This window comes from Pongo abelii, chromosome 19 (assembly GCF_028885655.2).
Source record: "Pongo abelii isolate AG06213 chromosome 19, NHGRI_mPonAbe1-v2.0_pri, whole genome shotgun sequence".
Taxonomy (NCBI): domain Eukaryota; kingdom Metazoa; phylum Chordata; class Mammalia; order Primates; family Hominidae; genus Pongo; species Pongo abelii.
In genome coordinates this window covers 76,137,701-76,422,241 of record NC_072004.2, presented here as the reverse complement: position 1 = coordinate 76,422,241, position 284,541 = coordinate 76,137,701, and the positions used below count along the sequence as shown (strand labels likewise).

Here is a 284,541-nt window from a genome sequence, read left to right as displayed (position 1 = left end):
ACCACGCCCAGCTAATTTTTGACTTTTTGTAGAGACGGAGCCTAGGCTGGTCTTGAACTCTTGGGCTCAAGTGCTCCTTCTGCCTTGGCCTCCCAAAGTGTTGGGATTACAGGTGTGAGCCACCATGCCTGGCCCCACTGTGATTTATTGAAAGTCAACCTCTGGCCCAGGCATGGTGGCTCATGACTGTAATCCTAGCACTTTGGGATGCCGAGGTGGGTGGATAACCTGAGGTCAGGAGTTTGAAACCGGCCTGGCCAACATGGTGAAACCCTGTCACTACAAAAAATACAAAAATTAGCCGGGTGTGGTGGTGCACACCTGGAATCTAAGCTACTAGGGAAGCTGAGGCCGGAGAATCACTTGAGCCCGGGAGGCGGAGGTTGCAGTGAGCTGAGATTGCATCATTGCACTCCAGCCTGGGCAACAGAGTGAGACTCTGTCTCAAAAAAAAAAAAAAAGAAGAAGAAGAAGAAGAAAGTCAGCATCTGGCAGATACTGGCCCTTTACTTTATTAGCAAATTCCTAGAGGCCCATCTTTCACAGGATTACTACACAGGGGTGCTGATTTAGAAAAGTGCTATTTTATGTGTTGTGCTCTGAGGGTTCATTCATGCAGGCGGTGTGTAATGAGCACTCGCTATATGCCAGGCCCTGAGGACAGAGCAGTAAAGGAGCCGATGTCCCTGCCTGCATGGAGATCCCATCCAAGTGAGGAGACAGTTAAAATGCAAACACAGCTGCACCATATTATCAGGTGATGCTTGTGATGCTTTGTGCTGAGAAGGATGAAGCGGCAGGGGGATGGAGAGAGTGGGTTAGGTGGGGTGCTATTTCAGATTGAAGGGTCAGCGAGGTCCTGTGGAAGAGCTTCGATTTAAATGGAAGCTGCCACTGAGAACAAATAGGGGGGATTTGGGGCATCCCAGGTGAGGAGTAGGATTCAGAAAGAAGAATTCCTTGACATCCCAGGCTCCTAGGTGAGCCAGTGGGGATACACTCTGCTTGCCATCAAAGTGAATTACAAACTCATCCAGCTCAGAGCCTGTGTCAGAGCCATCTGGGCTGCAGTGGCCTCTTTCAAAGAAAAGAGTTCGCCAACAAGAAAGCGGCACGGCATCCTGATGAGGACCAGGGCTTTAGAGTTCTAGGCAGAAACGTGTTGAAATCCCAGCTCAGGCACAATCGAGGTTCATGTCTTAATCGCTGTGAGCTTTGGTTTCTTTATATGTAGTCGGGAATGATATCAGTGCCTCTCCCAGAGGGTTATTATAAGGCTTCAAAGAAATAGCCTGTGTAAAGTGCTGAGCACAGATAAACAGTGGCCTTTACTGCCGTTGTCATTCTCTTGGCTCCCAGTGGGGTTCTTTGCTTCTCTCTCATTCATTCCACAATAACTGAGCACCTACTCATTGTCAGGCTCTAGATGCTAGGGTACCTAGAGAAGGAACACCTAAGCTATCCAAAGGTGAGCCAGAGAGTGCACCCATCCAAGAGGCAGGGCCCTGGGCATGCATTCCTGCCATTCCAGCTGTGTGAACTTGGCCATGTGGTTTCATAGCCCTGGGCCTCAGCTTTCCCCATTGCAAATGGAGAGCTCAGCTTGCCAATCACTAGGTGATTCTCCTGCTGAGCTCCTGGGCTGAGGCTGGGGCACAACTGTGGAGGGAGCATCTGTAGCTCCAGGTGACCTGAGCCTCAGAGAAAGCTGGTCTGCCTGGCCCAAAGGCTCTGCTGGGAGTGGGGTGGGAAGAAGCCCACGTGCTCGGAAATGGGCCAGGGTCAGTGCTGGGGCCTGCCACCTCCACGGACCCTCCCACATCCACCAAAGCTCCTCATGGGGAGGCAGAGGGTGCAGCCGCTGAACGTGCCTTCCCAGGAGAAGTGTAAAGTGTACTCAGAATCTTGGCAGGCATCGGGGTTCTGAGGGGTTGTAAGAGGGGCCACTAGGGACAGGGCTCCAGAGAGGCCTGATGAAGGTGGAGACAGAAGAAGAGGATATCTAGGAGAAAGGGTTTGTCCTATTTCCCCCCAAGTGCCACTTGCATTTCTAGCACTGGGAGTCATTCATTATACAGCTGATTTGGGGCCACCACACTTCTTCTTCCCTTGCCCTTCTCCTCCTTTCCTACCCCTCACTCTGGGAGTGCCTTGGACCCTGGGATGACCCCTTCTAATTTCTTCTCCTTCCTCTCATATTAAAACTTACCTATGCTGGCTGGGTGCGGTGGCTCACACCTGTAATCCCAGCACTTTGGGAGGCTGAGGTGGGCAGATCACCTGAGGTCAGGAGTTCAAAACCAGCCTTGCCAACATGGCAAAACCCCGTCTCTACTAAAAATACAAAAATTAGCCTGGCATGGTGGCAGGCACCTGTAATCCCAGCTACTTGGGAGGCTGAGGCAGGAGAACTGCTTGAACCTGGGAGGTGGAGGTTGCACTGAGCCAAGATTGTGCCACTGCACTCCAGCCTGGGTGACAGAGTGACTCCGTCTCCAAAAAAATCCAAAACCAAAACAACAACAACAACAACAAAAAAAAAACAAAAAAAAAACTTACCTATGCTGTGTACCTGCCTCTCTGTGCTATGGGAAACTAAGCCCTAAATAATCTAAATAATTCATTTTATTCAAAAAGCTTTTTTTTTTCCTTAGAGACAAGGTCTCAGTCACCCAGGCTGGAGTGAAGTGGCATGATCATAGGTCACTGCAGCCTCCAACTCCTAAGCTCAACCAGTCCTCCTGCCTCGGCCTCCCAAGTAGCTGAAACTACAGGCAAGTGTTGCCATGCCCAGCTAATTTTTAAAAATTTTTTGTAGGAACTGTTGACCAGGCTGGTCTCAAACTTTTGGCCTCAACCACTCCTTCCGCCTTGGTTTTCCAAAGTGCTGGAATTACAGGCACGAGCCACCACACCTGGCCTCAAAAAGCATTTAATGAGTTCTGTTTAAGGGACTCTTTGGGTGTGATATAGTAAACAAAACAAAGAATCCATATCCTTGTGGAGCTTGCATTTCAGAAAGTGGGTGGACAATAGCGGCTTAGCGCAGCACTTCTCCAACCTAGAGGTGCATATGGGATCACTAGGGCATCTTGTTAAAATGCACATTCTCATTCAGGAGATCAGGGATGGGCCTGAGATTCCAACAAATGATGCCTAATGTTGCTGGGCCATAGTTTGAGTGGCAAGGGGTTTTATGTGTTATCCCTCCTGAGATAGCAATGACATGTTCGAAGGAATGGCTCTCTAATATGGAACCCTAGGGAGGTGTTGGTGGAGGTGAGTGGGTATTGAGGACACTGGGGACTCTGGACTGGTCTCCTGGGTGGCTGCCTGCCTGTCTATGGAGAAGGCTGGCTCAGCTTTCCAGCCCTGGCTTCTTAGCTCCCCACTGTTCCTCCTCAGCCAGGCTGTGGGTGGGAACATCTGGAAGGGATACCCCGGAACTGGGGGAATTTCCAGGCAAATGAGGCTCTGTCAACCCAGCCAGGAACATCCGCCCCTGCCATCTGCTCCAGACGTCATTGCAGAGTCTGTGTGAGAGGAACCCGGCAGTTTCCAGCTCCTCCAAGGACCGTCTGTCCGTGTCTCTGGGTCCTGCCCTGGGCATGTGAGGGGCTTGCCTCTGCTACTGCTGGGGGAGTCTGTCGGGGGCCTAAGTTCCCAAGCGCAAGTCCTGTGTTTTATCTGCTGGGAGATGAGGCATCTCCGAATTCCAAAGATGCCCTGGGGGTCTTCCCTAGGACGATGAAGGAGGGAGAAGCTGCCCTGATTGTTGAGAGTCCTCAGCCCAGAATTTTCTCACCCTCATGAGGCAAATTTGTCCGACACACGCTGTGCTCTGCCCTGTGCAACATCTCAGTAATAAATGCCTAGTTTTGTGCACTGATGGCCTGTGCACTGGGGGCTTTACAGCTTGACCTCACTTGATCTGCATAGAAACTGTGAAACTGCTCTTACTCTCACCTCCATACCGATAAGGATGAAGCAGCTCAGAAAAGTCAGGTTACCTATAGGAAGTAGCAGAGCCAGGATTTGAACCCAAGGTCACTTGATACCAAAGCCCAGTGTTAACCCCTCAGTTACACTGGCTCCCTACATATCCTCTAAGAGCAGGTGCTAGCTAAGAGCAGGACTGGATGGGACTCGTCCGGCTGAAAGTCTTGCCTCTTCAAACTCCAAGACTTCTCCTGGAGCTTCTCCTCCAGCCCTGTGGGAAGCTCCCGGTCCATGGTTTGGGGTGGTTGTGCCCAGCCTTGTTCATCACATGCAGCTGCATAAGACTGGGCAGCCTCTCCCTGTTAATGAGAGTGACGAATGACTCTCATCAAGTCTGGGAGTTACTCAGCACCGGAGACGGGTCTCTGGATGTGACTTCCTTCTTAAGAGCAAAATGCAAACAGTGGAATGCCTAATCTCAAAGCAAGAGGCCTGGGTGCTCACTTGGGAACTCCCAGGGGACTCCTGAGAGCAGCTGGCCCAGTCATGGGACGGTGGGGTGGGACAGCCAGGGCTTGGGGTCTGCTCTCTAAGGGAGCCGAGGCTGCAGCGGCTGTCCTCTCCATCCCCTAGCTCCACCGGGATAATTGACGGGGAGGGTATCACCTGATGTTAAAGCCCAGTGTTTATCCCTCTGTTACGTTTCATTCTCTCTGCCACCATCTCTCAATCCAGCCTCTTAGCATGGGTGCCTCTAGCCCAGGAGCCCTATGCTGAGCTGGCAGGTGGGTTAACAAGTCTTCATGTATAGAGCTTGTGCCAACCACAGTGCCGTAGACCCCACAGGCCTCTAAAGGCCTGCCTGCCTCCCTGCCCCTATCATGGGTCAGGCCGGAACTGCAGGACTCAGCAGGCACCATGGTGGCTTGGTCTGTGCCCGTCCTGCCCTGTTTGTCTGCTGTGCCCTCAGCTTTAAACCTGAGCCGGGCAGGTGTGACAAGGGAAGAGGGCTCCTTAACCACGATTTGCCAAGAGATAAAGGGCCCCTGAGGAAAGGCTTTTATTTCTGTATTTCAGTTTCACAGCTTGGGGAGATGGGAGATAGCTCATTTTCCCCTGAGGCTGCAAAGGTTCTATGAGAGCCAGTCAGTGAGGCTGTTCCCGGTAATGGGAGGACAGACATTGTCATTGAAGGGGCTGTGCCATCTCGCCTCTGGGGGAGGATGAGGCAGCAGCCCAGCTAGGACACGGGACAGGGGACAGAATCTCAGCATGTCCAAAGGCAGGTCCAGGCAGTAGACTCGCTGTGTGCCCGGACCAGTGAGACACCTCTCTGGGCCTCAGATCCCCGTGGGAGGAAGGAGGGAATAATGTCAGAAGTACAGAGAGTTGGCGAGAGAAGAGAGGCTGGGGAGGTATCTGCAGGATGGAAGAGAGAAGGACAGGGAACTGGGAAGCAGCTAGTAGGCAAGGACTGAACAGGCCACGGTGTGCTGTCCTGGAGGCTGAAGGGCCTCTCTCCATTGGTCCCACACTGCCCCCTGCTCCTGCCTCCTGGCACAGATGCTCCTGCTCTGAGAGACTGTGCAGAGATAGCAGGTGGGTAAGCAAGTCCTTATGTGTAGAACTTGTGCCAGCCACAGTGCCATAGACCCCACAGGCCTCTAGAGGCCTGCCTGCCTCCCTGCCCCACCCTGCAGTGGGGGCCAATCTGCTTACATCTGTAGGATCCGCCTACCTCAATCCTGTTTCCAGATTGAGGGTATTTCTGGGGGTTGGTAGATTCTGTATCCAGTCACCTGTTATCTTCTTAGTTCTTTGAAACCCAGCCTTCACCTTGGTCCCAGTTCCAGTCTTGGGTTTGGATCCCAGCTCTACAGCCATCTACGTCTACACCTACCTTCTGCCGTGAGCCCCAAGTCTCTCTTTTTTTAAGATGATCATAGTAGTAGTGCCTCTCTCTTAGGGATCTTTGAGGATTAAATGAGATAACTGGAGCTCCCAGCAAAATACCCAGACATAGGGGTTCCATGATGGCTAGATCACTTCTCCCTCACCCCTCTCAATTAGCCTCTTTGAGTTACGCTTGTTTCCAGAGGCCTGGGCCAGACAGTTAATAGTTAGGGTGTGTGGAGTGACTGCCCACTGCTGCCTTCAGCAGTAAAGGCGAGGGGAGGAACAAGAGCTGTCATTTATTGGACACTTTCAGAGGGCCAGACCATTGGCATGCAAGCATCATCATCCTCACACCAACCCTGTAAGGAGGGTTTTATGAGCCCCTTTTTAGAGATGAGCAGACAAAAGCCCAGGCTTCTTGAATACCCTGCCTGGATCCCACAGCTAGTGAGTGGTGGAGCCTGAATTCAGATCTAGCCCCAATTCCAAACTGGCTGGGCCCTTGCCACTGTCCCACTCAGTAAGACACAGTGACACTCGGGGGCTGGGTGGCCAAAGGCCACCGGGGCCAGGCGAAGAGCACCTATTCTGGAGGCAAAGTCCTCAAATTGTCAAAGCTAGGGCAGCAAAGCATGCTCAGATGAACACAGAAACCCAGAGGGGGACAAGGCAAATTACCCCAGGGACCCAAGACCTGCAGGGATGGAAGACTGGTGGGTGGAGACCCAGGTACAGCAGCACCCGCAGGACACGGCGCTCCCTGTAGTGCAGGGAAACGCTGGAGAAGCTGGGCCAGCATGCCCGGGAATGCGGAGGGAGGGGGCCTGTGCTCTTCCTTCTGAAAAACACATAGTTTCCCCAATCTAATAGTGGCCAAAAGGAAAAACTATGTACTCTACAAAATCCACAGTATACACATGACCCGCCAACATCTCAACATCGTCTCTCCAAGAGATCTCTCCCAGAATCCCGTGAAAGAGCCAGGCAACACGCACACTTGCCCAAGGTCAAAGACACTATTCCAGGTATGAATTTTATGGGTAACCAGGTGACACTTGAAGCGGCTCAGAAGTTGGCATGAGAAAAGTCCCCAGTTGTTATTATTTAGTGCGGCCTGGGAGGAAGAAAGGATTCTTTGTAGAGCAATGAAAAGGATCCAGATAGAGGCAAGCCCCTGCCCTCCTGAGCAGAAATCATCTTTTCCATCAACAGTTTCTGTTCTGCACCGCCCAGCCTCATTGTTCTGTGGCATTCCGCCGGGGGCAAGAATACATCGGGATGCCTCGCCTTCTCAGCACACCACTGCGTGGGTTTCTGTGCGAGGACTTGAATGTAGATTTATCCTAGTCATCATTATTTAGAACTATTTTGACAAAGTAGTTTATTTAAAGGTACTATAAATCCCCTCCCTGCTTTTTGCTGTTTATCTTTTCTTTTAAATTTTCTCCCAGAAACAGTGTAATCCTCTAACACAGTTTGCATTGTAAGGCCAGGACAACACTGAAATGCAGCGGTGGGGGCCTGGTAGACAGAGAGGGCACATATTCCCGAGAGAGGCATAAATCCAGGTGGCCACCAGCACCGAGGGCTCCAAGGCCTACCATGGCCACAGCCCCTGGGGTGTGCTCCTCTCCATCCTCCACCTCCATCTGGGCCAGCACCTGGGCTGTGGTGGTGAGGTGCTAAGACCTCTTTCCACTCCAGAGGGCCAGGGACCAGGATACTCAATAAGGATGTTTTGAGGAGCTAGGGGTATCTGGTGCAGAAGACCGATGAGACCAGTCGAGGAGCGCTGATTCAGGAAACAAAACACCCAAAATGTCAAAGCCAGGACAGCAAGGCATAAAAGAGACCGTCTTGACCTTGAGGGGTTTACATTTCCAGCTAAGTAGGTGAGACAAGCATTCTGACGTGTTACTGAGGTGTGGCCTCCATGCAGAAGGCAGTGACAGTGACAGGAAGGTTGTCAGGTTGACTAACATGGGAGAGGGGGTAAAACACACAGCTGCTGCCCTCAGGTGAGTGGCAGGTGGCGGGGGGTGGCGTGATCCCAGCATGGCTGCCTTCCATTCTCTCCTTTTCAGTGTCACTTGTCACTCCTCCCGTTGAGGGGTGGAATCTGTGCCTCCCCTCTGCTTGAATCAGGGCTTCTCCCTAGTGATTTGCTCGACCTATAAAACGTGGCGGAAGTGATGTTCAGGATTTCTAAGGCAACGTCCTAAGAACCTTGCAGCTTGTGCCTGGAACTCTAGAGACTCTTGGCACCCAGAGACCTCCATGCAGTGAGGAAGCCCAAGGCGGCCACGAGGAGAGACTGTAGGGGGAAGAGGGTGGAGACCTGTCTGGCCCCCCATTCCAGTTCTCAGCCATTTGAGCCATCTGAGCTTCAGCCATAAACATCCAGGGGCAGAGAGGAGCCATTCCCTCTGTGCTATGTCCAGGTTCCTGATCCACAGAATCATGAGACATGATAAAAGCAAAGTATTGTTTTAAGGCACTGAGACTGGGGTTATGTGCGCCATACATCCACAGATAACCAGAAGTGGGTGGGAGGACATATGCCAGGGCCAGGGACTCTGTTGACCCAACCCTTTCTCCTTGAGACCACACCTACCCTCTCTGGCCCCAGACTCCTCCACCATGGCCTCCCTAAGTGCTGACACTCCCATCCCTGGGACCAATCTCAATGCCTGGGCACTTCCCCTTTGAACCCCAGTTTGAGAGCAGATTTGCTGCCGAGGTAGGGGGGGATCTAGGGGAACTCCGGGACGGGACAAAGATTCTGGGTAACCACCTCTGGGGCAGGTGTGGGGAGACTGGCCGGGGCAAGGAAGTGGCCGCACAGGGGAAGGAGTGAGTCCTGTGCGCATGGATGGGGGAAGGAGTGAGCCGTGTGTGCTCGTGGCTGTGTGCCTTCCTCCATGGAAGAGCTCCCTCATGCCTCTCTTCCAGAACTCAGGTCCAGCATTTCCAGCCACCTGCTGGACTCTCCTCAGAACCTCCCACAGGTCCCCCAAATCCAGCACATCCCAAACCAGAACCTGCTCTAAACCCACCCCCAAGGCAATTCCCTGTCATTCCCTATTTCTGCCGAGGATGCCGAAGTCACCAGGGCCCATCCACGTGTGGGCAGCCAACCCTCCAGTGGAGCTGGAGCAGCAATACCTTGCCCACATGGCAGGTGGAGGTAGGGGGACCTGTGGATAGGGACTGAGGTGGGAAGAGTTGTGGCGAAGGAGGTGGGCAGAGCCTGGCCAAGGTCATAGGCAGCCCTAGGATTCCTCCTGGAGAGGTAAGGGGCTTTGGGCTGTGTCCTGGGGGCTGGAAATGCCTACAGGAGGCTACCAATAGCTCATCCAGCCTCAGCATCCTCTCTGCCTCTTTGCCACCCCCTTTTGCTCCTGGAGCAGCCATCGGGAATCCCTGCAGCTTCCAGCTCTGTGGGGCCCTCATTCCCCTCCTTCCCCTTCCACTCCACCCATCACCTGCCCCCACCTCCCCTAAGCCCAGCCTCCCACCACCCCCACACCCATTTGACCCTTTCTCTTCCCTCCTTCCCCTCAAGGCTGCCAACCTGCTGCCCACTGTGGGAGCCAGCTGCCGCCTGTGGCTGGGGACACTGGGAATGGGGCTGGTGCCAGTGGGGAACTACACTTTTAATTTGATTTGCATTAACCTAGATTTTAAAACTGATAATCAATTCGGTTATTGAAAAACTTTTAGGCTGGGTGTGGTAGCCTAAAAGGTGAGAGGATTGCTTGAGGCCAGGAGTTTGAGACCAGCCTGGACAACACAGCATGATCTCATTCCTACAAAAAATAAAAAAATGAGCCAGGCATGGTGGTGCACACATGTAGTCCCAGCTACTTGGGAGGCTGAGGTGGGAGGATCGCTTGAGACCAGGAGTTTGAGGCTGCAGTGAGCCATGATTTTGCCACTGCACTCTAGCCTGGGTGATAGAGCAAGAACCTGTCTCAAACAACAACAACAAAAACCGTTTTAAATATGTTTGGAACAACTTGGGTATGTGAACCTACCTTTTCAACTGTAAATTTAACAAAATCTAACTGCAGATCTAGCTTATCCAATGAAATCCTTGTGTGTGAATTAGCGCCCCCATGGTTGCTGTATGTATAAAAGAAAGCAAAAAAACGAATAACATTCTCATTAATAATTTTTATTGATTACATGTTGAAATGATCATATTTAGGATCTATTGCGCTAATACAATGAGCAAAAATATATCTTAAAATTAATTTCATCTGTTTTCTGTTTACTTTTTAATGGGGCTACTAGAAAATTTAAAATTATATACATGGCTGGAGTTCTGTTTCTATCGGACGGCACTACTTTAGAGCGTAGATCTGCACTCGATCAACAATTTAGCCCTGCGCCGTCCTTGGCTAACCCTTTCCCACCTCCGCCACTTCCTCAGCCTCAATCGTGGCCCCCTTGGGCTCATGTATGGCTGATACCTGGGTGCTGGCCTTGGTATAACACACACATGTTTGCAAATACATGTGTGTATTTGTGTGTCATGTGCATGCCTGTCTCTATCCACATGCTCATGTGTACACATCTGCATCCAGACATTATCCTGTTCTCTGCGTTGCCGGAAGGTGTGCACAGGCAGCATCTGAATGGGAGCCGGGTGCCCATGGGGAGTTGACATGGGGACAGGGCCTCGGGCATAAAGCCTTGGGGCCAGTCATTCATCCCCAGGGGAAGCTAGAACAGACAGTGTTTCCTTGGCAAGTTGATGAGAATGTCATGTAGGACAGAACCCACAGCCGCCCTGAAATCAAGATCGATGACAGCTGCCTTCTCGTCCCTCACTGATGAGGCCCGTCACTCTATCACGGGAGAGAAAATTAAATTGGTCTGGCAGAGTTTGCTGTTCCTAAAGTCAATTTGGTTGCCACTGTGTAGTGTGTTATACACTTCTGGGTGGCATCTAATTGATCATTTTGTTTATTCATAAATTTCTAAGTATGGTCTGCAGAGCTAACCACACCACAGGAAATCAGGAGGAGGTACTTGCTCCTCTTCTAAAGATAGGAGGCAACCTATCCATCCACCATCTGCCCAGCCACCCAGCCATGTATCCATTCATCCATTGGGTCATTCAGTTTTTCAATCTGTATATACAGAGCGCCTCCTCTGTGCTGGGCAGCATGTCAAATAGAAAGAACTGTGGGATGGGATTAGATTCCAGCACCCACCCATGGGCAGGTCTCTGGCCTCTCCAGGCCTCAGTTTCTCTCTGTTAATGAGGGAGTTGGACCACAGAGCTCAAGGCCCCTCCTAGCTCTGGCACTTCAGGGCCTGGGGCTGATTTTCCAGGCAGAGAGAGAGGCCCTCTTCCAGACTCCAGGGGCTGCTTGGGGTGAAGAAGGAAACCGAAGAGGACCCCAGGACCATGGGCATCACTAACTCCCACGGCTGAGGTCCCGACTGACAGGAATGGGGTGGCCCTGGAATATGGAGGAAAAGCTCCCTCGTGCCTCCTTTCCAGAACCCCAGTTTGAGAGCAGATTTGAGTTTGCTCAAGTGGGTGTTTGTGGGATTGGTTATGTCTCAGAGATTTGGGGGATCAGGCCAATCAGCAGACTCTGAAATTCGTATTTTGGAGGCTGTGTCTTGGAGTCCCCCACCCTCCAGGACCGGAGGGTCTCTGGAAGCTCTTTCTGGTTCCTCACCATCTCCATGGCCAGCATCTGTGTTTGGGCAGTTCCCAGGCCCCCTGCCTTCTTACACCAATAAGCATTTACCACTTGTGGACTTGTCCCGCGCTGCCTCCCCAGCCTCCCTGCCACCCTGGACCTGGCCTCATTTCTGGGTCTGCTTCTCCATGTGCCCATATTGACTGGGGAGCCCACTCCTGGGCTCCGGCCATCTCATTCAGCTGGCAGTCCCAGGTCCCCAGGACCAATGAATTCTAGGCCCTCTCAGAAACCTTTTGCCGCAGCCTGGTGATTGGTGGGGAGTAATGGAGCTGTGTTGATCTGGTTACCAAGAGCTCTAAATTCCTACTGTCAAAATCAGACACAGCAAAAGCTTGCTCAGGTCCCTGTCTGGTAACATCAGTCTTCATAATGAAGGTGCCTGATTGCAGGCTGTCTGGGCTGTCGGTGGGCGGAAGCAGAGGGACAGGGATGGGGTGAGGGGAGAGGCTTTGTTTCTGAGCTTCACGGCTTTGATCTGCCAGCGAAGAGCAATTTCCTCTGACTTCTCGTCCAATATTCAACCCCCTGCCAGCAAACCCACAAACACAACCCGGGAGGATGATGGCATGGGGAGCATCTCTGAATTCAGGGAAAGGATGGGAGGAAAAGAAGGTGTTGAGAGTGTCTATACTCACCTCCCCAAAAATCCCTCTCTCCACCTGACCTCCTCGCCTCTGTAATGTAGACCATGAGTGGACTCTGCTTCAGTCCTGATATCTGCTGCATCCTCTGAGCCTAGCTCAGGGCCTGGCATAGAGTAGTTCCATACATATTGTTGAACAGATGGATTTCTAGCTCTAGGATCACTCTAAGAAGATTCCTGGGCCGGGCGCAGTGGCTCACACCTGTAATCCCAGCACTTTGGGAGGCCAAGGTGGGCAGATCACGAGGTCAGGAGATCGAGACCATCCTGGCTAAAATGGTAAAACCCTGTCTCTACTAAAAATACAAAAAATTAGCCGGGTGTGGTGGCAGGTGCCTGTAGTCCCAGCTACTTAGGAGGCTGAGGCAGGAGAATGGCGTGAACCCAGGAGGTGGAGCTTGCAGTGAGCCGAGGTTGTGCCATTGCACTCCAGCCTGGGCAACAGAGCAAGACTCAGTCTCAAAAAAAAAAAAGAAAAGAAAAAGAAGATTCCCGGTAATGATCCAATGCAGGAATGGCTGATGGTATCATTTCTTCATTTAATAAACATTTCTTAGGCAGCTCTTAGGTTCCTTGCACCGTGCCAGGTGCCAAGGACTGAGATGACTAGAAAATCAAATTGTTCAACAGGAGGCATTGAGCTCCTGCTCCACACCAGGCACTGAGCTGGGTTCTGGAGTCAGAGAGACAAACAGGACAGATATTCCTACCTCCATAGAGCTCACACATTCCTCTCCATGGGAGACAGACAATAAGCAGGTAAATAGATAAATAAGCAAGATGGTTCTGGATTGTGAAGGTGCTATAAAGGAAATACACAGGGTGCTGTGATGAAGAGCAGTTGGGCGGCTTCCTTTGGACAGGGGCAATGCAGGGAGAGCTCTCTAGGACCTGAAGAGTAAAGAGAAAGAGCCAGGAGCCAGGAGCCAGGAGAGAGCACAGCAAGTGCAAAGGCCTCAGGGCCAGGAACAGCTCTGTAGGTTTGAGAAATGGAAAGGAGGCCAGTGAAGCAGGTGTATAAGACCTAGCGCGAAGCGTTGCTAGCAGAGGTTGGTTAAGTCACTGTCCTCCAGTGGTGATGGCAGACCAGGGAACTATCAGAGCAGAAAGGCCAGTGCTGCCGTGGAGGTGGAATGTGCGGGGAAGGCCGGAACTCAGCCCAGAGAAGGCAACATTGGCGCTGAGACCTAAGACTGCATGGAATATCTCTTAGGCCCAGCATGGCTTTCCTTCTTGCCATCACTTTGGACACTGCTCCAGGGACTGACTTCCTCTCCCTCCCAGCCGGGAGCAGGGCCCTGGGGCAGTGCCAGCTGGACCCTGCTCCAGCCCAGAGGGACTCCTCCATACAACTTCCCTGCCCTGAAGTTTCTGACAGCCTCTGCTGCTGCTGCAGACAGCTACTGGTTGGTGGTGGCTGGAGTACTCAGGGTAAGCACTTGTGGCAGATGTTGCTGCGGTGGGGTAATGGCACTAACACGGTGAGTCCCTTTCTTTCATCTCCCTGATCTCCCTGGACCTTTAACTATCACTGAGCCCAGCATCTAGCAAATAGCCTCATTGCTGCCTTTTATCTAGCTGGCTTTCAACTTGAGACACTCTCTCTAAGGGCCTTGCCTGATAGCAGCACAAGAACCATCAGAACTACAGTCCTCAGAGTGGGCTGTTCCAGGCGTTTGAGTAATAATAATAATAATTATCATTGCTAGAATAATATATACAATTATATCTATATATAATATTTACATAAATTATTATTGATATAATTATTGATGTAATAATTATTGATATTATTGATGTAATAATAATTATTGATGTAATTATTGATATTAATATTGATGTAATAATAATTATTGATGTAATAATAATTATTGATGTAATAATAACTGCAACATCAGCTCCCTATTTATTAGGGTCTGGGCATGCCAGACACTGTGCTAAAAAGTTTCTGTGCATCATTTTATGTAATTCTCACTACCACATTATAAGGCAGGTATTGGTATGAGGCTCGGAGAGGTTAAGTAACTTGGCCAAGGTTTCACAGCAAACAAGTGCTGGAATTGACGTTAGAGCTAGGGCTGTTCAGGTCCACAGACTCCTTCCTCCGTATTCCAGTGGTTCCCAGTGTCGGGTTGACTGCAGTGGAATCAGCAGGGGAACTGTTTGGAAAGTAAGATTTCTGTCCTGGCTAACATGGTGAAACCCCGTCTCTACTAAAACTACAAAAAAATTAGCCGGGCGTGGTGGCAGGTGCCTGTAGTCCCAGCTACTTGGGAGGCTGAGGCAGGAGAATGGTGTGAACCCAGGAGGCGGAGCTTGCAGTGAGCCTAGATCACACCACTGCACTCCAGCCTGGGCAACAGAGCGAGACCCCATCTCAAAAAAAAAAAAAAAAAAAAAACAACAACAATAAAACAAAAACAGATTTCTGGTCCCTCATCTCAGAAATTTTGATTCCATAGGTTTGGAATAGGGCCAGGAATCTTGTTTTCCCTGTTTTTGTTTCTTTGTTTCTATTTTAACAAGTTCCCTCATGGGATTCAGATACAGGGCCAGATGTTTTTGGGTACAAGGCCAGGTACATTTACCTCCTGGAAGTCTACACTCATCTTTTGAGAGTAGAAGGCAGAGAGAGGAGATGGGCTGGGAGAGGGAGGTCTCCCCAAAGGGCACATCTGCCTCTCTGACCCTTCCTCTGCCCCAGTGGAGAGCAGACGCGAAGTCTGGCCTCTCTCCTTGCAGTGGAGAACAGACGAGTGAAAGAGCTTTCAGGCAACATGGGAGGGGACTAGAGACAGGAGGTCTAAAGTTGAAAGCCAGCCAGGTAGAAGGCATGAGAGAAAGTGAGTTAGATGATCTGTGGGGTCCCTGGTTGAGTGTCCCCAACGTAAAACACTGAAGAACCACGAGATCGTAGACTAGCATGACTTTCCGATCATTGAATAAATATTTATGAAGCAGCAATATGAACCAATACCACCCTGGAAAGGTGTTATAGGGCAGAGAGGAGCATGACACATTGCCTTTGCCCCAAGCCTCCATCCCAGCACCTGGCATTCCAGTTGGTACATATTAATCCTTCAACGCAATTTTGTCAAATGAGTGAAGATCTTCAATTCTAGTAGGAAGGCAAGTCCCATGTCAAGGAACAGCAGAAATCACTCCCAGGACTATATGAAATTAATTGTTAACACCCGCAACAACCTGGGTGAACCTTGAGGACGTTATGCTAAAGACAAATACAAAAGACAAATACTGTATGATTCCACTTAGATGAGGTACCTAGAGTACTCATATTCATAAAGAAAGAAGTAGAATGGTGGGTGCCAGAGGCTGGGGGAGGGGGGAACCGGGAGTTATTTGTATAGGGTGTTGAGTTTCAGTCTTGCAAGATAAAATGCTTTCTGGAGGCTGGGCAAGGTGGCTCATGCCTGTAATCCTAGCACTTTGGGAGACCAAGGTGAGAGGATTGCTTGAGTTCAGGAGTTTGAGACCAGCCTGGGCAACATGGTGAAACCCTGCGTCTACAAAAAATACAAAAAAAGCCTGTAATCCCAGCACTTTGGGAGGCCGAGGTGGGTGGATCACCTGAGGTCAGGAGTTCGAGACCAGCCTGGCCAACATGGTGAAACCCCATCTCTACTAAAAATACAAAAAAATAGCTGGGTGTGGTGGCACACGCCTGCAATCCCAGCTACTAGGGAGGCTAAGGCAGGAGAATCGCTTGAACCCGGGACGATGAGGTTGCAGTGAGTCAAGACCACGCCACTGCACTCCAGCCTGTGTGACAGAGCAAGACTCTGTCTCAAAAGACAAACAAACAAAAACAACAACAAAAACTGGCTGGGCGTGGTGGCTTGTGCCTATAGTCCCAGCTACTTGGGAGGCTGAAGTGGAAGGATTGCTTGAGCCTAGGAGGTCAAGGCTGCAGCCTGGGCGGTGGAGTAAGACCCTATTTCAAAAAAATACAAAGCGTTCTGGAGGTGGTTGCACAACAATGCGAATGTACTTGATGCTACTGAACTATACGCTTGAAAATGGTTAAGATGGTAAATTGTATGCTATCCTAATAAATTTTTAAAAATTTTTTTAAAAGGAAGAGGAAAACTAAGTGTTAAATTGTGTGGGGATGGTAGACATTGTTAGTTCCCCAGTATTAATTCTCCCCCCTTTTTATTTACTTGTTTTTAGAGATTGCTATGTTACCCAGGCTGATCTCAAACTCCTGGCCTCAAGCGATCCTCCTGCCTCAGCCCCGAAGTAGCTGGGATTGCAGGCATGAGTCACTGTACCCAGCTTTCCCCTTTTAGCTGAATACATGGCTGCCAGATTAGACACTACATTTCCCAACATCCTTTGCAGGTAGGTATGGCCATATGGCTAAGTTCTGACCAATGGCTATAAGTGGTAAGGTCCTGTGAGAGCCTCCAGAACCTTCCTTAAGCGACAGTGTCTGTCTATTCCTCCGTTGGCTGCCAGGAGCATGGGTGCTACCATTTTGGATCATGAAGTTGGAGTCACACTTGACAGAGCAATAAGATGTGAGATCCTAAAGTTGACACACCCTACTATCTCTTAATTACCTGCTGGGACACATGAAAGAGAAACAAACTGTGATCTCCTTCAAGCCACACTATTTGGATTTTCTATTACGTGTACCTAAACATAATCCTAATGAATACAGACGGGTAGAATGAACGCTACTGGGGTTTCAAGAAACAGAAAGGACCAGGAGGGTTGGAACATTCAAAGAAGGCTGTATGGCTAAGGTCGGCCCTGAGCTGTCCTGATGGATGATGTGCTGCAAGATGAATGAGGCATGGCCCATGTCTTTGAGGGGCTCAGGGTCTAGTGGGAGAAACACAGGTAGACAATATCTATAGCCAGGGCCATTGCAATTAGCTGACATATGGGCAGCCCTTGGCATCTGCCAGGCTGATTACATGGCTCATATTTATTTTATTTTTATTGTTATTTTATTTCATTTTATTTTTTGAGACAGAGTCTCACTCTGTCGCCCAGGCTGGAGTACAGTGGCGCGATCTTGGCTCGCTGCAAGCGCCGCCTCCGAGGTTCAAGCAATTCTCCTGCCTCAGCCTCGAGAGTAGCTGGGACTACAGGAGCCAGCTACCACACCCAGCTAAATTTTTTTGTATTTTCAGTAGAGATGGGACTTCACCGTGTTAGCCAGATGGTCTCGATCTCCTGACCTTGTGATCTGCCCACCTCACCCTCCCAAAGTGTTGGGATTACAGGCGTGAGCCACTGCGCCCGGTCTTTATTTTTATTTTTTTGAGACAGAGTTTCGCTCTTGTTGCCCAGACTGCAGTGCAATGGCGCGATCTTGGCTCACTACAACCTCCGTCTCCTGGGTTCAAGCAATTCTCCTGCCTCAGCCTCCCAAGTAGCTGGGATTTCAGGCATGCGCCACCACACTCAGCTAATTTTGTATTTTTAGTAGAGATGGGGTTTCCCCATGTTGGTCAGGCTGCTCTCGAACTCCCAACCTCAGGTGATCCGCCTGCCTGGGCCTCCCAAAGTGCTGGGATTACAAGTGTGAGCCACCGCACCAGCTCATGCCTCAGCCACATCACTGGCAGAGTGTCAAGGGACGCAACAGGAAATTCATGCTAAGTTGTCGAGTTCTGGAAAGCTCTATGCAGGAGGTGACGTTTTGCTGAGCCTTGAAGAAGGCATGATGGGGAGAGGCATTCCAGGGCAGAGGCACACAAGAGGCAGCGGCATGAGGGTAGTCTGGTGAGGCTGGGCCGGCAGCGGCTCATGCCTATAATCCCAGCACTTTGGGAGGCCAAGGCGGGTGGATCACCTGAGGCCGGGAGTTCGAGACTAGCCTGGACAACATGGCGAAACCCCATCTCTACTAAAAATACAAAAATTAGCCAGGCTTGGTGGCACGCACTTGTAGTCCCAGCTACTCAGGAAGCTGAGGCAGGAGAATCACTTGAACCCAGGAGGCGGACCTTGCAGTGAGCCGAGATTACACCACTGCACTTCAGCCTCGGTGACAGAGCAAGACTCCGTCTCAAAAAGAAAAAGTGTGGTGCGAGAGACCTGGCAAAGCAGAACAGTCCATCCCTGCACAAGCGGTTTGGGGCTTGTTTACAGGAAGCCGTCACATGGACCTGAGAGTGTTCTTGATTAAAAGGAGACTGTACACCTGGGATGATGGATCTTTCGGATACATGATTGTTTAATTTTTTTTTTTTTTAAAGGCCAAATTCTTCCTGGGAAGAAAGAATCAGCAAGGTGCAGAGGAGGCAGGTGAGGTCCTGCCTAGATCATTAGAAGTCAATGGCTCCATTGGCATGGCAGGGGAGAGGCCTGCAAAAAGGCCTTTGAAAAAGAAAAATTGCAAACGGTTTGCAAATGTTTATGGATAGGTCCAGAACCATGAATTTTGACAACTAAAGGATTTCCAGAGAGGCTGAGGGAAAAGCCAGAATTGAGTTAAGCAGAGATTTATAATAGTTTTTATTGGATGGAAGGTCCCCATCTGTACTCAGAGATCTGGGTTACATTAAATCTCACTTCCAATGAGATCTTGTCTTAAATTTAATGGGCAAAAGAGAGGAGTTAGATAAGTGTTTGTATCATTATTTTAACAAGTCTCTGCTTTATGAGAAAAAAAAATCTGTTTAAGAATAGCAGTGGGTAAATTGTCACAGTTCAGTTACCCATTCCTAAAGAATCGACTCTGCCCTGGCTCAGGCTGTGGTGGCAGCTACTTGATTTACAGACAGGTGGCCGAAGAGAAACTAGCCAGCCCCTCTAGGGCACTGTCCCACCTTGCCAATTCCACCTCTATTTCCAGAACAGAACATGGGTAAGATGAGGACCAGTCTGAAGGAGAGGGAGGAGGCACGTGTGAGTGAGGGGGCATCTGACTGGGGAGAAGGCCTGTTCTGCAAAGTGGTGGGTATCAACGGCCTTTCATCCTCCTCCCTTGCCTCTGGGGGAGACTTTTAGATTCTGCAAAATGCTTTTTTTTTTTAATTAAACTGTTATCACAACTGCCTGTGGAGTAGGCAGAGGCATCCACAAAGTGGTATTATCCCTGGTTTGCAAGAAAGGTAAGCATCAGACAGGTGATGTGGCTTCCCCAGGTCTAATAGCTGCCAGGCAGTGAAGGAAAGGCCCCAGCACCAGGCAGGGGAAGGTGGGTAACCCGAGGGAAGCCTGGAGTCCGTGCAGACGTCCCAGCAGAGGCATGGCCGAGGGAAGAGGCCTCTGCTCCCACTCAGGGGGACTCGTGGGAGCGAAGGAGTGGCAGAGACTGAAGTCTGAAGACCTCCGCTCTGCCTTTCTGGCCCCTGTGTCTTTTTCATGCCTGCTCACCCACCCACAGTGCCCTCCTCCCCCAGGGGGGAGGGGCCGCCCCTTCCTCCCAGGGGCTGTGCCCAATACTAAACAATTTCTGTCGAGGTTCCTGTCTCCACAGGCATCCATTGTCATTATTCTTTTTTTAAAAAAAATCGGAATGGATTTTATTAAGAGAAAATCAATACACACAACATAACCTGCAGCAGATAAAGCAGAGAAGCTTTCATTGCACAGGCTCGGTGCCTTTTCCCAGGTGTTCCTTCCACTCTCTTAGCCAGAAGCCTTTGTCCGTGGGCCTCTGATGAGCCACTTCTGGGAAGCCAGCCTGCCCGCTCCTCTTTCCAGCAGCTTTGTTCAGCAGCCCCTTCCCACCTCCCGTCTCAGCTCTGTGCTCCATCCTGGCAGCTACCCCCAGCACCAGCCAGACCAGCCACCTGTAGATTCACTCTTGTCTTTGGCCTCAGGTCAAGGGCCTCCCCAGCAGGCCAGCCCATCGCCGCCTCCCTCCATCACTACATCAGTGTCACTCCTCCAAGAAGCAGGCACTTTGGGGTCAATAGCCTCTGGTCTCCATTAACTCCTGTGTGACCTTGGACCCATTGCATAACCTCTCTGAGCCTCAGGTTCCTCATAGGTAATAATCTAGACAATAACACTCATTTCCCTGCATTTTGGGACCAAGGAAATTACCTGGTATAGCCCTAACCTGTGCTCGGCACATAGTAAGCACATGGTGGTGTTTAACTTCCTTCTCGGGGTCCACCTGTGTCCCTGCTCCTTCATTCCACCTCTCTGAGCACTGAATTGCTAGAAGGCTTATCCTCAGAACAGAGCAGCCTACCCCTGTCTGCTCTCTTTGGTGTACCAAGTGCAGTGGGCATCAAGCTCCCCATGAAAGTCCTTGTGCCCAGAGTCCCCTTAGGAGGGACAGAGCTGGAATTTGGATGTAATGAGCATTCAGAGCATGCCAACGAGAGACAGGGACCAGAAAGTTAGAGAAGGTGAGGGGGAGAAGGAATGAATAAAGGGAGAAGAAAGAAAGAAATCATGGGGGCAGGAAGGAAAGGAAAAAATCTTTTTTTTTTTCTTTAAGAGACAAGGTCTCACTATGTTGCCCAGGCTGGTCTCCAACTCCTGGGCTCAAGTGATCCTCCCACCTTGGCCTCCCAAAGTGTTAGGATTACAGGCATGAGCCACCATGCCTGGCCGGAAGGAATCTTCCATTAGCAACAGACATCTTGTTAATTATACAGTGACTGGTACAGAGGAGGGACTCAAGGCCCTTTGTAGTAACAGATGATGGATGGATGGATGGATGGATGGATGGATGGATGGATGGATGGGTATATGGCTAAATGGAGGGAAAGAAGACAGGGAGGAAAGGAAGGAAGAGGGAAGGGGGAGGGAGGGAGAAAAGGTGGAGGTAGTCTGTGTTCTCCCGGTCTGGGCTCCTCTTCCTGTCCAGCTCTGCTCTCCCTTGAGGGGAGATGGGGCTTCCAGGTAAGAGCCGCTCTGAGGAGTCCTGCAGCAAGGACACCTATTTGATTTTGACTCACTGCTTCCCAAACCTCTACCATCATGTAACTTTTTCTTTTTTTAATTAAGAGCACTTACTTTGTATCTTGAAGTTACTAAAGTTTTGTACAGTGCAGTTTAAAAATGTTGCTGTGGACTAGAGAATAGAATAGTCACACTGGAAGTTGAAGGGGTCATTGAGGTCTCTCTTGAAAACTCCTACTCACCCTTTGAAGCCCACTTCAAATGCCCTTGGCACTGAGTGGTGTTCCCCTACTTTTCCCCCAGGGAGAATTAACTAGTATCTTTATCTGTGCCTCCATGACCCTTATACACCACTTTATTCTGTTTCTTTCACATGGAGTTGGCTGGTTGTGCCCATCCCTGCCAGACAGAAAACTCTTTGAGGGCAGGAATTATGTGCTGCTCAACTGTTTCCCTAGCATCTGGCATGTAATAGGTGCTCAAAGCACATTTATCAGCGGAATTATTCCAAGATCTTTATTTTATAAAGAAGTAAACTAAGACCTAGGCAGCCACCAGGCCTGGCCCCAGTGTTCACCAGCTAAGCTTGGCAGGGGTGTGTGCCAGCCTAGGTTCCAGCTCCCTGACCCTGAGCTGGCTGCCACAATTGCTGGGTTTTCTCTCAGCATTTCTGTTAACAGTCAAGTAAAGAAAGGACTCAGGTGGGAATAAACTGTAGCTAATACCTCACCTTGGTTAAGCAGATGTCAGGGTGGCCATTTCTGTTCCTACATTAACACCACGTTTATGTTACTGGCAGCTGCAGGTTTGCTTTAAGGGCTAATAGGCCCTGACTAGGGTCCTGCCCTGAGCCTGGTTGCATAGAGGATTGTGCTTTCTCTTATTCTTCTGTGTCTCTGACTGCTAGTGCCCTAGTGAGGACAGTAGCCCTCAGTTAAATAAGCTGACTGCTAGTTCCCTAGTGAAGACAGTAGCCCTCAGTTAAATAAGTTAGGTGGAGGGATAGCATCTTGAAGATGAGAGGAGGCCACAGAGAACCTAGTCAGCAAGGAGGCCAGGGCTGACCCCTAAAGGACCCACTTCTCCCAAGTCTTCCTCATGGGCCTTGGGGAGGGGGAGCCTGGAGCTCTGAACCAGCCTGGTGGGAACAGGGTTGGGAAAGCAGATGTAGGGAGCTGGAAGAGGGTCCTGGAGCCCCGAGGGCCAACACCACACCCAGACCTGCTCCTGCCCACCTGCGGAGCCTTCACCCCAGCCTGGGTTGGTTCCTAGCATCTATGTCTGTGCCCCCAGTGAGTGTGGCCTTGTCCCTACATGGAGTTCACATGCAGTGTGTGGCTTCTGGGGGACAAGGGCGGAATCTTACGTTCCATCGGTTAAACAATTCTGGAGTGGGCATGTTTTGTGCAATGCCTGGACGGTGGGTGGTGACGGGCACAAAGGTTGTGCCACAGGTAGTTTCCTTTTAGGGCGTTTAGGGTCTTGTGACCCTAGATGTGCCTCTCTACCTTCCCCAGGGCTTGGCAGCTAGAAGGGACCTTGCAGGGGCAGAGTGATCAGTGCCAGCCTGGGGCGGGGCCATGGGGTGGGCAGCCCCCTTCACAGGCGGTCCATGCACTGGGGTGAGATGGGGCCCAGGGAGGGGTGTGAGGGGAAGGATGATCAGATTTTCCCAATGTGAAGGTGTGGGGTAACAGGGACCCCTACGTTTCTAGAGGAGGGGATGGCAGATGTCACCAGTGCCCTACCCTCGTGCCCTCCACTGGGATGACTCTGAGCTGGGGGTCCCACATGCCTCCCTGAGTTCCTCAATGGGATTAAGCTCCAGTCACCAGGGTTTCTTCCCTCCCCTGCCCCGCTTCCCCACCTCCCTACTGGGACTTCCTGGGATTACCTCCCGAATAAACAACCTGCCCTTGAATCTTTTTCACAGGTCCTGCTTCTGGGGAAACTCAAGACAGTATAAATTGGTGCAGTCTATTTGGAGAAAGATTCAGCAATAAGTATCAAAATTATAAATGTACGTGTTCACGGGCCAGCACCTCCACTTCTGGGAATTTATGCCATAAATATAACCTTTCATATGCCATATGATCTATGAATGAGGTTATTTATTGCAGCACTACTTATAAGAGCCAAAGATTGAAAACACCTAAATGCCCATCACTGGAGATGAGTTCGGCAGATCAGGGTTCATTCAACTGGTGGAATATTATGCAATCATTAAAAAGGAATGGAGGGGGCTACTCTTTATGGACTGATTTGGAACAATCTCCAAGATAAATTGCTAAGTGGGAAAAAAAGCAAGGTATAGAAGAGCACGTTTGTATAAAACAAAAAGAATATATAGCCGTAATTGCTTATTTATTGGATCAACAATCTCTGCAAATTTACCAAGAAACTGGTAACCTTGGGGCCTGTGGAGAGAAGAATTAGGTGGCTGGGAGTAGGGAAGGGAGGGAGATTTTCAGGATATTTCCTATGCACCTTTTGATTTTTGCATCATGTGCAAGTTTGCATTATCTATTTAAAATGTAGTCTATACAACTAAAAATAATTATGAAGAATAATCATATACCTGGGTGCCTGCTATAATGATCAGTCCAATTTTAGCTTGTCTCGGGAAAGTTGAACCCATGGCTGGCGGCATTCAACCTTCTCTTTCTCATTTACCATTCCCATAAGGTGGTTCTGCATCATTACTCCAGGGTTTCTAAATAAGGAAAGTAGGCCTGAGTCCAGCCTTCCCCCAAGATGCTGAGAGTCCAAGCCGTCCTTCCCCTATCCCCTACCTGAGACACCAGAAGCTTCTTAAATAGTCCTGACTATTTAAGGGAAGAAGGATGGTTACAGCCCTTCCTTTCTCGAGTGATTTGAAATGCAGACCACTGTTTTTGGAGAGGAGGAGGTGAGGCAGGAGGCTGGATGAAATGACCTTTTCACATCAGCTCTTCCTGGGTGGGTACCTATATTCCAGGGGCCCGGTGCAGTACCTGGCGCGTTTGTTGGCTGGCTGGCTGAATGTCTTTTTGTCGCGGAATTCCAGGCATGCAGGAACAAGGGGAAAGAGGACCCCTCCTTCCAGTTCCTGGGGTCCTAGTCAATGATGGTTGGTGAGCAGAGCTCTGAAGTTGGACACATTCAGGTAAAAATCCCAGCTGTAGCCTCCTTACTGCTATAAGACCTTAGGTGAATATCTACCCGAGCCTCAGTTTCCTGATCTATGCAATGGGGACAGAGGCCCCCTCTGCAGAAGATTAAATAAGGTTGCATCGGGGTGCTGCACAGTGTGCCCAGCACACAGTAGGCTTTGCTAGGTGTCTGCATATCTCTCCCCGTCCCTTGGCAGAAGGATGACCACTGCCACTGCTGAGACCAGACACTGTCCTCTCTTTGCCTCCATCACCCTCAAGTCAAGGAGGTCCTCCTTCCATCTAACTGAAAACTCTCCGCTGTTACCCAGGCCCATGCCCTCCTATGCTACTGTCATGCACAAGAGAAAAAGCTGTCAGCTTGTTCCCACTGAGCCTCCTCCAGATCTGAAGCCCCAGGGAAAGTCAAGGTTGAGTCTTGTGGGCCCAACAGTGGGCAGCCCCAGGCCCTCTCTCTTTGCTTCCAATCCAGTCTCCATCACTTTTCTCCTCTCTGCCCCCTCCTGGGCAGAGGGACTTTTGGTGCAAGGTCAGCTGTGAGCTGTCCAGGGTCCCAGGACACACTCCTGCTCCTTCTCTGCCCCATTTCCTTCCCTTGCACCCAAGGAGTTGGGAAATAGCTCAGATTCCGACGACAAGGAGACTGGGCCCCAGGCAGAGCAGTGACTGACAAGTTGCGTGTTACAATAAATCCTCACAATTAGACCCTGCAAACAACACCGCTGTTGCATCCCTAATATACAGCAGGGAGTTGGCTCAGTGTTCCTGGCAACCAATTCTTGAACTAAAAATAGTTGGCTGTAGCTTCACCTTTCCCTCCTCAGCATCCAGTCTCCATAGGTGCCAGGGAGGGAATGACCCTGGTGTCCAGGTCCTGCCCTGGTGCTGGAGGGCAGAGCATCAAGGGTTAACCCAGCCTTCACTAATGTGACTGTCAAGGAATTGCCCTGCTGGGTAGGGAGTGGGGGCCTTCTGTGGGGGACGGGAGCCGGCCTGAGCTGTTTTAAAGCAAGTAAGGCTTTTTGAGCAGGCAGCCACCTCCTGAGGCCTCCCAATACCACCTCTTCAGCACCCTCTCGCATCCCCACCCGTCCAGCAGCAGCACAAAGGGGCCCAAAAGTGCAGCATTAGGGAATCTAATGGCCTAAGGAATAAGTTCTCGCCCACTGTGACACCTTGGGCCAGTCACATCTCTGGGTTTCGGCTTCCTCATCTGCAAATGAAGGATTCAATCAGTTGATCTGTTTCCGTCTAGATCCTCAGGCATGGTGAGCCCTCACAATGGCAAGTACTCTGTCCCAAGTATGCTCACATGCATCAAAGTCTCTGAAATGCCGACTGTCCCAAGTATGCTCACGTGCATCAAAGTCTCTGAAATGCCGACACGTGGGTGTGCGACCCCCCTCGCAGAGCAGCGGTCAGCACGTACAGAGAAGCAGCCCAGCCCTATGTCAGACCCTCTGCCTTAGAACCACTTGCCAATAATAAATCACCCACCACCCCTATGAAACAGGTGGTTCATGAAGTCTTGTCAGTCAGTCATACCTTAGTCTAAAAGTCCTTTTCTGGAAGACAGGGGGAAGCATGGAGTCTGGGGTTCCTCCTGGGGCTGTTGGGATATCAAAAGCCTTACCTGGCTTCCCACCATCCCTGTGGAAAGCCCCCAAGTGGAAGCCATGGGCCACCACAAGACGGGGCCCCAGCCCAGCTTTCCAATCTCAGAATGTCATCCCCTGTCCTGGGGTCCTAGGACTCCTCACTGTTCCCCAAACAGACGGAGCACAGTCCCACCTCCCGGCCTTTGCTCACAATGGTGCCCCCACCTGGAATGCTGTTGCCCCTTCTCCCCTCTGCCTCTCTCCCCTCTGTCCCCTACATTTCTATGTTGGTAGAAATCCTACTCATCTTTTAAAGTACAAATGGACCGGGTGCAGTGGCTCACACCTGTAATCTCAGCACTCTGGGAGGCCGAGGCAGGTGGATCACGAGGTCAGGAGATCGAGACCATCCTGGCTAACACAGTGAAACCTCATCTCTACTAAAAATACAAAAAATTAGCCGGGTGTGGTGGCGGGTGCCTGTAGTCCCAGGTACTCGGGAGGCTGAGGCAGGAGAATGGCATGAACCCGGGAGGCAGAGCTTGCAGTGAGCCGAGATGGCGCCACTGCACTGCAGCCTGGGCGACAGAGCAAGACTCTGTCTCAAAAAAAAAAAGAAAAAAAAGTACAAATGCCACCAACTCTTTGATGAAGTTTTCCCTATCCCATGGCTAGAATGAGCCCCTCAGTGTCCCTCTTCTAACATCATTTGAAACGATGTAGTGTTGGAACCAGAAGAATCTTAGGGACCATGTACACCAGTGTTTCCCAAGATATTTTGACTGTGACTCATCGTAAGAAATCCACTCTGTGTTGTGACCCAGCACACACACACAGAGAGACACACGAGTGCATAAAACACACGTGCATATACATACAGTCGACACTCAACCATAGACACAAATAGACACACGTACACATACATGCAAGTACCTGTGGAAACATGTACACACAGATGTGCGGCCAAAAGAAGTTTTTTGTTTTTTTTTTTTTTGAGACAGGGCCGCACTCTGTCACCCAGGCTGGAGTGCAGTGGCACAATCTCAACTCACTGCAGCCTCAACCTCTTGAGCTCAAGCGATCCTCCTGCCTCAGCCTCTCAAGTAGCTCAGACTACAGGCATGCACCACCATGACTGGCTAATTTTTATATTTTTGCAGAGACGGGATTTCACAACATTACCCAGGCTGGTCTTGAACTCCTGAGCTCAAGCAATCTGCCCACCTTGGCCTCCCAAACTGCTCTGGGGTTGCAGGCGTGAGCCACCGTGCCAGCCCAGTAAGTTTCTTTGTGTAATACTTACCTCTATTGTGTGCCGTGCTCTGATGCAGTTGCTTAAGGTTTTTTTCTTTCTTCGAATGTTGGTTCTGACACTAAATTTATCTCCCCATGCTGTAATGGGTTGCAAACTTCAGTTTGGAAAATACTGAACAAGTTCAACCCCTTATTTGCAGATAGAAGTACCAAGGTCCAGAGGGAGGAAGGGACTGGATCAAGGTCATGCAGCCAGTTGGTGGCCAGACTCGGACCAGAGTCCAGTGTCCTTGATTCACAGCAGCGACCTTTCCTCTGTCACAGAGCCACTGATGCTACTGCTATTCCTGCAAGGTTGCAGCTCCATAAGTGAAAGGACCTTGTCCCCAGCACCCCCGACCCTGCCCCAAGGGCCTTGTCTATAGTAGGTGCCCAATAAACGGCTCCATTGGACTGACTACACAATGATGCAAAAGTGGTTTGGAAGTCAATAAGGGCTCTGCTGGAGTGAGGGGTTAATACATTCAGCTGCTGCGGCCTGGAGACAAGGTCAGCTTTAGCTCATTAGTGGGGCTGGGCTTTCCCAAGGCTTAGGAATTCTGCAATTCACAGTGGAGCAGAAATCCTGCTGCTGAGCTGAGGGGGAGGAGCAGAGACAGGGAGGAAGGGAGGCTGGAAGAGAGTTGGAGATCGATCAGCAGGGAGGGGATGTTTTGGGGAAGGAAGGTGGTCAGGGTGGCTGTGATGGTGACAGCGGGTGGCAGGATATGACGGGATATGAGGGGGTCTGCAGCTAATTGAAAATCTGAACAAGCTCCAAAGAGGATGGAACTCAGTCTCCCCCCAGCTCCTCCTGTCTTCCTCTGAGAAGTGGCAGGGGAGGTCGGCGAGGCAACGCGCTGTTGAGCACAGAGAAATAAGGGGCGGCGGAGATGCAGAAATGAGTAATTTCGACACAGCTCTGCTTAATATCAGAGTCTGCGCTGCTCAGAGATGGCCAAGGAGCCACTTGAGGCCTCTACAGCCCCCTCCTTCCTGCGACACTCCCCCCTTCCACCCATCAGAGCTCAGGACACTCATCTGTTAATGAGATGGGCAGCTGGTTCCCCACACCCATCCTCGGATGGAGCTGGCAGGCACGGACTCCTCAGGGGCTGGGGTGCTAGGCCATACCCTGTGGCCGCCCCTCTGCTTCCCAGTGAGGGGTGTGATTGGCACAGATCACAGAGAAAGGAGACAAGCAGGGTGGCCTGGCAGGAGCAGAGTCCTGGCCATTGGTTTACTCATTCATTTGGTGATTATCCATTAAGCTCCTGCTGTGTGCCGGGCCCAGTGTGAGGTGTGCAGGAGTGTAGCTGTGAACAAGACAGTTTAGAATGTAGCAGAGAAAACAGGCTTTAGACCTTGCTTTGAGCAAGGGAGAGGCCCACAGGAGGCACTGGTGAAGGCTTCTTAGAGGGAGTGAGGTTTAAGGCAAAATTTCCAAAGAAGTTGAGGAGCCTGGAGTCCAGGTGAGGAGTTGAGATGGGACGGGTGGCTGAGGAGGCCCCTCATATATGTGGTTTGGTGGGGCCTCCTCAGCCCCGTGTCTGGGCCTCAGCTTTGCAGCATGGGGAGCTCTGTTGTTTCAGTTGCCTTTAATGGGAATTCGACTCACAATAAACAAACTTTCCAAAGACTGAGTTGTACATCAAAATGTCAATTCATTTTTTTTAATGGAAATATATTGGACAAGCTAAACCTTATCAGCAGCCTGCTTCAGGATCAGAAAACCAGAGTGTGAGCCTCAATGCCACATCACACCAACTAAGAAACTCTGATCTTCTATGAGCTTCAGTTTCCTCATCTGAAAATAGGGTTAATCATAGCACCTACCTAGGGGTATGAGGAGGATAAAGTGAGCTATTATGTGTCAAAGTGCTTCATCTCTATAGAAGGACTATACACAAGCTGGTGATTTCATAAATTTGCATTTATTTACCATTTTGAGACAGGGTCTCACTCTGTCACCCAGGCTGGAGTGCAGTGGCATGATCTTGGCTCACTGCAGCCTTGATCTCTCAGACTCAAGCAGTCCTCTGACCTCAGCCTCCCAATTAGCTGGGACCACAGGTGTGCACCCCCATGACTGGATACTTTTTTTTTTTGAGACAGAGTCTTACCATGTTCCCTAGGCTGGTCTGAAACTCCTGTGTTCAAGTGATCTGCCCGCCTCAGCTTCCCAAAGTGCTGGGACTACAGGCATGAGCCACCACGCCCAGCCTACATTTATTTTTTTGGTAGATGATGAATGTGCATGGTACAAATTCCAAAGGTGCCAAAGGACATAAGTTGATCAGTGAGTCTCCTCCCTGGTCCTTACCCAGTCTCAATCATTAGCTACCCAGTTCCCCTCCTTGGAAGCAACCCAAATTATCAGTCTTTGTGTATAACTTTTTTTCTAAAAGGACTCTTTCTTTTTTTTTTTTTTCTTTCTTTCTTTTTTTTTTTTTTCTTTTTTTTTTATTATTATTATTATTATTATTATTATACTTTAGGCTCTATGGTACATGTGCGCAACGTGCAGGTAAGTTACATATGTATACATGTGCCATGCTGGTGCGCTGCACCCACCAACTCGTCATCTAGCATTAGGTATATCTCCCAATGCTATCCCTCCCCCCTCCCCCCACCCCACAACAGTCCCCGAAGTGTGATGTTCCCCTTCCTGTGTCCATGTGTTCTCATTGTTCAATTCCCACCTATGAGTGAGAATATGCGGTGTTTGGTTTTTTGTTCTTGCAATAGTTTACTGAGAATGATGATTTCCAATTTCATCCATGTCCCTACAAAGGACGTGAACTCATCATTTTTTATGGCTGCATAGTATTCCATGGTGTATATGTGCCACATTTTCTTAATCCAGTCTATCATTGTTGGACATTTGGGTTGGTTCCAAGTCTTTGCTATTGTGAATAATGCCGCAGTAAACATACGTGTGCATGTGTCTTTATAGCAGCATGATTTATAGTCCTTTGGGTATATACCCAGTAATGGGATGGCTGGGTCAAATGGAATTTCTAGTTCTAGATCCCTGAGGAATCGCCACACTGACTTCCACAAGGGTTGAACTAGTTTACAGTCCCACCAACAGTGTAAAAGTGTTCCTATTTCTCCACATCCTCTCCAGCACCTGTTGTTTCCTGACTTTTTAATGATTGCCATTCTAACTGGTGTGAGATGGTATCTCATTGTGGTTTTGATTTGCATTTCTCTGATGGCCAGTGATGGTGAGCATTTTTTCATGTGTTTTTTGGCTGCATAAATGTCTTCTTTTGAGAAGTGTCTGTTCATGTCCTTTGCCCACTTTTTGATGGGGTTGTTTGTTTTTTTCTTGTAAATTTGTTGGAGTTCATTGTAGATTCTGGATATTAGCCCTTTGTCAGATGAGTAGGTTGCGAAAATTTTCTCCCATTTTGTAGGTTGCCTGTTCACTCTGATGGTAGTTTCCTTTGCTGTGCAGAAGCTCTTTAGTTTAATTAGATCCCATTTGTCAATTTTGGCTTTTGTTGCCATTGCTTTTGGAGTTTTAGACATGAAGTCCTTGCCCATGCCTATGTCCTGAATGGTATTGCCTAGGTTTTCTTCTAGGGTTTTTATGGTTTTAGGTCTAACATTTAAGTCTTTAATCCATCTTGAATTAATTTTTGTATAAGGTGTAAGGAAGGGATCCAGTTTCAGCTTTCTACATATGGCTAGCCAGTTTTCCCAGCACCATTTATTAAATAGGGAATCCTTTCCCCATTTCTTGTTTTTGTCAGGTTTGTCAAAGATCAGATAGTTGTAGATATGTGGCGTTATTTCTGAGGGCTCTGTTCTGTTCCATTGATCTATATCTCTGTTTTGGTACCAGTACCATGCTGTTTTGGTTACTGTAGCCTTGTAGTATAGTTTGAAGTCAGGTAGCGTGATGCCTCCAGCTTTGTTCTTTTGGCTTAGGATTGACTTGGCGATGCGGGCTCTTTTTTGGTTCCATATGAACTTTAAAGTAGTTTTTTCCAATTCTGTGAAGAAAGTCATTGGTAACTTGATGGGGATGGCATTGAATCTGTAAATTACCTTGGGAAGGATGGCCATTTTCATGATATTGATTCTTCCTACCCATGAGCATGGAATGTTCTTCCATTTGTTTGTATCCTCTTTTATTTCCTTGAGCAGTGGTTTGTAGTTCTCCTTGAAGAGGTCCTTCACATCCCTTGTAAGTTGGATTCCTAGGTATTTTATTCTCTTTGAAGCAATTGTGAATGGGAGTTCACTCATGATTTGGCTCTCTGTTTGTCTGTTATTGATGTATAAGAATGCTTGTGATTTTTGTACATTGATTTTGTATCCTGAGACTTTGCTGAAGTTGCTTATCAGCTCAAGGAGATTTTGGGCTGAGACAATGGGGTTTTCTAGATATACTATCATGTCATCTGCAAACAGGGACAATTTGACTTCCTCTTTTCCTAATTGAATACCCTTGATTTCCTTCTCTTGCCTAATTGCCCTGGCCAGAACTTCCAACACTATGTTGAATAGAAGTGGTGAGAGAGGGCATCCCTGTCTTGTGCCAGTTTTCAAAGGGAATGCTTCCAGTTTTTGCCCATTCAGTATGATATTGGCTGTGGGTTTGTCATAAATAGCTCTTATTATTTTGAGATACGTCCCATCAATACCTAATTTATTGAGAGTTTTTAGCATGAAGGGTTGTTGAATTTTGTCAAAGGCCTTTTCTGCATCTATTGAGATAATCATGTGGTTTTTGACTTTGGTTCTGTTTATATGCTGGATTACATTTATTGATTTGCGTATATTGAACCAGCCTTGCATCCCAGGGATGAAGCCCACTTGATCATGGTGGATAAGCTTTTTGATGTGCTGCTGGATTCTGTTTGCCAGTATTTTATTGAGGATTTTTGCATCAATGTTCATCAAGGATATTGGTCTAAAATTCTCTTTTTTTGTTGTGTCTCTGCCAGGCTTTGGTATCAGGATGATGCTGGCCTCATAAAATGAGTTAGGGAGGATTCCCTCTTTTTCTATTGATTGGAATAGTTTCAGAAGGAATGGTACCAGCTCCTCCTTGTACCTCTGGTAGAATTCGGCTGTGAACCCATCTGGTCCTGGACTTTTTTTGGTTGGTAAGCTATTGATTATTGCCACAATTTCAGATCCTGTTATTGGTCTATTCAGAGATTCAACTTCTTCCTGATTTAGTCTTGGGAGGGTGTATGTGTTGAGGAATTTATCCATTTCTTCTAGATTTTCTAGTTTATTTGCGTAGAGGTGTTTGTAATATTCTCTGATGGTAGTTTGTATTTCTGTGGGATCAGTGGTGATATCCCCTTTATCATTTTTTATTGCATCTATTTGATTCTTCTCTCTTTTTTTCTTTATTAATCTTGCTAGTGGTCTATCAATTTTGTTGATCCTCTCAAAAAACCAGCTCCTGGATTCATTTATTTTTTGAAGGGTTTTTTGTGTCTCTATTTCCTTCAGTTCTGCTCTGATTTTAGTTATTTCTTGCCTTCTGCTAGCTTTTGAATGTGTTTGCTCTTGCTTTTCTAGTTCTTTTAATTGTGATGTTAGGGTGTCAATTTTGGATCTTTCCTGCTTTCTCTTGTGGGCATTTAGTGCTATAAATTTCCCTCTACACACTGCTTTGAATGCATCCCAGAGATTCTGGTATGTTGTGTCTTGGTTCTCGTTGGTTTCAAAGAACATCTTTATTTCTGCCTTCATTTCGTTATGTACCCAGTAGTCATTCAGGAGCAGGTTGTTCAGTTTCCACGTAGTTGAGCGGTTTTGAGTGAGATTCTTAATCCTGAGTTCTAGCTTGATTGCACTGTGATCTGAGAGATAGTTTGTTATAATTTCTGTTCTTTTACATTTATTGAGGAGAGCTTTACTTCCAAGTAGGTGGTCAATTTTGGAATAGGTGTGGTGTGGTGCTGAAAAAAATGTATATTCTGTTGATTTGGGGTGGAGAGTTCTGTAGATGTCTATTAGGTCTGCTTGGTGCAGAGCTGAGTTCAATTCCTGGGTATCCTTGTTGATTTTCTGTCTCGTTGATCTGTCTAATGTTGACAGTGGGGTGTTAAAGTCTCCCATTATTAATGTTTGGGAGTCTAAGTCTCTTTGTAGGTCACTCAGGACTTGCTTTATGAATCTGGGTGCTCCTGTATTGGGTGCATATATATTTAGGATAGTTAGCTCTTCTTGTTGAATTAATCCCTTTACCATTATGTAATGGCCTTCTTTGTCTCTTTTGATCTTTGTTGGTTTAAAGTCTGTTTTATCAGAGACTAGGATTGCAACCCCTGCCTTTTTTTGTTTTCCATTTGCTTGGTAGATCTTCCTCCATCCTTTTATTTTGAGCCTATGTGTGTCTCTGCACGTGAGATGGGTTTCCTGAATACAGCACACTGATGGGTCTTGAGTCTTTATCCAATTTGCCAGTCTGTGTCTTTTAATTGGAGCATTTAGTCCATTTACATTTAAAGTTAATATTGTTATGTGTGAATCTGATCCTGTCATTATGACGTTAGCTGGTTATTTTGCTCGTTAGTTGATGCAGTCCCTTCCTAGTCTCGATGGTCTTTACAATTCGGTATGATTTTGCAGTGGCTGGTACCGGTTGTGCCTTTCCATGTTTAGCGCTTCCTTCAGGAGCTCTTTTAGGGCAGGCCTGGTGGTGACAAAATCTCTTAGCATTTGCTTGTCTGTAAAGTATTTTATTTCTCCTTCACTTATGAAGCTTAGTTTGGCAGGATATGAAATTCTGGGTTGAAAATTCTTTTCTTTAAGAATGTTGAATATTGGCCCCCACTCTCTTCTGGCTTGTAGGGTTTCTGCCGAGAGATCCGCTGTTAGTCTGATGGGCTTCCCTTTGATGGTAACCCGACCTTTCTCTCTGGCTGCCCTTAACATTTTTTCCTTCATTTCAACTTTGGTGAATCTGACAATTATGTGTCTTGGAGTTGCTCTTCTCGAGGAGTATCTCTGTGGCGTTCTCTGTATTTCCTGAATCTGAATGTTGGCCTGTCTTGCTAGATTGGGGAAGTTCTCCTGGATAATATCCTGCAGAGTGTTTTCCAACTTGTTTCCATTCTCCCCGTCACTTTCAGGTACACCAATCAGACGTAGATTTGGTCTTTTCACATAGTCCCACATTTCTTGGAGGCTTTGCTCATTTCTTTTTATTCTTTTTTCTTTAAACTTCCCTTCTTGCTTCATTTCATTCATTTCATCTTCCAGGGCTGATACCCTTTCTTCCATTTGATCGCATCGGCTCCTGAGGCTTCTGCATTCTTCACGTAGTTCTCGAGCCTTGGTTTTCAGCTCCATCAGCTCCTTTAAGCACTTCTCTGTATTGGTTATTCTAGTTATACATTCTTCTAAATTTTTTTCAAAGTTTTCAACTTCTTTGCCTTTGGTTTGAATATCCTCCCGTAGCTCGGAGTAATTTGATCGTCTGAAGCCTTCTTCTCTCAGCTCGTCAAAGTCATTCTCCGTCCAGCTTTGTTCCGTTGCTGGTGAGGAACTGCGTTCCTTTGGAGGAGAGGTGCTCTGCATTTTAGAGTTTCCAGTTTTTCTGCTCTGTTTTTTCCCCATCTTTGTGGTTTTATCTACTTTTGGTCTTTGATGATGGTGATGTACAGATGGGTTTTTGGTGTGGATGTCCTTTCTGTTAGTTTTCCTTCTAACAGACAGAACCCTCAGCTGCAGGTCTGTTGGAGTACCTGGCCGGTCGTGTGAGGTGTCAGTCTGCCCCTGCTGGGGGGTGCCTCCCAGTTAGGCTGCTCAGGGGTCAGGGGTCAGGGACCCACTTGAGGAGGCAGTCAGCCCGTTCTCAGATCTCCAGCTGCGTGCTGGGAGAACCACTGCTCTCCTCAAAGCTGTCAGACAGGGACATTTAAGTCTGCAGAGATTACTGCTGTCTTTTTGTTTGTCTGTGCCCTGCCCCCAGAGGTGGAGCCTACAGAAGCAGGCAGGCCTCCTTGAGCTGTGGTGGGCTCCACCCAGTTCAAGCTTCCAGGCTGCTTTGTTTACCTAAGCGAGCCTGGGCAATGGCGGGCGCCCCTCCCCCAGCCTCGCTGCCGACTTGCTGTTTGATCTCAGACTGCTGTGCTAGCAATCAGCGAGACTCCGTGGGCGTAGGACCCTCTGAGCCAGGTGCGGGCTATACTCTCCTGGGGCACCGTTTCCTAAGCCCGTCGGAAAAACATAGTATTCGGGTGGGAGTGGCCCGACTTTCCAGGTGCCGTCTGTCACCCCTGGAAAGGGAACTCCCTGACCCCTTGCGCTTCCCGAGTGAGGCAATGCCTCGCCCCTGCTTCGGCTGGCGCACGGTGTGCTCACCCACTGACCTGCGCCCACTGTCTGGCACTCCCTAGTGAGATGAACACGGTACCTCAGATGGAAATGCAGAAATCACCCGTCTTCTGCGTCGCTCGCGCTGGGAGCTGTAGACCGGAGCTGTTCCTATTCGGCCATCTTCGACTCTTTCATATTACAATAATAACGTGGTATAAAAAAAAATCCAAAGGGAATAAAACGAACACCTTTTATTCCTTCCAGGCTCCCACCCCAGAGGTATCTGTGGGGCAGTCTCTCGTTTAAAGGATGACTATTATTGCTAGTCCTGGATGTACCTCTCAGGAGACAGCCTACTCAGGAGACCAGGTTATAAATGAGAACATACTGGATTTCCCAGGAAATGAGAAAGAAATGATGTCAAGTTCCCAGGGGATATTTTTATCAACTTAGTGAGAGGTGAAGCGAGCTGGACTTCCTAATTCTAGTGGGGACTTGGAGAACTTTTCTGTCTTATGAGAGGTTTGTAAAATGCACCAATCAGTGCTCTGTAAAAATGCACCAATCGGTGCTCTGTAGCTAGCTAGAGGTTTGTAAAAAATACACCAATCCATGCTCTGTAAAAATGCACCAGTCAGTGCTATGTGGCTAGCTAGAGGTTTGTAAAATGGACCAATCAGCACTCTGTAAAATGGACCAATCAGCAGGACATGGGCAGGGACAAATAAGGGAATAAAAGCTGGTCACCTCCCCCCCGCCCCAAATCCGTACCTCCCACCAGCCAGTAGTGGCAACCAGCTCACGTCTCCTTCCACGCTGTGGAAGCCTCCTTCTTTCGCTCTTCTGCTCTTCACGATAAATCTTGCTGCTGCTCACTATTTTGGGGTCTGTGCCACCGTTAAGAGCTATAACACTCACCGCAAAGGTCCGCGGCTTCATTCTTGAAGTCAGCGACACCACAAACCCACTGGAAGGAACAAACTCTGGACACATTAGGGCCAAGGAATGAATGGCCCCTGGTCACTCTAGAGAGATTTACCATCCATCCAGTCCTTCTGCTGGGGCCCTCTACAGGGTGCTGTGGAGATCACAAAGATGAATGAGAGAAGCATGCATCTTTCATCTTTTATTAGTAGGACAAAGGACTTAGGTCCGTGGATTCATCCAAGTCTGAAAGGGACAGGAGAGGTCCCCTAATTACCTCTCAGCACCACTACTATTTCACAGACCAGGAAACCGAGATCCAGAGAGAAGACATGATGTGCCCAAGGCCACACAGCAAGGGGATGGCTGGGTCAGGTCTGGCAGGGGACACAACCCTTAAAAAGGTGGGAACTGATGCATGAGAGTGGGGGGCCTGGAGTGTGTGACAATCCAGGAGAGAAGGAAGGAAGGGTACTCCAGGCAGTGCTTGAGGAAAAGCCCCAGGGCAGGGGGCTTGGGAGTGTGCAGGATTCACTCTGACTCCCAGCAGGAGGACCGGGAGCAAGACTGGGAAGGAGGGGTGGACAGAGATTCTGTTCCAGCCAGGGAGAGTCACCATGGGAATACAGCAGCCAGAGGCTCAGGGCCCCCAGTGCTGTTAAACTGCAGAGAACATGTTCCTTCTGCAGCCTGCGTGGACGCACCTCTGGAGTCTGCACCACACCACTCCCACTCTGTATAGTTGGCACGGCTGGAGAGGCATGGCCAGAGCTTCACTTCGCTGCTTTTCTTCCTTGATCCTCTCTGCCTCCTGCCTCTTTCGCCCTGTAACAGCATCCTTCCCGTGAGGGGAGACTCCCAGGTCTCCTCTGTGACACCCCTATCAATAAGTCCTCCACCTGGATTTCCTCCACGGGGGTCTCTGCTTATTTATTTGGGGTGACTCCCATCCTACCTTCACCCCCTTGCCTTGGGACTGTCCCATCAGGCCCCTGGGGTGGCCTCCCCATCCCTCCAGTTTGCTGGAATCACAGGCAAGGAAAGCCTCATCATGCACTAGCATTCGCAAACTCAGCTACCAAGCAGTCTGCAGTCACCAAGGTCTTAGTGGGAAGCGATGGCCCAAGCCCACTGGTATCTGGATAATTTGAGAAGGTCTTGTTACAGGGACTATTTACAAATATGTGCACAGGGTGGGGAGACCTCAAGGGGACATGCAACATCTTGAGGCCAGTGGGAACTCAGCTGTGACCATTGTTAGGTCCAAAAGAAAAAGGGGAGGGAGAGGTTACCAGACCCGGTAGAAGAGTCATGGAGAGAGGCTGCCACGGGAGCCGCAAGGACCCCAGTCAAGCGACACAGCCAGCCCATGGCCAACCCACAGGGAGAGAGTTGGAGGGATAAGTACCCAACCTCACCCTCCTTGCTCCAGCCTGGGCTTCCTATTGGCTGAGCCCAGCCAGAGTGGGAAGGTGACGGAGGCCTTAGACAGCCCTGAGCACAGAGCAGATGGGGAGGGTGAAGGGTGGATGTGGAGGGGAATGGGAGATCCCCAGCATAGCCACCTACTTCCTTCACCATGGACTGACGCCCATCCTCCCTCCATGTCCTCACAAGTTCTACCAGGCTGTATGCAGCTAATGAATCCCCGTCTCCCAGGTAACACCTCCTTTCCCTCCCCTCCTCGCCACATGACTTAGGAGCCCTCTGTGCTCCTCCTGCAGCTGGCCTGCAGGTGGGAACCATAACCTGAGCCATTATCACCCCCTTGTCTCAACCCCATGGGAACAGAACCATCTAGCCAGGCTCAGACCGGTCCTCTCATGAAGGAGGGACTCGGGAAGGAGTGGGCATGAGGCCTTCCTCTTCTGGAATGAGCTGCTGCTGTGTGGCCAGTGGGCTGATCCCTGGTCAGCACTTCCCTGGCTCAGGCATGCCTGGAAGGTGCTGGCCCCCATCCAGCTGAGCCACTGGGGCCTGGCCAGATGGCAGGCAGCAATGCCAAAGCTGGCTCTGAGCCACAGGCCTGGCTGTGAAAATTGAGCAATGGGTGGCCCAAGGGAGGTAGATGCCCTCAGCCACCTAGGGCAGAGCCCCAGGTGCCCCAGCCCCATCCTGCTGTGGCTCACCAGACTTAGACTGCAGGTCCACTGAGTCTGGCAGGGGCCCTGGGGTGGCAGCCGGGTCCTGGGGCGGCAGCCATGCCCTGGGAAGGCAGTGTGGTACAGAGCCAGGGAGGCGGAGAGCTGGGAGCCCGGGCTCAGCTCCACGCTGCCCCCACACACATAGTCTTTAGAAAATTGCTTCCTCCTCTGAGCAGAACCTTTCTCCCAAGTTGAGATCTCCTATAGAACTCTACTATATAAAACTGGTTGAAACAGAAGTGCACCCCCACAGCCCCCTCCCTGGGCTCCCCTTCACCACCCCCTCCCTGCACGCAACCTTCAGCACCAGTCCTAAGGCATCTTTGTGGAATCTTGGGTACCACAGAAAACGGTTTGGACACCATGGTCTGCGTGCTCCCTGAGTGGTCCCAGGCAGCTCTCACAGGCTGTAAGATTTTTAAATGCATATAAAAATAGACAAAATGTTATAAACTCCCCATGTACCCATCACTTGGATTCCACAATTAACAACTCACAGCCAGTCTTATTTCATCAATACCCTCACCTGCTTCCTCCTTTCCCGTATTATGCAGCAAATTCTGGACATCATGTCATTTCATCTATAAATATTTCAGTCTATATCTCTAAAAGATAATGACTCATTTTAAGTATATAACCACAATGTCATCATTACACTTTTAAAAATTAACAACCATTCCTGAAATCATCAAATATCTAATCAGAGTTCATATTTCCAATTGTCTGTTTATAGGTTTTTGGTTGTTTTTTAAAATCTGTTAAAAGAGTCAGAGTCCAAATGTCCACATAACATATTGCGGCTGGTTGATATGTCTCTTTGGTCTCTCTTTGTCTTGCTCTGTGAGTTACAAGTGGCCACTGAAGGTCAGGGTGGCCATTTGCATGGGCTTCCTCGGGGGCAGTGAAGACACTCCCAAGAGCCTGGAGGGGAGATTTGTCCTGCCCTGAGCCCTTTGTAAGGCCAGAGGGAAAAGGTGGGGAGGGAAGGAGTGAAGGGCTGGGTGAGGCTGCCGCTGCATCTTTCCCACCAGCTGCCTGACCAGGGTCGGGTGGGGGGCTGTTCCCATCCAGGACTGGGTAGCCTTGAACCCCAGAAAAGGGGGGTGCCTCGCTGTAGTGAGCAGGACTCAGAAGAGGATGGTGCTCAGAGAGTGCGCTGCCCTGGAAGCAGGAGCCTGGGGCCTAAGCCGCTGGTAAAAGTGACCATTAACCAAAAATATTTCATTTGGCATCTGCTGAGATATGACTTTGCCAGAGGCTGGGACTGCAGTGATGACTGGAAAGCGGTCTCTGCCCTCTGGGAGCTCGAAGCTCTTGGGGGAATCAGCTAAGCACATACCTTGTGTATTTAACCTCGAGATTTCAATATACCTATCTGTAAACTGGAAAAATAACACCTCACCTATTAGAGCAGCTGGTTTCTACCAAAGCCCTTTCTAGCTCTAAAGTGGGATTTTATGAAGAGGGAAAAAAGGGACAAACTATACCGATAGTAGAGATGAGGGGATGGCAGGGTGAGGAACATCCACACTGAAAGCCCAGAGTCTCAAGTCCTGGCTTGCCTGACTACCAGCTGATGCTCCACCAAGGCTATCACCCCAGTGCCTTCCCATGGCCCCAGTGCTCTAGAAATGATGGAGTTCAGGAAATGCAGAGTGGCAGACCCTAGCCTCTTCAGACAGGATGGGTCTGGATCACAACCTCACGGAGGAGCTGCATTTCTGCTGTCCATGGTGCCACCCTGTTGACAAGGCCAGGATTCCTCAACCTCAGCACATGGATGTTTTGGGCCAGATCGTTCTGTGTCATGAGGGCTGTCTTATGCACTGTAGGATGTTTAGCTGGACCACAGCCGCTGCCCACCAGATGCCAGTAGCACTCCGTCAGCTATGACAACCCAAAATGTCTTTGGATATTGTGAAATGTCCCCCCTGGAGAGAGCCACTGGTCTGGGCTGGAGGGATGCAACTTCTCTGTAAAGATAAGTGGATGTGTGCAGGTCCTTTCCACGCTGATCTTCTGGCTGACATCTATGATGCGTTTTCACTTCCAAGATGCCTTCTCATTCGCCCAACTCTTCTTATTTCAAATTCACCTTTAAAAAGTGTTTTTTTGTTTTCTCGTTTTTTTGTTTTTTGAGACAGAGTCTTGCTCTGTCGCCCAGGCTGGAGTGCAGTGGCACAATCTCAGCTCACTGCAGCCTCCGCCTCCCAGGTTCACGCCATTCTCCTGCCTTAGCCTCCCAAGTAGCTAGGACTACAGGCGCCCGCCACGACACCCAGCTAATTTTTTGTATTTTTAGTAGAGATGGGGTTTCACCATGTTAGCCAGGATGGTCTCAATCTCCTGACCTCATGATCCGCCCACCTTGGCCTCCCAAAGTGCTGGGATTACAGGCATGAGCCACTACACCCAGCCAAAAATGTTCTTAAAAAAAAAAAAAGCAACAAACTTCAATGGCCCCCTTGGCCACACTTAATAAATGCAAAATATGGTAATTGTGCCCAGGGTAAGTTCACTCGCCCTTGAGTGGTACAGAGTCAGACTTGAAGGGAGGAGGAGGAGTCCTCTGTGGCCCTCACCTGTTGTCACTGCCAACCTCTGTCCCATGGCTTGTCTTCACTCCCCCCTTTAGCCCATCCACTGGGAAAAGCAAAAGGGAAGACTAGCCCCAGAGCACCATTTTCCTGGAGCCGGGGCCTCCTATAGGTGATACCCCAGCTCAGCAGAGGGCTAGGCTCAGGTCACCTCCCCATGGTACAATGGAAAATATCTGGAGTGGGAGTTGGGGACATGAGGCGCCGATCCTGTCTGTGCCAAAGCCAGCTGTGTGACCCTGGGCTCAGAGGTACCGACCTCTGAGCTCAGCCTTCTCATCTGTAAAGTGAGGCTGTTAATACCTCCTTCATGGGGTTATTAAAAGAATTAAATGGGAAAATGTGTGTGAAGGAGCTACATAGTGCAAATTGCAAGACAAATCTTAATTATTATTATTATCTGTTGTTCTAAGTGAGAGAATGAAGAACATCACACCCCTTATCCAAAGGCCTGGAAAAGCCACAGCCCCTCCCCTGCAACCCCCCAGCCTCATCCCATCTCCTGTTCCCATCAGACCAGCCCCCTCCCCTGCAGCCCCCCAGCCTCATCCCATCTCCTGTTCCCATCAGACCAGCCCCCTCCCCTGCCCTATACTTGTTCCTTGGGCTCTGTCTCTAAGCGACCCTCCCGCCTTGAAAGTCTCCCTCTCTCACATGTCCATACCCACTTCCTTCAATACCCAGCTCCCAACCCACCTCTTCCAGAAAAATCTTTCCTCTGACAAAGGGGGTGGGTTCAAAGCCAGATCACCTCTTTCTCCAACTGAATTACCTATTGTGACTTCCACAACCCCATGTCAAACTAAGCACAGTGCCAGGCAGATCTAGGCGAATAGTAACAATGACAATGATGATCATTCATAATATTGAATAATAAAAATAGCAAACATTTGAAGCATTTACTATGTGCCAGGCACTGCGCTAAGCACTTTATATATTTTAATTCCTCTAGCAAATGCTGGCTGGCCACATGGGATTAAACACCTGCCTCTTTGCCTCCAAACCCCAGCACAAGCATCACCTCCTTGGTAGAGTCTTCCCCGTTGGTCTCAGGCAGAATTAATATTCCTGCCTCCACACCCGCAGTGCCTGGTCTATTGTTGACCTAATTTCACTAGCTCTTAATTATTTATCAAAGTGGCTGCTTCCCATTCCAGCCTGTGAACATCTTGAGGGCCAGGACCCTGTTATATTTATCTTTATTAGCTTCAGTGTCCAACAGTGACTGGTACCTAGTTGCTCCTCATTAAATGTTTGTTGAACGAATGCACAGATGAATGGAGTAATTAACACAATATCCCCCAATGTTCATGGGATTTTAAAGAGGCCACTTTCCTAGCCTCATACTTCACAAACATTCCAGACCAGTGCTACTCCAAGCATGATCTACAGACCGGCACCTGTCTGCAAACTGTGTTGCCAGTTTATGACCAGGTAAGTGCAGAAATTGTGAATAAGCATTTAGACTTTTTTTTTTTTGGAGAGGGAGTTTTGCTCTTGTCACTCAGGCTGGTGTGCAGTGGCGTGATCTCAGTGCACTGCAACCTACGCCTCCTGGGTTCAAGTGATTCTCCTGCCTCAGCCTCTCAAGTAGCTGGGATTACAGGCATGCGCCACCACGCCCAGCTAATTTTATATTTTTAGTAGAGATGGGGTTTCTCCACGTTGGTCAGGCTGGTCTCGAACTCCCAACCTCAGGTGATCTGCCTGCCTGGGCCTCCCAAAGTGCTGGGATTATAGGTGTGAGCCATGGCACACGACCCATGGCTCATATTTAATCTCCACAACTATTGCTATCATCCTATTTTTCAGGGGGAATTGAGGCTTATTGAAGTTAAGCAACTCCCCAAGGTCCTAGAGAGCAGTGGTAGGGCAGAGGTGGTGACCCAAGCACTTTGATCCACAGCTCATGCCTCAGTCACATCACTGGCAGAGTGTCAAGGGACTCAACAGAAACATTCATGCTAATTTCTCGGGTTCTGGAAAGCTCTATGCAGGAGGTGATGTTTGTTCTGAGCCTTGAAGAAGGCATAACGGGGAGGGGCATTCCAAGGCAGAGGCACACAAGAGGCAACCGCATGAGGGGAGTCTGGTGAGGCTGGGCCAGGTGCGGTGGCTGGTCTCAAACTCCTGACTTCAGGTGATCCACCCGCCTCAGCCTCCCAAAGTGCTGGGATTACAGGTGTGAGCCACTGCACCTAGCTACATTTTGACATTTTTAAGCCATTAGACAGAATAGTTTTATGTCCATTTGATGTGCTAGTGTTTAAAACAGGGCTTTCTTTCTTTCTTTTCTTTCCTTTCTTTCCTTCTTTCTTTCTTTCTTTCTTTCTTCCTTTCTTTCTTTCTTCCTTTCTTTCTCTCTTTCTCTCTTTCTCTCTTTTCTTTTTTTTTGACTGAGTCTCACTCTGTTGCCCAGGCTGGAGTGCTGTGGCAGGATATGGGTTCACTGCAACCTCCTCCTCCAGGGTTCCAGCGATTCTCCTGCCTCAGCCTCCCAAGTAGCTGGGATTACAGGCTCGTGCCACCACGCCCAGCTAATGTTTGTATTTTTAGTAGGGATAGGGTTTCACCATGTTGGCCAGGCTAGTCTCAAACTCCTGACCTCAAGTGATCCACCTGCCTTGGCCTCCCAAAGTACTGGGATTACAGGCAATGAGCCACCACATCTGGCCTTTTATTGCATTTTTCTAATAATTCATTCCCGCAGTGTTTTGCAATCGCATTGGCCTATGACAGATTAGAAATTTTAAAATACAGAAGCAGTTCTTTGCCACAGTTGTCTGAGAAGTATGGTTCCAGACCAGCAACCTCCCCGGGATGGTTAAGCCAGTGGAATCCCACAGGCAGGAGGTGCCTATTCAGCCCTGCCTCCCTGTAATGATGGGTCTCACCCATCATTACATCAAATTACATCAAATCTGTCTCTCCTACTGTTTGGAAGGACATGTGATTGTCTTTTATTCCTGTTTGGAATCCTCACATTTCTCCTTTCTTCCAAATCTGGCAGATTAAATGAATGAAAGCTGATTCTGCTGCTGGCTGGACAGGAAGGGGTGAGAAGGCAAGGGAAGGATGATGGGATGAGAAGAGAGTTTGGAAAAGGCCATGCTGGGAAAAGAATGCTGGAATGGAGTAGGAGCCTATCCTGAGGAAAGTGTGCAGAGGCTGCTGTGGCTGGGGCTGAGGGGAGGAAGGGTGTAGGAGGGAGGGACAGGGCAGACACTAGCATCTTCACCAAGCCCAGCAGATGAGAGCCAGGCTCTTGAAGGTGAAAGGAAGTAGTTTCAGGACAAATGAAAGGGGATATTGAACCTTTTTACAGAAGGAATGTTAAACACCAAACTTTCATAACCCCCCTGAGGCTGCCAAGGCCAAAACTATAAATAAGTAGGTCGAGGAATTAGGCAGAAGCCTCCCTCCCCCCACCTGTCTGTCAGCGGGATGTGGTGGGGTGGAGGTTAAGTCAGTGAAATCAACACAGACAGGATGAAATGAGCTATCTGTAGACGCCACTTCAGAAAGCGAGAAGGTCTGACTCCTGGGCAAAAAAGTCAGGAAGAGCAAGACTTGATTGCAGTCCAATCAATGGCATTAGCATATTTAAAGATCATGTCAAGGGGAGGATAATGGGGCTCAGAGAGGCAAAATTTGATGGTGTTTATTAAGCAGAGAGAAACACAGAAGCTGGAGCCGTCTAGTCCTTAGAGAGTGTGCTCCAAGGTGGGACCAGGGAGGGAGCGAGGCCTTGGCTGGGCCTGGGCAAAGCTACCAGAGGACCAACCGGCTTCCTCTCCTCTGATTCCACAGCCTACTGCTGCTGGTGAATTTCTGATTAAGAATTCTGCTCCCCACAAAGAATTGCCTAGAGGGTGGGACCAAGCCGCCCCTCACACTTGAGCATCCAGTCCACTCCATCGTAATGATGATGATGATGATAGTATTGGTGACTACAGCTAACCCTCATTAAGCTCTTGCTATGTGCCAGGCTCCGTTCCAAGCTCTTTACAAATACCAACTCCTTCAAACTCCCCAACCACCCTCAGAAGTAGCGTTTCTACCCCGATTTTATAGATGAGAAAATTGAGGCATTGTTAAATAACTCTCCAAGTTTATACAGCTTGTAAGTGGAAAAGCCAAGATTCAAACTCAGGCCATCTGACTCCAGAACCTGCACGACATCAGACTGCCCCGCACTTAACTGTTGTTGGTAACAGTTAGTTGTCCATCTGCTTAGCATGTCCATCCCTTCTGGGGTTGGCTGGGGCAAGTCAGGGCCCAACTCGGCACAGCCAGCTCCGGAGCACTAACCTAATGGGGGTTTTGCAAGACTCGGGACTGTGTGCTTCACCTGGAAAGTGCCAGGTGTGTGGATAAGACATGTGAGCAGCTGGCTTCCTGGGCAATGCCCCTCCCCACTTCAGTGTCCCAGGACCCCTTAGGGCCCAGCCCGCCAGGCACTGTGAGCTGGGAATGAGGAGAGGGAGGACTAGGCTTACCCTCTGTGTGCCTCCATTTTCTCACCAGTAAACTGTGTGTGTTGGATCTTACGATCTTCTAAAATAACTCCAGCTCCAAATGAAGGCCAGTGGACCCATGAACACGCTGGCTCTTGCCCAGTGTGCTGAGAAGAGGGCAGGAGGAAGGAGTAGGGTGGGCACGGCAGGGCACAGGGTGCAGGGCAGGTGGGTTCAGTTTGATTTCAAAGCCGACTGCCCGCTGCCCCAGGTGCTCTGGTGTGCCCAATAGGGGCTGCATTGGCCAGGCGGCCTAGGCTCTGCGGATGGAGTGAATATTTCTCTACCTCCCAGTTTCTCCCTTTTCAGCTCTGGTAGGAGAGAGGAAGAGTGAAGAGGAAGTCAAAAGTTCTGTTCATCTGGAAGGGCTGGGAGTTGCTTCCTGGGATGGGGAGCTCCGAAGCCAATTCAGAAGACGGCCCCGGGGTCTGGCGGGGAGGCCCACCGCTGCCCAGAGGACTCGGCCGGCCGGGAGGGGGCGCTGTGTCCTCCCCACGCCCTGCCCGCGGGCTCCTAGCAGCGTTCGCCGCGCTGCAACGCAATGCGCGCCCGGCTTCCCCCTGGGCAGCGTTCAGTGCCCGCTTGTCCTGCAGGGCACCGCCGTCTCCCTTTCATCCTGGGGCTCCCAGGTCCAAAGGGTTCCCAGATCCAGCCTCTTGCCTGAACCAAAGTGGCCAGGCACTCAGTTTGTAAGATGAACGAATGAAGGAAAGAACGAACGAATGAATAAGGGCTCATTTTGCAGAGCGTTCGCGTCTCAGCGCGCACCAGGCACATCAGCGCCAAAGGTGCTGGGGGTCGGGGCCAGCGCCCGGCGCGGCTGGAATGGGGGCGGTGAGGAGCTCCTCCTAGCCAGCCGCAGGGCGGGAACTGCCCAAACGCTGGTCGCAGACTCACCGGGTTCCGCGGCGGCTCCGCTCAGTAGGGACCGCCCTGTTCCCTAGCCCCCAATAGCCTCGCCCTCATAAATTCACCTGAGCACCCCGGCCCAAGTCCCCCCAGATCCCTTGGACTTCCCAGGCCCCGACCTCGGCCGGGCGGGAGGCTGATCCTTTACCGCGGCCCCCTTCCCCCATCCCCGGCTTCTCCCCGGGCTGCGGCGGCCGCCACTGCTGCCAGCGCGCCCCGAGGACTGCCGCAAACCCCGGACGCAGGGAAAGGGGATCCTGGCGGCGGGACGCAGAGAGCGGGTCCGGGGAAGGGGAGGGAACGGAGGAGGCGAGGAGCTGGGAGGGAGCCGAGGGGCGAGGCGCGGAGGAGGGACCGAAGGGGAGCGGAGGGGAGAGGGAGGGGGAGGAAGGGGAGGGGACGAGCTGGGCGAGGGGGCGGGGAGCCGAGGCGAGGAGCGGCGCGGACAGTGGGGGAGGTGGCGGGGGCGAGGCCGGCAAGAGGCGGCCGCGGGCCGGGCTGCGTCGGGAAACGGCGGCCAGACTTCCCTGGGAAGGGGCGAGCGAGAGCCGGGCCGGGCCGGGCCGGGCCGCGGGGCCGGGAAGCGCCGAGCCGGGCACCTCCTCACCAGGCAGCGACCGAGGAGCCCGGCCGCCCACCCCGTGCCGCCCGAGCCCGCAGCCGGCCGCCGGTCCCTCTGGGATGTCCGTAGGACCCGGGCATTCAGGACGGTAGCCGAGCGAGCCCGAGGATGGGACGGCACCCGCAGCTCAGGCTCGTCAAGGTGAGAGCCCGCCGGCCAGCCCTCGAGCGCTGGCGCCCCCGGCCCCTGGCGGACGCGGGACGGGGCTGGGCTGTGGGTGTGATGGGGGCGGGGGCGCTGGGAGAGCCGTGCTTAGGTCCGGAAAGGCTGGGCTCCGGGGCAGCCTAACTCTCTGGACCTTTGGAGCCAGGGTTCGGTAGGCAGGGGGAGACTCAGGTGAGAAAAGAAATCGTGGCGAAGCCGCCGGGATGTTGGCGGAGGAGGGGTCCGCCCACCCGGGTAGCCGGCTCCGCGCCAAGAATCGCTCTAGGCTTTGGGGCAGACGCCTAGGGGAGGGGAGGTTCCACCTCCCACGCCCTTCCTGCAGACCTCGGCCCCGGGACTGGAGGCTCTGAAGCGGGGTTCCCACCTCGCCCCAGCGCCCCCAAACAGCTCCCCGACTCCGCACGCCCCCGCCCTAGTCCTGGGAGCGCGTCCTGCCCCTTCCCCTCCGCGGCGAGCTGCGAGTCCGGGGAGATGAATGCCGCCCGCGCCTGCGAGCCTTGATCAATATCGCAGTCTCGGGGGAGGAGACGGTGCCTCCGGCGGCAGTTCCTGTTCCCCGACCGCGGCTGAGAGCGCGACGCTCGCTCTCCGAGCCTGGGCAACCGCGATCCCCGCGCTGCGCGGCCGACCCTGCGACGCGGATCGGGCGCTGGAGTTTAGGAAAGTCGCCAGACCGCACGACCAGCGTCTGCCCGCTGAAGTTCGTGGGCGGCGGGGCGGCCCGCGGGTTGTGTGAGCCAGGGAAGGGCCGGGAGGCCGGCAGTCCGGCCCGCCGCTCGTGCCAGGCGTCACTTGCAACCCCGAGCGCTTTCCAGAGCGTTTTGGTCTTGCAGAGTATAGGCGCGCCCGCTGCAGCCGGCCGGAGAGGCGGGTGGGCCTCTGCGCTGCTGCCGGGACACCCCGCGTCGCGCCAGTCTGGGCGTCGCCTCACCTGGGACCGGGGACTCGGGACTCCGCAAGGTCCGCTCCAGCCACAAACATAGACACCAGCTTGACCCGGCTCAGGGCATTCAGAGCGATTACATTCAAGAGACTTCGGTGGATTTGGGGGAGGGGTGCGGATTGGCGGAATTTCATTTTTCCATCAGTTATTAAACCAACTGTACGTATACCGGCTTACCAAGTGGTTTGAGTTAAACCACCAAGATTTTTAAATGCAGCAGCTGCTGCTTCCTTAGTTGAGACGTTACAAGTTACTGAGATTTTTCTCTAATCCTGCCCCTCCCCAAATATTTATAAATTGATTATTAAAATGACCAAGGGTTGGTCTTATTGAACCCACATCCCCTCCGCCATCCGTTACCTGAGGGCTAGGGATGAACTCACAGTTTATTTTCTGGGTGATCGAGGAGACAGACAGGTGAGGAAGGTAGAAGAAAAACATCCAGAGAGGTCGAATAGATGGCACTGAATGGTAATATTTTCCAAAAGGCTCGCGTGTACCGAAGCCTGGTCTAAATGCACAAACCAGTTAGACCAAATTTAGTCTTTTAAATGGATTCAAGGGATTGAACTGCGGGTGTTTTCTTTTTTTTTTTCTTTTCTTTTCTTTTTTTTTTTTCGGGTTTACACGAAAATAGATCAATGTTCTTTTTCTGGCCTTTCATAGAATTGTGTGCAAATCTCTGTTTAGAATGATCATGTTTTCCTTAAAAAAGTCTTTTTATTTCCGTTGTTCCTACTAGATGGGGGGGTGTTTGCCCTTTATGCTTGGCCTAATAAACTCAGTAGGCATTCAATAAATTCCAGATGAATGTGGGGCAGTGAGTGAATGGCCAGCGAATGCTGTTTTCAAACGTTGGTTACAATTAAATAGTTGCTTTTCTTCTTTTATTGATGTAGCATGTACAATTCACTGGGCATTATTCTACCTGCTTTGCAAATATTAAGTCATTTAGTCCTCCTAACAGCCCTAGGAAGTAGGAATTATTCCTGAGACACAGAGAGGCTAAGTAACTGGTTCAAGGTCACACAGCCAGTGAGTAGTGAAGTCAGAATTCAAACCCAGACACTCTGATAAAAGGCTTTGTTTTGTTTGCTTTTACCAGAAAATATCCTTTTTTTTTTTTTTTCGAGACAGGGTCCCACTCTGTCGCCCAGGTTGGAGTGCAATGGCGTGATCATGGCTCACTGAAGCCTCAACCTCCCTAGGCTCTGGTGATCCTCCCACCCCAGCCTCCAGAATAGCTGGGACCACAGGCATGCACCACCACACCCAGCTAATCTTTGTATTTTTTGTAAAGATGGGGTTTCCCCATATTGCCCTGGCTGGTCTCGAACTCCTGGGCTCAAGTGATCAGCCAGCCTCGGCCTCCCAAAGTGCTAGGATTACAGGCATGAGCAACCATGCCCGGCCATTATCAGAAAATATTCTAAGCCACCTAAATCTCACTCTAGAGCTCAGCCAGATGAGGGCTCAGGTAGTTTTGTCAGCATGAGAGTACAAATCTAGGGGATTTAGGGTTAATCCCAAATCCAGCTCCATCCCCAACAAGTCAGCCAGTGTTGAGAAAGGGTCCACTCTGGGGCCTATATTGTGGGCCTCACACTATAGCGGTTACACAGTCCTGGGGGAAAATGTGTGTGAATGGGGAAAGACAGGGTGTGTGAAAGTGTGTGTGTGAGTGGGGAGAGATGATGTGTGTACAAGTGGCCATGAGTCAGGAGAAGACATACAAGACATTGTCTCTATCTCCAGGGAGGGGCAGGGGCCTGAGCACCTCGGAGTCAACCACACACCCACTGCAGCTCCTCATAGGGAGATGGAGTGTGGCTGTAAACATGGGTCCCAGTGTCTGTGAGGGGTGCAGAAGGCAAGGCCTCTGGATGGGTTCTAACAGGAGAGTGAGCTCCCAGGAGGGAGCTGGTTTTATTGCTATTGTTATTCTTATATAAGCCAATTTAGCAGCAATAGGCAAAGTTTGAAAACCAGAATGGAAAATGATTGCAACCTCACTCTTTTAATCTGGCTGCTGTATAATTCATTTAAAAAATAACCCCCACAGGTCCCCTTCTCAAGTACCTGTCTGTGCACAGCTGTGGCCGTTGGGCAGCCCTCTCCTCAGAGTCACAGCCCAAGTCTGTTTCACTTTACTCCTGAGCCTCTGCAGGAGACTGTCAATGTCTGCATGTTGCCTGTGAGTGAATGGACTTTGCCATCCCTATATCGGTGCATATCTGGGCCATTTCCAAGTTGTTTCTTTGATTAAACGATATGGAGCCAGGTTTTCGAGGGGAGCGTTGGCAGGAGACATGAGGAACGCGAAACAGTGAGCCCAGGGTGGGCCAGTGGGCTGCTGTGGCGTGCGGGACTGCTGGCCTGGCCACAGACTGGGGGCAAAGACAGGGAGGGGCCAAAAGCCAGGCCAAGCCCCTTGGATTTGAAATAACCAGCCATAGAGAGGAGTGTGTAGATTACGGAAAAGTTGAACACTCACCCAGAGCCAGTGAGGACAAGCTCAAGTGGAAAATCCATTTCTCACCCTCTCTAACATTTGGATCCTCAAGAGCATCAACCTCCAGCCGAGTTCAACCACACATAAGGAGTTTGGGGGTCAAAGGTGCCACCACCCCAAGTGCCCGTGTGGCCTAGAAGGAAGTGGTTAGGTGCCGGGCTGATAATTTTGGCAGCTATTGAAGGGGAAAGACCATCAGCCTGGGAGTCAGTGAACCTGACTCTGATCCCAGCTCTGCCTCCAATCAGCTGTGTGATGGCAGGTAGGTCACCTTCCCTCTCTGAGCCACGGTTTATCTGTCTGTAAACAGGGATATTGGACTGGATTCTCTGTTCTCTCTCATGTCTCTGTGAAAGGTCTGTGTTTTCAAATACTCCTTAGGGACATGACCTCACATAGAAAGAGGGGGGTGCCACCAGTTGGATTCCCAGCACTCCCCCTTCCTAGTTCTGCTCAAGCTGAGGGACCTTGGAACACGGTACTTAGACCTAAGTACTCTCTCTGGGCTTCAGTGTCCCCAGCTATAAAATGGGGGAAATGCCTAACTCAGGAGGTTGAGGTAAGGACAAAAGGAATTAATACATGGACAGTGCTTGGAACAGTGCCTGGCACAGTCTGCTTTCAGAAAAAGCTGCAAGGGGGCTACTCTCAGCAGAAATAAGTTAATGCAGGAACAGCAACTAGCAGCTCTTGGACATGCAATATATTATACATTTTTTGCATCTTTTACCCTTCACGGCACTGAGCCTCACAATCCGTTGCACATAGTAGGTGTTTCACAAATGTTTGTCGACTTCATGGATGGGTTTATTGTTGCTCCTTCCGTTTGGTATTGTACAATTGGAAAGAACCCATTTCTGTTCCCACAGGATGCAGATGTCATGTCAAAACAGAAGGCTGAGAGATGCTCAAACCACCCTAGCAGAAAAGCCATCTCTGATGCAGAAAGGACTAGAACTCCCCCTTAAGCCCACTGTGGTTATTAAAAAAGAGAAAACAACAGACAGCCAGTGCAGCACCTCAGTGATCTGGAGAATCCCTTGAGGGTAGAGCCTCAGCCGGTGAAACTCCAGCGCTTTTGCTGTGTCTGGAGGAGGGCAGGTCACTAACAGTGATCTGGGCCATTTCTTCCTCAGTGAAAAGAGGGAGTAGGGTGATCTCTCCCAGCTCTGATTCTACCCTAACTGCTCACGGTATCAACCGAAGAAGGGTGAGCCCATTTTGAACGTAAGGCCAGGTCAAGATTTCAGCTGCAGTTTTAATAGTCAAAGAATGAATTTGTTAACTACAAATGATTCTTGTCTACCTAAATTCAGGGAGGTCCCTAGGAATTTTTTTTTTTTTTTGAGACAGGGTCTCACTCTGTTGCCCAGGCTGGAGTGCAGTGGTGTGAACACAGCTCACTGCAGCGTCAACCTTGTGGGTTCAAGTGATCCTCCCACCTCAGCCTCCCAAGTAGCTGGGACCATAGGCATGCATCACCACACTTAGCTAATTTTAACATTTTTTGTAGAGACAGGGTCTTGCCATATTGCCCAGGCCGGTCTTGAACTCCTGGGCTCAAGCGATCCTCCCACCTCAGCCTCCCAAAGTGTAGGGTTACAGGCATGAGCCACCGTGCCCGGCCTTCATCCTTTTAAAATGCTTGTCTTTGGATTTGTTGCTCTAGGCTAGCCATCCCTTACCTCACCCAGTGTGGCAGTCAACATCTTCTTGTATGGGTGGGAACAGCAGATGAAGCAAATGTGGGCTTGAATCCTTACTCTGCCCTGAAGCTGTGGGCAAGTCACCTCAATTTCTTCATCTGTCTAAAGCGGGGAAAATAATACCTACTTTATGGGATAATCATAATGACCTTGAGATGCCAGGTGTGAAATTACGCACAGTTGCACAGTGTCTGGCACACAGTAAGTGCATACTAAATATTAGCTATAGTAGTCACTTAATAAATCTTACCAACTTCCTCAGTCTAAGAAAGGCCATCAAAAGGAGGAGTGGTGAGGGGATGGGGGTAGAGGAAGGGTATTTGGCGTATAGAATCTCTTCCTGCCTTAGAGCACTTTTCACAGTCCCTGGGGAAAAGGGATCAGCTACCATCCATCAGCTGAGCTTGAAGGTCATGGACAGACCTGAGCATCTGTGATATGGAGAAACCTGACAGTAAAAGTAGATATGTAGGGAGGATAATACGAAGTGATTCACTCACTGATGCAAACAATCATTTTGAAAATAACTAGCTGGATTCTATTAGACAACAGATTCTTAATCACTTGTTTTCTGAGTACGTGGTATCCGCTTCCACAAAATTGAATGGATGGCAGGAAGGGAGGGAGGTGGACTTCATGAAACGGGCATGTCAGAATCTGGCTTTGGAAGACGGGTCCCCTTCACGTAGAACTGCGGATTCAAATGCTTTAGCCAAACATGTTCTTTGTCAGCTGTCCACCCAGCAGCCATAAAACTGTTTCTGGGACAAATGAAGATGTTTGTGGCTGTTCTTTCTGCCTTATAAGCACAGGCAATTTGTCCATCTCACCCGCCTGGCACTGCTGGGCCCAGAGAGAAGCCTCAGCGAGGTGCTTTGAGATGGGATTTGTGGGGTGTGCACCTGCCTCCCTCCGCATGTCAGCTGGTTTCTAAGCCCCAGCCAGTCTGGTTGGGAGCCAGTGTGCCTAGGTCAGAGCCCAGAAAAACTGGCTAGACTGGTCCAGTCACTTCGTGGCTGCGGAACCAGGGAGGCAGGGCTTGTTCTAGACTGACCGCTATACTCTAGAGTCTACCCACTGGAGTTTTAAGAGGTAGTGGAAGCTATCAGGAAGCACAGTGAGAAGCTTAGTTGAACCTTTGAGTGCTGGGACGTCAGGGGCTTTAGGAGAATTGGGACAATATATTGGTCATCATCCCTGGTCAGTACCAAAGCCCACAGAGCTGAAAGGCACCTGCCTGGGGTGAAAGGCTAGGACAAGTGATGGCTGCAGCATTGCCATTTCCAGTGGGGGGTGCCCTCCCTCTGTGAGCCATCCATCTCTCCCTCCCTGTTTTCCCAGCTTCTTTGGCAAGGTGTGTGAAGGGCTCATTTCTAGAAAGCCCTTCCTAGCTCAGCAGAGGCCAGAGGTACGAGGCTGGGTGGGGAGCCTGTGCACAGAGACAGGGAAAAGGAGTGTGGCCAGGGGACAAGGGGCTGGGCTGGGTGGGCTGGAAAAGCAAACTGGGTCCAGGAGGGGTTTTACCCTGGGGGAAGGGCTGCAGGAGAGTCCAGGGCCATCTGCGGCACAGTCGTTACAGGTCCAGGCCCCCTGCACTGGGGACCCGACTGCACTCAGAGCACAGGCCTGGCAGGGTGCCCAAGGGCTCGCTCAAGGTGGGTGATTTCATTCTTATAGAAGATGCGGAGAGACAGACAGACAGACAGTGAGAGAAGCAAAAGGGGAGGGAGAAGAAAAAGACCTGCCTGCCTGCCTTGGTCATTCTTGCTTTTAACTTTCTCCCTAGCATCCAAGAGAGCCTATGCCCGGGTTCTGAGGCCAGCAGTGGCATCTCCTGGAAACTTCCTCTCTCTTCTCACAAGAATTCCTCCACCCATCCCTATCCTGGTGCCTGGGTGCCCAAAGCCATCCTCAGCTGTCAGGAGAGCCTTCGGCGCAGGGATGCCCCAGATGAGCTCCCACCATGATCCCACTCTCTTCCACTGCCCCCAGGGCTGCTCCTCCTCCCCAGAAGCAGGGTGCAGAAGGGACAGGATCTGTTGCCTCTGTGGGCCTACGTGTTTCTCAGTGGGCATTTTTTTTTCTCTCTCTGTTTCTCTCTCTCTGTCTCTCTCTCACACACACACACACACACACACACACACACGCTGGGACCCTGGCGAGTGAGCTACTTTGCAGTGTTCCTAACACCCGCACCTGCCACCCCCCTCAGAAGCCACTGTGTGGTCACCACCTCTCCTCTCCTCTAAGCACAGCCAGACCTGCACAGCAGGTGTGCGATGCCACCTCAAGGCCAGGGTTGGAGGCTGACTTCCAGAGGAGCAGCTGGGCACCCGGGGACCACGGGCTTAGCCGGGTGAGTGACTAGCAGGTTAGACAGCCTCCCCAGCATCCCTCAGCTGCCCATGCGTGGCTGGGAGCCCGAGAGGCTCAGCCACTCCTTCATCTTCCCAGACAGGTAGGACAAGGCTGGTCCTTGGAGGGAGGCTGGTCCTTGCATCCTGGGCTTGATCTTGGTCTGAGCCACGCCCTTCCCTTTCCTCTTTCTGCCAACTCTGCTCTTGTCCCTTGCCTACGCCACCCAGGTTCTTTTAAGCAGGTACACTGTTCACTGGCCAGGTGCGCCATTTACTGAGCTGCTCTTGCACTAAGGCCTACACAAATGACCCCATTGAGTCCTCCCATCCCCTTCTAGAGGGGAAAGAACCTGACGCTCCCCTAATCTCTTGCTCCTCACCCCTGGCCCTCTGCCTGAGTCGCACTGTTCTCCTTCCTCCCCTGCCAACCCCCACCCAGCAGAATATACATATATGACACTTCTCTTACAGGAGCTTCTGCCCCCGAGTCTCTCTGTGCCAATCTTTGTCTGTCATGTCCACCAAAGTCTTCCTGAACTGCCCCCACCTCCTCCTCCAGGAAGCCCTCCAATCTAAATCTGTCTCTCACTGGTTGTTCCTTTGTTCTCAGCTCATCCCATCCCCTGGTGTGAGCCTCTAGCTCATCGTGGATCCTGGGCTGTCCCACAACATGGGGTCTTACAGCTCTTTGATGTGTCCCCCCCACAGGGGGCTCAAAAACACCTACTAACCAGATTCCACATGGGCCCCTGGTGACCCACATCTAACCTGAGCCCTTGTTCCCACCGTAGATTATGAGCTCTGCCTAGACCAGAAAGATTCCCTTACAAAACAAAACAAAAAAATAACAAAACCTCTGTGTGCCCAGAACTTAGTCCAGAACTGTGCACACAGTAGGTGCACAGTAGATGCTGAAGTAAATGGAGGGTCTCTCCCGGCTCCCACTCCCCGATGAACGTCTGTCTGAGTGTGGAAGTGCTATGGCTACAGAAGACACAAGTGACAAGCCAGACAGATAGGTCCCTCTCTGCCTCCGCGTGTGGATTTGTGACTCAACGGCTTATCAAGGGGTACGCAGCAGCGCGGCTTAGTAACATTAAAAGATTCCAGCACTGCCCTGTGTTCCGCCTCCGGTCCCCATAGCACTGGGGGCGTTGTCCGCGTGCACGCAAGGGCAGCATGTTGCTTCATGAGCGGTTCTGGACAGGGATGGTGGGAGATGTTGCTAGAGGGAATTGTGGCCCTGGGCTTAGAAACAAAGGGGCAAGAAGGTCTCAGAAGCTGGGGCCTCCAGAGAGAAGGGTCAGGGCACTTTAACCTCCAAATGGGGACTGGGGAGGTGGCCTTGGTGGCATCCTGGGGTTCCCTCCGTGGTGCTGTCCTGGTTCTGCTGGTCATGAGGCAGGAATAGCCAGGCAAGGCAGGGATGCCAAGAGCATTGGCATTCCTGGTACCTTCGTGAGATCCCGTCCATTGGCATCCCACCCCTCCAGCTCCTTGTGAGTCGGTGTGGGGGGGCAGCCTGGGGCGTCTTTTCTCTCCTGATGGCTGGGGCCTCATGGCCTGACCGTGGAAGCTGCTGCAAGGCTGTGAAATGCGGGGGGTGCCTAGGAGTGGTGGGGCTCACATGCATCCTGGAGGAAGGACCACAGTCCCTAAAGCTGACAGGGCAGGAGGCCTAGGATTGGAGCTGACTCTGCCACTTCCTGGATGGGTGACCTTGGGCAAATCACACGACCTCTCTGGACCTTTGTGTCCTCTTTACTGGAACGACCACAATGCAGAATGAAAGAGGAAATGCCTGTGCTACTGCAAGGGGCCTGCTCCCACCAAAGGTCAGTGAGACCTGCTATTTTCATGGGTGGGAGTCCCACCCCAGGACTCCCCTCAAAACTAAGCCCAACTATCACTCAAGACCCGCCTCCTCCATGAGGCCTTCCCTGGTGAGCCAGGCATCACACTCTGTTCTCCAGCTAAAGCAGGGCTCTCAAACCAGCTGTGGGGAAGGACGACATGGATTTTTCCAATCCATGGCCAACTGGCATGTGGTCCTGCTGTGTAGCCTGCACCACGTGATTCACCTGGCAAGTCTGACAGCATCTGAATTGGTCTAGACCCTGTTTGATGAGATGAGTCTTGACTACATGCTCGGATGTCACCGCAGGGATGGATTCACATGAAATGCTTACTCTCCAGTTTTGTACTTCTCAAGTTGTAGACCAGGAACCAATTGTTGGTAGGTTGGCAAACTTGACCAGTCGGACCAGTACTCACCACCCTTTGAATAGCGTGGGCCTAAAGCCCTCCTTTGGGGCCAGAATTCACTGCCTGGCCCAGATCTCTGGTTCACCCTTCACACAGCCTGGCCTTCCTGCCATGCTTCTTGCACTTGTGTGTCTCCATTGCATGGATGTGAGTGATGTAGTGGCTCTTTCCGGCAGCCAAGGCTGGGTGACAGAAGAAGGAAGAACTCTTGTCCAGGAGGAGGAAACTCTTTGGTTTACTCAGACCCCTTACCCAGTGGCGGGTTCTGAGCAGGCCCCTTCCCCCTCCTTGTCACACTCATCAATCTGCACTTGGTGACAAAGTGAGCTGAGGACCCATGATCAGTGGTCGCAGCCCCTAGTGGGGCAAGGGCAGCCTTGCTCTGTGTGGGTTCCCCAAAGCTCATAGGACTTAGCCCCACGCTGTTCTACCCCTTGTCCCCACACTCATACAAGGTAAAGGAACCCCACTTCTCCAAGGCCCAGGACCCAGCTCTGCCTCCTGCCTCTGAGGTGCCGGCCCTGGGGAGGCTCTGGTGGAGCCTCGGCTGGGTGAGCTCAGCTCTCTGACTCTGGGAAGAGGCTGCTGTTCGAGCTCTTTCTGGGCTGCCTCATTCCTCAACTTTGGCTGCATCAGCAGGCAGACCTTCCTGCATCTCCCAGGCACCCCCTGCAGGAGGAGATCTAGAGGAGCTGACCCAGCAGGGCCAGGACAGAGTGAGTGAGGGGAAAGAGTTCCCATCTGCCCAGCTGGCCAGGAAAGGTCATTTCCACCAGTCCGCTGCCCTCAGACTGAGGCCAGGAGGTGGGAGACTGACTGATCCAAGGTCCCACAGGGCATTCAGCAAGAAGAGTGCAATCCAGGTCCCCTTCCTGCCTTGAAGGTGCCTCTCTCTTGTAATCCCACACTCTTCCCAAGGTCCCCTCTACAGCCACCTTCCTCCCCTCCCCCGCCCCCATAATGGGCAGGCAGGCAAGTGTCTTCAAAGCTGGGATGGAGCATTGCAACCCTCCAACCCAGGGCTTCCCAACCTCAGCACTATTGACATTTGGGGCTGGATAATCCTTCACTGTGGGGGCTGGCCTGTGCATTTTAGGATGTTTATCAGCATTCCTGGCCTTTACCCATTAAATGCCAGTCGCACCTCCCCCTTCCTGATTATAGCAAGCAAGAATATCTTCAGACATCGCCAAACGTCCCCCGGGAGGCAAAATGGCCTCCAGGTGAGAATCTCTGAGCTGGCTGAGTTATCCTCACTTCTGTTGATGCTTCAGAATCACTGGAACACATTTAAAAAACATAAGGGTCCCTGAGCTCCCCACAGGCCTATTGAACCCCAATTTTGGGGGTGAGGTGTGAGAAATGGGATTTTCTGTCTCCCAGGTCAGGTGTCAAGCACTGTCTGGAAATTCTGATTTTGTCTAAGTCACTGCCTTTACAAGTCTGGTTAGTCCTAATTTCTGCCCTAAATATCCCTGTTCGGTGGGGTTTGGTGGTCCAGCAGCCCTCTTTAAACTGACCTTTGGCCTTAGAAGGCAGTCGTTTCTCCAGGAAAAACAGCCCCAAAGCCTTTAGCATTTTTAAATAAAATAGAACCTAATTCCCAGCCACCAGTTTCACTCTTCCTTCCTGGCCGTCTTTAAATCCCTTTTAAAACGCAGCTCCATAAAGGACATCTTTCCTCTGCCGACACCGAAATCCCCCTCACTTTACACTTGTCAGAGAGCGGCTGAGCCGAGAGCACAGCTGATAGTGTCACCTGCGTAGCTGGTGTCTCTGCGGCTGTCCCCACACCTCGGCTGTGCCTCCCACCCACTCAGGGACGGTTTCCCAGTGTCTGGGAGCCACTCACAGCTAACAGCTCCCAGGGGCAGGCACTGGATCAGAACCCCGGGCTGGGCTCCCTTCTTCTGTGAGAGCCAAACAGAGCCCTTCCTGAGTCCCATCCATTGGCAGGGTCCTACTGGTGTCCGCCCCCTCGTTCCCACTGCCAGCTCTGGGGGAGCTGGGCTGCAGCCAGGAGCCAGAGTTTGAAAGGCAAAGGAAACCTGTACCCATGTGTCTTTTGGAGGATCCAGGCTTGTGACGAGGAAGAGGAGGGAAGGGAAGGCAGGCAGAGCAGGCAGGGAAACAGGCTGTGCTGCCCAGGGGCAGGAGCATGGCTCCAATCCCAGTCCCTCCAGTGACTGCAGTCAAAACCCTGGGTAAGTAAGTTACCGTCTCCGGGTGTACCAGTCTCTCGTTTGAACAGTGGGGAGATAGTAAAGGCTCTGACTTGCAGGGATCGAGAAGGATTAAATGAAGAAATTCACAGGGCCTGGCATTGTGCAAGCCTTCAGTTAAAGCTGAAGAAAGAAAGAAGGAAGAAAGAAAGGAAGGGAAGAAGGGAGGGAGGAAAATGGAAGCCAGGGAAGACTGAGAAAGGTAGGGTGGTTAAGACAGGGAGAGAGGAAGATGGGGAGGAGAGAGGCAGGAGGTCGAGAAGGCACGGGATACAAGAACATATTCATGAGTGAATTTGGGAGCAGATCATACCAAGACGGGGAGTAAGTGAATGCATGAGAGGCAGAAATGGAGGGAAGACAAGGAGGATGGGAGCTACGCTCTGGGCACCCCCTGCCCCCATGCTTAGCAAATCCATATAATTGACCTGGATGTACACTCCACTCCTGTAGGTGACTGCTGCTGGCTTCTGGGAAAGAGTGGTGCTGGGAAGTGGGGTACATGCCCTGAGTGGGCAGGGGGCTGGGCAAGGGGCACTTCTGGGGAGAAAGGCCAAGTCAGGAAGGAAGAACGTGCAAAGTTGAGTAACAGAGTGGTGACCATTTGTGTGGCCTGCACACCTAGCCCCATGCTGTTTTTTCTTTTTCTTTTTTTTTTTTTTGAGATGGAGTCTCGCTCTGTCACCCAGGCTGGAGTGCAGTGGCGCGATCTCGGCTCACTGCAAGCTCCGCCTCCCGGGTTCATGCCATTCTCCTGCCTCAGCCTCCCGAGTAGCTGGGACTACAGGCGCCCACCACCACGCCCAGCTAATTTTTTGTATTTTTAGTAGAGACGGGGTTTCACCGTGGTCTCGATCTCCTGACCTCGTGATCCGCCTGCCTCGGCCCCCCAAAGTGCTGGGATTACAGGCGTGAACCACCACACCCGGCCCCATGCTGTTTTATATGCACCATATTGTTGAATCTCTCCAGGAGCTTTGGGATGTGAATATTTTATCCCTATCAGCCCCATTTACAGATGGGGAAAATGAGGCTCGGAGAAGTTCGGTGATTCTCCCAAGGTCACACAGGTAGGAGGGGGCAGATAAAAGATTCCAACAAGCATCTCTCCAGCCCCAAGTTTAGAGATTTGAATTTCTACTCTCCTGTACAGCCTGGAGCCAGGGCATATTCAGACTGGAAAGGAATATAGAGAACACAGTGACCTCCCCATTTTACAGGTGAGGTAACTGAGGTGGGGAGGTGACTTCTCTACCATCACAGAGCAAGTTCAGCAGAGTCAGCCCTGTGCTTCCCACCCAGAGTGCTTTTTCCTCTAGCACACCCTTCTGGAGTCCAAGGCGCGGGGCTATGGCGGGAGCAAGGAGAGGAGAGGGAGCTCCTGCTGAGCAGGAGGAATAGAGAGGAAAATGAGAAAAAGGAAACAGGCACCCCACAATCTCCTGCTGGGAATCATCATGAGACCCCGTGGTCAGAGGGGGCAGAAAGTGAAAACCCATCTGTTCACTTATTCATTCAGTCATTTATTTATTCAACAAACATGTTGGGGCCTGCTCTGTATCGGGCCCCACTGAGGATACAGAAATAGCTAAACACGGGCTGGGCAGGGTGGCTCACGCCTGTAATCTCAACACTTTGGGAGGCCGAGGTAGGTGGATCATCTGAGGTCAGGAGTTCGAGACCAGCATTGCCAACATGGCGAAACCCCATCTCTAATAAAAATATAAAAATTAGCCAGGTGTGATGGTGGGTGCCTGTTATCCCAGCTACTCAGGAGGCTGAGGCATGAGAATCTAACCCAGGAGGTAGAGGTTGCAGTGAGCCAAGATCGTGCCACTGCACTCCAGCCTGGGCGACAAGGCGAGACTCTGTCTCAGAAAAAAAAAAAAAAAGCCAAACACAGACCTTGCCCACAGGGAGCTTATAACCCAAGCTTATAACAGTACATCTGGAACCTTGGAGGGGTGTATGTGACTCTGGAGCTGGGGTCTCATGGCCCTTGCTGCCCTGGGGTGGGGGAGGCAGGTGACCCACTATTTCTAGCCCTGCTGCAAGGTTTTCTTAGGGGAGCAGAGGCATGAAGTAGCAGGGAGGGCGGGCGGGGGCACCCTGAGCAGGGGCCCCAGGGAGAAAAGCTGGGGGCGGGGAACACCCAGGCATCCCCCCTCCCTTAACTGTAGGCAGGAGATTTTCCTTTCCATTTTTTCTTCTCTGTACAACAGCAATTTAAGTTAATTAAATGTAACAATAAATTATTTCTCGCCTGCCTGGAATAATCTTTCAGTGCTCACCCACTTTGAGGGGAAGCACTGGCTCTTTGCCTTGAGATGGGAACTGGTTGTGGCTGTCACAGAAAGAGGCTGTGGGAGGAGGGCCAGGCCCGAGGCGGGACGGGGAGAAGCCTGGGCAGTCAAGAGGGCTGAGAAAGGACCCCTGGCATCGCTGTCCTCTGTCCCTAGTCTAGTTTTACTCTGGCTGGTCTCCACCTGTGGGTGGATGGGAAAAAGGTGCCCCATGAGGGTGCCCCTCTGCTGGTACACATCTTGCAAGTCTGTCCCCCACTGACCCCTCCGCTTGGCACTTCTGTAGCAAGAAATTCTGCAGAAACCACACAATTGCGTGTGGGGCCTGCCTTGCTCTTGTATTCAATTAGTCCGTAACTACAGATCTATCCCCCGTAGGTACAGAGACGTTTCTGAAGAGTTGATTGCACCGATGCTTTATTTCTGCAAACCAGATCCCAGTATTTAAATGCAACGGCGGACCCAGCTTTTTAGAGAAATCTTCATTTATGACCTCATTTCTTTTTCGCATTTAGATTTTCTTCTCTTGCCTTTGCTTAAAATAGGCTCCACCTGAACACAATGCAAAGCAAAGCAGAGTCAGAAGGGTCGGATATTGGGATTATGGAGCCTGCAGGACCCCAGGACCCAGGACCTTGGCCAGCAGATGGAAAGTGTGGGCTGGGGCCCTTGCCTCTGGGGTCACCAGGGAGAGCTTCGATCTTGGCCACACTGGAGAGTCAAGGGCTTCTCTGGGCCCCGTGTCAGGGTCTGCCAGAGTCTCCCAGACCAGGGAAGGCAACAAGGGCTGGTTTCACTCTGACCTGCTGAACCACCTCTGTGGAGCAGATGACTGTCGGCTGTCTCGCTGGGATGATGAGGGTGACAAGCTGGGATAATTCACTGCTCAGGAACCTGCCATGGTGCTCCAGGCCGACTGGATCCATCTCAGCCCAGTGTCTGAGGCCCTCCACAGGCAGCCTGCCACACCCCCACAAGCTCAGGACCCTCCCCTTGCTGGGAAGGCCCTCTCCCTCCCTCTGACAGCCACATCCACTCTGCCCCGACCTCCAGCTCACCTCCCCCAGGAAGCCTGCCCTCATGGGCACGGTGCTGACCCCATCTGAAACTCCATGGTCCCCCTGCCCTCAGTCTGTGCCTCATCTTGCCATCATCATGTATGTGTGTGTCTGTCTGTCCTTCCCCATCTCTTCTGAGTTCCTTTCCTTTTTTCCAAATCATGTACTTAGTCCTGGACTCTTTGAATGAAGGATCCCAGACCACCAAGGGGGTTGGAGACACCACTCAATCCAGTGGATTTCAAACCAAAAAAGCAACTTACCTTTTAAGCGGAAAAACTCCTTCCCAAAGCAAGGCTTCCTGAGAAGGCAGAAGGACCTAGCGGAAGATGACGAGAGGCCAGGTCCTGCCTGCGGGGCCTCCCCCAGGGCCCGGAAGGGACATCAGGAAAGCTGCTCCAGGCCAGCCCTCTGCAGTGGAGGCGCATTCTGGGGCCCAGAACAGCCAAGCCGGGCTGATGGCCCTGCTGATGCTTGTAGGGACTTTACATTGCAGATGCGGCTCTCCTGGTTCCCCCCAAATGGCCCATCTCCCAGTGAAGTGGGTAAGAAAGACCACATTGCCCCCACTTCGCAGATGAGGATGTTGAGTCTCAGAGGAGTCAGGTGACTCACCGAAAGCCACACAGGCAGTGGCAGGACTGCCTTGGGGCTCAGGAGAAGGGTGAGGGACCGTGTTGAAGGATGGCTCTCCAGCTGTGGCTCTGCCAAAGGCCAGCGCGGTCCCTGACCCCTGGGGGCTCTGGGGACTCTCCCAAGCTGAGCATCAGTGCTAGCTGTGAAAGGAGAGGGAAAACAGGCTCCCTTTTCCCTGTTCCCCAGGAACTTGTAGGAACCAGGCCTGAGATGCCTCAGCTGCCTCCAGGCCACCCCTCCCTCCCTCCAGTGGCCTTCAGGACCCTCCCCAAAAGGTTAATTACCGAATCATCACATCAAAGGAAATTGCACTTTTGTGCCTTAAAGACCAAACTGAGCTTCAGCAACACGGTTATTTATGGTCTCTAATAAGCATTTTCTGGGTGTGATTAACCTTTATACCAAAATCACACTGGGAATTGGGATGGCAGCTTCATTCCAGCCCCAATCTGTGCTGGCCCTGGGGGTGGGGGTGGGGGTAGCAGCTGCAGCAGACTGGAGCAGACTATGTCAGAACCTGGCCCTCCACCCCCGCCACAGACTCCTGCACCACCTTCCTCACCTCTGCCCATCCCTTCTGCTAAGGCACTGTCTTGACCTGCGCCTGGCCAGCCAGAGGGCGCGACTCTCTTCACGGTTCATCTCCTTGAAAGACAGCAGGAGTACCTGCTTACTGAATCCCAGCTACTAGAAACAGTTATGTGACACTGGGCACATCAACTACCCCAGACTTAAAATGGGAGCATGATACCCGCCCGGTCCGCTTTCCCTTCCATGCCAGGGACCCACTAGATCTTTGGAAAATCCTTTTGCGAGATGCTATAATTGAGCCACACACACCCTTGGCCTCAGACTTTAACCTTGAAGGTTTGGCTCTTTGGTGAGTGGAGAGATTTGTAGCTGAGCCGCAAGTTTTATTTGGAGCCTTGGGGCTGCCAGGCTGGTGCACGGAAGTGAGGCATTAGCCAGTGAGTGAACCTCGTGCTCTGCCAGCTTCAGCTTCAGTGCCGTTTTGATTTTCTCTGCTAGTTGGAAGATAGTAAATCACATGAAGTCTTGAAAACTTGGTTCTGAAAGGAGCGCCAGTGGCTGGGAGTGGTGATGGAGTGGAGGAGCAAGAGGCATCCGAGAAAGGCCAAAAGCACTTTGGTTTGATTTCAGAGAAGATGACATGTTCAGTTCACCCCATTTACCATATGCTTTGACTGTAGTTCCCGCTGTTTCAGGGTGCTGGTTGTTGGTGAGAAGTGGAGGAAGCCAAGAACCCTCCCCAGGAAAATGGTTTTCGTCACGCACACCAACTGCATTTATTTGCATATCTTCACACTGCCTGCTCCCCAGGTTAAGAATTCTGTGTTTTTTTAATTTTGTTTTGTTTTTTGTTGTTTTTGCCCAGCGTGGTGGCTCACCCCTGTAATCCCAGCACTTTGGGAGGCCGAGGCCGGCGGATCACTTGAAGTCAGGGGTTTGAGACCAGCCTGGCCAACATGGTGAAACCTCATCTCTACTAAAAACACAAAACCTAACCAGGCATGGTGGTGCAGGCCTGTAATCCCAGCTACTTGGGAGGCTGAGGCAGGAGAATTGCTTGAACCCAGGAGACAGAGGTTGCAGTGAGCCGAGATTGCACCACTGCACTCTAGCCTGGGCGACAGAGCAAGACTCTGTCTCAAAAAACAAACAAACAAAAAATTCTCCATTTTAAGGGCAAACAAACAACATCCTTGGAACTTTGGTGGCCTGTTCCTGCCAGTGCAGTAATTGCCTGTTGATGGAGATAGAAAAGCACAGTGGAGCTTGAAGAGGAGATCAGTGGATGGTGGGAGGAAAAATGCAGGAAATCTCTGGACTTTTCATGGAAGTGTGATTCAGGAATAAGGCAGAAACCCTCACAAACCTTCCGCAGAGCAAGAGGTGGCACAGGCACAGATTCTGCTACAGAGCAGACCTTTTCGGAGAGGAAAGGTTGGTTTGGGAATTTTAAGAAGCATTTTTCTTTGCATAATGCAACGCCAGTCCTCTGTGTTTAGAAAATGGCTGTGTGAACCATCACATTCAAGAGAGGGACACAAGTGTCAGGGTTCTAGGCAGCCAAGGGCAGACTAGCCCTTTGCCTGGCATTGGGCTTTGTTTTCTGACGAATCAAGATTTGCTCTGCTCCTCTGTGCACGCCAGGACATTAAGATGCGAGAATAAGAACTTACAGCCTGTATATTTGCCATCTAATTAGTGTGTTGGGTCCTAAGTGCTTTGTGCCGAGGTGGTTTTCGTGCACTTAGGCTGGTCTAAGGGCTCTACTCGTGAGCCTCACGGGCACAGGGTCCAGTGCGTGTACACAGTGCACTGGGAAAAGGGGTACATTGGAGGGAGAATTGAGGTGCTTTGCTTTGGAGGGTTGAGCAGGTACTACTAAGCAGAGGGGCCCTGGAACTGGCCTCTGAAGAATGCAGAGTTGACCAGGTGACCGGGGGCGGGGGGTGGCACAGACTGCATGGGCAGAGGGTTGCAGACATGAGAAGGATCCCAGATACTGGGAGATGATAAGTAATTGGATGGGAATAGAAGGTGATGTGCCTTCAAGGTGGGGGATCTGAAAGACCGGAGCACGAAGCACAGCTTAAGGATTAGATGGATAAGTGGAATGTCAGGCAATGGGGCTGATATTGTCAAATAGGATGTCTCCAGTTTCTTTTCTTTCTTTTTTATTTATTTTATTTATTTGTTTATTTTGAGATGGAATCTTGCTCTGTTGCCCAGGCTGGAGTGCAATGGCGCGATCTCGGCTCACTGCAACCTCCACCTCCTGGGTTCAAGCAGTTCCCCTGCCTCGGCCTCCTGAGTAGCTGGGATTACAGGCACGCCACCATGCCTGGATAATTTTTGTATTTTTAGTAGAGATGGGGGTTTCACCATGTTGGCCAGGCTGGTCTCCAACTCCTGACCTCAGGTGATCCGCCTGCCTTGGCCTCCCAAAGTGCTGGGATTACAGGCGTGAGCCACCGCACCTGGCCAGTGTCTCCAGTTTCTTTAATTTGCCTGTGGCTGAGCTGGTTCTGGGAGCCCTAGTTTGAGAGAGAGAGAGAGAGTGTGTGTGTGTGTGTGTGAGTGTGCATGTGTGTGTGTTGGGAGGTGGCGTGGGCAGATGTGGAGTGGGAAACGAGGAGCAAAGATTTCTAGTCCTCTTCTAGAAGGGGTCTCTGGCCCTAGCATCTGAGCTGCCCCTCTCTGGGGACAGAGCCGAGCCTGGGTCCCTGCTGATTGCTGAGCGGGCAGTGCAGCTTTGTCATGGGGACACTTTGCTTTCTGCTTAGCTGGCAAGAGCCACCGGCTGGCCTGGTGGCCTCCTCCTCTCTCTACTTCTGCGTTTTCACTTGGAAAATGAGGGTAAAGATATTTCTCCATCCCTCTGGAGACTGTGAAGTTTAATTACTGATTAATAAAGTGTTGGAAGTTCCTTGAGGCCAGAGAGATGAATGGGTTTGTTATCATCACTCCTGAGTCCCAGGCGCATGTTGGCTAACCCTAGTGCCATCTTGCTGAGTGTCCCATGTGCAGAGCACAGGATGGGGGTGTGGGGCTGGGGTTATGCTTCAGAACCTGGAGCTTGGTCCAGGGCAGAGAGACAGCTATGAGAGTACCAGCAAGGGAATGGAGTGAACAAAGCCACTACAAACTCAGGCACTACCGACTCAGGGGACCATGTGGGTGAGTCATGGGTAGTGGGGACCAGACTCTGACGAGGAGTGGGCACTATTCCCCTGGACCTTGGAATGTGGGTGGGAGAGAGGGGAGCAGAGTCTGCTTTCATCATCGGGACAGGAGTGGGAGGGAGTGGGTACCGTGAAAGGGGGTGGCCCTGGTGGGGTGGGGTGGGGTGAGATAAGGGAGAACATTCCCAGCAGGTGAACATGGAAAAGGCAGGTCAGTTAGCTTCTAAGGACAGGGAGAAGGTCCTGAGATCCGAAAAGGGTGAGTGGAGAGGAGTCCAGGGAAGAGAGGATGGACAGCCCTGGAGGGTACGGGGCAGGCAGGGAGGGAGGGATGGAGTCTGGCTTGGGAAGACGGTGCATGAGTAGGGCCCAACTGGAGTGAAGCAAGTGAGGCATTTCCTCAAGCCCACCCCAGAAGGAGGTGCCAGCAACCTCAGTAATCACAACAGATAATTTTTTTGTTTTGAGATGGAGTATTACTCTGTCGCCCAGGCTGGAGTGCAGTGGCGCGATCTCGGATCACTACAGCCTCCACCTCCCGGGTTCAAGCAATTCTCCTGCCTCAGCCTCCCGAATAGCTGGGATTACAGGTGCCCGCCACCATACCTGGCTAATTTTTGTATTTTTAGTAGAGACGGGGCTTCACCATGTTGGCCAGGCTGGTCTTGAACTCCTGACCTCAAGTGATCCGGCCTCCCAAAGTGCTGGGATTACAGGCATGAGCCACTGCACCCGGCCATGATAGATAATATTTTAATATCATTACTGACTTTTTCCCTTTTTGCCCCAAGCTCCAACATGGCCCAGCACTGTTACTGAGCCTATCTTTCCTTTAAAAAGTTTTTGATATTTTGCTCGTCATGGATTTTTTGGCGTTAATCTTTATTTTAAAAAAATAATTATGTTAAAATATTCCGTATCTTGACGACTAAGATTTTCGATGCTCCCTTCACTTTTGCCCTCACCACGTGGAGTCCCGGCCCCTCGCGAGAAGGCTGCATGCTGCCTGGGCTGGCCACCGACCTGCTTCTAGCCTACACCCTAGCCTAGCAGCTCTGCTCACCAAGGGACTTGACAAGCTCCTACCTCTCTCGCGATCTTATTTTCCTGCTGTGAAATCCTAAGCTGGCTTCTAGAGCTAAGGGTCTGTGTCTGAGGCTCTGTAGTGAAATTTGCAGTTGGTACAGAAATGGGCTGGGGCTGAGACACCTGGCCATGGGGTTGGGGGCCTCAGAAGGAGCAGACCCCAAGAAGAAACAGCAGAGAAGTAATGAAGAGAGCAGCCTCCCATGAGGCCTCTCGGGCTTCGGGCTCACCACCCTGTCTGGGAACTCTGCTGGTGGCCGGGCACCCAGCTCCCCACAGCCAGAGGGAAGGACCGGTTACAATGTCCCCTCTCCCTGCCCCTCACTCAAGCTTCTTAACCCCTTTTGAATCAAATCCCAGGGGAAACAGCCACCTCTCCTCCAACAACTAAATAAAAACCACTAAGTTCAGATCAGTTAACATATCCTTCTTGAGTGCCTCTTGTATACCAGAAACACAATGTCATTCATTCATTTCTTCAGCAAAATTGAGTGCAATGAACAAAATCCCTGCTCCCCCACGCAGCGTAACGGGGGGCTGGACACTTGGCCTCTCTCTTGACTCTAACCCTGTCGGGAGGAGGGTAATGCGATGGTTGTGTGGGTGGGTTTAGTTGAAGAAAGGGCAGCCCTCCAGGTATAGGGCCTATGCCACTCCCTTCCCAACCGGGCTAAAATTCTGGAAGCAGAGTGACACGGAGCCTTCAGGGAGGTTAAAGAGCAAAGGTCTGCCCTAGAATAGGGTGTCCATCTTTCCAGACACATTTATCCCTTACCTCTCTGTGCTTCAGTTTCCTCATCTGCAAATAGGCACAGCCACACCAGCCCCAGAGAAAATTTAGTGCCACAGCAGATGTACAAGAGCTTGATAAATGGTGAGGCACAATTTGTGATGACGGATAATTAGGCAGGCGGGGATGAGGGCCCAGGAAACAGTTCACAAAACAAGAGGCCAGCTCTGGAGGAAGGGAGGGAAGTGGGTGCACGCATGGGGATCTGTGAAGCCGTGGTGGTCAGCGGGCTGGTGGGAGGGAGTGTGTGTGTGTGTGTGTGTGTGCACGTGCACACGTGTATATGGTGGGACACCGTTGGAGCATGTTCAGGATCCCATGGGGATGGTGGTGGCTTCCTCTGGCAGCACACAGCCCCTAGGGGTAAAATTCGCCTCTTCCCTAGGAGCCCGGGCTCCTGATCCTGTCAGCTTCCCTGCCAGGCCCCTCCATGAGCAGGGCAACTCCAGATCCTCCAGGCAGAGAGGACCCAGAAGGAGGAGAGAGGAGATGAGGGGCGGGTGTCTGGGAAGCGACTGGATGTGTGACAGGGCGGGAGGGGAGGCAAGCAGGTGCAGTGTCACCCCTGCAGTTTTCCTGGGTGATGGAGCAACAGGCTCATGGCTCATGGCACCTGCCTAATCTGTCCTTCGCCTCCTGTGCCTGCAGGCCCTTCTCCTTCTGGGGCTGAACCCCGTCTCTGCCTCCCTCCAGGACCAGCACTGCGAGAGCCTCTCCCTGGCCAGCAACATCTCAGGTGAGTCCCCTCAACCCCCTCCTGCAAGATTCCGGATCACCACAATGCCCCCCACCCCAGGTATCCCAGAGCCTGCACACAGAACCATGCCCTATGGCAGGATTCGCAGAGTCATTTCCTCTCCAGGGCTCCAAGCAATTCTTCACTTCTCCACCGAGTGCTGTGTTGAGAAGGATCCTGAGGTTGGGTGTAAGGTTGGTGGGGAAGAGCTGCAGTTGGTTAGTAGCACCTGCCGTGGGCACAGGAGTTTGCAGCAAGGATTCTGAGTAGTTATCTTCCCTGCTTTAGGGTGGGCATAGGGGAAGGCATCCCAGCCTTGCTGCTGAGTTGTGACTTGGGGAGGCATCAAGGGAGGAAGAAAGGCTGTCACAGTCTGCGGCTAAAAATGCCCAGAGTGTAATACTCCACGGTGCTAACCCGTGCCAGGCACTGATCAAGGACTGGAGCTGTATTAACCCAATTTGCACAATGTCCCTCTGAAGTAGATGCTGTTGTCCCCATTTTACACATAAGAAAACTGAGGCACAGAGAACTAGTAAGCGCCAGAGCCCTGAGTGGAGCACGGGCAGCCCAGCTTCTGGTTGTGGTCTCCAGCGCCGTGCTCTGTATCTCTCCAATAGAAAAGACAGCATGGCTGCAAATATTATTAATATCTGTGTGACTTTACCATTTACAGAGTGCTTTTGCATAATCATTTCATCCTCACAAGAGTGTAAAGCCCAACATTTGTACAGTTGAGGAAACTGAGGCATGGGAGAGTTACATAACCCCCATGGCACTGCACGGCCAGTACATGGCAGTGACTGGGACCCAAATCTAGGTGTTTGGGCTGCCAAGGGCATGTCTTTTAAAACTTTGGGTGTGGTCCTGGGCATGGCTGCTGCTGGGCAAAAATGGAGAGGGTCCCTGCACCTGAGTGTCTTTGGAAGGCTCGTGGACCTTCTATTTAAGTCTTCAAGCCTCTCGTTGATTCACACCAACTCTTTCATGAAGCACTTACTACACAGCAGGCCCCATGCAGGGCACTGGGGGAAACAAGAGGGGCTCACAGTCTAGTCTGGGCGTCGAATCCACAAATGCATGTGCGATGAGGCAGAGTGCAAGACGCATGCTAGCAAAGAAAGAGACACAAGTGTCTGCAGGCAGGCAGGAGGCCTTCATTTCTGAAGCTGGCTCTGTGGGGACAGGAGGCCTCCACAACTCAGGGCAGCTGCTTCCTGGCCAGCTGTTCCTTCACTAGGGAGAGCCTGGGGGCAGAGGAACAAGCCTTGGACTTGGAGAAGGCACACTGGGTTCCTGCGCTGGCTCACAGAAGGTGCCTGGTCATGTCCTGGCTAGGGGCGGGTACTGGTAGCCGCAGGGATGAGCATACCCTCAACCCCTCTTGAACCTCACCTTGCCCAAGTGTAGAGGGATAGGGGGGCTGTTACCTGCCCCTGGGATCTCTTATGAGATTCAATGCACTAAGTTTTATGGCAATATTTCACAAACTGTAAACTGTAGAGTGTCATGCCAGTACTAGGTTTGGTTTGGTTTGGTTTGGTTTTAGAGATGGGATCTCACTCTGTCACCTAGGCTGAAGTGCAGTGGCACAATCATAATTTAATGCAGCCTTGATCTTCTGAGCTCAAGGAATCCTCCTCTCTCAGCCTCCTGAGAAGCTAGGACTACGTGCACACCACCATACCTGGCCTAATTTTTTAAAATTGTTTTGTAAAGACAGGGTCTCTGTTGCCCAGGCTGGAGTGCAGTGGCACGTTCATAGCTCACTACAGCCCAGATCTAGGCTCAGGTGATCCCCCTATCTCAGCCTCAGCAGGCTTTTAAAAGGCTTACTGTATAGCTGGAATGAAGGGAGGTACTTGCCAGTAATTGCTCATAATGATGGAGGGAGCAGGGAGGCTAGGCAGGGGTGGTGCAAATCCAGGGAGGCTTCCTGAAGGAGGAATTTTCAAGGTGAATATTAAGAGACACTGTTAGTATGAACTGGCAGAGAAGAGCCAGTGCTGTGAGCTACAGCAGGAGGTGAGCAAGGACCAGTAGGTGGGTTTGGCGGAAGGACCAGGGAGAAGTGAGGAGGGAGGAGTGGGAAACCGAGAAGGTACTGGGAGCCCAGAGCATCTGGCTGCAAAGTTGGTTAAGCTGTGCTTGGGGAATGGGGAAGTAAGTTCTTGAGCATTAGTCTGGAGTTCTAGGAGAGAGAGATGGGGAGGGAGGAGAGCTGCTCAGAGGCTGGGCCTGAGAGGAAAGGCCCTATCCCCAGCACCACCATGCTCTGGGGCCAGGTCAGGCTCTATCAACTTGTTCGTTATGCTCAGGAGGAGAGACATCCCTGAGCCCACGAAGGTGTCACCTGTCCTTGGAGCCAGCAGGCCATGATGAATAGTGTTCATTCCCGAGTGATTTGTACTCTGTGCCCGTGCCCCCAGCCCAGCCCAGCCTGCCTGGCTGCATGGCACACGATCCATCACCCTCCACAATGGCCTCTGATAATGGGCCATTTGTCTTCTGACTTGGAGACCTACCCAGACCGACGGGCACTGGTAGAGACAGATGGTGAGGGTGGGGCGGAGGGGCGAGACAGATGGATGGGCGTCTGGCCGGGGCAGCTGGCACTGAGCCAGGGCCTTTGGGGGGCCTTTCACGTGCCTCATGCCAGGAACTGGGAGTGGGTCCCCGGGGCTGAGGCCTATCATGTGGCAGACCACAGACTTGGCGACTCATAAAATCATGGCATGAGTATGACAATGCCAGGAGGTAATAGAATTATTTACTAATGACATCACAGACAAATAGAATCTGAGTTGACAATTACCTGGGGTCATCAGTTCTCATCTCTGGTCTTAAGATAGTGAATGATAATTAATAATAGCTAGGCCAGGCACGGTGGCTCACACCTGTAATCCCAGCACTTTGGGAGGCCGAGGCAGGCGGATCACTTGAGGTCAGGTGTTCGAGACCAGCCTGGCCAACATGGTGAAATCCCGTCTCTACTAAAAATAAAAATAAAAAATTAGCCGGGCTTGGTGGCGGGCGCCTATAATCCCAGCTACTCAGGAGGCTGAGGCATGAGAATCGCTTGAGCCTGAGAGGCCGAGGTTGCAGTGAGCCCAGATCACGCCGCTGCACTCCAATCTGGGCGACAGAGCGAGACTCTGTCTCAAATAATAATAATAATAATAATAGCTAATATTTATTTAGTGCCCACTGTGTGTTGGACGCCATTCCAAGTGCTTTAATCTCATTCAATCATTACAATACTATAGTCAGGAATATTTTTATCCACATGTTACAGTAGAGGAACCTAAGGCTCAGAGAAGTTAAACCAGTTGCCCAAACACACTAAGCAGTTACTAAGCAGTGGCTGCAACATATAAACCATGTGGGCCTGACTTCAGATTTTGCCACCAGCACCGTGTTATGTGGCCACTCAGAGCCAGGGTGCCCAGGGCCCGGTGTAGTCAGCCGTCTAGGGGTGCAGTGCCACCCCTGCAGTTTTCCATACCCACACTAGGTTTGCACATGGCCCCATATTCTCCTCCATGTCTCCCGTATGCCTGGCACTGTACTAGCTGCTGGGAAGGCAAAAGTGAGGAGCCCACAAACCCGCAGGACAGGAGGGCCATCCACTTGTTCTGATGGATCACACACCCTACACAGGCATCTTTCTTCTCTGCCCAGCCAAAGAGAAGGCAGCTCAGCCATGAGGTGGCCGAGCAAAGACCAGGTTTCTGCCACCCTCTCCATGTCAGGGGACCCAGGCAGAGGCCCTGCCCATTCATCCCACAGCACATTCCTCTGACTGGGCAAGAATGTGTGTTTCACAGGCTGCCCTTAGGCCACCTGGCTGCTCCCGCTCTGGACAGCCTGGGCTGAGTCCCCCTCCTGGGTTTAAGCCAAATAGGGAGAAGGGCTTCCCAGCCACAGGGCTGCTGCCAAGTGCCCACCTCCAGAAGCCGCTGATGGGAGACCTGACATAACTGGGACAGAGCCAGGTTCCAGCTTCCTCTGAAGTTATCTACCATGGGCGGATCTGCCGAGCACATGTGGACCCTGAGCCTGATGGGAGGCAAACTGTGTAACCTACTTGGGGGAAGAAGCCAGTGCCTGATTGTGCACAGCACTAAATAGGCCACCTTCAAAGGGCTCTTACCTGTTCATTAAAGCAGCCCTCCCAGGACCCTGACCCTGCAGGGTTTCTTCCCTGGCAGGTGGGAGCCCTCCACACCTCTCCTCTGCTCTCCCTTTGCAGGGATTTGAGGCAGTCTGACCAGAATGCGGGCCCCACACATTTGTTCTGTGCATGTGTGGGGAAGGAGGAAGATATAGGACCGGTTTTTGCCTTACTTTAGCCCACTTGACTCCCGCAGCTCACCCCCAACCTAAAGGCCTGTGGTGACGAGGGCTGGTGAGTGGGTTGGTTCTACTCCCACATCCCCAACCAGGAAAGACCCTGAAGGTATCCACCTGCCCCGTGAATGAGGGAGTGAGCCACAGACTGATAGGAACGTTGACACCTCAGACACACCAAGCACACACCTGCTCCGGGGCCCTTGTACTTGCAGTTGCCTCTGCCGAGAACCCTTTCCCCGCAGGTTTTCTCCCTCACTTCCTTTAGGTATCTGCTTAAATGGTAGTACTTTAGAAGCCACCACACTAAAATAGCACATTTGTCAGCCTTTATCTCTTTGCACTGCTTAGTTTTTCTCCATCATATTTCTCACTGGTTAACAGAAATGTGTGTGTGTGTGTTTGCTGCCTCTCCACTAGAACGTAAGCACCATGAGGTCAGGGCATTTATTTTATTCATTATTATATCCCAAGCCCCTTGAACATTTCTTAGGTAGTCAGTAAATAATAGCTGTCTCTTGGTATCCATGGGGGACTGGTTCCAGAACTCCCTATGGATATCAAAATGCAGGGATGCCCAAGTCACTGATATAAAATGGAGTAGTATTTGCATATAACCTATGCACATCCTCCTGTATACTTTAAATCATCTCTAGATTATTTCTAATACCTAATACAATGTAAACATTATATAAATATAAATAGTTGTTACACTGTACTGTTTAGGGAATAATGACAAGAAAAAAGTCTGTACATGTTCAGTACACTTTTCCCCAAAACCTATGGATATGGAGAAACAACTGTACTTGTTAAATAAAGAGCAAAGTCACTATTCCTTAATTTACCAGGAGAGGCCCTGCAGGACAGGGAGCTGTCAGGAGGCGTTGGCACCTAACAGCACCTCTGCCTTTGTGCAGCTGGCTGGTAAATTGGCTTGGCTATTTGCAAGGTTGGATTACTCTGGTCCAAATTCCTCCTCATCCCAGGACTATGACAGCCGACTGGGAAAATACCTCCACCTGCCAGGAAAGCAGAAGAGGTCAGGCTTTTGTGGCACTGGGACTGGAGGGAGGGGACATTGGCCCAAGAATCAGAAGGTCCTTGAGGTCCTTATAGCCATCAAGCTGAGTGACACAGAAACTGGCTTCCTGCCTTCTCCCCTTCCCAGCTAGGGGATGGACACCCTCTCTGTCCCCAGCACCTGTGAAATGATCTTTCTCTCTGCCTCCTTCTCCTGACTTTCCACCTGCCTCTCCCTATTTCTTCCTTAGTGTCTTCTTCTCCCTCTTCTTTCCTCTGTCTCCCCACCTCTGTCCTGGCCCACTTGGCCTCCCACCTCCCTCCCTCTCCGCCTGTTTTCTCCTCCTCATTGTAGTCGGGTGGCTTAAATGAGTGGCATGAATTAAGTCATGCGAAGCGCCTCTCACAGTGCCTGGTATATATTATAGTAGTGTCCAACAAATGTTCCCCCTCAAGTCCTATACACAGTTTCCCTTCTGAGGCCTTGTCCCTACCGGATCCCAGGGACCCCCCCACTCTCCTCCTCCCTGGACTCAGGTCCGCAGGAGGCAGGATGGCGATCTGAAATCCTTGTGGGGATTTCAGACACAGAGACACTAAGGCCCAGAGAGGGCAGGACCCCGAGGCGTTGTGGGAAGGCACCAAGCCCACAAGGCAGTCCCAGGCTGGAAAGTCCAGTGGACAGTGCCAACTGGCCAGGAGCGTGGCGCCTGAGGCCCTGTCCTGCTGCTTCCTCCCTGCCCTTGACCTCTAGGTCCCCTCCCTTCTAACTCCACTCCGCGGCTGAGGCCCTTGTGCCTTTGGCCACGCCCGCCCGCCCCCACCCCACCCCCACCCCCAGCCCCAGCCCCTGACCCAGCAGGAGCGCTGACCTTTCACTCAGGGAAGGGGAAACTTTGTCTCCTCGCCCCTTTTCATTTGGCTTCTCCTCCCCGTTCTTGCAGCCTCTCTCTCCCTTTCCTCCCGTCTCACACAGACTTTCACTTCCTTCCGGGACTTTCTGGGCTCTTAATGTAAAGGTCGCCACCGATGCTGTGTCCCCGGCGCCCCCTCTACGCATCCTTATGAGCTGCGGGGGCCAGGAGGGAGGGCAAGGCGCGGCGCTGCTGGGGAACTGGAGTCGCAGCTCTACGATCGAGGGGCAGCTGCCCAGATCAGGGCCAGCTGTGCAGCTGTGGGCAGCACCCTGAGCTGGCATCAAAAGATGAGCATTGAAAATCCACTCCCGTCTCAGTATCTTTGGTTACTGATTGTCTTGGAATAAGCCATTTGACCACTTTGGCCTCAGTTTTCTTATCTGTAAAACAAGAGAGAATTAGCACCCATGGTGGCATAGTAGGTGGCTGGGAACCATACCACAGAGGAGGGGCAAATGGCTTCTGACCTGCCCACCCCTTGAAGGTTTCCATGTCCCTGGCCAGCTGTGGATGGGGTCAGGCCTTTGGTTAGAGCCCTCAGAGCTCCCAGCAGTGGCTGGTGCAGGTCCCCTAGGCCAGAAGGCCCATCCTGAGTGGCTGGCTTCTGCCTCGGCTCTGGCCTGGTCCTGGCTGTGGCTGGTGCCCAGTCCTTTCCTGCCCTCCGTGCCTTGCGAAAGCAAGGTGCAAGAAGACTGGCCGGGGAAGGGAAGAAGGGAGGGCAGGGGCCACACTGACGGAGAGGGTGTGTTCCGTGTGTTCATTCCAGACGCTGCCACATGGAACATTACATTTAAGCCTAGCTCACTAGATACTGTGGATGAATGAGTGAGGAGTGAATGAGCAAGCTACTGAGGAAGGTACAATGGTGCCATTAAATGAGACGGCATATGTCATGCAGCTGACATGTGCCTGGCACACAGTCAGCCCTCAACAAACGCTGCTCCCTTCCTGCTGCCCCCTTAACTGTCCCTCACCCCCTGTGACTGACTCACAATGTGGCGTAATGGAAAGAGCACTAGATTTAGAGTCCAAAATACCTGCCTATGAGTCTTGGTTCTTTCACCCATTGACCCATGACCTTAGAAAAGTCACCTAACTTCCCTGGGCCTCAATTTCTTCATCTGTAAAAAGGAAATAATGACATTGCCGGATGTATGAAGATCAAACGAAATAGATGAAGAGCTTTGAAACAGCAGGGCATGGCCTCTATACCATCCTCCCCTCCCCACGGCCACATGCTTCCAGCTCTCCCCCCAAGTCCCTGTCCCCGGGCTCAACACTGTCAGAAGGATCCAGGACAGGTTAAAATCCCAGCCTGGCACGCCCTTGCCTCGGATGGCCCCGCTTCATCACTCCACTGCTTCCACCGCCACTCCGTGATCACATTCACAGAGACTCCGCTGTGGCACAGCACCTGGGCTTGGCCCACTCCAGCCGCCTGGCCCGCAGTCACCTCGTGTCCATTAAGCCCCAATCCAGATTTCTTTCTCTTTCAATTAAGCCACTTGGCCTGAAGGCCTCTGCCCCTTGAGTCCTGATTTGCACAAATGCCCTATGAATAGCTTTGATTAGAAAGAAAAACCAGCATTTGGTACAAGTGCTGCTCGGCACTGCCCTGAGTCCAACAGGGAAAGGGAGCCAATTTAACCCAGTGCTGTTTCCTGAGAGACTGGGGACAAGCTAATTTGGGGAGGAGATGGCAGGCAGCCCCAGCCAGGGCTTGGCAGCTGCTAAGGCCTCGGCCCAAGCCTGAAGAGGCTGCCCCCACCCGCGCTGGTTCATGGTTCCTGGCCCTCCCTGGCTTGTCTGTCCACTCTTGTGCCAATTCTAGGTTATTAACCTGGGGACATTGGGCCTCAAAAGACTGGTGTGCCAGCCTCACTCAGAGGGAGGCACTAAAAGGCAGGGAAAGAAGGGGCAGCCTCAGGGGGGGTGCCAGGACTGTGCCAGCCCCCATCCTTTGGAGGCCATATCCACCCTCCCCTCCTGAAGTGTCACTGGGCCTCAGCTCTGCCCCAACATCCTCTCTCTCGCGCGTGCTCTCTCTCTTTCCTCCAAAAAGCAAATATTTGGAAGGGGCCTTTGACATCTTCTTTCTAGTTCAGATGTTTATATCTCTTTGAGTCACAGACCCCTTTGAGAATCTAATGAAAGCCATGGGCCCATTTCCCCATTAAAATGCACGTATACACCAATATTTTCATTACATTCAGGGTCTCTGCGAACTGTTGAAGTTTCCAGTGGGCTGAGATTAAGAATTTCTGATCTGGTTCAACCACTTTATTTTATTATAGATGAAGATAAGACACTAAGGCCCAGAGAGGGCAAGTGACTTGCCTATGATCTCACAGCAAATTAGTGGCACAGCCCATTCTGAAGCCATGGGCCCAGACTCCCAGTTCAGTGTCCTTTCCACTCCCCCAGATGGTGTCTCCCTCCCTTTCTTCCCCATAGCTCACTTCTCCGTCAATCCTGTCCTGGGGCCCTGCACAGAACAAAGTACACACGACGTATGGTCAGTAAGTGTGGTTAACAGGCCAGCCGGAAGAAGGAACAGGCCAGCCGGAAGGAGGGCCAACTTCATTTAGCTGGTTCTTCCCTGCAGGGCCAGAGTAGATGTGGTTTGATTGCAGAGACATGTGAGGGGCTGGATCAGTGGTTGGATGGGCCTGTTCCAGGGTGTTCCTGTGACGTCTCAGAGCTCCAGGCTATCACCATGTGAGGGACCAAGAGAAGTGTCCTTAGGCTACAGAGCAGGGGACCAGAAGCATGCCCAGGCTTCCTCTAAATGCCAGGACCTTAGCTTTTAACACCACCTCCAGCCATCTCTGTTCCTCCCCTGCTCTGGAACCCATGCTGGCTCCCTAGTACCATAGCATCAGATTCAGATTTCTTCCCCTTGTGTCTTCTTTGCATAGGATGAGCTCATTTCTGCACTGGTCATTGTTGTCATCCTGTCCCTAGTTGGTGTGAGTGGGAACAAGTGGGGAGGTGGGCAGAACTCTGGAATGTCCTCTGCCTGCCTGGGGCCTTGTCTGGATATCTTGCTGTGCCTTACCAGCCGTCTCTGCCCCCAGGACTGCAGTGCAACGCATCCGTGGACCTCATTGGCACCTGCTGGCCCCGCAGCCCTGCAGGGCAGCTAGTGGTTCGGCCCTGCCCTGCCTTTTTCTATGGTGTCCGCTACAACACCACAAGTAAGGAAGAAGTGGAGGGTGGACCATCTGCTGGGAGGTGGGACAGGATGGGGAGAGCTTGGAGGTGGGGGAAGTAAGAATAACGATGACAATGACAGTAATACCTCTTGTGGGGATCGCCCCTGTTTTCCAAAGGTCAGCGCTGTATTCTCCTGGGTGCCCTGTGCTCATTACTGGTGATTCTCACAATACCCTTGCAAGACACTATCACGCCTCCTATAACTAAGGCCCCTGGGGCTCAGGGAGGTTAGGGAACTTGCCCCATTGGCAGCTGGTAAGGGGTGAAGCTGGAATTTGCATCCACGTCTGTCTGGCACTTTCTTCTGCCATTAAACTTCAGGTTAGTCTGTTTGAGCCTACTGTAATACCATGAAGCAGGGCAGGAATCATCAGAGCCCCAGCTGTGTGGATAAGAACCCTGGGTCGAGAGGTTCTGAGGCCTACCCCGGGCCCTCCAGCCAGGAGGCAGGGGACCCAGAGTTTTAGATGCACAGGCACAGGCTCAACTTGCATCCTGGATTTGTAGGTGGAGTGGGGACGGGACGGGGTTGACCCAGGGTCCGTCGGATACTTGATCCTCATGTAAACACCTGGCTCCCTGGAGGCCTGAAACCCCCCACGGCCGGGCTTTGCAGCTCCCTGCTATTCTGCCTGCCACTCTCAGAATTAATTTGCTCTCCCTTGTCAATGAGTCAGGTCCCTGCTTATCAAGAGAGCAACAGCTGCGGGCCAGGGGCCCTAACCTACCTGAGGGGAGGCTGGGGGCCTGATCCCTGCAATTGGGGCCTCCTGTGTGCACCCTTGGGTCCTGGTGGTCTTGAACTCAGAGTCCCAAGAGGGCACAGGGGTGAGCCCAGACACCATGTAGTTTACTTCAAGACTCACTGTGTGACCTCCCAGCACATTGTTGCACCTCCTCTGGCCCTCAGCCCCTCATCTGAGGATGGAGAGGGCTGGATGGCTTGGCTTCTAAGATGTCTTCCAGCTCAAAACCCCCTAATTCCTTCTCCTGCCCCTCTTTCCTCTACCAGATGGATTTGGGGGTTAAGGTTGGGGGCTACAGCAGAGGAGTGGGAAGACCCAGCCAGAGAGTGACTCCCCAGGGAGTGACCTGGGAGGCCAGGGCAGGGCAGGAGGCTGGGGCAGCCAGATCTAGCAGCCTCGTGTGTCTGTACCATGTCCTGGCCATGGGAGGGACTCGGGAGAGGGAGAAGACACACTGGGAGGGGCTTGGGGACCAAGGGGAGGAAGTGCAGAAAGGAAGAAGGGCCTCTTGGCCAGGTCAGTCCAAGGGGTGCACAGTTGGCCAGCCCCCAATATAGTCAGGCCCATTTTGTAATAAGGAAATTGAGGCACAGAGAGGCTAATAACCTATTAGAGGTCACAGAGCCTGGAGGCAGGGTCACAGCCCAGGGACGATAACTCTCACAATGCTGGGGGCTCAGTCCTTCTGGAGCCCCTAGGAAGGAGGCAGCATCTGCACATCAGAGGAGCTTCCAGGAGGAGGCAGCAGTTCCTGTCATGTCCACTTCCAGAGTGATTCTCGTGTCTGGCCCTACCTGCCCCCACTCCCCAGCGCCACTGCCCAGCCTCAGTTTTCAGATCTGAGTCACTACTTCACTTGGAATCCACTCTGCTGTGGCCTCCGCGGTCAGGCCCGTGCTCTTGGGTGGGGCCGGCCAGGCTGTCTGTGCTCATGGCCCTGTCGCCCTTTGCAGCCAGCCCTGGCCACCCCCCATGAGTTCCCTCTACTCCCGTTGCAAAGGGTTACTTGACATGCTCCAGATAAACATTTTCAGCCCTCAGTGCCTGGGCACACAGTTCACTTGCTGGCCCTGCCTGAAGTGGCAGCCAGGAGTCCTAGGTTCTCATTCCAGCTGCATATGCAGCTGGTTAAGGAGCCCTTGGCACAGACCTTCTGTGGGCCTCAGTTTCTCCAACTGCAGAATGGGTGGAAGGATTGAGTGTGGTGCTCTCTAGGCTCCCCCACGCTTCCCTCTGTGATCCCAGGAAAGGAGCTGGGGTGATGGCTCCTCGACATGGGGTTAGTCTGTGAGGGCAGGGCTGGAAGACCCCTTTCCAGGTGCCCCCAGCGCCAGATGAGGTGGAGCACGCCCGTGCAGTCAGTCGCAAGTGGGTACCCAGAGCTGCACCTCATCATTAAGCACTAATTAATCCATTTACTGATGAGTTGCTGCCAGGACTTCTAGGCCTTCTCCCTAATGCCCTCCCTCCTGCTGCATCCGATCTTCAAAGGGATGGGAAGCATTTCCAAAAATATCCATTTTCCCGTGATTCTTCGGGAGGACTGCTCAGCTCAGCAATTAAAGACAAGGAGGTCGCATCCTCCCTGGCAACGGCTCCCTGCTTGTTGGGCCTGCTTTCTTTCAGATCACCGCCTTTCTCCCCATCAAAGCCTGCTCCCTCTGGGTGACCCAGCCTCTGGTGGGACTCCTGACTCTCCCCAACATGTCAAGGGGGGCAAGGGTGTTGAGCAAAGGGGGTTCCTCCCACAATATCCACCGGTACCCTTTGATGGGGACAAGTGACACGCTCTGAGTCTCATGTAAGGTTATATAAATACAGCTCCAAGACAATAATAAAAAAAATAACAGCCAACATCACATGCCAGGTACAGTTCCAAGCACCTTGTGCATGTTAACTAAAAATACTCAACTCTTGATGTAGGAGCCGCTATTCAGATGCTCTAACTTACAGAGGAGGAAGCTGACAGGTTTCAGGATTTGCCCAAGGTCACACAGCTAGTGGAAGGTAGTGCCAGGATTTGACCCTAGGCTGTCTGGGTCCAGGGGCCACGCTCTTAGCACTACTCCATGCTGCCTCTTAACTCAAGAACCACCCCACCCCATCTCACCACCCCCGAGCCCCTTCCAGCCAGATCTCTGTCCCAAAGCCCCAATCCCTGGAGGTATTTCAGAGCAGCCTCTGGTCCCGGGACTTCCCAGCCATGGCAGAGACACTGGTTTCCCCTGGTTCCTCGCCTCGCCCTCCCCTCAGACCTCCATGAAAACCCACTGGGTGAGCCTCAGCCCTCCGGTAACTCATCCCTCATTTGGCAGTTAGGAGAGAATCAGCAGCCTCTTCACCAACTCTGCTCAAGGGCCTGAGGCTCCTTGTGGTCCACTGACATGGAAGAGCTTTAAAAATCCATTTAGCCAGATCTCCCACTGGCCAGCTGTAGCTGAGCAGCTCCTCAGCAGGGGGACCAGGGAGGGGAATGGAGGGCAGTGGAGGGAGAGAGGAGGAGAGGTCACGTCTACCTTTCAGCCCTGGAGGCCGGGACGGGCTCCCTATCATCACCTTCTTGTCCTGATGCTGCCAGCAAAGGCAGCTCCCAGGCTGGATGGTCCCTTGGGGATCAGCCAGTCCAGCCCCTCCTTTTATAAATGAGAAGGGGTCCCCAGAGGTCAGTCATGCAGCACGGCAGCATCTCAGCTGGTCCCAGGGCCCCAGCCTCTAGATCCTCACAGGGTTCTGCCCCATGGGGCTCCAGACTCAAGGACTGGGACTCCAGCAGCTTTCCCAGCCCTCTTCCAGCCCCAAGGGCCAGTGGGAGCCACAGGAAGGCCTACAGTGAGGGAGGCTCCAGGGGAGATACTCAGGGCTTCATTTCTCTGCCAGGCAGTTCTGCCTGAAGTCAGAGCCAGAATTAACTCAAGGAAGCATGTTTAGAGCTACTGATGCCAGAGGCCAGGTACAGGGTGGGGTGGGGCGACCTCTGCCAGCAGAGAAGATGAGATGGAATTTCGAACTCACGCTGCCCCTTCCCAGCTGGGTTTTAGGACCCTGGAGCTCAAGCCTGGTAGGCATGAAGGAGGGTGAGGGGAACACGTTGAGCAGCTCTGCCCATCCCAGGGCCCTAAAGCCAGGCATCAATTCAGCTCACAGGGCCCCTCCCCATCTCCTTCGAAGGTGACAGGTTCTGGGCCACAGTCCAGGCTGGTGGCTGCACAAACCTCCATATGTCCCTGGGCCACTCTCCTGCCTTCTTCCTTGAGTGACATGGGCCAGGCTAGGAGCAGCTGTGGCAGACCTGAGTGATGACATCTCCCCACACACGCCTGTCACCTGTCATTTTCTGTCCAAGAGACCTCCACCATGGATGTTCCCCCCACCCACCGACCACGACCTTCCAACACAGGCCTGCTATGGGGAAGTGCCACCATGGGGACCTTCCCCAAGATCTGCCCCGTGAACTCTGAGCCCCCATGTGCAGCACGGCCAGTGAGGACCTCCACGGCAGCCTCTGTGAGATGACTCTACCACAAGAAGCCCTGTCATGCCACCCGCCACGTGAGCTGTCACTGCATACCCTTCCACCGTGTCACGCCCAGCCTCATGAAAATTGACTCATGAGGTCTCACCATTTTTTTGCTGTCTTGCAAGACCCCTGAAAAGGAGATTTCTCAGAAGAGCACCTACCCGTCATCTGCCATCACATAACGACTTGCAAAGAAACAGCCCAGGGAGCTGGCCAAGCTTGTCCACGGGCCAGTCCTGTGGGCAGGTTCTTGCCAGCTTGAGTGGGCAGAGCCAGGGGAGCCACCAACCCCTGCTGGAGGCCAATGGGCAGAAAGAGGCAGGAAGATGGGGGTGGTAAGGAAGCCCCTCTCCCCAGCTTCACTTCACAGCACCCAGCCAGCAGGTGCCTGTGCTGGCCATCTACAGATCCATCTACGCATCCATCTGGGCCAGGATGGTCAGGCAGGGGCCCGGGCTGCCCCGCCATCACTGCCTCTCTCTTCCTTTTCCAGACAATGGCTACCGGGAGTGCCTGGCCAATGGCAGCTGGGCCGCCCGCGTGAATTACTCCGAGTGCCAGGAGATCCTCAATGAGGAGGTGAGGCTGAGCCAAACAAGGCTGCCCATATGGAGGGGGGTCCAAGGTCCCCAGCAGAGTTTTGTGCCTGCTACTTGGAGTCAGGGAGCCAGAGGCTAATGTCAAGGCCCTGCCCTAGCGAAGTTGACTGGGGAGTTGGAGCTGTCGACTTGGAAATGGCCCATGAGCAGGTGCCCTCGAGGGCAGGCTGGACCAGTGGGGCACTGGACAGGATCTGATGGTGATGAGATGGGTCCTTGTTCCTTCCTTCCTTCTCCCTGTGCTCATCGGGCAGCCGCTTGCACTGGGCATGGGACTGTCGGGACTGTCCTGGGGGTGCAAAAGGAGACCAGACTCAGTCACAGGAGTCCCACCCTTTTCCACCACACACGCCTGAGAGATACATCCAGTTCCAGCCACAGGGCTGTATGGGAACCAGGGACGGGATGGAGGTAGCAGTGCAGTTTGAAAAAGCCCTTGGAAAGCCTCTTAAAATGTTAAATGTTTTTGAGCAGATATTGCTTACGCAGAACTCAGAAGGTACAAATGGGAATACAATGTCCCCTCCCACCCCGTCCCCAGCCACTGGATTCCCTCCCAGAGGCAACCATTTTGCCAGTTTCATAAGTGTCCTTCCAGAGACATTCTCCGCATACACGAGTAATTATGTATACATATTCTTTTTTGTTTTTACCTGAATGTTGCATATTATACACACTGTCTACACCTTGCTTTTTTCATATAATCATCTATCTTAGAGATGGTTCCATATCAGTACATAAAGAGCATCTTCATTCTTTTTGTATTTGCATAATATCACAAAATGTACCATAATTTATTTAAACCAGTGTTTATTCTCAGTCTTCAGTTATTACAAACGGTGCTGCAATGAATAATCTTTGAAGGGTGATATTTGGCAGAGGCACAAATATATCTATCCTGGAGCTGCTGCTGCCCTTGGTCTCTCCCACCTCGTCTCCTTTCCCACCCGACGCTTTCTCCCTCGGTGCTGAGGAAGGCGGGGGTCAAAGGGCAGAAGGGGGGACACCCCAGGCTGTCCGAAGGCCAGGGCTTCTGATTGTGGAAGAGAGAGACTGACCTAAACAGTCCCAAGAATCCCATCGCCTAAAGATCAGAGCTGGAAGGGACTGTGGAGACTCTCCCTCCCATCTTGCGGTTCCCAGACTTGCCTGATTATAAGAATCGTCCAGAGGCAGATCACCTGAGGTCAGGAGTTCAAGACCAGCCTGTCCAACATGGTGAAACCCCATCTCTACTAAAAATACAAAATTAGCCGGGTGTGGTGGCACACACCTGTATTCCCAGCTACACAGGAGGCTGAGGCAGGAGAATCACTTGAAACCAGGAGGCGGAGGTTGCAGTGAGCCGAGACTGTGCCATTGCACTCCAGCCTGGGCAAAAAGAGCGAAACTCCATTTAAAAAAAAAAAAGTGGAGCCAAGTGCGGTGGCTCACGCCTGTAATCCTAGCACTTTGGGAGGACGAGGCGGGCAGATCATGAGGTCAGGAGATCGAGACCATCCTGGCCAACATGGTGAAACCTCATCTCTGCTAAAAATACAAAAATTAGCGGAGCATGGTGGCGCATCCCTGTAACTGCAGCTACTCAGGAGGCTGAGGCAGGAGAATCACTTGAACCAGGGAAGCAGAAGTTGCAGTGAGCCGAGATTGCGCCACAGCACTCCAGCCTGGCGACAGAGCAAGACTCTGTCTCAAAAAAAAAAAAAAAAAAAGGAATCTCCCAGAGCACTTGTCCAAATACAGGTCCCAGGGCCACACCCAACACTTAAGAAATCACACTGTCCAAGGAGGACCTGGGAATCTGTGTCTTTCATGAGTGCCCCAGGGGAGCCTTCTGATGAGGCAAAAGTGAGAAATCTAATCTAGTGCAACCCGTTCACATTACAGATGGGGAGACTGGGGCCCAGAAAAGGGGAATGATTCACACAAGGTCACGTGGCTCTTGGAGATTCCTTTTTTTTTTTTTTTTTTGAGACAGAGTCTTGCTCTGTCGCCAGGCTGGAGTGCTGTGGCGCGATCTCGGCTCACTGCAACCTCCGCCTCCCTGGTTCAAGTGATGCTCCTGCCTCAGCCTCCTGAGTAGCTACGATTACAGGGATGCACCATCATGCTCGGCTAATTTTTGTATTTTTGGCAGTTAAGTCAGAGCCTGGAACCCGGGGCTTTGGAGCCCAGGCTCTGCTTTGCCCACTGCCACGTACCTGGCGTGAAACAAAGTTAACGGAGAAAGAATCACTTTCCTTCACCTGTAGCTCCCACTCCGGCCCAGCAAGCTTTGGTTAGACCCACCCCTGGCTTCCTGGCCTCAAGTCACTGAGCTAACGCGGGGCTCTGCTGTCTCCTTCCAGAAGCTACGGCTAGGTCAATGCCTAGCTTAAAAGACTCATTTCTTCCACGGTGCTGCTCTGGCAGGGCAAGGGGCTGCCTGGCATCTCAGATCCCACAGGCCAGAACTTTGGGTGGCACTCAAGGCTGGGGTGGGTTGGTCAGGCTCCCTGATGATCTGACCTGAGCAGGGAAAGCCCTCAGCTTGCTAAGCCCCCACACAGAGAGCCCACCTGGGAAGTCCTGGGATTGGGAGGGGGCTCCTCCTGGACTGGGGGAAGGAGGTGGGGTTCTAGGTTAGGGGACGTAGTTGGGCCAGAGGAGATGGCCTTGGCTGGTGGGGTGGGAGTGGGCAAGACCATTCAGGGATGTGGGGAGCCCGTAGCCTGGCACACAATAGAGGAGGTGGGAGGAAAGGAAACAGAGCTGGTGCTCAGAAGAGCGGGTCAGTGCTGTCAGTGACTCAGGACCACACGCCATTGCAGAGAGGGATGGTGTCCAGGAGGCCCAGCTAAGCCACGAGGTCAGGCTGCAGGCCGCACTGTCTGTCCCAGCTTCATGCCCTGCACTCAACCCTCCCGAGGGTCAGGGCGGGGTCTTCCTCGTTCACCTGTCTCCCTGCTCTAATGTAAGCCCCTTCTTTTCAGTTGGCTGATGGAGACACTTGGCGGTCCCCATTTTCTCCAGCACCCTTCAAAAGCCCAAGGGCAGTAGGTTAGCCACCCTCAGCCTGCCCTGCAATGCCCACCCCTGCCAGGACAGGGGTCTCTCCCTCTGTCCACCAGCAGGATTAGGACAAGGAAGAGGATCGGGAGCCCGGTCTCATCAGCCCCCTCTTTGCATTGCAGTGGCAATAGCATGGACCTTAGGGTTTGGGTTTCAACGCGAACCTGCTGCATGACCTTGAGGAGGCAACTTAACCTCACCAAGTTCCCAAAAATGGTGGCCAGGAATTCAGATCTCTGCCTTCTGGGGATGGAAGGGTGGTGTTGGCCTGTCTTGGCATATGGGAGACGTTTCATTCACCTGCCGCCCCCTGTCTCTCGTCTCCCCTGTGAGGTCAGGGGAGGTTGTAGTGTACACTTGGGGAAGTGACCCGCCCCACCCCCCAGCCCATCCATGCCTGGCTCTGCCACCTCTTTCCTCTGCAGCCCCTGCTGGCCTGGTGCCTAGCACTCTGGGTAATCGATTAGTTTAATTAGTGAAAATGCCATTCCCTTCTGCCAGCCCCCAGCTTCGCCAGACCCCTCCCAGAACTGCAGAGGAAAGTATCCAATTAATTGAGTGATAGGTTTCTCAGCTCTGGGCCTGGGCTAAGCCCTAATTAAGCTCCAGCGCCCTGGGGTATTGCAGATAATGGATTCGCAGAAGTCTGCCTGTGAAATGGGACTTGCGAGGGCACCCCAAGGCCAGGCACCCCAGGAGATCTGCCCACAGCCAGCACCACCAGGGGACAGGTCCCCAACTGTTGCATGCATGGCTGGCCCGGGGATGGCACTGAGCCCCCAGCACCACCCCTACACCTGCTGCCTGTATCAGCACCCTCTCCTCCCCCCACCACCTCCCGCTACTACTGTTCACTCCCTTCCCCACCGTCCGACCTTCCCCCACCCACCCGACACTTGCACACACTCTATCCCCTTTCCCCATGCTCTGCTGAGCACAGGAGCCTGGGCCTCAAGCACAGCCTGGGAGGGCACACCATCGTGGGACATGAAATGGACTCTGGGGGTCTGGGTTTGTGGACCAAGGTTCACTGCTCACCGTGTGGGGAGAGGTGAGTGGTGGTTGGACCAGGGCTTCTAAACTGTAAAGGTGCTTTTTCCTAAAACCAAGCTCCAATTGCATGGGCCTGGCGTAGGGCTTACATTCCACTTTCCTCAAGATCTCCGCGTGCTCCTCTGTGTACTGTTGCTGGGCCGGGGCCGCCCTTTGAGGATCGAGGGGCTGGAGTAAGTGCCCACTGCAGGGTAAGAGGAGTAGCTCTGGAAGCCTCAGTGGAGAGGAGGTGCCAGAATGGAGTGAGCACCAGTGGGGAGCTTGGAAGGGAGGTCTCATTGCCACCATCCCAGAGAGGCATCAGGACGGGTCTGGCACTGCAGCACCTGGGACGAGGTGGTGTCCTGCAGAGAGTCCAGTCAGAGTCAGCTGGGCACTAATTGCTTATTCAATTCAGATCACTGAGGGTACAGTGGAGTGGCCTCTGCCAAGTACCACACTGTGCCACCCTCCTTAGGGTGGGTGGTCTTAGGATCTTAGGTCTTAGGTCTGCTGGTCTTAGGTCTCCAGACTGGGTGGAGATGGAGTGCTGGTCAGGGCCCCAGGGGTAGCTGTGCCCATTTGTCCTTCGGACGTCCCAGCTGCTTTGCTGTTATCCTGGCTGTCAGTCGGGGTGTCACTGGCTGTCCCTGGGGGTGCTGCTGACTCTCCTCTCCAGGTGTCACTGGCCACATCTCAGGGTGTTCCTAGGTGCCTCTTAAGGCCTTGCTGTCTCTCTAAATAATGCTGGCCAGAACTCTGGTTGTTATTGGAAATGTCACAGTGTCACTGGCTTCTGTCTGGGTGTTGCAGGATATATTTGTCTCAGGGTATCAGCAGCCATCCCTCAGGCTGTCTCTCCAGCTGTCTTCTCAAGCTGTTTCTCAGGTTGCATCATGCTGATGTGGCCGATGAGAGACAGGGCTTGAACCCGGCCCAGGCCTGACTGCTCAGGGAGGCACACTGAGACTTTGTCCCCCGGGAATGGTTTGGCCTGATTCTCCCTCGGGCGCTTGGAGAAAAGCCCTCGTGAGCGCTATCCTCCTGGCAGGAGGTCCCCCGAGGCTCCTGGGCCCAAAGTGGCACAAGACCACCCCAGAGAGTGCCTCTGCTTTCAATTCCTGCTTGTCCTCCAAGAAATGTCCCAGGCAGCCGGACACCGTGGCTCACGCCTGGAATCCCAGCACTTTGGGAGGCCGAGGCAGGTGGATTGCCTGAGCTCAGGAGTTCAAGACCAGCCTGGGCAACATGGCAAAACCCCATCTCTACCAAAAAATACAAAATATTAGCTGGGCATGGTGGCGCATGCCTGTGATCCCAGCTACTCGGGAGGCTGAGGCAGGAGAATCACTTGAACCCAGGAATCAGAGGCTGCAGTGAGCTGAGATCCTGCCACTACACCACTCCAGACTGGGCGAAAGAGTGAGACTCCATCCCTCCCCCACCCAAAAAAAGAAATGTCCCTGGGAAACAGGGAAAAGAAAAATTTCAAAGCCAGGCAGACCCAGGTTCCAGATGCTGGCTACATGGCATGGCCAATTATTCAGTCTCTTCTACGGGTAGAACTGGGATGAGAGGAGCAGTCTCCAGGGGCAGCTGTGGGAAAGAAAAGCAGTGGCATCTGCAGAGCTCCTGGCACAGTGCTCAGCATACAGCAGGTGCTTAATAGATAACGCCTCCCCACTCCAACCCCAAGGGCCCGGTACGGCCTGTCTCAGGAGTGAGGCAGGGGCCCTGGCAGGCAGCAGTGAAGGGTCTCCCTGCACACTGCGCTCCTCCCGCCCAGCCTGGGCCTGTGAACAAGGCCGGGGTGTCGTGCCATGCTCGGCTCCACACATGCTGTCATTACCCAGGGGCTTCTCAGCATGGATTTGTGGAAAATTTAATAAAATGATATTAAATAGCAGCTCCAGACAGCCTGTGGTGTGTGCATATCTTCTGGAGCCTCCGGATTGGGGCATCTGCTGCCAGGTGCTCAGAGACCCTCCCCACTTGCACGGGTGATAATTACCCTCTCCTCACTCCCCTCTCTGTCTCTCTCTCTCCTGCCTTCGTTTACACCTCCCTGGGTCCTAGTCCTTTGGAGGCTGGAATTGCTAATGTAATTACCTGCCATGTTGCAGAAAGCCTCTGCCTGGAAACCAGCTCTGAGAACAGAGCTTCTGTAGCAGCCTCTGGACCTGAGAGGTTCCCCGATGAGGATGCCCCTTCAGAAGGGCCTTGGTGGCTGGGTGGAACTGGGCATAGGGTCTTGGCTTCTCCTGGGATGCCTGGTGGATAGGGCTGGACTTGATCTCTGGTTTCATGTGGGTTCTGTAATTCCAACAGGAAGGCCTGTGGAGTAGCTCCTGGGTGGCTCTGAGAGGATGATGAGGGCTGTTGTGAGCTCACCGCTTCTCAGCACTTCATGTCACCCGCTTTTGTGCCTTATGATCATTCAGCCCCACCCCAGAGCGTGGAAACGGGGAGGGAGGGAGGTGCAGCCAGGGACCCCTCCCTTCTCAAAGCCACCTGCTTTTCAACACCTGTCTTTCCTTTCTTCACTCACACACTGCTTCGGAGTTCGACTGCGTGTCAAGCTCTTGGTTTCCAGGCCTTGCTTCTTGGGACCTATAGAAGTGTGGATGGGGGCTGTGGTCTTGGGAAGGAGTCTGCAGAGAGCTGGGCATGGGGACCGACCAGTCCCCTATTATGTGCTGGGGACCTGTTTGCAGCCTTCATATCTTGCCAATCTACATGTGCAGGCAAGAGGTGGTTTTGCAGTTGCGTGACCTCCAACGCGTCAACATAACCTCTGTGCTGTTTTCCTACAAAATAAAGCCCAGATGCCCTTCTGGCTCCCCCCACGGGGTTGCCCTGATGGTTTAAGACGATAACAGATACAAAAATTCTTTATAAATAGGAAGGCTTCACCACTCTTGGATCTCAAGATGGCTGTAAAGAGGAGAGCAGTGACCTCCATCAGTATATTAAATTCATTAAGAAATAAACCCGGGGAATGTGTTACAGTCCTGGGAGAGGATCCTGCTCACTCTGCATAGATCCCCTTGGGCCAGGGATGGGGAAGGCCCTGGAAAGTGAGTTATGGAGCCTAAGGAGACTTTTCTATGGTTTCTGCTGATTCTGTGGATGCCAGAGCCCAGCAGCTGCCCGGCCCCTCCTCGCTCACAGGAGCAGGCAGCGTTGCAGCAGGAGGGATTTAGGGGCAGCCGAGAATGTGGTGACTCAGTTCAGAAATGGGTGGAGAAGAGAAATCCCAGAAGTTTGGTGTCTCTGCAGCTGAGAGGTCCACCTGCTGTTCTGACCGGGTGGCAGCATGGGTAGATGCTAGTGTGAGGGCGCACCTGTGAGCCGGCCACATGCGCTTGTGCATGCAGAGGGGGAGTCCATGTGGAGTGGGGAATCCCACGTGATGTGGCGATTCAGTTCGACACGACACGGAGCAGTGAACAGAGCATGGGATTCAGGGACAGACAGAGCCTCAAACTGGACGGCGTTGCTCTGCAGCGAGGCCTGACCCTCAGCAGATGCTCAGGAAGGGGGAGTGGCCCTTGAGATCATGACCCGCTCCATCCCAGCCACCGCCAGGCAATGTCCTCACAGAGCAGCTCCCATCCAGCAGAAGGCTCACCTCTGCCCCTCTCTCCCGCTCCAGAAAAAAAGCAAGGTGCACTACCATGTCGCAGTCATCATCAACTACCTGGGTCACTGCATCTCCCTGGTGGCCCTCCTGGTGGCGTTTGTCCTCTTTCTGCGGCTCAGGTGAGAAGACCCAGCACTGCCTCCTCCTGTCCCCAAGCCCTAGAGCAGAAGCAGGGTGGAGAAGTGAGAGGGGCAGCTCTAGGCTGGGGTGGGGGTTGCTGGGAGAGGATGGCAGGGGCTGGCTTATCTGAGAGTCTCAGGTCTCTGGGAACCTCTGGCAGAGCCGCTCTGCCCCCTCCCCAGTAGCTGCTGGAATGGTGGGGAGGGACAAAGCTAGTCTTATGTCACCCATACCCAGGCCAGGCTGCACCCATTGGGGTGACCAGGCAGATGGAGCCCTGGAGGTGGGGGCTCCGTGGAGTGGTGCCCCATTTCAGGTTCGAAGGTACCTGGGCCCCAGCACTACCGCCAAGGATGCAGGTGGCAGAGCCGGGGATGGGGATGGTTGGGATCAGGAGCAGAGCATCAGGGCTGGAGGCTGGGAGCAGGGCTGACCCCTGTGACTGTCCATCCTGGAATGGCAGGGAGTAGAAGGCACCTCCAGGGAAAGCGGGCATCGCCAGGAATCCAGCTGCCCTGGTCCATGGAGCACAGCCTCCATGGAGTGCCAGGCTCTGCCTGGGGCTTATGTCTGGGTGGGCTGCAGGCAGGAAGGGCTCCATGGGGCATTAGGAGAGCCTGGCTGTCACCTCCCTGTGTGACTTGGCCAGTCAGCCCCACCCTGTGCCTCAGTTTCCTCATCTACACATCTGGGCTGGGGTGATGTGGGTGGCCTGCCCCTCATCCTCTTTCTCCTGTCGCTCCCGTCATCCACCCGCCCTGCTGCACCAGGAGCATCCGGTGCCTGCGAAACATCATCCACTGGAACCTCATCTCCGCCTTCATCCTGCGCAACGCCACCTGGTTCGTGGTCCAGCTAACCATGAGCCCCGAGGTCCACCAGAGCAACGTGGTACGTCCTGGCAGGGGAGTGGGGAGCAGGTCAGGCCAAGCTCAGGTCAGAGGAGGGGCCCAGGTGGGCCTGCCCTGCAGAGGAGGAGCCCACAGAACAGGAGTGGGATCCCAGGGTATGCCCTGTCCTGCCCGGGGGAGGCCCAGGCCCAGGGTTTGGTGCCGCCCCTGCCCCCCATCATCATCTCTGGTTGGGGGTGGGGTGGCAGGGCTGGTGCAGGTTGGTGACAGCCGCCTACAACTACTTCCATGTGACCAACTTCTTCTGGATGTTCGGCGAGGGCTGCTACCTGCACACAGCCATCGTGCTCACCTACTCCACCGACCGGCTGCGCAAGTGGATGTTCATCTGCATCGGCTGGGGTGAGCTGGGCAGCCACCTCCCCAGCCTGGGCAGTGGCGGCCGCCGGGCTGCCCTCTCCTCCAGACTCAGGCCAGCGGGCTGCGGGGCCTGAGGGATGGAGGTCGGGTTGGGGCGGTAAGGTGTGCACCATAGCCCTCTGCTCCTCTTGGGGGTGGGGGGAAGTAGAAGAACCTTGAAGGAGGTGTGTGAGTTTGAGATCCACCCGGGGTAACCCCAGAACCCCTGGAGCCTGGGCTGCACTGGAGTTCTCCAGGCCCACATCCCCCAGCCCCTGCTGAGGGCTCTGTGACAGCCCATCTCTCCCCCAGGTGTGCCCTTCCCCATCATTGTGGCCTGGGCTATTGGGAAGCTGTACTACGACAATGAGAAGTAAGTCATCTCCTTTCCCTTTCGGACCCCAAGGTTTAGGCTCCCAGCCCAGCTTGGTGACACTTCCCACGGGCATTGGCCATGCTGGCTTTTTCCCCTCAGGACCATGGTTTCTGCATCTATAAAGGGAGAGATCTGGGGGCTGGACTCATTCAGAGGGTCCCTGCCTGTGCTCTGCCTGGGTGGGGCTGGACAAGCAGGACCCAGCCTCCTTTATCTGCCTTGAGCTTACACAGGAAGCAGCCTGGAGCCAGACTGCCCAGGTTCAGAATCGTGGCTCCATCTTTAAATAGCTGTGTGACCTTGGACGGATTACTGCAGTGTGCCTCAGTTTCCTTATCTGTAAAATGGACATGCTACGGCCTCAAAGGGCTGTTGTGAGGTGATATGAGTCCATCTATATTAAGCATTTAGAATAGTTCCTGGCATGTACAGTAAATGCTATATAAATGTGTTCTATTAATATTAAGACATCTTAATAAAAGAGTCCATGAATTTAATAGAAGTGGACCTAGATGATCTCAGAGGCTTCTTCCAGCTCTGAAGTTCTTTGGTTCCTCATGAAATGGACTCAGATGTTTCCAGTCGTGCCTGGAAACTTGATTTCTGCTGCAGTGGAGCTCAACCTTGGCTCACATTAGAATCACCTGGAATGCTTGGAAAAGTACCAATGCCCAGGCTTCACCCCCAGAGAGTCAGGTGTAATTGGTCTGGGGTGTGGCCTGGCACCCAGAATTCTTGAAAACTGCCCAGGTGATTCTAATGTGCAGCTCAGATTGAGAACCACTGAGAGAGAGGGGGGCAGAAAAGGTGGACATGGCTGGCAGGGGAGCCCAGGATCTTCTTTGCCAAACAAGTATTCCCAGGAACCTATCTGACTGACCTGGCGTCCAAGTGGCCTCCACCACAGTGACAAGCCCTCTCCTCCCCCATGGAGGGGAGGGGGCCTACACGGCTTCATTGGGCTGAAAGAGGAGCCTGGAAGATTATCTTGCATGTTTATAAGGTTGACTCCCTCCTGATTCCCTCCTGACTCAGGCTGGCTGAGGCCTTGGGAGGCCGAGGCAGGCGGATCACTTGAGGTCAGGAGTTTGAGACCAGCCTGACCAACATGGTGAAACCCCACAAAAATTAGCTGGGTGTGGTGGTGCGCACCTGTAGTCCAGCTACTCGGGAAGACTGAGGCAGGAGAATCTCTTGAACCCAGGAGGCAGAGGTTGCAGTGAGCCAAGATCGTGCCACTGCACTCCAGCCTGGGCAACAGAGTGAGACTCCACGAGTCTCAAAAAAGAAAGCAAAACAAAAACTGTTTGGGCTAAAGGAGAAAGTGAGTCTGAGCGGCTCTGAAGCCCCACCTGGTGGTGAAAATTCAACACTGCAACAGAGAGGATCTGGGTGTGAGGAACCAGAAACGAACTTGCAGACCAGAGGCCCAAGGACTGGACCCGGCCCTCAGAAGCTGTGTGTGGCCAGCATGATGTTTTCTGAAAACTCGATTTTGTAGCCAACCTTTAAAAAATCCAAATCTCAATTTACAAATCTCAATTTCTGGCTTAATGAGATCTAGCCACTGAGGGTCTTCATACCCACAAGGACATAAGGGCTTCCAGTTTGTCTGGTCCCCACCCACTCCCCAGGCCTCCCTGGAGCTTGCTGGAGGGACACTTGGGAAAATGCAAAGCAATTACCTCCTGCAGCAGGTAGAACCTGTGCAAATGTTCCTCTCAAGGTCGTTCAGGCTGCGACTGGACAGATTCAGGCTGAGATTGCGAACTGCTGGGTGCCCACTGGGTGACAGGTGTGGTGCCACTCCCACCAGCAGCCCCCCAGAGGGCATGCTGGGCCTCAGCCACAGCCAGGGGACCGTGAGGAGAGCCGAGGATGCAGCCTGCGTGTTGGGCCCATGCCCGTTCCTGGCCACTCAGTCTTTCCCACTCTCTACCTCCTGCCCCGGTGCTGGCTTCCAACTTTGCATCTCATCACAGAGGATGCTGTCCGTTCTGCAGATAGGACAATTGAGGCATGGCAGTGGGATCAAGTGACTTGACCTTCTGCCAAGGTTGGAATTGGGACATCTACCTCCTGGCCTCCAGCCCCGGTTCTGTCCTGGCCAAGCACTGTCCCTCCCCATGCCACTGAGGCGGACACAGATGACCCCTCCTCCTCTTTCCTCTGTGGCCTTCTAGGTGCTGGTTTGGCAAAAGGCCTGGGGTGTACACCGACTACATCTACCAGGGCCCCATGATCCTGGTCCTGCTGGTAAGAACCTGGGTAGGGGCAGGAGACAGGGCTCAGTGGGGAGGGGCGATCAGTGCCAACCGTGGACAGAAAGGACCCCTCTGCCTAGAGGTGGGGGCCACCCAAAGAGGGGCCATGGGTCAGAGATGTGCAGGTGCTCATGAGGAGGAAGGAGAACAGCAGGAGCACTGAGGCCAGACCTGAGAAGCCTGGGTCCCCAGCCTCTTGCACACTCCGGCCCGGTGGTGTGTTCAAATTGCAGATCAATTTCATCTTCCTTTTCAACATCGTCCGCATCCTCATGACCAAGCTCCGGGCATCCACCACGTCTGAGACCATTCAGTACAGGTAACCGGGTACCACCTTCCTCAGGCCTCCCCCTGATGAAACCCCTGCTCCCCATGCCTCTCACGTGCCAGAGACCTGCCACTGCCTCCCCCGACCTGGCCCTCTTTGCTGAGCCAGCGGGCAGCCCATCCTGGGGTGGGCTGTAACTCCGAGCCTCCCCACCCGCCCCACCCCAGGAAGGCTGTGAAAGCCACTCTGGTGCTGCTGCCCCTCCTGGGCATCACCTACATGCTGTTCTTCGTCAATCCCGGGGAGGATGAGGTCTCCCGGGTCGTCTTCATCTACTTCAACTCCTTCCTGGAATCCTTCCAGGTACAGCCCTGGAGGGGCACATCAGCACCTCCTTGGGTGGGGATTCTGCCAAGCAGAGGCCTGGAGGGCAGGAGGCCAGGGAGAAGCAAGGGGCAGCCCAGAGGCCGGGTGGGCGACACCTGCGGCCGACCTTTGACACCTCCTCTCTCCTCCCCAGGGCTTCTTTGTGTCTGTGTTCTACTGTTTCCTCAATAGTGAGGTGAGGACCCGGGGGCCCTGCAGCGGGGCTCAGGGCTGCGGGGCCTGTTGGGGCTGGCGATCATCTAGAGCCTTCTCCTCCCCTCCCAGGGCTGCCTCTCTCCCTCCCTGCTCCTCCTAGGTCCCTAGGGGGATGCTGCTGGGAGCCCCAGGCCGGCCCTTCCCACCTGTCCACTCCCACAGTGACAGCCCCCTCCTTTGCTCTCAGAGGCCACTGGCACCAGGCTGGAAGCCAGAGCTCCAGTATCTTTGATGAGCCTGTGAAAACCAGGAAGGGCTGAGCCCTGGGCAGGGGATACGTGTGGGTTGAGGGCAGGGAGCCTTCATGGCAAAGGCCATATGGCGCCTTCGTGTGGGTTAGAAAAGGGTGCCCCTTCCCCAGGACATTTAAGAAACCTGGTCCAACAAATATGCAAAGCAGCCATGTTAAGGTTGTGAGTGTCGTCCCCTACTGAGGACTTCCGTGTACTCAGCTGACCTGCACAGCCGCCTACCTGCACAGCTGCTCACCTGCACAGCTGCTCGTGGCAGCCCAGAGGAGGGAGGGGGTCCTGAGCCCCAGGCTCAGATGTCGTGCTTCTCCCTGCGCCCACAGGTCCGTTCTGCCATCCGGAAGAGGTGGCACCGGTGGCAGGACAAGCACTCGATCCGCGCCCGAGTGGCCCGTGCCATGTCCATCCCCACCTCCCCCACCCGTGTCAGCTTTCACAGCATCAAGCAGTCCACAGCAGTCTGAGCTGGCAGGTCATGGAGCAGCCCCCAAAGAGCTATGGCTGGGGGGATGACGGCCAGGCTCCCTGACCACCCTGCCTGTGGAGGCGACCTGTTAGGTCTCATGCCCACTCCCCCAGGAGCAGCTGGCACTGACAGCCTGGAGGGCCGCTCTCCCCCTGCGGCCATGCAGGACTCTAGCTCATGAGTGGAAAGTCACCTACAGGACTGGGCCGGGCCCAGGGCTTCTGGCTTCCCTGCCCAATCCTCCCTGGAGAAGGGACATGGGAATGAATGGAAATGGGGCGCTGGACACCTACAGCAGCACGCGTGTCCCTCCAAGGCTGTCTTCTCCCAGAGCACAAGAAGGCCAGCCCACTGGGGCCTGGGGCTGCCCTCGGCAACTGTGGGGAGGCCATTTGCTGCCCCAGGACATCATGGGCAACTCGTGACAGCCTCTGTCTCACCACGATGACGCCTCTGGACCTTGGTGATGCCTTCCGACACCACTGGGAACCAAGGGCCCTCGCTCAGGAACCCTGGAGACAGAAGTCAGGTGTCATCATCAGACGTGCGGCCACAGCACTAGAGTTACCCCCCCCCAAGGCCTCCAGAACCTCATTGGCACTGTGGCGCTGCCACCAGCAATGCCCTGCCTTGCTGCCTTCACCCTGAACGTTTACTACCCCACAGGCCAGGCCAGCTTCCCCTCACTTAACCACCCCACATCAACCACCTCCTGCTCCTTTTCCTCTTTTGTGAGAAGATGGGGGCTGGAGGGGGCAGAGTGGCCTGTGAGCAAGAGCCAGGGGTATCCCAGTCCCAGCCTCTGGGGCAGAGCTTGTAGCCCCGGATGGCCTCTGGGGCAGGACCACTAGCTAAGCAAGCCAGGAGAAGACCCCTGCCCAAGTGGCTCTTGGGACAACGTGCTGCTTACACGCCAGATGTGGACCGGCCGCAGCCCCCACTGGCAGAGGGACTGGACAGCCAGGGCAGGGCTTTGGGGGACTAGAAGATGAGGGTGTCGGCTGTGAGGCGGGTGGCTAGTATAAATAATATTTATCTTTTCAACCAGCATTTGTGAAGGCCTGGACTCCACAGGGGGCTGGATGGAGAGGGTGTCTCACAGAGGTGGGGGCCGCTTCCCAGCTTTCAGGGGCTGCTGTGTTGCTGAGAAACCTGACCCCACTCTCACCCCGGCAAGGATGGTGCCAGGAGAGCCCCTGAGGGCCGGGAGAGGGGTGAGGGCAGGAGGGAGGGCTTCGAGGAACAGGTGGGTCTGGCCAGGGCCCCCTTAGTTAGGGACAGCTTGTTGTGAGGAGGTGAATTAGAGGGAGAGGAGGACCACGGTTAGGGATGCAGAGGAGGGACACCATGGGTCAGGGGAAGGAACAAAGGAGACGGGAGTGTGTCCCAGCCCCGGGCAGGAGCTGAGCTGAGGGGTGGGAAGCAGAATCAGGATGCTGGGCCTCTGGACAGGCTGTGAATGCAGCTGTCTCCGCTACGGCCCCCACAAGAAGCCATCCCTGAGACCCTGAGGTTTCTTGTGCAAACTTGAGGGAAGGGGAGTACAGAGAGGGCAACAGGGAGTGAAGCCAGGCAAGGAAGGCAGGGGAAAGTTGGGGGCTAGAGGGGGACACAGTAGCCTGTGAGCAAGAGACAGGTATGCCCCAGCCCTGGCCAGTGCCGCTCTGAGGTGGGCGGCACACTCTTAAGCTCCCCTGGCTTGCTGGCTTCAGTGCCCCCAACTCCAGGCCAGAGCTGGTATAGCCCTGGGTGGCCTCTGGGGCAGGACCGACACTCCAACACTGTTGTGGGCGCCTGGAGCTCCCTTCCGCTGGGGAAGCCCTCCCTCATCCCACCCAACAGGTGAGGGAGCTGGGGTATTTATCCACCATCTCCCATCAGCTGTGGGTTGAGGGCTGCTCCCAGGGGGACATGAACTCTTCTGCATTCCCACATCAGGCTACAGAGGGCCAGAGAGAGTTCTCGGGCACAACGATGTGCAGGTGGGTGGAAGCCAGTGTGTGCTGCATTGGAGGGGCAGGGGGTGTGGGTGGAACACCAGAACTCGACACAGGGCCCCGCTGCAGCCCGGGCCTTGTCTGTGGGTCTCTCTAACCAGGGAGGAGAGCCCCATGGGTGGGGCATGTGTATGCACATGTGCACTTGTGTACCCAGGCGCACACAGGAGCTTGCAGTGTTGGGACACCAGGAACAGACAAAGGCGACGCAGTGCCGAGAGCCCCGCAGCTCCTGCTGAGGGAGGACAGGTTTCACTGGGGAGGGCCTGGGCCTGGGGGTAGCTAAAGATATCCTTGAAGGCCCTGTGGGGTACTCTGCTCTGCCAGTTCTCCAAGCTTTGTGCCCTGAAGTAGAGAGATGGGGTGGGGGACCCAGGGAGCGCCATGACAGGTAGGCTGGAGGCTTCCAGAGCAACATGGAGCTTATTGTGGGGAGTGGGAAGAAGCCCAGTAAAGGGTCCTGGCTGCCTGGAGAGACTAGAAGTGACCTGAGTCTCTAATGGCCACAACGGAGACAGCTTTCCCAACTCTGCCTCTTACCCAGTGAAGGCAGAGAAGTGAGAAGGTGAGGCTTTCCTGAGACAATGCCAGTGGGGATGGGATGAGGGGCGCACCCCGGGGGTGGAGGAGCCGAGAGGGTGGGGGTGAGGGGAAGACAGGGAAGGGATGGTACAGACCAGGAAGTGTGGATAAGCCCAGCCAGGCCGCACCCCGCTTTCCTGAGTGAGCTTCCTGGCTGCGCTCACTGCCAGGCACCTTCTGGGCACCTACTGTGTGCTCAGCACTGTGCTAGGCCTTGGGTGAAAGGGAGATGAGCAGCCACCCCAGGGGGGACCCCAGGGACCCCAAAAAAACACAAAGCTCAGAGCCTCTGGCTCTGGAAGGCCACCAAGAGGACAGCTCCAAGACAAGTCTGGGGGTCATCGGAGAAGCTGGAGGCGGAATCCCTGGGCAGGCAGATGGAGCCTGGGGCTCCCCTCCCATTGAGAGAATCTGAGGGCGGAGGGGCTGCTTCAGGGCACAGCCGGGAACATCTGAGCCTCAGAACCTGCAGCCCAGAGGCCCAGAGTTCTATCTCCCATGGCAGACGTGCGCTCTGGGCTTCGGCGCAGAGAAGGCAGCCCTGAGACCAGGCATCTGGGCCATTCTGCTCAGGTTCAGCTTGGGGTGGCGAGGCCCCTGTGGGAGTGAGTGGGGTGTGATGAGCCAAAAAACACACATGCGACTACACAAAGTTGGGGGAGCCACTGGGGACCCTCCAAGCTGCAGTGGTGGGGGAAGGTCGCTGGAGGCCTTCCCAGACCCAGAAGACCTCATGCCTGGAAGAATTTCTCTCCATACCACGCCCAAAGGCTGCGGTCCCCTAATGCTACCCCCACCTAAGCCCATTTCTCCTTGACATCCTCCCTCATGGGCACAGAACAGCAGTGGAGGAAAAGCCCCACTGTTTTTCCAGTTCAGGCCACCCCCTCCCCGTCTCTTAGTGTGACAGCACAGCCCCTGCCCAGAGGTCCTCAGCCTCCCCTCCAGGCCTCCTCTAGCCCCCTGCTACTGGTGGCTCAGCTCTCCTGGGACCAGGACTGGGTGGAGAGTCAGATTGGGAAAACCATGTGTTAGCAGGTGAGGTGGGTTTGGAATCCATAGAATAATACTTTCATTGTGGGTATTGTAGATTACTTTGACATCCACAAACATCCTTATAACATTTGTCTTTTTTTTTTTTTTAATATGTGGGTAAATCTCTGTTCAGGGCTCTCAGCTCTGAAGGCTGTGAGACCCCTGCTTTCCCACTTCACATCTCTCTATTTCTGTGTGTGTGTCTTTATTTATTTATTTTTTCTTATTATACTTTAAGTTCTAGGGTAATCCTCAACTAGCCCACAGAGGTAGTAACCCACCTATTTTGCAGCCAGGGAAACCGAGGCCTGGCAGCTCCCCTGAGACTGAAGGTCTGGTTCCAAGTCTAAGGCTTTTTTCACTCCTCAGTGAACTGAAGGGGCTTGGGTTCTGGGAGGCCAGAACCAGTGAAGAGCTCTGTGGCAAGAGGGCAGCAAGGAGGCCTCAGGGTCTCTGTGATCTGGGACGTGCCCCACGTGAAGATTGGACTTCCCCAAAGATGGCCCCACCAGTGTCCAGCCGCCAAGCAATGAGAGTTCTGTGGATCCAGCATCTCCTTCCCCAGCTTCCTGACATCCTCCACCCCCCAACTCCTTAAAATGATGCTTAATTTCAAACAATGCAGCCGGGGCCACCATCAGCCACAGCGGGCCCCCCTACACCCCAGCCAGGGAGTGTGCCGCTGGCCTCGAGCCCAGGGGTACCTCAGAGCCAGCTCATCCAAACTGCCCACTGACTTCAAACTCAGCTGCTCACACTTGCTTCAGACCGAGGGGAATGCTTTCTACAATTTGCTAACAGCAACACTGATCATTATTGATTGTTTACCGGGCATCAGGTGCTGCTTTAGCCCCTCACATGTTTATCTCATTGACTCTTTATACTGCCCTATGAGGCAGGTGCTGTTATCCCCATTTAACAGATAAGGCAAATAAAGCCCAGAGAGGTTAAGATACCTGCCTGATGGCACCCACGGATGGATGAAAAGCCAGGGAGGCCCCACTAGGCCTCCGTGAAGCTTAACCCCTATGCAGTGGGAGTTCTTAGTAAGGCTTTCCTCCCAGCCCCACTGCCCCTTCTAATCCCCTCCCCAGGGAAATCCTTCCATCCCCAGTCTGTGGTCAAACAGCATTCAGAGATGAGCTATGAGCTAGCGGAAGGAATTGGAGCCTGCGGAGCGTGGGCCTCGGGCAGCCCACTCCCCAAATCCAGCCTCCAAGCCGGCTCCAGCTGCCGGTCTCCCGTCCCCAGCCCCGTCCCAGCTCTACCTCAGAGCATCACCTCCCACCCCTGCCCTCAGCTCACCAACCCCTGTAGGTCCTGCTAGCAGACCAGGCTCAAGAGAGGCCTGGGCCATATATATTTATCAAAGCTCTCAGTGGCTTGGGAACACCAATGAGACCATTATTTGGAGATAAGGCCAGAGACCACCCTTGGCCGCCAGATAGCAGCCCTACCGGCTTCTGTCCCTCCAAGGGGTCCTGGACTGATCCCTGCTGCCCAGCCTCATTGCCCATTGGGCCAAGGCAGGTGGAGCAGAAGAAGGGGTGGGGGCCTCTTAGGTGCCTAAGGAGCCCAGGTTGGGGGCACAGCAGGCATCAGCTAGGGTGAGGGGGCATGGGGGCAGCAGCTGGTGGGCCTGCCTGGCTCGCCCTCATCACAGGGAACGGGGGAGGGAGTGGATGGCAATCCACTCTAGAATATGCAGCGGGGAAGGTGCTGGGCAGGGCAGCAAGGGCAGGTGAGGGGCCAGGTGAACTAGGCCCCTTCCCCACCCTTCCTGAGACCCACTGCCTGGGGTCTGCTGGCCCTGCTGCCCTGTGTGTTGAAGATAAATGTTCCAGGTGCACCTAGGTCCTCAAGTAGAAGGCGGAGACACTACCCCAGCCTGCTCTGGGCAGCCGCTCCGAGAGCCCAGGCCATAGCTGAGGGGGCAGTAGGGTGGGGGGAGGGAGGGGGAGTTGGGGGGAGCAAAGTCGCAGATGCAGGGGGTGCCCTCCAGGAAAGGAGTTGAATCTGGAGTGGGGGTGGGGAGGGTGGCGGGACTGAAGTCTTGGAGCAGGATTTCAGCCTGGCAATGGGCCACAAGGGGCATCAGCCATTCATGTGAAGGCACTGACCAGGGCTCCGAGTGGCCACCAGAGGAGCGATTCCAGGGCTGATGGATGGGGGTGGGCACAAGGATGGGGGACCCGGGGAAGCAGTGATCCAACATACCCGAGAAAGACTTCTGTAAGTGGGGTCCCAGGCAGTCTCGGAGGGAATGAGCCTTCTGAGAATTATCTGGGCCCTTGGCAACCAGTCCACGGGTAGATCTGGGAGAAGGGGCAGGAGCTAGCTCTGCTTGAGGTGTCTGTGCAGACCCCCAAATTGGGGCATGCGCTGGTCTGATGGAGTCCAGAAGAACTAAAATGAGACCCGTCCCAAGGAGAGAGAGCCGGAGGGGACTGGAGTTGCTCCATTTCGTCTGGGCGCTGTGGCTCACACCTGTAATCCCAGCACTTTGGGAGGCCAAGGTGGGCGGATCACTTGAGGTCAGGACTTTGAGACCAGCCTGGCCAGTATGGTGAAACCCTGCCTCTCCTAAAAATACAAAAATTAGCTGAGCATGATGGTGGTGCATGCCTGTAATCCCAGCTACTCGGGAGGCTGAGGCAGGAGAATCACTTGAACCCGGGAGGTGGAGGTTGCAGTGAGCTGAGATTGTACCACTGCACTCCAGCCTGAGGGACAAGAGCGAAATTCCATCTCAAAAAAAAGTCCCATTTCAACCATGTTAGTGCACAATTCAGTGACTTTAAATACACAATGTCGTGCAACTGTCACCACTGAGATAGAAAAAGTTCTGGAACTTCTTCATCACCCCACATGGAAATCCCATACCCATCAGTCACTCCTCATTCTCCCCTCCCCCAGCCCCTGCCCGCCACGAATCTGCTCTCTGCCTCTGTAGATCTGCCTGTTTTGGCTGTTTCATGTAACTGGAATTAATCGTACAATATGTGTCCTTTTGTGTCTGGCTTCTTCATTTAGCATAATGTGTTTCCACTTAGCATAATGTGTTTCGGCTTAGCATAATGTTTTCAAGGTCCATCCACATGGTAGCAGGTATCAAAACGTCATTCCTTCTTATGGCTGAATGCTATTCCCTTGTGTGGAGAGAACGCAGTTTCTCCATTCATCAGAGGATGGACATTTGGGTTCTCTCCACCTATTCCAAGTTATCATGAATTGTCCTGCTATGAGCATGCATGTACAAGCTTTTGTTTGAAGGCCTGATTTCAATTCTTTGGGATATATATCCAGGAGTAGAAGTGCTGGGTCATATGGTAACTCTTTGTTTAACTTATCTAGGAACCGCCAAGCTGTTTCCTGCAGCAGCTGCACAATTTTCCATTCCCACCAGCAGTGTATGAGGGTCCCAACTTCCCTATATCCTCGACAAAGCTTGTGATTGTCTGGGTTTTGTGACAAAGTGGGTGTGCTGGTTCTTGTCTTTTAAAAGATCCACGACTCCCTGCGTGGAGAACAGGGCTCCGAGTGAGGGTCTAGGTTGCCCATTCGTTGCTGGGGGTCCAGAAAGGGTTTTACTATCACAGCCCTCCTGTGGCCTACAGGCGAGCCTCCCTCTCCTAACCACCCTCCTGGCCAAACTCCCCTTTGAAATGGGAGCACTCGGAAGGGACAGCTGGCAGCCTCCTCCCCTGGGCTCTGCCTGCTTCTCCTCACACCGGCTGGTGGTTTTTTTGCCAGTCACTTGTATTTGTTCCTGAACATGTTTCTGACAGGTCACTTGTCATTGTAATTACTGTCGTAATCTAACTAAATGTTATATTACTGATGAATCAGAAGTGCACTAACAAGGAGAGATGTTTCTTATGAAAATTCAGTCTAATGCTTTGAAGGATACTTTAAAAATGAGTCACCAAAAATATTGGCAAATTAGGTGTGGGTGAGACGAGTGTAAATAACTGGGTGGGAGAGAATTGTCAGAATCTCAGACGGGTTCCACTTGCTGACCACTTCACAGGGCCCTTTAAACTCACCCTCCACTTCAAAGAATCCACAGCTGATGTTGGAGATGATGTTTCATCCCTGTGGATTTCCCAAGGAAAGCAGCGTGGGACTGCAAGAGACAGACCCGTAATAGAAGGAGAGGCCTTGACAGGTACGGTGGCTCACGCTTGTAATCCCAGCACTTTGGGAGACCAAGGTGGCCAGATCACCTGAGGCCAGGAGTTTGAGACCAGCCTGGCCAACATGGTGAAACCCCATGTCTACTAAAAATACAAAAATTAGCCAGGTGTGGTGGCAGGCACCTGTAATCCCAGCTACTTGGGAGGCTGAGGCAGGAGAGTCGCTTGAACTTGGGAGGTGGAGGTTGCACTGAGCCAAGATTGTGCCACTGCACTCCAGCCCGCCTAGCGGACAGAGTGAGACTCCATCTCAAAAAAAAAAAAAAAAAAAAAAAAAAGGACAGTCCTTGAGAAAGATCAGTGATTGGCCAGGCACAGTGGCTCATGCCTGTAATCTCAGCACCTCGGGAGGCCAAGGTGGGCGATTCACTTAGGGCCAGGAGTTCGAGACCAGCCTGGGCAAAATGGTGAGACACTATCTGTACTAAAAATACAAAAATTAGCTGGGCATGGTGGCGCACACCTGTAATCCCAGCTACTCGGGAGGCTGGGTCGGGGGAGAATTGCTTGAAACCAGGAGGTGGAGTTTGCAGTGAGCTGAGATTGTGCCACTGCTCTCCAGCCTGAGCAACAGAGCAAGACCCTGTCTCCAAAAAAAAAAAAAAAAAAAAATCAGCATGCTTAATACTTAGAGGTTAAGATTACATGTGTGTTGTGGAGCTGCCCACAATTGTGCCCCAAATAGGCATGTTGAAATCCTAAACCCCAGTACCTGTTGATGTGACCTTATTTGGAAGTAGGGTGTTTGCAGACATAATCAAGTTAAGATGGTGTCATTAGGGTGGGCCCTAATCCATTATAAGTATGTCCTTATAAAGAAGAGAAGAGACACAGAGACACACAGGGAGAATGCCATGTGAAAACCTATGCAGAGACTGGAGTGACAGGTCAGGCCAGTGGGGAGAACATGAGGACAATGGAAACTGGACTGCCAAGCTCCAGCCCCCAAATCCCTCCCTTCTGGTTCCGGAGGCCCCAGGGTTACTCTCCCACACACTAACTGCTTTGAAAACCTCATTCCTCAAATCCACTCCATCATAGGTGGCCTGAAGAAGCCCGGACAGGAGGTCCCGGGTGACCTGTGAGAGCACACACCACGGAGCTGGGTGCAAACCTGCAGAGCCAAAACCTGGGGCTCCTGGCTTCAAATCCACCTCTCACCAGTATTCGAGTTCTCTTTCCAGTGGGAAGTCTGCCCGGCCTCAGAGTTGCAGCCAGGAGAGTGGCTCAGAATCCAGCATGAAAACATTTGGGAGACATCAAGGTCCATTTAACCAGCACAAGAGCCCCAGCCTTCTTTGCTGTGTCAATGTGGGCTTCTCCAAGCCTCAGTTTTACTTATCCATGAAGTGGGTGTATTAAGGTAACATTAAGCGGCTATAACAAAGAGACCCATGATAAATCAATGCCTTAAGGAAGATCATGTCTCTCTTTTTCTTGTAACAGTCCGTAGTGCACATCCTGGACTACTGTTCCACATGGAATCCAGGGACCTGGTTCCCTTCACTTTCTTCCTCTCCATTCCTTAGGACATTGTCCTCTTCGTCATAGACGGACACATCACAGGCCTGTCCTTGTTCTGACTCTTGAGAAAGGGAAAGAGAGGGTAAACCAGGAGCCCCACAGTCTGTCAGCCTAAGCCCCTGATATAAAGAGTTCACATCATTTTTGCTCAATTTCTCCTGGTCACCTGTCCGTTCCCAACTGCAAATGGAGTTGGAGGTGAATTCTGGTCATGTGCCTGGTAGAAATGGGGACTGACTTTGAGGGACAGCCTCAGGCTGGGCAGTTATAATGACACCTCCTTGCAGCTGTGCAATAGGTACAGCTAGGGTACCTGGCACCTAGTAAGCCCTCAGTAAAAGTGCTCGATGTTACTGAGCTCAGAGCTCCAAGGGACCTTAGCAACTCTCTGGCCCAAAGTCCTTATTTCTTTACAGCTAAAGAAACAGGCCTAGAGAGGAGTGACATTGGCCTGGACTCCCCATGGGTAGGGAGAAAAGTTGGTTCAGAATCCTATCTGGCCTGCAGACCCCATCCTCACACCTTTTATTTCAAAGTACCTGGTCTAACCCCACTAGGGTCTGGGCAGAGAGCAGGGTCCAGATGACCTCTCCCCTGGTCTCCCAGGGTTGGGGGGCATCATTCTAGAGGGACCTGTGCCCCACAGCAGTGCCCTCGGCTGGGGACCACACAGCTTTATGACTAGGTAGGTGTGGCCCTGGTTTCCAGGACAGGTGGCCAGACTGCTCTGTGACAAAGGGCCACGCCCACCCCTGGGAGGGATATTGGGCTGCCGCCCGCAGATGTTGCAGTAGGAGCTGAAGAAGATGGCGTGCCTGGGCTTCCTCTTCCCCGTGGGCTTCCTCCTCCTCATCAGCACCGTGGCCCGGGGAAAGTATGGCGTGGCCCACGTGGTGTCGGATAACTGGAGCAAGGACTACTGTATCCTGTTCAGCTCCGACTACATCACCCTCCCCCAGGACCTGCACCACGCCCCACTCCTGCCCCTGTATGACGGCACCAAGGCACCCTGGTGCCCGGGCGAGGATTCCCCCCACCAGGCCCAGCTCAGCTCCCCCAGCCAGCGGCCCCTCCACCAGACCACTGCCATGGTCATGAGGGGTAACTGCAGCTTCCACACGAAAGGCTGGCTGGCTCAGGGCCAAGGTGCCCACGGGCTGCTCATCGTGAGCCGGGTCAGTGACCAGCAGTGCTCAGACACCACCCTGGCGCCCCAGGATCCCCGCCAGCCCCTGGCCGACCTCACCATCCCTGTGGCTATGCTCCACTACGCTGACATGCTGGACATCCTCAGCCACACTCGTGGGGAGGCCGTCGTCCGCGTGGCCATGTACGCACCCCCTGAACCCATCATCGACTACAACATGCTGGTCATCTTCATCCTGGCTGTGGGCACAGTGGCCGCAGGCGGCTACTGGGCCGGCCTGACCGAAGCCAACCGGCTACAGCGGCGCCGTGCCCGAAGAGGAGGGGGGCCTGGTGGTCACCATCAGCCACGGGAAGCAGCAGCAGCTGAGGGAGCCCAGAAGGAAGATAATGAGGACATCCCAGTGGACTTCACGCCGGCCATGACAGGCGTGGTGGTCACCCTGTCCTGCTCACTCATGCTGCTGCTCTACTTCTTCTATGACCACTTTGTCTATGTCACCATCGGGATCTTTGGCCTGGGTGCTGGCATTGGCCTCTACAGCTGCCTGTCACCCCTGGTGCGCCACCTGTCCCTGCGGCAATACCAGAGGCCTCCGCATAGCCTCTGGGCCTCTCTGCCGCTGCCTCTCCTGCTGCTGGCGAGCCTGTGCACAACCGTGATCATCTTCTGGGTGGCCTACCGCAACGAGCACCGCTGGGCGTGGCTCCTGCAGGACACACTGGGCATTTCCTACTGCCTGTTCGTCCTGCACCGTGTGCGGCTGCCCACTCTCAAGAACTTCTCCTCCTTCCTGCTGGCCCTGCTGGCCTTTGACGTCTTCTTTGTCTTCGTCACCCCGTTCTTCACCAAAACCGGTGAGAGCATCATGGCACAGGTTGCCTTGGGCCCTGCAGAGTCTTCAAGCCACGAGAGGCTGCCCATGGTGCTCAAAGTGCCCCGGCTAAGAGTCTCCGCCTTGACCCTGTGCAGCCAGCCCTTCTCCATCCTTGGCTTCGGTGACATCGTGGTCCCCGGCTTCCTGGTTGCTTACTGCTGCCGCTTCGATGTGCAAGTCCGCTCCCGTCAGGTCTACTTTGTGGCCTGCACCGTGGCCTACGCTGTGGGCCTGCTGGTCACATTCATGGCCATGGTCCTCATGCAGATGGGCCAACCTGCCTTGCTCTACCTAGTGTCCAGCACCCTGCTCACCAGCCTGGCTGTGGCCGCCTGCCGCCAAGAGCTCAGCCTCTTCTGGACTGGCCAGGGCAGAGCTAAGATGTCTGGGCTCTGCTGTGCCCCTTCAGCTGGCTCTAGGCAGAAGCAGGAGGGCGCAGCAGACGTCCACACAGCCAGCACACTTGAGAGAGGCACCAGCCGAGGAGCAGGGGACTTAGACAGCAACCCTGGAGAAGACACCACTGAGATTGTCACCATATCTGAGAATGAAGCCACCAATCCAGAGGACCGCAGTGATAGCTCCGAGGGCTGGAGTGATGTCCACTTGGATCCTAATGAGCTGCCCTTCACCCCCCCCGGGGCCTCGGAGGAGCTGATGCCACTGATGCCAATGGCCATGCTGATCCCACTCATGCCCCTGATGCCCCCGCCCTCAGAGCTGGGCCACATCCATGCCCAGGCCCAGGCCCACGACACTGGCCTGCCCTGGGTGGGACTCCACAAGAGGAAGGGTTTGAAAGTAAGAAAGAGCATGTCGACCCAGGCTCCCTTGTGAACGGGAGGCCCTGGGACACACGCCTCTCAAAGGGCTGGTGGAGCATGGCTGAGCAAAGCCATGCATGGCAACAAGAAATCAGGGCATCAAAGAGATTTCATATCTACCCAAGGAGTCTCTCTGTTTGTCGAGAGTGCAAGAGAGCAGCAACCATGTAATAAGTGTGTGCAGGGCTCGGAGGGTCCTTAGGAGTAGGCACCACCCCCAAATAATGAAGGGGGGAAACTGAGGCTCCAAGAGGGCCTATGACTTGCACGAGTTCACGCAGCAAGGTCAGGATTTGCATCCAGGGCTCACTGGGCAGCTACTCCCCTCTGCCTGCCTGCCCAACCCCTTCCCAATCCAGAGTGGCAGCTTCTTAGCCTGGCACACAGCCCCCCATCCCATCCCTGCCACCCACCCTAGGCTCAATGCCCATCTTCTCTCCATGCTCAGGTCAAACAGAACTCCTTGTCCTCCCCACCCGCTCTCTCTGCATATGCTGTTCCCTCCAGCTGGGATGCCCTTCCCTCTCCAAACAGAAACACTCCAACCTGGCTCCCTGACTCACTAGAATATTCCTAAGCATCCTTTACTCCTTAGCTCACATCCATTCTGCAAAATGTCTGTGTTCAAGAATCCCAGGCAGCAGCACCAAGCCCAGCACGTTCCTGTATGCACCACCCATTCCATCTTCAGGCATTGAGTGTGCCCGTACTATGTGCATCGCCATGTGGTGGGCACAGGGAAGGCCTCTGTCTAGCTGGGGGGCGGGGAGGGGTGGGCAGACAAGAAACAACCTTAGAATTGTCTCAAAGAGGTCGGGAGGGGTTGGAGAGGTTGGGGCCAGGGTGGAAGAATTCGAGACACCAAGGCCTCCCTCACTGACTCTAAGTAATGTTCAAGCCTCTTTGGGTCTCTGTAGTCTCATCCGCAAAATGAGACTTATAATACCATTTCCGTCTGGAGGCAGGGGCATGGACAAGATGACCTCCTAAGGACTCTACAGGCTTTTAGGCCACATAGGGTGCTGATGTGTTGCTTAATCAGAGCAGACAAACTGGGGTGAGAAGCCTTCCTGGAGGAGGTGTTTTCGTAGGGGAGGAAAATGTATCCCAAGAGGCAGTGTGGTTCAGTGGTTAGGGCTCTACAGCCAGGCTGCCTACCACAAATCCCAGCCCCACCACTGACTTGGAGTATCTCACTGAGCAAATGACTTATCCATTCAGTGCCTCAGTTTTCTTGTGTGTGAAATGGGATAATAGGACTTACCATCTGGTTCTTAGGAAGTTTGAATGAGTTGGCCTATGTCAGGAGATTGGCACAATGCCCTGCCTGTCCAAAGAGCACCCTGCACGTGAGCTATGTTTATATTGCTCCCCTAGTGAAAGCCTCGCAGAATCAAACCCAGCTCTTACAAGGCCTTGGGGTTCCAGCCCAACGGCCCTCTTCCACCCCTCCAAACCCCTACCGCCACAAGCACACACCAGACCCACCACACCCCCTGTGCTTTTTCCTCTTCTTGGAACTATCTTTCTGCCCCTTCCTTACCACGCCCCGTGAACTTGGCCTGGCTGGCTCCTCCTCTTCGCAGCCTTTCGTAAAGCATCCCTGTCTCAATCACACGACCAGGCACCCTGTTTCTTAGTTTTCTAGTCTTCCCCAGTAGAGGGTCAGCTTTGGAAGGGCAGGGGCCTTGCCCATCTTGTTCATCTGTGTAATTTCAGGGCTCAGAACAGCCCCGGGAGTGTTACAAGTGCTTGATTTATTTGCTGGAGGAATGAACGGATGGATGAATGAACGAATGAATGAATGAGGAGTTGACCAGCCTGAACTGCAGAGGAGGGGATGCTATGACAGAAGGCCCCCGCTGCCCAGGCCACCTCACAGGCTTCCTGCAGGGCCTTGGTCAGTGTTGACGTGAGACTTGGCAGGCCTGGGTGGGCCCTGGAGTGGGGAGAGAGGCCCGGGGAGGCAGTGCAGGTGGTGGGCATCTCAAAGCCCCACTTGCCGGGGAAGAAGTGCAGCCTCTCGGTACACAGCAGCTGAAGGCCCTGCTGGACAAGGGAAGCTTGGAGAACCCGGCCAGGCCACTGAGGAGGTGTTGGCAGCCCCTCCCACCAGAGCAGTGGCCATCTGGCCTGGACAGAGGGCCCTCCGCAGGCCCTGGCTCAGCCCCAGCCTGGGCAGCCTCCCTGCTGCTGGCCTGCGTCACGGGGCCTGCCGAGGGCAGCTGCACCCTCTGCCAGGCCCGATGGGAAGGGCTGGACAGAGCCGAGGCCTCCTGGGCTCCCTGGCCCCCACATCCCCCAAAGCAGGAGGTCAGGATGAAGGAACTTCTCTTTCCCAGAAATCCAGAGCCTGAGGGCTCTGAGGATGCAGGCCTGGAGCTCTGCAGGCCTGCAGGGAGGCCAATGCCTGCCTCCAAGGAGAGGGGATTCAGGGAGGGTCTGGGTCGGGAGGCCTGCCCCTTCCCGGCATCCAGACCTGATGGGGAGGTGAGGGCCCACACGGCCTGGATCTGCTGCCTCCACCCCTCTTCCCCAACCCCCAGCTTGCTGCACGGTGCTTGGGCAGCAGAACTGAGGTGCTCACAGGGTCCCAAGGCCAGGTCTGCGGTGGACAGCAGCCCAGGGTGCAGTGGCATCACGGTGCCCAGGTAGCTCTCAGCTCTGCTTCTCACTGGGAAGTCGTCCTGGTCACCCAAGTTTCACCACCCCCTCCCCCTGCTGGTTCCCTAGTGTGGCCACAGCCAGGACTGACCAATGTCGGGGACCTCTATGAAGAACATCCCAGCTCCAGAGCTCCCGAGGGCTCACTGGGGCCCCAGCCGACTGGCCCCGAGGCCCGGCTTCATCCTCACCTTCCTGCAGACCTCAGTGCCTCGCAGGCATCTCCCCTGAGACCACTGTCCAGCACCTCCCACCCAGCATGCTCCTGGGGGTCATTCCCAGGGAGCCCAAGCTAAGACACAGGGACAGCTGCCATCTACGTGTGAACTGGAAAAACTATGTGAGTCCCCCCACACACCCCTACATCCTCCAAGCTCTTTCGCCCTGCTCAGGAAACGAGTGTGGGGACAGGGCTGGAGGCAGGTGATGGGCAGGACCTTTCTTCTTCCTCCCAAGAATACTCTGCAGCACTCTGCCCATTTCACAGATGGGGCTGGGCAAGGACTCTGGGTCTAGAGGCAGCTTGAGAGTTTAGAAAGAGGCACCTAAGCACAGCTGCAGGTCAGTATCACTGCGGCACGTGCCAAATATCTGGATTCCTGGCCCCACCGATTCTCAGTTGACAGGTCTGGGGTGGGATCAGGCATCAGCCATTTTGAGGGACCCCCACCCCCACCCCAGGGTGAACACCTTTAGAGTCTGGCTTCAGCCTCTCGTCTTGGCGGGGCCAGGAGCGGGTGGGGAAGAGAGAGACCAAGGCTTCAAGGTGCTGGGGGCCCAAGGCAGGTCCTGCCTCCCATCCTGACACACACATTCAGCCAGGGGCCCTGCAGGCTCCCCTCCCTGAGCCCTGGGCCCACCTGACCACACCCAGAGGCTCAACCTCCACTGTACTCCCCTGGCCAATCCTGGTCTGGGGCAGGAGAAATTGAAGCAACTTTACCACCAACAAACTTCACTTACCACCACGCTTCTCAATCCCCACCCTCTAGCATGTCCTCTGAGGCAGACTTTGTCCTGTTTTGTTCATCATGCACTGGACCTGGCACATAGTAGGTGCTCAATAAATCATCTGTTGAATGAATGCACTGGCTGGATGAATGTCCCCCTTACTAGCTGTGTGACTTTGAGGATGCAAAAGTCTCTTTACCATAAAGTGGGTGTAAAACACCTCCTGCCCCAGGGGTTGTGATAAGTAATAGGCCATATGGGTGAGGAGTTGAGCCCAGTGCCCGGCACAGAGTCAAGTCTCCTAGATCTTGCTCTGCTGCCCCTGCTGTGCCCTCTGATGGCCCAATGTCCCTGCTCCTGCCCAGAGGCCTCCTCTTACTCTGCCAGTCCTCTTCCCAGAGGACAGGGCCAATTCCAGGCATCTAGACCACGCTGCCAACTGCCAGAGGTGCCCAAAGCTGGAAGCCCCTGCCTGAATGCCAGAGGGACACAAGATACTGCACATGGGCATATACACACACATGTACATTTGCATACATACACTTACACATGGGTACATACCCATGCTACACACTTCATACACCCCCACACCCCACACCTGCACACACATACACCCATGCGCACAACCACACACATGCACCTGTAGTGAACCACCTGTGCACACCCAACATGTGCACACACACACACACCCCTCTGGGCTCCGACCTGCTGCGTGTGGTTCCCTACAGATCCAGCCTTTCCCCACCAGGTCTTTCCTGGGCTTACAGGAGCGGGGGTGCTGATCCCTGGATTTCCCACCCCGAAGGACAGGGTGGTCAAGGTCCCTCCCCGCAGGCCTACCCCTTTCCTGGTGGGACAGATCCCCCTTCGAGACAGAACTCGCTGCCCAGCTGCTCTGAGGAGTATGGTTCAAGGACAGCCTCCCGGGGGCACCTCAGCTTTCTAGCCTGGCTCACTCGCGCTCTTCAGGGGAGGGGGCACAAAGGGCTGGTTAGTGGCTGAGCAAGACAGGGGCCCAGGCCCTGGCCGTCTCCACCAAGAGTGGTCTTTGCTCTGATCCCATGGGCTGGCAGAGGCAGCACAGGCCTGCATCCCAGGCTGCCGGCTCCCTGTGCTGCAAGCTGCTTCCTCCTGGCTCCACCACTAACCACCACAGCACCTGCTTCCTGGACAGCCTCACCTGTGATAGGTGAACCCTCAGATGGGACCAGGGCAGGAATAGCCTCCTCAAGGCCACCCCCAGGCTCCAGGTGGCCCAGCCTCAGGGCCGAGCTGTTTTACACAGGCCAACTGGCATTTCTGTCCATGACCTTGGTTAATCCCAGCACCAGCTTCATGAGGCATGGGCTTGGTTTTCTTTTGTTCATGAGAGGGTTTAGTACTGGAGCTTCTGGATTTCTGGGACAGTGGGGACCAGCAAGGACCCTGTGAGATGATCTCATCCACAGATGAGGAGAGGAAAGCCCAGAGAGGGCCAGGACCTGCCCAAGGTCACACAGCAATGGGACAGCAGAAACGAAATGCAAGTCTGGTCTCCTGCCTCCCAGCCCAGCAGCTGGGACCAGCTCTCATCCTCAACAGCTCCTCCCTCCACACACCCTGGTCTCTGATCCATGTTCCTCTGAAATCACACCTCCCCCAGGAAAATTCTGGGTCTACCCACTCCTGTGCCCTGGGAGCTATAGCCCCACATTCTCCTTGAGAAGTATCTGTGTGTGTTGCTTGATAAAGGTTCAGCATCAATCCGCTTGCCAGCTAGAAGGAGAACACAGCTGGACTTTGAGACCTGGGTTCAAAGCCCCACATTGCTTTCTCTTGTCATGTGATGCTGGACAACAGAAGCCAGCCCTCTGAGCTTCAATTTTCTCATCTGTAAAATGGGCTGCTAAGACTTACCTAATGGTTTGTTGTAAGGATTAAATGAAGTGAAGTATGTGTATGAACAGCTAACACTGGCTAAGCACTTACAGCAGGGCAGATAAATGCATTATCTCATTACGTGTGACCCAGGTTTGGGGAAAAAGTTTCCAGGACAGCACTTGACATACCCCCAAATGCCGTCTTCCCCAAATGAGCTCCCAGAAGTGGAGTCATCCTCTTCCCTTTGTCTCCCCTGCCCACGCTCACTGGGATGTGATGTGTGGGTGGGTGCCTGGTGGTAAGCAGGGCACCACCGCAGAGCCAAGAAGAGGTTTCCCAAATTCCCCCACGTACTGGGTCCGGCAGTTTAACTGAACCACCAACGTTTTGCACCTTTTTTCCCCCCGGCATCCCTGAACCTTGAATGCTCCTGTGCTGCCACCTACTGGCCAGGAAGATAAGAGCAAGCAGGGGCTCATGGAATTTGGGAATAATTATAATCAGTAATGATATTTAAAATATGTTTAATAAACTAGCAATCAGCAGAGTTCTGAAGCCCCTATTGGGCTCAAGGTTAACCCTTTAGAATCTGGGTTGTTAGAAGGGTGAGGTGCCCTGGAGGAGGTTATTTTGATATTTTATTGAATGAAATAGCCCAAAACAGCATCACTGAATGTCCTTAATGCCTAAAGACGGTCCATGCCCTGACATTTACCCCACCCCATAGAATCAGACCACCATGAATAAGTGTCCTCAGGCCCCCTGGTTCCTGGGCTATTTGTACGCCAGGGATGGGGAGACTCCCCCATATGGTCCCCTCCCCACCTCCACCTCCAGGTCCAGACCCAGTCCTTGTCCCTGCTGGTCAGCAGGCACCCCACCTCCCCATCCACACACACAGAATAGGTTCTGGACACGGATGCCATCATTGTTCGCTGTGTTTGTAAACAAAACCCTGCCCACCATTGCTTTACTTTTCAGATGCTTAGTTTTATCTTTGGGGTCGCTCTTCTGCGGACCCAACTTGCAGCTGCTGGGACCTTGTCTAGAGCCCTTCTGGGTATGGAAGTCAGATCCAGGCTTAACACCTCCCTCCTGGCCCTGGGGAGGATGACAGGAAGCATTCTCAGAGACACCTCTGGAACAGGGCGTGGAAGGGAAGCAGACAGCTGGGGCTGCTGCTGGGAGAACCTTGGGCTGCTAAAATCTGAGACGTTCTGAGTTTTTGTTTTTGTTTTGGTTTGGCTTGGTTTGGTTTGTTTTTTGAGACAGGGTCTTGCTCTGTCACCAAGGCTGGTGTGCAGTGGCATGCTCACAACCCACTGCAGCCTCAACCTCCCAGGCTCAGGTGATCCTCCCATCTCAGTCTCCCCAGTAGCTGGAACTACAGGCCTGAGTTCACTACAGTGTCTGAGTCAAGTCAGGAATGCAGGCAGGGCCAAGCCTGGGTCCAGGCTGGATGAGGGACTGAGGGTTTTGCTCAGAGAAGTTCTTTTCTCTCTGGACCCAGGGGCCTCCTGCTTTAAGAAGACCCAGTATGTGGGGGAATTTGGGGGCTTCACGAAGCAGCCTCTGAAAGGCAAACCAGAAAGCATCTCCTGTTTACAAAGGGTTTCTGCGTTAGTTTCCAGGTTCTTGGTTGCCGTGGGCTTGTCACTGGGTCTGCTGTGTGACCCATGCGCCATCATGCCTGGCTAATCTTTGTGTATTTTTTGTAGAGATCGGGTTTTGCCATGTTTGCCCAGACTGGTCTCCTAGGCTCAAACAATCCTCCCGCCTTGGCCTCCCAAAGTGTTGGGATTACAGGCGTGAGCCACTGAGCCTGAGCTGAGACCTTGTTCTGAGAAATGCCTTTAAGTAGTATTCCCCAGGCTCCCAAAGACTTGAATGGCAGCAAAGATTGGTGGGGTTTGGGGGATTGCAGTGAGGTCTGAATAATGGTGTTGGCACAGCCTCCAGTGATTGTCCAGAACTGAGGACAGAGAGGGAAAGCGGCCTGCCCAAGGTCACACAGCAGACCCAGTGACAAGCCCACGGCAACCAAGAACCTGGAAACTAATGCAGAAACCCTTTGTAAACAGGAGATGCTTTCTGGTTTGCCTTTCAGAGGCTGCTTCGTGAAGCCCCCAAATTCCCCCACGTACCGGGTCTTCTTAAAGCAGGAGGACCCTGGGTCCAGAGAGAAAAGAACTTCTCTGAGCAAAACCCTCAGTCCCTCGTCCATCCTGGACCCAGGCTTGGCCCTGCCTGCGTTCCTGACTTGACTCAGACACTGTAGTGAACTCAGGCAGGAGAGGCCACACCTGAGAACCCTCACCCATCACAGCCCAGGTTCTCTTCCCAGCTATCCCCCGGGACAGCCCCAGAGCATGAGCTAAGGGGGTCTGGTCTCCACCTACCCTGCTTAATCCTTAAAGCCAGTTGTGACACATTGAATAATGTCCTCCCCAAAAAATTTGGAACCTGTGATCATTACCTTCCATGAAAGGGAGCAAAGGAGAAAGGACTTTGCGGAAGTGACTAAGCGAAGGATCCTGAGATGGGGAGATAATCCTCTATCATCCTAGTGGACCCTAAACACAAGCACATGGGCCCTTATGAGAGAGAGAGGGAGAGAGAGAGACAGAGGAGAAGCTGGGTGCAGTGGCTCACGCCTGTAATCCCAGCACTTTGGAGCCCAAGGCAGGTGGATCACTTGAGGTCAGGAGTTTGAGACCAGATTGGCCAACACAGCGAAACCCTGTCTCTATTAAAAACACAAAAATTAGCCAGGCATGATGGCACATATCTGTAATCCCAGCTACTCGGGAGGCTGAAGCAGGAGAGAAAGCTTGAATCCCAGAGGCAGAGGTTGCAGTGAGGGGAGATTGCACCACTGCACTCCGGCCTGGGTGACAGAGTGAGACTCCGTCCCAATGAAAAAAAAAAAAAAAGAGAGAGAGAGAGAGAGAGAGAGAGGACTGGGTGCGGTGGCTCATGCTTGTAATCCCAGCACTTTGGGAAGCCGAGGCGAGTGGATCACCTGAGGTCAGGAGTTCGAGACCAGCTTGGACAACATAGTGTAACCCTGTCTCTACTAAAAATACAAAAATTAACCGAGAATGGTGGTGGGTGCCTGTAATCCCAGCTGCTTGGGAGGCTGAGGCAGGAGAATTGCTTGAACCCAGGAGGTGGAGGTTGCAGTGAACCGAGATTGCGCCACTGCACTCCAGCTTGGGCAACAGAGCAATGCTCTGTCTCAAAAAAAAAAAAAAAAAAAAAAAAAAAAAAAGAGCTAGAGACAGACAGAGGAGAGAGCAGGATTACACACATGGAAGTGGAGAAGGCAATGTGGTGATGGAGACAGATTGGAGTGATGTGGCCACAAGCCAAGGACTGCTAGCAGCCAGCACGAGCTGGAAGGGGTAAGAAATGAATTCCCCCTAGAGCTTCTGGAGGGAGCACAGCCCTGACCCCTTGATTTTGGCCCGATGATCCTGATTCCAGACTTCTGGCCCCCAGAGCCGTGAGAGGATATATTTCTGTTGTTTGAAGCCAACAGGCGTGTGGTCATCTCTACAGCAGCCACAGACGCGAATCCACTGTTCAACAGACATCTGTGGCACAGGCTGCCCTTGCGCCCAGAGCTGTGCCTGAGAAGTAAATGGCTCACAGAGCAGACAAGATGAAGACATAACCCAACAACAAAAGCCCCCTAGCCCACCAGGTATTCTTTCCTGCAGGGGAGAGGAGGGCACGGAGGAGTCAGGGAAAGAGAGGCGAGAACCGGAGTCTCGGTTGCAACAGCCAGTGAGTGTATTCTCAGTTCAAGCCACTGCACTGGGCTCCAGGGACTTCTTTCCACTGTTATTGATTGTACTCTAGAGGAAAATTGGAAAGCACAGGAAAGTAGGAAAAAAAAATCCACAACTACTATAAACTTTTGGTTTATTTCCATCCAGTTTTTTTTTTTCCCCATGCATAAGGGTTTGGTTTGGTTTTTATTTTTTTAATTGTGGTAAAATACACATAACAAAATTTATCAAAGTGTACAGTTCAGCAATATTATTAAATACACTTATAATGTTGTGCAACCAGCACCACCATCCATTTCTAGAACTCTTCATCTTGTCAAACGAAATTCCATACCCACAAACAATAACTCTCATGCCTTCCTCCCCAGCCTCTGGCACCCACCATTCTACTTCCTGTCTCCATGATTTTGACTACCTTAAGTGCCTCCTATAAGTGGAATCATACAGAACTTGTCTTTTTGTGACTGGTTCATTTCATTTAGCATAATGGCCTTAAGGCTCATCCATGTGGCAGCATACTGCAGGATTCCTTTCCTTTTTAAGGATGAGTAACATTCACTGTGTGTATGCACCACATTTTGCCTAGCCATTCATTCCTCTGTTGGTGGACACTTGGGTTACTATAAACATTGGTGTGCAAATATTAGATAGTGCAAAAGTTATTGCGGTTTCTGCCATTACTTTCAATATCTCTGAGGCCCTGTTTTTAATGCTTTGGGTTATATACCCAGAAGTGAAATTCCTGAATCACATGGTGATTCTATGTTTAATTTTTTGTTTATTTATGTATGTATTTATTTATTTATTGGGAATGGGATCTTGCTGCATTTCTCAGGGTGGTCTCGAACTCCTGGGCTCAAGCAATCCTCCCTTGACCTCCCAAGTAGCGGGGATTACAGGCATGAGCCCCTGGCTTTATGGTGTTTGTTTGAGACAGGGTCTTGCTCAGTAATCCAGGCTGGAGTGCAGTGGCATGATCACTGCTCACTGTAGCCTCGACTTCCTGGGCTCAAGCAATCCTCCCACTTCAGTCCCCCAAGTAGCTGGAGCTACAGGTGCACACCACTATGCATGGCTAATTTTTTTTTTTTTTTTTTTTTTTTTTTTTTTAGTGGAGATGCGGTCTCGCTATGTTGCTCAGGCTGGTCTTGAGCTCCTGAGCTCAATCGATCCTCCTGCCTCAGCCTCAACGTGCTGGGATTACAGGTGTAAGCCACGGTGCCCAGCCTCTGTTTAATTTTTTAAGAGATTGCCATACTGTTTCCATAGAGACTATAGCATTTTACATTCCCACCAATAGTGCACACACGTTCCAATTTCTCTACATCCTCATCAATACCTATTTTCTGGTTTTGGGTTTTTGTCGTTGTTGTTTGTTTGTTTGTTTGTTTTGAGACAGAGTTTCGCTCTTGTCGCCCAGGCTAGAGTACAATGGCACGATCTCGGCTCACGCAACTTCCACCTCCTGGGTCCAAGCCATTCTCCTGCCTCAGCCTCCCAAGTAGTTGTGGTTACAGGTGTGCACCACCACGCCCAGCTAATTTTTGTATTTTTAGTAGAGACAAGGTTTCACCATGTTGGCCAGGCTGGTCTCAAACTCCTGACCTCAGGTGATCCATCTCCCTCAGCCTCCCAAAGTGCTGGGATTATAGGCATGAGCCATCACGCCCAGCCAATTTTCTGTTTTGTTGTTGTTGTTTTTTTTTAATAGCGGTCTTCTTAATGGGTATGAGGTAATATCTCATTATAGTTTCAATTGGCATTTTTCTAATGCGCATTTTTCCATGTGCTTATTGGCCATTTGTCTTTTTAAATGGAGAAATGTCTTTTTAAAACCTTTGTCCATTTTTGAATCAGGTTGTTTGTCTTTTAGTTGTTGAGTTTGAGAAGTTCTCTATATATTCTAAATATTAATCCTTTATCAGATATATAATTTGCAAATATTTTCCTCCATACTGTGGGTTGCCTTTTTACTCTGTTGATAGTGTCTTAGGATGCACAAAATTTTTTTAACTTTTATGAAGTCTAGCTTTTCTTTTTTATGAAGTCTGTTGTCTGTGCCTTTGGTGTCATATCTAAGAAATCATTGCCAAATTCGATGTTGGTAAGCTTTTGCCTGATGTTTTCTTGTAAGAGTTCCATGCATAGGTTTATTATTTGTTCATTTCAATCCCAAGATGTCATCTGTCACCCAGGCCATCTGGATCCTTGTTAAAGAAAAGGGCACAACTGTTCTTTGTCATGTCCATCCAGCTGCAGGACTTCTGACACCTCCCTACCATTTGTCAAACCAACCCCAACTCTTCAGCCTGGTGTTTAAGGCCATCTGCATCCAGCCTTCTCTCCTGACTGGCCTTCCCTCCACTGGCCCCTATACATCCTGTTCATGTGGCTCTTCTCACATGCTCACCCTCGCTCCATGCCTCTGCTCACCTGGAATGAGCTTCTTCCACCTTCCTCTAATTCCTATACACAAGAATCCACTGAGACAGTCCACATTCCAGGGCCCCTGTGCTGGGCCCTGTCCAAGGTCCTGGAGATGAACATAAACAAGATGTGAGGGTGGCGGGAGAGGGTCATGGATGCATTCTCTTTAAGACTCTTTTGGCTTTGACGAATAAGAAACTGCTCAAAGTAGCTTAAGCCAAAAGAGAAGCATATTTGGAGGGACACAGGAATTTCTCAGAACAGAAGGGCAAACAGCCCAGTCAGGGCTCATGGGAACTGGGAATTAGAAAGCTTTCTGCCTCGCCGAGCTTCATAATCTCCGGGTCTCCACTTCCTCTCCTCCCCTCCTTGGGCTGGCTGCCTCTGCTCACCCATTTTGCCCTTGCCTCGTCATGCCACTGGCCCCCAACTCCACGTCATTGCCTCTCAGCTCAGGGGTCACCAGCAACAGGCAATGGTGTCTATGCAGCCACATTTGAGACTCTCTCGAGAGAATCTACCTGGCTTCCGTACTCTCTAGGGACCCTATTTGTTCGGCATCCTGTCACTGACTGTGGGTGAGCCCATGGGTCCCTGGCTCAGGTGCCCACCCCAGGTCTAATCAGCTGTGGCTGGAGAGGGAGGGTGAGGAAGGCAGGGGCCACTGGATCACAAGGTTGTTCTTCCTGGAGATTGCTTCTCCCAGATCACAGTCCGAATTTTATCAGGATCCCTGGGTGAATCATGGGCAGATTAAAGTGTAAGAAGCAGGCCGGGTGCAGTGGCTCAGCCCTGTAATCCCAGCACTTTGGGCCAAGGCAGGAGGATCACTTGAGGTCAGGAGTTCGAGACCAGCCTGGACAACGTGGCAAAACCCTGTCTCTACTAAAAATACAAAAATTAGCCAGGAGTGGTGGTGCGTGCCTGTAATCCCAGCTACTCAAAAGGCTGAGGCAAGAGAATCACTTGAACCCAGGAGGCAGAGGTTGTAGTAAGCCGAGATTGTGCCACTGCACTCTACCCTGGGCAACTGAGTGAGACTCTGTCTCAAAAAATAAATAAATAAGTGAAAGCAAAAATAATAAAGTGTAAGAAGTGCAGCTGTGGAGCTGCGGTTCTCCGAGAGTGGTCCCTGATCCAACAGCCTCCGCTTCACTGGGCAACTTGTTAGAAATGTAGATTATGGGCCGGGTGCAGTGGCTCATGCCTGTAACCCCAGCACTTCTGGAGGGCGAGGCGGGTGGATCACCTAAGGTCAGGAGTTCGAGACCAGCCTGGCCAACATGGTGAAACCCCGTCTCTACTAAAAATACAAAAAATCAGCCTGGCGTGGTGGCGTGTGCCTGTAATCCCAGCTACTCGGGAGGCTGAAGCAGAAGAATCACTTGAACCTGGGGGGCAGAGGTTACAGTGAACCAAGATCACATCACTGAATTCCAGCCTTGGTGACAGAGTGACACTCTGTCTCAAAAACAAAAGAAAGAAACAAACAAAAAAAGGCAGATTATGAAGCCCTATCTTAGACCTGCTGAATCTGAAACTCTGGGGGTGGGGCCCAGCCCTTTGTTTTCACAGCCCTCCAGGTGACTCAGATGGGCACCAAAGTTTGAGAACTATTGCTGTAAAGCAGGGATTGGCAAACTTTTCCTCTAAAGGGCTAGATGGTCAATACTTTAGACTTGGTGGCCTCAACTCTGCTGTTGTAGCACCTAAGCAGCCATAATAATAGATAATAAAGAACAGGCACATGTGGCAGGCAGGATTCTCAGGCAAGTCTGGGCCCTTTCTGGGCCCTCATTTTTGCTGCCATGTCTTGGCTGACCTCAGTTTCTGGACTTCTGGTTTCTGCTTGACTTGTCCTCAAAGGACCTTTGTTCTCTCATGGATCTAACACTTGCTCTTCTTGTCTTTATTGGGAGCTCACCTCTCCAGTCTGCCCACAGCTCCCACATGGCTGCCTGGTGGCCAGCATGGCTCAGAAGCATGGGTGATGGGTAGGAAGTGTTGTAGGAACAACAGGTTTGTATGCCCACTGTGCGACAGATCCAGTAACTGAGACAGCAGCGTTGACAGGGAGAAAGAGTTTAATGATCGCAGGGCACCAAGTGAGGAGATGGTGACCCTCGAATCCATCTTCCACAGTAGTTTTGGGTGAGGTCTCTAAGGGGATTGTGGAGGGCGAGCTACTGAAGAATTGGGGTTGTTGACTGACTGGATCCTATCAAGAATCATGAATTTCAGTGCCCTGGTTGGTTCCTACCTGTGTTCATGTCCCGCGGTTGGTATAACAAATTTCCACAAACCACGTGGCTTAAGACAACAGACATTTCTTTTCTCCCCATCTGGAGCACAGAAGTCTGAAATTTAGGTGTGCGCAGCAGGGCTGTACTCCCCATAAAGGCTCTGGGAGGAGTCCTGTGTTTCCTCTCCCAGCCTCTGGTGACTTTAGGCACTCCTTGGCTTGTGGCAACATCGCTCCAATTTCCACCCCCACTGATCTGCGACCTTCTCCCCACCTTTGAGCATTTCAAATCTCCCCCTGCCTTTCTCCCATGATGCACTTGTCATTGGATTTAGGGCCTGCCTGGAGATCCAGGATGATCTCATCTTGAGGCTTTTCACTGATTACATCTGCAAGACCCTTTTTCCAAATAAGGTCACATTCACAGCTTCCTATGGACATCTATTTGGTGGTTGGGGCACACTATTCAACCCCTTACACTACCCTCCCCATCAAACACGCAGGACCAGACTAGGGACAAATGGTGTCCCCACTCCACCTCCATCCTAATCAGAACTACAAAGGACAAGGTTTCTGGTCATCCCCATACTACAGCCAGAGCGAGAAGAACATCTGAGAAATAAGGCATGGCCCCTCTTCTCCAGGAACCCATGGTTCTATGGAAGCAGAGCTGCCAAGAGGGGTGCCATATTTGTACCCCACTATGGCAGTGCCTACCCATGCCCACTAGCTCCTTTCAGGTTCTGGAGCTGTGCCTGGAGGAAGAGATAATGCCCACGGGGAGCCAGAGCATCCTGGAGAGCATCCCATCCTGGATGGATGGGTCTTGCAGGGCGCCCAGTGATCCTGAGACGCATACAAACTCCCTGTTGCAGCTTCCGTTCTGCTAGTGCAGGAGGTTTTACAGTTGCCAGGATGGCAATCAGGGAGGGGACGAGCAGCCAAATGGCGCATTCTCAGGCCCCGCAGCCAGCATTCTGTGCTGCCCGTCTCAGTGCCAGGAGGATGAGACTTTCCAGAAAGCAAGCTACGTCCAGACAAGATCCATCCTGAACATTAGCTCAGCAACAATGAGGGAAATGAGGAGTAAGCAGGCCTCGCCTGCTGTGCTTCTCTGACAGATGCTGATAAGAATGGTCCAGCTGGGGACTGCCATACATGGGCCCAGGGAAGGGAGAAGCAGCTGAGAGTTAAGGAGAATTGAGGACATGGCGTCATGACAGGAACAAGTAAATAGGTTAGACTTGGGTTATCTTCCCAGATCTGCTACTAATTAGCTGTGCAAGCTTTGAGAGGTTCGAAAAGAACCCCTACCAATCATTAGAAAAACAAATAATCCAACAGCGAAAATGATGAGCAAAGAATTTGAATAAGCAATTTACATAAAAAATACAGATGGTCAAAAAAATATGAAAAGATGTTCAATCTTCCTAGTCATTAAGGAAGTAAAATTTAAAATAACCAGAACACTAGTGAAAAAAGTAGTGACATCTGAATAAAGTCCGTAGTTTAATTAATAGCATTGTTCCAGTGTTAATTTCTTTGTTTTCATCATTGTGTGTTTGGAGTCGGTTCCTTCCTCGCTGACTTCCAGAATGAAGCCTCAGACCCTCGTGGTGAGTGTTACAGCTCTTAAAAATGGCACGGACCCAAAGAGTAAACGCAAGATTTATTGTGAAGAGTGAAAAGCCAAAGAATAAATCTTCCACAGCGTCGAAGGGGACCCAAGCCGGTTGCCTCTGCTGGCTGAGAGAGGCTGTGTTGCTGGCGCGGGTGGGTGGGGGTTTGGCCAGCTTTTATTCCATTGTTAGTCCCCGCCCATGTTCCGTTTCTGTCCTATCAGAATGCCCTTTTTTCAATCCTCCCTGCGATTGGCTACTTTTAGGATCTTGCCAATTGGTGCGTTTTAGAGAGAGCTGATTGGTGCATTTTACAGAGTGCTGATTGGTGCATTTTACAGAGTGCTGATTGGTGCATTTTACAATCCTCTTGCTAGCTACAGAGTGCTGATTGGTGCATTTTTACAGAGCTCTGATTGGTGCATTTTACAGTCCTCTTGCTAGCTACAGAGCGCTGATTGGTGCATTTTACAATCCTTTGTGAGATAAAAAAGTTCACCAAGTCCCCACTCACCTAGAAAGTCCAGCTGGCTTCACCTTTCAATTGTATTGTGGTTAGGTAAGATGCTTACATTAGGAAAAGCTGGGGAAACGATCTGTGAGAACACTGTATCTTTATAACTTTCTGCAAGCCTAAACTTATTTCAAAATGAAAAGGTAGGACACGCACGGTAGCTTGCACCTGTAAAAATCCCAGCACTTCAGGAGGACATGGCAGGAGGATTGCTTGAGTCCAGGAGTTCAAGACCCAGCCTGGACAACATAGTGAGACTCCGTCTCTACTAAAAAAGAAAAGAAAAGAAAAGATAAGCAACAATAACAGAAAACAACAAAGAGAGAAAACTGTTTACCCATCTGATACAAAGTTTTTTGGAGAGCACTTTGGCAGTTTGGATTACCATTTCACTGTGTGTGCCCCTTGACCCAGGAATTCCACAACTTGGTATTCACCCTCCCCAAATCCTTGCACTTGTATTCAAAGAGACGTGGCCAAGGGTATTTGTGATAGCCAGGAGCAACCTAAATGACCACCAACAGGGAAAAGTTAAATGATACAGCGTATCCAACCATGAACTACTATGCAGCAGGTAGAAAGAATGCCATATGCTATGTGAGCAGAAATGCAAAGCAAAAAAGTAAGCTGCAAAACAATATATACGATATGATCTTATGGATGTAAAGGAAAAGCACAAATAAAGCCATACATCTCTAAATGTATGTATACAAATGTACGTGCCCACCCAAAGTCAGGAAAGATCTCCCCTCCATCCCATTAGCCAGAGTTCCCTCTGGAGAGGGCAGTGGGACTGGAGATTGGAACAGATAGGACAGGCGGAGGTCATGACAAAGACTCACTTTTTCTGTATTCTTTAAATTTTTAACAGTAAGACTTTCATGTATTATTTGTGCAGTGTTTATTGTTGTTGTTTGGGGTTTGTTTAGTTGTTTTTTGTTTTTTGAGACAGGATCTCGCTCTGTCGCCCAGACTGGAGTGCAGTCGTGCAATCATGGCTCACTGCAGCCTCAATCTCCTGGGCTCAAGTGATCCTCCCACCTCAGCCTCCTGAGTAGCTGGGAGGTGCGTGCCACTCCACCCAACTAATTTTTTTTGTAGAGACAGGGTTTCACTATGTTGTCCAGGTTGTAGTTTTTGTAGAGACGGGGTTTCACTATATTGTCCAGGTTGATCTCAAACTCCTGAGCTGAAGCAATCTCCCCACCTCAGCCTCCTAAGGTGCTGGGATTACACGTGTGAGCCACCAACAGGTGTTAACCTTTTCTGGCATGCAGTTTTCTTGTTTTTAAAATAGAGTTGGGGCAGCGCCCCCCGAGAGGCTGCTTCCAGCTCTGACTTTCTCTTTACCATGAAGCTGAGGTTGTGTCCTATTATGCCCTCTTTCCACATTCCCCCTCCCCACTCTGCAGCACACTGGTTCAAGCAGCTGGCTTCTCTCTATTCCTCAAATTTTCCAGCTCATTCCTGACGTAGGGCCTTTGTCCTGTGGTCACCTCCACTGGCAAGCTCTTCCCACAGCCTCAGATAGCTGGCTCCCTCTTACCGTGCATAGCTCAGCTTAAAGTTCACCTCTGCAGGGAGGCCTCCCTGATTGTGCAGAGTAACAACAAGGTGGGAGAGAAGGGCAGGGCTGGATCAGAAAGGGCCTGTGGACCAGAGTGAGGAGTTAGGGGTTCAGCCTCAGGAGGGCTTGAAATGCTCAAGGAGGAGGCTAGGAGATGAGGAGTGGGGCCGGGCTGCCTCCGCACGTCATCAAAGCCAACACTCAGGCTAATCCAAATCTTGCTAGAGCATAGAACATAAGGTAGAATGAGTCTTTAAGCAACTGGGGGTCATCTCAAGGTAAACGGAACTCCAAGAGTAGCGAAGGCCCAGAGTGAATTTATTTCGAGAGAGTTTCCTGTTGGAGTAGCAGACACTCTGCAGCAGTGTTTTTCTCTCTCCTGGGTGGGACTGCCCTGCCTATATGCACTTAAGGCATAGAGTTTCCTGTTCTTGCCTCTTCTCAGAGCCTTGCACTGAAACTCAAATGTATTCTCAGAAATTTCTCTCCACACAATAACATATCGCCTCTGTGCTTTTACTCTCTTTGTCTTTCTCTTTCTCTCAACCATTGTTTTCCACCCATCCTCTTTTTCCTAAACTTCTTAAGATTGTTGGCCATTTCCCTTTCTCTCTCCCCTCTCTATGTTTCTGTGTGAGATCTACCATCCTTTAACCATTCCTCTTCCCTGGGGTGGCCGGTTGTAGCTGATCCTGCCTACTTTTTCCGGTGGTCTCTCACCCTGGCCACACCTTCCACGGCTGGGCCCCCCTCACCTGCTCACAGCTGGATTCCCCCAGGCTGAACCCTCAGACCAGCTTGCAGGGCTGCCTCTCTCTTCATTCTTCCCACAAGCCTAGCCAAGAGCTTAACACTCACCAGATGCAAATGGTTAAGTGCAACTCGCTTGGGAAGAGGGGGTGTTGTTGGTTCATAACGAACTGCAGAGGGCGAGGGGCAGGGAAAGCTCCAGCCATGACTCAAACCCCATTGGGCATCTCTCCCCTCCTGTTTCTGTTTCTTTCAGGTAGGCTTTCTCTGGAAGCCTAGAACCATGGCCACTGCAGAGTGAGGGTTCATTCCTTCCCAGCTTGGCCATCAGAGAGGAGAGGAGCCTCTTCCTCCAGTTCCAACTAGAAAAATCCCAGGGGTCAGCCAAGCTTGGATCACAGGCTCACTTGCACAGCCAGAGGGATGGCCACCATAGTAGAAGACCCTGACCAGAACCACATAGGGGTATTTCTTCTAAAGACAAGGACATCTATGCTCCAGAAAGGGGAAAAGAGTCCCAGGCAGACAAAACAACAGGTGTCCACACTGCCCCATGTTCAGCCTGGGAACCCAAAAGTCTCAATCAATTTCAAAAGTTTATTTTGCCAAGGTTAAGGAAGCACCCATGACAGCTTCAGGAGGTCCTGACGAAACGTGCCCCAGGTGGTCGGGACACAGCTTGCTTTTATACATTTTAGGGATATGTGAGACATCAATCAATATGTGTAAAATGTACATTGGTTCTGTCCGGAGAGGTGGGACAACTCGAAGCGGGGAGCCTTCCACGTCATAGGTAGGTAATAGACAAACAGTTGCATTTTTTGGGGTCTTTGATCAGCCTTTCACCAAATACACAATTTACATATTAGAGGGGATAGAGAAATAGTCCCTTATGCCTTAATGTGGCTCAGTGAATCTGCATTTTTACGTAAACAATAGGGCCAGAGGAAGCAATCGGATATGAGTTTGTCTTGGATGAGCAAAAGAATGACTTTGAGTTCTGTCCTTTGTCCCATACCTGTGAAGATAAGCTATCAATTTACATTGCCAGGGTGAAATTCCACAGAACTGTTTTAGGGTAAAGATCTTGAGGCTCACAAGGAATTTCCTTGTGGACAAATTGTGAGGGGGATATGGAGCTTTTTAAAAAATTATTTGTAGCTATCTTACTTAGGAATTAAATGAGAGGCAGTTTGACTGACACACTTCCTGGCTTGACTTTTCCCTTTGGCTTAGTGATTTGGGGGTCCCGAGACTTAACTTGCCTTTCACAAGCCCACATGGCCTGGTCTTGGTGTGTGTGAAGACAAGCTCCTCAGCAGGCAGGTGAGCCCTTGGGAACACGACCTGTTTCACTTCCCCACCCAGTTGCTGTCTTCAAGAGCAAGTGCCGGCTCCATCAGCCCCTCCTGCAAGGCATTCACTTCTAAGGCACCAGAAGCCTTGGAGCTGCCAAGTCTGACTTGTGTCAGCAACAAACCCATCCGGATGAAAGTCATTTTTTATTTTAAACTGTCAAATCTGGGGGGCGATTGTCTCAGAAATGCATCATTTGAATACAAAAGATGAGCTCACACTTCTTTCCAGGATGCTGCTTCTTGAAGAATCAGTTATTTTTTAGAGCTAAGACCCTTAGAGGTCTTCTATTCCAACTCCCTCATTCTTACAAACAAGGCAATGGGCATAGAGAGGTTGAGCATTTTGCCCAGTTATACCAGCTAGTTAGTAAGAAGCAAGGGCAATAAGGGAATCCAAAAGTACTAACTACCTAACTAATCCTAACTACCAGGTAGTTAGTAAGTAGTCGGGCAATAAGGGAATCAACACTAGGGGTTTCCATCTGATATTTGCAAACCAGTTCAGAGAAAAACTTAGTAACAAACAGTTCTCCTGGTAAAGTGCGCCTCACTTTTTTTTTACTTTTTTTTTTTATTTTTGTAGAGACAATGTCTCACTATGTTGCCCAGGCTGGTCTCAAACTCCTGGCTCAAGCAGTCCTCCCACCTTGGCCTCCCAAAGTGTTGGGATTACAGACGTGAGCCATCACGACCAGCCTCACTTTTTTTTTAAGGCTTCAAATTTAAGCCATAGATACTTTTAAACTATATTAATATTAAATCTTAACTTTTCTCTCTTGTGAATTCATCTATAAAATGCTTCATCCTTGTATGTGATTGATCTTCAGTGGTCATGAATCCCAGCTTTACATTTCTCTGGCCATCACCGCTACCTGGGGCATTTCGGGACCTGTAAATAAACACTTCAGGGCACTATGGGAATCAGGGCTAAAGGAGTTCTTTGTAAAAGGTTCCCTTCAGCCACTGGTCACTCTACCTGGTTAATCTACTTTGGAGTTTCATGCTTGTCTTCCTCAAAGAGGATACACCCTTATATTTATAATCGTTCAGTATAATTTTTCTTCTTTAGTTGGTTCATAATTTTGTTTTCATATTCCAAACCCAAAGTCACCAGCCCTAACTTGCAAGAGAAAGAAGTTATTGTGGATGAACAAGCAAAGCATGTGGGGCCCAAGATGCTATTGTTGGACACAAAAGCCCCTCTATGGCTTTGGGAGAGCCAATCCCCCATCACACAGCGCAGGAAGAAGGGCACTCACTGTGCTCACGCTCTGTGCAGCCCTCCTGAATTTGTAAACAACCCAAACGTTACACAAACAAGTTGTTGTTTTTCTTAGCTTGCTGGTGTTTTTAACTCAATAAAATGTCAATTAACTTCGTGAGCTTTCCTTTAACTCTATATAATCTTTGCGTTTGAATGGCTGCCAATCACTGGTTTGAACTGGATGTTTTCTTTGAATATGGGCCAATTTCCGTGTATGCGCCTTGTTGTCAGGATCAGCTAGATTATGGTGTAGTAACAATGCCGATATCTCAATGGCCTGACAAAAGTTTGGTTTCCACTCATGCTACGTGTTCTGTGAGATCAGTGGGGAGCTCGGAGTTTCCACAGTTAACAGCAAATGGAGAGAATTCTGGAGGGCCTTGAACAGGCAAGCAAATGCTCTAGCCCGGAAGTGATGTTTGTCACTTTCCTTCACATCTCATTGGTCTGAACTAGTCACATGACCCCAGGCAACCCCAGGAGGCCAGGAAATTCGGGCTCCTTGTGCTTGCCAGGAAAGGAGAGTGGCCCTGTTGAAACCGCCTGTGACTGAGACAGTGAAAGAAATTTGACCTAACCAACTCCATCTTGCTTCTAGCCTCCAAGTTGTCCTTGTTCATTCCTGCGCACAGGCTGAACTAACTTTGGGGGGAGATTATTACAGTTTATAGTTTAAAACAAAGACAATAACAGCACTTTCCCAAAAGAAATTTCCTTCTTGCCTGAGGACTAGACTGCCTTTGTAGGACGGACAAATTAGCCACAAGATTAGAAATTATGGTTTAGGAGTCATGCAGCTGAAAGCTACAAGATTCTGACCCTCCCTAAACTGCTCCTAAGATCAGTGTTTGAGACATTTTGCAGACCCTGCACTTGATGGATCAGCTGGCACCACACAGATCAATTAAATGGCTCATCTGATCTTGTGGCCCCTGCCCAGGAACTGACTCAGCACAAGAGGACAGCTTCAATTCCCTGTTATTTCATCTCCTACCTAACCAATTAGCACTCCTGGCTCACTGGCTTCCCCCTCACCAAGTTGTCCTTAAAAACTCTAATCCCCGAAACCTCAGGAAGACTGATTTGAGTAATAATAAAACTCTGGTCTCCCACACAGCTGGCTCTGCGTGAATTACTCTTTCTCTATTGCAATTCCCCTGTCTTGAGAAATCAGCTCTGTTTAGTCAGCGGGCAAGGTGAACCCACTGGACGGTTACACTGTTGCCCAGCCAGAACTCAGTGTACCCACAACACTGCATGCCAGAATCCCACCTTCATACCAGGTCCAGGTAACAGCATCTTTGAGGAGAGCCCAGAGCCAAAGCAATTAGTCAAAGGTTTAAGTACCAATTATGAGAAAGGCCCTGGACAGGACTGAGGAATAAGGAATAGGTATTTAGACCAAAGTGATAGAGGTGCTATAGCATCTAGTGGGTAGAGGCCGGGGAACTGTTACACATCCTACAACACACAGGACACCCCCACAATAAGACTTACGTGTGGCCGGGCACAGTGACTCATGTGTGCAGTGCCAGTGGTTTGGGAGGCCAAGGCGGCAGAATCACTTGAGGTCAGGAGTCTGAGACCAGCCTGGGCAACATAGCACGACCCTTCTCTACAAAAGTAAAAATAAAAGTTTGGGCGCTGTGATTCACGCCTGTAATCCCAGCACTTTGGTGGCCAAGGCAGGAGAATCACTTGAGCTCAGAAGGCAGAGACCAGCTTGGGCAACATGGCAAAACCCTGTCTCTACAAAAAATACAAAAAATTAGCGGGCATCGTGGCACAAGCCTGTAGGCCTGGCTACCTGTGGGGCTGAAGTGGGAGGATCGCTTGAGCCTGGGAGGTCAGGCTGCAGTGAGTTGATATCGCACCACTGTACTCCAGCCTGGGTGACAAAGTGAGACCCTGTCTCAAAAAAATATAAAAAATAAAAAAATTAGCTAGGCATGGTGGTGCCCACCTGTAGTTTCAGCTACTCAAGAGGCTGAAACAGGAGGATCACTTTAGCCCAGGAGTTCAAGTCTGCAGTGAGCTATGATCCCGCCACTGCACTCCAGCCTGAGCTATAGAGCAAGACCTTGTCTCTAAAAAATTGTTTTTAATTTAAAAAACAAAGATGTATGTGGTCTAAAATTGTGCCATAGTCCAGAAATTCTAGATCAGAGTAATGCAAAGTTCACATTTTGGGGGTCGGGGAAGCAAAACAAAAACAAAAATAAATCCCCAAAACACAACAAGCAAGAACATCTGCCTAGAGTTCCACCCCCGAGTGCTGGATTAGCTACGAGGCCACAGCTGCCCTTGTAAGAGGCACGTAGGAGGCCCATGAGGTGAGCTGCCGCAGGACCCTGGGCATGGCCAGGGACCGGGTACGGGTTACCACTGGCCTTTACTCTCCAAGTGTCAGGAGCACTACCTCCCATCAGTGACAACTAAAAATGTCTCCAGACATTAACAAATGTCCCAGGGGCAAAATCTCCCCAGGTGAGAACTCTAATAGAACTTCCAAGTTGGCCCCGCAGGCACTATTTTGGTGCGGAGGAACCCGTCAAGCTTGACTTTAAATCTGGCTCTGCCACTGAATCACCCAGGGCCTTTCCTGTTTGGGCCCCCGTTCCATTTCTGTAAAATCAAAGGATTGAACAGGGCAGTCCCTAGAGTCTGTTCAGAAGTTCTCAGACTGGGGCTTGGGTTCTTGCACTTTTCATTTTGTCACTGTTGATGTCATCACGCACACACCCACACACAGAGTGGAGTGAGGATTTCGGCTGCACAGCAGGATGGCCCAGATGATAGGAGGAGGCAGGGGGCGATCACGGGCTGGGAGGATGGCTGGGAAAAGAGGAGGAAGGGGAAAGGCACACGAGGTCACAGATGCACCGAAAGGCATTTCCTGGCCTGGCCCTGTGCCTCCCTTCTAAAGAGCCATCACAGGACCTAAGGAATAAGAGACGGAGAGGGGCTGGTAAAGGATTTTGGGAGGAGAAGTTAAGAGAATAAACAGCAAGCAATATATACCCAGAAAAGTGCAATGTGCCCAAGAATAGGAGGGAAGTGTGGGGGGTGTGTGTGTGTGTGTGTGTGTGTGTGTGTGTGTGTGTGCTGTATCCTTGCTGTCGGCAAGAAGAATTTAACAGCTTCAATTCAGTTTGAATCAGCCTGTAGCTTAGGAAAAAGTCATTATCGAGGGATTATTGGGTTTGCTGATCTCTTACCGGCCTCTTGCCTCTTGTTCAGTTGTAATCAAAAGACAGGGGTGGGAGGGGGAAAGGAAGAGATGCCCCTGCTCCTTAACATTCACGTTTCCTTCTGGTCCATCTCAGAATTCAATAAAGCTTGACAGTGACCTTGAAAGGGAGTGAGTGTTATTTAATAAAAGGCTGTTCAGTCTAAACAATGATTCAGGACTTTTTGAAAGCCAGAAGAGACAGCCTGAATGCCCTTTTCCATGCGAGGTCCTCTAAAAAGGGTTTATGTATATCTTTTATTTGTCTTAGGTCTGTACCTGTTTCCCACCCCCGACCCCCACCTCCCCCCCACCCCCACTAACTGAACACTTTTCTGGGTTGCTAATAAACTGAGCTCCCAGGCTACGCTGTGCTCCACAATAGCATCTGTTTCTCAGAAGTATTTCACCCAGCTGTTCTTTCATCCATCCAGTCTGTCAGCCATTCATCAGCTATTTTCAAAGAACCTACTGTGCATCCAGGGCTGTTGATATGGTTTGGCTTTGTGTCCCCACCCAAATCTCATCTCAAATTGTAACCCTCATGTGTCGAGGGCAGGACCTGGTGGGAGGTGATTGGATCATGGGGATGGGGTTCACTGTTCTCATGATAGTGAGGGAATTCTCACAAAAGCTGATGTTTTTAAAAGTGTTTGGCAGTTCCAGGGTCAGGCAGGGTAGCTCACGCCTGTAATCCCAACACTTTGGGAGGCTGAGGCAGGTGGATCACCTGAGGTCAGGAGTTCGAGACCAGCCTGGCCAACACAATGAAACTCCATCTCTACTAAAAACACAAAAATTAGCCAGGGCTGGTGACGCATGCCTGTAATCCCAGCTACTCAGGAGGCTAAGGCAGGAGAATCACTTGAATCTGGGAGGCAGAGGTTGCAGTGAGCTGAGATCACGCCACTGCATTCCAGCCTCAGTGACAGAGCAAGACTCTGTCTCAAAAAAAAAAAAAAGTGTTTGACAGTTCTCCCTTTGCTGTTTCCTGCCACCATGGAAGACGTGCCTTGCTTCCCCTTTGCCTTTCACCATGATCGTGAGTTTCCTAAGGCCTCTCCAGTCATGCAAACCTGTGAGTCAACTAAACCTCTTTCGTTTATAAATTACCCAGTCCCAGGTAGTATCTTTATAGCAGTGTGAGAATGGACTAATACAACTGTGTTATGGGTGGAAGGTACAATGGTGAGTAAAATACAGGCCAGGCATTCTGAGTCATCACACGAGAGTGGACATAGGTATGTTCACAGGCGATCACACCCCAGCGTGGTGAGTGTGGTGAGTGGGGCACCCAGGGCAACTCCTGACCCTAAAAAGGGAGGGGAGACCTCCAGAGAAGGAGCCCCTAAGCTGAGCCTTGAACGACACAGGGACTACTCAGGCGGAGATAAGAGAATGATCTGGGCCTGTGAAAGGCATGAAAGAGACTGGTGATTCATTGAAATGTGGAGAGCAAGATGTGTTAGGATAATAGCCAGCAAAGCAGAGTTGGTGAGGAGTGAGACCAAGCTGGCCAACCGAGGCCACATCTGCCCTGTCAAGGGGCTCTGCTCTAGGGCTCTGTCCCTCGTTACCAAGCTATGGTCCATTTTAAGTATTTGTAGTGGCCATGTCCCACAAAGTTACCACGAACACTGAATGAATGAAAGCTGAACCGGGGCTCCTAGGGGAAATACAGCATTAGGTTCCTGCCGGCCTCTGACAACATCATCATCAATTGATCAATACATAACCTTTTAATGTGCATTTCTGTTTTAAAACATTATTTAATATATGCTGTTCATTCATTAACATCAAACTCACAGCCGACAGCACCATAACTCATACCTGAATAAAGCTTATCTAACGCACATATTTTCTCTATAAGGCACATCACAGACTTCTTTTTTATTTTTTTCTTTGCTGTAGAAACAGGGTCTCACTTTGTTGCCCAGGCTGAGTGCAGTATAGCAATTATAGTTCACTGCAGCCTCAACCTCCTGGGCTCAATAGATCCTCCCATCTCAGCCTCCTAAGTAGCTGGGACTATAAGTGTGAGCCACTACACTCAGTTAATTAAAAAAATTTTTTTGTAGAGACAGGGTCTCACTATGTTGTCCAGGCTAACCTCCAACTCCTGGCCTCAAGTGATTCTACTGTCTCGGCCTCCCAAAGCTCTGGGATTACAGGTGTGAGCCACCAAGCCTGCCCCAATCACAGCCTTCTTGAGCATAGAAACACCAGACAGCCCTTCAGCACTGCATTGGAGGGCCATTTTAAACAGTGAAATTGGCCGGGCATGGGGGCTCACGCCTGTAATCCAGCACTTTGTGAGGCCAAGGTGGGCAGATCACCTAAGGCCAGGAGTTTGAGACCAGCCTGGCCAACATGGTGAAACCCCATCTCTACTAAAAACACAAAAAACAATAGCCAGGCATGGTGGCGGGCACCTGTAATCCCAGCTACTCGGGAGGCTAATGCAGAAGGATTGCTTGAACCCGGGAGGCGGAGGTTGCAGTGAGCCAAGATTGTGCCATTGCACTCCAGCCTGGGCAACAGAGTGAGACTCCATCCAAAAACAAAAACAAAACAAAACAAAACACAAACAACCAATGAAATCAATAAAAAGTACAAAAGTGAAATGCAAAAAATACGTGGCACTAAATAGACCATGAAAAGGACACTCGTTACAGTATGAGAGCTGAACAAGAAGGCAGGTGTTGCTTTGTTTGAGTTCAGCTGGGAACATGTCTCAGAGCAAGCAAAGTCTTTGCCACCCTGCACGTGTCAATGAATAGCCACAAATGTGCCCTGAGCCTTGATTTGGGGGTTACAAACCCATTTTTAGCAAGTAGAAAGATTAGCAAATATTAGAATTATGAATAATGAGGATCCAAACCATAAATACGAACACCTAAATTCTCTGTACAGCCAATGACTACTATGTGCATAAGAATATTTTACTAGAATATTTTTACTCTCTCTACAGAGATTTCTCCTCGAATATAGGAGAAAGACATGCGTGAATTTAGGGATATCTATGGGTTGAAGGCTAAAGATATGGGAACTCATATACAGCCACACTACACTACAGCAGTGTCCAAACAGACACTGTGTCAGCCTAGGGACAGCCTGTCAGAGGGTGACTTACAGCTCATTTCCTGATGCAAGGCAAGCCAGACAGGAGCGAAACCTCAGAGCCCCCAAGGTTTCTCTGCTGTGTCAGCTGTCAGCACTGACACTCTCTGAGTTCATTCCCACATGGAGGAGCGTCAGGAAGTCAGTGTGTCTTGGACCCACCAGCTGCAGACAGAAACGCAGCAGCCCACCCAGCAATGTGTTGAGAGAACAGTCTGGGCAGCCTGATGCTTCAGAATTTTCCAGAACAGAGTGATAAGTAAACTCTTGGAGCTGCTCAGGCCCAGGGATTCTTCTAGGGCAATTGCGTATTTGAAATGCCAGACATTGCACTGACAGGTTTTATTTACTATTTTAAAGTACATATTAGAAATCATGAGTGTCAACGTATTTTTTTAAAAAAAGAAAAAAGTAGCATTTGAAAGCACAGATAGTTTCCTGTATGGGGAAAAAAGGTATAGAACACAATTCCTTCAGAGTATAATCTCCAAGCTGATCTGCTGAACTCAGCAGGGACTTTCCTTTGTCATTGAAGTGTATAATTTATTGCTTAGAATTTCATTTTTAAAGGACGTATGCTACACACAATAGTTGAAAGTGATCGTTTGAAGCTTCGCAGAGGGTATCTAACCCCCAATATTTGTGGATTTCCCCAGTTACGTTTTAATTTTTATTTTTTATTTTGTTATTTTTTTTCTTGAGACAGGTTCTCACTCTGTTGCTCAGGCTGGAGTGCAGTGGCATGATCCTGGCTCACTGCAGCCTCGACCTCCTGGACTCAGGTGATCCTCCCACTTTAGCCTCCTGAGTAGCTGGGACCGCCATGCCTCCAAGCCCAGATAAGTCTTGTATTTTTTGCAGAGACACGGTTTTGCCATGTTGCACGGGCTGGTCTCGAACTCCTGAGCTCAGGCTCTCTGCCGCCTCGGGCTCCCAAAGTGCTGGGATTACAGGCATGAGCCACCATGCCCATCTATTTTTTCATTTTTAATTTAAAACATAGACTACTTTTTAGAGCAATTTTAAGTTCACAACAAAATTGAGCAGAAAGTACAGAAAATCCCCGTATACCCTCTGCTCTATACAGCCTCCTACGCTATCAACATCCCCCACCAGAGTGGTACATTTCTTACAATCCATGAACCTACCTTGACACGTCATTATAACCCGAAGTTTATATTAGGGCTCACTCTTACATCCGTAGTTTATATTAGAGCTCACTCTTGCTGTTGTACACTCTATAGGTTTTGACAAATATACAATCACATGTATCCACGATTATACTAGCATACAGAAGAGTCTCACTGCCCTAAAAATTCCCCGTGCTCTGCCTATCCATTCCTCCCTCCCTGCTAACCCCTGGCAGCCACTGATCTTTTTGCTGCCTCCATAGTTTTGCCTTTTCCAGAATTTCATATCGTTGAATCCTACAGTATGTAGCCTTTTCAGAGTAGTTATCCCCAAATTCTTGAAATCAATATAAATATTTATTTATTTACTTATTTTTTGAGACAGAGTCTTGCTGTCATCCAGGCTGGAGTGCAGTGGCACGATCTCGGCTCACTCCAACCTCCGCCTCCCGGATTCAAGCGAGTCTCCTGCCTCAGCCTCCCAAGTAGCTGGGATTATAGGCATGTACCAACACGCTTGGCTAATTTTTGTATTTTTAGTAGAGACAGGGTTTCACCATGTTCCCAGGCTGGTCTTGAACTCCTGACCTCAGGTGATCCACCTGCCTCAGCCTCCCAAAGTGCTAGGATTACAGGTGTGAGCCACCACGCCTAGCTAAACCAATATAAATTAATAAGCCGGGCGCGGTGGCTCACGTTTGTAATCCCAGCACTTTGGGAGGCCAAGGCGGGCGGATCATGAGGTCAGGAGATCGAGACCATTCTCGCTAACACGGTGAAACCCCGTCTCTACTAAAAAATACAAAAAATTAGCTGGGCGTGGTGGCAGGCGCCTGTAGTCCCACCTACTCAGGAGGCTGAGGCAGGAGAATGGCGTGAACCCGGGAGGCGGAGCTTGCAGTGAGCCGAGATCGTGCCACTGCGCTCCAGCCTGGGCGACAGAGCAAGACTCCGTCTCAAAAAACAAACAAACAAACAAAATATATATATATATAAATTAATAACTCACCTGCAAATCACTACATTGCAAGCAACTTGAGATCTTAGTCCTCATTGTATTCACGGTGTACAGGGACATTCAAACACTTGTTGAATGGATGGAAAGATGAATAGCCTGCCTGTCCGATTTCAAAAGAAAAACCAGAACACTAATCTAGTAACAGTGAGTGGTTGTACTTAGTATTACTTAGAAAAAGAGATGCTAATTCTTTTTATTCCGAATAAAGAACAGCTTGTAAAAAATGAAGCCCAAGCCAGGAACAGTGGCTTACGCCTGTAGTCCCAGCTACTTGGGAGTCTGAGGCAGGAGGATGGCTTGAACCCAGGAGTTCAAGACCAGCCTGGGCAACACAGTGACAACCTGTCTCCACACACACACACAAATTATCTAGACATGGTGGTGCATGCTTGTAGTCCCAGCTACTCGGATGGCTGAGTTGGGAGGATCGCTTGAATCCAGGAGGTCAAGGCTACAGTGAGGTCTGATCACAGTATTATGCTTCAGCCTGGGTGACAGAGTGAGACCCTGTATCTAAATAAAATAAGTATCAATGCCAGACTATAGGTCATGAGATTTGACTCAGATCTTAATATTTTGGTAACTTTTAAATTTCCGATTATATCTTCCATAAAGTAGGATTTCACAACTGATAGCATGGTTTATGTGAAAGGGATTTCTGCTCACCCTTTTCAAGTTTTGTATTTGGGGCACTCTTCAAATGATCTGTCATTCCCCTATGCCAGGATATCCAGAGTGTCTGCACAAAGCCAAATATGATGAGAAGATGAGCTCATGGATCTGTGATGCCTTGTCCCTATTTCTGGACCCCAGGATCATCCTTGCTTTTTTGACGATAGAGTCATGCTGCTGAGTCATGGGTAACTCAAACCCTCATCTGCAGTTACCTTCTTCTTGCTAGGACCCAGGAAACCTGGACAAGGGGCAGTTGTCACTGGCAGGGTAATGGAGGGAAGGGCAGGTGGGAAGGAGGCATCCAGGAAATAGACACACAGAAAGGAACATGTGAGTCTAAATAATCAGTGAGAGGTAAGTCCAGGGAAATGAAAGCATGGATCTGCCTCACGTTATATAATTAAGATGTTGAAAATGTCTGCATAAATCAACTCACATTTCATTTGCAACAGGAGAACTGACGTTTAGGGGAACCTGGTAATAGTTCATTTTGTAGAGTGAAGTATTTGTCTGTAAAGTTAATACTCTCTTTCTAATTTAGCTGTATTTTATATTGATATTTCCCAATATTGGCTTTGAGAGAGGGCTGTCGTGTCTCATCAAAGCACCCTGCTTAGCAGACAATTAGGCAGAACAAATGCATGTTAGTCTGTCTAAATATGCCCTGAATTTGGTATCTGAATTTACAATAGAAAATAAAGGAATGTTAGTCTTGAAGGCTGTCATCTGTTTCAGTAGAAAATGCCTTTTTATGAAAGTGTTTTCATGAAACTATTTCAAAGAGTAAGCTGCTCATGAAAACTAGGTGGAATTACCAAGTATGATGTCCTCTCAGCATTATTGTGGCTGTTCCCCAATGTCCCCTTCTCCTCCTATAGCTGGTATTTAGCTGGACACAAGTCCCTGTAATAAAAATATATTTTCCAGCCTCGCTGGCAACTTTGTGTGGTAATGTCTAAATTCTGGCCAACAGGATGTTAGCAAGGATGTCATATGTGACTTCCAGGAAATGTCCTTAAAGTAAAGTTGTTCTCTTCCTCATCTGTTCCTTCTTTCTTGGGGCTAGAATGCAGATGTGATGACTGGAGCTCAGGCAGCTGTTTTGGACTGTGAGGCAGCATGCTAAGGATGGTAGAGAAAACATATAGCTGGATAGGAGCTCCCTGATGGTCTTGGAGCTTCTAAAACAGCCTTTGACTCCTACTTCTGGACTTCTATGTAAGAGAGAAATAAGAGAAATTGCTGTCCCTTAGCAATCATGGTTGGGCAAGGGAGTAGCAACCGGTGCCCAGGTAACAAACGTGTTCCTCCCTGCTGCACTGTATAACTGCAGCCCTACTTCCTGCTAATGACTAAAGTTAATTATCCCTTCCAAGACGGTAACTTTTCTTTTTGCCTGCTGATGTCTGGACATAAGGAACCAGAAGGGCTCAGGCAGCAGCCACAGCTGATAGTTCAATAAAACTGTGCTGTGTCCCCTGGTGGAAGTTTTCCCTTTGGGTGACCAGGACCTCTAACCCTGAAGAGCTTAGAGTTGTAAGGATGTGTCGGTAAATGGGGCCACTTCAGTTTTCACCCTTTGTTCCCAAACGCATGTGTTTTTTCCTGTCGGGATTTGTTTTCTATTGCTACTGCAACAAATTAAAGACTGGGATACATTGTAAGAAACGCTTCGTTAGGTGATTTCTTCATGTGAGCGTCATAGAGTGCACTTACACAGCCTAGATGGCACTAGGTACTACTAAATGCCTGGGCCATATGGTATAGCCTTTTGCTCCTAGGCTACAAACCTGTACAGCATGTTACTGTCCTGAGTACTGCAGCAACGGTAACTCAATAGGAAGTATTTGTGTATCTAAATGTGTCTAAACATAGTAAATGTATAGTAAAAACAGTATAAAACAGTATAAACGCAGTGGCTCATGCCAGTAATCCCAGCACTTTGGGAGGCCCAGCCAGGAAGATCACTTGAGCCCAGGAATTTGAGACCAGCCTAGGCAACACAGCGAGAACTTGTCTCAACAAAAAGTCAAAAATTAGCCAAGTATGGTGGCATGCACCTGCAATCCCAGCTACCCAGGAGGCTGAGGTGGGAGGACTGCTTGAGCCCAGGAGTTCAAGGTTGCAGTGAGCCATGATTGCACCACTGCACTCTACCCTGGCAGACAGAGTGAGACTCCATCTCAAAAAATAAAATAAAATAAAATAAAAAGTTGAAAAACAGTACCTCTGTTTAGGACACTTACCATGAATGGAACTTGTAGGACTGGAAGTTGCTCTGGGTGAGTCAGCGAGTGAGCGGTGAGTGAATGTGAAGGCCTAGGACATCACTGTACACTACTGTTGACTTTTTTTTTTTTTTTTGAGACGGAATTCCACTCTTCTTGGCCAGGCTGGAGTGCAATGGCGGGATCTTGGCTCACCGCAACCTCCATCTCCCGGGTTAAAGAGATTCTCCTACCTCAGCCTCCCGAGTAGCTGGGATTACAGGCATGCACCACCACACCCAGCTAACTTTTTGTATTTTTAGTAGAGATGGGGTTTCACCATGGTGGTCAGGCTGGTCTTGAACTCCTGACCTCAGGTGATCCACCCGCCTCAGCCTCCCAAAGTGCTGGGATTACAGGTGTGAGCCATGGCTCCCGGCCTGCTGTCAATTTTATAAACACTGTACATTTAGTCCACACTAAAGTTATTAAAATTATTTTTCTTCAACAATAAATTAAACTTAGCACACTATAACTTTTTTTGCTTTATAAACTCTTACATTTTTAAACCTTTTTGACTGTTTTATAGTAACGTTTAGCTTAAAACACAAATACGTTTTCAGCTGTACAAAAAATTATTTCGTTATGTCCTTATCCTATAAGCTTTTTTCTATTTTTTTTTTTTTTACTTGTTACAATTTTCTTGGTAAAAACTAAGACGTGAACACACATATTAGCCTAGTCCTACAAAGGGTCAGGGTCATCAGTATCACCACCATCTTCCACCTCCCCATCTTGTCCCACTGGAAGGTCTTCAGGGGCAGTAACACGCATGAAGCCGTCATCTCCTATTATAACAATGCCTTCTTCTGGAATCCCTCCCGAAGGCCCTGTCTGAGGCTGTTTCACAGTTAACTTTTTTTAAATAAGTAGAAGCAGTACACTCTAGAATAATAATAAAAAATATAGTATAGTAAGTACCCAAACCAGTAACACAGTCGTTTATTATCATTATCCAATTTTTTTTTTTTCAGATGGAGTCTCACTCTGTTGCCCAGGTTGGAGTGCAATGGCGCGATCTCCACTCACTGCAACCTCCACCTCCCATGTTCAAGTGATTCTTCTGCCTCAGCCTCCTGATTAGTTGCAATTGCAGGTGCCCACTACCACGCCCGGCTAATTTTTGTATTTTTAGTAGAAACAAGGTTTCACCATGTTAGCCAGGGTGGTCTCAAACTCCTGACCTCAGGTGATCCACCCGCCTCGGCCTCCCAGAGTGCTGGGATTACAGGTGTGAGCCATTGCACCCAGCCATCATTATCCAATATTATGTACTGTACATAATTGTATGTGCTAGACTTTTATACAACAGCCAGCAAGTAGGTTTGTGTACCGGCATCATCACAAACACGGGAGTAATGTATTGTGCTACAACATCATCACCGCTATGAAGTCACTAGGCAGTAGGGATTTTTCACCTCCAGTGTAATCTTATGGGACTGCCGTCATAAATGCAGTCCATTGTGGTTGTCTGGTGTATGGCTGTGCTACAAACTCAGTGGCTTAAAACAATGCAAATATATCATCTTAGAGTTCTGTAGGTCAGAAGTCCAACAAAGACCTCACTAGGCTAAAATCAAGGTGTTGACAGGGAGGCTCTAGCGGAGGATCCTGCATCCTTTGTAAAGAATTTTTACCCTTGTAAAGAATTGATGGTTCAGCTGTGCCTTCCAAACTCAGGGCAGCCGCTTCTAGATGGAGAAGCCTATGATACAACCAGTGGATCCCGTGGCTGTGGGTTCAGTCCCACCCCTCCCCTGCTGTACCAGTGGATCCCGTGGCTGTGGGTTCAGTCCCACCCCTCCCCTGCTGTACCAAAGCAGTTCCCTTGGTCTCATGTGATGCTATGTGGGACCCTGTACTGGAGAATCAAATACACTGTAAGCCCTCAGATAAGGATACTGGCTTAAGCACCGAAGGCAGGAAAGGCAAACCCATACTCAGATCATGGGTCTACTCCTGTCAGAACAAATTACTGGGCCTTATGTGTGGAAGGACCCCAACAAAGTCAACTTGCCAGTTCGTCTTTTCGAGAAATGGTCCATTCTGAAGACTTAGCATTGGTCTCTGTTGCGGGAGGTTGGACATTTGGTGGCAGCAGTAGCCTTGGTACATGGGACCCCTCCTGCACATAGCGTCCATTTCTGTCACCACTGCTGCTTCATTCGTGTGTCCATCAGGTCAGCATTGGGACGGCCCATGGCAGAGGCCAACTGGCATCCACCACTCTCGTCCTCTTGTCTACTTGGTTGTCCACGGTCTCTTCTGTAATATGTCATTTCTAGTGGGCATTAACACGTGGCACAAAGATCAAGCTTTGTGCGCTCTTTTTTTTTTTTCTGGAGACAGAGTCTTGCTCTGTCGCCCAGGCTGGAGTGCAGTGAGGCGATTTTGGCTCACTGCAACCTCTGCCTCCCAGGTTCAAACCATTTTCCTGCCTCAGCCTCCCAAGTAGCTGGGATTATAGGCACGGGCCACCACACCCAGCTAATTTTTGTATTTTTACTAGATACAAGGTTTCACCATGTTGGCCAGGCTGTTCTCGAACTCCTGACCTCAGGTGATCCACCTGCCTCAGCCTCCCAAAGTGCTGGGATTACAGGTGCCAGCCACCAGGCCTGGCCCTTTGTGCACTCTTGCCTATGTCATCCACATGCCTCTGCCCAGATCTCCTTGTCTCCAGTCTTCTAATTGTTCTCTTTCCACATCTATGATCAGCTGGCCAGGCCATTCACCACTACCCAAAAGTTTGTATATATTCTCACCTTGAGCCCTGCTCTGTCCATACAAAATGGGTGAACAGCTACACCACCCAAATCCCTGCCCATTAGGAGGGTTTTGCCTTGCCACTCTCTTTCAAGGCCACCCTTGAGTGAGATTGTAGTACATTTCCTGTCGTTTTCAGCCTAAACCCATATACCAAGCCAAGCCATTCACAAACCAAACTTGCTCTTTCCTCTTCCATCAGCTGGTCAGAAGGGACCCCTCCTATAACCTTAGGTGTGTGTGGAGGGAGGGTGCTGGTGCAACTCCGGTGGGTGGCTTGGGAGTCTGAACAGACTGCACGTGCAACTTGCTTGTGGCCCAGGTCCTGTCCACGCTCAATCCCAGATGTACAACTTCCATCTAAAAATGGATTTTTGCTGGGCTTGCCTAACCTTATAATTTAACTCATCTGATGTAACCCAGTTAATGAAGGGCAGTTCTAGGTGCAAGATCACTTGGTATCCCACCATCAGGTGCTCCATTTCTACCAGGGCACAGCAGCGTGCCAGAAGTTGTTTTGCCAAAGGCATATGATCCTCCACTGCAGATGGCATGGCCTTGCTCCAGAACCCTGGGAGCCTGCACTGTGACCCTCCCACTAGGGCATGCTACAAGCTGTACACAGCATCTTCCTCATCACTCAGGCCTTTTGTACTACAGAGTCTGCTGGGTTGATGGCTCAATTGCAAGGCTACTTGCACTGCTGCCTGGACCTACTGCAGAGCCCTTTCCTGTTCTGGGCCCCAATTCAAGCCGACAGCCTTTCAGGTTAGCTGGTTATTATTGGTCAAGTGGTATTCCCAGGTGTGGAATATGCTATCTCCAGAAGCCAAAGAGAATGTCTAGGTTTTGTGCTTCCTTCTTCATGGTGGGAAATACAAGATTAAATCATTTGATTTTGACTTTGGATGGACTGTCCTGACATGCTCCTGTCCACAGGACCCCTAAAAATGTTCCTGGTGTGCAGGCTCCTAAATCTCTGTAGTATTCATCTCCCACCCTCTGGAATGTGTGTAACCTACCAATGCCTTTAACATGCTAGCCACGTTTTGCTCCTTTGGCCCGTTTAGCAGGATGTCATTCACATAACAGATCAAGGCCATGTTCTGCAAAATGTCCAGATGACCCAGATCTCTTTGTATCATTCAGGGTCCAAACAAGGGACAGAAGCCACAGAGTAATTTGAACAGGAAAAGTTTAAGATAAAGAAGCAGTGATTCCAACAGAGGAGGAATTATAAGGGTGCTGGTGAGCAGTGCACAGAGGTAGTCAGGGCATCAGGAGCCTGCTTGCATTGAGGCAGAGTAAGGACTGGGGTGTGCCATATCTGCATTAGGGGGGCCCCGGGAAGCGACACTGCATTATACAGGTGAGCCAGTGCTGGAAGGTGGATGCACAGGAGAAGTCAGGGTGTCAGGAGCTTGATACCTAGCAGAGCAGTGTAAATCCTGGGTGCATGTAACCTCATCCGGAGAGCCACAGTGAGCTGGGCACCTAGCTGGGGCCAATGCTGTGAGCTCACCAAAGACCCCACACTCTGCGTATGGAGCGGGGGCAGAGGCCCTCTCTCCTGTGCCTCTGGCAACCATACAGTAGAGGCAAGAAGAAGCAAAACCCAAGCATGACAGAAACAGCAAGAAAAGCCTTTTCTTTTCTTTCTTTCTTTCTTTCTTTTTTTTTTTTTTTTTTGAGATGGAGTCTTACTCTATTGCCCAGGCTGAAGTGCAGTGGTGTGATCTCGGCTCACCACAACCTCCACCTCCTGGATTCAAGTGATTCTCCTGCCTCAGCCTCCTGAGTAGCTGGGATTACAGGTGCACACCACCACACCCAGCTAATTTTTGTATTTTTAGTAGAGACAAGGTTTCACCATGTTGGCCAGGCTGGTCTTGAACTCCTGACCTCAGGTGATCCACCTGCCTCAGCCTCCCAAAGTGCTAGGATTACAGGCGTGAGCCACCACACCCAGCCAGAAAGCCTTTTCTTTCTGCTTTGTCGCTCTAGGGCATCTACAACAAAGCTTAACCTGATGCTCACCACAAGGGAGAAATGCTTAAAGTGTCTAGCTCCATTATCACAAAGCAGGTAATGCTGGGTGATTTGGAGATGAGAGTCAATACATTGAAAAACTGGCACAGACCAGACTGTGACAGAGGGTGGGAAAGTTAATGTAGCCTTGGGGGGGAATTGTAAATGTATACTGTTGTCCATTCCATGTGAATGTGGACTATTTTGAATCCTCTTTTCAGATAGGGAGAGAAAAGAATGAATTCTCTAACAATAGCCACACACTATGTGTCTGAAACTGTTCATCTATTCTAGCGAAGATACTGTATCTGGCGTGGTAGGTGCAATGGCAGCTACTACTCCATTTAGTTTGCAGTAGTCTAGTGTCATTCCGTAGAATTCCTCTTCTCCTACATGAACCATACTAGAGATATGAAGGTAACTATTACCCTTGCATCCTTCAGTTCCCCAAGGGTGGCATTAATCTCCTCAACTCTTTCATCCTGGGATGCAATATTGTTTCTGATTTATTATGTTGACCTGGGGTGGAAGAGGACTGCTTGGAGGCTTCTCAACTACTATAGCTCTTACTCCACAAGCCAGCTCAGTGTGTGTATAGAAGAGGATCACACACACTCCAAGAATCATTCATCCTTGGTTTCTTTTGATGGTGCAGGTTGAGCAGTCCTGTTTTCAGTCTCCCAACTCTCTTTGCCCTCAGGGACTCTGTGCTCTATTACCCACTTCCACAACTCTCTGTAGATCAGGCTCCTGGGCTGTCACTCCACCTGTAGATCACGTCCAGGTCAAATATTTCTATCTCGATTTTTCATGTGGGAGATAATGACTAGATGCGGTCCGTGGACCCAGTGGACTCATTGTCAGCCAGCCCTTGGCCGGGACTCCATTTACTACCAGGTCTTCAAATGCTGCCTCTCTAATGAAGGCTGTGATGATACTTCAGGCCTCTGGTTATCAATGCCAGCTCAGACACTGTGTCTTACAGTCCTCCGAATATTTGGGTATTCCTCTTTCCCCATTTGCCATGGTGCTGCACAGTCTTTCTTAATGAGGAGCCAGGCTTCTTTTCAATCAATTGGTTCTGGATCTGAAAACTACCTCAGGTCTGAAAACTGGGCAACGTGTGACTTTCTACTGGGGTGTCTGCCTTAGCTTCCTGATCATTCATCATGATTTATTCTGATGGTGCAGGTTGAGAAGTACCCTTTTGGGTCTCCCATCTCTTTTTGTTTTTTTTTCTTTGCTTGTTTTTGTTTTTTGTGAGACAGAGTCTTGCTCTGTCACCCAGGCTGGATTGCAGTGGCGCGATCTCGGCTCACTGCAACCTCCGCCTCCCAGGTTCAAATGATTCTCCTGCCTCAGCCTCCTGAGTATCTGGCCCTTCAAGTGCCCGCCACTATGCCCGGCTAATTTTTGTATTTTTGGTAGAGACGGAGTTTCACCATATTGACTAGGCTGGTCTCAAACTCCTGACCTTGTGATCTGCCCACCTCAGCCTCCCAAAGTGCTGGTATTACAGGCATGAGCCACCGCGCCTGGCCTGGTCTCCCATCTCTTTTGCCCCCATGGACTCTGTGCTCTATTACCCACTTCCATAACTCACTGTAGACCAGGCTCCTGGGCTGTCACTCCAACCTGGCCAGTTACTATGATGAATGCACTTGCCTGGCTTCTGATAGTGCCCCAGTTGTGCCTCCTCAGATAGTGGAAGGAATCACAAGAAGATTCCTGAAAGTATACTCACATAGGGCTTTCATAAAACTAAAGAAAATAATATAGCAGGATAAAGGCAAACACCAGAGCTGTCCGACATCCAGGTGCATCTTCCTTTCAGGTATATAGGATGTACTTGATCTTAGGATGATAAATCACCAAGATACATGCAAAATGCCTTGGTCTCAGGGAAGTCACAATCTCATCTAAGATGGTTTTTAATATCCTTCTGGTCACATAGCCAAAACCAGCTTTTATGATCAGGCTCAACTAAGATAATCTAACAGAAACCAGGTGAAAATAATCAATCTGTACATTTTCACTTAACAATGGTGACAAGTTGGTACAGAATATCTGTAGTAGTTTTTGGACTCAGTACAGAACTACACTAATGAATGGTTTGCAAATTCCATTCTGGATGGATCAAGACTCAGCACTATGGCTTCAGGATCCCCTAGAGATAAGCACAAGGTTGCAGCCAGGAAAAATGACCCCCATACCTACACAGATAGTTAAGGGCCAAACCACCTCTGTTGTTTTGGGTCCTATCATTCTCTCTGCTATCAGTAGGCCTTATTCTATAAGAACTTCTTCCATCCCATATTGGCCTACAGAGACAGCTAAGTCTACATTTCATTTATTTATTTATTTATTTATTTATTTATGACACAGGTTCTTGCTCTTTCCCCTCCAGGCTGGAGTGCAGTAGGTGTGATCTTGGCTCATTGCAGCCTTGAACTCCCAGGCCCTGCCTCAGCCTCCCGAGTAGCTGGGACTACAGGTGTGCACCACCAAGCCTGGTTAATTTTTGTATTTTTTTGTAGAAATGGGGTTTCGCCACATTGCCCAGGTTGGTCTCTTACTTCTGGGCTCAAGTGATCCTTCTGCCTTGGCCTCCCAAAGTGTTGAGATTACAAGTGTGAGCCACCCTACCTGGCCCGAATTTGTTATTGATGCTGGTGTCCCCTCTCATCAGTACATTCTGATGTCCTCAGGATGGTTGTCCTCTGCGCCTCCCTATGGAACATTATCATTAGGTGGGTTTTCTGGACTTTTTGCAGTGTGTCTACTCTAGCAGGTTACTGCCCTTCCCCTTGTGACACCTTCCTCTACTGTCCACCAGGGCAATGATGGCATTTCTACCCCATTTAGTATGGGCCTTTATTTTTTATTTTTATTTATTTATTTATTTATTTATTTATTTTGAGATGGAGTCTCACTCTGTTGCCCAGGCTGTAGTGCAGTGGCACGATCTCAGCTCACTGCAACCTCCACCTCCCAGGTTCAAGCAGTCCTTCTGCCTCAGCCCCCCAGTAGCTGGGATTACAGGCATTTGCCACCATGCCCGGCTTGTTTTTGTATTTTGTTTTTTTTTTTAGTAGAGACAGGGTTTCACCACATTGGCCAGGCTGGTCTCAAACTCCTGACTTCAGGTGATCCACCTGCCTTAGCCTCCCAAAGTGCTGGGATTACAGACGTGAGCCACCGCACCCAGTGGGCCTTTATTTTTTTCATGCTTCTAAGAGTGAGTTCATAGAATCTCTGGGAGCCTTTGCCAGGATGTTAAATTGTGCATTATGGGATAGAATGCTCCCAAGTCAACACAGTCTCCCTTATCCAATCTCATGTTCTGGCCACCTTGATCAAGCACCCTCAGCATTCAGTCCCACATATCCTTCCCAGCTTCTTGCTGGTGTATGCTGGTTAGGTCTTGCAGCTACTTTGGGGTATAATCCCTTTTCTCCTTTATTAGGCCCATCATGTCCCTGAGTTATACTGTGACTTAATCCTAGTTTACATTTCATGGCCAGGAGCGGAGGTGGGTTCCTTGTTGACTGTGGGAAAAATCCTTGGCATTTTCGAGTAGGAGCCAGGGAAGGGCATTTCTGCAGGCTCAGAGCATTCAAGAGAATCTGGAAATCCAAGATTTTCAGGGGCATCAACTCAGATGTCCCTGTTTCACATGTCAGGGTCCCATCCTTTCCCAACAAGGGCTCCGACCTTGATATAGTAGGCCTACCTTGCTCGGAAGCTGCATTCGTCCTTTCTCATGCTGCTAATAAAGACATACCGAAAACTGGGTAATTTATAAAGGAAAAAGGTTTAATTGAATCACAGTTCAGCATGTCTGGGGAAGTGTTAGGAAACTTACAATCATGGCAGAAGAGAAAGCAAACCATCCTTTCTCACATGGTGACAGGAAGAGCAAAGGGGGGTAAGCCCCTTACAAAACCACCAGATCTCTTGAGAACTCACTCTCACAAGAACACCATGGAGGTAACTGCCCCCATGATTCCATTACCTCCCACCAGGTCTCTCCTATGACATGTGGGGATTATGGGAACTCCAACTCAAGATGAGATTTGGGTGGGGATACAGCCAAACCATATAGAAGCTTAACCTTCTTTGGAGCATGATTATTCAGTTGAACCTAAGTTCAGTAGTCACCCAGTTATGCTGTCCTCAGCTACTATTTTCCATATGTTTCTCAAACATCTGATATATCACACTGGCTAGTGCACTTTATTCCACCAGCATAGCATCTCAATTTATCACTTTAACAATTGGACTGACTGCCACTTTGTGTCAGGGACTATCTGTGCTCCAACTACTACAAGTGATAAGGTCCTCGCTGACAGCCAGGGAGCAAGTGATCCAGCTCTAAAATTCACCTTATCATCTGCTTTCCTAGACCACTCCTAACAACCAACTATTCTGGGTTGAGTTCTCCAAGAGGCAGAGAGTTCAGGATACAGAATGTTGTTTTGTTTTTGTTGTTGTTGTTGTTGTGTGTGTGTGTGTTTGGGCTTTTTTGAGACGGAGTCTCACTCTGTTGCCCAGGTTGAAGTGCAATGGCATGATCTCAGCTCCCTGCAACCTCCACCTCCCGGGTTTAAGTGATTCCCCTGCCTCAGCCTCCTGAGTAGCTGGGACTACAAGTGTGGGCCACCACACCCAGCTAATATTTGTGTTTTCAGTAGAAACGGGGTTTTACCATGTTGGCTAGGCTGCTCCCACACTCCTGACCTCAAGTGATCCACCTGCCTCTGCCTCCCAAAGTGCTGGGATTACAGGTGTGAGCCACCACACCCAGCCCAGAATGTTTATTAGAATGCACAATCAATACCAGAGGAAGTGGGGAAGGAAGGAGGACTGAGCAGAGGAGGAAGTTGAGTTGTGATTCAACCCAACAACTGCCTGGCTGGCATGGGGAGCTCTGGAGTTAAAAAGGGCCATCAGACTTTCCCAGTGTGGGGCCAACATGACTGGGTCTTTATACCCCCACCTCTGTCAGTCACTCAACGTGGTCTCCCTGCAACAAGGTGACTCTTGCAGCCGAGACAATCCCTGAAGGGACAGAGGGCTGAAGCCTGTCTGCCAACAGCACTCCCAGTGGCTGGAACAAGTCCTTCCCTATAGGGGAATCTGGGCAGCACACCTCCATCTCCATGTCCATCACATACCATATCACAGACATTTAAATATTTTGATAACTGTACATAAGAGTTTCCTTTATAATCTTATAGATCTTATTTTATGCATTTAAAAATATTCTTCTGAGACAGGGCTTTTATCATATTGCCATAGGGTGCCACAATATAAAAAAGGTTAAATACTCTCTGACACAGAAGTATCCAATGATGACTTCTCTCTCATGCATTTAATTGAAAATCTGGTTTTTATCCTTCTCTTCTAGTTCTCTAACTCTCTCCCCTCCTCCCAAATCATAGCCTATTCAGACATATGTCTGAATCTCATGATAGACAAGTTCAGGTTCTTTTCCCAGGTTCTTTTTACCACACCCCCCGCCCCACCCCCACATAAAAAGTATATATGGCAGAGGCTAGGTTCCACCCAAATCCTTTCTCCTCTTCTTCCTGGGCCCACAACTCTCCTACATACATTGGTATCCCTTGCGCTTAGGGATGGTCACGTGACTAAGTTCTAACAGTGGAACATGATCAGATGCCACTTCCAGCCTCTAAGAGAGCCAGTGTGTTTCCTCCATAAGCTCCTTCTCTTCCTCCCAACTGGAGACTCTAAATGATGACCATGCCTCAAGCAAGCAAACAACAAGTCCCTCAGGGGTGATGTAGGCTGCAAATGGAAGGAGCTTGAGTCCCAAACCTTCCACGGAGAAGGCTGGCTACCAACCTGGATCACTCACCCAAGACGTCTCAAAGAGTTGGTTTGAACCATTATGTTTTGGGGTCTATTTATTACAACGGTTTAGCTTGCTCTGTGAATAGATTTAGTGGCAGAGCCTCCAGATTCTACAGATATATTGGTCTCAGTCCTAACCCCATCTGGAACACCATTAAATAAAGGAACCGAAAACCCAGAGAAGGTAATGAATTTGTCTAAGGTCATACAAGATGGCTAGGATCAGGACCCAACTCTCCAGTTTTCTTTCTTCTCTGCTATTCTGCCTTCTGCGGTCCTACATAAGTGGGCATGTTTGTGTAACATACGCGGCCATGAGATTTCTCTTTCAGCAAGAGAAAGGGACAGGAAGAAAGAGAGGGAATGCATTTCCTTGGCCTGAATTAGTGTGAGCCATTAGTTACCTACATTGACTAAATTATCTGGAATGAACATTCAACTCAACATCACATATAGTTAAAATGACAGATCTACTTAAGATTGTTTCTAGCATTCATTATTTCAATTTAGGCAAATATGACCATTCAGTGTGAGGGGACCACAGTGTCATTAGGTCCCTGTCAGTTCTCAATTATACTGTTATCTTAGAGGGGGAAAAATGTGAAACTTGAATGTAGAGGAGTGTTGATTTGACTGCTACAGTTTATTTTACGTATAGAAATAAAATAATGTGTAGAAAAAGCATTATTACAAAGATGATAATGAAATAACTAGTATTTATAATAGTATAATAGTATAGTATTTATAATAGTATGATAGTTTAATGCCTATTTGTCAGACTTTGTGTAAGGACTTTATACACACACACACACACACACCTCATTTAATTCCTATAACAATCAGCTTTTGCTGTGGTAACAACTCCTCAAATCTCGGTGACTTGCACAACAAATGTTTATTTCTTTTCTTTTTTTTTTTTTTTTTTTTGACACCAAGTCTTGCTCTGTCACCCAGGCTGGAGTGCAGTGGTGCAATCTCGGCTCACTGCAACCTCTGCCTCCCAGGTTCAAGCGATTCTCCTGCCTCAGCCTCTCGAGTAGCTGGGAACACAGGCATGCGCCACCACGTCTGGTTAATTTTCGTGATTTTAGTAGAGATGGGATTTCACCATGTTGCTCAGGCTGGCCTTGAACTACTGACCTCAAGCGATCCACCCACGTCAGCCTCCCAAAGTGCTGGCATTACAGGCATGAGCCACTGCGCCCAGCCCCAAATGTTTATTTCCTGCTCATGTGACATGTACTTCCTCGAGTTTTTCCCTCCTGAGATCTAAGCTGAAGGAACAGCTCTCTGGAGCCACGCCATTCTGGTGGCGGGAAGGAAGAGTAAAAGTGGTAGAACCTTGCAATGCCTCTTGAAGCGCCTGCTTGGAATGTCTACATCATGTAAATGGTAATGGACAAGTATGTATAATCCCCACACCAAAAAAAGGGGACACTATTGGGGACAATAACCACATTTCAATGCTGCAAGACGGATATTGACTCCACCCCCTTCCCACTTTCAGAGAGAAGAAGAGTAACTTTGCTGAACTCCTTCTAGAGACTGGAAATGTCCCTTCCAGTTGGGGTGATTACAGAAGGCTTCGGTAAAATTTGAGCTAGGGTTTGAAGGTTAGGTAGACTACTGGTGGGTGAAGAAAGAACAAGGACCTTTGTAGGCAAAGGAAAACCTCAGAATTACAGAGGTGGAAAAGAGTTCTAGTCAAGCCACTTCAGCTGGCTACAGACTAGGTGGGAAAGAAAACGAGAGAACAGGGACTCACATGAGGGGGGGTCAGGGTATTGGGGGGACACTTGAAAGCTAAACTAAGGGGTTGAACTTCATTTAGGAGGCAGCTAGAAGCTTTTACATATTTTTGAGCAAGAGATTGCCATAATTAAAATGATCTGGGCCAGGCGTGGTTGCTCACATCTGTAATCCCAGCACTGTGGGAGGCTGAGGAGCTTGGGTCACCTGAGGTCAGGAGTTCGAGACCAGCCTGGCCAACATGGTGAAATCCCGTCCTACTAAAAATACAAAAATTAGCCGGGAGTAGTGGCACATGCCTGTAATCCCAGTAGCTGGGAGGCTGAGACAGGAAAATCGCTTGAACCCGGGAAACAGAGGTTGCAGTGAGCCGAGATCATGCCACTGCACTCCAGCCTGGGCAACAGAGCGAAACTCCACCTCAAAAAAACAAAACAAACAAACACAAAAAACAAAAATAAATAAATAAAATGATCACTTCTGAATACTGATCTAACTAGGGGTTGCAGGGTGGGCTGATATAGGGAGAAACTGGAGAGCAAGGAGATCACTAAGGTCCCTACATGTCCAGAACCAAGATAAAGGTCTTGAACTAGGATGGTGGCAGTTAGAACAACAACAACAAAAAGTCAATTCCAGGCTGAGTGCAGTGGCTCATGCCTGTAATCCCAACGCTTTGGGAGGCTGAGGTGGGAGAATCACTTGAGCCCAGGAGTTAGAAAGCAGCCTGGGCAACACTGCAAGACCTCCTCTCTAAAAAAAAAAAAGAAAAAAAGTTACCCAGGTGTGGTGGTGCCCACCTGTAGTCCCAGCAACTCAGAAGGCTGACGTGGGAAGATTGCTTGAGCCCCAGGAGTTCAAGCTTGCCGTGAGCTAAAATTGTGCCACTGCACTCCAGCCTGAGCAAGACCTTGTCTCCAAAAAAAGGTCAATTCCACTGACTTTTCTAAGGCGTACACCGTCAAGGGGCAACTCCATCCCTAGGCCATTGGCTTATGAGACATTCTGTAGTCAGAAGGCTAGGGAAGGTGCCTTTGAGCAAGCCGCCATGGTGGTTCTCACTCCTACTTCTTTGGGTATATGCCCCTCTGTTTAAAAATAAAGTTAATATGGATTTAAAAAGAAAAAGAAAAAGGTCAGTTCCAGAAACTGTGTGAATAAAGCATTTTACTTGCTTTTTCTATGAATCTATAACATATGTTGATTTTTTAAAAAGAATATAAGAGCTATGCAAATTGGAGCTTCAAGACAACTTCCCATCTCCCTAGGAGGAGATGGCTGCCCTAAACCCAATACATAGAAATCCTCCCACTGCCAGGGCTTAAACTTGATGTTGGGGAAATGAAAAATCCAAGGTAAGGCCGAAGCCTGGGGCCTGGGTGACCAGCAGAATGAGGACCACTGGTCAGTTTCAGGCTGAGGTACGTCTTCCAGGGAACAATCTCTAGCTGGCCCTTAAACATTCAGACTTCAAGCTCTACTTACAGCATAAAGGTGTTTCAAAAGATGTGATACAAATAACTGCAAATGCTCTGCGATGTGTTAAGCACTATTTGAAATTCGTCTAATTTAAGATTTTTTTTCTAACGTAACAGATACATCATAGATTCAAATGTTTTTGTTTTTTTTTTTTAAAGTACAGTTCAACTGTATTGTAACTGAGTTAGCTTGCTTTAAGCCGATTTGTTAAGGAAAGGATTCACCTTGGTCATTAACAAAAAAGGTGGGAAAAAGGCAAGGAGAAAGGAAGCAGCCTGGGGGGAAAGAGACCTTAGCCAGTGGGGCGGTTTCGGGACTAGGAGGGTCGGGGCGGACGGACTCGGGGGCCGGCCACGTGGAAGGCCGCTCTGGACCTCTCTAGGAGAGGACACCGCCCCAGGCTGACTGAAAGCAAAGGGCAGCGGACCCAGCGGCGGAGCCACTGGCCTTGCCCCGATCCCGCATGGCCCGAAGGATGACACCCACCCCTCCAACGAGACAAAGGCTCCAACTACAGGAGGCGGAGAGAGCGCGTGCGCCACGGAACGCGCGTGCGCGCTGCGGTCAGCGCCGCGGCCTGAGGCGTAGCGGGAGGGGGACCGGGAAAGGGCAGCGCCGAGAGGAACCAGCCGGGAGGCGCCGGACGGCCGAGCGGCAGGGCGCTCGCGCGCGCCCACTGGTGGCCGGAGGAGAAGGCTCCCGTGGAGGCCGCGCTGCCCGCCCCCTCCCCTGGGGAGGCTCGCGCTCCCGCTGCTCGCGCCTGCGCCGCCCGCCGGCCTCGGGAACGCGCCCTCTTCGCCGGCGCGCGCCCTCGCAGTCACCGCCACCCACCAGCTCCGGCACCAACAGCAGCGCCGCTGCCACCGCCCACCTTCTGCCGCCGCCACCACAGCCACCTTCTCCTCCTCCGCTGTCCTCTCCCGTCCTCGCCTCTGTCGACTATCAGGTAAGCGCCGCGGCTCCGAAATCTGCCTCGCCGTCCGCCTCTGTGCACCCCTGCGCCGCCGCCCCTCGCCCTCCCCCTCCGCAGACTGGGGCTTCGTGCGCCGGCCATCGGTCGGGGCCACCGCAGGGCCCCTCCCTGCCTCCCCTGCTCGGGGACTGGGGCCAGGGCGGCCTGGAAAGGGACCTGAGCAAGGGATGCACGCACGCGTGAGTGCGCGCCTGTGTGTGTGCTGGAGGGTCTTCACCACCCGCTTCGCGCCGACCCCAGGTGGAGGCTGTGCCGGCAGGGTGGGGCGCGGCGGCGGTGACTTGGGGGAGGGGGCTGCCCTTCACTCTCGACCGCAGCCTTTTGCCGCAATGGGCGTGTGAGTGTGTGTGTGTGTGTGTGTGTGTGTGGAGGGGTCCGATAACGACCCCCGAAACCGAATCTGAAATCCGCTGCCCCTGCCGCTGTTCGCCATCAGCTCTAAGGAAGATGTGGATCGGGTTCTAGAAAAGATGACTCCCTGCACGCCCCTCCCTGCACCTCCCGAGCAGTGATTCCGACAGGGCCTTCACTGCCCCTGATTTTAGGCGGGGGCCGGCCCCCTCCCCTTTTCCTCCTTCAGAAACCCGTAGGGGACATTTGGGGGCTGGGAGAAATCTAGGGGATGGGGAGGGGTCCACGCGCTGTCACTTTAGTTGCCCTTCCCCCTGCGCACGCCTGGCACAGAGACGCGAGCAGCGCCGTGCCTGAGAACAGTGCGCGGATCCCAGTGTGCACGGTCGCAAAGGCAGGGTTCACCTGGCCTGGCGATGTGGACGGACTCGGCGGCCGCTGGTCCCCGCTCGCGGGCAGGCACAGCCGCAGCCATGCACGGATGGGCGCGGGGCTGCAGGTGCATCTCGGGGCGGATTTCTTTCTCAGCGCTCGGAGCGCAGGGCGCCCGGCGTGTGCGCTCCCTGCCGGAGGCGCGGGTCTGGCGCGCAGGGCTCGCCCCTCACTGCGGCAGTGGGTGTGGACCCTGGTGGGCGAGGAGGGGGGAGGATAGGCTGTGCCTCCTCCCACTCCCGCCCCCACCCCCCCTTTTTTCCCCCTCGGAACGCGAGGTGCCATCTTTTTTCGGCGTGTCACGTCTTTACGGTGCCATGCCAAACCGGGTGGCCGGGCTTCGTAGGACAGGGCGGGGCCTGGAATTAAAGGGAGGGGGACAATCAGCGCTGAAATCTTGGCGTTTTGCTGCTGCGGGCGTGAGCACTGGGGGCGTTCGCCCAGCACCTTCTTCGGGGGCTCTTTGCTTTGTCTGTAGAGGTTACGTGATCTGCGCTCCCAGCCCTGGTTTCTGGCTTTTATTCTGAGGGTGTTTAGCCAACCTCTCCCCTACGCCCACGCGCCTCTCTTTCCTTTTTCGCTCCTCATTTCCGAGCCCATTGTTGGATCTCGAGGCTTGCTGGGGTCAATGAACCCGAGTCAACCCCCCGACCCCCGGCACGCATGGAACGGGCGTGACCGCGCGCAGCCTCGTCTCGGAGTCTGCCGGCGCCGGGAAGCTTCTGAAGGGATGGGATTCCAGTCTCCGTGCGCGCTGCGGGCGGCGGCAGAGGGATCTCGCCCCTCCTTACACCCCAAGTGTTCTGAGGGCCACGCTACACCAGGTTGCCCAGCGAGGGACGCTGGCTACCCATCCGGGCATGGGTGGGGAGCCCTGGCGGGGCCTCTGCGGCTTTATGCCCTGTTGCTTCGCCTGGCCGGAGAATGTGAGGAGGGGGCATAAGGTTACAGGTGCTGCGGCCACACCCATCTTTCTGAGCCCACTGGACGGGGCGCAGAGGGGGGATTGCCATGGGACCCACAGGCGTCCGGAGAGGGGATCTTGGGGCTGGCCTCACCCCTTCCCTGTGGAGATTGGGGACCCTGGGGTAGGGGGGGCCGCGCCCAGTCGGCCTCCTGGAGGACACGGGAGGAAGCCCCCAACCCCTGCACCTGAGGCTCTTTCTGATTGGCCCCTGGAGGCCGCATACACGCAGATAGGCGGCCCTGGGTGTATTTTTATTAATATTATGTCCGTACTGATTAATATTATTTATCTTAAATAAATTTCACCCGTGTCCAAGTTCACCGCGCCCCCAAAACCGAGTCTGGGGCGGCAAGGGGAACTCCTGGCCAACAAATCCGAGCCTCGCCCTCCTGTGATGAACCTGGTACGCGCGGTTTTCTGGTTAATTCTATCGCTGAAAACTGGTGCGGGGGGCGCACTTCTGAGACGAACGAGCATCGAGGAGCTGAATCCTCCACGCGGGCTGCCCAGGTTGATCTGAATTTCTGGGGAATGGCTTGGCTGCCCACCCGGGCCGACCCTCCTCGACGGTGGCGTAGAGGGCTGGAGCCTGGGTGCTGCGAGGCTCCTCGCATGGCTGGGCCCGCCGCGAGGGGTTGCAGAGCAGCTCAGGGATCGATTCAAGCATCTTCTTTCCTCCCTCGCCCCCAAACAGAGCTGGGCGCGGGGTTCCCCTTCCAGATGGAGCGAGGGTCTCGGGGTGGCCCTGGAAAAGGGGAGCCCGCGGCCACAGCTGCGTATTGCCATCTCGCGAGCAGAGATGTCACCTCCTGCCTTTGGAGGAAAGGGAGCCCGGTGGGGATGAGCGCATTTAGCCCAATGCCGGGAACAAAGCGCACTCCGCGCTTCTGCGATTTCGCTCCATTTTGAAATGTGTTGGCGCTTTGGTGGGGCCGCTGCGGTGGGCAAGGCCGGGGGCGCTGTTAATGAAGGAACCTCAGGGGGACGGACGGTCCTTCGTAGGAAACTATCCTGGCTTTGCGCGGGCTTTAAGGAAATGGCTTCGCTCCAGGACCTCGAGGGATGCAGCTTTTGCGCGGATGACGGTGAGGTGCTGAACCAGCCGCTGCGCCTCTGGAAATGTCTGGGCACGGATCCTGGGGCCATCGACGACTCCTCCCCATCCCCGGCAGGCGGGAGCTCTTACATTCCGAGCGAGTGACCCCTCTCACCCTCTGGCGCTCACACATCTGTAACTCCAAACCTCCGTCTCAGAATGGTCTAGGCTGGAAGGGATGATGGGGGCTCCGACAGCGACTGCCTAGCTCACCCCTCTGCGTGCTTAGGCTCCAGGCTCAGCAGGACCAATCTGAGTTTTGTCTGATCCCCCTCGCCCCCTTAACTGACCCATCCTACAGGAGACAGGGAAATGTCTTTCCTACCGCGGTTGATTCTGGGGTGTCATTTTGTGTTTTGTGATGGCTGCTTATATTTACTGTATAAGAATTGTTTATTTTCCATCTCCAAATCCTCCCTCTACATAAACAAATTAATGGATAAACAGATAAGTGTATCCCCTGCCCCCACCCCCCGCTACGCAGGTCCGGAGTGACTCTTGAAGCTCATACATTCCTTGGCCAAGTTTGCTTCTCTAGCAGACGTTTATATAGCAATAACCTGGCTTGGCTCTTGGGTTCACCTTTGGACGATTTGGGGAAGGGGCTTGTTGGCTTTGCTGGTTTTTGGATGAGTGACAGTCCATGACTGTTCCTGCTGGAAGGGCGTGACTTTTAAGTGGTTTCTAATATCAGGCATTGCTCCTCCGACAGGAACAAAAGAAATGGATACTGCCCATAAATTGCTGGAAAACTTAGAATCGGTTTGATTGAGGAAAGGTTAGATTTATTCCGGTTGGAAAAAGTGGCCTTTCTATTAAACGTGCCCTTTGACCCTCATGCCCTTGGAGGTCAGTGCCAGCCTGGAGATGGGATAAGATTGTGGTTTTCCTTCTGCCTTTTTAACATCCGTTGTTACAGTCCATTTGTTGAAAATTTAAAGAAACTGTTTTATTCCACTTTCCCTCAGCATTTATATGTGTGGTTTCAGTAGCTCTGTGGCTATATGTACGAAAACGTGTTATTTTTCCAATTGGACATGTGATAATTTTCCAACTAGACCTTACCTTCTATTGATGTATTTATTTAGCATCTTCCTTACTCCCTCTTTGAAAAAGAATCACTCAAAAACAAATAAAAACAGCCGTAGGGGCCTAATACAGTGCTAGACATACAAGAGGTATTCGGTCCATACCAAATGGATTTTATCCACGAAGGATAAATGGGGAAATACAGTGGGAAGCGGGTGGGAAACTGCGTTTGACTCTGCTCCTTCCTCCACCACCACTTTCCTCATCACTGTGTTCAGAGACCCCCAAAGCCCCCTCACACTCCCAGAAACACCCCCCTGGCCACTCCTAACTTGCCATGCCCAGGAGTTAGGTGCTTCCACTAGTGACATGGAGCTGGCGTTTGGGGGGCACCTCAGCAGGTGATGGGAAGAGGAGACCCCAGCCTTACCAGCTGGGCTGCAGCAGGGAGAGGAGTCCTTGTGTTCCAGCAGGGACTCTCAGCTGTTTTCCTGTAAAACCGTGGTTCTCAACTGGGGGCCACTGAGATGTCTAGAGAGATGTTTTTGTTTTCACAACTCGGGGAGGGTGCTACTGACATCTCGTGGGTAGAGGCCAGGAATGCTGTTAAACATCCTACAAGGCACAGGACAGTCTCCTACATCAAAATATGACCCAGCCCCAATGTCACCACTGCTGGGGTTGACACCGGCACCGCTATCTTAATTACATTCATTGAGTGTCTTTTAGGAGGCCCTATTCTAAGTGCTTGCTAAGATTATCTCATTTAATCCTCACAACACTTCCCCTGTGTAGCAGGTGCTGTTATTATCTCCGTGATGGGGAAACTGAAGCACAGAGAGGGTTAGTAACTTGCTAAAAGTCACAGAGCCAGTGGGCGGTGGAGCTGGGTGCCTGACACTAGTTCTCTCCCCTCTCAGCCACATGTGGGTTTACTTGGCCATTGTGGACTAGTCTGGGAACCCAAATATGATCTATAACATTGACCCAGTAGAATATTGATTCCAAAACCACTGTCTCACAAATGACTTTTTACAAAAGTCTGTAATTGGAGCATGACCCAGAATAAGGTTAGGGAGATGTGGAGTTAAAGCTCTCAATTTGTTATCTGGCCCTGACACAGAGAGCGAGGCATTTCACTCTACATTGGTGCTCTGTTTATAAAACAAAGAGCAAATATCTCTTCCTAAGGTCCTTAAACCTCTTCTCCCTAATCCAGGGTTTCTGGACTGCTCTGCCATATGATGGGGCAGCTGGTTTGATTGACCCAGGGAAGGCTGGAAATCAATACTGGGGGATCAAGATGTAGATTCAGTGTGGCCAAGGTCAAGTCTCTGAAGTTTAGGGACATCAGATCCCCAGCTTAGGTTCTGTACCTCAGCAAGGTGAAAGTGTTGACGCCCACTGATGAGGCCAGCTCTGAGATTGTGGGTGTGGGTTGAGTTGGGTGGGCATAGGCAAGTCCTCATGTAAGAATCCTTTGGCAAAGATGGGCCCGGGAGGCTTTTCTCACTTCCTGGGGCCCAGGCTTTGCAATAAATATTCCATTATACTGTGGTGCCTTGGGGCTACCTGAGAATCCTCTGTCTGGCCCCTGTTGCCTTGCCAAAGAGGTTGCTGTCCAAGAATTCCTTTCCTGTCTCCAGGTGCAATGCTCCTGCCACCTCTGCCAGGTTCCCTGCCTGCCCATATGGCTCCCAGCTGAGTGTGAGGAGGGATTTGAGGCTGGCCCAGGACAGGTTTTGAGCTTTCTGGGTTCTCCGGTTAGGAAACTTTCTGTAAGCATGCAGATAGAATGGGCTTCAGCAAAATACGAACTCGAACAACTTCCAGGTATATTCCCTTAATTTTCTTTGCTTTTTTCATATTTCATCGGGCTCCATGCTGAGCCCAATCAGAGACCCGACAGAAATCCAAACACCATGTCAGCAAGTCCCCAAGAAATGCATTTTGTGCCAAGGCTATTCAAGGAGGGTTTGGGAGCAGCTCAAGGGCAGACACTGTTACCCCTCCCCCAGGTCCCCAGTGCAGGGCAGTGTTCTGCATGTGGAGGCAGTTTGGCCTAATGGTTAAGGAGGTAGGCTCTGATCAGGCCTCCTGGGCATAAGTCCCCAACTCCCTGCTCACTGTGAGATCTAAGCCATGTTGTTTAGCTGCTTGGAGAGTTTTTTTTCATCCATAACTTGGAGTATGATGGTACCTGTCTCACGGGTTGCCATGGGGTTCAGACAAGCTAACCCGGTACTCACTAGGGCCAAGCACATAGTAACTGCTCAGTAAATGGCATCATTGGCGGTGTCCTGTGGATATGTGCTTGTGATTGGCTGAATGAGCAGAGGGGGTCTAAAGATCCTGGTGATGCAATCAGTTGTACAGATAAATTGTTACACTGAGTAGGGCTCAAGATAGGAAAAGTCAGCAACTGCCCAGCTCCCCTGCACCAAACCGTTTGGGCAGAAGTGCATCCTCTGAAAATTGCACACACCCATGTTTAAATGTACACACAGAACTCCTGCCACAGCCAAGTGGAGATTTGTCATCTGCTGTCCGTGCCTCATCTTCCTGAAATCCACTCCGTGCCAGGAATAAACTGCATGCTCTCCACCAGCCCAAACCGACCTGCCCTCCCTCCAGCCATCCCAGGCAGGGTGACCTGGCTTAGTACATCGGGTTCAGAGATCTTTCCAGTTTACTCGTTGAATAAAAAGTGAGGGCTGATCAAGAAAGTAATGGCAGTCAGGGAGGGCGAAGGAGGTAAAGAAGAGATTTTACAAATGAAGTAATTCAACAGAGTGCTGACGTTGGTAAACTGGCAAACAGATTTCAGGGTGGTTGGTTGAGAGTAGAGTAGAAAAGGGTTAAATAAAGCAAACTTGTGGTGTACTGAATCTTAGGAATTCCATGTATCCAGTAAGTGTAGTCATTTATGAATTAATAAATTAGGCTTAAGAAGCCTTCTTATCCTTAAATCAAGACTGAGTAACAATATATCAGTTTTAAAAAGTCATTATATCAGAAAATCATTTAAATGATACACATAGATTTCCAAGATTTTACTTTAACCGAAACTATATAAATGTGAATTCGTTCACCCATCTTTTGACACAGGGCTCAGGTCTTCTCTTGGTGTCTGGATCAGCCAGTTGAAATTTCTTGTCTGTTTTGCCTATGCCGCATTAATAATGCACTGTCTGGGTCCTCCGATTTCAGTTTGGATTTTGGGTTTACATTGTGGAGTCATCTGAATGCAGAATCCTTCAGGGATTTTACTTTTTTTTTTTTTCTTCATGGTCTTTACCATCCCATTTGATAGTAAATATTACTCACCTTTATGAAGTCTTTCCAAAACATTCAACTTAATTTTCTTAAAATCATTGAATGATTTGAAGAGTTTATTTTTCCCTCTGCACTTGTACTCCATCAGCTTGCACCTTATTTTTTTATCTTTTTTTGAGACGGAGTCTCGCTCTATTGCCCAGGCTCAAGTGCAATGGCGCGACCTTGGCTCACTGCAACCTCCACCTCCTGGGTTCAAGCAGTTCTGCCTCAGCCTCCGCCGTAGCTGGGACTACAGGTATACACCATAATGCTCGACTGATTTTTGTATTTTTGTAGAGATGGGGTTTCGCCATGTTGGCCAGGCTGGTCCCAAACTTCTGACCCAAGTGATCCACCCACCTCGGCCTCCCAAAGTGCTGGGATTACAGGCGTGAGCCACCGCGCCTGGCCAGCTTGCACCTTATTTAGGGTATGTGATTATTATAGCAAGTCTGGTGTACATAGAAGATTTTGAATGGGCACAGATGACCTTTAGTAAGTGCTTGGCTGTGATAAGAGGCAGTCCTGACTGCAGATCAGGCTGTGTGGACCCCGGCCTTGCATGTTTACAGACCTTCATGTCTTACTCTTACAGGGTATCAGAAGAACACCTACTGGGGAAACTTTTAAATAAGTAAAAGGTGGGCGTTCTCCCTGCCCATCTTATGTCTGTCTGCCAGGACTAGCACAGCACTTTGAAGTCATTCACATAGAATCCCAACTTAAGAGGGCACTACAAAATCCTCCCCATCAGACTGAAAATAAGTTTAAATTCCCTTTGCTATATTAACTCCCCTGAGGAAAGAGTCTTAGATCAATGTCAAACACTAAAAACAGTTTTAAATCAGCAAGTGAGAATTAAATCTGAAGCCATTGATAATAACGTTTCATTCATTCCTCTCCTTTGGCCCCGTCCACCCTACTGCTAAATCCAGGCATCAGAGAGAACAGGGACATAATTATCCCTGGTCCCAGCTGCTGGTTTTCCTTCCAGCCTATGGCCCAGTTTTCTGTTTTACTGAGAAGGCTGGTGATGTTGTCTTGGGATCTAAGTCTGCAGTTTTACCACAAAAAGTCCAGGGATGCACTTTCATGCTTGTGTCCTCCTCCCTGGGATAGCAAGGATCTTAGAAGACCCCTGGCTTCGTAATTGCTTGTCATGTGCTCTACAGACGTCACAGAATGCCAAGAACGAGGTGCTGGGAAGGACCAATTCATGGAACTGTGGGACGGTGCTCCTCCCCCAGGGTAAAGGACAGCTCCTCCTCCTGAATTGGAGCCAGCATTCTAAATCATGTGTCAACAGAGTTGTCCTGGATCGGATCCAGTTCTGCCATTGATTTGCAGGTCATTTCAATGGTACCTGTTTCCAGTTGTTCTTAATTGAACAGTGGCACCAAACTATTGTCTTATCTCATCCCCCTCCCATGGCCTGTCCCTCAAAAAGAGACTTCTTGGGTAATTAATCAGGGCAACATCAGGCAGTCTGGGCGCAGTGGCTCACGCCTGTAATCCCAGCACTTTGGGAGGCCGAGGCAGGCGGATCATGAGGTTAGGAGATCGAGACCATCCTGGCTAACACGGTGAAACCCCATCTCTACTAAAAATACAAAAAATTAGCCGGGCGTGGTGGCGGGCGCCTGTAGTCCCAGCTACTCGAGAGGCTGAGGCAGGGGAATGGCATGAACCCGGGAGGTGGAGCTTGCAGTGAGCCGAGATCGCGCCACTGCACTCCAGCCTGGGCGACAGAGCTAGACTTCATCTCAAAAAAAAAAAAAAAAAGAATCTCTTTGGTTTTATATATATATATAAATGAGGCCAGGCTCAGTGGCTCACACTTGTAATCCCAGCACTGTGGGAGGATCACTTGAAGCCAGAAGTCTGAGACTGGCCTGGGCAACAAAGCAAGACCCTGTCTCTACAAAAGAAAACTGTAAAAATTAGCTGGGCATGATGGCATGCGTCTGTAGCCCTAGCTACTTGGGAGGCTGAAGCAGGAGGATCACTTGAGCCCAGGAGTTCAAGGCTACAGTGAGCTATGATTGTCCCACAGCACTCCAGCCTGGGTAACACAGCAAGGCCCTGTCTCTAAACTTTTTTTTTTTTAATTCTATTTATATTTACATGTATTTAAATGTGAATATTCACTACCTATTTGTTGCATGCCTGCATTTTTTATACTGGGCTTTCTGAAAACCTGAACAGCTTTCTACTTTGACAATGTATCAGAATTTAAATCAGCAATATGTTAATAAGCCAAGTAAAGGTTATATATGCAAATAAAACTGTTGTCTATAACCTCCTGTTACATCGGGGCACAGCAAAAGTCATGGTGTAGTCTCATGTGAACCTGTCCCTTTCATAGCTGCTCATTGCCAGGAAACATCAGGAATAGCCGTTTGGAAGAGTCGCCAGCCCTCCCACCATCCGTTTTCTGTCTTGTCTTTTCCCTATGAGCAGGGGAAATTCCACGCTGGCCCCAATCCCCAGTGCAGCGGCTCAGCCTCTGCCTCTGCTGCTGGTCTCCATGAGGCCAGCTTAGAAACGGAGGATTTTGCAGAACATCCCTAAATCCGCTTGAATAATGGAGTGATCATTCATAAACTCACCTGAACCTTATTAAAACCTATTTAATATTTTTCCTGGATAATCCTATAGGGATAACTTGCCTCCTGGGCTTCTCTCCACCTGGTTCAGTTCTTCCTTTAGTGGTGAAGTTCCTCCCTTCTTAGCATCTCAGCTATGCCTGAGAAAAGGCCAGCGGTGGCTGCACTCTGTTCCCTGTGGAGTGTTAATAAAGACTGAATAAATTGAAATAAATCCCTTTCAATGTCACTAAAGTGCTATAAATAATCATGAACCAATGTTTGATGGCTGATGAGAAATGCAAGAAAAAATTTTTAATCAGTAGGATTCATGTTATAAGTTGACAATCTGGGCCAAGTTAAAAAAATAAAAATAAAAAGACTTTTAAAAAGATCTTATCATTTGTTACCAGCAAGACTGAATTCCAGAAGCGAGCCACTCCCTCATTTTGTGGGCCCCTGTTATCACTGGCTGCTTAGGGTTGCCAAGCCCTGAATTCATTTGTCAACTAAGAGATTTTTGGCCAAGATTAAGATTTCCCATGCCCCCATATTTCCATCTGAGAAATGGAGATTATGCTGTCTTCCCCCTCAGAATGGACGATAATGTGGTCTCTCTTCTCTTTGCATAGTCATAGAACTGAAATAAAACAACTTAAGAGAATTCCTTTGAGCTTCTCAGAAGTGCTGCAGGGCTGGGGGATGCCTCCTGGGAGCCGCAGTCAGGTGCTGATCTGAAGTCTTTGGTGGGCTGACTTTAGCCTGACCTGAAATAGTATAGCTGCTGCCACCTGGCTCCCTTAGCGCCAGTCAGACGGTGCAGCTGGTTCCTAGGGGTGAGGGCTGAGCCAGCAGGGTCCGTGCCCAGGAGGGATGCATGGGTGGCCACAGCCCAGCCTGCACTGATCTTGTCTGTCCCCTTCTTTGGAAGGAAGGAGACCCAAACCAGGGTGCATGACAGTGGGTGGGGGTGCCTTGAGCATGACCTCAAGTGATTTCCAGCCCCTGCCAGTGCTGACTTCCCTGGGGAAGGGCTGGGACTTCCTTCTGGGCTCAAGTCACGACCCTTGGATGGAATTTCCTGGGAGCTTTTCTGTTTTTTCTGGAGTTTTCAGTTTCTTCCCAACCCGACAGGGACTTGGTACAGAATCTCATATTCTAATTATGCCCAGGAGCAGCTTCTCCCCACCACTCACAGCGTTTAGCATGTGACAGGAATCGATTAAGGCATGAGTGATTAAATTAAAGCCAGGCGTTGACTTGGATGGTGTAATATTCTGACAACTGTTTGGTGGCAAAGGCACGGGGCAGGCTTGTTAATTGAACTGCTTGCACCTGGAATTTGAATTGAGCCAGAGTGGGGCTGAAGTCAGTTTGCCTTCACCCTGTGAATGGAGGGTTTCTCCAGAGCGTGGATGGTGGGAGGTATTTCAGGGTGTATGCATAACCCCCACCCTGACAATGGCCCATCTTTTCTCCAGCATGGCCAGGTTTGAGTGCCAGTCCTGGGTGTCCGGAGGCCCCATAGCCTTGCGTTTTAGTAAAATGCTGCCCCCATTACCACCTGGTCTGTGCACTTCGGTCACTAGAATTTGCCATCTTCCAGTCCCGAATGTGGCAAGCCATGGAGCCTTAAGCTCTTCTCCCTCCGCATCCTGGAACAGACCCGCCAGTTTCTTCCAGGCATTTCCTCAGTTTGCCCCTCTCTTTCCAGTCACACTCTCACCAGTGATAAAATGATTTTAGGCCTTACCATCTCACCCTCGGATCCTTATGGAAACAATAATGAGTTGTTCCCTGTTTCAATTCCAAAATTCATATCCAATCCGTTTTGCATGCCATTGCCAAATTCTTCCCAGAGCAACCCCGTCACCTGCCCTGGCCCTCTCCAAGTGTGGTCCTGCCATGGGCATCGCCTGCTAAGCCAAGCTGGCCTCGAGCTGCCTGCCCGGGTCCCCACACCTTGGCCCACCTCCCTGCCCAGTCCCACCTCCCGCTTCCTGCCAGCCTGCCCTGTGGCTCCTTCATAGACGCCGTGCTCTTTCTGCCCCTTGCTCACCCATGGCAGCCTTGCCCCTCTCTCCCTGCCCCACCCCCTATTTAAATCACTCTGACCTTCCTCAGTGTTCATCCTCCCTGAAGCTTTCCCCAGCCTTGGCACTCAAGGTCCAGAGGCTACGCGTTTCCTCTCACCTGTGGCAGCGCCGCGCTCCCCAGTGCCTCACAGTTTCCTTCTTGCCACCGCTTCCTGTGTAGGACTCATCTGCCCACAGGTTGCACGTCCTATGTGGGCAAGGACTGTGTCTTACGTGACTTTCCTTCTCCAGTCACAGAGCCGGGCACATAGATAGCTCAAAACCCTCTTTATTAACACAGTTGGATGCTGAGAAATCAAACAGGCCGATGTCAAGTGAGCTCTCCTTATTTAAATCAATTCAGTTCTCCACCTCCTAGCACTCAGTTCCAGTACTCTATATACTTGGAAATGATAAAAAACACATTTCCTTTAAAACATTCTATAATCGTTCCTTTGCCCTACTTCAGACCAACTTAACACACTCCCCATTGGTCCAAATGAGTTTTGCTATACGAAGATGCTGATAATAATAGCAGCAGTGGATTATTCTACTAAAACCATTGCCTCGTTAATCCTCAGTCCCAACGAGGTGGGGATTATTATCCTCATTTTGCAGAGAAGCAAACTGAGGCTCAGAGATTTCACAGCTGGGGAGGGAGCTAGATCATGCCTCTGTGCAGGCCTAAGCTCTCCCCCACTTGCCTTCCTGCCTCTGCAACCTCAGAGCATCCCCCATCTGGTTCCACCGCCTGTGCTAGTTGTGCGGGAGCCAAAAGACATGTCTTTAGTGCTAAGGACTGGAGAAGCCATGCCCTCCAGCCTCTGTGAATGGGTCATATGTAACATGAGCCTGGAGAAATTATTTGAAACCGAAGGCAAGCCTCTAAACCAGGCTGCTGCTTCATGGCGCCGGTGACGGCAGAACCAAATTTAGTGCTGTGGGCAGGTCCACACTTATCAAATAGAGAAGCTCATTTTTCTTCCGGCTCACATCAAGCATGAAAAATGTTCACACACACCCCACACACACACATGCTTTCCGGAGGGGTCCATGTGGCTAGAGGCTGGAAGATGTGGATGAGAGGAGCCTGGCGGGTAAGCCCAGGGAAGATGACATTCAGCTTCCCAGACAGCGTCTACAGGGAGAAATTTAATTAAAAGTGGGGCGGTTTCCCTGAGCAAGGCAGACAAAGTCAGCCCTCTACTGTTAACAAAAAGGGTCACAGTGAGAGGGGAGGTGAGACTGAGTCTGTATTTTCCAGTCTGTTGGGCTACACTGCCTGATCCCCCTTCCTCAAAAATCCACTTTACTTTCCCCATGTCTACACCAATGTGGTTCACACTCTGGGACCAGGAAAAGGGGGAGTGATGGGGAACAGAGAAGGGAGGAGCTCACACAGCTGAGGCTGGGGTTATGCATATCGAATTACTTAGAATTTGCAACCTCACAGGGTACTTTTATGGCGTTGAAATACACTTCCCACAGCCACCCTCCCTCTAACTAAAAGCAAGAGTCATTTCTCAGTTCTGGTCTTGCCTCCCACCTTCTCCTCCACATTTTAAAAAACCCACCAGCTACAAAGTGAAGATACCATATGTGAGATCCCACCCTAGTTTCTGTTTTATCAGAGTTTGGAGCAGGTGGAGCAGGCAGAGGGATCATTTCAGCCTATAAGTTGTATTAAGGGTGAGTACTGAGTCATTCTTCAAGAAGAGTTTTAGAAGCACCCAAAACTGAAGGGTGGAGCCACCTGGAAACTATCATCAGTCCTGGCCCTGAGCATGGCCTGCATAGGCCCCCGTGGATCCCAGCGGGAGCTGCAGAGTGTGGGCACCTTGGCACACAGCCCTGAGTGCAAAATTAGGAGCTGGGCAGAGGGCATCTCTCTGTCGCCATTGGGCAGCCCAGGGCACACTGGTCATAGCCTTAGACCACGAGCACCCTATGCCCGGGGAACAGATGCAACCAGTGTGCCCTGGGCTGCCCAGTGACAACAGAGAGATCGACACCTGGACCCCATGTCACGGAGACTCCACTACTAAGGCTCCTGAGACTACCACCTTCCAGTGGGATAAGCCCTGCCTCCTACTGGGCCCACAATGTGCAGAGAACACTTGGGACTACCTGGCTTTCTGGATACACAAATATTGATCCATTCTGGACAAATTAGAAGGTCAGTCCCAATAAAAAATCGAAGTCAGCTGGGCGTGATGGCTCACTCCTATAATCCCAGCACTTTGGGAGGCTGAGGCGGGCAGATCATTTGAAGCCAGAAGTTCAAGACCAGCCTGGGCAACATAGAAAAACCCTGTCTCTACTAAAAATACAAATAATTAGGCTGGGTGTGGTGGCTCATGCCTGTAATCCCAACACTTTGGGAGGCCGAGGCAGGTGGTCACCTGAGGTCAGGAGTTTGAGACCAGCCTGGCCAACAGGGGGAAACCCCGTGTCTACTAAAAACATAAAAATTAGCCAAGCATGATGGCATGCGCCCGTAATCCTGGCTACTAGGGAGGCTAAGACAGGAGAGAATCACTTGAATCCAGGAGGCGGTTGCAGTGAGCCGAGATGGTGCCACTGCACTCCAGCCTGGGTGACAGAGCAAGACTCTGTCTCAAAAAAAAAAAAAAAAAAAAGCCATGCCTGGTGGTGCACTACCTGTAATCTCAGCTATTTGGGAGGCTGAGGCACGAGAATCACTTGAACCTGGGAGGCAGTGGTTGCAGTGAGCTGAGATCGCGCCACTGCACTCCAGCCTGGGCGACAGAGTGAGTGAGACTCCATTTCAAAAAAATAATAAATCTGAGTCACTTTAATATTGTTATTTGGATGTCAGCCTCTAGGTGTTTGAGACAGGAGAGTGATATGGGGGCACTGGAAACACACAGGCACGGGATGGCCTCACACTTGGGTAGCCCACACGATGTGATTTCAGGGTGCTGGGAGGTCCCTCCACTCCCCAAATTACTAACAAGTGGATAGTACTTTACGGTTTATATGATCTCATTTGATTCTTGACATGAGCCTGTGAGTGAAAAATTCGTTCCCCTCTTCTACAGATTAGGACGTTGAGATTCAGGGAGGTTCAGAGGGATTCAGGGAAGTCAAGTGGCACTTGGAGTCCCGTGGCTAATTTGAGGCCGGTAGGGGATTCGAGCCCAGGACTTGTGCCTCTTATGCCTGGGCTTCTGCTCCCTGGGGCATGGTCTTCCCCCTAGCTTTCCCATTCACCGCTTTAGCCTAGGGGTCCTACCCTTTATTAAACTGCCAGTGCCTCACTGCTTTTCTCCCCCAAAGACCAAAAAAAAAAAAGTGTTTTTGCTTTTGTTTTGTTTTTCATAGGACAGAGACCTGGAATTTCAGCTTGAGAATTTATACCATATGATAAATAAATCAACAGATGGCTTTTTCCTTAAAAAAAAAAAAAAAACTCTAAGATGTATTTGCAGGGAGGCATAATTTGTGCCAAAAAGTGCTCACCACACTGTAGTCATGGGGGCAGGAGGCAGCCGCAGGTGAAGGGAGAAATCTCGGAGTCCAAGCAGCCCCCTTCTGGGCTGAATTGGGGAGCTGGGGGCGCTGCCGGCCCTGCCAGGTTCTCCTAGGAGGCGGCAGCTCATATGGCTGTGGGAGGAGGCAGAGGGAGCCTCATATGCACCCACATTTCCAGGGATCTAGAAGACAGAAAGAAGAAAACCACCATTATGTTAAAGCAGTTAGGTAACACATCCTGTAATACAAGTTATTTTTTCCACATCTAAAGGCTAAAAATAGTTGTTAGAATTTAAAGATAATTGGTAAATGAGTTTCTGTCCTTCTAGTTTCACATCAAATGGAATCATGCTGCCTTCACATTACTAGTGCCCGTTATTTGTGTTTAATTTCCACAACGTTGTCTAATTCCACTCTTTGGGCTTCCCCAGGGATCCAGCCTCCCTCACTCGCCCATCGCATGGAGATGCTTTATTCATCTTTGTGTCCTCTGTGCTGGGCATAGCGCATGGCACAGAATAAGCACTCAGTAATTGATTCATGAGTGAATAAATGAATGAGTGGGTGAGTTCAATATCGACTACAAAAACCCTAAGGCCACACTGGTGAGTGGCTGCGCCTGTAGTCCCAGCTGCTCGGGAATCTGAGGCAGGAGGATCTCTTGAGCCCAGGAGTTTGAAACTAGCCTGGGCGATATAGCGAGAACCTGTCGCAAATGACAAAAACAGGGCCAGGTGCAGTGGCTCACGCCTGGAATCCCAGCACTTTAGGAGGCCAAGATGGGAGGATCACTTGAGGCCAGGAGTTCGACACCAGCCTGGGCAACATAGGGAGACCCTGTCTCTACAAAAATTTTTGTAAAAATTAGCTTGGCATGGTGGTGTGCACTTGTAGTACCAGCTACTCGGGAGGCTGAGGCAGGAGGATCACTTGAGCCCAGGAAATTGAGGCTGCAGCGAGCCATGATGGCGCCACTGCACTGCAGCCTGGGCGTCAGAACGAGACCTGTTGTCAAAAAACAAACAAACAAACAAACAAAAAGGCCTTTCTTAAAGAGACTTGAGAACAGAAAGGGGAACAGATTAATAACTTATATATTTATTTGTTTATCTTTCCACCTTCCTGGAGGGTGGAGGGGAACAGGTCTGCATTTGGAGTTTTGAATGCTAAAAGTGGGAATACATGCACTGTTTGCCATGATCTGTTCAAAAGTTAAGCCAAATGCCTTAGATTCTCCTGAAAACTGGAATGCCACTGTAAACTATAAGCCCCACGTCAAAGATAAAAGATCTTGATTAACAGGGTTGGATCTGTGGGCTGGGCCTCTCCCCGCCACACAAGGAAGAGTGGTGACCAGTTGAAGGAAAATCACTTAAATCCTTGCTGTCTCCTATTAGGTGTGGTCCCAGGTAGGGCTGTCAGAATTAGCAAATTAAAACACAGGGCATCTATGTAAATTAGAATTTCAGGTAACAACAAATAATTGGCATAGGCTACGTAATGTCCCTCAAAGATATCAGGTCCTAATCTCCAGAACCTGTAAATGTGATCTTATTTGGAAAAGGGGTCTTTGCAGATGTGGTTAAATTAAGGATTTTGAGATGGGGGGATTATCCTGTATTATCTAGGCAGGTCCTAAATGCAGTCACACTCATCCTTGTAAGAGGAAGGAAGAGGGAGATGGAAAACACAGAAGAGAAGACAATGTGGTGATGGAGGCAGAGATTGGAGTGATGTGACCACAAGCCAAGGACTGCTGGCAGCCACCAGCAGCCAGAAAAGGCCAGGAACCAATTTTCTCTTGGAGCTCCAGAGGGAGTGTGGCCCTGCTGACACCTTAGCTTCAACCTAGTGATCCTGATTTTGGACTTTGGCCTTCAGATGTGTGAGGGAATGAATATCTGTTGTTTTAAGCCACCAAGTTTGTGGTCATTTCCTACAACAGCCACAGGAATCAAAAACAGTAAGTATGCCCCATGCAATGTTTGGGACACACACCAAAAATATTACTTGTTGTTCACCTGAAATTCAAATTTAACTGGGTCTCTTGTATTTTATTTGGCCAACCTAGTTCCCAGGCCCAAAGAAAGACGCTTTTGAAATTTGCAAGAAAGCTGGTTGGAGCTGTCAGAAAGTGGACTTTGTAAACACAGTACTACCAAACCAATTTGAACTGTACTACCTCTAGACAAAAGAGAGGGCAGTCAGACAGTTATTCGTGGTTTCTTCTTTCAACAGTCGTTTGAGCACTTACTACAAAACAGAAGCTATGTGTAAGGGTGGAGGCGTTAGCTGTTAATCAGGACCTCCAGGCTAAGTTACTGTATTAGTCTGTTTTCACACTGCTGATAAAGACATACCCGAGACTGGGCAATTTACAAAAGAAAGAGGGTTAATTGGACTTACAGTTCCACGTGGCTGGGGAAGCCTCACAATCATGGCAGAAGGCAAGGAGGAGCAAGCCACATCATACATGGATGGCAGCAGACAAAGAGAGGGAGAGAGAGCTTGTGCAGGGGAACTCCTCTTTTTAAAACCATCAGATCTTGTTAGACTTATTCACTATCAAGAGAACAGCACAGAAAAGACCTGCCCCCATGATTCAGTTACTTCCCACCAGATCCCTCCCACAACATGTGGGAATTCAAGATGAGATTTGTTACTGTATCAGTTATCAACCCTTCCAGATAAATCACGTGAAATATTGCCATTAACAGAGTGAGCTCAGGTGGTTCTTCAGTGCATTTCTGATACCTGAACCTTCCCTGGGAATTTCACAGCCCATCAGGCTCTCCACCCTTTGATGGCAGGATGGCAGGGCCCAGATTCTGCAGGAGGAGATGTTACCGCAGGCCTGAAAGGGAGGGAGGGGCAGATGCTACAGGAAGATGCTGGCTCTGGATTCACTGGAGGAGCTTTCAAGGGAAGTAGATGCACACTGTCTCCATCATTTCATGTCCATCACACTCTAAAATGCTTTGGACAAGGAGCAAATGTTAAAGACAAATGTGGTCCATTTTCCTGTACAAAGAGGGCTGTCCCCATGCCAGGCTGTTGGCACTGGTGGGCATGAGGATTCTCTGCTGCCCTGGTGGGGGTGTTCTCTCACTCACCATTGGCTCTCTGACACCTGGAGAGACCCCCACCCTTGGGCTTTCGTGATACTCACAGAATCCACACTATCGGAGCTTTAAGGAGCCTGGGTCAACTGGAACAGGCAGGGGGTACTAGGACAGTCCAGCATTGCCCCAAAATATCCAGGCCTGATAAAAGAGAAAAACAGGTAGCTCACAGGAAAAGGATAAAAAAAGGAGGAGGGATTTAACATGAAAAGGTGCTTGATCTCCCTCATAACAAAAAGACTGCTGATTCCATCTAGGCAAGTGACAGAAAAAAATAAAATTTAATTTAAAAAGACTGCTGATAAAACCACAGCGAGACGCTGCTGCTCAGGGATCTGTGGGTGTGGGCAGCCAAGCTGCTGCGCATCATGGGTGGGAGAGGAAGTCCACACCCCTGGAGCAGAGGGCGGCTGATCTGTCAGATGCCCTTTGACAGCACCGCAGCATCCAAGAATTAACCCTTTCTATGTGAGCAGAGGCATCCATGGGGGGACACACTGGTGAATCATCTGTTATGCAGAAGTCTGGAAAACATCAGGATGGAACTGGTGAAATAAGTGTGGCCTCTGACAGAATGGAGCAGTCCCTCTGCGTTGCTGCGGGTGCCCCTCAGATCCTGCGGGTCAGTGAGAAAAGCAGTGAGGAACAAGGCGGGTACTGTGCACTGTCCTCTGTGTGCAAGGAAGGCCAGCGCATGCGACCGAGTCCACACAGACACAGCCTAATTCTGGAAGGAAGAATGAGAATGCAGTTTCAGTGGTGGCCTCTGGTGGGGAGAAACTGGGTGGAGGGAGATGTCATTTCCATTTGTCTACTATTAATGTTGTATTACCATGCTTAAATATTACTTTTTACCTTTTTTTTTTTTGAGACAGGGTCTCTCTCTGTTGCCCAGGCAGGAGTGCAGTGGCGCGATCATGGTTCACTGCAGCCTCAACCTCCCAGGCGCAAGCAATTCTCCCACCTCAGCCTCCTGAGTAGCTGGGACTACAGGCACGCATGCCACCATGCCCAGCTATTTTTTTTTTTAATCGAGATGGAGCCTTTCTGTGTTGCCCAGGCTGGTCTCAAACTCCTGGGCTCAAGCAATCCTGCCTCAGCCTCCCAAAGGGCTGAGATTATGTGAGTCACCCTTCCCAGCCAATTACTTTTTAAAAAAGATTAAATGCATGTATACGCTCAGGCGTCAGCACACTTGGAAAGGATAAGAATATCTGGAAGAAGGGTTCTTTTAAAAGGCTCCTCAAGTGATGCTGGCAGGCATGACGAATGTCCTTGGTCACAAAGCTCTGATCTGGCCTAACTCTCTCATGTTAGAGACTGGAGTGTGTGTGTGTGTGTGTGTGTGTGTGTGTGTGTGTGTGTGCGCGCGCGCGCACGCAAAGTGTGGGGGGATGGGAGTGAGTGTGTGTGGTGTGTAAGCGTGAGTGTATATGTGTGTGGGGGGTGTGATGTATGAGCATGTGTGTGTCTGTGTGTGTGTAATGTGTGTGTGAGGTATGTGGTGTGTGTGTGTGTGAGCATGTGTGTGTGATGTGTGTGTGGTGTGTGAGCATGTGTGTGTGGTGTGTGAGCATGTGTGTGTGGTGTGTGTGTGAGTGTGTGATTGTGTATGTGTGAGCATGTGTGGTGTGTTTGTGTGGCGTGTGAGCATGTGTGTGTGATGTGTCTGTGTGTGGTGTGTGTGTGTGTTATGTGTAAGTGTGTGTGGTGCACGTATGTGGCATGTGAGCGTGTGTGTGCAATGTGTCTGTGAGCATGTGTGAGTGTGTGTGTGTTCAGCATATATAAGGCATGTAACTGAACACAGCACTTTAGAGTGCTCTCCTGGAGTCAGAGGGGTGGGTAGAAGGAGAAGGGAGGTGGGCTAGTGTGCTGAAGTGTCTACTCCTTGTCATGGTCTGTGACAACCCAGACTAGCCCACGAGCCACCCTGGTCCCTGCATTTCCAATGAGACCTCGGTGGACACGTTCCCTGAGGTGAGGCTGACTGATGTCATTTGACGATCTTGATGCCAAATCCTTTTATATCAAAAACAACCAGAACACTCTCTTTTCTCTTAGTGCTTTCACCCAGATGACCACATTTCATCCTCCCAGCCACTCCGGTCCAGGTGGCACTGCTGGTTTGAAAGAAAGGCCTCCCCTGGAGTAACTTCCGTGGGTGGATTCACACCCTGCCCACAGTCCTGTCCCAGTCAGCCCACGATGGTGGTCTCCAGTTCCTCCAGAATTCCCGCTTTTCAGCTCATCCCCACATTCCCGGAGGGACTGAGAGCGCAGCCCCAGGGCCCTGCTCTTTGGGGGCAGTCTCCACACCCAGAGAAGCAGCAAGGCATTCCTAGGTTTCTCTTTCAGATGCAGAACTTCAGTGTTCAGAGATGTTCCCACCAGTCCTCAGAGGGCTCAGTTCAGCTTTAATGACTGCACCGTTGCGTGGGCTCTGCAGAGGGCAGGTGGCCCAGCGTGGCTGACTGCAGTTTTCCTGACCTGGAGCCTGAGCCTGCCCCGCTGTTTATTAATTAAGGATCACTCTGCTTGCAGAACCCTGAACTCCCCAGAACTGTGAGGTGGGAGAACCCTGAGAGGCCACCTGGCCCCACTTCCCACCTGCTGCCCAAACCCCCTCTCTGCCTTCCTGACAGTCACCCCAACTCCCAGTGATCCCCATCAACCATCTGACAAGGGGACTGAGAGGGAAGAGAAAGGAGGGTCCCAAAGAGGAAGGTAAAACTGTCGGGAGCAGCCCCCAAATGTGTGACATCCTTCAGCGGAGTTGCCCACTTTCCCTTTTCTCCTCCCTGCAGGACCTCCCTTCTCCCCAGTCCTCCCCAACTTCTGAGGTTACATTGAGAAAAGTCTGCAGAGAGGTGCCAGCATCACAAGGTGTTAAGGACCACAAGTTTGGCATTTTAACAGATGCCAGAGCCACTTGAGAAATGTGGTAACTAAGCCCAGAGAGGTACAGTTACCTCCCCAGAGTCACACAGCAGGTTCATGGCAAAGCTGGACTAGCATAGGTGTCCTTCCCCCGCAGATCCCCTTCTGTGCCCCACATCACCTCCCTCCAGTGTCTGGGCCACCTGGAGATGGGCCCTCAGACTCACCCGGCCAGAGGTGCCATCTCATGGGAGAGGTTTGGCCAGGAAGCATCGATATTTGAGATCCCAAGAAATGAAGGCTTGGCCTGTCAGATGACAGACTTCGGTCATGGGGACACGTGATCTGTTTTACACATGCGTCCCCTCAGCAGCAGCTTTCCAGAACATTCCCACTTTCTTCTGTAGTGAGAAGAACTCTTTCCCTGCAGCCTCCTGCTCATCTCCTCCTGGGAGACCCTTGCTTCATTGTCTTTGATAAATCATTCTACTTTGCAGAGTGCGAGCTCTGCCTTGGAGGGTTCGCATCTGTCTGTGCTGAGTAACCAATGCTAAGGTCGAGTGGTCACCTCTCGTAAGAGCTAGGGTTGTCTCATGCCTGATGACTAGGACTTGCCCTCAAGGAGAAAAATAAATCAAAACAAAAGCAAAAACAACAAACATGCATCTCTCAAAGAAGGCTCTGGGTCCAGGTAAATTTCCTTCCACTGAAGCAGCCAGGCTGAATTCAAATTATCTTTGCCCCTGCTTAAAAACTAATGCAAATTTTCCTAGAGAATGTCCACTAATTCCTGGAGGGGCATGGGCATTCCTGATGCCCATGAGAGGACCATTTGCTCTTCCCTCAGTGTGCTAAATAACAGAAGTGACATTTGTTGCTGGAAAGTATCAGTGAAGTTAATAAGGTTTTTCTTGCCCAGGGTGAGGGAACAGTTCCCAATGACAAATGCTGTATGGGAAGGGGCTGTAGAACTGCCAGCCCCTTTGGTCCATCCATAAAGTGAACCCTGTGGATCCTGGAGGATTTCAGCATCTTTTTTTTTTTTTTAGACAGAGCCTTGCTGTCACCCAGGCTGGAGTGCAGTGGCACGATCTCAGTTCACTGCAACCTCCGCCTCCCGGGTTCAAGCGATTCTCATGTCTCAGCCTCCCAAGTAGCCAAGATTACAGGTGCGCACCACCGTGCCTGACTAATTTTTGTATTATAAGTAGAGACAGGGGTTTCACTACGTTGGCCAGGCTGGTCTTGAACTCCTGACCTCAGATGATCCACCCGCCTCAGCCTCCCAAAGTGCTGGGATTACAGGCATGAGCCACCACGCCCAGCCAGCATCTTTCATTTTTCTGTCCGCTTTGGCCCTTTCCTCTCTCACTGTCTTCCTTTTCCATTTCCAAAGTCAGTCCATCTCACTCTCAGCACAAAAACTGCTAGAGCGCTTGTCATTGGTCATCTCTCCCTGCACCTGGCTGGTCTGTTCTTAGCCACTGAAGCGTTTCCCCCAGCTGTTGCTTTAATCATTTTATTGTTATTATGCCTTACTTAAGAAATGGACATGAGATGCATTTACCTGTCTCTTCCTGCCACTCTGCAGAGCCAGTAAGATGTGGTGGAAAGGGCCTAGGCTTTGGAGGAGGGCTGGCTGGGGTTGGATCTTGGCTGCCCCCTACTAGCTGTGTGACCTTGGGTAAGTAGCTGGACCTCTCTGAGCCTGGTTCGGAATCGTAGCACCTCTCTTTCAGGGCTGCTGTAAGGAATAGCAGTGGTGTGTGTAAAGCAGAGCGCACAGCCAGCAACTGGCCCCTAGCAACACTGCTGAGCACCTAGTGTGATAAGCTGCCATTGTGGTGTGTGAAGCAAAGGGGAAACATGCCTGCTGTAGTGAGCTTCCTGTAGGGCAGGTTGTAGAACTAGAGATGGGTTCCAAGGTTACAAAGGGACTCTTAGTGTATTAGTCTGTTCTCACATTACTATAAAGACCTACCTGAGACTGGGTCATTTATAAAGAAAAGAGGCTTAATTGGTTCACACTGGCTGGGTGTGGTGGCTAACACCTGTAATCCCAGCATTTTGGGAGGCCAAGGCAGGCGGATCACTTGAGGTCAGGAATTTGAGACCAGCCTGGCCAACATGGTGAAATCCTGTCTCTTCTAAAATAAAATACAAAAATTAGCTGGGCGTGGTGGTGTGCGCCTGGAATCCCAGCTACTCGGGAGGCTGAGGTGGGAGAATTGCTTGAGCCCAGGAGGCGGAGGTTGCAGTGAGCCAAGATCGCCCCACTGTACTCCAGCCTGGGCAGCAGACTGAGACTCTGTCTCAAAAAAAAAAAAAGAAGTAAATTGTTGTTTATGAGCTATATGGTCTGTGGTACCTTGTGGGACTGGGAGTCTGCGTCTCCCTGACCCTGCCTGTTGCTGCAGCGCCGCTCAGCCCTGCCTGCTCCCTACCTCCCCTCGGCCTCTCCTGCCTCCACCAGGCCCCTGGTGCCTCCTCTAGAGACAGTCCTCCTGGGACCGATTGCGTTCTCACTTACACGAGGCATCCAGGACTACAGATAACCAGAGGAAGGGGCGCCCGCCCGCCCACCCTCCTCCCTGGCATCCTCACGCTGCAGAGGTCAGAGCCTCATCCCAGCCCCTTACGTTCCCCTACCCTGTGGAGAACCGTGGTCGGTTCCCCAGGCTGGATCCACGAACAGCCTTGTGGAAGATGGTGAACTCACACCCAGAGCTGGCTCCGATGACCCTGTCTCCTTTACATGTTTCTACCTTCCCCTCCCTACCTTCCCCCACCGCTGGGCACAGAGTGGAGGCAGGTGGGGTTTAAAGCTCAGAAGGGCTTAAAGGGTATGGGGTGCAGTGGCTCATGCCTGTAATCCAGCACTTTGGGAGGCCAAGGCAGAGGATCACTTGAGCCCAGGAGTTCAAGACCAGCCTGGGCAACATAGTGAGACCACGTCTCTACAAAAAATAAAATAAATAAAATTAGCTTTGCAGGGTGGCATGCACCTGCAGTCCCTGCTACTCAGAAGCCTGAGGTGGGAGGATCACTTGTGCCCAGGAGTTTGAGGCTGCAGTGAGCTATGCTGGCACCACAGCACTCCAGCCTGAGTAACAGAATGAGATCCTGTCTCAAAACAAACAAACAAACAAACAAAAAGAAGTCTTAAAGGGGGCTCCAGGTGGGCCTGGCATTGCAAAGCTATGAAGTTCTATCTTAGACACAAGCTCTGTTACTAGGCCTTTGCAGGCTGGCCTGGGTACCTGGCTGCCATAGACAGGGAACCTTCCAGATGAGCTGCAGGCGTGGAGCACAGGAGCCAGGGTGCTCTTCCTGGGCTCTGTCCACAGGCAGTACATACATAGGCTTTGTACACGTCCGGCGGCTCCGGTGCCTATTTTTGTTTGTGTTTTTCTTTTGTTTGGGGGGATGGATTTGGTTTTCGCCTGAGCCCTCTGTCCTCCTGTCACCTGGCTGGTACTCGGCAAAGTTGACCAGCTGCCTGGCTGGAGTTGGCAGTGTCTGAGGCTGTGACAGCTAACATGTTCCTGAGTCCTCTCATTTCTTCACCATAAGGCCCTGTTGAGTTTGCAGATACTGTCTGTTTTTATCTCCCAGGGAAACTGAGGCTCAGAGTGGCTAGGCCACCTTTCCATGGTCCCTCAGCTCATGAGGGCCACACAGGGCATTGCAGTGGCCTTCTCCTCAGCCTTGACCCTCCGGCCCCAGCATTGCTGCCTCAAGGGGTCTCCTCTCCCGAGCCGCGCACCTTCTGCCTGGCAGCTCCAACTCTGTGGCTGTTTTCAGTGGCTCAGCACTGCCCCTTGACCCTCCCTGGCCTTCTGCGGATGCCAGACTGGAGCACTCTGACAAGGTCTGGGGTGGTTGCATGGGTCCTGTGACCTCTATACACCTCCCAGTGCCTGGGAATCCTGCAGATACACCCTCTTTAGCCATCCCTAACCTATAGAGGACATTTCTGAGGTCCCCGAGAGAGTGGAGCACCTCTGCAGGATCCAACTGCCGGGCCCAGGAAGGATAGCAGCAGCATGAGGGGTTCCATTAGCCACAAACTCACGGCATGGAACCTTCACCCACCTTGCCCCTCATCTGCTGTTTAGCACCTGGCACGCCGTGTATACTTACTAATTATTACATTCTAATGGCAAATTATAGTGGCAAACGTATGCATCTTTGCACAATTGTTATACAGGATGATGAACAAGTCATTAATAGTAAGGAATAAATGTGAAGGTGAGAAAAATCTGACTGCCAAAGTTTTTACTCCTTCCTTCCCTCCCCAGACTTTTAAATGAAAATTTAGGAATAATCCCTTAGTTGTCCTGCTAGTAGGACTTGTAATTAAAAGAATTGGGCCAAGAACCCTTCTACGCTTCTCCTTTTAGGTTTGGGTGTAAATTCGGGGTGTTTCTCACTGATGAAAGCCTGGTGCAGGGCAGACCGTGGGAAGCTTTCTCTTCCGGAATGGACCATCAACATCCCTTGCAGAAGAATTCTCTTCTCCAGACCCAGACCTGGTGTCCTGACACCCATTGGGCAAGTGGGTCCTAGAAGACAAACCTGGTCAGAGCCTGGAGGCTGCTTAGCATTCCTCATGCACACTAGCAGCTCGCAGAGCTCAGGAAGCCGCAGCCCCTCCTTGCCTCACCAGCCTGGGTCAGGACAGCATCCCCTGGAAGACACACAGGGCCTGGCCTCTGGTCACCCAGCCTGGAGGGAAAGCTCAATCGAGCATCATGTCACCCGGTGCCGCCATGCAGGGTGGCACTGGTGAGACCCCCCAAGCCAATGATACCACCTCACAGGAGTGCGGGCCCAGTGTGGCCAGATCATCTTGACTTTTCAAGATAAATCAGAAATCATATTTCCATGAGATATCCCTATTTGCAAGTGATGGTGACTAAATTAGAAGTTTTTGAATATTGTAACATGTTCCTAGGCTGTTTGTCTGGTTTAAACTCTATCTGGAGGAATTCAAGCTAGACTTTGGGAATAACTTCTTGAGGCAAGGATTTTGAGACCTTAGGGAAAGAAGGACGTCTGGGTATTCTGACTGTTGTCCTCCTGGAAGGGAAGAACAGGGAACTAGAAGACTGCCCTTAGCGAAGTTCAAAGCACCTAAGCCCGGGACCCTCAGCGAGTGTTCTTGAGTCACAGATTCTCCCTGAGGCACCTCTTTCTGTCTCCATAGAATGGCTGATTCTGTAACTCTGTGAGTCTACTTTTTTTTTTGCTCCGTCACCCAGGCTGGAGTGCAGTGAAGCTGGAGTGCCGTGGAGCGATCACTGCAACCTCTGTCTCCCAGGTTCAAGCGATTCTCCTTCCTCAGCCTCCCAAGTAGCTGGGATTACAAGCATGCGCCACCACACCTGGCTAATTTTTCTGTTTTTAATAGAAATGGCCTGAAGTGCTAGGATTACAGGCATGAGCCACCGCGGCCAGCCATAACTCTGTGACTCTTGTTACAAAGGCCGTATATTTTGCTCTTTGAGGGTGGTTTTAGTTTGATGCCTGTTGGTTGCCATCTTTTAACTAGGGATGTTTTATCAAAATGCCCAGCCAAAGTGTCCAAACAAATTATACCTTAAAGTTTGAAAATGTCTGGCACGTCTAATTGAATGCCTGTTGTGCCAGGCACTGGGCTGCTGAGGAACTGAGTCCCATCCCTGGAGGCTAGCTAGAGAACACAAACACACACACACACACACACACACACACAGAGAGAGAGAGAGAGAGAGAGAGAGAGTGGTCTTACAAGTCAGTTTTATATTCTACCTATATGCAATAAAGGTATTATTATGTTGAGGCACCTTGATATAAAAATTTTTCTTAAAGGAGAGGATGCCTAGAACAGGCGTTACCTGAAGCCTCCTCTCTCCAGCATTGGTTGTCTTCTGTCATGACTCAGGGTTTTTCACTGAGAATGGAATGGAAATGTGGTCTAAAGATAGGGCCAATGTTGGGACTGGATCCCCTCTGGGAAGTCAGACCAGGCTAGGGCAGGTCCTTGGAGCCATCAGGAAAAGCCTCTGGAGCCAGAAACAAAACAAAAAAAATGGTGTTAACTAAACTCAGTCTCAAATCCTGAATTGGACTCAAGTCAAGCAAAATAATTAAAGGAGTTAGCAAAGGGCAAGTCAGAGAGACCGAGCGACACCAGTGTCTTCCGGGGAGCCCTGTGGCGAGTGACAGAGCCTGGACTCTGGAGTAGAACTCATTTTGTGTCTTCTTCCGCCACTCGTTAGCTGGATGACCTTGAGCCGAGCCCTTTAACCTCTTGGACCCTATGTTCTTATCCCTAAGTGGGGGCTGGTAATATCTTCCCCTTCGAGGAATGCCCTCTAAGGGGTGTTGTGAAGATTCGGTAAGGTGGCAGGGGTAGGACTCCTGGCCAGAAACAGGCACATAATAAATGCTAAGTCCTCCTCCTCTCCACCTGCTGGATGCTGTAGATACTAAGGATTTCGATGTGAATGAGACAAAACCCCTGTCCTCCAGGAGCCTTTGAGAATCAGAGAACTAGACCCATTTACAGAACAAGGGGATGCAGGGTCTGGATAAAGTTTTGGGGATTAATAGAGCAGAGGGCTCCCCGGCCCTGGTCTGGCCAGCGCCAGGTCAACAGTAGCCCCTCAGTGGCTGGTTTAGCCCAGAGGATCCCATAGCGTTGACTCCTAACTCAAGGGCATGAGACAACCCCCAGGAAGGGCACCCTGGAAGGGGTCCTGCTGTCCCTGATTTACTTGTGGGCACTGGGGGGATGCCCAGAGCCATCCAGCCCTCAGGGCTCTGTGTGGTTCTGGGTTCCTCCCGTAAAAAATAATCAAATTCTTTCGTGTTAATGTCTTTCTCCACCTCATTGCACATCATGCAGCTATTCATTGACTCAGCAAGTATCAGCTTTGCGTGCGATCTTGGCCTGCCCACTTTAGCTTTTAGTAATAGCTCCCTTCTTGAATAATACAACCAGTGGGGAAACAGAACCTAACTCCTACCTCTGGGAGGGTTATTTGCTTTGAGAACATCTGTCCTGCAGTTTCGTTCATATGGCAGTGAAGTTTCGTGCACACACTCTAGAGCCAGGCAGCCTGGGTTCAAAGCGCAGCTCTGCCAGCTCCTAACTGCATAAATTTGGGCAAGTCACTCAACATCTCCATGCCTGAGTTTCCTCATCTGTAAGACTGGAGCAATGGTAATACCTGCTTTTTAGAGTTGAGAAGAGAATTAAATGAATTATGATGGGTAAAGTGCTTAGAATGGAGCTTTGCAAGTAGTAAGTGCTATGTAAGTGTTTGATTTAAAATGAAAGACCCTTAAATACATTCTTTGTGCATTTCACAAGCCCTTCATTTTACATTTCACAACCAAGCTCTGTCTCCCCTGGAATCCAGCCATAACTCTGCTCACAAGTGTGAGACAGGCCCCAGCAGAGCTGCACGAAGAGGAGAGAAGGCAGCCCCCCAGACTCCCAAGCAGGATGGCAAAACCAGAACACAGCCTCTGCAGCACCCCAGCAGGTGTTCAGAATCTGCAATATCCAAAGCCCACTTCAATTGTAAGTGTAGAGCCACATGCGCTTTAAGTCACCTGTCACTCTGGAGGCTCTTTTGCTCAGTTCCTCACCATTAGCAGGGATGACAGGGAGTGCAGGAGTGCGGTCGACGCCCAGATATTGGAGAGCGCTGGGCTTGCTGCCCATTTTCCCGGCCTCCACTCCTTTTCGCTGTCCAGCCATCACTTGCTCTTTGAAGGCAAACAAAACAAAAAATAGTGCCAAAAGCATGGGAAGAAAGCCAGCTTCTCCCCTGGGGTAACTGTGATACCATGCCCACCCTCCCTGACCACGCAGCCCCTGGGGACCCTCAGGGCCCCAAGCCCCCATTTCCATCACATACGTACACCCGTGTGTACCCATAGCCGCCCATCTCAGTCAATAGGGCTGCTCTTGCCCACTTGGAATCATGGTGACAACCAGGAGTGGCTTATGGGAACTATCCCAATGGCCTGACAGCATGTCCGCTGCAAACCGCTGAGGCGGGACACTGCCCTCATCTCTAGCTGATCAGCAAGAGGCGCAGTTGCTTTCTTAGGTAACGTTGCTGCTGTCTCCTGGCCATTGCTGGGGGGTGGCACTTAATCAACACCAGATTTTTCCCTCCTGTATCTTCCGAGCTGCTTGGATCTTGGTGCTGAATTAGGTTGGACTTTGTCTTGCGGGGAAGGGAGGACTATAGACCCTTAACGTAAGCAATGGTCAGACTATTCTAAGAAAACTCGCCGAATTAAAGCATGAGGTAAATTTAGTTCTGACTTCTGTCCACCCCACTGCTACTGTCCCTTTTTATCCCATGATCCTTTGCTTTTCTTTTCCTCCTCTCTCCCTATCTCTTGTGTTTGACGCATGACAGGAATTCAGAAATATATGTTTGTGGATTTGTTTATTCACGTAGCAAACCATTTCTTGAGTGCCTACCATGGGCCAGATACAATGGGTGGCCCTCGGATGCAGTGGTTTCTTCAGCCCCTCTCCTGGGTTTGCACCGTGCAAGACGGTTTGTGATGGGTCCTCCCATTGAGGACCACACTCTTCTTTCTCTGTGCCCCTTGGTCCTCAGTCTCTGACCCCACTTCAAAGGCAGCATTCACTCAGGGAAGCTCCCATACAGTGCTAGTCAGAGTGAAAGTTTGGACAAATTGCCAGGAAGCAGCTTGTCAGTATGCATAAACAGCCTTAAAAATGTTACTACTCTTTGACCCAGAATTTCACTTCTAGTAATCTGTCCTAAGGAAATAGTCACATGCAAAAGATTTATATACCGGGATATTCATCAAAGTGTTGTTTATAACAGGAAGTCTCAGAAGCTGGCTAAATATCCAACCTCTGGAAACGGTTAGATAGAATAATATGTAGCCATTAGAAAATTATGACTATGGGGTTTAAAATGTCATGGGAAAACACTTCTGACATAAAAGAGCATGATAACTGTATATTTAACATAATCTTAACTATGTTTTAGAATGCACAGGAAAAAAGAAATGTACAAACATATTCATAGTGATGTCTCTGGTGGTAGGATTATGATCAGTAAGTACTTCTGTCTCTTCATATTTTCCTGTATTTGATAATACATGCATATGTTGTTTTTAAAATAAGAAAAATGTTAAGTTTAAAATTGGAGCTGAAAAGTCTTTTTAGGTCAGGCGAGGTGGCTCACACCTGTAATACCACCACTTTGGGAGGCTGAGGCAGTCAGATCACTTGAGCCCAGGAGTTCGAGACCAGCCTGGCCAACATGGTGAAACCACATCTCTACAAAAAATAAAAAAATTAGCCATGTGTGGTGGCGCACACCTGTAATCCCAGCTACTTGGGAAGCTGAGACATGAGAATTGCTTGAACCCAGGAGGTGGAGGTTGCAGTGAGCCAAGATCGTGCCACTACACTCCAGTCTAGGCAACAGAGTAAGACTCTATGTCAAAAAAAAAAAAAAAAAGAAAAGAAAAGAGTAGCAGACATAACTAAATATAATCCTTACTAAGCCGTGGGTCAAATTTTTATTTATATATTTATTTTATTCATTTATTATTTTTAGACAGGGTCTGACTCTGTTGCCCAGGCTGGAGTACAGTGGTGTGATCATGGCTCTCTTCAGACTTGACCTCCCGGGCTCAAGTGATCCTCCCATCTTAGCCTCCCAAGTAGATGGGACCACAGCTGCATGCCACCACACCTGGCTAATTTTTTTTATTTTTTATTTTTAGAGATGGTGTTTACTATGTTGCCCAGGCTGGTCTCAAACTCCTGGGCTCAAGCTGTCCTCCCACCTCGGCCTCCCAAAGTGCTGGGGTTACCAGCATGAGCCACTGTACCCAGCCCTCAAATTTTTAAAAATCTATAAGGGACATTATTGGACAATTAGAGAAATTCACATATGGACTTATAATAGTATCAGAGTGTGTGGTGTGATGGTTCCAGAGGGAATGGACTTTTTCTTTGGAGACAGGCTTTTCTATGCCCACCCTTTTATCTTGCTAACTTACCATCATCCAGGTTCCAGCAGAAACATTACTTCCTCCAAGAAAGTTCTTAAGGGTGCAGTATCATGATGTCTGCAGCGAATTCTCAAATAGCTCAGGAAAAAAGTACGTGTGTGGTATGAGTGTGTGTATGTGTGTGTGTGTGTATATATACACACACACACACATATATATACACACACACACATACATACATTTTTATATAATTATATATGCAGAGAGTGCAAATGTTGCCAAGTTAAAGATTGGTGAGTCTAGGTGAAGGGAATATGGTATTTATTGTATTATTTGTGCAACTTTTCTTAAGTTTGAAAATTTTCAAAACAAAAAATTGGAGGAAGAAGGCATGCCAGTCTACCCCAAGCCTTCCATTGGAATGCTAGAAATCTAAACAATGTGATTTGGCAGTTTCATTTCTTTTCTGTTGTGGGCCAGTAGTCCTTAGATGTTGGGGAAGGGGGTAGTTGCTGAGGTGTGGTTGACTTAGGATAGAAGAAGCAGAAGTCAAGACTCCCAGGGTCAAGGTGCTTTGCTCTGCTGACCCAAGTCTGGGAGGCCCAGAATCAGCGTTTCAGGTGTGCTAATTCAGCATGGTTCTATTCACGGCCAAAGTCCACCCTGGGCACCTCTCTGGCAGCAATCTTGGGCGACTCTACTAAGGCCAGGCCTCCATGACCCTATGTCTGGATCCCATATCTCCACCTCTCCCACTGTCTCAGGAACAGTGCTTAGCTTTTTCTTTTCCCTCTCCTGTCTTCTTTTCCAGCATGTAGAAAGTTTAAATAATTCCACTCTTTACAACAAAACAAAACATACCCCCTTCAGTCAACCACCCTAGCTCTCTTCTCCTTTTCCCAGCCAGTTTTTTTAAAAGCATCCTCAGCACTTGGGCAACTCCATCTCCTCCCAACATGTCCCTGTTACTGGAATCCAGCCAGGACTCAGCCCCGATCTTTCTACTCTAACCACTTGTCTCAGTTAACAAGGACAGGTTTATGCTGCAGTGACAAACAAGACACGAATTCCTGTGGCTTCACACATCTGGCACCACCTCATCTTCCAGCCTTAGGAGTCATCTTTTAGTTCCTTGAAAACTCTTTGCAGTTTTCTGTTGGGGCCTTGTCATATGCTATTCACCTGGAATGTTCTTTCCTATCCCCTCCCTTTCACCTTGCTAACTTGTGCCTATCCTTCAGGTCTCAGCAGAAACATCACTTCCTTGGGGAAGTTTTCTCCAACACCCACACTACACAGGTGCCCCATCTACACTCCTATGACTTTGTGGTACTTGTCTCACTTGATTTTCCACTGCCTTCCCCACAAGGCACCTTCACAAGGGCAAGGACCATACCACTGTACCTATGTCACTTACTGCTGTGGTCACCTGAACTTTGGCTGCCTACCTTAACTACACATTAGAATCACCCGAGGAGCTTTTAAAGCCACAATGCAAGACTCCACCCTAGGCCAAGTGGATCCAAATCCCTGGGGTAGGGCCAGACATCAGTGGAGATATATATACACATATATATTGTTTGTTTGTTTGTTTGTTTTTTGAGACGGAGTTTTGCTCTGTCACCCAGGCTGGAGTGCGGTGGCACGATCTCGGCTCACTGCAAGCTCTGCCTCTTGGGTTCACACCATTCTCCTGCCTCAGCCTCCCGAGTGTCTGGGACTACAGGTGCTCGCCACCACGCCCAGCTAATTTTTTGTGTGTTTTAGCAGAGATGGGGTTTCACCATGTTAGCCAGGATGGTCTTGATCTCCTGACCTCATGATCTGCCTGCCTCAGCCTCCCAAAGTGGTGGGATTACAGGTATGAGCCACTGCGCCTGGCCATCAGTGGATATATTTTTAAAGCTGCAGGAATTCTGTTGCATCAGCTTGAGAACCCTGATCTGCCTTGTGCTTCATATTTAAAACTTTTTTTTTTAATGAATAAATAAACCCCTGAAAAATTAATCTCCCTAAGCCTCCCTAGAAGATAGGATGGTAAGGATATTTTCCTAGGTAAAAATATGTTAATTTCATATTTCATGAAATTTCATGTTTCATTTCAATCAAGCTCTGTCATACACCTTACATGGGGCAAGCCCAGTGCCTGGGCAGGGTGTAATTGTACTCATTATACAGGCAAGGAAAAGTCACATTAGGTGATGGAGCACAAATAGGCAGTTAATGGTTTCAGGGCTAGTTAGGATATGTTTGTCTTTCAATTGCAAGTAACAGAAGCCCAAAGAAATTGGTTATTCATATAATATAATTGATTGGTTCCCAAATTTGAAAAATTCGGGAATAGACCCAGCTTAGGTACAGCTGGATCCAGTCACTCAAATAATGTCACAAAGAACCCTTTGACAGGAATGTACCCTGTGTTGACTCTACTTTGCTCTGAGTAGTCTTTCCCCAGGTGATGATAAAAATGGCTGTCATCACCCGGCTTGTGTCCTGTTTAGTAGGAATATACAAGAAGAGCTCAGTAAATGCTGGCCCCACCACTAAGCAAAAACAAAACCTTTGTTGTTGTTGTTGTTGTTGTTGTTATTGTTGTTTTAAATAACAGCTTAGACCTTTCTTCTTTCCTTGTTATTCTCTTTCATCTGTAATCCAGTTTTCTACTTCTGAAGTATGGAATGTTCTGATGATTTATTCTTCATTACCCACAACTTGCACATGTTTATTTAAAAATGCCAGGATTGCCTGGCCGTTGTGTGCTGTTAACCTTTGTTTGCTGTTAGTGGATCCCTGAAGTTCAGGCTCCTGGGGAGCAGATAACGGGTGTCCAGTTCCTGCGATATCCACCCTCTGGCAAGCCAAGTTCCTTCCTGGGTAGGGTTTTCCCTACCCTGCATTCCTAGGGAAGTTTCTGGGCCTGACCACCAAGCCAGCTCTGAGGAGGGGTACATAAGCCCCACCATGCTTTGGCTCTGTCCCTATAGAATATTTTATGTTGTTACTGAAAACTAAAGGAAGATGGGTGTGGTGGCTCACGCCTGTAATCCCAGCACTTTGGGAGGCCAAGACAGATTGATCACTCGAGGCCAGGAGTTCAAGACCAGCCTGGCCAACATGGTGAAACCTTGTCTGTACAAAAACAAAACAAAACAAAAATTAGCCGGGTATGGTGACATGCACCTGTGGTACCAGCTACTCAAGAGGCTGAGGCACAAGAATCGCTTGAACCTGGGAGGTAGAGGTTGCAGTGAGCCGAGATCGCACTACTGCATTCCAGCCTGGGTGACAGAGTGAGACTCTGTCTCCAAAAAAAGAAAAAGAAAAGGAAAGCTAAAGGAGAGGGACTAAAATGATACCAGGTTCCTGGATATGATTTTGCTTCATGGCAGGACAGCCGGAAGAAGTGGGATTATATCCTCACATTACAAATAAGAAAACTGAGACTCAGAATGGTTAAGTCACTTGTCCCAGGCCACACAGCCAGTAAATTACAGAAACAGAATTTGAACCCAAATCTTCCAGCTCCAAAGCTTGTGTTCTTTTCACTACCTCCTGCTTAATTTTTTAATTTCTAAGATTAGACCCTTCATCTATCCATGACACCTGCCTGTCATCCCCCCAAAAAAGGTGAACGCTGTTCAGAAATTTTTCTAGCCTGAGCTCACTCCCAATTCACTTATTTTTGCTTTGTCACGGTTGCCCAGTCCCCACTCGTAGACCAGGAAGTAGGTCCTGGCTGTGGGGACTACACACTGTCGCTGCTGCAAGGGCCGGCCTCTGTTTCCGGGGCTGAGTAGGGGCCAGACCTGCCAGGAGCACCATCTTCTGCGGGTCCTGCCTGGATGTCACATCCCGGCCCCAAGAAGTCACTGCAAACCTTCGTATTGTTGAGCTTCACATCCTAGAATTTGCTGTCACTGTGGCTGCTGCATGAAGTGGTCCTGAGAGAAACAGGCATTGGCATTGACAGGGAAATTGATGGTCTGGGGGAAAAGTCATCCTCATTCTCTTGCAGATCTATGGGTGATTGAGACTGGCTGATGTTGAAGGTGTTTCTCAGCCATCGTGTGCCATGTTATGGAACAGTGGTGTAGCCAGCCATTTGACACCCAGCGCTGACCTTTGTTTAACAACCTCACCTATATATGACAAAATGATTGTCAGAAATAATCGTGTAATGAAATGACTGTAACAATGGCCAGAAAAGAAACGCAGATAATAAAATGTTTCTCCTGTTGAACTCTGTACATATAATTGCACCAGGATTTTTTTCAAATAAAAAGTAAATATTATACTACAAAAAAGGAAAAAAGCACAAGCATTTATTAAATAGCTTTCTATATCTTTCTGAGTTTTGATCCTTTGATTGCAGACTGATGTAATATTTTATGTAAATCATTGTTTGGTTACTAAGTGAACTTTAAGAAAAGTGAGACATCTGCAAAAGTTGCCCATAATTTAGCAACTACTGTATTGTACCATTGATGTACAGCTCTCTTTTCTTGATTGATGCTTTAAACAATATAATTCACAATTTTAAAATAATAAATTTCCACTTAAAATGGTATTTAAACTCAGCAAAATATATCGTCTGTGAGTGAAATTTGTATTTACCAAGCAAAAATATTACACTTTGTGGTTCACATGCTGTCTCACTGTTTTAAATTTTAAATACAAAAACTCCAAGTAGGCTGGGTGTGGTGGCTCACACCTGTAATCCCAGTACTTTGGGAGGCTGAGGCAGGCGTATCGCTTGAGTTCAGGAGTTCAAGATTTGCCTGGGCAACATGGTGAGATCCTGTCTCTACTGAAAATAATTATCTGGGTGTGGTGGTACATGCCTATGGTCCCAGCTACTCAGGAGGCTGAGATAGGAGGATCACTTGAACCCCGGGGGACAGAGGTTGCAGTGAGGCAAGATTGCACCACTGCACTCCAGCCTGGGTGACAGATTGAGACCCTGTCTCAAAAAAAGAAAAAAAAAAAGAAAGAAACACAAAAACTCCAAGTGGTTGCACAGAGTGACAGGACTGAAGTAACTTAGCTCCAATTTCTATCTCCATGATCACTGTCCTACCACTGTCTGTGCTTAGAATCTACTTGCTTAATGCAGAAACATGTGTTCTCACAGAGATGGAATATGCAAACGGCGCCAGAAACAAGCTGGAAATTCTGAACCATTAAGAATTTACTCTCTGCCAGGCACGGTGGCTCACGCCTGTAATCCCAGGACTTTGGGAGGCTGAGGCAGGCAGATCATCTGAGGTCAGGAGTTCAAGACCAGCCTGGCCAACATGGTGAAACCTCGTCTCTACAAAAATACAAAAATTAGCCAGGCATGATGGTGGGTGCCTGTAATCCCAGCTACTCGGGAGGCTGAAGCGGAAGAATCGCTTGAACCTGAGAGGTGGAGGTTGCAGTGAGCCGAGATCGATCTGCACCATTGCACTTCAGCCTGGGAGACAGAGTAAGACTCCATCTCAAAAAAAAAAAAGAACTTACTCTCAAAACAAATACGTGTGGCTGACTCAAAATGGTAGGGCCAACTGTATAACTAGAAGTTCTCCAAATAACTTCTGTGGAGAAAAAAACAGTTTATTAAAGGATAACTTTTTTAAAGTGCTAATTGGAACCTTACTAACACTGAGATCGCACCAATTGTTTATAACTTAGACAGGGCCAAGCGCAGTGGCTCATGCCTATAATCCCAACACTTTGGGAGGCCGAGGCAAGTGGATCACTTGATGTCAGGAGTTCGAGACCAGCCTAACCTACATGATGAAACCCCATCTCTACCAAAAATACAAAAATTAACCAGGCATGGTGGTACACACCTGTAATCCCAGCTACTGGAGAGGGTGAGGCAGGAGAATCTCTTCAACCCAGGAGGCGGAGATTGCAGTGGGCCGAGATCGCGCCATTGCACTCCAGCCCCAGCAACAAGAGTGAAACTCTGTCTCAAAAAAAAAAAAAACCCTTAGACCAGGAAAAAATATTTTTTAAGGGAGGAGTATTTTATCACTGGCATTATTTAGGATTGCTGGCACATGATACTGATAAAAAGCAGACTAACTATTAGTTGGTTTTATTACTGTTTTTGAACTCTCTCTCCATTTTTTTTTTTGAGACAGAGTCTCTCTCTGTCACCCAGGCTAGGGTGCAGTGACTGCAGTCTCAGCTCACTACAGCCTCTGCCTCCTCAGTTCAAGTGATTCTCGTGTCTCAGCCTCTCGAGTAGCTGGGATTACAGGGCACCACACCAGGCTAAGTTTCTGTATTTTTAGTAGAGACAGGGTTTTGCCATGTTGCCCAGGCTGGTCTCAAACTCCTGGCCTCAAGTGATCTGCCCATCTTGACCTCCCAAAGTGTTGGGATTACAGGCGTCAGCCACCGTGCCCAGCCCTGTTTTTGAACTCTCTAGAGACAGTCCAGCCCCTTATTAATTGTCCTGAGGCAGCTGCTCCCTTCACCTGGTCCCCCCGCATTGTGTTCTGGACCCTTGTCCTGGTAGTGCTGAAGAATATCTCTGTCGATCCTTTGGGGACTGCAGAAACAGGCCCAGTGCCACGTGATGCCATTTGTTCAGGGAAGATTAGGTCATCTGCTAGGTCCCCAGTCACTTGACCTTCTTCCCAGACAGGAAGAAGCTGCTTTGGGTTTGAGTCCTGACTCTCTCAATGCTCCATGTGTCTTTGCACATTGAAATGTTTTCTGATTTTTTTTTTTTTTTGCTGTTATATTTACTTTTAAAAAATAACAAGCAATGAAATGTTAAGTTTGAGAAGGTTGAAATGAGAATTGATGTGAGTTAAATTCTAGCAGATTTTTCTTAGAAGAATGATATCATCATCTCCAGCTACCTGCAATTGATCTACTCTGAATTAAGAAGGAGACTTCCATTTGTTGTTTATATTTTGCACTCTTGATGTGTTTCTTTAAATTATGGTCATGGGCCAGGTGTAGGAGCTCACACCTGTAATCCCAGCACCTTGGGAGTCTGAAGAGGGAGGATCACTGGAGGCCAGGAGTTTGAGACCTCGTCTCCACAGTAAATTTTAAAAATTAGCCAGGCATGGTAGCATTCACCTGTAGTCTTAGCTACTTGGGAGGCTGAGGTGGGAGGATTGCTTGAGCCAGAACTTCGAGGCTACAGTGAGTTATTTTCACGCCACTGCCCTCCAGCCTGGGTGACAGAGCGAGACCTGCCTCAAAAAAATAAGTAAAAAATAAATTAAATTTCAATCATTAGTGGTCATTAGGATATTTAAATACAGTATGTTGAATCAAAGTTACGCATGTGTGTATTTTTTTTTCCAGGGAGTTGTTTATCGTGTGGGTTGTAATTTAACTTTAAAAAAATGTTGGCTGGACAGTTGCCCAAATGGTATCATCAGCCATTTGGTTGAGAACGTATGTCCTGCGGGCTCCTCTGTCACTGGAGTTTTGCTAGCTGACAGCCACTGGCTAGTTAGAGACTGCAGTCAGCACAGAAGCAGGCGTGGACTTGCTCACGTAACCATGTCAATGCAAAGGTTCACTTCTTAAAAGTTCTGAACTCTGCTGTCTGAGACGATGGTGCAGCCGATGGAACTCTGCTCTAGGAGGCAGAAGCTAATTCCATGTCTTCTTTGCCCTTGACTAGCTGGGTGACTTCGCACACGGGGCTTGCCTCTCTGTTGCCTTGTCTGCAAAGTGGAATCATCTTTTCCTTGCTAGACAGAAGGTGGACCCTGGACCTACGGCCTTTTTGAGTTTCCCCCGTTTTAGAAGGACCTCTGATCCTACTGAGTTTAACACCCACGGGTTAATAATTGAGAAAAGCAAAGGAAGCGCTTCTGTTTAGATAATTATATGCATGTTTTTGTCTTTTTCTGGCTGGAAAGATGTCCAAGTCACTGGGAAGGTCCGTGTCGACCCAGGGTAGCCCTCTCTGGGGAGGGCTGCTATATCCAAGAGCCCCTCACCAGAATATGAAAATCGACCATGGTAGGGCCTGCTGACTTTTGACAGCTAATGGTGTGCTGAGAATTGTCCCTCCAAAGATGCCTTTCCATTCCCTCGGGAGAGTCTGGGCAGCCCCTCCTGGGGTCTTGGATGCTGGCTCTTCCCTCAGCCTCCACCCCAACTGCTCTCTTCCCTCCTCCCCTCCCCAGCCCCCTAATTTCTCTCACAAGGCTTTGTTCTGCAGCAGCCTTCCTAATGCAGTACTGGCCACGGCCTCTTTGCAGCTTCATTACATAACCTTCCGTGGACTCCTGGTCCAAGGATCACCCCAGAAAGCCAGTCAGAGGTGGGCACGCAGCTGGGGTCCATTTACTTACCTTCCCCACCCCCTCGGAACTCAGAGGTGGTGCAGGAATTTGGACTCCAGGAATTAACAGCTCCACCACCATCACCAGAGCCAAAACTTCAGGATGCATGCGCTTCATCTGCTGCTAATTTCCAGCTGAGAGCCAGTGGTGCCATGGTTCCTTAGGGAGCCGGTCCCCTGATGCTGGCTCCTGGCCCCAAATCTCTCTGATCCAGGCTCCTCCAGAATGTCTTGTCTCCACCATCGCCTTTGACCAATGGTGTCCCTTTGCCTGGTAACGTCCCATTTGCCTTATGATGGCCCCGTCACTCCTCTCTTCAGCACAGAGGAGGCCGTTTCATCCCTTCAAGCCTGCCCTCCCTTCAAGTCTTAGCTCAAGTTCACCTTCTCCGCAGAGCCTTCTCCAATCTTCTTGACTACGTCTCTTCTCAGCTCCAGCAACTTCTGTCTCTGGCACTGATTCCTTACTTAGCTAAGAGAATCACAGACACTTGGGGCTCAGGACAATCTGCTTTCTCTCTTCTTACCCATGGCCTTGGACCGTGTGTATCTCTTTGTCTCCACTCCCAGACGCAACCCCCAGAGGGCAGAGAGCATGTTGTCTGTCCCTTTGCTCAGCATGAAGCCATGCATGTGGTAGGTAGGCAGAGTTCCATAACTTGTGTTGACCAAGGGGTCACTTTGCTCTGAAATTACCCCGTGTCCTTCAGTATTTGCACAGATAGCTTCCTGGCCAGACCGAATATATCCAAGGGCATGGCCCACCTCTGCTCCTGTTTCTAGGTCCCTGGCGGGGGTTAGTTCATGCCTTCCTCATAATCTGCCCACTGGCCTGGTCCTCAACGTCTTCCCAACTGCTCAGCCAGAGCTGAGAAAATGGGTCGCTCCATCCTGTTTATGTCATTCTCTCCTTCCTGGCCCACTCTCCTTCCCACAGGTATCCCGGGGCTGCCTGTAGGATTAGAGGACATATGTACACATGCGTGGGCATGGGACACTCACGCAGCCTCCAAGCACAGCATCAATAATGCATTCTGTGCATTATAGCATGGAAAGCTGCTCTAAACTTTATTACACAGCGGACATGTCTGAAGCAGCTCCCAAATCCACCCCTGAGTGTGTTGGAATTGGCGAGCCTATCACTTGGGAGTCCACTTTTCTCTGTTCATTAATAATAGATGCTTCCTGTGGCCCCAGCTTGGCAATTTTGATTTAAAGTGATCTTAATTGAAGAGACTAATGGACAGGTCTGAATTTGTGCCTTTTAAGCACAAAGTATTTCTCTTAATTAACTGGATTCTATCCTTTGAGCAGGCAGAGGCCTTCCCCCAATGGCATCATTAACAATCCACATCTGGACATCTTCCAAAGCCTTCTTCTGTTTCAGGCCAACCGCAGGTGTGTTCCTGAACACCCAGGAAGCTGTGAGAGCCACATATGCCTCCCAAATACACACAGCGTGCATGCCCGGGGACACAGAGCAGTGTGCAAAGTCCCATTCCATCTCTCTTCACCTGGGAGAGGATGACTCTTCCGTCTAATTCATGGCTCAAAGTGGTAAAGGAGCTCCCCACTCCCCGTCCCATGCCTACTCAGAGTCTGCAAATATGTATGCGATAGGAGAGCTCGTCAGTTAGCTGTCTTCAGTGTGGCGCACGTTTGAGGAGTCTGACTCCCCTCCAGCACAGGCCAATGTGCACTGCTCTCCTTTCTTTGTGCCCCCACCCCCGGTTGCACTGTGCAGAGGTTGGAGCCATAGAAGTACCAGAGCTGTGAAAGGAGAGGCCCCCTCTCACCTCTGCCCTGGTCTCCATCCCCACTTTCTCTAGGAAGCTGGTAGGTGCTGACATGGGAGAGGAGGGAGGGGAGGGGTCCAGAAACAGTGGCTCATGCCTGCAATCCTAGCACTTTGGGAGGCTGAGGCAGGAGGATCACTTGAGGCCAGGAGTTTGGGACCAGCCTGGGCAATGTAGCAAGACCCTATCTCTACAAAAAGAAAAAATGTAATTAGCTGGGTGTGGTGGTGGGCACCTATAGTCCTAGCTACTCGGGAGGATGAGGTGAGAGGATTGTTTGAGCCCAGGAGTTTGAGGTTACAGTGAGCTGTGATTGCACCACTGCACTCCAGCCTGGGCAATGGAGCTGAGACCCTATCTCAAAAAAAGAAAAAAAAAAAAAAAAAGAAAGAGAAAGAAAGAAAGAAAGGAAAAGAGAGAGAAAGGAAGGAAGAAAGGAAGGAAGGAAGGAAAAAGAAAAGAAAAGAAGGGAAGGGAAAGCACAGAAGAGTGTGGGGAGAGGAGGCAGCCATCATTCTGGGGCCCTCAGTGTGCACAACCAGATACCGCATGCTCTGTGGTTTTTTGTACCATTTTGCTTGAGCATAAAGAAAGGAAGTCTGCCCCTAAATAGAAAGCACTCTGGAAGCAAACAAATCTGACTCCAATCCTGGCCCTGCCACTTTCCCAGCTGAGGACTTAGACAAGCACCCTAGCCTCTTGGGCATTCTCAGAGCCGTCAGCTGCAAGTGGGTGCTGCCATACCCACCTCACTGGGCAGGCTTGGGGGACCAAGGGTGGTAAATGGTTCAGAGTCTTGCATGATGCGGCCACATGGCAGGTGCGCCATCCAGGTCCATTTCTTTCCTTCCTTTCCCCCAGATCAAGTTGTCATTAAAGTGCTAGTCCACATTAATGAAATCTATAGACATCAACTGTATTAGTTTTCTATTTGCTGCTATAACAAATTATCAGAAATTTAGTGGCTTAAACCAACACAAATGTATTACCTTACAGTTCTGGAGGCCAGAAGCCCTCCATCGGTGTCACTGGGCTGAAATCAAGGTTTTGGCAAGGTTGCAGTCCTTTCTGGAGGGTCCAGGGGAGAATCCGTTTTCTTCCTTTTTCCAGCTTCTAAAGGTCTCATGCATTCCTTGGCTTGTGACCTTCTATAGCTATAGTCAGAAAAACTTCCCATCAATCATCTTCAAAGCCAGAAACGGCGGGACGAGTCCTCACATCACCTTGCTCTGACACCAGTTCTCTGCCTCTTGGTCCACATGTCAGGACCCTCGTGATTACTTTGGGCTCACTCTGATAATCTGGGATGATCTCTCTATTTTAGAGTCAGCTGACTGGGAACCTTAATTCCATCTACAACCCCAATTCCTCTTTGCCATGTACAGTAACATATTCACAGGTTCTGGGGATTAGGACGAGCCTGTCTCTGAAAGGCTACTTTACATGAAAATTTATTTTTTTAATTAAGATTCTTTTTTCCTCTTGAGACAAGGTGTCACTCTATGGTTCAGGCTGGAGTGCAGTGGTATGGTCACAGCTCACTGTAGCCTCGACTTCTCTGGGCTCAGGTGATCCTCCCACCTCAGCTTCCCTTGTAGCTGGAACTACAGGTGTGAGCCCCCATGCCCAGCTAATTTTTTTTTTTTTTTTGAGACAGAGTCTCACTCAGTCACCCAGGCTGGAGTGCAGTGGTGCGATCTCAGCTCACAGCAACCTCCGCCTCCTGGGTTCAAGTGATTCTTGTGCCTCGGCCTCCCTAGTAGCTGGAACTACAGCTGTGCACCACCACGCCCGACTAATTTTTGTATTTTTAGTAAAGATGGGGTTTTACCATGTTGGCCAGACTGGTCTCAAACTCCTGACCTCAAGTGATCCACCAACCTCGGCCTCTCAAAGTGCTGGGGTTACAGGTGTGAGCCACCATGCCCGGCCCCAGCTAATTTTTAAATATTTTTATTGTAGATATGGGGTTTTACCATTTTTTCCAGGCTGGTCTTGAACTCCTGGGCTCAAGCAAACCTCCCACCTTGGTCTCCCAAAGTGCTGGGATTACAGGCATGAGCCACTGCACTCGGCCTTAAGAGAAGATTTAATAATTAATACTTTACAACAAGATCTGGAAGAGGTGGGATGAGTAACTAAATGAGGATACAAGTAACCTGGGTCATATTTGCTAATATCCTTGGTCCCATTGAACTTGATATCTTATCAGATTTTCCTAATCAGCTCCTTTAGCAGCAGTGTTGCAGCATCTTATCTCATTTTGTATTTTTTTTTTTTTTTTTTTTTTTGTCTAGCACATGCCTGTAAATCACTGGATTGAGGTGTTTAGATGTTTATTGTCCTTTGGATGCTTCTTATAAATCCATATTTCATGGCTCCCTGGAAAGTGCTGTGCAAATGATAAGCTGCAAGGATGGAAAGGAAATTGCAGTGCTCCTGAATTGTAAATGGGCTTTTACGAGGAGGTTTCTAATTACTCGCTCTTTCTCTTGAACTGAGGAGCCGAAGTGTAGGTGGCAGATCCATAACAGACAATCATGTGTGTGATGTGACTTCAGCCTGAGCGTTGAGGACCAAGTCACAGAGCAGGAACAGCCACTCCCCAGTGTCCTTGGGGCCACATCTGAGGAGAACCTGGGATTTCATACATGACCTGCACTGGCTGGGGGGCTCTCTTGACGTAATGTGTTCTCTCTGAGCATGTTACACATTCTGACATTCTTATTTTCCTTCTGTGGAGAGACATGTGCTTAGTGACCTAACTCACTTTAGCATATTTTTGCTCATCGTTTGTGTAGCTTGAAGGAATCAGATAATCACCCCCTCCCCCCTACTTTTGGAAGCACAAATGCAATGCCCTAGAATTGTACTGGGGACTCAAAGAGAAAAGACAGTAGTAAAATCTATTAAAGGGGACAAAGACAGCCTATATACTACAAGCTTTCTATTTTTATGGCAGAGAATGCCATTTTCTAAGTCAACAGAGAACTGCATTTGACCTGCAATATCAAATGCATGGATTTGATGCTTTGGAAAGCAACTGTTTTCTGCATTAATCTGGGTGTCTTCCGTGAAATGTCCTCCTGCCTTTGGCTTAAACACTAGCTTTGTCTACAGCCATTCTGTCCTGAACCTGCCCAATCTTGTCCGAATCCTGGCTTCACCACTGACAAGCTGTGTGTCCTTGGGCAAGTTACTTCACCTGTCTGTGCTTCAGAGTCCTCATCTGTGAGTTGGGGAATCTGGACAGAATCTCCCCCACAGGGTATAGTGAGGATTTGTTGAATTATCCCAAGTGGCTACACAGAGTAAGCACTCAGATGATGTCATTGTTGTCACGATTGCTGTTACTGGAGCCTAGAGTTCGTTCTGATACTCGAGTCTGTGGCCCATCCAGCCCAGGTAAGGAACAGTTGGAGGAGTTGGGCATGTTCAGCTTGAAGAGGAGACGACAGGGGATGTGGGATAGTTGAATCTGTGAAGGGCCCCCTGGGATGAAGAACTGGCATGTTCTGTGTGGCTCCAGGGCACTGAGCAGGACCCATTTGCCAGAGTCTCAGGGACACAGTTTCTAGCTATAGACAGAAAAATTTTCTGTCAATCAAAGAGATGAAAATAGAATGAGCCCCCTTAAGAGGTAGTGAACTCCCTGTCTTTGGAAGGATTCCAGAAAAGCTAGGTAACCACTTTAGGTTCTATCAAGGGACTTTTTTCTTTAAAGTCCTTTCCAAAAGCTTCTGAGATTGCATCAACAATAGGAAGCCACCTTGGTGCTTTAACACAAACTCTCCCCAGTGATGAGGTTTGAGCCAAAGCCAGATTGGCAAGCAGAGAGGAGACTTGTATACAAGGAGTTCCTCGGGTCAATTGCTTTTTCCTTGTTCTAGCCAGCCAGAGGGCTCCTGTTGGAAAACAGGAGACTGGGGAGGCTGAGGCCTGACCAAACCAGCCTCTGCAGGCCAGCTGGGAGGCCACAACTCCCACCTACGGGAAAACTGATGGGCATCTCTATTTTTAGATTGAGCAAAAGAAAATAAATTTAAGTTTGAGCCTCCTTTGCAACTTTTAAAAGACATCTTTATTGAGATGATCATTCACATTCTATAAAATTCCCCCACTTCGCGTTACAATTCAGTGGTTTTAGTCTTCCTTGATGATTTTGATGGTCTTTTCTTAAGGCTCTTGGAAGACCCAGAAGCCTCTCAGACACAGGTGGGTGTGGAGGGCATAGCACAGAGGCAGACTTCTCATTTCCTGGGTCTCCCCTTTAATGACTCTCAGAGACCCCTCCTTCCCGCTGCCCCTGGCTTCTACCCCAGGGGTGTAGAGTTTTGCCATTTTCCAAGCAGAACTTCATTTCCTCTTCTGTGTCTACACTCTGTGTGCTTCTTTCTTGCCAGCTTTTTCTCCTTTGCCCACCCTTCCTTCCTTCCTTCCCTCCCTCCCTCCCTCCCTCCTTCCCTCCCTCCCTCCCTCCTTCCCTCCTTCCCTCCTTCCTTCCTTCCTTCCCTCCCTCCCTCCCTCCCTCCTTCCCTCCTTCCCTCCTTCCTTCCTTCCTTCCTTCTGTCCTGGTATGTGACTAATTTCTGTTTCAGGACATAAATGTTGTCCAGGCTGTTCTTTGGCCTTTCTGTTGGATAATGGACATGTTCTTGGGGCCCAGAACCTAGGTGTGTGCTTCTGACTTTGTTTTCTTCCTGATCCAGATTCTGATATGTCCATTTAAATTGATCTAGACCCACAGGGCACTGTGGGACAGATCTTCAGTGGAACATGACTGTGTAACGAGAGCATTTTGTTTTGTCAAAATGAGAACATATTATTGCTTTTCATCTGATTGTAAACATAATACATGTCTATAAAACAGTATAATGAGACAAAAATGTAGACACTAATAAGGGAAAATCTCCCTAATTGTATTTCTCTTCTCAGAGAAGGCCCTTGTTGGGCATATATACTCTAGTTTGTTTATTTGTTTGACTACACATATATGTATTCTTTTCTTATTTATAAACATTCTGTACAGCACATTTCTGCAACTACTATTTTCACTTGATGATGCATGGACCTCTCTAGACCAGCGTGTATGTTTCTTCCTCCTTACAAAGCAGTTGGCTTCGCCCAGGGTGCACCAGGACACGGTTTTGGCTCTGTCCCCAGGGTGTCACGGGACCAGGGGATGATCTCACAGGGTCTGCCATCTGCCCTGCCTGGCCGGAGGCTGCATCGAGAGGGCCAAGGGGCACCACGTGTCGTGGGTACTGTCAAACAAGAGCCTTTAGAGCCTTCCACAGTCTTTTTTTTGCTTCCCAGCATTGCTTCCCCGCTGGTGGACTCTGAATCTAGAACTAGCTCCAGGCGCCTCTCCAAATTCAGACGGGGGCTGGGGCACTATTATAATGCAAATCTAGGCAAAGCCCTCCCAATACCAGGATCCAGAATGGGGTGGGGCCCTTTGCCCTGAAAAGCTGTTTAGTTTGAAAACACAAACAGGAGACAGAAAGGTTTGGCTAAATTAATGGCTAAAGTTTTAACGCTGGTAACCATAGTAGGGTTCACCGACAGCCAGCGATGGTTCTGAACACTTGACATGTATTAACTCATCTAATTCCCACATTTTACAGACAATACAAAGGAGGCTCTGGGAGGTTGAGTGACTTGCCCCAAAGTCACACAGCTCCTAAGTGAAGGATTCGGAGTGGACTCCAGGCAGCCTGGTCTGACGCGCTGCACTGCGCTGTGCTTATCTCTGGCCCCAATGCTGCCATGCAGAAGTGTCTGGGGGCACTTTGTCTCTGTCAGACAGAATTCGAAGATGCATATGCTTGCACTGGTATGGCACTTCTCTTTTTTTGAGACAGAATCTCACTCTGTCACCCTGGCTGGAGTGCAGTGGCGCGATCTCAGCTCACTGCAATCTCCGTCTCCCAGGTTCAAGCAATTCTTGTGCCTCAGCCTCCCGAGTAGCTGGGATTACAGGTGTGCGCCACCATGCCTAGCTAATTTTTTGTACTTTTAGTAGAGATGTTGTTTTGCTGTGTTGGCCAAGCTGATCTCGAACTTTTGGCCTCAAGTGATCTGCCCACCTCAACCTCCCGAAGTGCTGGGATTACAGGCATGAGCCACCATGCCCGGCGGTGTGGCACTTCTTACGTGTGTTCAGCGGACACTGTTTATCTTCTGTCCCTCCAAGACAGTGCTGAGCTCAGGTCGTTCATTACTGACAGACAACTGCTGATTTCCAACAGAATTGCCATCCTCTTCTCCCCTGTGACTTTCAGAGTGTGACCTCAGACTCAAAAATTAGAAGTGAAAACATCTTAAAAACTATCACCTTTTCTTCCTAATCCTCCTCTCCCCTCCCTGTCTTCCTTGTTGTCACCATCTAATGAACTGTCATGGCAAAAAGAGCCCATTTCTGGTCATTTTCTGTGGGCTTTCAAACTCCCACCTACCCCACTGCTCCTGGGTGCGTTCCCCGAAAGCTGAGACTTCAGTGCAGAAAGTGCCAGGCCCTCTGTCCACCCAGTTCGCCTTCCTTGTCTTCCCTGTGCTTGCCTGTCACATTGTGTGGGTTCCAGCGCTGGAAGGAATGAGGAACAGATTCTCTGGTTCTCCTTTTGAAGTTTACCTTCGCTCCACCACTTCTGAGACCTTCCCAGAAGTTGCCCCTTGTTTCTCTCCTCTCCAGAGCTGCCCCAGAGCTGCCCCTCACCTCTTCCTGCTGTCACCCCACCACCATCAGGGCAGAAGTTGGGACAAAGCCTCTCCTACTGGCTCCTGCTGTTCTCCCTTAGGTCCAGCCTCCTCTTCTCCATCTTCAGGAGTCTCCCTCTCCACTCACACGTCATGACTTCAGCACCTCGCATCAGTCCAGAACATCACTGCTTGTTCAAGTGCCACCTTTCCCATGCATTTTTTCCAGTGACATTCACAGCCACCCTGTGAGACACGAGTGTCATCATCCCCATGTTTCAAATGAAGAATCTGCAGTTCAGAGAGGGCAAGTGACTGGCCCAGCCTCGACAGCTAGCCAGTGGACCCCACCAGGGCTTCTGACTCCAGTCCGGGTTCCCTTTCCACCCAAATCCATGGAGGGAGCTGAGCCAAGAACAGGTGTCCCTCAGGAAGATGTGAAGCCAAAGCCTCCACCTCCAAACCCAGGGGCCCAGGGAGTCCAGGCACCCATCCACTCACAAGGCTGGATGTGGTGCATTCCAGGAAAGGGGTTGGGGGCAAGTGGCCTCTCTGTGCACCCGTGGGGATAGATGCGCACGTGGCATCTCCACTTCATGAGGCCTGGCTTCATGGGTGAGCTCCAGGTCCAAGGAGAAGCCAAGCAGGGGCCCCTTCAAGCTCAGCTTTGGGCCCAGGTCGGGGTACAGGGTAGAGCGGGCCTCCCCAGCCCCTGCCATGAGGCCAAGGCAGTGCATCGTCGCAGCGTACATTCAGAAACCACAACCTAAGAGCTGGTCATCATTCCAGGTTACAGCTGATGGAAGAGCAGGTGCTTCCGAGAACCCACAACGCTCTTTGGCCAGTGACCCAAGGGTGCCTCTGAGAGGCCTCGCAGCACCCGGAGGTGCTGCTGAGGCAACGCCCTGACTGTAAGGAAGACCATTCATCCTCAGAGAGCGGCCGTGATGCTGCTGCAACAGTCCCACCATCCCTCCCGACTCTCACTCCCAAGAGACTTCCCACCGTAAAGCTGAACTCTCCAGCAAATCACCTCTCACCAGACTCTCTCCCGCTGAACTCTCCAGCAAATCACCTCTCGCCAGACTCTCTCCTCACTCTCTCTGGGTCCACTAGAGTTTCCTCAGACTCTCTTTGCCTTGGTTTTCCCAGCTGTAAAATGGAGCAAAGAGGGCCTGTGTACCCCCAAAGGTGAGGTTGGAGCGGCTACTCCTACATTAGGGCCTCGAGTGGGGCTTCATGATTGGTTGGTGGAGGTCTCCAAACCCACCCAGTGCCACCGAAGGCTGGGACTGCAGATGCAATGCCACAGGTGTCCTTCCTCAGCCTGGGCAGCTGCACATCATGTGTAAAATGGGGATAAAAAGATAATAACAACCCCTTGCACCTATGTGGCTATGAGGATTAAACAAGATAAATGTGTAACAGTGCCTGGCTACAGAAATATTTACTCGTGTTATTAAGGGAAGAATATGTGTGGCTAAAAAGGGAGCGAAGATGTAAAAGCCAATCCCTCCCCCTCTAGCATATTTAAGGGTAATGTTGAGTTGGTTTGTGGACCATTTGCTGCCTGTTAGAGCTGGAAGGTAGGGACCCCCTCTCAACAACGATGCTACAAATTATACCCATTGGAGGTCAACCAAAAGACAAAGCTTATTGGCCGGACATGGTGGCTCACACCTGTAATCCTAGCACTTTGGGAGGCCAAGGCAGGCGGATTACTTGAGATCAGGAGTTCGAGACCAGCCTGGCCAACATGGTGAAACCCCATCTCTACTAAAAATACAAAAATTAGCTGGGCATGGTGGTGCACACCTGTAATCCCAGCTACTCAGGAGGCTGAGGCAGGAGAATCACTAGAACCCAGGAGGCGAAGGTTGCAGTGAGCCGAGATCGCACCACTGTACTCAAACCAAGGCAACAGAGGGAGACTCCATCTCAAAAAAAGAAAAAAAGACAAAGCTTGTTAATACCAGCATATTGTTAAGGGAATAAAGTAGGCTGCAGAACAACTGGTGTAATATGGTGCCATGTAGGGAAAATTACATGTGTGCATAGGAGAGAGGTCTGCAAGGATGTGCCCTAAGATGTTAGAGTGGTTTGTCTGCTTTTCTCTCTTATAATTTCATATTTGACTTTTAAATAAGGACCATAAATCACTTTTATAAAATACATTCTCTCCAGCCCCTACTACTCCTTTAAAGAATAAGAGTGGTTTGCCCAAGAAAGACAGTTTTTTTTTTGCTCTGGTTTTCTTGATTCTGACATCAGAGGAAACTCCTTCTCATCTACGTGGGGCTCTGGGTTCAGGGGATTCATTTCAGGCAGATTAAAGTGGTGACCAGGGGACATTCGTGGACACGGAGGGATAGGAGCACCATCAGTTTGTCTCACACAACCACTGCCATCCTCACTGAAGGCTGTTGCCTGATCAAAAAAAGTATCAGGCCAGGCACGGTGGCTCACGCCTGTAATACTACCACTTTGGGAGGCTGAGGTGAGTGGATCACTTGAGGTCAGGAGTTCGAGATCAACCTGGCCAACACGGTGAAACCTTGTCTCTACTAAAAGTTCAAAAATTAGCCAGGCGTGGTGGTGGGTGCTTGTAGTCCCAGCTACTTGAGAGGCTAAGGCAGGAGAATCGCTTGAACCCGAGAGGTAGAGGTTGCAGTGAGCCGAGATGGCACCACCACACTCCAGCCTGGGCGACCGAGGGGGACTCTGTCTTAAAAAAAAAAAAAAATATATATATATATATATATATATATATATATATATGTCAAAAATGGGGTAGTTTTTAGAACTATAGTAGTTCTAAAAACAAAGGCCATCCAAGCATGACAGATTTACAAGCACTATTGGCTGTTCCAGTAGTTACAATGGAGGAGAGAAGCTTTTAGTTAAAACAAACAAACAACACAACAAACCCAGAAAGCTTAGGTCAAAACCAAAATTGTCCTCTCAGACACAATCTGGGAATTTTCTCATGACGGTGGGCATCAGCCAACTGACGTCAGCCGCAACCATCCGTGTGCACACAGTGACACCACCTCCTCCCAAAAAGCAGCCTTCATCTACGCCCTCATACAATCGTTGATTATTCTCTTTGGATTGAGGCCCGGAATTATTTCAGTTTCTTCTTGCCAGCATGAGTCTTTCCTTTCTGTACGCTCCTTATCTTCTCTCTTTAATTTGGCAGTTCTGCTTGAAATCTGGGTCTTTCATTAGTAGTAGTTCAATTTGGTTCCAGAACATTCTGTGGTGTGATGCGATGTGACCAGAAGCTCACACTTCAGAGCTCTTCGGGGGCCAGTCTTACCGAGCACCTCCCAGTGGCTGCCTGTGTGCTGGGCACCACTTGTGGTGGGCAGGAGAGAGGAGGGGACACAAAAGGAGACACAGCTCCTTCTTAGAAGCTCAAAGTTGGGGACCAGCTGCCACAGAAGAGTATGTTTAGCATCCGAGACACCAAGATCCAGCCTCACAAGGGTGTTTATTAAGCCTCCTCATCTCTTTCTTTTTCTTTTTTCTTTTCTTTTTTTTTTTTTTTTTTTTTCTCAGACAGTCTTACTCTGTCACCCAGGCTGGAGTGCAGTGGCACGATCTCGGCTCACTGCATCCAACCACCACCTTCCGGGTTTAAGCGATTCTCCTGCCTCAGCCTCCCCAGTAGCTGGGATTACAGGCGCCCACCACCGCACCCAGCTATTTTTTGTGTTTTTAGTAGAGACAGGGTTTCACCATGTTGGTTAGGCTGGTCTCGAACTCCTGACCTCAGATGATTCGCCCACCTCGGCCTCCCAGTGTGCTGGGATTACAGGTGTGAGCCACCGCACCTGGCCTTGCTGTTGCTTCATCTATAGTATGTTTGACTTGATGACCTCCAGTTACCTTAGAGCTTCTCATCTAAGCTCCAACTTTCCATTTCCATTGTCCTCGTCTTTCCCCTTAACCCCTCCACATTTCTCTCAAAATCACCTCACTTCTAAAAAATACTGTTTATTTTTCTTTTAAATTTCAAATTATCTGTACTCATTGGAATAAATCAAAATAGCATAGACTAAGCGAAAAAAATGGATCCCACCCTTCCCCACTCCCATTCCCTAGGGCTAACCATAGTTAACCATTTAATTACTGGGGTTTTTTTGTTGTTGTTATTTTTTATTTATTTATTTTGAGACAGACTCTCACTCTGTCACCCAGGCTGGAATGCAGTGGTGTGATCTCAGCTCACTGCAACCTCCGCCTCCCAGGTTCAAGCAATTCTCCTGCCTCTGCCTCCTGAGTAGCTGGGATTACACGTGCCTGCCACCACACCTGGCTAATTTTTATACTTTTGGTAGAGACAGGGTTTCTCAATGTTAGCCAGGCTGGTCTCGAACTCCTGGCCTCAAGTGATTTACCCACCTTGGTCTTCCAAAATACTGGGATTGAGGCATGAGCCACCGCACCCAGCCCTCCTGGGCTCTCTTTTCCTTTAGTTGCACTCGCTCCCCGCTCCTGGAGTAGAGGGATTTCCGAGAGACTGGGCTCCAGCCTTCACCTAGGCCCAAGACTAGATGCCTGCCCTATCATTTATCTTTATACCTCAAAGCAAAACAGCTGGACCATAAGCATTCGAGAACAAACTGTGAATAAGGAGAAAGTTCTCCCAGGAAACAAGAGCTTTAGTTCAGTTGGGCCAGCCCTTATATTCCTTAGCTGTTACCAGTCACTGCTTGATTTAATCTCGGCTATCACTTGGCTTGACAGGTCTGCTGCTGGTGCCAGGATGTCTGGGTTTTGAAGCCTGGCTCCATTACATACTTCCTGTGTGACCTTGGACAACTTACTCAACCTGTCTGTTCCTCAGTTTCCCCAGCTGTATTATGTCAGCATAATAGTTTGTTGTGTGAATTAAATGAGGCAATAACTGGAAATGCTTCAAACATGGTTCCTATCATGAGAAATCCTGCTTTCCGCCTAAACGTGCTGGAAAATCCCTGGTGGTGCAGAACAGGAGACCAGAGCAAAGGAAAGACAGGGTGCAGAAGCCAAAAATTACCTTGGAGAACAAAGCGCATGTTAAGGTTATTTTTTGATTCAAGGTTTATCTCTGCTTGGTCTTCAGTTACCTGCAAGAGATCCATTTAGGGGATTTTAGTTTGTTTTTAACGATAGCTTTATTGAGATGTAATTCATATGCCATAAAAGTCACTCTTTTAAAATGTTTCCGCTATATTCACAAGGCTGTGCAGCCTTCCCTGTCCTTGATTCCAGTCTGAGTTTTTAACTGAAGGGGTAAGGGGGACCACGCTTTCCCCAGACCAGAACCGCGGGCCAGGGGGCGATTCCGCTGAGTCACTGCGGGCGCCGGGTGCACGGCGGCGGAGCCCGGGATCTTCCTTGGCTGCCCCCTAGCGAGGGCCGCAGCGCAGCCTGAGACACCCGCCGGGGCCGCTCCACGGCCGTTGGATTTAGACTGGAAGCTCGGTCCAGGTCCCCAGCTTGATGCGCCCGCAGTGTGGGAGACAAGCCCGACTCGGGCTTCCCCTGAGCCCCTGGACTCTTGACTCCAGCAGGGCCTGGGTAATGAACGTCAACTCCCCTTTCCCAAAGGGGATGCTCCGTTGAGAAGGCACCCATTTGATACAGTGGCATAGAAATGGGTTTTAGCATCAAAATATCAGAATTCAAGCCTTGCTCTCTGCTTACTAGCTGTGTGACCCTAAAAAGGTTTCTGAACGTCTCTGAGCTTCAGTTTCCTCATCATTCCTTCTCACGGGGTGGTTGTGAGCGTTACAGAGATCCTCCCTGTGAAGCCCCTGTGAGTGGCTTATCCTCAGGGCCGAAATAAACATGTTATTAATAATCCAAAACTGGCAAGGGGTGTTGACTGGTCCCTCTCCCTTGCCCAAGGAGCTTTCTAGAACCTGAGTTATCATTACCGAACTGTACTGCCTTGAGTAAGAAAGTTAGAAGGAATGGGAAGGATGGTGGCAGGTGGAGGAAGGCAGATTGGCCCTCACCTCCTTGCAGCAAGAAACAGCCCCAGATCGTGGGAAACCTACAGACCTGCCAGACAGACTAGGAGCAAAAGCTGGGGCTTTAAGAATCCCCAGGGAGGTTCTCCTGAGAGAGCAGCCAGTTGGATTTTGTAAGCAGAGATTTGGTTGGGGAGGAGGTGACGACGTAGGGAGCAGAGGGGTAAAGCTGTCGGGAATCCTGCCTTGAGGGCAGGGGTGTGTGTTGGGGGGAGTTGGGTCGCTGGGGCTCGGTGGCCTTGGGCAAGTTTCTACCCCTCAGGTCCTTTACCCACCTAGGGACTCCATCCTGCCCACCTCACAGGTTGCAGTGAGCCTGGATGCACTGTCATGGGCAGGTGCCCAGGAAAATGGCAGACATGTTCCAAACAGCAAGCAGCGTTCGTTCCCCAGTGATGCCCAGGGTCACCTCGGAGGTGGGCGAGATGCCTGGGGTTTCTCGTCCACCCCACAACACCTCAGGGGACAGCCAAAGCTGTCCCTTCAGGTAAGCTGCACAGAAGACGTGAACTCTGCTGGGAAAACTGTATTCTTTGGGAGCAAAAGGGACCCAGGGTCTCACCTGCACATCCCTGTCCCTGAGGGCCTGGGGGTTCTTGGAGGCCCAGCCCTGGCAAAATGAGGAAGAAGGTGAAGGTTGTCTGGGCCCCTGCCAGGCTCCTTCCTCGGCCACACACTCCCCTTCCTGCACACACACCCTTCTCCCTCCACCCCATCTCCACTGTTGTCAGAAAAGTCACAATAAAAAGGTCCATATTGTCTAGTTCCCACACTTTTAATTTTTAAAATTTTATTTATTTATTCATTCATTTATTTATTTATTGAGACAGAGTCTCACTCTGTCGCCCAGGCTGGAGTTCAGTGGCACAATCTAGGCTCACTGCAACCTCTGCCTCCTGGGTTCAAGTGATTCTCATGCCTCAGCCTTTCGAGTAGCTGAGATTACAGGTATGTGCCACCATGCCCAGCTAATTTTTGTATTTTTAGTAGGGACGGGGTTTCAGCATGTTGGCCAGGCTGGTCTCGAACTCCTGGCCTCAAGTGATCTCCCTGCCTGAGCCTCCCGAAGTGCTGGGATTTCAGGTGTGAGCCACCACACCCGGCTCCACACTTTTCGCTTATTAGAAGACTGTGGTGTCCATCAATGGATGAATGAATAAACCAGCGTGGACTATCCCTCCCATTACCCAAGGAATGAAGCACGGAGCCCTGCCAAGATCTGGATTCACAGTGAAAGAAGCCAGTCACCAAAAGCCACGTGCTGTGTGACTTCCCTTATACGAAATATCCAGAAGAGATACATCCATGGTGACAGAAAGTAGATGAGCAGCTGGGGACTGGCGAAGGGGAGAAGGGGGAGCAGCTGTCTGAGGTCCAGCCTTTCTTCTGGGTTTGGTGAGAATGTTTTGGAACTAGATAGAGGTGATAGTTGTACAACATTGTGAATGTACTAAATGCCACTGAATCATTCATTTTAAATCGTTCGTTATGTTGCATGAATTTTAAGTCAATCAAAAACAATTGTTTGAAAAGAGAAAAGCCTATGGGTAGCGGCAGCAGTGATTGGATTCATGAATCGATTCCATGGCTCATCCCTCCCCTGCCTCACCCCCTTGCCCTCCGGTGTCTTCTTCTTTTACTCTGCACTGTCATCTTTGTTCTCATCTCTCTCTCTCTCTCAACCCTGCACTTTTCCCTTTCTTTGTCTGCCCCCACCCTCCAGATTTCCATGTCTCCAGTATCTCCCTACAAGGCATGAATTGAGGCTGGGAGAGTGTGATTCTGAAGAAGGCACCAAGAGTGACTCAGCTAGCCCCTTCCCCCACCGGGCCTCAATTTAGCTAAAAAACCACAGGGACGGACTCAGGAGGCAATACCTTTCCAAGGGTCCCTAGAAAATGTCCCATTTTAGTGTCCAGGTTTCACTCAACTTTAGTGCCTCCCCTAAAATGTGTTCCTTACCTCCCACCCCACTGCGTCTAAGTTACTGCCTGAGAAAACAGGATTGAGGAAAGGAGAAAGGAAGAGAGAGGGAGAGGAGGAGAGAGAGAGAGAGGGCGGAAGGCTGATGGATTTAGAAAAGAAGAAAACAAGTGGTCTGAGGAAAACAGCCTTGGTATGTTTATTTTCCTGTCTGTGTATCGCTTCTTGGCCTTTTGGCTAAGATCAAGTGTATTTTCCTGTCTGTGTGTCTCGCTTAGATTACAGGGATCTGTGGGTGATGACACGTCTGGTCCAGGCTGCGTAGCCACCTCAAGGGCATGCTTATTTATGTGTTTTTCAATTCACTATTTTTGCATGGGAGTCCCAGGCCAAGAGGCACAGCTGCGCCATTTGTCTGTTGGTTTAGATATCCTTTATCCAGTTCTTCCAGAGAAATCATCCTGCCCTTCTGGAGGAGGTGGGCAGCAGGGGTCAGAGATGGGAGGGAAAGGAAGGAGCCAGGTCCTTGGCTCTCACCTGGCCTGGGCTGGAGGCCTCCTGCTGTCCTGTCACTGACCACTACCCCGCCCCAGGCTTCTGAGTTAGAAGACACAGGCTAAAGTAGAGTATCTCTCCACTGAAAAACCCATACAAAATAAAGCTTCATAAAAAATAAAAATTTAGACCGGGTGCTGTGGCTCACACCTGTGATCCCAGCACTTTGGGAGGCCAAGGCAGGTGGATCGCTTGAGCCCTGGAGTTCATGACCAGCCTGAGCAACATAGTGAAACCCCATCTCTACAAAAAATACAAAAAATTAGCCAGGCATGGTGGTGCACACCTGTGGTCCCAGCTACTCAGCCTATGGACCCACATAGAATACAATGTCAGCATAAGAAGGGAGCCCCGGGGTCACCAAATGGTTTGGGGGGCAAAGAACCTGAAGGTTGAGAGAAGTGGCTTGGTCACCCAGCTGTTGGGTGTGAGACCTGGCCACTGCTTCTTCCATACCCCAGACCTGCACCCTGACATCTCAGGTAAAAAGTTGGGGGATGTTTTATGGTCCAGGATGAAGGAACGGGCAGTGAGGGGCAGCGGAGCATCACTTTGCATTTCTGTCTGCCTCATACTGGCTGTGTGACCTGGGGCAGGTAACTTCCCAGACTCCTGGGAATCATAATATCTATGATGCTGATGATGACACCTACCTCAAGGATTGCCCTGAAGGGTCACAGAGATGCCTGCAAGGCACCTGCATGGAGCAAGCGCCCCTTCTCTGGCAGGTGCTGGGTGAGCACTACCTGTTGCCAGGCCCTGGGGCTATGGCACTGCGTGACCCTGCAAGTCCTACCTGGCGAAGCTGGTGTTCTTGTGCTCAGTCAGTATTGGTTGTAAGACTAAGAAGAGTCACTTCATTTTGCTCTCTAGGGACATCTTTCTGGGTCCTATTTTCTGCCTACGTCAAGTAGCGCCTCAAGGATGCTCCTGAAAATGGGCTTGTCTTTCTTAACATGGCAGGTAGGTCCCAAAGCATTAGCATGGGGCAGCTGACCTAGCCCAGCCAATGCAGTGCAGTGACTCTTGCAACCGAGTCTAATCAGAAGGTCCATGAACCTATGAGCATTTCCCATCCCGGGATCAGGGTGGAGGCTGAGCCTCCCTGCTTAGAGATTCTTCCCATGCATTCCACTTTTCTCCCCAAAGGAAAATATTGACCCTTGAGAGGCACACAGTTTATTTATTTTGCATAGTAAATAGTAGCCTGTATTTTAAGGATGAGTTGATTTTGCATCAGCCCCTGTAAGTCATCAGCCTTCTATTGGTGCATCTGACTCTCTCTAGCCCTGCAGGGATGGTGGAGGGGGAGGGGAAGGAGGGATCTTTATTGGAAACCAGGACAGTGAGACTTATTGCCCTGTCATCTGCTCTGTGGTGCTGAATGAGGCAGCCCAGCAGTGAAACACCCTGAGCGAGCATCCCCAGCCTCCAGAACAGTGGTGCATTGCCCCGAGTCCTGGGAATGACCTTTGATTCTCCTGCTCCTGACTTGGAACCCATGGAAACCTCTAGAAGCAGCTGAGGAAAACCCAACATGAAAAGCAGAACTCCACACTGAGAATATAGGAGGTGATCGGAACATACAATGATTCTTGCTAAGACTGATTCACAGTTTTTCTTTTTTTTCGATCGAAGAAATACTGGAGAAGCCTAAAGAAGGAGTCTAAAAACTCTGGCACGTGGGCCAAAACTGTCCTTGAGCTAAGAATGATTTTCACATTTTTAAGTGGTTGAAAAATGAAATAAAATAAGAATGATGTTTTGTGACACATGAAAGCTATGTGAAATTCAAATTCTAATATCTATAAATAGTGTTTTATCAGAACACAGTCATGCTTATTTATTTATCCTCAATGGCTGCTTTCCCGCTACAACTACGTTGAGCAGTTACAAGAGAGACCACGTGGCCCACAAAGCCTTACAATATTTACTATCTGGCCCTTTCCAGAAAAAATGTCCTGACTCTTGACCTTGACCTTAGCGCTTTGGGAGGCCGAGGCAGGCGGATCGCTTGAGCCCTGGAGTTCATGACCAGCCTGGGCAACATAGTAAGACTCTATCTCTACAAAAAATACAAAACATTAGCCAGGCATGGTAGTGCACACCTGTGGTCCTAGCCACTCGGGAGACTGAGGTGGGAGGATCACCTGAGCCTAGGAAGTCGAGGCTGCAGTGAGCTGTGATGGCGCCACTGCACCTCAGCCTGGGCGACAGAGCAAGACCTTGTCTCCAAATAAATAAATAATGCAAAGTAAAATAAATAAAATCATATAAAAAGGAATCAATTTAAAATTATAATGAAAGCCGGCCGGGCACGGTGGCTCACGCCTGTAATCCCAGTACTTTGGGAGGCCGAGGTGGGTGGATCACGAGGCCAGGAGATCGAGACCATCTTGGCTAACATGATGAAACCCCATCTCTACTAAAAATACAAACACGAATTAGCCAGGCGCGGTGGCGGGCGCCTGTGGTCCCAGCTACTCGGGAGGCTGAGGCAGGAGAATGGCTTGAACCCAGGAGGTGGAGCTTGCAGTGAGCCGAGATCGCGCCACCGCAGTCCGGCCTGGGCGAAAGAGCGAGACTCCGTCTCAAAAAAAAAAAAAAAAAAAAAAAATTATAATGAAAGCCAAGGGGTATAGTAGAACAAATTTTCTAGAGCTCGTTAAGTCAAATGAGTCACCAGTTAGTAAAACGCAGTCAGGGGGAAGAGAGGGCAGGATTCTTTGAAGCTGCGGCTCTCCTAAAAACAGAACCCACCCTTGTCTAGCTGCCTTCCCTCCTGAGGGTGTTCCCTTTGACTGTGTGACCCCCCCACCCCCTATTTCCCAACCATCCAAGCCGACCTCTAGCATAATATGAGCTTTTAATTCCTCTCCCTGACCCCAACCCGATTTTGAAGCCCAGTCTAGTATTTTCTCAAATACACTTCTTGGCTCTGTTCCTTTGTTTCCATCACCTCTGCCTTTTCACTGCATGCTTGGACCACTGCAGTCAGCTCCCTACGAACAGTTGTTCCCTACCCATCCAATTGGCCCCGCCTGCTGCTGCCAGATTCACCAAGGGCACCTCTGTGGTGCTGCCCCTGCCTGTGGACAAAGTCCAAGCCAGCCACCTCACCCACCTACAGGTGAGTGGGGAGCAGCCAGCGTGTCCAGTGGTTTACCCCATCGCCATAGACTTGGTGATATGTCAATGTGCAGAGAAGGGATGTTGGCAGCCACAATACAAGCAACCCCGCCCCATGTGGGACCTAAGACGGGCATGTTGGGAGCCACCTCTGAGAATCCAACATAAGGCAGAGGAGAGAACGGCTCACACGGCACAAACACGCCTTCCTTTTTTTTTTTTTTCCTTTTTGAAAGGAGTCTCACTCTATTGCCCAGGCAGGAGTGCAGTGGTGCAATCTCAGCTCACTGCAACCTCCGCCTCCTAGGTTCAAGTGATTCTCCAGCCTCAGCCTCCGAAGTAGCTGGGATTACAGGTACCCTCCACCACGCCCGGCTAATTTTTGTATTTTTAGTAGAGACGGGGTTTCCCTATGTTGGCCAGGCTGGTCTTGAGCTCCTGACCTCAGGTGATCTGCCTGCCTTGGCCTCCCAAAGTGCTGGGATTACAGGTGCGAGCCATGGGGCCTCACCCCCTTCCATTTTAATATATGCCTAATTTGCCCATTGAGAACGGCTGAGACGCATCTTAGGTGGCCAGGGTCTACTTAGAGTTAGAGCTCATGACCAGGCCCAGGTCGAGCCTGGCTGGCCAAATGGTGCCTTTGACCTGCTCTGTCTCTGTGCAAAGGAATGAGCTGAAGGACGGGGGCGCAGTGTGTGGGCAGTGGGCTGGGGCTGGCAGGACTCAGTGACCAAGGGAAGAGAACTTTCCTCACCACCAGCCTGTCTTTTCAGGGCACCGCGGGGGGCTTTGGGACTTGGTGATGAACACAGCACAGAGAGCTGTCCAGCATGCGGGCCCCTGGCTTCTCACACTTCCCGGGTTCCTTCAGAGGCTCTCCCCAAAGGGAGCTGCTCTCTCTAGAACCCACGAATTAAAATATAGGCAGCCACTTCACTGGGGACCACTGACCTCAAACATAGAGACCAGAGCAAATGGGGCTCATCACGTGAAACTCATCTTGAACTCTAGCAGCTTCTTTATATATATATATATGTATATTTTTATTATACTTTAAGTTCTAGGGTACATGTGCACAACGTGCAGGTTTGTTACATATGTTTACATGTGCCATGTTGGTGTGCTGCACCCATTAACTGGTCATTTACATTAGGTATATCTCCTAATGCTATCCCTCCCCCCTCCCCCCACTCCACAGCACACCCCGGTGTGTGATGTTCCCCTTCCTGTGTCCCTGTGTTCTCATTGTTCAATTCCCACCTATGAGTGAGAACATGCGGTGTTTGGTTTTTTGTCCTTGCAATAGTTTGCTGAGAATGGTTTCCAGCTTCATCCATGTCCCTACAAAGGACATGAACTCATCATTTTTTATGGCTGCATAGTATTCCATGGTGTATATGTGCCACATTTTCTTAATCCAGTCTATCGTTGTTGGACATTTGGGTTGGTTCCAAGTCTTTGCTATTGTGAATAGTGCCACAATAAACATGCGTGTGCATGTGTCTTTATAGCAGCATGATTTATAATCCTTTGGGTATATACCCAGTAATGAGATGGCTGGGTCAAATGGTATTTCTAGTTCTAGATCCCTGAGGAATCGCCACACTGACTTCCACAATGGTTGAACTAGTTTACAGTCCCACCAACAGTGTAAAAGTGTTCCTATTTCTCCACATCCTCTCCAGCACTTGTTGTTTCCTGACTTTTTAATGATCGCCATTCTAACTGGTGTGAGATAGTATCTCACTGTGGTTTTGATTTGCATTTCTCTGATGGCCAGTGATGATGAGCATTTTTTCACGTGCCTGTTGGCGAACTCTAGCAGCTTCTTTTCACAAGTTCATGGAGAGAGGTTTCCCACTGAGGGAATCACATCTGTCTGATCAAAAGAAGCTTGGGAAATGGCTCTCCTGTTCATTCCCTGGAAACCTCTGATGGAACCACTGCCACTGTGGCAGCCCCGGCACTGGCACCCCAGCCATGATTGGTGCCCCAGCCACATCTCTGCTATAAGCCCCAGAGCCCTGGTTAATTAATCATCCATGTGTTGACGGGGAGAGGCCCATTCACAAAAGCGACATAAAGCCCAGGGAGACATGGCCGTGGCAAGAAGGGTGTGGGACTACATTCTGCCCCCAACTGAGAGATTCAGAAACCAGAAAAAAATGGAAAAACATACTGTGCTCTTGGGTGGGAAAACTAAATATCATGAAGAGAGCAATTTTTATAGATTTGGCCTATAATACAATTCCAGCCGAAATCCCAATGGAACTTTGAGAATTTGCAGGAAAAATTCTAAAGTTCATCTGGAAGACAAAACTTACAAGAAGGTCAAATAATTTTGAAAAAGAAAATGATATCTAAGCCCACCTAGAGAATAAGACTTGAGATCCAAAGCTTAAATGAGGAGGCTCTAGCAAAATTGACAGATAAATGGGACAGAGTACATGGTGCATTCACCTGGGGAAGAGGGCAGATTAGTCTACAAATAGGCCTGGGTCCACTGACTTTAGCTGTTATATTTGGGGAGAAATTTTTCAACCTCACTCCATCTTAAACCTAAAAATATTCCAGATGAATTAATAAATTAAATATAAAAAATTAGACCACTAAAAACGTAGAAGAAAATGGATGATCTTTCTATACCATAGAGCAATGGAATAAATCACAAAGGAAAACAGATTTGACTATATAAAAATTAAACCCTGCCCATCAAAAACCATCAGAAACCAAAATAAAAGGCAACCAGCTGGAGAAGATAGTTGCCACAAATATGATCAAGGGTTAATGTATTCATAAATTAAGAGCCCACACAAGTCATTAGAATGAGCACTGAGACCTGAACAGACAAGCAAAAAGAATGAGAGTGGGTCGGCGCGGTGGCTCATGCCTATAATCCTAGCACTTTGGAAGGCTGAAGCGGGCGGATCACTTGATCCTAGGAGTTCAACACCAGCCTGAGCAACATGGTGAAACCCTGCCTCTACAAAAGACATAAAAATTAGCCGGGTGTGATGGCACGCAACTGTAGTCCCAGCTACTCAGGAGGCTGAGGTGGGTGGATCACTTGAGCCCGGGAGGTAGAGTCTGCAGTGAGCCAAGATCACACCACTGCACTCCAGCTGGAGCAACGGAGTGAGAACCTGACTTAAAAAAAAAAAAAGAGTAAGGAGAAAAATGCTGATCTCACTAGTAATTAAAACATCAGGCCAGGTGCAGTGGCTCACACCTTTAATCCCAGCACTCTGGGAGGCCGAGGCAGGCAGATCACTTGAGATCAGGAGTTCTAGACCAGCTTGGCCAACATGGTGAAACCCCGTCTCTACAAAAAATACAAAAATTAGCCAGGTGTGGTGGCACACGCCTGTGATCCCAGCTACTCGGGAGGCTGAGACAGGAGAACTGCTTGAACCCGGAAGGCAGAGGTTGCAGTGAGCTGAGATCGTACCATTGTAGTCCAGCCTGGGCAACAGAGCGAAACTCTGTCTCAAAAAAAATTTAAAAAACACATATTTAAACAACACTAGGATATAATTTAAAAAAACATTAATAGACTATTTTTTAGAGCACTTTTAGGTTCACAGTGAAACTGAGTGGAAGGTACAGAGACTTCCCTTATGTTCCCTGCCCTCCACGTATAGCCTCCCCCACTGCCAACGTCCTGCACCAGAGTGGTACACTTGTTACAACCAATGAATCCTCATTAATATATCATTATCACCCAAGTTCATAGTTTACATTAGTAAAACATCACCTTTCATCTATAAGCACAAAAATTTCTTGGCATTTATTTAGGTGTATGATTAACTCAGTGTTGACAAGACTCACACTTCATACCCACTTGCACCGCGTCTGAGAAGCAATTGGTGTCTACAGCCGCAACACCCTCAACAAGCCCGATCTTGTTTGAAAAGCAATTGGTGATGCTTCTCAAAATTCTATGGACAAAGACGGCCAGGCATAGTGGCTCATGCCTGTAATCCCTAAACTTTGGGAGGCCGAGGCAGGCAGATCACCTGAGGTCTGGTGAAACCCTGTCTCTACTAAAAATGCAAAAATTACCCAGGCATGGTGGCTGGGGCCTGTAATCCCAGCTACTCGGGAGGCTGAGGCAGGAGAATCACTTGAAGCAAGGAGGCGGAGGTTGCAGTGAGCCAAGATTGTGCCACTGCACTCCAGCCTGGGTGACAAGAGTGAAACTCCATCTAAAAAAAAAAAAAAAAAAATTATGGACAAAGTTTTTCAAAAAGATATTTAATGCAACTTTATTTGTAATATTGGAACATCTGAGTCCATTTCAGTGCTAATTATTAGGGGATGGTTAGGAAAATATGGTACATATGTGGGAAGGAACATTTGGTAGTTACTGCCCCTGATGTTTACAAAGGCTTTTAGTGACCAACAAATGCTCATGCTATAATCTTATGTGAAAAAAGCAAGTAGCATAATTGCAACTATATTTTTTAATGCATAGAATAAAAGGCTAAAAGGAAATATCACAGATCCTTGACATACATTCCCAAACCTTTGTAAATCCACGGATTCATGAAAACAGACACGTTTGCACAAGTGCCTGATCTTTCCTGTTATACATTCATTAGAAGTCAAGCCCTGGTACCACAAAGTATCTGCCTTTTCAAATGTGATCAGAATATTCTCTTTTGCTTCTAGGCCATTTTTCACAAAGCAGTGGCATTTTTGCCTCTTCATCAGAGTCGCTGTGTGCCCTGGAGGACTGAGAACAGCAAAGCTGTGTTAGGATGGGGCAGTGCAGCCGGGAGGATTGGGCTCATTCCCTACTAAGTGCCTCACTCCCGTCAGCCTCCATAGAGGAAGAGGGGTTCAAATTTATTCCTCAGCCAGATGGCATGTGCCGCCTGTCCTGGAATCTCACGTCACTTATGATGGACCAAAATTCCAAAAGCTGAATCCGTGATTGTCAAAGTCTGGTATGGCAGGATGTCAACAGTAATCGTTTCTGGGCAGAGGAATGATTTTCTCTTCCCATCTTGCTTTGTATAAATACATTTTCTATAATAAGATTGTATTACTTTTCTCATCAAGAAATAGCAAAGTACTGTTTTACTCAAACTATGAATAGAGCCAGGCATGGTGGCAGCTTATGCCTGTAATCCCAACACTTTGAGAGGCGGAAATGGGAGGATCACTTTAGCCCAGGAGTTTGAGACCAGCCTGGGCAACATAGTGAGACCCCATCCCCACTCCCCCAAAGAAAACCCACAAAGCATTTATCCTGGATTATTCACAGGGGCCAAAAAAAAAAAAAAAAAAAATTTCAGGCCTCCTATAGCCATAAGCTATGAATATGAAAATATGCAAATGTGTAAGAAAAGCCAGCACATCCGATTTTTACTTTTACCTTCACACCTCTGTCCACCATGTTCCAAGAGGAGAAACCTGGTCATGGAAAGGAATAGATCAAATCCAAAGAACAAAACCACTGTGCTCATTAAACTTAATGTTCACAAAGCTTTAGCTGAAGGTTGAATGGGGCAACCCGAATTGGCTAGCTCACCTGGGCTGCAGGGAGCAGAGATCGCGACACTGCACTCCAGCCTGGGCAACAAAGCGAGACTCTATCTCAAAAAAAAAAAGTTCATAAATTCAAAGTTATGAATTGTTTTTAAAATAATAATAATAATAATTCACAATAAAGATGAGGACAAAGTGTGAGCAAATGGTGGTTTCTATCCGGCTCTGTTGACCTGAAGTGGCGTCTCCCTGCTGGGGCTTTTGGGGAAGAAGGGTGTGTGTTGCTCTTCAGATCCCAAGCCTCATGCCCCTACTGGGCCCTGTGCGGTGCTTCTCAGCCCACCAGGAGAGCCACCGTTGGAACGCACACCTGGGGGACCTGGTGGGTGCCGGTGTGGTGAATGGGGGCCACAGCCTGACTCCAGGAAGCCAGCAAGCTCGGAGCTGGAGGAGTCAGGACACCCCCGATGAGTCAAGAGTTGGTTTTGCTGCCAGTTGACATCTGATTGAACCATCCCTTCACTTCTCCGTGCCTCACTTTCCTTACCAGACAGGCTCTGCTGATGCCATCCGTCTCCTGTTCAGTCCTGCCCTCACCATTAAAGAGAAAAAGCAAACTGCTAGGCAGCAGCATTGATTTTTTTAATGAAGTGGAAGGAGAGCTGGGAATAACAAGTCGGGCCCACCTTACCTGCCTCACCTGGTGGGTTTATTTGTTTTGTTTTGTTTTTGTTTTGAGACAGAGTTTCACCCTGTCACCCAGGCTGGAGTGCAGTGGTGTAATCTCAGCTCACTGCAACCTCCACCTGCCAGGTTCAATTGATTCTCCTGCCTCAGCCTCCCGAGTAGCTGGGATTACAGGCACCTGCCACACACCTGGCTAATTATTGTATTTTTAGTAGAGATGGGGTTTCACCATGTTGGCCAGGCTGGTCTTGATCCCCTGACCTCGGGTGATCCACCCACCTCGGCCTCCCAAAGTGCTGGGATCACAGGCGTGAGCCACCATGCCTGGCCCTCACCTGGTGGTTTTGAATATGAACTGCTGCAGTGTTGGTAAATTAAGCAAGCAGATAGACGTAAATAACGCTTGGGCAGGAATATGGAGCACAGGATGAGGATGGGCGGCCAACTGTTGGAGAAGGTAGCGGGGAGGCTGAGATCTGCCTGCCATGAACTGGGAGGAGAGCCTCCTCTCTCTCTTCACCCCCACTCTGCCCCCCAACACTCCTCAGAACTTATCCTCCCCTCTTCTTTCCCCAGGTGAGCCTTGAACCAGGATGGCTGAGCCCCACCAGGAATTCGATGTGACGGAAGATCACGCTGGGACGTACGGGTTGGGGGACAGGAAAGATCAGGGGGGCTACACCATGCTCCAAGACCAAGAGGGTGACACGGACGCTGGCCTGAAAGGTTAGTGGACAGCCATGCACAGCAGGCCCAGATCACTGCAAGCCAAGGGGTGGCGGGAACAGTTTGCATCCAGAATTGTAAAGAAGTTTTAAATACATTATTGTCTTAGATTGTCAGTAGAGTGAAGCCTCATTAATTTGAGTGGGCCAGGATAACTCAAGCAGTGAGATAATGGCCAGACACGGTGGCTCACGCCTGTAATCCCAGCACTTTGGAAGGCCCAGGCAGGAGGATCCCTTGAAGCCAGGAATTTGAGACCGGCCTGGGCAACATAGCAAGACCCCGTCTCTAAAAAAAATTTAAAAATTAGCTGGGTGTGGTGCACGTCTATAGTCCTAGCTACTCAGGATACTGAGGCGGAAGGATCACTTGAGCCCAGGAGTTCAAGGTTGCAGTAAGCTGTGATTATAAAACTGCACTCCAGCCTGAGCAACAGAGCAAGACCCTGTCAAAAAAAAAAAAAGAAAAGAAAAAAGAAAGAAAGAAATTTACCTTGAGTTACCCACATGAGTGAATGTAGGGACACAGATTGTAGTGCCTTGACAATCTCTCAAATACAGAGTACCTTTTTGAGGCATTAGCCACACCTGTTAGCTTATAAATCAGTGGTATTGATTAGCATGTAAAATATGTGACTTTAAACATTGCTTTTTATCTCTTACTTAGATCAGGCCTGACTGGCCTCTCTTTAGCAAGAGTTGGTTAGCCCTGGGATTCTTACTGTAGCCACATTAATAAATGACATCAACTTCTAAACATTCTATAATACCATCTTTTGGCCAAATGGACTTCGCCTCTTCCTCTCTCTTTCCAAACGAAATGTGTTTCATTTCACTGTCAGACCACATGGTTGGGGACCCCACAGAGCACACAGCTCTCCCTCTGCCTCCCCATGCTGGCCCTTCACCCACTGCTGGAGTGCCAGGTTGGTCTAAGGGTTGGACCAAGTTGTCTCAGGTTGTCTCAAGGTTGGTCCAGGCTGTCTCAGTGCTGGATTGTGCTACAAGGAGCCCTTCTTTCCACGGATGTGGCTGGCAGTGAGTGCTCACAGCAACAGCCCATGGTGCAGCCCAAGGGCAGGATGGACTGAGTCCCTGCCTCCATACTCATTTCTAAGGAGGCAAAATGGCAAACACTCTACTTTTCTCTTTTAATGCTAAAAATAAGAAAACACCTTGCAGCCCAGGGTATGGGTAGTGCATGGAAGCCATGGAGTTCCGAGGTAAAACTGACCTCTGCTGGATATGTCTCTTCAGGAAGATTGCTGGAGTGGGTGGGGTCTCTGGGAGGTCCCCTGAGTGTGGGAAGCTGGGACCACCAACTTTCTCACACAGGGAGTGGCCATCCCAGCTTGGAGAGGTTCCAGGACTGGTTGGGAGGCACGTTTCAGATTTCTATCTGTTGAATCAGGGAAGGTGTTGGATTATGAGGAATTTGGGAATTAGGAAAGTGGGTGCAGGTGGGTTGGGGGTAGATGAAGGAAGACACGGGCATATTGCAGGAGCAGGGGCTGCTCAGAGGTGTTCCAGAAGCTCTGGGTGAGGAGGTGAGCGGGAGAGGGGGATGCGGCTCGGCCCAGCCTCCCTGCCTGAGGTCAGCCATCGCGTGGTGATGGCAAGATGGAGACGTGCTTTCTGACGGCTCCAGCCAGTGCTGCCAGATTCAGCTCCCCAGGGAGGGCACCTGAGAGGCTCCAAGCTAGGAGATCTGTTTTCTCCTTTGTTTTTTTTGTTTTGTTTTGTTTTATCCTACTTTAAGTTCTAGGGTACATGTGCACAACGTGCAGGTTTGTTACATATGTATACATGTGCCATGTTGGTGTGCTGCACCCATCAGCTTGTCATTTACATTACGTATATCTCCTAATGCTATCCCTCCCCCCCTCCCCCCACCTCCTGTTTTCTCCTTTGAATCCTTCTTAGAGGCCGGGCGCGGTGGCTCACGCCTGTAATCCCAGCACTTTGGGAGGCTGCGGTGGGAGGATCGCTTGAGCCCAGGAGTTCCAGACCAGCCTGGGCAACATAGTGAGACCTCGTCTCTACAGATAATAATTTTAAAAATTATCTGGGCATAGTGGCATGCACCTATAGTCCCAGCTACTCAAGAGGCGGAGGCAGGAGGATCACTTGAGCCCAGGAGGCGGAGGTTGCCGTGAGCCAAGATCCCACCACTGCACTCCAGCCTGGGCGACAGAGACCCCTATGTAAAATCATCATAATAATAAATAAATCCTTTTCAGTCCCTTCCTCACTGTGTCCCCCTCCACTGAATTTTTCCACCTCCTCTCCCACTTCCCCCACTCCTGCTTTCCCTCTCCTTCTCTCCCCACTCCATCTTTTTCTTTCTCTGCTGTTTCTCGTCCCTTCCTCCTCTCCATCCCGCAACACTGCCTACCCTGTCCCTGCTCCACCCTGGTGCTCAGGATGTGTTAAGTGAGGGGTGGTAGCCCCCAAGACCTCAACCCCGAAGGTTAGCCTGTTGAAACCACTTTCTCCCAGCTGCCCCCCTGGCAGTTGGTGCTGCTGGGGGAAACTGGGATTGGGGGCCAGATTTTGCCTCTTTTCCTGACAAAGAGAGATGAAGAGTTCTCTCACCAGGTGCCTGGGACCGGGGTGTGGATGTCCCACCCTATCCCAGCGCATCTGTTCTGCGTCATGATTAATAGTGCTGCTTTCAGCCGGGCACGGTGGCTCACGCCTATAATCCCAGCACTTTGGGAGGCTGAGGTGGACGGATCACGAGGTCAGGAGTTTGAGACCAGCCTGGCCAACATGGTGAAACCTTGTCTCTACTAAAAATACAAAAATTAACCAGGTGTGGTGATGGGCACCTGTAGTCCCAGCTACTCAGGAGCGAGACTCCGTCTTAAAAAAAAAAGACTCCGTCTTAAAAAAAAAAAAAAAAGAGAGAGAGAGAAGGAGTCTTGCTCTGTCGCCCAGGCTGGAGTGCAGTGGCGCCATCACAGCTCACCACAACCTCCGCCTCCCGGGTGCAAGCGATTCTGCTGCCTCAGCCTCCCAAGTAACTAGGATTACAGGCGCCTACCACCACGCCCGGCCAGTTTTTGTATTTTTAGTAGAGACGGGGTTTCACCCTGTTGGCCAGGTTCGTCTTGGACTCCTGACCTCAGGTAATCCGCCCACCTCAGCCTCCTAAAGTGCTGGGATTGCAGGCGTAAGCCACCGTGCTCAGTCAACTCCTTCTCAAAAAAAAAAAAAAAAAAAAAAATAGTGCTGCTTTCTCTTTCAAGTGTCCTGATTTGGGTGATAGTAAATGCCACCCTACTTATAAGGGAACTACCTCAGACTGCTAATTGGGACATTTTTGTAGCACTCTACTGTTGGCAACAGGTGATGCTCACAACAGCCCATGAGGGTGGATGACGTCCGCTTCACAGATGACAAAGGAGCCTCATGCTCAGACCGTGGGCTGCCGGAGCAGGTCCATGGCTGCAGCCCCACATGGACCATATTTCCCCCTTGTCACTCTTTCCACCAAGCCCCCTTGGAACTTCAGTTATTAAACTCTCTTGGGTGGAATCCAAGTTAGAATCACAACATATGCCTCATATGAATTGTGCCAGTGAAAAATGACATTCTATTTAGAGGCAGGGCAGCCTGGCTTAGAGTCAGTTTAAAATATGTATTATGCTGCAACAAATGTACCATGATCCTGTAACATGTTCCCAACAAGGGAACTGGATGTGGGGTATACTGTCTGTACTAACTTCACAAGTTTTCTGTAAATCTAAAACTGTTCCAAAATAACAAGTTCGTTTAAAATTAACTCCAGGAGACCAGGTGTGGTGGCTAATGCCTATAATCCCAGCACTTTGGAAGGCTGAGGCAGGTGGATTGCTTGAGCCCAGGAGTTTGAGACGAGCCTGGGCAACGTGGTGAAATCCCGTCTCTACAAAAAATACAAAAATGAGCCAGTTGTGGTGGCGCACTCCTGTAGTCCCAGCTACTTGCGGGGCTGAGGTGGAAGAATCATCTGAGCCCAGGAGTTTGAGGCTGCAGTGAGCTGTGATTGTACCACTGCACTCCAACCTGGGCAACAGAGCGAGACCCTGTCTCAAAAAACAAAAATGAAATAAAGTCCAGGAAAGAAGTGGGTTTTACCACTCTTATTTTCTGAAGAGAAAACTAAATTTAATGTGTAAAGTGAGGACAAGTTCACCAAGTTAGTGTTTGAGTTGCCTAAAATATGTTTGCTAAAACTATTCAAAGCTTTCACATAAAACATGATCAGAAGTTCTATGCCAAAACATATGTGTGTGTGTATATATATGCACTATATATACTGTGTATAAAAATGCAAAATCTAAATTGCCAACCTTTTTGAAATTGCTCTGAAAGGAAAGCATTTGAAGATAATTTGCTTACCCAAAGAATATACTTTCCAAGAAAGCAAGTAATACTTAAGGTGTTCATAATCCTCATCAAATTAATTCTTGCTACTGAAAGCTTACAAGGAGCTGTTTTGATGTCGGGTGTGACAGGTTTGACTTGGCAGAAGGTGTCACTTTACTAACAACATTTTAAATAAGTGACAGAAGACAAGAAACTACACGTTAAATACCAGAACAAAGAGTGTCTAAGTGGATGCTAAGAGTTGAAATATGGCTGGATACCTGCCCAAGAGAGCTGTAAAGTAGATGAAAGTTGGTTACCTATAAACTAGTGCACCCTAATGAATTAAAAGGCGTTGATGAGTTAACTTGTTATGCCTTCCAGATAAGACATGCAAATGGGGCTTCTTCCTCCTTCACTACTTCCAAGGGATTTGACAAGGAGACCAATGCAAATGATAAGGACTGTAGGGCTCAAGCTGGGGACAGATTGGGGAAAGGGGGACCATCATGCCCATATAGATGCCCCTGTGCCCTGGCAGTCAAGGCTGCTGAAAAATAACAAAACCCAGAAGTCTGCGTGATGCTGCCTCACCATTTGTCCAAAGCCTTCTTGCGGCAGTTTGCAGGCTTTTGCAAAAGCTCCAGGACCAAGGAGCTATGTTCGTGCTGGAAGCTTGTTCAGGATTAGCTGTTCTTTGTGGGATGGGCGCAGCCGGGGCCAGGTGTCCAGGGACAGTGTTTTAACAAAGGGCGTGAGGTGTCTGATCTCACAGTGGAACTCCACTTGCCTTTTCTTTATCTTCTCATTCTGCTTCATGCACAGAACCAGCCCCATCCTGAAACTGACTCTAAATTACTCCCGCCCCAGGTGGAGTGCCTTTCTTGTAGTTCAACAGAGCCTTCCTGTCGCCCAAGGGACAACTCCACTGAATGCCCAAGCCACACCCAAAACCTAACAAGTAAAAACCAAACTCTGTGCTCCCCCATCCTGGGCCATTCCTGGTTTCTCTACTGCTGTTCGTGGCACCACCATCAACTTGTCCATCATGACCCTAGCCAGTTCCTCCCACCGCCCTCCACAGCACCCAGGGACCTCACCTCCATTCCATCTGACACAGACCTCCTCACCACAAACCTTGGTTTTGCAACAGCAGCCCTGAGACCTTTACACCCTCTGCCCTTCATCCTGTCCCCCACTGAGGCCCCAGAGCCATTCCTTAAAGCAGGGCGCCACAAACTATGACCCACAAGCCAATTCTGGTACCCAGCCTGTTTTGCACAGCCAGTGAACTGACAATGATCTTTTCATACAGCCAGAAAAAAAAAAAAAAACCCACCATTCTGAGCATGTGACTTCCATGTTCAAGATGTCTCATGTTCAGAAAGGCCCCTGGAAAAGGAGGAAGGGGAGCTGGGCACAAAGGGAGACCCTCTCAGCTGAGCTCCTCCCATCCAGACATTTTCCTGGACTTCCTATCCAATGACTTCCCTTAGCTTCTCATTAGGCACCCCTGTCTGCCCAGGAGGCTGGAAGATGTGGCCTTTTAACTGGGCACAGCTCTGTCCTCTATCATATCAGGGCTCTGTTCCCAAGGAGGGTAGAGAGAATGGACACCAGGTGGACCCTCAGCAGTCTGTGCCACAGAGGGAGTGTTTGCAATTTCCAGACTAAAAGTCCCCATGTGCTTGACGGGGTATGTGACTACAACGTGATGCTTGACTTTTCCTCATATGACCAGAGCCACTTTGTCCATCTGGTGCAACGTCAGCTATCTGCTAGGGGCCCTCCAGGATTCCCCGTCAATTCCATATCTGCATCACCACCACTGGCACTAAATAAAATAAAATACTCAAGTTCCTGCTGGTGAGCATGAGCAGTGCTACACTGGGCCCTTCAGCCAAGGTGACATGATAATGACTGAAAATAATCACTGCCACTTATTGGGGGCTTCTCATCTGCCAGGCATGGTACAAAGTGCTTTAAATAAGCATTCAACAGTTTCATGCTGACAGAAGCCCTGTGAACCAGTGGAGCTACTACTATGCCCATTATACAGGGGAGAAAACTGAGGCAGAGAGAGGTTAGGTAATTCGCTCAGCCTCACACAACCAATAGGTGGTGGAGCCAGGATTTGGGCCCCATCTGCCTGACTCTCTAGAGGCTCTATCTGCCAGTCTTCCAGAGTTGAGTCTAAGCCATGAATAGGACAATTAGACAGCAGAGGAAACCCATTCAGCCACAATATGCATGAAGAGTAAGGAATTTCTGTCATACAGAGGGGAGTGAATTCACTGAGCTGAGAGCTGAGGAACCATTGATCTGATGGCTGAGACACCACTGGGAAGACTGGAGAGGCTTTTCTGGGCATGCAGTGCCAGGCACAGGAGGAGCTGAGGGAAGATGACTAAGAGGTACTGGCAAAGAATTCAGAAATTCTGATGGAAGCTTTACATGTTACCATCACATCCATCCATCTATCCACCCATCCATCCACTCATATCTTCCTCCATCCACCCAATCATGCATACATCCAGTCATCTATACACCACCCACCCACCCATCCATCCATCCATCCATCCCTTCATCCATCCCATCCTCCATCCAATTATACATACATCCAATCATATATCTGTACATCATCCATTCTTCCCTCCGTTCATCCATCCATTCATCCATCCACCCATCCCTTCCTTCATCCTTCCTATCATCCATCCAATCATCCATATATCCAATCATATATCTGCACATCACCAGCTCATCCATCTGTCCATTTATCCATCCATCCTTCCTTCCATCCATCAATCATCCATCATACATACATCTAACCATACATCTCTACATCATTCATTCTTCCATCGATTCATCCAATTATCCATCATTCCTTCCTCTATCCATCCCATTATCCATTTGATCATACATACATCATCTATACATCATCCATTCATCCATCCATCCATCCATCCATCCATCCATCTATCCATCCACCCATATCTTCATCCAATCAATCATACATACATCCAATCATCTACACATCACCCATCCATCCATCCATCCATCCATCCATTCATCTATCCATCCATCCATCCATCCATCCATCCATCTAATCATCCAGTCATATATCCAATTACACATCCATCCAATTATACATTCATACATGCATCTAATCATTCAATTATACATACACACATCCATATAATTATACATCCAATTATACCTCCATCCAATTATACATTCATACATCCACCTAATAAATTATTAATTCATATATCCATCCATATAATTATACATCCAATTATACATCCATCTAATCATTCAGTAATTCACCCATCCATCCAGTCATCTATCCAATAATACATTTATCCAATCATCCATCCACCCATCCACCCATTCATCCATCCATCCATCCATCCACCCATCATGGTTGGAGCCATGATTTACCACGATGGTCCCCTGTGGACAGCCCAGGTGGGACAGAACTGAAGGGAAGCCCAGGGCTGCCCCCATAAACATTTGCCTCCTTTACATCAATGAGAACTAGATCCACATGTATAAATCCTCATGATTTGAAGGTGCTTTTACCAACATTCGCTTGTGGGATTCTCCCAGCAGCTCTAGGAGGAGGCAGGTAGAGTTGAGGTCATCTCACCCATTTTACAGATGAGGAAACGGAGGCCCTGAGAGGCAGGTCCAAGGCCACCTGAGCAGAAAGAAGTGGAACTGGGACTTGAACCCAGCCATCTTGCCCCTTGGTCCCATGCTCTCTAGCCTGTAACTCCCGCTTCCTGGTGGGGCATCTCCAGGAGGACCCTATCGGCTGGCCATGGGCCTGCCCTGGAGTCTTTTGCTCTGTGTGGCCATCCTTCCTCCCTCAGGAGAGTGTGTGCTCCCAGAGCACAGGCTGTATCTTCTGAGCATTTTGTCCCTTCCCAGTACCTAGCACTCAGCTCTGTATACATCGGGCTCTCAAGAAGTCTCAACCTTCCAGAGTGTAAGGCCTTGACCTGCTCAGCCCTGGATACTGCATGATGCATTGATAAGCCCATAAAATAACCAGGGCAGATTGACTCCCAGTGGCCAAAGTGCCACAGGGAAGGGACAATTCAGCCCTTCTAGGAGGAGGAGGAGGTAGTTTTCTCATTTCTATTAAGCCAACAAAAGCTGCCTTACTAAGGACATTCTTGGTGGAGGGTATGACTGTCAACCACTGTGATCATTTGGGCCTCTCTTGCCCAGGCTTCCCATTCTGAAAGGACAGTTTTCTTGTAGGTACCCATGGCTGCCATTTCAAATGTAACTCACAGCTTGTCCATCAGTCCTTGGAGGTCTTTCTATGAAAGGAGCTTGGTGGCATCCAAACACCGCCCAGTGTCCACTTAGAAGTAAGCACCGTGTCTGCCCTGAGCTGACTCCTTTTCCAAGGAAGGGGTTGGATTGCTGAGTGTTTTTCCAGGTGTCTACTTGTTGTTAATTAATAGCAATGACAAAGCAGAAGGTTCATGCGTAGCTCGACTTTCTGGTATTCGCTGCCTGTTGACCAATGGAAGATAAACCTTTGCCTCAGGTGGCACCACTAGCTGGTTAAGAGGCACTTTCTTCTCTCACCCAGGAGCAAACGCACATCACCTGTGTCCTCGTCTGATGGCCCTGGTGTGGGGCACAGTCCTGTTGGCAGGGAGGGAGGTGGGGTTGGTCCCCTTTGTGGGTTTGTCGCAAGGCCGTGTTCCAGCTGTTTCCACGGGGAGCGATTTTCAGCTCCACATGACACTGCTCCCCAGTTGCTCCTGAGATCAAAAGGGGGCACTGGGGAGAGGCCGCCGTTCTGAGGGCTCACTGTGTGTGTTCCAGAATCTCCCCTGCAGACCCCCGCTGAGGACGGATCTGAGGAACCGGGCTCTGAAACCTCTGATGCTAAGAGCACTCCAACAGCGGAAGGTGGGCCCCCCTTCAGACGCCCCCTCTATGCCTCCAGCCTGTGCTTAGCCGTGCTTTGAGCCTCCCTCCTGGCTGCATCTGCTGCTCCCCCTGGCTGAGAGATGTGCTCACTCGTTCGGTGCTTTGCAGGACAGTGTGGTGGGAGCTGAGCCTTGCGTCGATGCCTTGCTTGCTGGTGCTGAGTGTGGGCACCTTCATCCCATGTGTGCTCTGGAGGCAGCCACCCTTGGAGAGTCCCGCGCACAGCTCCACAAAGCCCCGCTCCATACGATTGTCCTCCCACACCCCCTTCAAAAGCCCCCTCCTCTCTCTTTCTTCAGGGGCCGGTAGGTCCCAGAGCAGCCATTTGGCTGAGGGAAGGGGCAGGTCAGTGGACCTCTGATCTTGGTTTAGTATCCTTCATTTTGGGGGCTCTGGGTGTGGCCTGGGCCTCTGGACTTTGGCCACGGTGTTTGTTCCAGCCCTTCTAACCTGTCCTTTCCAGACACTTGGCATCTAGGTTATTAGCACCTCACGTACTTCCTGACGTGCTCCTCAGTCCTGATTTTGACCATCTTCTCTTGCTTCCCATCTGTGTCAGTCAAGACTGCATTTGGCTGTAAGAAACAGAAACCCCAACTAACTGTGGCATTTACATGAAGAGGGTTACTTTTCTCACATAATCAGATGTCTGGACTTGGCTAGCACCTCAAGGGTCATTGATGCTCTCCTGTCTTTACTTTCTGTCATCTTTAGTGGTTGGATTGTTGCCTCATGGTTACAAAGTGGCTGCTGCACTTCCAGGCATCACATCTGCCTTTGAAGCAGGAGGAAGTTGCAAAGTAAAGTGGCCAAAAGGGCCCTGAAACTAAATGTGTCCCCTTAGGAAAGCAGGAGTTTTCTTGCAAGTGGCAATCTTCCGCTTATGTCTCATCGGCCAGAGCTGGGTCTTACGGCCACCGCTTGCTGCAAGCAAGGCTGGGACATTGAGCATTTTGCCTTCCAGCCTCTTTAGCAGAATAAACCAAGGGGGAAGAACGTTAATAATGGCTTTCGAGTCACTAGTTGGCAGTATCTGCCCCTCTATCTTTCCATCCTCCCCATGGAGTTTCAAGGTTCCTTTCTCAGTACTTCTTCAGGCTCTGCACATTCATTTGGATCTTGTGTCTTGGGGTGAAAAACTGGCCCAAGTGTCTCCCCAAGCATCCACCTTTGGATTAATCTGGAAAGTGGCTGTTGAGTGCCCGCCTCTTGCTTGGTATAATGCTACAGCTTTAGAGGACGCAGCAGGCGTGGGCCTTGCCGCTGAGGTTCTTAGCCTCATAAGAATATCCAGATCAGATTCTCTTGGCTCCTTCTTAGAGCCAGTGACTCAAGACACTTCCTGCTCATCTTGTCGGGACAGTTTTACAAGTTGCCTGCCATCCTGAGAAAGTCTACAAAACGATGCCAGACCTCATGCCAGCTTCCCAAGCCTTGACTCTCAGTGCTCCCTCAACAGGATTCTGGAAGAATCTCCCAAACAAGTCTCAATGCTCTCTGGACCCTGTGCAGGCGTGAGACTCAAGAGCATTGGCTTCCACCCCTGGTGGAGGGAGCCCTGCTGGGGCTGGGATCTTGCCTGGTTGCTCCGCCTGCACCCAAGACAATCATAATTAAAATGTCCTTCATTGAACTTGGAAAGCCCTCAAAGCTGACAACTCCTTACGTGTACCCGGAAAGGCCTGGGAGTGTGCCAGGGCATTGCTCGGGAGGAACGCTGATTTGGAAGCATTTACCTGATGAGAGACTGACAGCAGCTCCTGGTAGCCGAGCTTTCCCTCCTGCCTCTGCTGTGAAGGTGCACCCATCTGACAGTCAAATGCCTGACTCTGGACAGGACCAGACCTATTTATTGCCATGCAAGGGACTCTGCACTTTTGAATTGTGGGTCATGGGCTTGGATTTAGGGGTTAGAGCTGGGAGAAGTCTTTGAAGTCACCTAGAGATGACACTGCCATTTTGCAGATGAGGAAACCGTCCAATCAAAATGGACCAAGGACTTGCCCAAGCCTCACAGCAAAACCATAGGCCCCCGCACTAACCCCGGAGTCCCTGTGCTGTCTTAAGGATCAAATAGTTGTGAGCAATCATCTGGTTTTCAGTATTTCTTCTTTTAAAATGCCTGGGGCCATGCCCAGCCGTCTGTTTCACTGCAGCATTTACACAGGGCTGCCGGGCTTTCCTGGTGGATGAGCTGGGCGGTTCATGAGCCAGAACCACTCAGCAGCATGTCAGTGTGCTTCCTGGGGAGCTGGCAGCAGGGGCTCCAGGCCCTGCTTCAGGGCTGCTTTCTAGCATATGGCTGATCGCCTCCTCACTCCTCCTCCCTGCATTGCTCCTGCGCAAGAAGCAAAGGTGAGGGGCTGGGTGTGGCTCGTCCTGGCCCCTCTAAGGTGGTTCTTGGTGGTTTCTAGATGTGACAGCGCCCTTAGTGGATGAGAGAGCTCCTGGCGAGCAGGCTGCCGCCCAGCCCCACATGGAGATCCCAGAAGGAACCACAGGTGAGGGTGAGCCCCAGAGACCCCCGGGCAGTCAAGGCCCTGCTGGGTGCCCCAGCTGACCTGCGACAGAAGTGAGGGAGCTTTGCGTGTTTATCCTCCTGTGGGGCAGGAACATGGGTGGATTCTGGCTCCTGGGAATCTTGGGTTGTGAGTAGCTCGATGCCTTGGTGCCCGGTTACCTCCCTGGCTGCCTGCCAGCCTCTCAGAGCATTTAGGGCCTCCTGGACTTCTTCTAGATGCTCCTTATCTTGCCTCAGTCAGTGCGTCAGTTCCAGACACTTCTCTGCAGGGTTTTCTGGGGCAGGTGGTGGCAGACCCGTGCCTTCTTGACACCTGAGGTCAGTCCGCCCTCCTGCTCAGACTGCCCAGCATAGGGTCACCTCCCAAGGGGTGGACCCCAAGATCACCTGAGCGCATAGTGGGTGCAGATGACTGGACCACACCTTTTGGTGATCTTAATAAGGTGGTCCCAGAGGAGCTGAGACATGCAATCTAGCATCCAGTTCTGGGACTCTGTCTCCTTTTCAGACGTATTTGTGTAGAACAGGCATGACGAAAATGCCTTGTCAACATGGGTGATGGGGAATCGATCAGACAGGGTGCTGGGCTCAAGGCTGCAGTCACCCAAGAGTGGCTCAGCCCACCAGGCCCTAGGAAACGCCTGCACAGCCTGGAGCTCCTGGAGTCATTTCCTTCATGTCTTCTTCACTGCACTTACGTAAAGACGCCAGCCATTGGTTTGGTGATTTGGAGGGTGCCCAGTTGCCCAACAAGAAATGCAGAAGAGGCCTAGACAGGATTTCACCAGCAGTGGAGAGCAGGGAAGATGTGCCCAGAAAAGAGTTTCCTTTCCTTCCTAAAGATGGTGCTTCCTGCAGCTACTGGGGAAGCCTGCAGCGTTCTCTAGGGCTCTGTGTGTTGAGAACAGCCCCACCCTGGCCCCTTCTGAGTGCATTTCTGCTTTGTGACTTGATCCGTGAGGTCCCCTGAGATGGGCAGAGAGGATGTCCTCGAAGCTGGGGCAGAGCCTCATCCTTGAACGTGAAGGACGTTTGAAGACTGGCATGATCATGGGATGAGATCACAGGGAACTTGAGTTTCTTTCCTCCTCTCCCTTCACAGTTATTTCACTGAGGGAAATCCCTCCCCTGCCCAGAATGAAAACTCTAGCCAACTCTTGACTTTTCCATCACTCCAAAGTAGTTGAAAGTACTTTAGTCTCCACAGTGGCAAAACACAGTGTGCAAAGGCTAAATAATTAGAACAGCCAGTCCCATGTGACAGTCAAAGCTTCTAACTCCATTCACAGTTGCAGCCATTCCCCTCGGGGGGCTGGCAGGGAGGGGAGGGGTAAGAGAAACAGGAAGGTTCTTACTGAGTTGGTCCTGGTGTGAGCTGTGTCACACTCCCTGCAGAGGTTTCAAGGAGACTGTCTCTCTCTCCATGGGGACCTTATTTGAATTCTTCTAGACTCTTCCCCCAGCCTGCCATCTCCAGCTATCCTCCCTTGAAGAGCCCTTCCACTGCGCTGGATTCTGGTGGCCATGTCATCTCCTCAGCCCCGTGGGAGTCTGAAGATCTGGCTGCAGCCTCACCTCTGAGGTCCTGCTGACTGCCACCTCTTAGACATGATCTGAGGCTCCCAGGCACTCTGACCTGTGCCCACATGGGGCCCACGGGAAACACGCTGGCAAGCAAACTGTGGGTGTGCGGACGGTTCTCAGGGCTGCAGCACCTGTCCTTTGCTGTGCCCCCAAAGCAAGAGGCCAGCCCATCTTCCATCCTCTAGTGTTCCTTGGTGGGGCCCTGACCATAGTCCACCAGGTCCCTAAGCAGAGGGGACACACACCAGGTGTCCTCAATGTATTGCCTTGAAACAGTTGTGCTGGGACTGTGATGGGGGGTGGCCATGTAGCCACTCCCACCACCCCCAAGCCACTCTCTCCACGGAAATCCTCCTAAAGATCCCTTTACACCCTCCATGTGGTGGGGAGGTTCTAGAGTTGGGTGCATGTGTCTTCAGCTACTGATAATGCAGACCTTAGTTGGCACCTCGCTCTGGCCTATTCTGTTTGCTGTTCTTGGTGCTCCAGTGAAACTCCCCATGGGCCATCCAGTTGGGGTGCAGTGTGGCCACCCCCTTGCAGGATCCTGCCTTGCTGGAGAGCACAGGGCCCTCCTGGCTCTTGTAAAACACTCCCCAGGGTACAGAGAGGCCAGCGGTGATGTGAGGCCCAACCTCCACCATGCCCTCCCTCCCTCCTTGGTGTTTCCAAGCAGCTCCCTTTCTGGGGTCAAGGGGTGGCAAAGACAGCGCAGCCTCCAATTTCTGACTCACGCCGGGCCTGGCTATTGCAGCTCTGCACTGTGTGTGACAGCAAGGTGACTCAGCCAGTGCCATGGCAGTGACGGTGTCGGGGGAAGCCTCCTCACGCCCTCTGTCTCAAGGACTCTGGCATTTAGCTGGACTTGCTGTCGCTCTGAGCCTTTCTGCCATTGCCATCACCTTGTCAGAAACTCAGGCCGAATCTGCACTCAGAGTTGTGCCCAGGCAGTTGAGCCAACACTCGCTCAGCAATATTGTCACATGACAAGGCACTGTCACCACTGGGCCTCGTGGGCAGCACAGTGTCGGCTGGATGGATCTGGAGGGTGTCTGTGTCATGCTAGTGCTAGTGATGGGAGCCCCGTGAGCCCATTGCCCGCCCTCCCATCCCCTCAGCAGCTGCCTGGGGACAGCCAATGGCCTGGGTGTTTATGAGGCTACCACATGGCTGCCAGGAAACTCAAGAACCTTTCCCTTGCCTACACTCTTCACACAGGCCTGTGCTGGCCAGCGGTGGGGATCCGGCATTCCTGTCTTAGGTGCGGAGAGTGACTGACTCATTTCAGGCCTGGGAGATAAGACTGATGGCCCAGCCAGCGAGATGTATGCATTTCTCAGAGGCAGTGGCCTCTGTCATTGTCCTCAGGAAATGCTGGTGATTCTGGTGGCCTGAGGTCAATGCATGTCAACATGGCCAACTTGCCTTATAAACTTTTTTTCTGGACAGTTGCGTGCATTGTCCTGTAACAGTGTCCTGCTGTTTATGATGCAGAAATAGGTGTTTTTAAAGCCTATTGATTTTGGTACTATTAATGTGGTCAGGAACTTTCTCAGTCTTTCTTGTTTGGGGTGAGCTGTGGCTTCCTAAACAGGAACCCAAGACACCCCCAAAAGCTGCTCACCAGCACTGCCAGCCTCCCTCTTACCAAGTAGTACCCATTCAGGGCATTCTGTGAAAGGCATTTGCCCAGAAGTTGGGAGGAAGGAAATGTAACATTTTGGGGCACCTACCATATGCCAGGCACCAGGCTAAACGTGTTCACACAAATTCTCTTACTAACCCTCACCATCCTTCTACAAGACAAACTAGTATCTTCATCTTGGGGTTCTAGATGAGGAAATGGAGGCTTAGAGAGGTTGAATGAATGCTGGTGCCTGGACATGAACCCCATCTGCCTGACTCCGCAACGCAGGCAAAGTCTTTCCTTGAACTTCCCAGCAGCCACTGCTTAGACCCAGCCTCCATGACCATGGCTCAGCAACAAATTGCTTCTCTGACCTCACTCAGCCTGTGTCCTTGTTGAGTGAGGCATTCAGTACCCTGGTCCCAAAGTGGAGAAAGTCTTTCCTACTGGGTCATAGCTACACCTACATGTGGGTGCTGTGCATTTTGTTTAGTGAACTTTTATCACCAGCATCCTCAGCAATGACATTTGCAGAGAAGCCAGAGCTGAGGCATCTTGGTATTCTTGGGATGTGACTTTCCTGAATGTTTTAGGGAAAATACCCGAAGATACAGAGAGCTTGGTTTCTAGTAAACAATAACTGTCTTGCTTTTACCCCCCTTCATTTGCTGACACATACACCAGCTGAAGAAGCAGGCATTGGAGACACCCCCAGCCTGGAAGACGAAGCTGCTGGTCACGTGACCCAAGGTCAGTGAACTGGAATTGCCTGCCATGACTTGGGGGTTGGGAGGAGGGACATGGGGTGGGCTCTGCCCTGAAAAGATCATTTGGACCTGAGCCCTAATTCACAAGTCCAGGAGATTTTAGGCAGTTGGTTCTTATCAAAGGTTGGCTACTCAGATATAGAAAGAGCCCTAGTGGTTTTTTTCTAATACCATTTCTGGGCAATTCCTAAGGCATTTAGTGTTCTGAAAGATGCTAGCCTTGTCCCGCCTGGGAGTTGAGAATGAATGTCTAACAGAAACTCTAGGCTGAGCGCGTGGCTCACGCCTCTAATCCCAGCACTTTGGGAGACCCAGGTGGGCGGATCACCTGAGGTCAGGAGTTTGAGACCAGCCTGGCCAACATGGTGAAATCCTGTCTCACTACAAATAAAAAAATTAGCCGGGCGTGGTGGTGGGTGCCTGTAATCCCAGCTACTCAGGAGGCTGAGGCAGGACAATCGCTCGAACCCAGGAGGTGGACATTGCAGTGAGCTGAGATCACGCCATTGCACTCCAGCCTGGGCAACAAGAGCGAAACTCCGTCTCAAAAAAAAAAAAAAGAAACTCAAATATGTGTGACGGGCGATTCTCGCTGCAGGCTGCCCTCTGGCCGATCCAGGAGCAAGGCCTTAACCATGTCATCCCCAAGCGATTGCTTGTAAACTTTCATCTGTGCAGCCTTCAACCCTTATTATGATTTTCTTCTCAGGAACCAAACTGCTGTGTTCAAGAAAGGCAGCTTTGTGTAATCATTTATCATAAATGTCTTAAGAACTTTAAAAATCCTAGAGATTCCTAACTTTAGGAAATGGGAGACCTGTGGTACTGATATAACGTGGGCTGGGCTTGTTTTCTGTCATTTGCTAGATAAATGAACTTAAGAGCCTACTGTAAAATGTGGAAGCTTCTAGATTGCAGAAGGGCTGCGAAGACGCTGTTCTTTTCTCCCGAGTGATGGGATCTGTCCAGTGTTTACAGCTGCCTCTGAGGCCATCTGATTCTAGGAGACTCTGCCTCGTTGAGGATATTTTGAGGCCTAACTACACATTCCTGCCCCCAGAGAGGTCACAGCCTATAGCAGGCTGACGTTTCTCATCTCACATGGCACACAAAGGTGCATTTTCGTTCTCAGGCTAACAAAGAGCTTCAAAAACTATTAGAAGGGGACGGTGGCTATAAGAGAAGAACCTCAGTCGATGTGTGAAATTAACTAGAAACCTGGCTCCTGTTTCTTTTAGGTCATGTTTTCCAGCTTAGGTAAAACTAGAGACTTTGATAAAGCGTGACCTCTAGAAATCATTGCTTTTCATAAATAGAAGTGGGTTTGAGTTTTTTCTACTGATTGTTAGTGCAGGCGATGTCTACATGCCCCCAGAACATATTCCATGCAACAAAAAAAGCCCAGGTCACCATCTTTGCTGGGAACTTGACTTTTGTGCTCACTGAATTTTAAGCTTTCTGACAGCAGCCTGGAATCATGGAGGGATAAAGTACCTATTAGTAAGATGGAAAAAGATGTTTCAGGTTGGAGCTGCAGTCTGTTGAGAGTAAGCTATGGGAAGGCCTGTATACGAGGGGTGGACTTTTCTTCTGTAAGTGTCCAGAGACCAGGCCTCCTGAAGAGGGCAAGGGGGCTTAACTTACCTGGACTACTGTGTTTACAATACTCATTTATCTCGAACTCCTCCTAACCCCTGAGAATTGCTACATTTAATATTTGCTGAGTACTTCCTAGCATCCTAGGGAATCAATAGAACATTCTCCCAACCAGGCTGGGTGCGGTGGCTCATGTCTGTAATCCCAGCACTTTGGGAGGCCAGAGTAGGCAGATCCCTTGAGGTCAGGAGTGCGAGACTGGCCTGGCTGACATGGTGAAACCCCGTCTCTACTAAAAATACAAAAGTTAGCCAGGCGTGGTGGTGCACACGCCTGGGAGGAGTAGGAGGCAGGAGAATTGCTACTGAGGCAGGAGAATTGCTTGAACCTGGGAGGTGGAGTTTGCTGTGAGCCGAGATCATGCCACTGCACTCCAGCCTGGGCAACGGAGTGAGTGAGACTCTGTCTCAAAACAAAAAAGAACATTCTCCTAACCTGACTTCTTCCTCCAGGGGTGTAATTAATCATGTCAGTTTCCCCATTGATACACACACACACACACACACAGTACAATCCTGTATCCATTACTTTTCAAGGTACGTTTACTATTTACGTTTGGGGTCCTTGTCTCTTTTTTAATAGTGTTTCTTAAAGTCTTCTATTATATCAGAGTACAGTAACATCCCAGTCAAGAGCACTCTAATAAGCTCTAGGAGGAAAGCGCCTTCCAGAAGGCAGTGGAGTCCTGTCCTTTTGGGGTGGCATAGGGGCAGCCCCTGCCTCTGGTCAGGTCTGGCGCTCAGGCTCAGGGTTGCCTCTGGGCTGCTCTTCCCAGAGACTGACCAAGGGCTCCCATAAGGCACCTGCAGAGCCTGTGGGAAGCCGAAGTCAGTGTTTTCCTGACACCAGTTGATCTGTGCAGGATCCATTGATTTAACCACCTGCTGTGTGCCATGCACGTGGTCGATGCCAGGAACAGGAATTGGAGGGGCCCATGAGCATGGCCAGTGTCACAGGCTGGAGGTGCTGCTGCACTGTGACCGGGCCTCTTGGAGATGAGCCCATGTCAACCACCTTGCCTCCGATGGGGTCGAGCCCACACGTTACCTTTGTGTGTCCGTGACCACACCTTCCTCCCCGACCTCATCCAAATCTCTTTCTTTTCCAAGCCCCCGAATCCTTCAGGGCTGCAGGTTTTGTTTAAAGCAGAGCTGGTAAGTTGCATAGGTTGTTGCATTGGGACTAGATAGGGTGTTCAAAGAGTTGGGAGTTAAAAAACATAAAGGGTACTTATTAGGAGAACCAAGGAGTGTAATTCTCCTGTTCTTAATATGCGGCCAGGTTAATGAATGTCACATGAATGAACTAGAAAAAAATGAAGCGTGCCCTTGATCAGCTGGGTTGGTGTGCAGCAAGCTGTGTGACCAGGGGACAGCAGTGGTCCTGAGGGCCGTCACTGTCTGCCATGCAGAGCCCTTCCTCCCACGGAGGCCTGCCTCTCCTGTGCAAGGGGCTTGTCTGTGGTCAGTGACCTGGATAGATCTGAATGGGGCTTCTTTTTCGAGGAGTCTTATGGCAGGTCTATCAGTAAAGACTCCATTCTTGATGATCACACATTTTGGATTTTCCAAATCTGTCAGAGAATGGGCTTGAGGCAGAGTTTGTGGGCACTAGTTTCACTGGTTTCATTTACCAAAAAGGGGAGCAGAAGTCAAGTATGGTGGCTCATCCCTGTAATCCCAGAGGCAGGAGAATTGCTTGAGCCCAGGAGTTCGAGACCAGCCTGAGCAACATAAGGAGACCCTGTCTCTACAAAAATAAAAAATAACATTTTAGTCAGACGTGGTGGCATGCATCTGTGGTCCCAGCTGCTTGGGAGGGTGAGATGGGAGGATTGTTTGAGCCCTGGAGTTAAAGTTGCAATGAGCTGTGATTGCACCACTGCACTCTAGCCTGGGTGACAGAGCGAGACCCAGTCTCAAAAAAAAAAAAAAGAAAAAGAAAAAAGGAAAAAAAACTCATACCTGTAATGCCAGCACTTTGGGGACCAGGGTGGGCAGATCACAAGGTCAGGAGATCAAGACCATCCTGGCCAACATGGTGAAACCCCGTTTCTACTAAAAATACAAAAATTAGCCAGGTGTGGTGGCACGTGCCTGTAATCCCAGTTACTCGGGAAGCTGAGGCAGGAGAATCGCTTGAACCAGGGAGTCGGAAGTTGCAGTGAGCTGAGATCGCGCCGCTCCACTCCAGCCTGGGCGACAGAGTGAGACTCTGTCTTAAACAAAAAAAAGGGCAGGGGGGCGGGAGAACAGTGAGAGGTAGGGAGAGGAAAGGGGATTCTTGCTACACCAAACCAGGTACCATCTAGAGGCTAGAATCTTTGGGAGGCTCAAATTCCCTAGAAAGCAGGAGAAGCTTCTGTAGCCCTCCCGCTTTCCCAGTAGATTAAGCCCAGGGTGGCTCCAGATGTGTGACATGCTCTGTGCCCAACCAGAGCCCATCATAGGCAGAGGAATAACACCCACACCAGAAGGGCCCTCGGAGGTCACCACGTCCAAGAACCCTCTTTACAGATGGGGAAACTGAGGCCCAGAGAGGGGAGAGCCACCCAGCGAGCTGGTGGCAGCTAGACCAGGAGAGCTGTCATTCCAAGCAAGCAAAGGCAACGAGATGAGCCCAAAGCTGTGCTCCCATCTCTTTGTTAGGGGGCCTGGGATGCCCTCTCAGTGTCATTTTGTCCAGGATGATGCTCCCTCTCTTAAGCGATTAATGCGCCCTTGCTAACCTTTTGCTATCGCTGCCTCTTCAAACCAGAGGAGTTGAGAGTTCCGGGCCAGCAGAGGAAGGCACCTGAAAGGCCCCTGGCCAATGAGATTAGCGCTCACGTCCAGCCTGGACCCTGCGGAGAGGCCTCTGGGGTCTCTGGGCCGTGCCTCGGGGAGAAAGAGCCAGAAGCTCCCGTCCCGCTGACCGCGAGCCTTCCTCAGCACCGTCCCATTTGCCCAGCGCCTCCTCCAACAGGAGGCCCTCAAGAGCCCTCCCTGGAGTGGGGACAAAAAGGCGGGGACTGGGCCAAGAAGGGTCCGGCCTTTCCGAAGCCCGCCACCCCTGCGTATCTCCACACACAGCCTGAAAGTGGTAAGGTGGTCCGGGAAGGCTTCCTCGGAGAGCCAGGCCCCCCAGGTCTGAGCCACCAGCTCGTGTCCGGCATGCCTGGGGCTCCCCTCCTGCCTGAGGGCCCCAGAGAGGCCACACGCCAGCCTTCGGGGATAGGACCTGAGGACACAGAGGGCGGCCGCCACGCCCCTGAGCTGCTCAAGCACCAGCTTCTGGGAGACCTGCACCAGGAGGGGCCGCCACTGAAGGGGGCAGGGGGCAAAGAGAGGCCGGGGAGCAAGGAGGAGGTGGATGAAGACCGCGACGTCGATGAGTCCTCCCCCCAAGACTCCCCTCCCTCCAAGGTCTCCCCAGCCCAAGATGGGTGGCCTCCCCAGGCAGCCGCCAGAGAAGCCACCAGCATCCCAGGCTTCCCAGCGGAGGGTGCCATCCCCCTCCCTGTGGATTTCCTCTCCAAAGTTTCCACAGAGATCCCAGCCTCAGAGCCCGACCGGCCCAGTGCAGGGGGGGCCGAAGGGCAGGATGCGCCCCCCGAGTTCACGTTTCACGTGGAAATCACACCCAATGTGCAGAAGGAGCAGGCGCACTCGGAGGAACATTTGCGAAGGGCTGCATTTCCAGGGGCCCCTGGAGAGGGGCCAGAGGCCCAGGGCCCCTCTTTGGGAGAGGACGCAAAAGAGGCTGACCTTCCAGAGCCCTCTGAAAAGCAGCCTGCTGCTGCTCCACGGGGGAAGCCCATCAGCCGGGTCCCTCAACTCAAAGGTCTGTGTCTTGAGCGTCTTCGCTCCTTCCCTGGGGACCTCCCAGGCCTCCCAGGCTGCGGGCACTGCCACTGAGCTTCCGGGCCTCCCGACTCCTGCTGCTTCTGACGTTCCTAGGACGCCACTAAACCGACACCTGGGTGCAGCTGCTCCACTCCCTCGGCCTCCGCCCATGCTCAGGCTGTGGCCGCACGCTCCCCTCACGCTTGCCCGCCACTCTGCATGTCACCAGCACCCCCGCCCCATGCTCCCCACCTTGTTTGACTCTCTGCCCACTTGATTTGTCCACAACGGCCCATCAGCCCACAGGAGGTTAGTGGGTGCCCTCCACCGACAGGATGACGGCTGCCCTCATGGTGTCTAGAACTCTCCAACCCTCCCATGTAGGCATAAGCAACCCCACTTTGCAGATGAGGAAACGGAGGCTCAGAGAAGTACAGTAACTTGCCGAAGGCCAATGAGTAGTAAGTGACAGAGCCAGGTTTGGGATCCAGGTAGATTGGCTCTGAAAGACATGCGTGTCCCGCATCCCACAACGCCTCCCAGGAGGTGCTGGAGTGTGGACTCCTAACACAGAGATGTGCAGGGCACACACAACAGGTGACACACACAGCATCCGGAGGTGGCCCAGAGCCCATGCTGTGCCTTTGGCCCAGCGCTCTGCCCCCACCCGCTCTGCCTTGTGGCAGGAAGACAAGGAGCAGACACAAGATCTCCCTGGTCCACATGCCGCCACCTCCCGCAGCAGAGGACAAGGGGATCCTCATGCTGGCATTGGAGGGGGCTGAGCAGGGCCCACCTTGAGCCCTCGGGAGCACGGTCACAGCAGCCCTGCAGGGTGGGATTGGTGGGAGGAGAGTCCCAAGTATTAGGGAGAGGAGAGTTGGTGTCCCATGGGAGACCTCATAGCCACAAGGCGAGCTTGTTCATAAATTTGGGACCCTTAGCATTTCGCAGTTATTTGCAGAGCCCACAAATGGATGTTACTGAAGCTCACAGTTGCAATAATCTGTTAAATTTTTATTAGATTTTACTTTTAGAGAAAACTTTGAAATGCTATAAAGAAGCCTGTGTTTAAAAGTTAAGACAGAAGCTGGGTGCGGTGGCTCACGCCTGTAATCTCAGCACTTTGGGAGGCCAAGGCAGGTGGATCACTTGAGGTTAGGAGTTCGAGACCAGGCTGGCCAACATGGTGAGACCCTGTCTCTACTAAAAATACAAAGAATTAGCTGGGCGTGGTGGTGGGCACCTGTAGTCCCAGCTACTGGGGAGGCTGAAGCAGGAGAAGTGCTTGAACCCAGGAGGCAGAGGTTACAGTCAGCCAAGATCACACCACTGTACCCCAAGCCTGGGCGACAGAGTGACACTCTGTCTCAAAAAATAAAATAAAATGAGAGAGAAAAATATACCCTATATCCTTTTTTAAATTCCAAAACAGTAGGGAACAAATAACTGACTTGACAGGTTACTACAATATTTCCTGAAATGATGTTTTCTTGAATACTGGCCTAATGGAGGTTCATAGGTGTGTTTAGGTTAAAAAAGAGTTCCATGGCCCAGTGACTAGGGGAAAAAAATAAAAGACTAAGTTAAACAGGCTTTTCTGCTGTGGGACTTGTCAGAGCCTTTAGTGTACTAATGGCCATTGTGACCCTCTGAGAAGGTCACAGAGTGGGTTTCCCAAACTTGATTCTACCTGCTAACATTTCCTGGAGGAAGTTTGGGAAATGCCGATTTAGCAGATTCTTTTGTTGTGCCATGGATGGTGCTGGTTGATGTGGGCAAAACAAAGAACACGTGAGTCAGATCTGCCTGGGGCTCTTATTAAAGTGGAGGTTCCCATGTGCCACTTTAGGCTTACAGACCCAGTTGTGGGGTAAGCCTGGGAGTCTTTTAGCAGGTGATTCTGCCATATAGTATAGTTGGAAAACCTCTGGGCATACTCATTGCTGGTCCCTCTAGAAATCCAGGTGACAATAGCCAATGAGAAGCTCCAAGAGACCCAGTTGTCCGTGGGGTAGAGGGAATATGATATTGAAACCAAAGAAGAAAATCTATGATCAGTTTTCAGCAGTGACTGTCAAGAGGAGGAGAAGGATGAGTTAGCGCTGATGCTGGCAGACAGGTCAGTGGGTTGGTTTCACCAAGGAGTGTGATGAAGGCTGATGTTGTCTGTGGGAATGTATGATGGTAACTGGTTTGTAGCTAATTGGGGGAAGCGGTGAGAATTCGTCCCCTTCAAAGACCAGCAAGTGGCAAGAAACCCACCAGGCCTGGCTCAGGGCTGGGCTGGGCTTGGCTCATCTCAGAGCAGCTGGAGCTGGTGGCCAAAGCTGCCATTAGTGAGGGGCAGGCCCTGGGGGTACAACCAGCAACGAGGGGACAAAGACAACCTTGCCAGGCTCTCCTATTCTGGAGGCGTGTGACCAGGAATGGAGATGGGGTGGTCAGCATAAGATGGCCAGGAAGGGGGGAATCAGGACTGCTGGCAATCTAGCCACATGGGCAGGGGAGCCGGGTGGCTTCAGGCAGTTTCCAAGGCCAAGAGGGTGAGCAGGCACCTCGCAGGGAACCAGGGCCAAGCCTGGCTGCAGCGTGGAGACAATGCACCCACCCCCATCCTTGGATCTTGCAGGAGGCTGGTTCCTCACTGAGCTACCAACATCCATGGCCCTGAGGCTTTTAAAACACCCATCCGTGGAGTGGGGCTGGTCCCAGTGGGGTGAGGCTGACCCTGGCAGAAACAGGGCAGGAGCCTGTGGGTTAGGAAGATTGCACCTTCCTTAGATAGCCTCCGTGCCATCATGTCCCCGTGACAGTTTCTGCTGCATCCCTTCTGCATGGTCCACCCTCGGCCAGCCTGCTGCCCCCTCTTGCCAGGTTGCTCTAATCAATGACCCCAGTGTGCTGTGTTGATACTAACAATGTAAGGCCTAGCAGATTCAAGGGAAAAGAGAACCAACTGGGTTTCCACCAGACCCAACTAAACAAACATGGACCTATCCCGGAGAAATCCAACTTCGCCACAGCTGGCTCTTTCTGTGAATGGTGAAAATGGAGTGTGACAAGCATTCTTATTTTATATTTTATCAGCTCGCATGGTCAGTAAAAGCAAAGACGGGACTGGAAGCGATGACAAAAAAGCCAAGGTAAGCTGACGATGCCACGGAGCTCTGCAGCTGGTCAAGTTTACAGAGAAGCTGCGCTTTATGTCTGATTCATTCTCATATATAACGTGGGGAGTATTTGTCACTAAAGTACAGCTGTCATTTAAAGTGCTTTGTATTTTGGGGCAGGCTTTTAAAAAGTCCAGCATTTATTAGTTTTGATACTTACCCCAGGGAAGAGCAGCTGGCAGGTTCATGAAGTCATGCTCCTCATTCCAGCTTTCTTAGTGTACTTTCAGTGAGACCCTGACAGTAAATGAAGGTGTGTTTGAAAACCAACCCCAGGACAGTAAATGAAGGTGTGTTTGAAAACCAGCCCTAGGACAGTAAATGAAGCCATCTGCTCACTGCATAAACTGCACCCAGATCTTTGCCCATCCTTCTCAGTATTTCACTTCACCCATTGTCTCAGTGACTTGGTGTCTGGGGAAATGCTCCCGTAATTGCACAGTGGCGTTTTTCCTGGAAAATCCCACCGTGGCTCTAGATAAGACCTATTTTTCTTAAAGGTATCTAAAATTTCCAGCATCAATTCTGTCTGAAACACCTGAATTTTAATCAGTACTGGAGCCCGGAGGGCATCTCCAGTTGCCACATAGCTCTGAGCATTCGGTGGTGTGTTGAGGGCTGCTCCCGGAAGTGCCTGCAGAGTCAGGGCTCCCCAGCCTCATCTAGTGAGGCAGTGGAAGGGCCTGCGGGGATTTGGAGAGCTGGCCTGGGTCCCTGAAGTGATAGTGACAGCTGCTTGTCAATCATGGTGCACATTTAGTGCCGGGGGCAGGGGGCAGGGAATACCAGCCTCATGCATGCATGCTTTCATTTGTTCCTTCCTTCATTCATTCATTCAGTACACATGGGTACAACATCCCTGCCCTGGAGTTGCCCAGAGTCTAGGGAGGGGAAAGATCTATTACCCTGGACCTCGGCCAGTTGGGGAGTGCTGCTGGTGGAGAGGGGCCGTGTGCAGCAAGGGAAGGAGGAGTCGTCAATACCCCCACCCCAGCTTTGCTTTCTTGTCATCAGCCCCAGGGCCCCAGCCTGTGTCCCTCCTCTCCCATTGCTACTTCATCTCCTGGGTCCTCCTTACCAAGCCTGACCACACAGAGGGCCTCGGCCGCTTCCATGGGGAATGGGAAAGCGATAAGATAACATCCCCTAGAAGCCCAGTGAAGTCTGGGTCAGGACCCTTCTCTGAGCTCTGTCTCGCTCTTGGAAACACTTCGAGGCTTAGCCTCCCCACTTTGTTTCCTGAGAGTGTGACCTGTTCCCCTCCAAACACCCCTTTCTCCTCCAGGGCCATGCCCACCCGTCAAAATCCCCCACGGGCAGGACGAACTGTGGGTGTCAGTCACCATCTATCCTGCATCCCAGTTCCAGGGCCCCCCCCCCAAAGACCCGCCTCCATAGGGACAGGCGTGCAGACACCCGTCCCTGGCTGCTTCCTCATGTGGAATGGGTTCAAAAGTTAGCAGTGTTGTTTACACTGACAGAATGAAAAAAAAAGAAAGATAACATTGGAGGCTTGGCACAGTGGCTCATGCCTGTAATCCCAGCATTTTGGGAGGCTAAGGTGGGAGGATCTCCCCAGCCCAAGAGTTCTAGACCAGCCTGGGCAACATAGCAAGACCCCATCTCAAAAAAAAAAATTTAATTGGCCAGGCAGAGGTGGGAAGATCACTTGAGCCCAAAGGGTGGATGCTGCAGTGAGCCGCGATGGCACCACTGCACTCCAGCCAGGGCAACAGAGGGAGACCCTGTCTCTAAAACAAACAAACAGACAAACAAGAGTTAACACTGGCCAGATTAGGATTCACCAGATAGTGTTAATATTAGTTTGATTTGAGACTTTAATCAGAGAGCACATGTGTGGTGGGGGTGGGTGTAACCTAAGTCAGGTAGAATCTTTCCAACTTGGTGGGGGGGGCACACTCCTGATTGTAGCCATATGAGTCTGTCAGTGTGGTGGAAGAGGCCATGGTTAATGGGCAGGTAAAAAAGCACCTTGCCTGGAATTGAGTAGAAAGTAAGGCCCTTCAGACCCCATGACACCCTTGGGGACATTTTTTTCAGTAACATCCTAAGATTCATGTACCTTGATGATCTCCATCAACTTATTCATGTGAAGCACCTTTAAACCAGTGGTCTGCAAATTCAGGGGCACAGTAACATCTAACAGGCTGGAGAAAGAACATACTAGAACTTCCATTCCTTTCTCATGTCCTCTTCTAAAAGCTTTGTCAGGGCCAGGCGCGGTGGCTCACGCCTGTAATCCCAGCACTTTGTCTGTAATCCCGAGACAGGCGGATCACGAGGTCAGGAGATCGAGACCATCCTGGCTAACACAGTGAAACCCCATCTCTACTAAAAATACAAAAAAACGAGCCGGGCGTGGTGGCGGGCGCCTGTAGTCCCAGCTACTCGGGAGGCTGAGGCAGGAGAATGGCGTGAACCCGGGAGGCGGAGCTTGCAGTGAGCCGAGATGGCGCCACTGCGCTCCAGCCTGAGTGACACAGCGAGACTCCATCTCAAAAAACAAATAAATAAATAAAAATAAAAGCTTTGTCAGATGTGAGTTGAGTAAGTTGGTCATATAAGAACTATGATTGGGCCGGGCACGGTGGCTCACGCCTGTAATCCCAGCACTTTGGGAGGTCAGGGCAGGCAAATCACAAGGTCAGATCGAGACCAACCTAGCTAACACAGTGAAACCCCGTCTCTACTAAAAATACAAAATAATTAGCCCAGCGTGGTGGTGGGCACCTATAGTCCCACTACTCGGGAGGCTGAGGCGGGAGAATGGCGTGAACCCGGGAGGCGGAGCTTGCAGTGAGCCGAGATTGCGCCACTGCACTCCAGCCTGGGTGACAGAGCGAGACTCTGTCTCAAAAAAAAAAAAAAAGAACTATGATTGGGGAGGACGGTCACTTTCCTGTTCTGCTGATCAGAAGAGATGTTAAGCGTACCTGATTCAAACAGCCTGGAGATCACTGCTTTCAACCATTACCTGCCTTATTTATTTTTAGTTACTGTCCTTTTTTCAGTTTGTTTCCCTCCTCCATGTGCTGACTTTTATTTTGATTTTATTTATGTTTATGTTTAAGACATCCACACGTTCCTCTGCTAAAACCTTGAAAAATAGGCCTTGCCTTAGCCCCAAACACCCCACTCCTGGTAGCTCAGACCCTCTGATCCAACCCTCCAGCCCTGCCGTGTGCCCAGAGCCACCTTCCTCTCCTAAGTACGTCTCTTCTGTCACTCCCCGAACTGGCAGTTCTGGAGCAAAGGAGATGAAACTCAAGGTAAGGAAACCACCTTTGAAAAGAACCAGGCTGCTCTGCTGTGGTTTGCAAATGTGGGGTTTATTTGTTTGTTTGTTTTTTAGCCTCAAAGACCTTTCTTCAAATGAGCTCTGACATAGAAGCACTGTGTAAAATAGTCAGAATTCTGGGCAAAGGGGAAAAGAGAGCTGGGGGCCATCCCTGTCAGCACCCCACAGGCTCTCATAGCAGCAGCCCCTAAGACACCTGGTGGGACCTTGGTTTCGAAATCGCTACTCTAAGGCTGGGCGCGGTGGCTCACACCTGTAATCCCAGCTCTTTGGGAGGCCGAGGAGGGTGGATCACCTGAGATCAGGAGTTCGAGACCAGCCTGGCCAACATGGCGAAACCCTGTCTCCACTAAAAATACAAAAATTAGCCGGGCGTGGTGGTGTGCACCTGTAATCGCAGCTACTCGGGAGGCTGAGGCACAAGGATTGCTTGAACCCCAGAGGCAGAGGTTGTAGTTAGCTCCAGCTTGGGTGACAGAGCAAGACCCTGTCGCAAAAATTTTTTAAACAACAAACCCAGAATTGCTACACTCATTGGGTTCCTTTGCCCATTCCTGGTTTTAGCAAGAGAAATGCTTCCAGATTGCCCTGATCCAGGTAGGACAGCATCACGCCATAGCAACACCGCCCCGTGAGCTCACTCCCCCCTCAACTAGCTTGTGGTCCTTGGTTAATGTCAGTTTCTTTTTTGAGTTTGTGTTATGTCTAAGGGTCATCTGCTGGGTAATGGAACCCAGGGACTGCCCTAGTCCCTAGACTGTGCCATGCCCGAGTCTGCCAGCTTTGTCAGTGATGCTGGTGCTCGCCTCCTCAGGTGCTCGCCTGCTCTGAGCACACCCAAGGAGTTCCTGAGGCCTTAGGGTTGTTTGCGAGAGAATGAAAGAACATGACCTAGCTCTCTTTAGCATCCTTGGTCAGGTTCAACACTGCCTCCAGGGGCCTCTGGTGGAGCCAAACACCATCAACCAAATAAATCCATAATTAGAGTCAGAAAATGGATGTCTGCATATGCATAGTGCACTAATGTCCTGCCGATGATTGACATGGAGTGGAGAGTGATCTGATCATTGCTGTAAGCTCTGCTGGCCTTGGCACAACTCATGCTGATAACTAATGCACACAGTTCCTCTGGGAGGAAATGTCCTCAGGGAACTTGTAGTTTGGGTGGGGACGTGGGTTTGTGTGCCCAGCAAGCCCTCGTGGTTGTAGGAGACACTTGTGGCATCTAGGAGGCAAAGGGTCACCCCAGTCTTAGCCACGTTTTGAGTCAAGGTGGCGGAGTGGGGCTGGTGTTGACTCTTGGTGGCAGTAACTTTTCCCAGTGGCGAAAAACCCCTCTACCATGTTTCATTTACAGGGGGCTGATGGTAAAACGAAGATCGCCACACCGCGGGGAGCAGCCCCTCCAGGCCAGAAGGGCCAGGCCAACGCCACCAGGATTCCAGCAAAAACCCCGCCTGCTCCAAAGACACCACCCAGCTCTGGTAAGAAGAATGTTCTCTTGAATCTTAGAGGAAGCTGAAGCTCTCAGAGGTACAGCCTTCATTTTAGGAGGCCTTAGGTCACTGAGAATGAACAACCCCTGGCAGCTGGTCAGCAGCTTGCAGTTTACTAAGCACTGGAGTCTTCATTGCCTTCTCAGTCCTTTTGATTTCTGAGGCAAATATTGAATCCCTACTTTTTTTGTTTGTTTGTTTTTGTTTTTGAGACAGAGTTTTGCTTTTGTTATCCAGGCTGGAGTGTAGTGGTGTGATCTCAGCTCACTGCATCTGCCACCTCCTGGGTTCAAGTGATTCTCCTACCTCAGCCTCCCTAGTAGCTGGGATTACAGGCACCTGCCATTATGCCCAGCTAATTTTTTGTATTTTTAGTAGAGACAGGGTTTCACCATGTTGGCCAGGCTGGTCTCGAACTCCTGACCTCAGGTGATCCACCTGCCTTGGCCTCCCAAAGTGCTAGGATTACAGGCATGAGCCACCACTCCCGGCCTGAATCCTCACTTTTTATCAATGAAGAAATTGAGGCTGATTCTGCAGCATGATAAAAAATACAGAAAAAGGAAAAAAAAAGAAAGAAAGAAATCGAGCCTCTGAGAGTTTGCTTGACTGAGTCTAACCAGCTCATTTTAAACCCGAGGAAAATGCAGTCACATGACTATTAAGTGGCAGCTCTCGGAGCCTCTCTGGCCACACGTCCAGGGTTCCATAGAGGCGGCCCCAGCATGGCGTGTTTTCAGTCCCCAAATGAGACTCTGGAGACAAATGTCTCTGGAGACAGAGCAGCAGCCTGGATAAGTCACAATGGGTGACGTCACTCAGGGCTCAACCCCTGGGCAGTTTAACTTGCTAAGGACGTTAGGAGTCTGCTGCAAAACCTGAGGGTCTTAGCTGAGCAGTTGCAGGCTGGGCCCGTTGCCCTGGGCTCCTGTGAGTAAAACCCAGTCAGTTTTGAGTACTCAGTAAGGCATCCATCGAGTTATTTTGCAGCCAGGGGTGCTATTAAGAACAGTCGCGGCTGGGCATGGTGGCTCATGCCTGTAATCCCAGCACTTTGGGAGGCCAAGGCGGGCGGATCACCTGAGGTCAGGAGTTCGAGACCAGCCTGGCCAACATGGTGAAACCCTGTCTCTACTAAAAATACAAAAAAATTAGCTGGGCGCAGTGGCGGGCGCCTGTAATCCCAGCTTCTCAGGAGGCTGAGGAAGGAGAATCACTTGAACCCGGGAGGCAGAGGTTGCAGTGAGCTGAGATCGCGCCATTGCACTCCAGATCGCGCCATTGGATGACAAAAGTGAGATTCCTTCTCAAAAAACAAAAACAAAAACAAAAACAGTTGTCCTCTTTGGGGATTAGGGACAGCCTGCCTGAGCACTTCACTCTCCCATTGCCCCAGTGAAGTATTCCAGGCCACTGAGTTTAGACTCTGCACCATGTAGGGGTGTCTGACCTGCACTTGCTCCTTGGTGGCACAGGCAGCCTGTGGCTCTTGCTGCGGGCTATGGCCAAAGCCTGGCCTGGATCTTGGTAACTCTGCTTCTCCCTGGCCTGAGGGAGCTGCCCAGAGGCTGCCCGCCACCTGCTGCGTGTCTTTGTGGTGGCATTTCTCGCACACATGCCGCGCGGTGGCACCCCCAAGGATGGCCATTCACTAAGGCCCATTGTTTTTGTCTTTTCGCTTCGTGTTTTCTGACCTGGTGTTCTTCTCATATACATGTGATCCAGGGATAATTCCCAGAATTTTGATGGGATTTTAAGTAGCGTTTGGATCCTCCTGTTTTTTTCACTTAACATTGGGCCAGTTGACTCACACTCTGTTTTTTGTTGTTGTTTTTTTGAGACGGAGTCTCACTGTGTCACCCAGGCTGAAGTGCAGTGGCACGATCTTGGCATACTGCAACCTCTGCTTCCCAGATTCAAGCAGTTCTCCTGCCTCAGCCTCCTGAGTAGCTGGGACTACAGGCACAGGCCACCACGCCCTGCTAATTTTTGTATTTTTAGTAAAGACAGGGTTTCACCATGTTGGCCAGCCTAGTCTCGAACTCCTGACCTCAAGTGATCCGCCCACCTCGGCCTCCCAAAGTGCTGGGATTACAGGGGACTCACACTTTGTAACAACCTGAAACAAGGTGATGCATTTCCCTTTGGGTCTTACCTACTCTTCAGTGGCTGCCTGCAGGTAGAGAGACCCTCCCCCTTGGGCCCCTCGACCTTGTTTCAGAATGGGGCCCCTGCTGGGCTGTCTCCCTATTTTTCAGATGAAGACATAGGCTTAGGGAGATCAGGTGACTTGCCCACCACCACTCTGCAAGTAAGAAGCATGAAAAGGATTTGGAGCCACCACCAAGCCCACTGGTCACCCTGGATCTCTGAAGTCAGGGAGGCAGGAGGATGGGAGGTCTGAGGAGGCAGAGAGGCTGAGCCTGGAGGCCCTGGAGGCCGAGGCCCCATCTGTTGTTTCCTTATGTGGAAAAGAAGAGGCTTCATTTGTCCGATTGCCGCAGAGCTTACTACTTCAGGAACATCCAAGACATGGAAATCGGCAGGGCGTGGTGGCTCACGTCTATAACCCCGGCACTTTGGGAGGTTGAGGTGGGAGAATCGCTTGAGGCCAGAAGTTCAAGACCAGCCTGAGCAACATAGTCAGACTCCGTCTCTATAAAAAACATTATTTTAAAAAAAGACATGGAAGTCAAATTCTAAAAACTGGTGCTGGCTGGGCGCGGTGGCTTATGCCTGTAATCCCAGCACTTTGGGAGGCCGAGGCGGGTGGATCACCTGAGGTCAAGAGTTCAAGCCCAGCCTGACCAACATGGTAAAACCTCTGCTAAAGAAGTCTTTACTAAAAATACAAAAATCCAGTCTCTACTAAAATAAGTCTCTACTAAAAATACAAAAATTAGCCAGGTGTGGTGCTGTATGCCTGTAATATCAGCTACTCGGGAGGCTGAGGCAGGAGAATCGCTTGATCCTGGGAGGTGGAGGTTGCAGTGAGCCGAGATCACGCCATTGCACTCCAGCCCGGGCATCAGAACGAGACTCCGTCTCAAAAAAAAAAAACCCCAACAAAACAAAACAACAACAAAAGAAAACTAGCGCTTTTTCGTCACTGGCCAAGCTGCCCATTGGCTACATGGGTGCTTCAAAGACCTCCAGGTCTGGCCAGCAGGTATGTGCTACAGCAAATGCCTGGGGCAGCGGCAGGGGCATTGCTGCGGGAAGCTTCTTGACTTGCAGGAAAGCTAAGTTCTCAGACTGCAGGGGAGCTAGGCACACTGCGGCACAGGGTGAGGCCGGCGGTTCTCAGACTTCAGTCTTTGTGGAGCTTGAGAAAAATGAGGCTTTACAGGCCCCACCCCTAGAGATTCTGCTCTATCCACTCTTGAAGGGGATCGAGAAATTTACATTTTGCAAGTCCCCCTTTCCTCCTTGAAAGCTCCGGAGATTCCGACACAGGGTTCCGTGGGCCACACTTTGGAAAACACGGACCCATGAGACAGAAGAGCAGAGTGTTGAAGTGTAACGGGGGCCTGGGAAGTGCAGTAACAGAAGCAAGTTTGAGGGTAAAGGACACCCAGAGGAGGGAGGGACAGCTTCTGCATGGAGAGGAGAGGAGACCCCCCAGCAGCTTCCAGGGTGTTGGAAGGGTGCACTAGTAACTGCTGTGCATGGCAGGTGGGGAACTGTATGGCAGGGCACAGCAGCATGAAGCGGCATGGTTCGTGTGGACAGGTAGGGACAGGCAGGCGTGGAGCAGGCATCCTGTTCTGAAGCCCAGATCCCACAGAGGAGCCAGGGAGCTGGCAGGAGCCCTGAACTAGCCGAACAGCTGAACATTCGCCCTGTGGGGAAAGGGTCAGAAGCGTCCAGGCTTGAGGGCACAGCTGGGTCTCGTCACTGCGTCACCCTTATTTAGGATAAAGGCCCTGAAGAATTGCATTAGAGGTTGGCAAAGCATGTCTACCACCTCCTGGAGCCACCCTGGCCCCTGGGATTATAATTATTAACATTTTCAAATTAAGGCCTCTGAGCTCAGAGAGGGGAAGTGACTTGTCTGAGACCACACAGCTTGTTGGAGCCCATCTCTTGACCCAAAGACTGTGGGGCCGAGTTGGCCACCTCTCTGGGAGCGGGCATTGGATGGTGGTTGATGGTTTTCCATTGCTTTCCTGGGAAAGGGGTGTCTCTGTCCCTAAGCAAAAAGGCACGGAGGAAGAGATGCTTCTCCAGGGCAGCCGCCTGCTGTAGCTGCGCTTCCAACCTGGCTTCCACCTGCCTAACCCAGTGGAGAGCCTGGAAATGGACCCGCGGGACGGGCAGCCCCCAGGGCCTTTTCTGACCCCACCCACCCGAGTCCTGGATTCACTCCCTTCCTTCCTTCCCAGGTGAACCTCCAAAATCAGGGGATCGCAGCGGCTACAGCAGCCCCGGCTCCCCAGGCACTCCCGGCAGCCGCTCCCGCACCCCGTCCCTTCCAACCCCACCCACCCGGGAGCCCAAGAAGGTGGCGGTGGTCCGTACTCCACCCAAGTCGCCGTCTTCCGCCAAGAGCCGCCTGCAGACAGCCCCCGTGCCCATGCCAGACCTGAAGAACGTCAAGTCCAAGATCGGCTCCACTGAGAACCTGAAGCACCAGCCGGGAGGCGGGAAGGTAAGAGTGGCTGGCTGCGCGTGGAGGTGTGGGGGGCTGCGCCTGGAGGGGTAGGGCTGCGCCTGGAGGTGCGCGGTTGAGCGTGGAGTCGTGGGACTGCGCACGGAGGTGCGCGGCTGTGCATGGAGCTGTGGGGCTGCGCCTGGAGGTGTGGGACTCCCCGCACCTGAGCACCTCCGCATAACACCCCAGTCCCCTCTGGACCCTCTTCAAGGAAGTTCAGTTCTTTATTGGGCTCTCCACTACACTGCGAGTGCCCTCCTCAGGCGAGAGAACGTTCTGGCTCTTCTCTTGCCCCTTCAGCCCCTGTTAATCGGACAGAGATGGCAGGGCTGTGTCTCCGCGGCCAGAGGCTCTCATAGTCGGGGCACCCACAGCGGTTCCCCACCTGCCTTCTGGGCAGAACACACTGCCACCCATAGGTGGGCATCTCCACTCGTGGGCCGTCTGCTTAGGTTGGGTTCCTCTGGATTCTGGGGAGATTGGGGGTTCTGTTTTGATCAGCTGATTCTTCTGGGGGCAAGTGGGTGCTCGTGAGCTCTTCAGCTTCCTAAAGGTGGAGAAGCACGGACTTCGGGGGCCTGGCCTGGATCCCTTTCCCCGTTCCTGTCCCTGTGCCCCTCGTCTGGGTGCGTTAGGGCTGACATACACAGGACCACAGTGAAAGAACAGCAGTATGCTTCCTCACTAGCCAGGTGTGGGCGGGTGGGTTTCTGAACCAAGGCCTCTCTGTGGCGGTGAGTAGCCACCTCTGCCCTGCGCTGCAGCGGTTTTCCCTGTGTGTGTGCTCCTGGTAGCTCTGCGCGTGCTCATCTTCTTATAAGAACACCATGGCAGCTGGGCGTAGTGGCTCACGCCTGTAATCCCAGCACTTTGGGAGGCCGAGGTGGGCAGATCACGAGGTCAGGAGTTCGAGACCAACCTGACCAACAGGGTGAAACCTCATCTCTACTAAAAATACAAAAATACCTGGGCGTGGTGCTGGCGTACGCTCGTAATCCCAGCTACTCAGGAGGCTGAGGCAGGAGAATCGCTTGAACCCAGGAGGCAGAGGTTGCAGTGAGCCGAGATGGTGCCACTGCACTCCAGTCTGAGCAACAGAGCAAGACTCTGTCTCAAAACAAAACAAAACAGAAAAAAACCACCATGGCTTAGGGCCCAGCCTGATTACCTCATTTTTCACTTAATCACCTCTCTAAAGGCCCTGTCTCCAAATAGAGTCACATTCTAAGGTACGGGGAGGTGGGGGAGGTTAGGGCTTCAACATGTGAATTTGTGGGGACCACAGTTCAGCCCAGGACCCCACTCCCGCCACCCAGCACTGGGGAACTGGGGAAGGGTGAAGAGGAGGCTGGGGGTGAGAAGGACCACGGCTCACTCTGAGGCTGCAGATGTGCTGGGCCTTCTGGGCACTGGGCCTCGGGGAGCTAAGGGGCTTTCCAGAACCCTGGGCCTGTGTGTCAGCTTGCCTCCCCCACGCAGGCGCTCTCCACACCATTGAAGTTCTTATCACTTGGGCCTGAGCCTGGGGCATGTGGAAGGAGGGTGGCCACCAGTGCATGTGGGCACCTTGCCTCAAACCCTGCCACCTCCCCCCACCCAGGATCCTATGCAGGAGCCCCCCTGCCCCCGAACAAGCTTGTGAGTGCAGTGTCACATCCCGTCAGGATGGAAATGGACCGTCGGGTTAAAAGGGACGCATGTATAGACCCTGCCTCTGTGCATCAAGCCTCTTTTGAGAGCCCCTGCGTGCCAGGCCGTGCACAGAGGTGGAGAAGACTCAGCTGTGCCCTGGAGCACCTCCTCTCCTCGAGGAAAGGACAGACGGTGGCTCCCCTGTGGCTGCGGGGACAAGGGCAGAGCTCCCTGGAACACAGGAGGGAGGGAAGGAAGAGAGCATCTCAGGATCTCCCTCCTGATGGCAAACGATGCAGGTTAAATTAAGGTCCAGCCTCTCCCTGCTCAGCCATGTGGAGCTTGTAGTGGAAGAGGCTCTCTGGACCCTCACACACCACAATGGCCTGGTTAGAGACCTTGGGGAAATAACTCACAGGCGACCCGGGGCCTCTATCCTGTACCACAGCTGAGGGAAACTGTCCAGCGCTCCCACTGGGGACAATGCGCTCCCTCGTCTCCAGACTTTCCAGTCCTCATTCGGTTCTCGAAAGTCACCTCCAGAAGCCCCATCTCGGGACCACCGTGACCTTCATTCTCCAGGGTGCCTGGCCTTGGTGCTGCCCAAGACCCCAGAGGGGCCCTCACTGGCCTTTCCTGCCTTTTCTCCCATTGCCCGCCCATGCACCCCCATCCTGCTCCGGCACCCAGACTGCCATCCAGACACACCCAGGATCTCCTCAAGTCACATAACAGGCAGCACCCGCAAGGTGCTCCCTTCCCCCAAGCCTGAATCTGCTGCTCCCCGTCTGGGGTTCCCCGCCTATGCACCCCCGGGGGCCCCTGGGTTCTGCCATGCCCTGCCCTGTGTCCCACGGTGGGGAATGTCCTTCTCTCCTTATCTCTTCCCTTCCCTTAAACCCAAGTTCAGTTGCCGTCTCCTCCAGGAAGTCTTCCTGGATTCCCCTGTCTCTTCTTACAGCCCCTGTAAACTCTGACCACACTGAACATGTGTCTGCCACTCCCTAGTCTGGGCCATGACTGAGGGTGGAGGCCGAGTCTCACGCATTTTTGCAGCCCCCACAAGACTGTGCAGGTGGCCGGCCCTCATTGAATGCGGGGTTAATTTAACTCAGCCTCTGTGTGGGTGGATGATTCAGGTTGCCAGAGACAGAACCCTCAGCTTAGCATGGGAGGGAGCTTCCCTGTTGACCCTGAGTTCATCTGAGGTTGGCTTGGAAGGTGTGGGCACCATTTGTCCCAGTTCTTACAGCTCTGAAGACAGCAGCAGGAATGGGGCTGAGCAGGGAAGACAACTTTCCATCGAAGGCCCCTTTCAGGGCCAGAAGTGTCCGTCCCACCCTGTGGCTGCCCTGCCTCTGCCCATGAGGGGTGAGAGTCGGGCGACCTCATGCCAAGTTAGAAAGGGGCAGGCAGACAGGGCCCCAGGTTACGATGTCACCACGCTGGGCGGAGACAGCACGTCCAAATCTACTAAAGGGTTAAAGGAGAAAGGGTGACTTGACTTTTCTTGAGATATTTTGGGGGACGAAGTGTGGAAAAGTGGCAGAGGACACAGTCACAGCCTCCCTTAAATGCCAGGAAACCCTAGAAAAATTGTCTGAAACCAAACCTCAGCCATAACAAAGACCAACACATGAATCTCCAGGAAAAAAGAAAAAGAAAAATGTCATACAGGGCCCACGCACAAGAGCCTTTAAAATGACACACTGAAGTCTCAGGCCTCCTCCTCCTAGACTGGCCTGAAGGCTCCACGAGGTTTTGCTGAGACCTTTGGGTCCCTGTGGCCTCATGTAGTGCCCAGCATGCAGTAAGTGCTCCATAAATGTTTGGCTACAAAAGAGGCAAAGCTGGCGGAGTCTGAAGAATCACTCAGTCCTGCCGGAACAGATGCTCACACCGAAGGGAAAAGAGCAGGAGCCAAGTCACATTTGGGAACCTGCAGAGGCTGAAAACTGCCGCAGATTGCTGCAAATCATTGGAGGAAAAACGGAAAACGTCTGTTTTCCCCTTTGTGCTTTTCTCTGTTTTCTCCTTTGTGCTTTTCTCTGTTTTCAGGATTTGCCACAGTGAACATATATTGCTTTGGGGCCCCAGATGGAATTATTTTGAAAGGAAAATGCAGATAATCAGGTGGCCGCACTGGAGCACTAGCTGGGTAGGGGTAGAGATTGCAGGGAAAGAGGAGGAGCTGGGTGGGGTGCCAGGCAGGAAGAGCCCGTAGGCCCCGCCAATCTTGTGGGAGTCGTGGGCGGCAGTGTTCCATCCTGACTGTAAAAGGGAGCACCTGGCGGGAAGAGGGAATTCTTTTAAACATCATTCCAGTGCCCGAGCCTCCTGGACCTGTTGTCATCTTGGGGTGGGCCTCCCCTGGGTGACTCTAGTGTGCAGCCTGGCTGAGACTCAGTGGCCCTGGGTTCTTACTGCTGACACCTACCCTCAACCTCAACCACTGCGGCCTCCTGTGCACCCTGATCCAGTGACTCATTTTCCACTTTCAGTCCCAGCTCTATCCCTATTTGCAGTTTCCAAGTGCCTGGTTCCTCAGTCAGCTCAGACCCAGCCAGGCCAGCCCCTAGGTCCCACATCCCCTTTGCCAAGCTCATCCCCGCCCTGTTTGGCCTGCAGGAGTGGGAGTGTGTCCAGACACAGAGACAAAGGACCAGCTTTTAAAACATTTTGTTGGGGCCAGGTGTGGTGGCTCACACCTAATCCCAACACTTGGGGAGGCCAAGGCAGAAGGATCACTTGAGTCCAGGAGTTCGAGACCAGCCTGGGCACCATAGGGAGACCCTGTCTCTACAATTTTTTTTTTAATTAGCTGGGCCTGTTGGCACTCTCCTGTAGTTCCAGCTACTCCAGAGGCTGAGGTGGGAGGACCGCTTGAGCCTGGGAGGTCAGGGCTGCAATGAGCCATGTTCACACCACTGAACGCCAGCCTGGGTGAGACCCTGTATCAAAAAAGTAAAGTAAAATGAATCTTATACATTATATTAAGGTGCCCCAAATTGTACTTAGAAGGATTTCATAGTTTTAAATACTTTTGTTATTTAAAAAAATTAAATGACTGCAGCATATAAATTAGGTTCTCAATGGAGGGGAAAAAGAATACAAGAAAAGAAATAAGAATCTAGAAACAAAGATAAGAGCAGAAATAAACCAGAAAACACAACCTTGCACTCCTAACTTAAAAAAAAATGAAGAAAACACAACCAGTAAAACAACATATAACAGCATCAAAAGCTGGCTCCTGGCTGGGCGCGGTGGCACATGCCTGTAATCCCAACACTTTGGGAGGCCGATGCTGGAGGATCACTTGAGACCAGGAGTTCAAGGTAGCAGTGAGCTATGATCATACCACTACACCCTAGCCTGGGCAACAAAGCGAGACTGAGACTCTATTTAAAAAAAAAAAAAAAAAAAAATGCTGGTTCCTTCCTTATTTCGTTCCTTTATTCATTCACTCAGACAACATTTATGGGGCACCTCTGAGCACCAGGCTCTGTGCTAAGAGCTTTTACCCCCAGGGTCCAGGCCAGGGGACAGGGGCAGGTGAGCAGAGAAACAGGGCCAGTCACAGCAGCAGGAGGAATATAGGGTGGAGAGCTTGGCCAGGGCAGGACATGCAGGGGGAGCAGCCCGCACAAGTCAGCAAGCCAGAGAAGACAGGCAGACCCTTGTTTGGGACCTGTTCAGTGGCCTTTGAAAGGACAGCCCCCACCCAGAGTGCTGGGTGCAGGAGCTGAAGGAGGATAGTGGAACGCTGCAACGTGGAGCTCTTCAGAACAAAAGCAAAATAAAGAACTGGAGGCAGCTGGGGCAGCAGAGGGCGTGTGTTCGGTGCTAAGGGGTGTGAAGCTTGAGCGCTAGGAGAGTTCACACTGGCAGAAGAGAGGTTGGGGAGCTGCAAGCCGCTGGACATCGCCCGACAGGACAGAGGGTGGTGGAGGGTGGCCCCGAAGAGAGGCTCAGTTCAGCTGGCAGTGGCCATGGGAGTGCTGAAGCAGGCGGGCTGTCGGCATCTGCTGGGGAGGGTTAAGCAGGGGTGAGGGCCCAGCCTCAGCAGCCCTTCTTGTGGGGGTCGCTGGGAAACATAGAGGAGAGCTGAAGAAGCAGGGAGTCCCAGGGGCCATGCAGGGTGAGAGAGAAGTTGCTCATGTGGGGCCCAAGCTGCAGGATCAGGAGAACTGGGGACCCTGTAGCTGCCAGCCGGGAGAAGGGGGTGTGCAGGATCATGGCCAGGGAAGGGCCCAGGGGCCCGAGCATGGGGGGGGCCTGGTTGGATCTGAGAAGATGGAGCTAAAGTCACTTTCTCGGAGGATGTCCAGGCCAATAGTTGGGATGTGAAGACCTGAAGCAGCACAGAGCCTGGAAGCCCAGGATGGACAGAAACCTACCTGAGCAGTGGGGCTTTGAAAGCCTTGGGGGTGCAATATTCAAGATGGCCACAAGACGGCGATAGAATGCTGTAACTGTTTCTTGGTTCTGGGCCGCAGCCTGGGTGGCTGCTTCCTTTCCTGTGTGTACTGATTTGTTTCTCTTTGTTGAGACAGCGTCTTGCTGGGTTGCCCAGGCTGGAGTGCAGTGGTGCGATCATAGCTCACTGCAACCTTGAAGTCCTGAGCTCAAGAGATCCCTCCACCTCAGCCTCCTGAGTAGTTGGGACCACAGGCTTGCACCACAGTGCCCAGCTAATTTCTTTTATTTTTTGTAGAGATGGGGTTTCACTGTGTTGCCCAGGATGGTCTTGAACTTCTGGGCTCAAGTGATCCTCCTGCCTCAGCCTCCCAAATTGCTGGGATTACAGGTGTGAGCCACCATGCCTGACCTTCTCTTTTTAAGGGTGTGTGTGTGTATGTGTGTGTGTGTGCGTGCGTGTGCACTCTCGTCTTCACCTTCCCCCAGCCTTGCTCTGTCTCTACCCAGTCACCTCTGCCCACCTCTCTGATCTGTTTCTCCTTTTACCCCTCTTTCCTCCCTCCTCATACACCAGAACTGAGTATTCTAAAGATACATTTTATTTATTTATTTATTTATTTTGAGACAGAGTCTCACTCTGTCACCCAGGCTGGAGTGCAGTGGTGCAATCTCGGCTCACTGCAACCTCCGCCTCCCAGGTTGAAGCAACTCTCCTGCCTCAGCCTCCCTAGTAGCTGGGATTACAAGCACACACCACCATGCCTAGCAAATTTTTATATTTTTAGTAGAGGAGGGGTTTCACCATGTTTGCCAAGCTGGTCTTAAAATCCTGGCCTCAGGTGATCTGCCTACCTTGGCCTCCCAAAGTGCTGGGATTACAGGTGTGAGCCACCACGCCTGGCCTCAAAAATACATTATATTTAATAGCAAAGCCCCAGTTGTCACTTTAAAAAGCATCTATGTAGAACATTTATGTGGAATAAATACAGTGAATTTGTACGTGGAATCATTTGCCTCTCCTCGATCAGGGCCAGGGATGCAGGTGAGCTTGGGCTGAGATGTCAGACCCCACAGTAAGTGGGGGGCAGAGCCAGGCTGGGACCCTCCTCTAGGACAGCTCTGTAACTCTGAGACCCTCCAGGCATCTTTGCCTGTACATCAGTGCTTCTGAAAAATCTTGTGTAAATCAAATCATTTTAAAGGAGCTTGGGTTCATCACTGTTTAAAGGACAGTGTAAATAATTCTGAAGGTGACTCTACCCTGTTATTTGATCTCATCATTGGCCAGCTGACTTGACAGGACATAGACAGGTTTTCCTGTGTCAGTTCCCAAGCTGATCACCTTGGACTTAAAGAGAAGGCTTGTGTGGGCATCCAGTGCCCACCCTGGGTTAAATTCCCAGCAGAGTATTGCACTGGGCCTGCTGAGCCTGGTGAGGCAAAGCACAGCACAGCACGCACCAGGCAGTGCTGGAGACAGGCCAAGCCTGGGCCAGCCTGGGAGCCAACTGTGAGGCACGGGGCTGTCGGGCTGTGGGGCTGCAGGCTTGGGGCCAGGGAGGGAGGGCTGGGCTCTTTGGAACAGCCTTGAGAGAACTGAACCCAAACAAAACCAGATCAAGGTCTAGTGAGAGCTTAGGGCTGCTTTGGGTGCTCCAGGAAATTGATTAAACCAAGTGGACACACACCCCCAGCCCCACCTCACCACAGCCTCTCCTTCAGGGTCAAACTCTGACCACAGACATTTCTCCCCTGACTAGGAGTTCCCTGGATCAAAATTGGGAGCTTGCAACACATCGTTCTCTCCCTTGATGGTTTTTGTCAGTGTCTATCCAGAGCTGAAGTGTAATATATATGTTACTGTAGCCGAGAAATTAAATTTCAGGATTCTGATTTCATAATGACAACCATTCCTCTTTTCTCTCCCTTCTGTAAATCTAAGATTCTATAAAGGGTATTGACTTAATGTGACAATTGGCAGTAGTTCAGGTCTGCTTTGTAAATACCCTTGTGTCTATTGCAAAATCTCACAAAGGCTTGTTGCCTTTTTTGTGGGGTTAGAACAAGAAAAAGCCACATGGAAAAAACATTTCTTTTTTGTTTTTTTTGTTTGTTTGTTTGTTTGTTTGAGACGGAGTCTCACTCTGTCGCCCAGGCTGGAGTGCAGTGGTGTGATCTCCGCCCACTGCAAGGTCCACCTTCTGGGTTCATGCCATTCTCCTGTCTCAGCCTCCGAAGTAGCTGAGACTACAGGTGCCCGCCACCACACCTGGCTAATTTTTTTGTATTTTTAGTAGAGACGGGGTTTCACCGTGTTAGCCAGGATGGTCTCAATCTCCTGAACTCGTCATCTGCCTACCTCGGCCTCCCAAAGTGCTGGGATTACAGGCGTGAGCCACCGCGCCCGACCGGAAAAAAAATTTCTAAGTATGTGGGAGATACTGAGTTATTGCTTAATGTCCTTTGATTCATTTGTTTAATTTCTTTTATGGATTAGTACAGAAAACAAAGTTCTCTTCCTTGAAAAACTGGTAAGTTTTCTTTGTCAGATAAGGAGAGTTACGTAACCCATGACATTTCCCTTTTTGCCTCAGCGTCCAGGAAGCTCAAAGTTAAATGTAATGATCACTCTTGTAATTGTCAGTGTTGATGCCCTTCCCTTCTTCTAATGTTACTCTTTACATTTTCCTGTTTTATTATTGTGTGTGTTTTCTAATTCTAAGCTGTTCCCACTCCTTTCTGGAAGCAGGCAAATCTTCTAAGACTTATCCAGTGAAAAGTTATGAATAAAAAATAATCGTCAAGCCTACAGGTGCTGAGGCTACTCCAGAAGCTGAGGCCAGAGGACCACTTGAGCCCAGGAATTTGAGACCTGGGCTGGGCAACATAGCAAGACCCTATCTCCATTAAAACTATTTTTTTTTATTTAAAAAATAATCTGCAAAGAAGGAGTTTCTGTGGGATTCCTTAAAATCGGAGGGTGGCATGAATTGATTCAAAGACTCGTGCAAAGGGCGACAGTGACTCCTTGAGAAGCAGTATGAGAAAGCCTGTCCCACCTCCTCCCGCAGCCTGGGCTGAGGCACTGTCACAGTGTCTCCTTGCTGGCGGGAGAGAATTTCAACATTCACCAAAAACTAGTATTGTTTTTATTAGGTTTATGAGGCTGTAGCCTTGAGGACAGCTCAGGACAACTTTGTTGTCACATAGATAGCCTGTGGCTACAAACTCTGAGATCTAGATTTTTCTGTGGCTGCTTCTGACCTGAGAAAGTTGCAGAACCTCAGTGGGCCTCACGTGGCATCCTTGTCCTTAATGAGGGGACGGTGGGCAAGAAGGGTGACGTGGCACTAGAGATTTATCCATCTCTAAAGGAGGAGTGGATTGTACATTGAAACACCAGAGAAGGAATTACAAAGGAAGAATTTGAGTATCTAAAAATGTAGCTCAGGCACTCCTGTGTTGATTGCAGCGCTATTCACAATAGCCAAGATTTGGAAGCAACCCAAGTGTCCATCAGCAGACAAATGGATAAAGAAAATGTGGTGCATATACGCAATGGAATACTATTCAGCCATGAAAAAGAATGAGAATCTGTCATTTGAAACAACATGGGTGGAACTGGAGGACATTATGTTAAGTGAAATAAGCCAGACAGAAGGACAGACTTCACATGTTCTCACACATTTGTGGGAGCTAAAAATTAAACTCACGGAGATAGAGAGTAGAAGGATGGTTACCAGAGGCTGAGAAGGGTGGAGGGGAGTAGGGAGAAAATGGGGATGGTTAATGGGTACAAAAACGTAGTTAGCATGAATAGATCTAGTACTGGATAGCACAGCAGGGTGACTACAGTCAACAGTAATTTATAGTACATTTAAAAACAATTAAAAGAGTGTAATTGGACTGGCTAACACGGTGAAACCCCGTCTCTACTAAAAATACAAAAATTAGCTGGGCACGGTGGCTCACGCCTGTAATCCCAGCACTTTGGGAGGCTGAGGCGGGCCAATCACGAGGTCAGGAGATCGAGACCATCCTGGCTAACATGGTGAAACCCCGTCTCTACTAAAAATACACACACAAAAAAATTAGCCGGGCATGGTGGCGGGCGCCTGTAGTCCCAGCTACTCGGGAGGCTGAGGCAGGAGAATGGCATGAACCCAGGAGGTGGAGCTTGCAGTGAGCCGAGATCGCGCCACTGCACTCCAGCCTGGGCGACAAGGCAAGACTCTGTCTCAAAAAATAAAATAAAATAAATAAAAAGAGTATAATTGGAATGTTTATAACACAAGAAATGATAAATGCTTGAGGTGATAGATACCCCATTCACCCTGATGTGATTGATACCCCATTCACCCTGATGTGATTATTGCACATTGTATGTCTGTATCTAAATATCTCATGTACCCCACAAGTATATACACCTACTATGTACCCATATAAATTTAAAATTAAAAAATTATAAAACAAAAATAAATAAGTAAATTAAAATGTAGGCTGGACACCGTGGTTCACGCCTGTAATCCCAGTGCTTTGTGAGGCTAAGGTGAGAGAGTCACTTGAGCCTAGGAGTTTGAGACCGGCCTGGGTGACATAGCGAGACCCCATCATCACAAAGAATTTTTAAAAATTAGCTGGGCATGGTAGCACATACCAGTAGTTCCAGCTACTTGGGAGACCAAGGCAGGAGGATTGCTTGAGCCCAGGAGTTTAAGACTGCAGTGAGCTACGATGGCGCCACTGCATTCCAGCCTGGGCGACAGAGTGAGACCTTGTCTCTATTTTAAAAATAGTAAAAATAATAAATAAAAATAAATTAAAATGTAAATATTTGTATGTTAGAAAAAATATACCCATCAGCAAAAAGGGGGTAAAGGAGCGATTTCAGTCATAATTGGATAGATGCAGAATAAGCCAGCAATGCAGTTTCCTTTATTTTGGTCAAAAAAATAAGCAAAACAATGTTGTAAACACCCAGTGCTGGCAGCAATATGGTGAGGCTGGCTCTCTCACCAGGGCTCACAGGGAAAACTCATGCAACCCTTTTATTTAGAAAGCCATGTGGAGAGTTGTACCAAGAGGTTTTAGAATATTTATAACTTTGACCCAGAAATTCTATTCTAGGACTCTGTGTTATGAAAATAACCCATCATATGGAAAAAGCTCCCTTCAGAAAGAGGTTCACGGGAGGCTGTTTGTATTTTTTTTCTTTGCATCAAATCCAGCTCCTGCAGGACTGTTTATATTACTGAAGTACAAAGTGGAGTGAATCAATACAAATGTTGGATAGCAGGGGAACAATATTCACAAAATGGAATGGGACATGTTATTAAACATAGTGCTTCTGATGACCATAGACCATAGAGAATGCTTAGGATATGATATCACTTCTTTTGTTGTTTTTTGTTTTTTGAGATGAAGTCTCATTCTGTCACCCAGGCTGGAGTTCAGTGGCGCGATCTCAGCTCACTGCAACCTCCATCTCCCAGGTTCAAGCGATTCTCCTGCCTCAACCTCCCGGGTAGCTGGGTTGCGCACCACCATGCCCAGCTAACTTTTGTCTTTTTAGTACAGACGGGGTTTCACCATGTTGGCCAGGCTGTTCTTGAACTCCTGACGTCAGGTGATCCACCCACCTTGACCTCCCAAAGTGCTGGGATTACAGGCATGAGCCACCGCACCCGGACTAGGATATAATATCGCTTCTTAGAGCAAGATACAAAATTGCACGTGCACAATAATTCTGCCAAGCAGAGGTATACAGGGGTAGTTATATATAGTTATATATAAATGAGACTTCAAAGAAGTACAACAAAATGCAATCGTGATTGTGTTAGGGTGGTAAGAAAACGGTTTTTGCTTTGATGAGCTCTGTTTTTTAAAATCGTTATATTTTCTAATAAAAATACATAGTCTTTTGAAGGAACATAAAAGATTATGAAGAAATGAGTTAGATACTGATTCCTATTGAAGATTCAGACAAGTAAAATTAAGGGGAAAAAAAACGGGATGACCCAGAAGTCAGGCTGGAGTTCCAACCCCAGACCCTACAGCCCAGGCTGATGGGGCCTCCAGGGCAGTGGTTTCCACCCAGCATTCTCAATAGAGCCACCGAGGTCTCAGTGCCATTTTCAAGATTTCGGAAACGGCCTTGGCACGGCTGGTCCTTCACTGGGTTCACCATTTGGCAATTATTTACATGTGAGACGAATAAAAACCAGAGTGCTGAGATTACAGGCATGGTGGCTCACGCTTGTAATCCCGCACTTTGGGAAGCTGAGGTGGGCTGATTGCTTGAGCCCAGGAGTTTCAAACCTTCCTGGACAACATAGCATGACCTCATCTCTACAAAAAATAGAAAAAATTTGCCAGGTGTGGTGGCATGTGCCTGTGGTCCCAGCTACTTGGGAGGCTGAAGTAGAATCCCCTGAGCCCAGGGAAGTCGAGGCTGCACTGAGCCGTGATGGTGTCACTGCACTCCATCCTGGGTGACAAAGTGAGACCCTATCTCACGAAGAAAAAAAACAAAACAAAAAACCCAAAGCACACTGTTTCCACTGTTTCCAGAGTTCCTGAGGGGAAGGTCACCGGGTGAGGAAGGCGTTCTCACTGATCTGGCAGACAAAATGTCGAGTTTTTCCAACTCCCTAAACCATGGTTTTCTATTTCATAGTTTTTAGGCAAATAGGTAAAAATCATTTCTCATCAAAACGCTGATATTTTCACACCTCCCTGGTGTCTGCAGAAAGAACCTTCCAGAAATGCAGTCGTGGGAGACCCATCCAGGCCACCCCTGCTTGTGGAAAAGCTGAGAAAAAGCCCCACAGGAGCATTTGCTCAGCTTCCGTTACGCACCTGGTGGCATTGTGGGTGGGAGAGGGCTGGTGTGTGGATGGAAGGAGAAGGCACTGCCCCCCCTTGCAGGGACAGAGCCCTCGTACAGAAGGGACACCCCACATTTGTCTTCCCCACAAAGCGGCCTGTGTCCTGCCTACGAGGTCAGGGCTTCTCAAACCTGGCTGTTGTGAGAATCACCAGGAGAACTTTTCAAAACCAGAGAGACTGAAGCCAGACTCCTCCAGATTCTAATTCTAGGTCAGGGCTGGGGTCTGAGATTTTAAAAATCCACAGGTGATTCTGATGCCCGACAGGCTTGAGAACAGCCGCAGGAAGTTCTCTGGGAATGTGCCGGTGGGTCTAGCCAGGTGTGAGTGGAGATGCCAGGGAACTTCCTATTACTCACTCGTCAGTGTGGCTGAACACGTTTTTCACTTGACCCCAGGCTGGTGAACGCTCCCCTCTGGGGTTCAGGCCTCACGATGCCATCCTTTTGTGAAGTGAGTCCCTGCCCCTGAGGACCTGCAATCCCAGCTTCGTAAAGCCAGCTGGGAATCACTCACAATTCTGGGATGCCTTCAGAGCAGCCCTCTCTCTGTCCCTTCAGCTCCCCTGGGGTGTGACTCGACCTCCTGTCACTCCCCAGACTGCCTCTGCCAAGTCCAATGCCAAGTCGCAAGCATGGAGGCATCCTTGCGAGCAAGCAGGCTGGTCCAGGGTGGCGCCTGTCACTCATCGAAAGTGGAGGCGTCCTTGTGAGCAAGCAGGCGGGTCCAGGGTGGCGTGTCACTCATCCTTTTTTCTGGCTACCAAAGGTGCAGATAATTAATAAGAAGCTGGATCTTAGCAACGTCCAGTCCAAGTGTGGCTCAAAGGATAATATCAAACACGTCCCGGGAGGCGGCAGTGTGAGTACCTTCACACGTCCCGTGCGCCGTGCTGTGGCTTGAATTATTAGGAAGTGGCGTGAGTGCGTACACTTGCGAGACACTGCATAGAATAAATCCTTCTTGGGCTCTCAGGATCTGGCTGCGCCCCCTGGGTGTTTGTAGCCCGGCTCCCCACATTCCCCCACACGGTCCACTGTTGCCAGAAGCCCCTTCCTCATATTCTAGGAGGGGGTGTCCCAGCATTTCTGGGTCCTGCAGGCTGCATGGACAGAATAGGGCAGATGACGGACCCTCTTTCCAGCCCCTGCCTGGGAAGCTGAGAATACCCATCAAAGTCTCCCTCCACTCACGCCCAGCCCTGTCCCCAGGAGCCCCGTTGCCCATTGGAAGTTGGGCTGAAGGTGGTGGCACCTGAGACTGGGCTGCTGCCTCCTCCCCCGACACCTGGGCAGGTTGACGTTGAGTGGCTCCACTGTGGACAGGTGACCCATTTGTTCTGATGAGTGGACACCAAGGTCTTATTGTCCTGCTCAGCTGCGCCTCCTACATGTTCAAGGCAGGAGCCGATTCCTAAGCCTCCAGCTTATGCTTAGCCTGCGCCACCCTCTGGGAGAGACTCCAGATGCAAAGAGCCAAACCAAAGTGCAACAGGTCCCTCTGCCCAGCGTTGAGGTGTGGCAGAGAAATGCTGCTTTTGGCCCTTTTAGATTTGGCTGCCTCTGGCCAGGAGCGGTGGCTCGTGCCTGTAATCCCAGCACTTTGGGAGACTAAGGCGGGAGGTTCGCTTGAGCCCAGGAGTTCAAGACCAGCCTGGGCAACAGTGAGACCCCTGTGTCTACAAAAAAAAATTAAAATTAGCCAGGTGTGGTGGCACCAGCTACTTGGGAGGCTGAGGTGGGAGGATCGCCTGAGTCCGGGAGGCAGAAGTTGCAAGGAGCCATGATCGCACCACTGCACTTCAACCTAGGCAACAGAGAGAGACTTTGTCTCAAAAAACAATAATATAATAATTTTAAAATAAATAGATTTGGCTTCCTCTAAATGTCCCCGGGGACTCCGTGCGTCTTCTGTGGAGTGTCTCCGTGAGATTCGGGACTCAGATCCTCAAGTGCAACTGACCCACCCGATAAGCTGAGGCTTCATCATCCCCTGGCCAGTCTATGTCCACTGAGCACCTGAGGCTCCTCTCCCACCAGCTCTCTTGGTCAGCTGAAAGCAAACTGTTAACACCCTGGGGAGCTGGAGGTATGAGACCCTTGGGGTCCACCCCAAGGGAGGCGTTGATTTTTGAGAGCAATCACCTGGCCCTGGCTGGCAGTACCAGGACACTGCTGTGGCTCCGGGGCGGGCTGTCTCCAGAAAATGCCTGGCCTGAGGCAGCCACCCGCATCCAGCCCAGAGGGTTTATTCTTGCAATGTGCTGCTGCTTCCTGCCCTGAGCACCTGGATCCCGGCTTCTGCCCTGAGGCCCCTTGAGTCCCGCAAGTAGCAAGCGCTTGCCCTGAAGCTGCTGCATGGGGCTTTACTAACGCTTCCTCACCAGTGTCTGCTAAGTGTCTCCTCTGTCTCCCACGCCCTGCTCTCCTGTACCCCCAGTTTGTCTGCTGTGAGGGGACAGAAGAGGTGTGTGCCACCCCCACCCCCGCCTGGGCCTTTGTTCCTGGGATTGCTGTTTTCAGCTGTTTGAGCTTTGATCCTGATTCTCTGGCTTCCTCAAAGTGGGCTCGGCCAGAGGAGGAAGGCCATGTGCTTTCTGGTTGAAGTCGAGTCTGGTGGCCTGGTGGAGGCTGTGCTGCTGAGGCGGAGCTGGGGAGAGAGCGCACATGGGCTGCATGGCCAACCCCTCTGGTAGCTGATGCCCAAAGACGCTGTAGTGCCCAGGACATCCGGGACCTCCCTGGGGCCCGCCCGTGTGTCCCGCGCTGTGCTCATCTGTGGGCTAGCCTGTGTCCCGCGCTGTGCTTGTCTGCGGTCTAGCCTGTGACCTGGCAGAGAGCCACCAGATGTCCCGGGCTGAGCACCGCCCTCTGAGCACCTTCACAGGAAGCCCTTCTCCTGGTGAGAAGAGATGCCAGCCCCTGGCATCTGGGGGCACTGGATCCCTGGCCTGGGCCCTAGCCTCTCCCCAGCCTGGGGGCCCCTTCCCAGCGGGCTGGCCCTGCACCTTCTCTACCTGAGACCCTTCTGCCTCCTGGCTGGACCCTGGAAGCTCTGCAGGGCCTGCTGTCCCCCTCCCTGGCCTCCAGGTATCCTGACCACCACTCTGGCTCCCACTGCCATCCACTCCTCTCCTTTCTGGCCGTTCCCTGGTCCCTGTCCCAGCCCCCCTCCCCCTCTCATGAGTTACCTCACCCAGGCCAGAGGGAAGAGGGAAGGAGGCCCTGGTCATACCAGCACGTCCTTCCACCTCCCTCGGCCCTGGTCCACCCCCTCGGCGCCGGCCTCAGAGCACAGCTCTCTCCAAGCCAGTCCGCGCGCCCTCCATCCTCCCTGTCCCCCCACGTCCTTGCCACAGATCATGTCTGCTCTGGCACACGTGGGCCTCAGCCATCTCTGCCCCAGTTAACTCCCCATCCATAAAGAGCACATGCCAGCTGACACCAAAATAATTCGGGATGGTTCCAGTCTAGACCTAAGTAGAAGAAGAAACCACCGCCCGCCCTGCACCTTGTTTTTTGGTGACCTTGATAAACCATCTTGAGCCATGAAGCCAGCTGTCTCCTAGGAAGCTCCAGGGCAGGGCTTCCTCGGGAGCTGACTGATAGGTGGGAGGTGGCTGCCCCCTTGTACCCGCAGGTGACCCCACACAAGACCACTGCTGGAGGCCCTGGGGACTCCAGGAATGTCAGTCAGTGACCCGCCCCCCAGGCCCCACACAGCCATGGCTTCATAGAGGCCTGCCTCCAGGGGACCTGTCTGTCTGCCACTGTGGAGTCACTACAGCGTGCGCCTCCCCCCAGGGGAGCTGGTTCTTGGACTGAGATCAGCTGGCAGCTCAGGGCCATCATTCCCCGAGGGAGCGGCGCCCTGGAGGCCACAGGCCTCCTCATGTGTGTCTGCGTTCACTCGAGCTTGCTGAGACACTAAATCTGTTGGTTTCTGCTGTGCCACCTACCCACCCTGTTGGTGTTGCTTTGTTCCTGTTGCTAAAGACAGGAATGTCCAGGACACTGAGTGTGCAGGTGCCTGCTGGCTCTCACGTCCGAGCTGCTGAACTCCGCTGGGTCCTGCTTACTGATGGTCTTTGCTCTAGTGCTTTCCAGGATCCGTGGAAGCTTTTCCTGGAATAAAGCCCACCCATCGACCCTCACAGCGCCTCCCCTCTTTGAGGCCCAGCAGATACTGCACTCCTGCCTTTCCAGCAAGATTTTTCAGATGCTGTGCATACTCATCATATTGATCACTTTTTTCTTCATGTCTGATTGTGATCTGTCAATTTCATGTCAGGAAAGGGAGTGACTTTTTTACACTTAAGCGTTTGCGGAGCAAATGTCTGGGTCTTGCACAATGACAATGTGTCCCTGTTTTTCCCAGAGGCTCTTTTGTTCTGCAGGGATTGAAGACACTCCAATCCCACAGTCCCCAGCTCCCCCGGGGCAGGGTTGGCAGAATTTCGACAACACATTTTTCCACCCTGACTAGGGTGTGCTCCTCATGGCAGCTGGGAACCACTGTCCAATCAGGGCCTGGGCTTACACAGCTGCTTCTCATTGCATTACACCCTTAATAAAATAATCCCATTTTATCCTCTTTGTCTCTCTGTCTTCCTCTCTCTCTGCATTTCCTCTTCTCTCTCCTCCTCTCTCATCTCCAGGTGCAAATAGTCTACAAACCAGTTGACCTGAGCAAGGTGACCTCCAAGTGTGGCTCATTAGGCAACATCCATCATAAACCAGGTAGCCCTGTGGAAGGCGAGCGTCGGGACGGGAAGGTGCAGGGGGTGGAGGAGTCCTGGTGAGGCTGGAACTGCCCCAGACTTCGGAAGGGGCTGGAAAGGATTTTTTAGGTAGACCTACATCAAGGAAAGTGTTGAGTGTGAAACTGGGGGGAGCCCAGGAGGCATCGTGGCTCCAGCTCGCTCCTGCCCAGGCCATGCTGCCCAAGACAGGTGAGGCGGGAGTGAAGTGAAACAAGGCAGGCACAGAAAGAAAGCACATATTCTCGGCTGGGCGTTGTGGCTCACGCCTGTAATCCCAGCACTTTGGGAGGCCAAGGTGGGTGGATCACGAGGTCAGTAGATCGAGACCATCCTGGCTAACACAGCGAAACCCCATCTCTACCAAAAATACAGAAAATTAGCTGGGCGTGGTGGCAGGCGCCTGTAGTCCCAGCTACTCCGGAGGCTGAGGCAGGAGAATGGCGTGAACCCGGGAGGCGGAGCTTGCAGTGAGTGGAGATCGCGCCACTGCACTCCAGCCTGGGCGACAGAGCGAGACTCTGTCTCAAAAAAAAAAAAAAAAAAGCACATGTTCTCACTCACTTCTTTGTGGGATCCAGGAGATAGAGAATAGAAGGATGGTTACCAGAGGCTGGGAAGGGTAGTGAGGGGATGGTGGGGGGATGGTTAATGGGTACAAAAAAAATAGAATAAGACCTAGTATTTGATAGTGCAACAGGGTGACTATAGTCAATAATAATTTAATTGTACATTTAAAAATAACTAAAAGATAGCCGGGTGCAGTGGCTTACGTCTGTAATCCCAGCACTTTGGGAGGCCGAGGTGGGCAGATTGCCTGAGGTCAGGAGTTGGAGATCAGCCTGGCCAACATGGCGAAACCCCATGTCTACTAAAAATACAAAAACTAGCCAGGCATGGTGGCGCATGCCTGTAATCCCAGCTACTTGGGAGGCTGAGGCAGGAGAATCACTTGAACCCAGGAGGCAGAGGCTGAGTGAGCCGAGATCGTGCCAATGCACTCCAGCCTGGGTGAGGGAGTGAGACTCCATCTCAAAAAAAAAAAGAAAGAAAGAAAAAGAAAAGAAAATTATCCTACTGGAACCATGCTTACTCCCCTCCCCACCTCACACTGTGTAGAAATCAGTGCTGTCGGCTGGGCGCGGTGGCTCATGCCTGTAATCGCAGCACTTTGGGAGGCCAAGGCAGGCGGATCACGAGGTCAGGAGATCAAAACCATCCTGGCTAACACAGTGAAACCCCATCTCTACTAAAAATAGAAAAAATTAGCCGGGCATGGTGGCAGGCACCTGTAGTCCCAACTACTTGGGAGGCTGAGGCAGGAGAATGGCATGAACCTGGGAGTCAGAGCTTGCAGTGAGCCAAGATCGTGCCACTGTACTCCAGCCTGGGCGACAGAGTGAGACTCAGCCTCAAAAAAAAAAGAAAGAAAGAAAGAAAGAAATCACTGCTGTCTATACCTCTTTCTGCAGTGATGGAAATATTCTGTATCCGTGCTGTCCAGTATGGTAGCCACCAGCTACATGTGGCACTTGAAACATGGCTGGTGCAGTTGAGGAAGAGCGGCTGCCATATTGGACGACACAGCTATAGATTCTGTCACCCCACCCCGAGAGTCCAGAGCGGAGACTTCTGCCTTAGGCCCTATTCAGGGCTGGTTTTTACTTGAACCCTTACTGTGGGAAGAGAAGGCCATGAGAAGTTCAGTCTAGAATGTGACTCCTTATTTTCTGGCTCCCTTGGACACTTTGTGGGATTTAGTCTCCCTGTGGAAAGTATTCCACAAGTAGTGCCACTACCCCAGCTGTGAGAGTAGCTGGGAGCTGCTTTTGTCATCTTTCCCTGGAAAGTCCTGTGGGCTGTCTCCTCCTCATGCCTTGTCCCATGCTTGGGCATGGTGTCAAGCGTCAGGAGGGAGAAAGGGTCCTTATTTATTCACTTAGAGACGGAGCCTTCTTCTGTTCCCAGGCTGGCGTGCAGTGGTGCGATCTCGGCTCACTGCAACCTCCGCCTCCTGGGTTCAAGTGATTCTCCTGCCTCAGCCTCCCGAGTAGCTGAGATTACAGGCACATGACAACATGCCCGGCTAATTTTTATTTTTATTTTATTTTTTTAGATGGAGTTTCACTCTCGTTGCCCAGGCTGAAGTGTAATGGCACCATCTCGGCTCACTGCAACCTCCACCTCCTGGATTCAAGCAATTCTCCTGTCTCAGCTTCCCAAGTAGCTGGGATTACAGGCGCCTGCCACCATGCTCAGCTAATTTTTGTATTTTTTTTAGTAGAGACGGGGTTTCACCATGTTGGTCAGACTGGTCTCAAACTCCTGACCTCAGGTGATCCACCTGCCTCGGCCTCCCAAAGTGCTAGGATTACAGGCATGAGCCACCATGCCCGGCCTGAAAGGGTTCTTATTTAGTGTGCATTTTGACATTCAATTTAATTCCAAGGTCTTGTGGGGTCATGGTTTACAGGATGTTGATATAGAAAAGACTTCACTTACTAGGCCGGGTGCAGTGGCTCATGCCTGTAATCCCAGCACTTTGGGAGGCCGAGGCAGGCAGATCAGGAGGTCAGGAGATTGAGACCATCCTGGCTAACACAGTGAAACCCCGTCTCTACTGAAAATACAAAAAATTAGCCGGGCGTGGTGGCGGGCACCTGTAGTCCCAGCTACTCGGGAGGCTGAGGCAGGAGAATGGCATGAACCCGGGAGGCGGAGCTTGCAGTGAGCAGAGACCGCACCACTGTGCTCCAGCCTGGGCGACAGAGCAGGACTCTGTCTCAAGAAAAAAACATAAAAGACTACTTACTGGAAGCCAACCAATGTATATTTAGAATAATTTTTCCTGGGCTGAGCTGTCATTTACCTTTGCAGTATCTCAAGAAGAAGAGTTTACAGTGTAAATATTGATGCACACTTTGATTAGATAGATGAAGCAAACTATTTTCAAGAGCTTTGCAAGGACTTACTTGTATCCAAACACCATTCTAAAGGAGAGTCTTACCTACTTCTAAAGGCTGGTCTCTACTTGGAGCCACTTGCTTGGCCCTGGTTCAAGTCCTGCTGCAAACCTGGAAGTCCTGTCATTGTCTTCCCTCCAGAGCAGTGGCACCCAATCTAATTTTTGCTGTGCCCCAGCAGCCCCTGGCACTTTGCCCTGTAGACTGCAGACCTCATGTAATGTATGTTAAGTCCACGGAACCACAGAAGATGATGGCAAGATGCTCTTGTGTGTGTTGTGTTGTAGGAGGTGGCCAGGTGGAAGTAAAATCTGAGAAGCTTGACTTCAAGGACAGAGTCCAGTCGAAGATTGGGTCCCTGGACAATATCACCCACGTCCCTGGCGGAGGACATAAAAAGGTAAAGGGGGTAGGGCGGGTTGGATGCTGCCCTTGGGTATATGGGCATTAATCAAGTTGAGTGGACAAAGGCTGGTCCAGTTCCCGGAGGAGGAAAACAGAGGCTTCTGTGTTGACTGGCTGGATGTGGGCCCTCAGCAGCATCCAGTGGGTCTCGACTGCCTGTCTCAATCACCTGGAGCTTTAGCACGTTTCACACCTGGGCCCCAACCTGGAGAGGCTGACCAATTGGTCTCAGGTGCAGCTTGGTTGCTGGAGTTTTTGTTTTTATTTATTTTTATGTATTTAAGGCAGGGTCTCTGCATTAGTTCATTCTCACACTGCTAATAAAGACATACCCAAGACTGGGTAATTTATAAAGGAAAGAGGTTTAATGGACTCACAGTTCCACATGGCTGGGGAGGCCTCACAATCATGGCAGAAGGCAAAGGAGAAGCAAAGGCATGTCAGCATGGCAGCAGGAAAGAGCGTGTGCAGAGGAACTCCCATTTATAAAACCATCAGACCTCATGAGACTTATTCACTATCATGAGAACAGCATGGAAAAGACCCGCCCCCATGATTCAGTTACCTCCCACTGGGTCCCTCCCATGACACATGGAATTATGGGAGCTACAATTCAAGATGAGATTTGGGTGGGGACACAGCCAAACCTTATCAGTCTCCCTCTGTCATCCAGGCTGGAGTGCACTGGCATGATCTCGGCTCACTGCAGCCTCTACCTCCCTGGGTCAGGTGATCCTCCCACCTCAGCCTCCCAAGTAGCTGGAACTACAGGTACCTGCCACTATGCCCGACTAAATATTTTGTATTTCCTGTGGAGATGAGGTTTTGCCATGTTGCCCAGGCTGGTCTTGAACTCCTGAGGTCAAGCAATATGCCCACCTCGGCCTCCCAAGGTGCTGGGATTACAGGTGTGAGCCACAGTGCTCGGCCTAAGTCGCTGCAGTTTTTAAAGCTCCCAGGTGATTCTTCAGTGCAGTCAAAAGTGAGAACTGGCTGGGTGCGGTGGCTCACGCGTGTAATCCCAGCACCTTGGGAGGCGAAGGTGGGCAGATGGCTTGAGGTCAGGAGTTCAAGACCAGCCTGGCCAACATGGTAAAACCCCATCTCTACTAAAAATACAAAAGTTAGCTGGGTGTGGTGGTGCATGCCTGTAATCCCAGCTACTTGGGAGGCTGAGGCATGAGAATTGCTTGAACCCGGGGGACAGAGGTTGTAGTGAGCCGAGATCGTGCCACTGCACTCCAGCCTGGGCAACAGAGTGAGATTCCATCTCAAAAAAAAAAAAAAAAAAAAAAAAAGCGAGAACCACTGTCCTAGGCCCTGATGTTTGCAGGCAACTAAAAAAGGAAGTGGACATCCCCAGTCAGCTGTGGCACACCAAGAACAAGTCATGGGAACATAACCTAATTTTCTAAATGGGTTACTAGGCACTTAGAGCAAAACAATGATGCTGAAATCCTGATTTCAGCAAAGCCTCTGCCTGCCTGTCGTGGACGCGTCCGCACGAGGCTGCTGGGGCCTTGGTGTCCCCGGCAGTTTCTAGTTTCTAGGTCTTGCTGTGGGTGTCTGTGCAGTGACGGTGTGTGTGGCGCTGGGTGAGCTCTGTCTAGGCCTGGCACAGGATGCGGTCTGGTAGCTGCTGCTTCTCTTCTGCAGAAGTGCAGTCAAGCACCCTCTGGGGTTTCCCGCCCACACCCAGCCTGAAGTTCTGGGAGTGGCTCACTTTCCAACCTTCAAGGTCTCCCAGCAGCTGACTGGGGAGTGGTGGAAGGAAAAGGGATTGTATTAGTCCATTTTCACGCTGCTGATGAAGACATACCCGATACTGGGCAATTTAAAAGAAAGAGGTCTGATGGACTCACAGTTCCACATGACTGGGGAGTCCTGACAGTCGTGGTGGAAGGCTTGTCTCACACGGCGGCAGACAAGAGAAGAGAGCTTGTGCAGGGGAACTCCCCTTTATAAAACCATCAGATCTCAGGAGACTTATTCACTATCATGAGAACAGCACGGGAAAGACCCTCCTCTATGATTCAATTACCTCCCACCAGGTCCCTCCCACAACATGTAGGAATTGTGGGAACTACAATTCAAGATGAGATTTGGGTGGGGACACAGCCAAACCATATCAGGGGTGTCCCAGAAAGGGTGTAGGATCTGAGACCCAAGTCAGCATGAGAAAGTATGCTTCTCGTGGTGGCCCAGTTGGGTGGAAGTGGCAGCCAGGCCGTCTTTCCACCAGGCCACTCAAGTGGCAGCTGAGAGACCCCTGCCCTGGCCAGTCCCCGCCCTCCCCTCTTGCCATTGCATCTGGTTCTGAACAGATGGGCACCCTCATCTGGTATTTGTGATAAATGTCTAACAATGTAGTTTTGTGAGAAGGTTTGCTGATACAGCCTTGCTGCAGATGCTGCGAACTGTGGGCTGGGGCAGACCTTACCTCCAGACAGGCCCCAAGGCAGGGGAGGGCACTGGCCCGTAGCTGGCCGAGAGCTCTCAGGTTGTGCGACTCAGGACACAGGGATACTTTTCAGCCGCTGGGTCGCTATCCAAAGTGAGAAAACAAGGAGGGACCAGGAGGCTGTCCGCCTCAAGGGATGTGGGGGCTAGGCCCAGTTATCTGGGGAAGCAGTAAGCTTCTCTGCTGTTTCTACCCCCCAGGCCTCCCCTGGTCTAAGGCAGGGCCTCCCAGCCTCGGGGCACTTTAAAGATATCTGGGCCTGGCCCCGTCCCCACAGTCTGACTGAGTGGGTCTGGATAGGGCCTGGGCATTGGTGATTTCCTGGGTGAAGGGAGGCCCCCCACAGTCTCTGGAAGCTTCTCTGTTAGGAAAAGCTCTGGGCTTGACTCTGCTTGGAGAGTCAAGATCCACAAATCCTCTCAGCCTCAGTTTCTCCTTCAGCAAGATGAAATGGAAATGCTGCACCTAGGTCCCGGGGTGGTTGTGAGACCAAAAAAAGACAATGTTCTGGAAGGTTCCTGGTGCGTTGCAGTCCTCTAAGAACCTGAGTTAGAGCCACGCTGAGTCTCAGCTTCTTGGCTCCTTCTGTTTCGAACTCTTACATGTGATGGCTCAGGAAGGGTGGGCAGGGCCTGCCCCCTACTCAGAAAACACCATCCTGGTCCCGGGGATCCCCGCAGCGTTAGTCCCGTTTTCCCGGTGTGTTGAGAAAAATTGCTAACAAGCAGTGGGGCACACCACCAGCCTCCTGGGTTCCTTTCAGTTTGTGGATTTTTGGACATTCCTAGGAATGTCTTAAAAAACACTTCAAAAAACATTAACATAAATATTTTTATCAAAGCCTGTATTAAATGGTCTTTCAAGAAAATACAGTAACAGGCCAGGCATGGTGGCTCACGCCTGTAACCCCAGCATTTTGGGAGGCCAAGGCAGGCAGATCACCTGAAATCAGGAGTTCGAGACCAACCTGGCCAACACAGCCGAATCCCGTCTCTACAAAAAATACAAAAATTAGCTGGGTGTGGTGGCACATACCTGTAGTCCCAGCTACTTGGGAGGCCGAGGCAGGAGAATTGCTTAATCCCGGAGGCGGAGGTTGCAGTGAGCCGAGATCGTGCCACTGCACTCCAGCGTGGGTGACAAGAGTGAAACTTTGTCTCAAAAAAAAAAGGTAAAGAAAATACAGTATACAGTAATAGAGAACAATCCTTTTTTCAAAGTAGTGACCCCAAATGAAGAAAATATGCATCTAGCTTAAATGGGAGCCTGGTTTTCTCTATGCCCATTCAAGCCCCCTGCAATAGGGGCCCTTCACCCCGGATCCATGGACTCCTAAAATTATATGGAAAATGGCTGTGTATGAGTGTGAATGGACATGTGCACACATATTTTTGGCTTTACCAGATGCTCAGAGCCTAGGACCTAAAAAGGGCTGAGAATGACCATGTCGGCCACTTCAGGGTCATCAGGAATTACTGTGCACTGCTCACTTCTCCAGTGAACACTTTCTGCTTCTGCGTTTCCTGGTATCCTTTGGGACTCCTAGCTAGGTCATGTGTTTCTCTACTTTCAAAAGGGCTTCAGCCAGGCACGGTGGCATGAGCCTGTAGTCCCAGCTGCTCTGGAAGTTAAGGTGGGAAGATTGCTTGAGCCCAGGAATTTGAGGCCAGCCTGGGCAAGTAGATAGGTAGATGATTGATTGATAGATAGATAGATAGATAGATAGATGGATAGATAAGTCACTAGACAGTCATCCATCCACCCATCCACACATAAAAAGGCCTTTGTCACATCATGTTTTGTGGCCCACCTGCCAGTGCTGCCCACAGTTGCTGCCCCTCCAAACTCATCAGTCACTGGCAAACAGGAGGAATGTGTGTGGCTCATGTCTGGGCATCAGTGGCTGTGACAGACATCCTTGATCTTCTCCTGCTTCTCCTTCCACATTTTCCTTTGCAATCTGGCAATATCTATCAAAATAAAATGCACATGCCTTTTGACCTAAGAGCTCCACTTCTAGGACCCACTTACACATGTGTGACATGATGTTCATACAGGGTTATTTATGAGGTTGTTCATACACACCATTGCCTGTAATCACTAAAGGCAGGAGCAGCCTACACATCCATCCACAGAGGAGTAGATGCCTTTTGGTACATCCGCGGTGACAGAATACTAAGCAGCCTGTGTATATATACACTCACACGTGTTTGTTTATGTGTGGAATATCTCTGGAGGGTACACAAGAAACTTAAAATGATCACTGTCTCTGGGGAGGGTACCTGGGTGCCTGGGAGGCAGGTCAGGGAAGGAGTGGGCACAGGTATTACCAATTGGAAGACAATAAAAACAATAGCTCCTGGCCAGGCGCAGTGGCTCACGCCTGTAATGGCAGCACTCTGAGAGGCCAAGGCGGGCGGATTGCTTGTGTCCAGGAGTTCGAGACCAGCCTGGGCAACATAGTGAAACCCCGTTTCTATTAAAAATACAAAAAATTAGCCAGGTGTGGTGACATGCACCTGTAATCCCAGCTACTCAGGAGGCTGAGGTGGGAGAATCACCTGAGCCCGGGAGGTTGAGGCTGCAGTGAGGTGATATTGTGCCACTGCCCTCTAGCCTGGGCGATAGAGCAAGACCCTGTCTCAAAAACAAACAAAAAAACAGTCCCTGGCACTCTGGGCCAGGCCTGGCAGGGCAGTTGGCAGGGCTGGTCTCTCTTTCTCTGGCACTTAATCTCACCCTTCCTCCCTTCCTCTTCTCCTTGCAGATTGAAACCCACAAGCTGACCTTCCGTGAGAACGCCAAAGCCAAGACAGACCACGGGGCAGAAATCGTGTACAAGTCGCCAGTGGTGTCTGGGGACACGTCTCCACGGCATCTCAGTAATGTCTCCTCCACCGGCAGCATCGACATGGTAGACTCGCCCCAGCTCGCCACGCTAGCCGATGAGGTGTCTGCCTCCCTGGCCAAGCAGGGTTTGTGATCAGGCCCCTGGGGCGGTCAATAATAGTGGAGAGGAGAGAGTGAGAGTGTGTGGAAAAAAAAAGAATAATGACCCGGTCCCCGCCCTCTGCCCCCAGCTGCTCCTCGCAGTTCGGTTAATCGGTTAATCACTTAACCTGCTTTTGTCGCTCGGCTTTGGCTCGGGACTTCAAAATCAGTGATGGGAATAAGAGCAAATTTCATCTTTCCAAATTGATGGGTGGGCTAGTAATAAAATATTTTAAAAAAAAAAAAAACATTCAAAAACATGGCCACACCCAACATTTCCTCAGGCAATTCCTTTTGATTCTTTTTTTTCCCCCCTCCATGTAGAAGAGAAGGAGAGGCTCTGAAAGCTGCTTCTGGGGGATTTCAAGGGACTGGGGGTGCCCACCACCTCTGGCCCCATTGTGGGGGTGTCACAGAGGCAGTGGCAGCAACAAAGGATTTGAAACTTGGTGTGTTCTTGGAGCCACAGGCAGACGATGTCAACCTTGTGTGAGTGTGACGGGGGCTGGGGTGGGGCGGGAGGCCACGGGGGGAGGCCGAGGCAGGGGCTGGGCAGAGGGGAGAGGAAGGACAAGAAGTGGGAGTGGGAGAGGAAGCCACACGCTGGAGAGTAGACGTCCCCCTCCTTGC

General features: G+C 50.7%; 4 protein-coding genes and 1 long non-coding RNA gene across 10 annotated transcripts; 4 read left to right on the top strand and 1 right to left on the bottom strand.

Annotated features, from left to right (window-relative positions):
- Nucleotides 1-46,975: 46,975 nt before the first annotated feature.
- On the top strand, nt 46,976-99,866 carry CRHR1 (corticotropin releasing hormone receptor 1). 5 transcript variants are annotated; one of them, XM_024235389.3, is made up of 14 exons: nt 46,976-47,240; nt 69,501-69,588; nt 78,953-79,072; nt 83,848-83,933; nt 91,692-91,798; nt 92,037-92,123; nt 92,570-92,690; nt 92,899-93,052; nt 93,362-93,422; nt 95,609-95,681; nt 95,923-96,008; nt 96,185-96,320; nt 96,478-96,519; nt 97,114-99,866. In XM_024235389.3, exons 1-14 carry the CDS (start codon nt 47,208-47,210, stop codon nt 97,252-97,254), a joined length of 1,335 nt encoding a protein of 444 aa, XP_024091157.2. In that variant the 5' UTR covers nt 46,976-47,207; the 3' UTR covers nt 97,255-99,866. The 5 variants fall into 5 exon arrangements, with proteins under 5 accessions (XP_024091157.2, XP_024091158.2, XP_054393139.1 ...); XM_024235390.3 differs by lacking the exon at nt 92,037-92,123 and having other exon boundaries at nt 46,979-47,240; XM_054537164.2 differs by lacking the exons at nt 92,037-92,123; nt 96,185-96,320 and having other exon boundaries at nt 46,979-47,240.
- Nucleotides 99,867-106,360: 6,494 nt separating this feature from the next.
- On the bottom strand, nt 106,361-115,252 carry LOC129051410 (uncharacterized). Its single transcript, XR_008515635.2, has 2 exons — nt 115,102-115,252; nt 106,361-106,651 (listed from the first exon to the last, which is right to left on the bottom strand). It is a non-coding gene; the product is annotated as an uncharacterized LOC129051410 (long non-coding RNA).
- On the top strand, nt 107,238-109,557 carry SPPL2C (signal peptide peptidase like 2C). Its single transcript, XM_024235237.3, has one exon. It carries the CDS (start codon nt 107,397-107,399, stop codon nt 109,449-109,451), a length of 2,055 nt encoding a protein of 684 aa, XP_024091005.3. The 5' UTR covers nt 107,238-107,396; the 3' UTR covers nt 109,452-109,557.
- A 41,141-nt stretch (nt 115,253-156,393) lies between the features above and the next one.
- MAPT (microtubule associated protein tau) lies at nt 156,394-284,190 on the top strand. 2 transcript variants are annotated; one of them, XM_002827397.5, is made up of 15 exons: nt 156,394-156,732; nt 223,316-223,465; nt 232,666-232,752; nt 235,188-235,274; nt 239,190-239,255; nt 240,335-240,336; nt 244,000-244,750; nt 247,843-247,898; nt 251,018-251,215; nt 252,602-252,728; nt 257,126-257,391; nt 271,101-271,193; nt 274,990-275,071; nt 278,342-278,454; nt 283,688-284,190. In XM_002827397.5, exons 2-15 carry the CDS (start codon nt 223,333-223,335, stop codon nt 283,901-283,903), a joined length of 2,277 nt encoding a protein of 758 aa, XP_002827443.1. In that variant the 5' UTR covers nt 156,394-156,732; nt 223,316-223,332; the 3' UTR covers nt 283,904-284,190. The 2 variants fall into 2 exon arrangements, with proteins under 2 accessions (XP_002827443.1, XP_009249904.1); XM_009251629.4 differs by lacking the exons at nt 232,666-232,752; nt 235,188-235,274; nt 240,335-240,336; ... (1 more) ...; nt 251,018-251,215; nt 271,101-271,193 and having other exon boundaries at nt 156,406-156,732.
- On the top strand, nt 259,942-268,213 carry STH (saitohin). The gene has a single exon (XM_054537163.2). It carries the CDS (start codon nt 260,043-260,045, stop codon nt 260,523-260,525), a length of 483 nt encoding a protein of 160 aa, XP_054393138.2. The 5' UTR covers nt 259,942-260,042; the 3' UTR covers nt 260,526-268,213.
- Nucleotides 284,191-284,541: the final 351 nt, after the last annotated feature.

Coding starts and splice junctions, on each gene's coding strand:
- CRHR1 (XM_024235389.3), top strand. CDS start 47,208: ATGGGACGGCACCCGCAGCTCAGGCTCGTCAAG. Junction 79,073..83,847: donor TGTCCGCTACAACACCACAA/GTAAGGAAGAAG, acceptor TTCCTTTTCCAG/ACAATGGCTACCGGGAGTGC. Junction 96,520..97,113: donor ACTGTTTCCTCAATAGTGAG/GTGAGGACCCGG, acceptor CTGCGCCCACAG/GTCCGTTCTGCCATCCGGAA.
- SPPL2C (XM_024235237.3), top strand. CDS start 107,397: ATGGCGTGCCTGGGCTTCCTCTTCCCCGTGGGCTTCCTCCTCCTCATC.
- MAPT (XM_002827397.5), top strand. CDS start 223,333: ATGGCTGAGCCCCACCAGGAATTCGATGTGACGGAAGATCACGCTGGG. Junction 244,751..247,842: donor CCGGGTCCCTCAACTCAAAG/GTCTGTGTCTTG, acceptor ATATTTTATCAG/CTCGCATGGTCAGTAAAAGC. Junction 271,194..274,989: donor ACGTCCCGGGAGGCGGCAGT/GTGAGTACCTTC, acceptor TCTCATCTCCAG/GTGCAAATAGTCTACAAACC.
- STH (XM_054537163.2), top strand. CDS start 260,043: ATGACTGAGGGTGGAGGCCGAGTCTCACGCATTTTTGCAGCCCCCACA.